This window comes from Camellia sinensis, chromosome 7 (assembly GCF_055761805.1).
Source record: "Camellia sinensis isolate YWXY chromosome 7, ASM5576180v1, whole genome shotgun sequence".
Classification (NCBI taxonomy): Eukaryota; Viridiplantae; Streptophyta; class Magnoliopsida; order Ericales; family Theaceae; genus Camellia; species Camellia sinensis.
This window is the reverse complement of record NC_138967.1, coordinates 101,541,988-101,830,345: the sequence shown is the minus strand read 5'-3', so window position 1 is coordinate 101,830,345 and position 288,358 is coordinate 101,541,988. Positions and strand designations below refer to the sequence as shown.

General features: G+C 37.4%; 3 protein-coding genes, 1 long non-coding RNA gene and 1 pseudogene across 17 annotated transcripts; 3 read left to right on the top strand and 2 right to left on the bottom strand.

The window, feature by feature from the left end:
* Positions 1 to 16,393: 16,393 nt before the first annotated feature.
* Positions 16,394 to 29,385, top strand: LOC114315771 (Protein phosphatase 2C family protein). 2 transcript variants are annotated; one of them, XM_028262376.2, is made up of 5 exons: positions 16,394 to 16,588; positions 27,140 to 27,397; positions 27,922 to 28,198; positions 28,626 to 28,780; positions 29,050 to 29,385. In XM_028262376.2, exons 1-5 carry the CDS (start codon positions 16,556 to 16,558, stop codon positions 29,185 to 29,187), a joined length of 861 nt encoding a protein of 286 aa, XP_028118177.2. In that variant the 5' UTR covers positions 16,394 to 16,555; the 3' UTR covers positions 29,188 to 29,385. The 2 variants fall into 2 exon arrangements, with proteins under 2 accessions (XP_028118177.2, XP_028118178.2); XM_028262377.2 differs by lacking the exon at positions 16,394 to 16,588 and adding an exon at positions 17,754 to 17,903.
* An 18,996-nt stretch (positions 29,386 to 48,381) lies between these two features.
* Positions 48,382 to 49,855, top strand: LOC114310397 (zinc finger CCCH domain-containing protein 2-like). Its single transcript, XM_028256373.2, has one exon. The coding sequence runs from the start codon at positions 48,517 to 48,519 to the stop codon at positions 49,537 to 49,539; it is 1,023 nt and encodes a 340-aa protein (XP_028112174.2). The 5' UTR covers positions 48,382 to 48,516; the 3' UTR covers positions 49,540 to 49,855.
* A 33,144-nt stretch (positions 49,856 to 82,999) lies between these two features.
* Positions 83,000 to 228,405, bottom strand: LOC114307350 (phospholipid-transporting ATPase 2). Of its 13 annotated transcripts, none has more exons than XM_082878892.1 (26): positions 228,254 to 228,361; positions 226,489 to 226,562; positions 223,683 to 224,065; positions 213,438 to 213,651; positions 202,575 to 202,691; positions 188,184 to 188,276; positions 187,908 to 188,082; positions 184,893 to 185,059; positions 182,509 to 182,613; positions 171,788 to 171,885; positions 171,518 to 171,660; positions 165,745 to 165,841; positions 165,468 to 165,577; positions 165,215 to 165,379; positions 155,265 to 155,419; positions 155,070 to 155,150; positions 154,814 to 154,934; positions 154,160 to 154,266; positions 132,149 to 132,280; positions 122,795 to 122,948; positions 105,963 to 106,080; positions 105,648 to 105,821; positions 105,406 to 105,457; positions 84,982 to 85,109; positions 84,523 to 84,673; positions 83,000 to 83,765 (listed from the first exon to the last, which is right to left on the bottom strand). In XM_082878892.1, exons 3-26 carry the CDS (start codon positions 223,805 to 223,807, stop codon positions 83,466 to 83,468), a joined length of 3,282 nt encoding a protein of 1,093 aa, XP_082735018.1. In that variant the 5' UTR covers positions 223,808 to 224,065; positions 226,489 to 226,562; positions 228,254 to 228,361; the 3' UTR covers positions 83,000 to 83,465. The 13 variants fall into 13 exon arrangements, 9 of the variants coding, with proteins under 9 accessions (XP_082735018.1, XP_082735019.1, XP_082735017.1 ...); XM_082878893.1 differs by having other exon boundaries at positions 226,340 to 226,562; positions 228,254 to 228,343; XM_082878891.1 differs by lacking the exon at positions 226,489 to 226,562 and having other exon boundaries at positions 228,254 to 228,405.
* LOC114309644 (ESCRT-related protein CHMP1B pseudogene) lies at positions 180,112 to 180,746 on the bottom strand (annotated as a pseudogene).
* Positions 224,064 to 225,592, top strand: LOC114307351 (uncharacterized). Its single transcript, XR_003645063.2, has 3 exons — positions 224,064 to 224,615; positions 224,678 to 224,814; positions 224,941 to 225,592. It is a non-coding gene; the product is annotated as an uncharacterized LOC114307351 (long non-coding RNA).
* Positions 228,406 to 288,358: the final 59,953 nt, after the last annotated feature.

The window sequence follows — 288,358 nt, the reverse complement described above, 5'->3', positions numbered from 1 at the left end:
AGAATAGTTCAAGACATCATGTTCACTAATCAGCCAGTAAACCCGATCGTCTTTCACAAGGGAATGTTCAAAGCCAAAAGCTACCTATCCTTTGCAGGATATTTTCAGTTTTGTACTCTTAGTGTCTGCATGTTGTTGCATATTCGTTTTCAATTTCATTCATGTGGGGGATTGTTAGAGAAATGGATTTCACCATTAATTTTCGGTAAATTTGAGCTTTTATTAATGTAGGTCCCACACCTCGATTTGGGTGGGTCCGAGTGGCAACACGTTCCTTGCCATGTGGTGAACAAGAATATATACTCAGGTGGTCGAAACCATTTACGAGTGAATGAGAAATTGATACCGTAGTGAGCCTCATAAACATGAAATGTTTTGTGTGGTTCCCATGAGTTGGTATCTAAAACCTTGTCCCACATAGGAAACTTAGAATAGTTTCAAAATGTTTATAAGCTCTAAGTTGGAGACCTTGGGTTGGGCCCCAAGGGGTACCCAAGTTTTGTAGGAGGAGGAGTTATGGACAAACCCAAAACCATCACCACAAGCGTGCGCCGCCGCCGCCGTCTGTCCGTCCGGCCGGGTCGGGGCGGGCGCGGGTATGAGTTTGGGTTTTACCCGTTCTTTATTTTTGCTCCAAAGTTATTTGAATTTTTTCAAATAATGTTCTGCGGGATAAAAACAAAATTCAAAAATCTGAAATTTTGAATTTACAATTTTCGGTTGCAGATTTCACTCCTTCTCCGACAGACGCATCTCCTACTTGGCACCTGTTCTAGATAACGGTTTTCTATTTCCGGAATAGGCACTTCTCAGCCTATATATATCAGTTCTCCATTCCTTTGTAATAGTACCTTAAAAACCCGAAACTAACTGTATTCTCCTTTCTCTGGTTTTGTTCTTCTTCATTTTTGCATCTTGTGTGAGTTCGGAAAATAAAAAAACATTCTGGTTCGCTGTACAAACAAGGTTACAGTGCTGCATCTGTTTGGGGTGATTGTTGAATCCTGGAGGCAGGACGTCCATTATTCTCGAGCACCTAGGAGAGGACGAATTTCTGTCTTAAAGACACAGTGTCCTTACACTGGCCTCAATCACAAATTTGTTCTTAGTTTGATTTTTCAAGGAAGTTGTAAGTTCTGTATTTTATTTATTATTCTGTTAAGGGAAAAACTACTTGATTTGTTTTTGTGTATTATTCTGTCTGTATGTTATATCTGTTTTTTATATTCTTTAAATTACATATACTCGGAGAGAAAGGTTTCCAACACTTTCCAATAGTTTTAAAGAGCACAAGTGTTACATTCACCAACCCTAATATTTATTACTAATTTAATTCTGTATGTTCATTTTAATTATCATTTAATTCTCAACAACAATTTCCATCTAATTAATTTAATAATTTTACAATTAAAATAGTTTAATTTCACATTAGTCCATGTAAATCGATGCCCAGACTTGCAATTATTCTACGGAAATTAGATATAGTTTAGTCTCTTTTTTTTCTTTTTCTTTTTCTTTTTTGGTGTGAAAACGACCCATCAGGAAATTACAGACAAAAAAACCCCCAACGTTTGACCCTTGTAACAAAATAAATCTTGAATTTTTAATTTTATCAGTTTAAACCTTTAACTTTTGATTTATTTTCAATTTAAACCATTTGTCTATTTTTATTAAATAAAACTAAAAATGGATATTTTAGTCATTAAACTCAATAGAAATGAGTATTTTAGACATTTTATGTATACTTACATTGAGTTTAATGATTAAAATATTATTTTTTTCTGTTAGTTTTAGTCAACAAAAATAGGCAAATGGTTTAGATTGTAAACAAATCAAAATATTAAAGTTTAAATTGACAAAATTAAAATTCAAGATTTATTCGGTTACAAGGGTCAAACTTTTGAGGTTTTTTTTTTTGTAATTGTCCCAAAAAAATAACACAAGACATTTTCACTTATTTCAAAACACTTTTTATTAATTTCATAACTTGTTTAACTATTTTTATCTATTTTCAAAATAAATTTTGCACCAATCCCATGTTAAATAATACCTTGAAGACACTTATTCAACATAGCAAATGCTAACAAGTACCTCATTGGCATTGTTTAATGTTGGGAGGTATGAAACGAGTCTCTTAAAAATTTATAAAAATATTTAAAAAATGTATTAATTTTAATAAAAATATATTGAGTTTAATAAAAAGTATTTTATATTTTTCAAATTTTTTATCTTTTATTTGTGTCTTAGTGATATCAAGACCCATATAACATTTAAAAGTTATGCAATTTTGGGGGAGGGGAAAATACACTCTAGTAGGATAGAGATTTTTTTTTTACACAAAAATAGAGGTTGCACCTTCACAGCTTCTCACTTACATCTCATTAGGGAATCACTTGCATTCTATATATTTTTATAATTTTTTTTTTTTTTTTTTTGGTCTATGTAGTGTAATTCGTTTTTTTTTTTTTTTTTTTCCTTCATAAATTGAGTAGTTGGATTGTACCATCATTTAGGCCAAGTTTGGGTACTTCCAAAAAAGTCAAAGTCAAAAAGTCAAAAAGTTACTCAAAAAGTTAAAAAGTTAACACTATTCACCAAAAGTCAACAATTACGGCTGCACAACTCCCAAATCAAATTTTTCCCTACAAATCAATTTTTACAATTTTTTATTACACATTTTTCAATAAAAAGTCAAAAAGTTAACCCAAACATCCATATTTTCAACTTCAATTTTTTAGTCTAAAAAGACAAAAAGTGCACTTTTTTAGTCTTCCCAAACTTGACCTTATTGTTAACTAACGTGACAATCCTTCGCAAAAGTCAACAAGAGTACTGGTCACCTCATTAAACTTTAATCAGGGCAATATATGCATACAATAATTCATTTGCACTTCAAGATGCCCAGTCAAATTGATCATGCTAACATGGTAGCTACAAGTTGCTTTATTGTTTAAACAGATTATAAATGTTATATTATTGGAGATCAAATTACTCTTTTTTTTAATGGGCAATATTATGTGTACAATATGTAAGTTATATTATTTGTGAGCTTAGTTATCACAAACGATATAATTTAATATTATGAAAGTTACGACTTTAAAAAAAATGAGATATAACTAAATATCACATGAAATATGTAGAGAGACAACAATCCTAAATGTTGACTTAACCCCTAAGGTCGTCTTAATTAAAGGAATAATTTTGATTAAATAACTGTGGGCAAAACCCTAAAGAAAGTAGGCCAAAGAATAAATGAATGGGGTACGACCCACTAGACCAGAATGGACTATCTGCCGTAGAAGTATCCAAGGAAAATTACTTGATATGGGATCTATTGTGGCCAAGTAACTTAGATGACCTACATTTTGGCATAATTCCCAAGACATAAGTACTTGAAGCGCACCCCTTGAGGAAAGACTATCTAAGGTGATTGTAGCCTCAGGTACTACTATCCGAGGCAAGACTTCCCAAGATGATTGCAGCCTTTGAGATAGGCCTCCTCTCTATAGATAGAGATTGATACTTAGAGCTGATGGTAAGCTCCAAAACATTACTTTCTGGACGTTGATGGTACGCCCCAAAGGTTATTGGTTTGAGCTAATAGCAGATCTTGAAGGTAGCAATATATCGCTTCAAGTCAAAATTATGACTCTCACGAAGTGGATGCAAGGAAGCTTGAAAGTAAGAGACTTCCTTTCCATTTACCCAAGCGAGGGACCTGCCTCAGTCGCAATGGCAGGACTAAAGAAGCACCTGAGGCTTGGTATAAGGCACGACACGATTGAGTTTAGGCTTTGTTGTGGACTACGTCTTGAAAAACTGGAGAGTTTGTGGTTTGGTGGCTAAGAATAAGGGAGTTGCTGAGGTGGATACAAGAATAACTGAATGCAAGTAAGATATGTTAGGAAATTGTACTATGTAAAGAAGTGTCACACAAGGCACCTTCCGAGGTGCATACCAAAAATGACACCTTCTGAGGTACCTACCAAAAATGACACTTATTGGGGGAGACACGTGTCCACCAAGGTCCTGTGAATAGGACAAGGAATATTCCATGTGATCCTAGAGACACATGTCATCACTCTATTTAATCACTTGGTATATTCAATACCAAGAAAAAACCTATAAATAGACTCATAAGGCTTGATAAGAGAACTTTTGGAGATTCAGGAAGGTGATGCTCATTTCCACTGCCATATTCCTTTCTTCCTAGACTATTTGCCTTACTCTCATCCAATTGCCCGCTCCAACCTTCAGACTATTTACTGTTCACATGGTTTTGCTTTTCTAAGTGATACTACTATTATTGTTCATTTTGAACCCCCTACAAGGTAGAACTAAAAAACTCTTAGATCATAATTAAAATAATGTCATAACTAACATCACAATGTATCATAGCTAACAATACTGTTACCTAGGTAGGCAACCCAAGAGGGGGGTGAATTGGGTTATTAAAAAATATGGACAGAAAATTGATTGCAAATAATTAAGTAAATAATTTCAACACGCAATCAATAAAACATAAAATAAAGGAGAAGGGAAGAAGAACTCAAGCACAAGGATTTATAGTGGTTCTGCTCACTGGCATACATCCACTTCTCAAGGTATCTCATTGAGAATTCCTTCACTATGAATCGAATCAATACACCACCAAGCTTCACCTAGCTTGTGGATTTTTACAAAGGACTTGCTCTTGTCTATTGAGGACCTCTCAACTAAATGCCTCACTTTACAAGTGTTTCACTCAGAAAATAAGGAATAAGAACAGGAGGTACAACTGTCATCTTTTACAAATTTTCTCTCTCAAAAGATAGATATGAAAGTGTAAGCACGGAGGGGATTTAGGACTCACTCAGATATGATAGTGGAAGTACAATAAAGTACAATAAAAGCTCTTGAATTTCTTTGGTGTTATTGTGTTGGAGAGTTGTGTGTTTCTGATGTAGAGAGCTTCTTTCTTTACAGCATTCATGACTTCTAACTGTTAGAGAGAAGCATGGGTGAATTTTCTAGCCGTTGGAGCAAATCATGGATGATATCTTCTAGCTGTATGGATCAGAGCATGGGTGTGTACATGCTGTCAATAAGTCTTTGGAAGAGGAGATTCATTAAATGCACAAGCTTTCATTAAATGCTCAAGCTCATAAGCTAACTCTTGGTAGAAGATATTATGTCAAAAAGGTCTACTCAAAGATTAGAAATGATGACTTATTCTGTACATAGATCAGAAAAAAGCGGCTAAGAAATGAGTTGTGTCAGACTAGATCTGAATGGGCAGCTAGGTCTTTTGAAACCCAGATTTAAGGATGTCGACCCCTACAGATTAGGTGTCGACCCTTTGCTCTCTTTTCTTCTCTGAGTTGATTTCTAAGTGTTCCTGGTGTCGACCCTTACGTAACTAGGTGTTGACCATTTTGTTTGCTAGAAGTCGGAACTTTGTTTCCTGAGATTTAGTGTCAACCCTTGTCATTCTTGGTGTCAACCCTTGCTGCTGGATTGTATTCTGAAATTTATTGTTGACCCTTGTTACTGGATTATGTTCTAAAATTTAGTGTCCACCCTTGTCATTTTTGGTGTCGACCCTTGCTGCTGCAACACTTAGGCATTGTGTACTTCATTCTGGTGTCAACCCTTGCTGTTTTGGTATCGACCCTTGTAGCTGGAACACTTAGGCATTGTGAACTTCATTTTGGTGTCGAACCTAGCTATATTGTTGTTGACCCTTGGACCTGTTTTAAGCATAAATAGTGTTTTGCATACATATGCTAATTTCATATTTTGAGGGGCTAAAAATCATTAGAAACCAACACTATAGAAGCATATATATTTTAGAAACATTGAAGTGTAATTGAATAATATTATTTTGAAAATTTTAAATAAAATGAGTTCAAAATATTTGTCAATAATCAAAATCAATAAAAATTTAAATTCGAATAACCTTGCGGCTAACAACAATACAATAGGTAACAACCAAATACACAAAAGTCCCTTCTTTAATTTCCTCTATTTTAATATTTTTATATACTTTTCATAATTAAAAAAAAAATTAAGCATTTTTTATTATAAAATTGAATACCCTTTATTTTTAAATGACATGTCATGACTTTTTTTAAAAAATAAAAATTAAATGCCCTTTTTTTATATTGGCTGTATTTTGGATTCATTTTCCTTACACTTTAATTATAAATGAAAATAAATTGCATTTAAAAGTTAAAAAATTCACAAAATTTCATTTAAAAATATAATTCTTTTGTTTATTAATATTGTGGATTTTTTTTTTATAATTTTTGTAATTTTTAGATTCATTTTTCTTACACCATAGAATTTAATTATGATTGAAATTTAAAAATAACAAAAATGTCACGGAATGTCATTTTCAAAAATAAAAGACATTCACTTTTATAATTAAGAAAATGTTTAAAAAAATTCATTGTAAAAAGAATATAAAAATATAGGTAATTAAAGAAAAGGGTATTTTAGTCTCTAACAATATAATATTTACTTTTTTTTCTCTGATAATGAAATTCGTTAAGATGATTTAATACATCCTTGTTACCAAAACTTATTTACAAGGATTCAGCTTGTCTGTAGTTGGGAAATCCTACTAGAGCTTCATGTTGGACCTCAGTGGCCCCCTAATGAAGCTCACATTGATGATCCAAACAATTCAATGTGTAAGATTCGTCGAGTATTTTATTTTTGTAAAAAAAATCACATTAATTAGATATTAATAGTCACTTGATCATATTGTATTTGTGTTAATAATTTATTTTTAAAATCATAGTTACCGTTGACACAAATTTAATCTAATCAAGTAGTTATTGATATCCGATCAACCTAAATTTTTGCAAAGATGAAATACTCATCGAATTCTAAAGAAGATTTTTGATAACTTTCTATAAAATCATAATTTAGAAATAGGATTACTCTGCCACCAAAATCATTTGATTTTTTTTTTTTTTCATCTGGAAAATATAATTCATGGGCTTTTGCTTGCAAATGGGTATATTATTTTGGTAACTATAGCTTTGTAGGCTAAGTGCGCTATCAATTTTGATGTAACGAGTAGCACAGGGTAATTAAAAGAGAAAAAAGGCAAATTATATTTAACCTCTTTAAATTATTGATCATTTATACTTTATTCCTAATATTTTAAACCCAACAGTTACCCTTTTAAATTATTTAAATTTGAACATTAAGTCATTCTGTTAGTTATCTGTTATATATTTAAATGAAAAATTATCAAGTGTTGTGTATATGATGATTATATTAAATTTTTACAAAAGTAAAATAAGATAATTTGGTCATAATCGTTGCAAGAGCAATTGGCAGAGAGAGAGAGGAAGAGGGTGGTAGTGATGGCAACGACGCAGAACCACCGATCTGGATGCATTAGAGCCATTACCACTCAGTTCTTAACTCATTATCGGCAATAGTCCTGAATTGTCGTTAGAACCACCGATCTGGAGGTGGCGTTGACGGAAGAGAAAAAGGAACCAAGACGGCAGCAGTGTAAAGCTTGGTGATGGCAACGACGACACAGCCGGCGAAGCAAGAAAGAGATCTAATTTAGTCAAATCTTAGGGAAAAAGAGGTGATTGAATCTTCGCGCGATCAAGACGACAATAGAGGAGGGAGCAGGAGAATGCCGAAGGAGCACCGGTACCGGAGCAGTGGCAGCGAGATCAAGGTCATAGGAGGAGGAACAAAGGTGGTTGTGTGGTGTAGTGTGGTGTGGGCAGCGAAGATGAAGACAGAGAGATAAACACGGTTTGATTAGGTTTAAGTTTGAGAAATCTAATAGTGTGGTTTTCTCCTTCTGTCATGTAGCAAATTTTCTTATCCTAAAATAAAAAAATATTATTCAAAGGCGTGAGCAAGATTTGAACTCAAGACCTTGGATTTCATTAAAATTACTTTTACCATTTAAACAACATACATATTATAATATTAATTTCTTTATTATTTATTTTTATGCTCACTTATCTGAATTGCACATGCATTGTATGTGCCACCTACTAGTAGTATATATATACAGGTAGTTTGGTCATTGCAAAAACTTGTTTTTATAGACTAAATATTTTAGAGTGTGGATCTTTAAACAAATGAAATTCAAAATTGAATTATGAACTGATTACCCTAATTAAAAATTAACAATTTCTAATTAAAAATTAAGAGAGAGATTGGGGTGTTCAACTATTCCCATAAGTTAATTAAAAACTAACAATTAGCTTTGAATAATTAAAAGTTCTTTCATGCTATGTTTGGTAAAAGATAAAAAATAAAAAAAAGGACAAGACAAGACAAGAATTTACAACGAAGATAAATAAATATTAAAAAAAGTTATAATTTCTTAAAAATATTTTTGAAAGCATACTCTTGTTTTTTAAGAAAAAATTACATTAAAAAATAAGGATACAATTGTCTTTCTACTATACACTCTCTCATAAAAGGTATGGCATGTGAAAGTTCTAATATTTTGTAATGTTAATAAGGCATAACTAAAGGACCACAATTAGTCATAATTAAATATCACTAAGAGTAAAATTAAAGATTTTTTTTTTTAATATCGTAATCAAAACAGGTCATAATTAAGTTATAATCAAAGGTAAAGTACTAATAAATCTCAAAATGTGATTTTGTGAATTGTTTAGTTCTTCTTTTTTTATTACGAACCGAAAGGTCTCATTAAAGTGAAAATTACATAAAAAGGTAGTCACTTACATGTTTGAATTTAATTTTTTAGGAATAAAAATGAGTTTCTCAAAATGTAAAATTACACATTTAAACAATTTGCACTATAGAATTTTGGAATTTTCCCTCATTCTAAAACAAATCCCACATTATGAACAAAAACCTAATACTCTAATGTAACACTCCAATAACGTAATACTTCAATATAATACACTAAAAAACTTCTTGATATATTTTTCCTAAACGTAACAACGTAATACAAAAAAAAAAAAAAAACTCTTTGGTATATTTTTCCTAAACGTAACGCTATAATGTAACACAAAAAAAAAAAAAAAATCCTTAGTGTACTTTTTCCAAATGTAACACTCTAATCAATGTAATCACAGACGTAACACTCTAATATAACATACTCCAATGTAACACAAAAACACTAAAAAAACTCCTTAGTGTACTTTTTTCAAACGTAACACTCACAGTTTGAAATTATATATTTGCCAAAAACTTACTACGTAATATTTGTACTCCTTTTGAAATGGTTTGAAGAATCTCATATTCTTTTTTTTTTTTTTTATTGTTAAATTGGAGTGTTACGTTTAAGAAATGTACACTAATAAGTTTTTTTTTTTTTGTTACATTAGAGCGTTACGTTTGAAAAAATTACACTACAGAGTTTTTTTATGTGTTACATTAAAGTGTTACACTAAACCACTTTTTTGAAGTATTATATTGAAATGTTATGTTTGAAAAAAGTATAGTAAAGAGTTTTTTTTTGTGTGTTACACTGGAATATTATATTAAGGAGTTTTTGTGTGTTACATTAGAGTGTTACACTAAGGAGTTTTTTAGAGTATTATATTAGAGTGTTACATTTGGGAAAAATATATTAAATTTTTTTTTGTGTGTGTTAGATTAGAGTGTTATACTAATGAGTTTTTTTGGAGTGCTATAACTTATATTAGAGTGTTACATTTGGAAAAAATACACTAAGAAATTTTTGTGTATTACATTAGAGTGTTACAATAAAGAATTTTTTTGTGTGTTGCATTAGAGTGTTATATTAAATAGTTTTTTTGGAGTATTATGTTTGGAAAAATTACAGTAATGAGTTTTTTTTGTTACATTAAGGTATTACACTAATATTTTTTATTTTTTATTTTTAAAGTGATACATTTGAGTGTTACATTGGAGTATTATAGTTTGAAATTATATATTTGGCTGAAACTTACCAAGTAGTTTTTGTACTTCTTTCGAAATGTTTGAAAAATCTTACATTTTTTTGGAATGTTTGAAGAATCTCATATTTTAAGTCATTTATATTCCTTTTGAAATGTTTTCCAAATAAAAAAGATTTTTATATAAAAATTTATCGCAAATTTAATTTTCATATATTGTGTACCTTACATTTCTAGCACAAAAGAAAAAAAAGAGAAGGAACATAATAAAAATAAGGGTATAACAATAATTTTAATTTTTAAATAATATGTTAAATCTATCTTTCCAAAATCAATGGGACTAATTAGTCTATAAGAAAATTCTTAGGACTACATGGTTCACCATTCCTCAAAATGAAATTTATTGATAGCTGTAGTGATAGTGGTGGCGACGGCGACGGCGGCGGCGGTGGATAGAATATTCAATAACTATCAATTATAAAAGTCATAGTTGTAAAATGGGACTAATTAACCTATATTAAGGTCAAGTTTGACAAGTTGAAAAAAAGTCAAAAAGTTAAAAAGTTACTCAAAAAGTTAAAAAGTTATCACTATTCATCAAAAGTAAAAAATTACGGCTGCACAATTTCCAATCATAATTTTTCCCTACACACTAATTTATACAATTTTTTAATATACATTTTTCTATAAAAAGTCAAAAAGTTAACCAAAACATCCATATTTTTTTTCTCAATTTTTTGGTCTAAAAAGACAAAAAGTATACTTATTTAGGACACCACAAATAACCTCTAAATATCACTTGATGTATACCTAGAGACTTCTTATAATCAAAAAAATAAATATATAATAATTCATAACTATTAATTATAAAAGTCATAACTAAACATGTGATGGCATATGTATTGTAAAATTTCCCGGATAAAATATTCAAATCATAAGATACAAGTCCATGGAATATGCCCTCAAAAAGAAAAGGATGATTATTTATTTATTTATTTATTATTATTATTATTTTTATTTGGGAGAAAGATATAATTTTGAGGTGTTTGAATTCTAGCCATCACATCTATTTTTTGGGATAAAGAAGCATAAGCTCGGTGTTCATCAAAATGTTGTATAAAAAATGAAGCTGAAAGGGCAATTTTTAATTGTGCAAAACCATATGTATTTGAATAAATTCTTACAAATATATATAAGTTATCTTATAAAACTAAGTAAGTTTTTACAAATATACTTAAATTAACGCATAAAAATTTAATAAATTACAATTTACGCAATTTTATAAGGTAAATTATGTATATTTGTGAGAATTTAGACAAATACATATGATATGTACCTTAAAAACCCAAACACTTCCCAAAAAGAAAATGTTAAAAACAATCTTAAAAGTTGTCATTAACCTTGATATGTGTATAAAAAATATATAAATTTATGTAACAAAATATGTAAAAGTATATAAAAAAATATATTAAAATTATAAATATTTTATCATTATTTGTTTCTTATTGTCATAAGAGTTGTCATCAACATGATCTAAAAATCAAATAAGAAATCAGAAGCTAACTTCTAATTTTTCATTTGTCACTGGACCTGCAAGTTGTGTAATAAACCCTCATTTAAAAGTTATTTAAGACTATATAAATATGAGCAATTTTAAGGGATTAGCACGTGTAATTCGTGTGTAATTTAAATAAATAAAATAAAAACAAATGATAAATAAAATTAATATTATAATATAGGTACTACTTAAGTAGTAAGAATTTTCTTTCCTGCACCTTAACTTTGAATTTTGAGTCTTGGACATTATATTTTTTCTTAATAAAAAAATTCACATGCCAATATAATAGTGTAAATGTTAAATTTTGACATCATTTTGGAAGATTGACATTATTATTTGGTTTTTAGATTGACTTGACTATTAAATCAATTTTTTTCCTTAACTAAATTGAGTTGACCCAAAACAAACATTTCAAACACAATATCTTGACAATTTCATTATTTTTTGAAAGGTAGTTAGAAAATAATTTTTTTTATACAAAACTATTACTAGTATAATTTAATAATAACAACTACTAATTTTATTTTAGGAAAAAGTGCGAGATTTAGGGGTGTTGGATAATATCATTTAGCTCTTAAAATTGAATTGATTAAGTGATAATCAAATAAATCAGTTTGAGAACCATAATTGATATTATTTATATATTTAAGCGTCTCTTAAAATGTATACTAAAATTTAAGAGAATTTTAAGTCATAAAACTTACTTTATTTTGACTGAATTATAAATACTGAACATAATATCAATAAATATTATTATAAAGTCACAGCCACCACCATCATGCGGCTGTCACCGCTACCACCATTACTACAACTACCACCACCATCACACCACTGCCACTATCACCACCACCACCACCACCACTACCATCATTACTACAGCCACCACCACCATCATGCCACCACTGCTATTACCACCACTATCACGCCACCGCCGCTACCACCACCACCACCACTACCACCACCACTACACTGGCTTCGTTGGAGAAGTAGGTTGACTTTTTAACTTTTTTTTGACTATTTTAGCCTAGGCTAAAAAGCTTAGTTTGGGAAAGACTTTTTGAATTTTGGGTTTTTTTTACTTTTTTTGTGAGAGAAGAATGTAATAATTATGGGTTAGATGTGATATTTTGTTTGTTGTAGCTAAAATAATTTATTTTGTCTTTTGTGATTAAAATAGCCAAAAAAGCCACAAACTCATCTTCCCAAACGATGTATTGCACTGCCACCACAATACAAAAATTAAAATATATAATTCAAAAATAATAAATTTCAAAGATGATTTTATACAAATCAAGTAATTTATTTTTAATTTAGTACTTAAATTTTCATCAAATAGTTTTTTAACTTAAAAAATTTAGCATACAGTTTTCAATATTTATTTTATTTTTTAGTTTTATCAAACAACACCTTAATGCATTACACATCCAATAATAAGTCATTCAATAAGGTATATCGGAGTATAAAATAGATCTCAAAATAGATAAAGAGAATTTCACGTAGGAAGAGTACGAGTTTTCACATAAAAAAAATTAAAAAAAAAACTCTATGCAAGGAGGAGAAAACCTCCATAAAAGGAGAAAATCTCTACACAAATAAATCAAATCAAATCAAAAATTCAAAACCATCACAACCAAACAAATATTATTAATCACCTTCATAATCTGTTCATCATCACAACCGAAATTGTGTTACCTTAATTCCTACCTTTACGTTGCAAAATAAAATATTCTAAACTTGAGGTGGTTGCGTAAAGTGCATTTAGCATCATTAGATCTTTATCATAAATCATATTTGAGTCTAGATCTAAATACTTCCTCAATGAGAAGTTGATGATGGATGCGAAAGAAGCGATGGCGGCTAATATGGTGATGAACAAGAAAATAAATTCAAAAAAAAAAAAGGAGAAACCTATAGAGGAAATGAAGGGGAGATAAAGGTTAAACACCACTTTCTTCCCCTTAAAGAGCAGAGAAAGAGAGAGAAAACAACTAAAATTTTTTAGAGGTGGTGTTTGATAAGCTAATCCTGTACTTAAAATTAAATGTATTAAGTGATAATAAATTAAGTCTGTATGATAAGCACAATTAATATCATTTAAAAATTCGAATGTCTCTTAAAATGTAGGCTAAATATTAACATTTTTTAAGTGATATGAAATTTACTTAATTCCAATTGATTTTATAAATACTAAATATAAGCGTTGATACACACTATTATAAACTTAGGCCATGTTTGTTTGGGCGGACTGGATTAACATTCCCATAACTAATAGTCCTAGGACTACGAATCCGTTGGATTATGTATCATATCTTAACTAATAGTCAAGTTTAAAATAATTAGTCCATACTTCAATTGTTTAACCAAACATCAGATTAATAATTTTATTGGACTATTAGTCCAATTTCAAACTCATGTCCACCCAAACAAACATGGCCTCAGTACTATAACCGCCACCACCACCATCACCACCATCATGCCACCACCATCGACACCACTACCATAACCACTATTCCATTATCTCCATCACCATTGCCATTGGCTCCATATCTAATGTTGCCGCTTCTTATACCACCACCAACTCACCAACACAATATAAAAACTAAAATATCTAATTTAACAATAATAAATTCTTAGAGGATTGTTTGGGATGTGTTATATAAGTGTATTTTTTTACTTTTTGTTTAAAAAAGTAGAGAAAAATATGTATGTTTAGGATAATTTTTTAACTTTTTTATGAAAAGATGTGTAATAAAATATTGTAGTAAAATCAAAATGACCGTTCTATCCCTGTTGACTTTTTGACTTTTGAGTAGTTGAATTCAAAGGGCAAAATAATAATTTTACCCTCTAAACTTCCCCATAAGTTTTCTCCAAATAGATTTTTTGATTTTTTTAATAATTTTTTGACTTTTGTAGATTATTTCAAACAAGACAAATTTTTATCAAACATCTTATTAACTTAAAAAAATTTGACATTGAATTTTTAATATTTAATTTTCAATTTTTATTTTTATCAAACACTACTTAAAATCACTAAATAATCTCTTCATAAATACCTGAATTAATAAACAAATATACCAACAAATAATAGATCATGGAATTGTCGTCGGCAAAAACGCGTTGTCTGGTCTGGACAACTTTTAAAAAAAAAAAAAAAATGTAAAAGCAAAACGCGGGATTAAAAATTCAAGTCACAAACAATATCTATACAGTACAGTCTACGTAGGTATACACATAAAATACGTTTTATCCGTTGGTTTGGCGTGTCCTAAAAAAGTATATTTTTTGTCTTTTTACGAAAAGATGTGCAGAAAAGTAGAGAGATGATGTGATGAAAAAAAGATAAAAAGATGGATTATATAGTCTATGCCAAACCAGCCCTTAAATTAAAAGTTAACTTATTAATTTTTTTGACTTTTTTAAATCCCTTGCTTGGTTCTATTTTTCCAAAAACAATTTTTAGAAAATTCAACTTTCTTATTTTTAGTGTTTTTTTATTTTTACTGAATTTTTTTAATATTTTAAATAAATTTTTTTTTTACTTTTTAGATATACCTAACATAAATATATCTTGAAAGTAAAAAATTTGTGAAAAAAATATTTCAAAAATTCACTAAATACCAAAAATACGAGAATTTAGTATATATATTTTTTATATTTTTATGTATTTATTAATTTTTTAAAATATTTATTCACAAATTTTTTACTTTTTAGATATATCTAAGTAAGGTGCATCTAAAAAAATAATTTTTTTTTAAAATTTTAAAAATATTCACTAAAAACAAAAAAGCACGAAAATAAAAAAAAACTCAATTTTCAAAAAATTTAATCCAAAAAATTCAAACCAAACACACTTCTCTATTATTTTTTGTACTGTTTTTTAAAAAAAATTTAAAATTAACTTTTAATTTACATTTCAAAATAAAGTCATTTTAATATATAAAGGAAGGTAGTCGGTCATATTATCATATTTAATTTTTTTTTTTAAAAATAGCCTTATATTTAAAATTATTATAAAAATTATAAAAAGAACCGGACAAGCGTCAAACTGTGAGTTTAATAATAAAGAATAATAAATATTCTTACTAACACATTTATTTATTTGTTCTTATAATATAATAATTGCGGACCACTGATATATATATATATATATATATATATGCGCTCTTTTGAGAAGCCGTTAAAAGTCAGTTTTTAACTTTTTTATCAATTTTGAATTACATTAAATTGTTTGTTTTCATTTTTTAAAAAATATTTTTTAGAAAATTTTATTTTCTTATTTTTCATGTTTTTTTATTTTTACTGAATTTTTTAAATATTTTAAACAATTTTTTTACTTTTTAAACACACCTAACATAAATACACTTAAAAAGTAAAAAAATTGTAAAAAAAATCTTTTAAAAATTCACTAAATACTAAAAATATAAAAAAAAAAAAGAATTTAGTATATTTTTTATATTTTTATGTATTTATTAATTTTTTAAAATATTTTTTCACAAATTTTTTACTTTTTAGATACATCTAAGTAAGGTGCATCTAAAAAAATAAAAAAATATTTAAAATTTTAAAAATATTCACTAAAAACAAAAAAATACGAAAATCAAAAAAATCAATTTTTAAAAAATTTAATCCAAAAAACTCAAACTAAACACACTGAGCCTCCGTTTGGGAAGTGGGTTGACTTTTTGACTTTTTAGCTTTTGTGGCTATTTTAACCTAGGCTAAAAAGTTTGGTTTGAGAATGACTTTTTAGTTTTTTAACTTGTTTTGTGAGAGAAGAATGTAATGATTATAAGTTAGATGTGATATTTTATTTTTTGTGACTAAAATAACTTATTTTATCTTTTGTGACTAAAATAGCAAAAAAAATCTCATTTAACTCTTGCCAAACGAAACCTTACTTCTCACCTAACTTATCTACCAAAAACAAAATAAATTAAAAAAAATTAAAAAAACTAACTTTTTACCACCATTCCAAAACTCTCCTATATATATTAGATAATAGACGCCACATACCCATTGGAAAAACCCCATTTCATTTCATATTTGTGCCCTCTCTCCTCTGCCAAACGTCAACTCTCTCTCTCTCTCTCTCTTTCTCTCTGCCTTTCTGATAATTTAGCGGACAATCATGACCGGAAGAGAACTTCTTCACAAAATGAAGGTCAGTGCACAAGTTCCTGATTGCTTTTTCTATTACATAAATCGAACACTTGTTCTTGTTTTGTTTTCTAATAATCATCATATTGTGAAGATATGTTTGAGTTCTACTAGTTTGCCCTTGCTATTATTAAGACGAACGATTTTCTGTTTTTTTTTTTTTTTTTCCTCTAGAGATAGACAGAGTGATGGAAATTGGAGTCCACATCAATAGGCTTAGTAAAAGATGATTAATTTTAGAATTTTGAAAGTAGTTCTCATTTGAATTATTGATTTTGGAAGTTGGATCATGTTGATTTTGTTATTAGTCTTCCCTTATTCACATAATTCAGAATTTTGTGATAATCTTGGGTTTAAGTTGACTTTACCTAGATATGTACTCTTTCATTATTTTATTTCATTTTGCTGAAAAACTAGTATCAAGTTGGTGTTCAACTAAATTACCAAAAAAAGCAAGAAAAAGAGTTGGGTGTTCAACTATATGAAATTGATGTCAAAAAATTAAGAATGAAATTTGATTTAGTGTTGTAGCTAGTGGCGGACACAGATATTACAACTAGAGGGGGCCAAACTATGTGTTAAAAGTTTACAACAATGTTCTAATTATTTCATTCATACCAAAACATCATACATAACTCAAAGATACATTTTTATAACTGTAAAAATTATTAAATATCATTAAATTTGTAAATAAAATTCTCTCAGTCAATCTAAAATCAATAAAAGAGCAGACCATAGCCTGGAGGAGGTGGAGGAATTTTCTAATACATCGAAGACCTATAGCATAAAAGAGGGGGAGTCTTGCCTATAACAAGACTTAAATCATTGATGTTCTAATCTGGCCAATTTGTAGACTGACCCAATTTGTTATGTTTGAATCAGTGAGCTCCTTGTTATTTTCTCCTCATGTCTCAAAAGGATTTTTATGTTTGGAAGTATAAATCTCAGCAATAATACTATGATGATTAGCTAAAAGTTGTTTATCATCTCATCTATCACCATTGTATTAATTTAAAAGCCCTAACTGCTGTACCACTCATATATGTTACACATATAGTGATTACACATAAGACAATAAATAATTTTTGATACTCAAATGTAATTATCATAACTATATTAAAAATTTCAATGGTATATAATATAGCTTTTTGGGGCTGTGTCTTTTATAGGTAATGAGAAGAAACACAAGTTAGGAGACTGCCTTTGAGGGAACCACCGCTTAGTAATTTGCTGTCCAAAAAATAAAACACAACATGACATTTATCATTAGTGATGCTTAAAGGCTAAATATGTCCTTATGCCACAGAATGGACTGAAAGGTAAACTATTAGTAAGCTCCTTGTAAGAAATATGCTGCAAAGTTGTCAGTGTCTGTAAGAGGTCAAAACTTGGCTGCTACTTGAATCAAACTAAGGTTTTATTGAAAAATTTACTTTCCTAGGATAATCATTATCTAGGGAAGAATAGTGGTGAAGAAAATATCATATTCATAAGATTTTATAACTTAGAATGCAGGAAGTTTCTCTTAACACTACAAATGTTTGGGAGCTTCTACTTCCATACATTGAAAACTTTCTGTGCACATCTTCTTTCAATATTCACACTTGATTTCAAACTTAATGTTTTGCTCAGTACACAACCTGTCATAACAAAAATGCCCCCACCTTCTTCAACCTTCAAACCCTAACCCTAGCCACCGCCCATCACCACCATCTCAGTAAATCCGGTCAATGTTGCCACCTCAAATCCACTATTGCAATCCTTCCTCCATCCCCTAACGTCTGCAATCCCCTCCACCTTTGCAACCCCACACCATTACAAACCTCCCTTTGCCATAAACCTCCAACTCTATGATCTCCCACAACTATGAAATTCCCTCCGCTGTGAATCCCCCCCCCCCCTCCTCCTCCTCCTCCTCCTCCTCCTTTATGATTCCCCTCGACCACAAACCCCCATCTAGGTGATCCTCTACTGTCACAAACTCTACCTTTGCGAACCTTGTCGCAGCTCCTGCTGCGAGAACACCAAATTTGATGGTTGGTATTCAGGAAAACATTGTTGGTTTGATGGTTTCTATCTAAACAAAACTATTGGTTTGGTGATTCATATTTGAATGGAGGTGATTTGTTTGATGTTGGTATTCTGAACGGTAAGAGAGAGAGAGAGAGTGGTTATGGTTTGGGTGTGATGGTGTGCGCTATCTACTGAGGTTGGGGTGATGGTGTGGCGTTGAAGAAGGGGTCTGCAATGTCAAAGAAGGGGTTAGGAAGGATTAATGATGCCGAAGAAAGGGTAGCAGAGGCCAGCACCGCTTGGGGAAGGGTCGGGATTAGGGTTTCGGAATTATGGTTTTGGTCGAGGAAGATAAGACATTTTGGTAGTTTTATTTGAAGACAAAATTGTAATAGAAAAATTGACCAATTGTGTGAATTGAGGGAGAATAGTGTGTGGAAATAGAAGCTCCCCAAATGTTGTGTGTTCCATGATACATGTGTAATAAAACTACATATATGATAAGGAAATAATTGCTTTATCAATTGTATACTTTTGTTAAATGAGATCATATTTGAACAAAATGTCATTTCAATAGATATTTTGTTGCATAATGGGTCTTGAAATCAAGTTTTTACTCTTATTTCAAGTCTTATTTTATGGTTCCTATACATTTGTTGTATGTTATTGGGGCCTTTCTATATGTTTTTATTTGGATTTGGAGATTTTTAGAAGTCAAAAGTTTTGGTATACATTTTGGGGGCTTTTCAGAAGCCCATTTTTTGTTTTTGGGCTCTATAAGTCTTTTCACATAACTTTTGATTGCTTAGTGGGTTCATTCCAATGTCCATTTGGTGGAATTGGAACCCCAAGTATTAAGTAGGTGGGAGTGGTTTCTTGATCAACTTCTCGTTAAGTAAAAATGTCTCATTAATAGATTTGAATCCCCTATTTTGTCCCTATGAAATAACATATTATTATCATTTTATTCACATGCTTTCTTTTACGTAAAGATCTTGTCCAACGAGAAATTTGTGCCATGTTTTTAATTGTATGGATCATCTTAAAAATCTTTCTATTCTCAAATTAGTGTCACATCATTGGTAAAAGGCCAATGACTTTTGGGAATCTTTTTCTTCTTCTTCTTCTTTATTTATTTATTTATTTTTTTTTTTTGTGATTTCTTCATTTCACGTTTTCATTACAAGCAACATGCTCCTTTTGTTTTCAACATTTTCTTATCTTTCTCTTCTTCGTATGATTTTATCTACTATTTTTCTTGTTATTTTTCTTCTTGATTTGTGTTTTCACATCTTCAAGTTCTTTGATTTTCTAGTTCAAATCTATTTATGATTGGGTGGTGTAGAATCAGAAGATGAAATGACATTAGAACCATAACCAGGCTTTTTGAAAATATTCTCAATCAATATTAATTCATTCAAAAAAGTGGAAATCTTTCTTACACCATCCAAATATATATATATAGATATATGTTTCATTAACCTATAAAGAAATACAAAAAGAGAAAGATATAAATAATGTAGAAAATGGATAAAATTATTAACTTCCTAAATTAGTATTTGACTTCCTATAGACTTCTCTTCCGCTTACAATAGGTCTTCAGACCTCCTTTTCCTTGATCCCCATCATTGGGTTTATTGCTGCTGCTCCTTTTTTTTATTAATTAAATATCCCATTTATAAAATTATCTTGAAGCATTGATGTTTGATGTTTAAATGATCAACTTCCTAATAAAAAATTGTCATATTTTTCTTTTTAATGTGTATTTAATTTTTAATGAAAAAAATAGAGAGGTTTTGGGATTAAATTATGGAATGGCCTAGTATTTAGTATTACTGAAAAAAAAGAAAAAAACTCACAAATAAGGAAAAATATCAAATCATATAATTAGGTTGAACTGCCCATTGGTTCACTAGATTGAGATAGAATAAAGTGGGGCCTACTGGTATGTCCATGGCTTACAAATTGATGATGTATAAATTAACTATTTAACACCATTATTGAAAAAAAAGGAGGGAGGTGAGAGAGAAAAAATTCATTTAGAGATTTATTAACGAAACAACATTTATTTATTTATTTTTTGATAATTCAAGCAAAATTTATTTTCAAAATGCATTTTTTCAAAGGAATTCCTCTAAAGTCTTTTCGCTGGAAGCAATGTCTTTAAATCTATACTGTTGATCAAATAAAAAAAAGGACTGGATCAAGAGTCTCTGGTTCAACCACCGGGTCAACCAAAATTGAACTGTGACATCATAATTACATTATAAATTTATGAAAAATTATCCTCAAATAAAAATATGTATTGAAAAACTTTTTTTTTAATTATTTTTATATTTTAAAATGCATATATATATTTAAATAAATATATTAACCAATTATATAAGTTTATATAAATATATATTGTTTGTAGGAAAATTAATTAAATTTATATTGGATACAAAATTCCTTTAATGTAATAAATATTAATGCTTACCATGTAGAAATAGAAGGGTGCAATAGCCTGATGGCTCAAGGTTGAGTTAGTTTTTGAGGCTTTGCAAGTAATCTTTTGCAAGGAATGGTAGTTTATAGGTCGCACATGAGGGTCTGGGTCAAACAGGGTACTAGTTTAACTGTGGTTTTCACTGTTTTGATGACAATAAGGTGGTTTCTAATGTAGAACGAGTTCCAGGGTGTATCAAGACTAGAAGCTACACTGGTCGATGGGTCAATCAGTTGAACCGGTTGGTCCAGTTCGGTTTTAATAACATTGGCTGGAAAGACTTCATATAGAAGGAAGCCAAGCCAAATGAACCCTTACACTTTATTTGGTTCTAGGATTTGTCATGGAAATGGAAAAGGAAAAGGAAAATGAAAAGAAAGGAGAAAGGAAAAGGGAATATCAAGGGGAGAGGCTAAATTCTTTACTTTTGTTTTGTTGGGTTAAGAAAATGAATACACATTACCCTAAAACTTCATTTATTGGTTGGTTATCCATTAAAAAAGAACAAAGTACAAGTAATTTCTTTTTCCTTTCTCTTAATAAATTCAATATGTTAACATAGATTTATTTAACTTTTATTGGCAAAAGTTAGTTGTTAGTTGTTAGATTAACTCTAGGTTGAACCCCCAACCTCTCCTTTGCAAGCACCTATGTGCTGCCTCCAATTCACTTGGCCAGTAGGCCATAGACATATGTTAACATAGATAGAAAGTCAAAATTCTGTTAGGACAAAGAGTTCTATCCAAGTTTATATAAAGCAATGTAAAAGTCCAGCCCAATGCAATATACTCCTGCCACTGTTGGGTAGGTTTAGATTTACGTAGCCTTACCCCCTTCATGTGGAAGACTGTTTCAATGTTTCAACTTGTGATGCCTAGGGGAATGGTGAGAACTTAATAAAAAGAGAGCATGTAAAAAGTGAAAGATTAGGAGATTAGGGTAATGTGGAAAAGTTATTCTGAGAAATTGTTAAATGAAAACATCTAGAACATTTAGGAGATTAATATGCTATGAAGTATGGGTACTTCAACAAACATGTTGTACACGTACTAAGTGCTTACCACATATGGTATTTTGTATGATACTTCTGCGTACGTACCGGGTATATGAAACACGCATTCTAATTTTTTCTTCTTAATTTTTGGTGTACCCAGACATAACTAGTATATACCCAACCGTACCGTACTTCAATCGAAACAAAATTTTCTTTTACTACAGAGTTTAAGGGTGTGTTTGGTTTGTGTTTGTAGAGTAGTTTTTGAGATAAAAAGTACAAAAACTTGTTTGGTTTGTCTTTTTTCAGAAATGGTTTTGAAAAATTATTTTGGGAGTTTTAAAAAAACTGATTGATTTGATGTGTATGAGACAGAGAGTGATTTTGGAAAGTAGGTAATCAAACAAAATTTTGAGATTTTTTTTGAAAAAATTTGTTTGGTTTGATTACTCTTCAAAATTTGTTTGTAGAGAATTTTTCTCAAAAATTTTTCTAAAAAACAAACCAAACAAGGCCAAAATTCTTTTCATTAGACTTAAGGGTTGTTTGGGGTGTCCTAAATAAGTGCACTTTTTGTCTTTTTGGACTAAAAAGTTGAGGAAAAAAATATGAATGTTTGGATTAACTTTTTGACTTTTTATAAAAAAATGTGTATTAAAAAATTGTATAAATAAGTGTGTTGGAGAAGATAGGGTAGGAGCCGTACGGAATGGCAGTGGTGACTGGCTGGGTGAGTAGATGAGAAATTATTGTCTACTTCTCGAGCTTTGATTGGATGGTGTTGTTTGGCCCCTAGGGGCCCACCACGGGTCCCGTTTTTCTAATCAGAACCGTTCAATGTGTAGAACTCGTCGAGTACTACATGTTTATAAAAAATCATGTTGATTGGATATCGATAGCTATCTGATCGTGTTAGTTTTTTTTTGTTAACTGTTAACTATTACACCATCTATTTTTATATAAAATTGATTTGATCATTTAGTTAGTGATATCCGATAGACGTGATTTTTTACAAGCATATAGTACTAGACTAGTTCTACATATTGAACGGTTCATATTATCAAAACGGGACCGATGGTGGGCCCCCATGGGCCCAACTTTACCATCTAATTTAGTGAATATTTTACTACAATTTTTTTGTTTCCCCAGTCACTTACTCCACCACCAAGGAATGTCTAATCTTGGGGCTTTTTTTTTTTATTTGTAATAATATTTGTATATTATTTTTTTAATTTTTTTTTGGTAAATAATAATAACTTTTTAACTTTTTAAATAATTTTTTGACTTTTTGGCTTTTTCAAGGGTTACCAAACCAGCCCTTACTTTTTATTTTTAATTTTATGGTTAGTATGATTTTAAAATTAAGTTATTTAATATAATGACATTTAAATTTAATTTATACTTTTACTTTTGGCATTAAATGTTAACTGTAGTTGGATCTTAACAAAGTAAACCATTTAATCAATTTTTGCATTACTCCAAATTAAAAATAAATATTTTTTTACAAACGTACCAAGCTGTACCCATACTGTACTTTTTTTTTTTCGGATTTTACTGTATTGACTCAAGCTAGTGAGTGAAAGGTATTGCAAGAGAGCAAGTTCGACTCTCGAACGATCAGCAAGTGAAGGATTGATCCTTTGCTGTTGCGAGATTGGTACTTGGTGGCTCACGAGCAACATATAGACGAAGGTTGCCCTCCCTAACTAGGCCAACACCAATTCCATCCATGCCCCTCTTCAACCTACCCCAACACCTATTCCCATTACTGCGCCTCCACAGAACCCTCAGAACCACGCACCGGCCACCATCACTATCCCGAAACCTTCACCTATTGTTATCTCAACCCCACCCCTTTCTATAAGTAAGGGAAGGCAAGGCTAGAGAATATAAGTTTTATCATTGGTACGGATGCAATTTTCCACATTTGATAAACATACAACTATAACTCTCTCCCCAAGCCTCCGGTGAGTAAAGTAGCACCTGCAAGACCAAGACGATAAACTAATCCGGTAGTCTGGTTGCCGAAAAAGCCCCTATGATGTCTAATTCAAAACTTTAGATCAATAGAGAAAGGAAAGGAAAAAGGAATCTAGGGTTATGTACGCGTAAGATGGATCAAATGCTCTTAACGTTGACTTCAACTTCCGTTAATAGCTTTCTCTTATGTGGATTGACACCACCCAAAATAATGTTTATCTAGGACTCTTGACTAAGCAAATAATGCTTATTGAGTCCCTATAGAATCGTGCATGTATCCATCACCCGCGCGGTAGAATAAGTGCTCAACTGAGCTAACCCTAACCAGGCTCACCTACAAAAGGGGCATAATGACTCCGTCCAACCTAGCAAATATCCCCAACTAATCGATTCACCACTCGGCACTTCCGTCCATGCCAAATTGGAGTAATCGTTTACATCGCAAGCCATCTTCTTGCTCGGTCAATTGTAGTGACCTATCTGTAAAAGCCACGCTCTAGGAACATATGCGGGCTCTATAGCTAGGCCCAAATGCAAGAGAGAGTGTACTCTAGGCCTAGCCCAGCTTGATCTAATGCACTTAGGCTCTTGGGCCTCAATGACCATCCTTTTTGAGCCTAGCCTAGCTCGGTCAACCTTGCTCCTTCAATCATTGATTAAGGGAATTTGCAGTCAAAGTTGTACTGAAGATGATAAATCGGGTAAGGCATTAGTACTAGATTGTATCCCTATTGAGACTTGGAAATGCTTAGGTAAGAAGGGTGTCTTGGCTAACAAAATTCTAATGACTAGAAAAATATTTGACGAGTAGAAAATAAAGTATTCTAGTAATCGGTTCTCTAGGGAAATATGTTAATCTAGCAACAACAGTTAGAGGGTTTCAATTGATCTTTTCCAGAGAATTAGATGGTCTTCCTGAACAAGATTTTTATTTGGTTGGTAACATCGATGAAACTACTGCGAAGGCTATGAACTTAGAAATGGAGAACAATTTGAAAATTGTTTGGGTTTCTGAAGTGAAAGAAATATGTGTGTGTGTGTGTGTGTGTATAAAGGAGATATCTAAATTGTAACAACTATAGAGGCATTGAGTTAATGAAATTGTCGGAGAGAGTGACTGAATATCATCTAAGGATAACAATAACTATGTCAAAGAATTAGTTTGAATTTATGCCCAGTTGATCAATTATGGAAACAATTTATTTGTTAAGAAGTTTAATAGAAAATTACAAAGAGAAAAGGAGGGATCTACCTATGGTTTTTATAGATTTGTAAAAAAAAAACTTATGATAGGATGCCTAATGATATAATACAGTGGGTGTTAGAGAAAAAAGATGTAACCAAAAGGTATATTGATATGATAAAAGACATGTATAATGTAGTTGTGAATACAATTAGATCAATTGCAGGAGAAACTAATGAATTCCCAATCACTATAGAATTGCATCAAGAGTCAGCTTTAAGTCCTTATCTATTTGCCTTAGTCATAGACGAATAAATTAAACACATTCAGGATGACATCCGATAGTGTATGTTGTTCATTGATGATATCGTTCTAGTAGATGAAATTAAGGAAGGAATTAACACTAAATTACCAATATAGATAGGAACACTCAAGTCAAAAGGGTTTAAAATTAGTAAAAATAAAACTAAATATGTGGAGTGTAACTTTGGCAACAATAAAATTGAAAATAATGGAGAAGTGAAGATTAAAAACTAAAAGATAACAATGAATAATCATTTCATTACTTAGGTTCGCTTATTAATAAGGATGGTAAGGTTGGAGATGATATGATTCATAGAATCAAAGTATGTTGGTTTAAGTGGAGGAGTGTATCTGCCATATTATGTGATCGGCGAATACCAACAAAATTGAAAGAATTTTTTTTTAGAACAACTATAAGGCCAATGATGCTTTATGGGACATATCGTTGGGTAACTAAGAAACAACATATGCATAAAATAAGTGTACTTGAGATGAAAATGCTTGGATGGATGTGTGGTAAGACTAGAAAAGATAGAATTAAAAATGAATATATTGGTGAAATGGTAGGTGTAGCAACCTATTGAAGATGAGAGAGAACACGCTAAGATGCTTTGGTTATATACGGTTATGTACAATGGAAACCTATAGATGCAATGGAAGGAAAACTGATATGATCACCATAAATGGAGATACTAGGGGAGGGAAAAATACCTAAGATGACATGGGATGTGGTAGTAAAAAATATATGCATTTATTTAATCTAACTCAACATATAGCCTTTGATAGACCTAAATTGCAAAAAAAGTTTCACATAACCGACCCTACTTGATTAGATACAAGCCTTAGTTTGGTTTGGTATATTTATGATATGTCAAATGTTTATTCTTGTCAAATGCATTAACCATGAGTATGCTATTTCAGTAAAATAAATAAAAAAAATTGGGACATTCTTTCCCCAGCATGTTCCCAACATAAACTCAACGTATCCCCAATTTGTACGACATGTGTTCGGAGCGTGTTTGGCATGTGTTCGTGTACGACATGTGTCGGTCACTGGTACGTGACCTTCGGAGAGGTGTTCGTTTTTCATCCCCCTAATATTGGATGGTTATGTGGTATTTTATTGATCTATTAATGAGGTAAGGTTACTTTATTGGTAAGGTAATTTGCTTTAATTGTTGTGTTCCCAATGCATCCAATGTGTCCCCAGTGTGTCTAACACTTGTCTGGAGCGTGTTCGACACGTGTCAGACACTATTATGTGACCTTTGAAGAGGTGTCCATCCTTCATCCCCCTAATTCTGGGTGGTTAGATGTGATATTTTATTGATCTATTAATGAGGCTACTGTCTTGGTATGGTAATTTGCTTTAATTGTTGTGTTCAAAATAAAAATTCCCATGTATTTTTTTTTTTTTTTTTTCCCTTTAACTAAAATAAGGATTATTGACTAAGGAAAAACGGAACTAAATGAGGAATTGAAGCCATAGTACCTCACTGTGGATGGAGTTGCAATGTGGTGTTTTAATCCTTTAGTTTCCTGAAATTATATGGATAAATCACTGAATTCTTATTTTTTGGTTCAATACTCTGTACAGGAAAAGACATGCTGTGCTATAACCACACCAGTCACACCAGATGCAGGGAAGAGCAAAAGTAGAATGTCAAAGCATATTACTCATGGCTTTCATCTTGTGAAAGGAAAATCAAATCATGCCATGGAAGATTATTTAGTTTCTGAATTCAAGAAAATAGAGAATAATGAGTTGGGTTTATTTGCAATTTTTGATGGCCATATGGGCCATGATGTTGCAAATTACTTGCAAGTGCACCTATTTGAAAATATTTTAAAAGAGGTACTGCGTATTTCCTCGGAAATGCCCTATATCTGTGCTAATATATAATGCCAGAACACTTATTTGGTGTAAACCAAAAAGTGAAGTGTCGCGTTTTGTCTCATTCCAAAATTGTCATAAGAAACTGCTTCAGTTGTTGATTCTCAACTTTTCTCAAATGCTTCAATTTTTATTAACTGTTTTAGTTTTTAATTCTTAAACCCCCATAAACTGTTTCAGCTTTTGATTGTGAACAATTAAAATTTGGTTTCCTGAGTTTTTCATAGCATATGCATAGTGTGTGCACACTCATGTTTATTTAATGTTTCCTAATGTTCTCTAGCTTTGTTTTTGCCTCAACTCCATGAACCCTTGCATCCTCGGGCATGCAGCCACTTTCTTGATATTTCTTATAGTTTCTTCTTTTTCTTTTCTCTTTTTCTCACTTCCTTTTGTTCTGGTAATCACCTTGCATATTTATTATTATTATTTTTTATTTATACGACCTTGTCATGTATCAATCTCTCTTCTCTTGTCGCAAGCAGCATGACTTTTGGAATGATACAAAAAGTGCAATGAGGAGAGCCTATCACACGACTGATGCTGATATTTTGGCGAACTCATTTTCACTGGGAGTAGGAGGATCAACTGCAGTAACGGCAATACTGATCAACAGTCAGAAGCTCGTAGTTGCGAATGTGGGAGATTCTCGGGCTGTTATATGCAAGAAGGGTGTAGCCAAACAGTTATCGGTTGATCATGAACCAAGCAAGGAAAAAAAGACGATTGAAAGCAAGGGTGGCTTTGTATCAAACATTCCAGGTAACGCATGTTTTGATATTTGTGAACTTGAGTTGGAGTGATTTATGTCAAAGATGGTTGCTGGGTTGGTCTAGTTGTCAAAGATCATTATTATTCGAAATTTTATGAATCCTATATATATATTTGTGTGGTTTTGGGATACCACAGGCAGTTATATTCAGCCTTTCCATCTAGCTGGAATGGAGTCAGAATTGATTTTTGTTTTCAGTGATAAACTTTGCACCTTTTATAAATTTTAATGCTTCTTTTATAATTTTTAAGGTTTCAAATTCTCATTTTCCCTATTTTCTGATAATAGTACTTTGGATGTGTTACCTGATTTCTTGGGTTGTAAAAGCGGACCATTTGCCAAAGTAGAGATCGGAGCTAGTGAATGTCTCAGGCAGCTAAATTTGCATAATTAACTGACAGTTTGTGACACTCTTAGGTGATGTCCCTCGAGTTGATGGGCAGCTGGCAGTGGCAAGGGCGTTTGGCGACAAGACCTTGAAGAGACATCTGAGCTCAGAACCTGATGTGGTGATGGAGCTGATAGACGATGATACAGAGTTTATCATTTTGGCAAGTGATGGGTTATGGAAGGTTTGTTGCTTTCTTAAACTGATTTTCCATCATTTTCTATTTTACTTGGTTGTTAGGATAGTACAATTCACATTCGATTTGTACGATTTGATACAAATTTCAATCAAAATGATTCGATTCATACTATTGAATCTTAAATTGAGTAAATTTTACAATTCAATTCCGATTTGATAAGAATGCTTTTGAGGACCCTATCTTTGTTTCATTCTCTTGTAATTTTAGATGATGCAACTGAAATTCTCAATTTGTGGCCTTTGTTCACTGGGCAGGTGATGTCGAACCAAGATGCAGTGGATTCTATCAAAAACATAAAAGATGCTCGTTCAGCGGCGAAGCATTTAACAGAGGAGGCTCTTTCTAAGAAAAGCAGGGATGATATCTCCTGCATAGTTGTAAAGTTTCATTAATCTTTCTATTTTTTTCTTTGAAAAAAAAGGGAGCTTTTAGATTTCTTATACAGCTGATAGTAAAAGATTGTAGCTAGTTTATGTGTGTGTAATTATACAACATTTTATTTGTTTGATGGTAGGTGCAGGTCATTTTCTTTGTACGTTTATGTATATTCAACTGGTTGAATAATATTAGCGGTTGGATTCGTGCTGTCATGTTATTCTTGTGTTGTATGATTGTGGATTTGTGTTCAAAATATTTTAACATTAACACGACTTATTTAATTAATTCTGTTAGTTATCTTAATATTGACTTGACCTACTGATCATCGTATCAACTTGAATACATCATATCTAGCATAGTTAGCATAATAATGAGATTGTACAACATATTTTCAGATTTTTTTTTTTTGGGGGAAAAATGAAAACTTGTTTAATTTTACACACGTATATATGTAACTTGTTTGAAAATTAATACCTACAAAATACTATATATAAATATATATATATCAATATTCATGAAAATTTTAAAATTTTTTTATTACTAATTCATAACACATATCTAATATGAATTACGGCTACCTTTTAATAAGTAAACATTTATTAAAACAAAAAGATAAAAAATTTGTAAGAGATGCTAAATAGTGCCTTTATTTGATTCATCGAAAATGAGATGAAATAATAATTCAATAATATATATATATATATATATAGTTGCTTTATCTCTCTAAACATATATACATATAGACGAACATACACCATTTGTGAGGAAAATAATAGGAAAATGTTTAAGACCTTTAATAAAATTCTCACAATTTCATCTACAATGATATAAAATGATGTATTAATTTTTAATTTGTCACATACTCAATTATGTAGGGCTCTACTTTTTTGTCATATCGTTAGAGTTGCATTTGGGATAAAGGCTGCAAATGAATAGAGCCGTTTGTGAACAGGTTCGAGTTCAACTTAGGAAGGGCTCGTTTAAACTTGGTTTGTTAAATTTTTATTACGTTCGAATTTGAACTCATTAAAATCTTAATAAACAAACCTAAAGATATTAAAACTCGACTCTTTAACTGGCTCGTTTAACATTTATTTAAATAATAAAATAAATATATTAGTTATATATTTAAATAATATAAATGTAAATAATAGCTAAATTTATTATATGTAAATAATAACGAACTATAGATAATATATTTATATTATAGTAGTGGTAAATATAATTATTTTGGTAAGATATTAACTTCTTTTTATTATTTATTTATTTATTTATTTAAAGTATATTTATATATATTGTATATATAATTATATATTCAAAATTTCAATTGTAATTTTAATTTCATACGTAAATATGAATTTATAATTTTTTTAGCTCGTTAAGGCTCATGAACAAACTCGAACGCGAACCAAGTTTAAGCCAACTCAGCTCAAGCTCGATTCATTAAATTTTTATTGAGTTTGAGCTAGAATTCGAACTCGTTAAAATTTTAATAAAAAAGTTCAAATATACTAAAACTCGACTCGACTTGACTTGACTTAGCTTGTTTGCAATACTAATTTAGAAGTATCAAATATGAGTCTCTAAGACCATCTCCAATGATTCTCCAAATGGTTCATCAAATTTAAATTTGATGAAAAAACTTACTTTTTGCTACTTCAACCCAGCACCAAATCTTTCATCAAATCTGAGATTTCTCAAATTTTTCACCAAATTGAGGTTGGATATGCCTTTCATCAAATCACTATTCATAACTGTTGGATTTTTATTACCGGATGTCCCCCAGATGACCACCTCAAGGAAAAAATTTATAAAAAAATAACACCGGCCGGTTGGCCAGTCGGACATTTGCTTAGTCGATCGATGTTCTGATGAAGTTTTAAAAACTTCTGTTGGAACACTTGATATCAACTGAAGCTTTTACTCAAATTTAATGGGAAAAAAAAATACACCGTTGGCGATACTCTAACATTGTTTAAAATAATATATGAAAATTTAGAGGGCTAAGCTAGAAAACAAAGCAGACCTGAGACTGAGGCTTGTCTTGAAGGACAACAAAGAGGGTGCTTTTTGGTGCTGTGTGTATTTCGGAGGGAGTCCGGATCCTCTGCGGTCCTTTCCTTCGGGGTTTCTTGCAGTGCCCCAAAACGACGTCGTTTTGGGGCAAATTTTCAAAAAAAAAAAAAAAAAAAAGTAGTAGAACACAAATAAAATTAACAAGAAAAAGCAAGCTCAGTTGCTACTCTTTCTCTCTTTATCGATCATCGTCCTCAACAGAGAATCGATCTTTGAGACCAACACAGAGTGAAGTCCATGGCCGACACACCATAAGAAAAATCAGACAATAATACATATATATTAGTGTGTATGTATATATGTATGTATAGTTTTTTAGTTTTGATTTAAAAATTTTGTAACCTTTTTCTTTGGATTTGAAGAAGCTCTGTTGTACTTTTAAGAAGCTAGCACAACAACAAAGATCTTAAAAACAAGCAATCCATTCATCTTCCGTTGCATTCCTATTCACCTTCAATAAATTATAATATCTCTTTATATATATATATATATATCTCTCTTTATATCTATATAAATCTACAATACACATGTATATATATATATATATATATTACAAATCACAGGTGAAGAGAATTTCTTTATCAATTTCTACAAATGTATACTTAGTTTATTCCCAAAAAATCAAAACCTTGAATTCTCTCTGAAGTCTTAGGGTTTCGCATAGGCGGCAGCGGCGACTAGGGAGTAGAAGTGGCCAAACCCTAGATCTAGATGGAGATGGTGGCTCGTCGTTGGTGGCGAGATCGAGATCACTCACTCGCGTGCGTGCGCGCGCGCGCGCAAGAGAGAGAGAGAGAGAGAGAGAGAGAGAGAGAGAGAGGAGGGCTCTCGACTATAGGGATGATTGTCAGTGAGTTGGTAGTTTTAGAGAGAGAAAATAGGAGGAAGAGAAAGAAGAAGAGGAAGAAAAGGTGGGCTACAGCGGCGATGGCGAGAAGGTGGTGGTGCCGTAGGTGAAGGAAAGCCGGAGGTCGTTGGCTATGGGGGTCACAGTGGTGTGGGTTGCCACTGCTTTCTTTCTTTTTTCTCGTTGCCTCTCTGGTTTTGTTCTGTTTTTTTTTTTTTTTTTTTTTTTTGTAAGGAGGGGGGAAATTTTGTCCTAAAACGTCGTTTTGAAGCACTGTAAAAAGTCCCGTAAGAAAGGACGACACATATTGCTCTTTAGAGCATCCCCACCAGAACCCTCAAACCTCCTCTTTACCAATTTTAAGAAGTAAATGGCTCCCTATACCTGTATTAGCTCCCCTAAATAATCCCCTAAATTAGTTTTTGCTACAGTGGCTCCCTATTTGTAGGGAGTCACTGTAGCTCCCTTATATATATAAATATTTATTTTGCTTTGCTTTGCTTTGTTTTGTTTTGTTTTGTTTTGTTTAGGAACTGTAGTACACATTTATGATTTTTATTTTTTTAAAATTTATAATTAAAAATTATATTTTAATAAAATAAAGTAAAAATAGAGAATTTGTTAATAAAATAGAGAAAGAATAAGGAGTCTCTTAAGAAAATAAATAAAAAAGTGATTCTGTTGGCTACATATTTTGTACAAGCCAATTACAATTCGACGCGTGACAAAATAAGGATAATATAGGAAGACTATTCAAGTCTTCGATCCTGATCGTACACGTGGCAATTAGTATTGGTTATTACGAGATCTGAGTAGCAGTGGATCAACAAAGAGATGCAAGGTGATGTGGCTTCAACAGTTACTCACATTTCAAATTCAAATTTAGGAGGGAAGCCTAACTGCAAATAATGGCATAATTGAGCTAATCTTGAGGCAACATGATCAGCGATCATGGAGAAGTAGTTTGACGGTTAGAAATGCAGTTCGATAGTCATCCTTGAGCAGTATAAATAGCAGAGAAGGTCCCAGAAAAAGCCCCCAGACTCAGATCCAAAAAACCAGTCTTATTATACTTATTTCAGTTTTACATTTCCAGTCTTACATTTTCTGTACTTTAAATTCCTACACTGCACTTCGTTCATAGGAGTAGTTTCAAGTAGATTGTTGCTGTAAACCTGTACGAGGCTGAGTTTGAATCATTGTAAGTTTTTTCATGTTAATGAAATACTTCAACTGTTCTTCATTTAATTGTTATTTTGCTTAATTCTCCTAAATCAAGCCACCAGTAAAAGTCCTCTTCATTGAGGCTGAAAGAACTAAAACGCAATCGTCTAATAATTGGTTGGCAATTAATTTTCTGTAAGGACTGATTGATCCTTACTGGCACGCTCGCAATTACAATAATAACCTTCGAAAGCCAAAAAGCCAACATATATTTTTAGCACGCCCAGTGGAACATAATTGAAATGGCTAGACGTAGGAGACAAGGAGAAAATGAACGCTTGGAAGAAGGCGTGGAAGGAGAGGTAGAGATACCTAATCCAGAGGATAATGTGATAACACATCATGTGGAAACTCCCATTTTATTAGAACCTATGGTCGAACAGACCAGTACTTCAGAACAAGTACCACATGTTCGTAATGTTGGACGAGACCAAGGAATTGGACCATCCACTGTCCCATCTACTCAGCCAATAAATCCATGGAGTGGCTTAATAGATGTAATGGGACAGCAATTAATGAACACAATGGAAAGGTGGGCAACATCCTTTTTGGATCAAATGAATAACCACCAATTAACAAACGTAAGACACATGGAGGAAGTTTCGAATGTCCCTCAGCAAAGATTGGCTAGAGATAAACAGCTTATGCAAGTTAATGGACATTCTAATGGTCAAACTAATAATCAGAACTATGAAAGACCATTACCTCAATCTTGGTACGAACCTATTCTGAGGCCTATAGCAGGTCAAAATGCCTCAGTAATTAACAGTGAAGCCATGCAATTTGGTAGATCTGGCCTAGTGTAAGAAAATGGCATAAGAATGGTTCCCAATCCCATGTTCGAAGCCATACCTGGCACAAGGGGTTTCACTAATCCCTTATTCGAATCTATACTCGGAGGGTTGGAAGGTTTTCCTACAAATGGAAGGGACACAACACCAGTTCCAACGCCTTTCGCAGGTCCTTTCGTAGGACAGGCTCAAAGGGGTTACCCACACCCCCAACAGCAACCTGCACCACAGGGACAACCAGTCCCAAATATACCACCTTATGGACCAAGAGGACTACAAGCACAAGTTGGCCCACCAAATCCTGTGTTTGTTCCTCCAGTATTGGTTCAGCAGGCACAAAATATGGTCCCTAGAGACCAAATTGTTGACATTGTTAGAGAGATGTGTGGACCAGTGGCTCGGGGGGTCCAGACTCCAGTGTACAGGAAACCGTACCCAGAATGGGTGGACAGGGTACATGAATACCCAAGAGGTTTCAGGATACCAGATTTTGCCCTTTTTTATGGGAATGGAAACCAATCAACAGTAGAGCATATTGCTAGGTTTGCTGCTCAATGCGGTGAATTTACTAATAATGACTATATGAAATTAAGGTTAATCCCAAATTCCCTAACTGGGGGAGCATTTGTATAGTATATTAGCCTTACACCTGGCTCTATCCAAACTTGGCAACAAATAGAAGAGGCATTTCATGCCCAATTCTTCCAATTGGAGCTAGAGGTTTCCATGGCAGACTTGGCAAGATTGAGTCAAAGGCCTGACGAGAAGGCCACTCAGTTTATTACCAGATTTAAAAGGGCTCGAAATAAATGTAGAGTCATCCTGCCAGAGCCAGAATTCGTGAGATTGGCTCAAAATGGCTTAGAGTTTAGGCTTCGAAAGAAGTTTGACTCAAATGAGTTCAGAGACTTAGTGGAACTCACTTATAAGGTGTCTAGATACGAAGCATTACTAGAGGAGGAACAAGATCGAAATAATGCATCGTACAAGACATATTATAGATATCCTAATTATGAGATTGATGCAGTAGAGATTGTGGGAAAGGAACCTGTGATCTATGAAGCATTAATTCATAAGGATACAACAATTGACCAACAATTTAAAAAGAAAGACCTTCACAGGAAATACTCTTTCGATTTAACTAAGGCGGATGACATTTTTGATCATTTGCTTGCGGTCAATTTCCTTAAGTTACCAAAAGGAGTTAAAATTCCATCTCTTGATGAACTTAAAGGAAAAGTATATTGTAAATGACATAACTCTTGGTCTCACTCGACTAAGAACTGTATAGTTTTTCGAGACAGGATCCAAGAACAAATTCAGAAAGGAAGTTTGAAATTCCCAGCCAAAGCTGAAAAGGCCATGGGGATCAACAGTAATCCATTTTCAGAAATTGGAGAGGTGGCAGCCAATGTCATTATGCCGGACTTTCAGAACATGTCTTTGAAAGAATTGGAAGAAGTCAATGTGCAGATGGATGTGGCCAACCAGACAACTCTCAAGAAAGACACTGGAAATCCACCAGTTATTGGACAAAGTTTCTCACACCAGAGGGAAGACTCTGATGAAGAAGCACTGGATGACGATTCCTTAGAGGCAGCTGTAATGTAAAGGATGTGTCCTAGGTGCAGACTAAGCTATAAGTGGTTGAAAGGACTTCCAATTGATGGGAAGCAATATTACAAGGATGTACAGAGACGTCCTAAACCAACCAATGCTTACAATAAAAGGCCATATCCATCTGGTGTTAGGCAGCAGCCATTGAGGGTTGAACCAACAGCTGATAGAATGCATTCCAAGGGCAAGAGGCCTTTACATGAGTCCAGGCCACCTAACTATTATAGAGTGGAGAACAGTCATTCTGAAAGGAGGTCAGAGAGGGGCTCAGTTTGTGGGATCAGAGCCAGAGATTGGCTCTCTAGACCAGTATCGTGCAGAACAGAAAGTGGCTACCTTCATCAAAGGCCTGAGTTAGGCCCAAAACATGAAGCTAGGGCCAAGCAGTGGCCTTCGCAGCCAGTTTTGAAGATGGCTTCGAAGGAGGAAAGAAGCGGTTCAACGGCAGGGTCAGTAGGTTCGTGGGTACCTGGGGTCCTAGATTGGTTTGTGATTCAGAATAAACCTAGGGAAGTGTTTACCCAAAGAGATGTAATTGGAACCCAAGGCAGGATGGTTAAGCCTCCTTTGGTGGCTCCAAACAATTGGATGTTGCTTAAGCACCCAAAAACAAAGGAACCAGATATGGTCCCCATAATTTCTAGATCACAAAGGAGAAAAATTCAGCGTAGGTACACTCAGTACCAGCGAAACCTGAAAGAGAATGGAGAGAGTTCTTCATTGGTACAAATAGAAGGAAAGAAGAATCCAAAGTCAGACCATACTCCAAAACCAACTCTACGAGGCAAAATGGGTTGCAGCAGAGAATAGTTGGCCAAAGTTCACTCTGAACTAAAAGCCAGAGAGAAGTCCAGTTTAGCGGGATTGGAGAAGGCATTGATGGAGAGTGACAACGAGACGGAGAAAGAAGTTGGCTTGGACCAAAAGAAAGAAATGGTTGAGGAAGAAATGTTCGAAGCCTTCATGGCTGAATAAACATTTCTGGTTGAAAAACCAGTCGTGACAGACCATTCGAAGGGTGAAGTGCCAGAGAGCAGCATGGAGGATGCTTTTGGAGTAACTGAACAAGATGGTCAAAAGGAGAAATAGACACAGCCAGCCATCCAATTTGGTTCAGTGTCAGTGAACATGGCACACATACTACCGTATGAATTCCAAGCTAGAGATGAGAATTAAGAGGGGCAAGAAATTGACCCAATTCCAATCTCTAACGAAGACTCACAAGTGAGTATGGTGCAAGATAATTCCGGAATGGTTACCCCAATGGAAGCTGAATATGAGAGTGAAGAAGTGGTGAGTATTAACCTCTCATATCCTTTTGAGTATCCCTCAAATTCTATGACACAGCATGTCAAGCATTTGTATATCAAGGCCTTCTTCGATGGGATACAATTGAACCGAGTCTTAGTGGATAATGGGGCAGCGGTGAACTTACTACCGAAATCTTTCTTAAAGAAATTAGGGAAAAAGAATCCCAAGTTAGTCCCAACCAGTACAACCATTGCTGGTTTCGCTGGAGACAGACAGATGGCTTAGGGAATTGTACCCATCAACCTGAGTGTGGGAACCAGGGACTGCATGACGGCATTCTTCGTGATCGACAGTAATGCTAAGTATAATGCTTTACTTGGTAGAGATTGGATCCATACTAACAAATGTGTGCCTTCCTCTTTGCATCAGAAAATAATGATGGCCTTGGGCAATAAAGAGACAGAGGAAATTGATGCAGATCCCCAACCTTTCATAGCCTGCTCAGACTTCGCAGAGGCCAAGTTATATATTGAGGGAGTGACTTCACTCAGTATACTGAGGAAATCTGATGGCTCAGCCGAAGTGACGGCTGATGAGGAAGTGACACACCTGAAGTACTTAGTCCAGGAGAGTGCTGATGAAGAGGTTGTTGTTAAAGATGACAATGATGTCTGGTTGTAGGCAAAGAGATGAAGCACCAAAAGCCGAGTCTTTGGCTCTAATTAAGTTTTCAATTTTGGATGTAAAGTCAATAGTCCAGAAAGTGCAGGAGCAAGAGAAAAAAGCCATGATAATTGGCTACAAGCAGGAGCAGCAACAAGCCAGAGTTTTGGCCCTTGATAAATACTGTGCATTGGACATTGAAACAAAAGTTCAAAAAATACAGAAAGAAGAAGCCTTGTGGACAGACTTTGTCTATGAGGAGGAGGGTAAAGAGGTGAAACAAAGAACCTGGGAACAGAACACAACAAGGAGATTGCTTTGAAGTCAGAAGGAATCAAAGAAGGAGCTTCAGTAAGTTCTCAGATACAAGACCCCTTAGAAGAAATAAATTTAGGGGAAGGTTCTGTACAACAACCTATTTATATAAGTGCTTGGTTGAATGCTCTTGACAGGAACCAGTTGTTGGTTATTCTGAGGAGATATAAAGATTGTTTTGCATGGTCTTATAATGAACTACCAGGATTAGATAGGTCATTAGTAGAACATAGGCTCCCTATGAAGCCTAACTTCAAGCCATACCAGCAAAAACCAAGAAGAATAGGTCCAGAAGTGATTCAGAAAGTTAAAGAGGAAATTCTTAGACTACTCAAGGCAGGCTTTATTAGGACAGCCATGTATGTTGAATGGCTATCTAATATTGTACCCGTAGTTAAGAAGAATGGTAAAATGAGGGTATGCATTGATTTTAGAAACTTAAATCTAGCAACTCCAAAAGATGAGTATCCTATGCCTATAGTAGATTTTCTGATAGATAGTTCAGCAGGGCATCAAATTTTATCAATGATGGATGTGCACTCTGGTTATAACTAAATCTGCATTACAGAGGAGGATGTTCACAAAACAGCATTCAGATGTCCTGAAAATATTGGCACCTTCAAATGGGTTAAAATGCCATTTGGTCTGAAGAATGCTGGGGCTACATATCAGAGGGCTATGAACATTAGCTTTCACGACCTCATTGGATGGTATTTAGAGTGCTATAATGATGATATTGTAGTTAAATCCCAATCCAAGGAGGAGCATCTGTTTCACTTAGAAGCAGCTTTTGAAAGAATGAGAAAGTTCAAGTTGAAACTCAATCCTCTTAAGTGTTCTTTTTGCGTATCATCTGGAAATTTCTTGGGCTATGTAGTACACAAAAAAGGAATACAGATTGACCAGAATAAAGTCAAAGCCATCATTGAAGCTAGACCCCTATCAAGTAAGAAGGAATTACAAAAGTTCCTTGGACAAGTTAATTTTCTTCGAAGATTCATTTCTAACACTGCAGGGAAAACTAAAGTATTTTCTTCCTTGTTAAGGTTAAGAGATGAAGGGGAATTTGTATGGACAGCAGAGCATCAAATTGCTTTCGAAGAAATCAAAGCCTACTTGGCCAACCCTCCAGTGCTAATGCCACCAAAGGGTGATAAGCCCTTGAAATTATACATAGCTGCAGCAGAAGATTCATTGGAAGCTTTCTTAGCCCAAGACAATGAAGAAGGCAAGGAGCAAGCTGTTTATTACCTTAGTAGGTTTTTAAATTCTTGTGAATGTAAATATTCAACTGTAGAAAAGCTGTGCCTTGCATTGTATTTTGCTGTAATGAAATTAAGATATTATCTTTTGCCTACAACTGTCTTGGAAATTGCAACCACAGATTTGGTTAAGTATATGTTATCTAGACCTATGTTAAGGGGAAGAATTGGCAAATGGGTATTAGCCTTGTCAGAATTTCATTTAGAATATGTTCCCCAAAATGCAGTGAAAGGACAAGTTTTAGCCAATTTTTTGGCAGACCATCCATCTCAAACAAAGAGCCAAGAGATAATGGAACTTGGTATGGCTAGTGTTGAGCCATGGAAAATGTGGTTCGATGGATCGAAAGCCAATGGCCTAACTGGAATTGGTATAGTGATTAAGTGACTAGAAGGAATAAAAACCACACATGGCTTCAGAGTGGATGAAATTACTTGTTTTAATAATCAAGCTGAATATGAAGCCTTAATAGTGGAATTGGAAATTCTTATTGGATTACAAGTTCATGTAGTTGACATATTTGGAGATTCTCAATTGGTGGTTAACCTAGTGAAAGGGATTTTCAAATGTCAAAGTATAAGTATGTTGCCATATTATGTTGTTGCATTACACCTGCTTTCGCAATTTCAAATAGCAAATGTAACTCATGTCCCAAGATTCTTGAATAATAGAGCTAATGATGTAGCTCAGAAAGCTTCGAATTTCAAGAGGAGGGATAATACTCAAAGAGACATAAGCCAAACAACATACCAGAAATCTATACCACCCTTAAATAAAAGGAATGTGGTCCTGGAAGTCAATCATAATGACTCACAGGAACAAGATTGGAGGCATCCAATAATGCAGTACTTGGCTGGCCCATCCTCGAAGGCCAGCAGAAAAATTAAATTGCAATCTATGTAATACATCATATATAGCAATGCTCTCTACAAAAAGGGGGGAGATGGTTTATTGCTAGAATGTTTAGGCCCAAAAGAAGCATTAACAGCTATGGTTGAGGTTCATGAAGGCATCTGTGGTACTTATCAGCCTGGTGTGAAAATGAGGTGGTTGCTTCAAAGGCATTCCTACTATTGGCCAATTATCCTTAAAGACTGTATAGAATATGCAAAGGGTTGCTAGGCATGTCAAAAGCATGGTACAATAAGGCATGTACCCATAACTGACCTGCATGCAGTAGTAAAGTCTTGGCCATTCAGAGGATGGGCCATGGATATGATGGGGAAAATACACCCACCCTCTTCGAAGTATCATTGTTTCATTTTAGTGGCTACTGATTACTTCACTAAGTGGGTTGAAGCTAAGCCATACAAGGCTGTAGACCAGACTGAGGTCATTGGATTCATCAAGGATTTAATCCATAGGTTTGGCATCCCATAAACTATAACTGTTGATAATGGGACTGTGTTCGATGAGAAAATGGTGAAGTCTTTTATGGCAGAGTTTGGCATTAGCCTTGTTAATTCCACCCCCTATTATGCACAAGCCAACGGCCAAGCTGAATTATTCAATAAGTCCTTGAAGAAAGGAATACAAAAGGTTGTGGAAGACAATCCTAGGGATTGACATAACTTATTGTTGGATGTATTGTGGGCTTATAGAACTTCCCCAAGGTCAAGCATAGGAGTTACTCCTTATGCCTTGGTATATGGGTATGATGCTGTGTTGCTTGTGGAAATTAATGTTAAGTCTTTGAGGGTAAGATGTCAAGACCAGCTAGATCCTGAGCAATACCATAAGAGTATGTGCTTGGAATTAGAATGAATAGATGAAGCCAGAATTCTGGCATTAAATAGCATTCTCTTGCAAAAGAAGGAAGCAGCCAAAAATTACAATAGGAAAGTCAAACACATTGGCTTCGATAAAGGTGATTTGGTATGGAAGACAATACTCCCGATAGGAATTAAAAGCCATAAGTTTGGTAAATGGTCACCTAACTGGGAAGGACCATATCAAATTCATAGAGTCTTGCCTTTCGGAGCATACCATTTGAGAAATTTGAATGGATACATACAGCCCAAAAAGATTAATGGCAGATATTTGAAGCCTTATTTTCCAACTATTTGGGAAACACAAGGAATAAAATAAATGTCAAGCAAAAGAACACAAAAGTACTCAAATGATAAATCAGAATTTGTTTTTTTTTTATAAAGAGTTAAATACATTTTGCCATAAATTGGCCTAAAAATCATTACAACGCTTTAATTGTTCTTTTACAACAAACTTCCTATTCTTAAATGAAGAAAACAACTGGATGGCTATGGTCATTTCTTGCTTTCGATCGACCAGTCCTTGGTTGGTGATCTGCAGTTTAGTGTCAGTACAGATTAAGGCCTGGTTCACTACAGATAGCTCCTCTTCAAGTTGAGCTTTCCTCTCCAGTAGTTGGGTGCGAAAATGGGAGATAGAGGAATGTTGTTCCTTTAGCCCGGAGACTTCAGCATGTACTGTGGAAACAAAGCTCTGGTCTTTCACTAAGTTCTCCTTTGCGGCCTTGGCAGGATGACAAATGTTGATGTAAAAGTCAATAGTAGCTGCTGCCTGAGATAAATGACTTGAGACAGTTATATTGGATTGCTCAACAACTTTGCAGCACTGAAGGAAGCCAATTCTTATTATAGGCCTTTGTAAAGCCTCGAAAGGAATCCTTGAAAAGGATGTCAATAACTCCAAACAGCTGTCTAAGTCCATCAGGGGTGCAGAAGGCTTACTACTGGAGGAAGAAGAGCTTTCAAGAATTGTTAACAAGGAATCAGCCAGAACTAATGGCTCAGCCTCATAATTAGCTATTGGAGAGGTAGAGGACATGTCAAAGAGACTGGCTAGTCTTGCTTCGAAGATATTTACCTCATCCGAAGACATAAGGGGTGTAGAAAGAGCAGTGGTGGAAGGCACAAAGGATTGCATAGGGATAGGAGAAACAGGTGGAGCATCTTCAGTAGTCTCTATGGTCCTAGCCACCAATATGTCAAGGGAAGAAGGGCTAGAAGTAGGTAAAGGTAATAAACCATGGGTTGGAGAGCTGCCAGCACCTTCTGTAGGAGAATCAGCTACCATCAGAAATGGAGCAGCAATTGAAATTTCCTTAGGAAGAAGGGGAAGAGCAAGGCTCGAAAGAGAACTGAATTGAGGTAGATTCAAAGATAAGTAAGGAAGATACATATTTAATCTAAAGGAAAGAGATGCAGGAATGCTTGGCCTAAAGGAGGATACATTAAATGTAGGCCTAGGAAGTGGGAGTATTATCTGAATAGTCCTCACATTTTGCATCTGATCAACTTCAACTGAAACTGAGGGAGTCTTTATTGGAAAAATAGGCTTAGTAGTTGTTGCTGCACAAGAAGAGATATAAAGTAATGTCAGGTTTCAATACCAAAAAATTTGATAAGAGAGAAACAGTAGAAGCATGAAAGAAATTACTTGTTTCAAAAGTGATAGCAGCAATAGGAGAGCTTCGGAGGGAATAGTGTTTAGCAATACGTTGCCTTCTTGCAGTTTCCTTTTGAATTGCATCAGCAGCAGCTGCTTCATCTCTTAAGAATTGCTGCTGCCGTCTCTTCTTAGCTCTCTCAAAAAAAATTATGGCCTTAGAATGCTCTCGTTCTACAGCCTTAGCAGCTGCTTCATGAATGGGGTCTTTGACCAAATCAGAAGGAGAGACAGTCGTCTTCCTTCTCTTTTTCCTTTGTACTGGTATTTCCTGTTCCTTCTCAATTTCTTTCTCTCCAACTTGGGGTTCAGATTCTTCAGAAGTGAGTTCCTCTTCCACTACTTTGACAATCATCTCATGAGTGGGATCTTGAACCAAGCCAGAAAAAGGGATGGTCACTCTTTTCCTTTTTTTCAAGGCTGACTCTTGCTCTTGAGTTGCTTCTTCTTCTTCTTCTTCTGCTTGAACCTCAGGTACTTCCTTTTCAGGCTCAAGTAAAAGTCTCATTTTCTTTTGTTGCTGTTTGCTTTTGAGAAGATTTAGAGCTTGGGTCTTCTGAGAAGAATCTCCCTGTGAGGCACCCGCACCACCTTCACAAAAGAAGAACTAAAGATAACGCTAAAAGCATTATAAATAAGGCAAAAGGAGAAGAGACAAGGGTATATACCTTCCTTCGAGGCAGCCCGAGTAACTCTAGGAGGAGTCGAGGTAGCAGGAGCAAACTGTGTGGTAACAGGTACAGGAACTAAAGTGGTAAGGACAGTGGAAGGAATAGCAACTCCAGCTCCTTTGGGCTTGGGCACATCCAACACCATCAGTAAGTCTTGAGGAGAAATTGCCAGATATACTTCCATATTAGACACCCACCAGTTATGGTACCTCTTCAACATGTTACCTTGAGTAAGAAAAGGGATATACTCAAAATCAATCAAGTCCTGTATAAACTTAGAAGTTGCCTCTTCTAGTTTGGACCGACGAACTTTCAAATCCCTGGTGGTGAGACTTAGATTGGTGTTACTGCAGAGAGGTATTGGGACCCCTTGTGAGAAATCAAATTGTCTAGCAAATTAAGCAGGACAGTAGGGCTCAGCAATGCATTTGTAAGCTCTGGGGTTCATGGTCCCAATGAATAATTCTCTAGGGATTAAAATAGAGGCCTATATGTCTTTGTGAGCAAGTAAAGCACAGATCCTATCACTCAGGAAATTCTTCAACCAAGATGGGCCAATGGTCATGGGTTCGAAGGGACGAAAGCAGTAGGAAGGAGGAGAAGCTGGAAGCCGATGGAAGAAAGAGAGTAAAAAACAAAAGTAGAAGGATAAATTGAAGCATTGGCTAGCCTCATGCCATGAGTAGGACGGTTTGGCTCAAAAAATTTAAGGCATTTGGATTGTAACTCAGTGAAATAAACAAACAGCCAAAGCTAAAGAATCCAAAATGGCCCCCCTTGATTAGCATCTAAGGGTTTCTCACAGAAATGAGAACAAACTCTATATACGTGACCCAGAACGTATGGAGCTAAAGCCACCCTCTTCTGTAAAACAAGAGCTTTGGCAAGAGAGGCAAATTCAAGCATGATTCTTTGAGAAGAGGTGCAGAAAAGGAATTTACAAAGCCAATATAGTAAGAAAGAAAAGAATTCCCTATCGGTCACAGGACCCTCTCTTCTATTCTTAGCCTTGACAAAGTCATTATAGGATGAGTTAAGAGAGGGAAGGGAAAAAGGGACTGCTAGATCAGGATAATCTAGTCCAATGGGGCTTCCAATGGGAGATAATCCTAATAGATGGCAAATGTCAAGAACAGTAGGGGCCATCATCCCACTTCTGAATTGGAAGAAATTAAAAACAGGATTCCAAAAGCATAGGGCAGCAGGAATTAAGAAGAGGTCCTCTGAGATAGTTGACCTGGATAATCGAAGGGCATCGAAAAGGCAAAGTTCTTGAAGGTCCAGAGTCTTATCAGGGACAACCCGATCATACCATTCTTGCCATTCCGGTCTCACTGTGGGCCAGCATCGGTGGGGGCGATTCGTCCTCTAGTTCCTCCAGTTAAGGCCACCATCGTAAAGGAGAAAATGGTCTTTTAGACGAGGATATAGAGCTGGAAGCTCAGCAAGAATCTCCTTGAATATAGGCCCAAGCACATAATCTTGTTGCTCATGACGACGAGGGATGAAGATGCGTCCGTCGATGGCGCTTTTCTCCCTAGCCTTGTACTTTTCACATTCTGCATCAATGATCCTTTTTAGGACTACAGATGGGCTCGCACGTTCTACGACTAGTACTTTCAATGAAGAAGAAGCCATTGATCGAACGCTTCCTCAAAAGACGAAGTTGGGAAAGGGAGTAAAGAGAAGTGGAAGATCGATAGAGATAAATGGTTTCTGTATTGAGCGAACAAGTGATTTCAGAGCACGAAATAAAAGGGTTTTAAAAGCTTTTATGTTTGGAAGATATATCGCGTGGTTCGTTAAGTACTAAAAGTACCAATACGAAGAGTTTCCTTCAATATTGATACTTTTGGAGGGAAAAACACATCCCAGACATTGAAGCCAGTTTCGAAGTATAGTATTTGGCTTCGAAACCAGATATTGGTGCCAAAAGTCAAATAATAAACGGCTTCGAAACTAAGAAGCCAGTTTCGAAGTATATTTCATACTTATGAATGTAAAAATGCTCAAGTATTCGTTTACTTCGAAAGGATTAAAGACCTGATTTAGGTTTCTCAATGAAAGTAATGTCCTTCAAAGCAAAACTTGAGATCCCTTAAGGATGAGAATTGCTGTTCAAAACATTAAAACCATTAATTGGTTTATATAGATATTTAAAGAAGATTTTCTTTCTAGACTAAAAACAGCATGGGTTGTTCTTCGAAGCAAAAATGGTCAATTTAAAATGGTTGATCATACTAACCATGACCATATGTTGGTTATGATCAAAACAAGCTTTAAGGGGTAAGATTGTTAAATTCGAAGCACCAATTCTAAATGAAAATCAGCAAAAATTGTTAGCTATATTCCATAAATTGGAAAGGTTCATTGTTGGTTCTTTTAGTGTTTCATTTAAAACGATTGAGTCCAAATTCGAAGGATAAGATTGTTCAGTTCAAAGCTCTGAATTTGCTTTAAAGACAAATGGGGACAAGATCAAACCATACCAAACAAAGAAAAAATCTTAGTGGTATTAAAACAAGAGTAATTACATTGAATGACCCTATTTGGGTACAAACTCAAGCTCATAAAAATAGGGAATGGAAATAACAAGTTCATGAAATTTAGTTCAACTATGATCAATGAATTTCTGTTCTTTTTTTATTCTATCCTTTATTTCTTCTAACATTGACTGCATGAGTTGATGTGCTCTCACTTCGTAAAAGAGCTCTTCAGCCTTTATTTCGAATGTTGTTTCTTTCAATCCTTGTTCCAATTCGTCTATATCCAAGTCATCCAGTACGCTGAATCTTTATTCTTGAAATCATTAAATTATTCAATGAAGTTCTCTGCTGCGTACTGGGCATGAACTCGAAGGGACGAGAGTTGGTGTAAAGATTGTGTGGTAGCCATGGAGGTCCGATGCCAGTGGAGAAGCAATGGGAGTTGGTCTAAAAACATGTGAAGCTCTGCTTGGGCAAGGGGATTAAGAACGTGACCCCAAGTCAGAATATCACAAGCCCATCGAAGGTTCTTAAGAGGGACTTCGTCCTCAAGAACATTAAAGGGCAAGTGAGAGAAAGCCGCGAGCAGAAGTTGAGCTTGCTTCCGCTCAGCTGGAGTAGGGGAAGATGAAGGCTTGTAAGGTGGAAAGATCTTATCTGCGGAGAGGACAAGCCTCAATCTCTCTGTCCAGCACGGATTTGGCGGAGGGGAAGGTATGGATGCTTCTATTTTAGGAGATGGAACAAGGACAAAAGGAACAAGGGCATTAATATAATCGAGCCAGTCAGAAGAACAAATCTTCGCCTTCTGGGCTAAGAATGATGGATTGTACCCTTGTGCCTCTTCTAGGCGTCGGGTGGCGTGCACTATCTTTGTAGGTATGAAGGATCTATACCATGCCACAAGCAGATTCTCCTCCAAACTACGTCGATGGTCAATCGACACGTAGGGATAGACCACCGAGCTTCGCACATAAGAAGGGAACTCTAAAGGGTTAGTAAATTCGACAAAGTGATGGTTGATTCGTTCCCTCAAATCACAAGCCTCAAGTTTTGACCAGCTTGTCCAGTCAGAAGGCCCAGAAGAGGAAGAAGTCACAGCCTTGTCCCATGCAGAGGTTTGTGAAAAAGAACTTCCCATATCCATATTTGTAACTTTCTGAATCAAAGGATTGAGAGCAATTTGTTCGTAGTCCAAGGGTGAGTTAGAAGAAGAACTTCCCATGACCATATTTGTGAGTTTCTGAATCGAAGGATTAAGGGCAATATGTTCGAAGTCCAAGGGTTGATAATTTGCAAAGGCATCCATGACCTGAATATAGAAAGGTGGGTAAAGGTAGCTAATTAATGCATGAAGGTTCTTTCGTGGAGGAACATCATCATCATATGACTCTTCGTGTGCTCGATCAATGGAGGGAAAAATTGATTCGGCTATAAAAAATGTATCAGTCTGTTCGAATACTAAGGTGGTGGGGGTGTTCAAAAGATTGAAGGAGAGTTTAATACAGATGATGAATGACAGTTGCATTTATGGGAGAATGCAAAACCCATGCACGTTCTAAGACGTGGGAAAGAGACCTTGATCTACTAGTATCACCAAGTATTGGGTATATTAGTGCGAGAGTTAATGTTGGCTACATATTTTGTACAAGCCAATTACAATTCGACGCGTGGCAAAATAAGAATAATATAGGAAGATTATTCAAGTCTTCGATCCTGATCGTACACGTGGCAATTAGTATTGGTTATTACGAGATCTGAGTAGCAGTGGATCAACAAAGAGATGCAAGGTGATGTGGCTTCAACAGTTACTCACATTTCAAATTCAAATTTAGGTGGGAAACCTAACTGCAAGTAATGGCGTAATGGAGCTAATCTTGAGGCAACATGATCAGCGATTATGGAGGAGTAGTTCGACGATTAGAAATGCAGTTCGATAGTCATCCTTGAGCAGTATAAATAGCAGAGAAGGCCCCTAGAAAAAGCCCCCAGACTCAGATCCAAAAAACCAGTCTTATTATACTTATTTCAGTTTTACATTTCCAGTCTTTCATTTTCTGTACTTTAAATTCCTGCACTGCACTTTGTTCATAGGAGTAGTTTCAAGTAGATTGTTGCTGTAAACCTGTACGAGGCAGAGTTTGAATCATTATAAGTTTTTTCATGTTAATGAAATACTTCAACTGTTCTTTATTTAATTGGTATTTTGCTTAATTCTCCTAAATTAAGCCACCAGTAAAAGTCCTCTTTATTGAGGCTGAAAGAACTGAAACGCAATCATTTGATAATTGGTTGGCAATTAATTTTTTATAAGGACTGATTGATCCTTGCTGGTACGCTCGCAATTACAATAATAACTTTTGAAAGCCAAAAGCCAATAAATTTTTAAAATAAAAAATAAATTTTTTAATAATATTTTAAGATAAAATTTAAATAAACTAGTGGAATGTTCTTACATGCTCTTTCCTAATGCCATGCTGCCACGCATCTCTCTCCCGACCCATGCTATACGACCCCTTACTTACGCCATCCTCCCTCTCCCCCTAACCTAACCGCCCTATTTATGTCATCTGCTCCCTTGCCTCCTCTCTCTCATCTTATTTCCATCATCATCTAACAAATCTCTCTCTTTCTCTTTCTCTTTCTCTTTCTCCAACAACTATACTAGCCACTTTCTCTCTCCAACAAATATATCATCACCATCATCATAATGGGAAGCATTTGTGGAGAGTCCCACCAGCAACACAAGTTCCACCCTTCCCAGCAACTCCTCCTCCTCCTCACCAAAAAAACCATGACACATCTCAACATTCCTCCTCGGAAACTCCTCCTCCCCACCTCCATCCCACACAGTTCCCTGACCCTTGATTCTCTGAGATCCGAGGAAGCCCTGCATCAGAACTTCTTGCCCTACAATGGCCTCCACGACGACGACGACGAACAAGAAGAAGAAGACTCCACCACCAACCCTTACTCTTCAGACCATTTCCGAATCTACGAGTTCAAGGTCCGCCGCTGCCCTCGCAGCCGCACCCACGACTGGACCGACTGTCCCTTCGCTCATCCCGGCGAAAAAGCTCGCCGTAGAGATCCCCGGCGCTTCCACTATTCCGGCACCGTCTGCCCCGATTTCCGCCGCGGAAGTTGTAGCCGCGGCGACAATTGCGAGTTCGCACACGGCGTTTTCGAGTGTTGGCTTCACCCTGCTCGGTACCGAACCGAGGCTTGCAAGGACGGCGAGAATTGCAAGCGAAAGGTCTGTTTCTTCGCCCACTCTCCTCGCCAGCTCCGCCTCTTGTCGCCGCCTGAGATAAAGTATTACCGGAATTCGATTCATTGTTGTTGCCCATTTTGTCACTCTGTCTCTGCTTCTCCTACATCTACACTAATGGGTTTGTCTCCTCCAATCTCTCCCCCGTTGAGTTACAAAGATGTGCTGACCACTGAGCTAATGAGCTCTTTGGAGTCCATGAATCTGAATGAAGATTCACATACTGCCACTACTACTTCGAAAGGAATGCCATTGTGGGTCGATGTTTCTTTGAGCAATGGTGATGAATATGATCAACTGCAATTCATTCTTTCTCCTTCCACCCCAAGTCCTTCTGGGTCCACGGGGTTTTTCAGTAATGGTGATGATTCTTCAAGCAAGAGCCTCAATAATGATGAGAAGCTCCATGATAACGGTTTGGCTTGCCCTGATCTTGGTTGGGTCAATGATCTTCTCACTTAATTGAAAATTTTAATATGATGATGAAAAAGTGAAGCAGATGATGATGAAGGTCATGTATATATAGAGTCATCCACTATCCATTTATATAAATATATATATGTATATCATCAAGTGTGTGTATATATGTGATATGGTGTGTTTTAAGTTGTTTAGATTTCTTTACCAGTCTATTGAATTCTTGTTGAATCATCAGTCTCTATGAGTTTGGTTATAAGTTTTCCTCTCAAGGAGGGGAGAGAGAGAGATTGGACTGTTGTTTGATGTATTGAATTGTGCTGTAAAACAGTGATTGATCAATGATGATTCTCTTTTCTAATTCTTTTGTATGAAAATTATTGTAGTAAAATAGAGTTGGGATTTACAGCCATACAATTGTCTTAACACATTAAAAAATAAATAATCAAATAGCTTTTTAATCATTTTGATATTTAGAAGAAAATATTTTCTCACGATGGAAGGAAAATGTCATGTGATTCAAGTTGATCTAGACTTGATGAACAATTTACAAAAATAAAATAAAATTACATTTTTGTTAATTTTTAACTTTATTTCTTAAAAAAATGATTTTCTCATTTTTTATTTATTTATATTCTTCAATTGTAAAAAAAATTATTGTCTTCTATGCACCTTTGTACCCTTACTTCTATAATTGATCTCTTACCTACATTCACCATATACCTCCACAATTGACTAATTTTTTTTTTGTTTTTTCATTTTTGTAAAAATACTCTCTCAAATACATAATTCTCCATTAGCGGTGACTGTGCAATTAAAATAAATAAAAATTAAATTAAATTATAAAGAAAACAATATTATAATATGTATATTGTCTAAGTGATAAAAATCTTATTATTTAAACCTAAGATTTTGAATTCAAGTCTTATGAATCTCTTCGTATAATTTTTTTTTTTGTTTTAAAATAGAAAAGTTTGTCATGTGAAATGAGGAGAAGCAAAAGTTTTAGGACATCAACTAAGGCCTTTACAATAGTAGATCACCTTAAATTGCCATTTACCACAACCCATCCCCTTCTTAGCTTTCTTTCTTTTGCTTCGCTTCCCTTGACATTTCTTCTGCTCCTATTCTCTCTACAAGTGGCACAAATCTGTAGACATCTCATTTTTGACCACCCATAAAACTTAAGCGCTTGGTCCAGCGCACTCGATGCTGAAAACTGCATTGTGTGATTCAAGTTCTCGGTGAGGGAATCCAAGGTCGAGCCCCAAAATAATCTCAAAACCTTCCTACTTGTCTCATTCTTACCTTAGAGGTTCATTTTTTACCATTGTGCCACCTTATACTGAGTTTGAAACAGGGGAGTGGGGTAGCACATTAGGGCCCGGTCGTGCCCCATTAGGGGCTGCCTATGGCTATTTGGGCCCGACCATGCCTCGCTGGCAATACACGCTGTTCTGGGCGAGAGCTCGCCAGTTATCTTTTTTTGAAGATATTTTCGACTTGTTTTGCTCAAATTCTATAAAAACAAGGTTATACCTCTATTTTGAGAGTTGAAAATTTTCAAAAGAACATATACACACAAGAGAGAGCTCCATCTTCCTATACAAATCACCTTTGAGTCAACCTATCTCTCTTGATCAATATCCATACACCATACATAACCTCAGATCATAACCTTAGAACTTTGGTTGAGACTTGGGTATCACAATTCAAGTTTGAAAGTGTGCTTGAACCAAGTTTGTGTTACAAACAAGAGCTTACTTCTTTTAGAGGTATAAGCTTATCACCTTCTCTTTTACTTCTTGTTCTATCTCTTGCTAGCTACTTCTTGTGTTTTTATGCTGTCTTGAATCCATTTCAAGTGTTTAAGCTTGCGTTTGGATAGCTACCAAAGGGTAGAGAAGGTTAATACCTTCTCTTGCACCTTATCTCATAGCTCAAGCCCTTGTTTTTACACTCTCTTTTTTTTCCTTTTAAACTGATTTTTAGAGCTTGGAAAAGGCTAAAAAAATATGGTTTGAAGTCTTAAAAATTGAGAGGTTAGCCACCTCTCCTTACTTTTGTTCACTAGCTTTGTTTTGCCTTATTCTTTCCTACCTTTTTATGCTTTCCAACATGATTTTTGGTCATTGTTTTTAGCATATTAGGGGCTGTTTTAGGGTTGCTGCAATTTATTTAATTAGTATATGCTCGAATATCAAAGCTTGTTGCATTGTAAGTCTTCACATCTAGCTTGTTATGTAGTATTATGCATGTTTCGGTAGCTTTTCTATGATTAATTAAGAATCAATCTTGCTATCATGTCTGCAATCTCCCTCCTTTCTTCTTTTCTTCTTGTTTGAGAGTTATTTCAACTGGTTGATGGTTATTCAAAATATGAGCTAGAGACCTATGCTCAATGGCTTAATCTCTACGGAGGTTCATCGTCAAAGGCATGGTCTCTCCTTCATATTTAGGAGTACCTCTCGCTTGACGTTCTTCTTATTTAGCGGACTTAACCATCACCTTGGACAAATGGATTAAAGAATGGACAAGACTAATGAAATTGGCTTAAAATTGGATCAACCTACATAAAGAAAATAAATAAGGTTGCTTGGGCTCTGCCGGACGTTATGTTGAGTCTATTGTGTCAAGAGTCATGACATGTCAATTCATGGTGTTTTGACGATTCTTGAAGCGTCTTTACTTTCCCCTTTGAGCTCATTCCATGATAAAAGGGAGGGGTTGGAATTGATTCATTGCATTTATTGATTTTTGTCCAAATTGTGACCAAAATCATCAAGCAAGCAACTTGCTCATTGATGGTTATGAAAACGACTTCATCCTTCTCTTGAGGCTTTCCATGACAGAGAAGTGTAAAAGGGACAAACAGGGCTCAGAAAATTCTGTCTGCACTGTTTTCACCTCAAAGCACAAAAACAAGGTTTTTCACTTCCAACCCCCATGTCTTTCTCCTTTCTAGTTACCCGCTTATAATGGTAGTGTAGAGCATCATGTTTCTTATCATTTTTCATGTTCGCATACACTCGTCTCACATGCATTTGGGTTCAGCTCATCATACTAACCAATGTCAATTTTACTTTCATTGTTTGAAAACATGATTTATCGCATACCTTGAATTGGATCATATGCCATGCTTATAACTGAGCCTATAAAAATTGCACAATTGTGTGTGTTGCATTAGTTACATTGCATCGTTTAGGAACATTCATATTTTCTAATTATTTCGCTTTGTTTGGCCTTCCTTGGAGTACTAGGTGAGCATTTATTACTTTAGCATCTTGCATTGCGTGTGATTGTTGTCATGTCGAGCATGCTTTCCATGAGACTAATTGCTTAAATGATATACATGTTTGAATGCCGGTGGATGAAGGCTAATTGCTTAAATTGGGATAAGTTGAAACAATTTTCAAATAAACACAAAATCAAATGTTTTAATTTTTGTAAATTAATTTATACTTGTATGCGTCACATAGTAAAATAGCCTAGTAAATCAGAACAAGAACATATAATGTAAATAAGAATCATATCTTGATTAGTAGAGGTCGATCTTTGATCGGGCAAGTGGGATGCTCAATTCATGACTTGCCCCTTTCGTACCTAAGTTCCTGAGATGAGACACTTTGGTGATGACGGATTAATGGCCTTTGGCACGAGTCTCGGGTTTCTTAAATTTCTCAAAAATATTTAGGTGGCAACTCTAAAATCTAGCAAAGTAGTCCATTTTTGGCATTTGATTCAAACATCAAATTTTTAAAAAGAATTGTCGGATTTGGACTCTTTTTGTGTTTTCACTATTTTGTACTGTGAAATCAAAATCAAAATTACGAAAGTCCGAATTATAGGGCTAGTCATATCCAAAAGGAGCACGAAAATAAAGCTATAGTTTCTAGCGACTTTACTGGGGATTTAGAGAACTTGACTCGAAATTCATGATGTGAAATTTTATCTACACTTATATGTTCTTTGCATTGCATTTGCATGGTTACTGTAAATCACTATGTTTTTCATTTGCTATTCCTGGATGGTTTGCCAGAGGCTTACCCAAAAGGCTTGCCAAAAGGCTGACCGGTCATAGGCTTTGCCATGTTAGAAACACAACCCTTGGATCTAGATTACCACTATACCGCTTGATCCTCCTTTTACTTTTCGGTGTTAGGTGTGAGAGGTATATTAGGTAATCTTGTCGAGGTACCCTTTTAACCATTTGACCTAATTGCATATAGTGAAGCTATAGTGACTATTCCAAATTAGGACAGGATGCCATCCATATGCAAGATGTTGTGAGACTCACTGATTGAAGTAATGCAGTCTAGATCATATCAAAAATCTAGGACAGGGTAACCCTACCCCCCTCATAGGGGTGTTTTGGTTCTTTTACTTGGTATGTACTTTTACAGTGAGACTGTACAGGATGGTTCATATCAGTATGAGTTTGAGAACAGAGTTTAGTGGGGATTGGGGTTCTTTAGTTATGTTTTATCTGTTGTGAATTGGGCCAAAGTGTCATCCGATTTTGATCGATGGTTTTTATTTTCTTTTACTAGGTAGTGTACCATCATAACTTTAGAAAGACCCGATATTCCCCAAGTTGTGTGGACTCGCTCTGGCAGGCTTTAAGCTCAAGACCTTGTTGGTGGCTAGCCTGTGTTAGTCTCACTTCCGCCAGTTACTCGATGAAGAAGGAACAGACAGTCAGCTACACCATTACAAAGCATTTAGCAAACACCTATCTGTTCTCACTCAAGCTGTTCACCAACATGTAACTTATCTAGACTAGCAATGGCACAGAACACGGAAGAATTTGCTGCCATGATGGCGACTTTCCAAAGAACCATGGATATCGTAAACCAAAGGATGGCCACACAGGATGAAGTCATCACTGATCTACCACGTACATCTAGGGCATTTGCATCGATCGTGAATCCAATCCCGACTACTCAGCCAAACCCGGATCCACCTCCACCAATAAAAAATCCCCAAATCCCAAATCCTCAGGAAATGTTTTCCTCGGCTCCAGCTCCGGCTTCGGCTCCGGCTCCGGCTCCGGCTCCGGCTTATAGGCCTTTGGTTTAACTCCTTGCGAAAATCTTTCCTTTTGATATTAATGAAATCGATTCGGCCTTGGTCAAGATCGCTAGGCTAGAGAAAGCACTGAAAAAATCCCAAGGCTTCAACTCCATTCCGGATATCGAAGATGGATACATTGAGGCTTCAGTCAGATTACCGGAGAAATTTCGATTGTGCATATCCGCTTGTTTTCAGATGTGCTAAGACCAATGAGCCTGTCTCGGGCTCAAAAACTATCGTTGTTCAGAAGAACTTTGTCTGATGTAGCGGCTATCTGGTACGCTAAATTAGAGAACTCTACAAAGCGAAATTGTGAGGAGTTATTCGAGGCGTTTGTCAACCAGTACTCTTATAACACTCAACTAGAGGTAACCATCAGTGAGCTAGAGGCTACTACCTAGAACCCTAAAGAATCATTCATTGACTTTGTTGCCAGATGGAGGGCAAAAGCAGCAAGAATGACAAATAGACCTTTTGAAAGAGAGCAAGTCCAGCTGGTGGTCTAGAACCTTGAGCTAGATATGCTGTAGAGAATGATAATGGCACCGTTGTCCACATTTGCTTCCCTACATAAGTTAGGGGTCCAGATTGAGAGTGCATTCAAGAAGGGTATCATCCACAAAACTAGTGAACCTGCCCGAAGGCCATTTTCTTGGAGTACCAATGCTAGCAGTAGCATTATTCCGCGGCCTGCAAATGTCAGTATTGTTGTCACAACGGCCAAGATGGCTGATCCCTTTACTACTGCCACAACCTCACAACCTTCGCAAAATACCATCCCACCTTGAAATCGAAGAGTCTTTACCCCTCTCCATATGAGCCCAACCCACGCCCTCAAAATTTTAATGGAAATGGGGCATCTCAAGCCCATTGATCCGTGACCCCTCCCTGACCCACTATCGCCTAGACATGACCTGACCTAGTACTGCTTCTTTCACCAAAAACACAGCCACTCCACGAACCTGTGCTATCACTTACGTCATGGGATTTAGGATCTTATTGACAACAAAGTCATTGCTCTACCTGCCAAACTGAACGTAACCATCAATCCACTTCCTCTACATAACCAAGTCACCTCACCCAAAAACATTAACCAAATACAGACACTACCGCCTTCCTTTAACCCCAGTGTATACATTACCCCATCCCATATACCCAAGCTAGAGGTGATTATTCCAGAAGGCATAGACATGTACATGTACATGATGGATTTAACATCACAAACCCAACCAGAACCTGTGGCAGTAGAAACAGAGAAGAAAGAGAGTGCACTAGAGAAGTAGGAATGGCAACGGGGTGGGGCGGGGCCGGGGATCACCCTCCCCGTCCCCGATCCCCGAAGCTACAAACTTCCCCGTCCCCGGTCCCGTTCCCCGGCGAGGAACCCCTCACCCCCCCGGGCCCGCTCCCGTTCCCAATGGGGATCGGGTTTTCCCAACCCCGAAAAATCCCCGTAACTCTGTGTGTGTGTGTGTTTAGTTTTCTCTCTCAATAACAAATCATCGTCAACAACATCATCAATCATCAACAAAAACATCATCAAAAAAAAAAATAGTGACAGATATGACAGGAGGAAATAAATCGATGGTGATGGCAGTGGCGGGATCTTCTTAGATTTGCCGTGACAGAGGGAGGAGGAGGCAAAAGGCGACGACATATGAAGGTTTGACGTTGGCCTGGCAGAGGAGGAGCCGACGGAGGACGAGGCCGCGAGAGGCGACGGAGGAGGAGGAAGAGGCGGCAGAGGAGGAGGCGGCAGAGGAGGAGGCGGCAGTGGCCTGGAGGAGCCGACTGCGCCTGTGGAGAGAAAAGAGAGAGTGAGAAGAGAGAGAGACAGATCAAAGAGAGTGTGTGTGACTGTGTAGTGTAAGTCAACCAAACATATATATATATATAAATCGGGGCTAACCGGGGCGGGGGGTGGGGCCGAGGCCGGAGATGAAATATGTATCACCGTCCCCGGCCCGAATGTCACCGGGGATTTATTTTTGAATACCATCCCTGGCCCGTCAGAGGTATTTTTTTTAGAAAAATCACTCTTATCGGGGACGGGGGTCGGGTTCCCGTCAGGCCGAGTTCAAATTTCCATCCCTATAGAGAAGGGCTTGCTTGATGCTCAAGTCATAGAGAAAGGGGCCTCACTTGCAGAGGAGTACGACCCCAACTTATACATCGTGGCCGTCGGTCAGCCGTAGCCAGTAGTCATATTACCAGACTTCTTCAGCATCAACGCTATTGGGGAGGACCAGTTAGGGCAGAATCAGAAAGACTGGCTGGAACAAGGTCTAAATGACTTAGTCAAACTAGAAGAAGACCTGATTGAGCTGGAAGAGGATCTAGACAACCTCTACTTCTTTGAAGAAGAGGATACAAGCAGTGTACAATTAGGATGATGAGATCCAAGCCAGCCGGAAACAAGCAATGAGTGGCTGAGTGAGGAAGAGTCAGATGTTGAGAAACAGATAGGAGAGACTGGGAAGGAAGAGGAAGTTGGTGCTAGTGGCAAGGCTGAGTCTACACTTCTGACTGAGAAAAAATAGGCACTAGAATAATTTCGAAGGGAAATGATAGAAGAGATCTAGACAAAGATAGCTCTAGAGCAAGGAAAATGAAAAGGGAAAAAAGAGTTTGAGACAACGATGGGTGATGTCCAAGCTACCAAAAAGGTCAAATGAAAGCCCAGTGACCGGAAAAGGATGTTAAGGAAGCTTTGAAAATATCGGGATGCAGAAACCAAAGTTGTAGTGGAGGAGGAATGGTATGATGATGGGGGGCGTGATGTGAACATGCTTCGGATAGAACCAAATAATGGCCCGACTGTGGCTGCAGGAGAGTGGTGGGAAGGCAGCGACTTAAGTCATGCATACACTGATGAAGGGTGGAAGGCTGATACCCCTAATGACACTCGGTATACTGACGAGATTAATCGTATGACCCGGAGTGGTCGGTACTTCAAACCTGTGGCCTTTGATCAACCAGAGTCTTCTAACAAAGAGGTTGAGAGATCAAAAGAGAAGGATGTTGAAGAAAACCTGGTCTTGAAATAGCTCAAGAAGATTCAGGCGAACATATCAATCTAGGGGCTGATAATGGCTTCTTGGGAGCATAGACAAGCATTGTTAGAGGCAATGAACCGGACAAAACTGTATATCGACACCACTGCTAACCAATTGGTATCGTTGGTTACATCTGGGGACGTTACACCGGTGATATCTTTTATTGATAAGGAATTACCACCTGAGGGTGCCAACCACAACCGACCTTTATATGTAACCTTGGAAAATTGAAAAAAGTGGATTCCGATGGTGTTAGTAGATACCGGATCGGCGATCAATGTATGTCCAGTAAGGACTGCCTATGCTATCGGTTTGAGGCCGGCTAACTTTACACCTATGACTCAGGCCGTCCAGGCTTATGACAATATGAGCCGAGATGTTATGGGAATGTTCAAGAGCCATATCATAATCAGCCCGTCCGAACATGAGATAGAATTCTATGTAATGGATGTACCGGCCACGTTCAATCTACTACTGGGAAGGTCCTGGCTACATTAGATGAAAACGGTGTCATCAACTGTCCATCAGTTGGTAAAGTACCCCTTCAAAGACAGGATTGCTATTGTGTACGACAATTCTACAATCCATCCTCCCCAGGGAACTACTGCCTCATTATTAGAAATCATACATAGGGAGGAGGACGTGTTCTTTTCTGGCTTCTCTATGGCAGAGGCCCGGCTAGTCCAAACCATCATGGCGGAGGACGATAGGAATTACGTGAGTGCTTAGTCCATCTACATGATAAACAAACAAGGGCATATTCTTGGATCAGGATTGGGCAAAAATGGTAGACATAGAGGTACTGTTGCCAAAGAGATAAGTCACAACCCTCACGCTTTCGGGCTGGGATACAAACCTACTGCTGTAGATTGGCAAAGAAAAGGGGAGGAGTTGCGAGGAAAGATGAAAGCAAAGAGGACTGAGATATAGTACGAGTTAGTCCACAAACCAATACGAGGAACCTTGAACGGACGTTTTGTTTGCCAAGGGGAAGACTTCCCCTTCTGTGGATTCCCAGAGCCCTGGTTTGACAAGGAAACAAAGACAATGTATCTGGGGTTCGAGATCTTCTTCTGACACCAGTTACCAGAAGAAGGGGATGAGCTGATAGACTTAAGCCCTAGCACAGATCAAGGCAGAACTGCAAGCCTGGGCATTGAAGAAGAAGAACTGTTAGGAAAAACGATGGCTGACCTACTGGCAAGTTCTACTACTGGAGTTGAGTCCGTCAACTTGGGGGATAGTTTTACTATCTCAATGATCGGGGATACATCGGTAGCAGATTTCACTAGCCTCATCGTGGATGCGTCTGAAACTGCACGCCTAGTCTGGAAGTTCGAGAAGGGCATCATTGGGGATTTTGAATCGGATAGTGAGTCCGGATCTGATTTCACTGAGTCTGTGGAGTCGGAGTCAGATTCGAGTTCATCTGAGTCTGGTACTTCCGGGAGTGGTAGCCCGGATACCAAGGTCCTGTCCAGGTCGTCTTTCAGCTTTTCTTTTGAGTTCACTGTAACTGAGGATTTGTACCTTTTGAATGAGAGTGTTGTGAACTTTGCCTACTTTTTTGTGCCTTTGGTTTGTTGTACTGATCTTGATTTTCAAAATTCTGACTTAAACGAAGAGGAAGAAATTCCTTGGATTTTAAAAAATTAGGTTGATTATGAGAAGGGGAGGCATGTTAAACCCTGTACAGATGAAATCATATCAATTAATGTGGGTACTAAGGAAGACCCTCGCTTGATCCAGATCGGGTCCACGTTGTCTTTGGAGGAACGTAAGCATTTAATTGCTTTATTAAAAGATTTCAATGATATTTTTGCATGGTCCTACGAAGACATGCCTGGAATCAATCCTGAGATTGTACAACACCAGATCCCTCTTGACCCCAAGGCCCAACCAGTTAAGCAGAAACTGCACAGAGTTCACCCAGATTGGGCTTTGAAGATTAAGGAAAAAGTTACCAAACAGATTAAGGCAGGGTTCTTGCTTGTGTTGGCTAATATTGTTCTAGTTCTGAAGAAGGATTGTGTTGACTTTAGAGATCTGAATAAGGCTAGTCCAAAGGATGACTTCCTTTTGCCATACCTAGACAAGTTGGTAGACTTCACTACCAACCACGCGCTGTTATCATTTATGGATGGGTTTTCTGAGTATAACCAGATTCTAATGGCACCCGAGGATAGGGAGAAGACCGCTTTCACTACTCCGTGGGGCACCTATTGCTACCGAGTCATTCCATTTGGGTTGAAGAACACTGGGGCTACCTACCAAAGGGCCGCAACCACCACGATCATCAAAAATAGGTTGAGGTGTATGTGGATGACATGATCATCAAATCCAAAGAGCGAGAAGGCCACTATATCGCATTAGAGAAATTCTTTCAATAGATCAAGGAATACAGATTGAGGTTAAACCTGCAAAAATACACTTTTGGGGTAACGACAGGGAAGATGCTAGGATTCCTAATCATGCAGCTAGGAATTGAAGTAGATCCTTCCAAAATCAAGGCCATCTTAGAAATGCCACCACCGAAGACTGAAAAGAATGTGCATGGCTTTCTGGGTAAAGTGCAATTCATAAAGCGGTTTATTTCAAAATTAACCTTGACTTGAGAACCACTATTTGGTCTCCTGAATAAGGGAAAAAAATTTCAATGAGATGATCGCTGTCAGTTTTCCTTTGAGCAGGTCAAGCAATATTTGCAAAATCCGCCTATGTTATTACTACCAGAACTAGGGAAACCATTGATCTTGTACCTGTCAGTGACGAATTCGACTATGGGGTGCATGCTAGCTCGAGAATCTTAAGACAAAGTGGAGAAGGCCATCTACTACTTGAGCAAAACGATGCTAGACTACGAGACCTGCTACACTTCCTTGGAAAAAGCTTGCCTAGCCTTGGTGTACCAAGAAGTTGAGGCACTATTTGTTAGCTCATTCTATAATCCTGGTTTCGAGATTAGATCTCATTAAATATCTCTTCAAGAAACCAGCGCTTACAGGTGGGTGAGCTCGTTGGTTGCTTCTTCTGTCCGAATTTGATCTCAAATATGTTACACGCAAGTTAGTTAAAAGGCGAGCTGTAGCGGAATTCCTAGAAGACCACCCGGTAGAGGGAGATGAGGCAGTGGAATAGTTGTTCCCAGATAAAGACATTTTGCATGTTGAGGAGGAAACGTGGACGATGTACTTTGACGGCACATCTAATCAATACAGTTATGGGATCGGTGTGTTGTTGACAGCACCTAATGAGTCCCATATACCCTTAAGCAAAGTATGAGGCGTGCATGCTGGTTTGGAAGCGGCCCTAAAACTAAGGGCAAAAAGGTTGGACGTCATCGGGGATTCGAACTTGGTTGTTTCGCAAGCCAACAGAGATTGGCCGGTCAAAGAAGAGAAAATGAAGGTTTACCATCAGGCCCTAGATGTGCTAATTTTGAGGTTTGAAAAGCTAACATTTACCTATCTACTAAGAGAGAACAACCGGTTCGCGGATGCACTAGCAACTCTATCTTCAATGGTAGACATCCCGTTGGGAGTGAAGATGCGTCCAATCATTATCGAACAGAAATACACGCCGTCTTATGAGACCATTGCCGCAATAGATGAAGTGCAAGACAAAAACCCCTTGTATTATGATAGTTGGAACTTTTTGGAAAATGAGACGTATCCACCAGGGGCAAATGCCAAGGACAAATGGGGAATACGGCGTCTGGCTAGCTAATTTATCATCTGTGGAGGTAAGTTGTATAAAAGAGGCCATCTGGGAATGCATAAGCTATGTGTTGAAGAAAAAGAAGCAGAACGTCTTATGGAGGCAATTCACGGAGGAGAGTGTGGAGCCTACATAAATGATGTGATGCTGACCCAAAAAATTCTTAGACAAAGCTACTACTGGTCAACCATGGAGGAAGGTTGCATTGGTTTTGTATGGCGATGCCACGAATGTCAAATCCATGCCAATTGCATGAACATACCATCGTCTAAACTCTACAATATGACTTCACCATGGCCTTTCTCAATTTGGGAAATTGACGTTATCGGTGCAATCACGCCAAATGGGTCAAAAGGGCACGAGTTCATTCTGGTCGCGATTGACTACTTCACAAAATGAGAGAAGGCCTAATCTTACGTTGTATTGAAGGCATCGCATGTGGATAAGTTCATTAAGAACAATATCATCTACTGGTATGAGGTGCCGAACGAGATCATATCAGATAATGGCTCACACTTCAAGAAAGAGGTGGTGGATCTACTTGAGAAATATAACGTGACTTTTCATAAGTCATCCATGTATAGACCACAGACCAACGAAGCTATTGAGGCCGCTAACAAGAATGTGAAGAACATCTTGCGGGAAATGATGGAAACCTATAGGGATTAGCCGGATAAACTGCCATTGCACTCTGGGGCTACAGAACCTTAATCCGAACATCTACAGGGGCAACCCCTATTCTCTCGTCTATGGGATGGGGGTTGTTTTGCTAATTGAAATTAAAGTGTCGTCACTGTGGGTTATGGCCGAGTGTCAGATAGCCGAGGCAGATTGGCAGCAGAGTAAGTTCGAGGAGTTAATGTTGTTTGATGAGAGAAGATTGAGGGCATTGTATCATGTCCAAGGCTACCAACGTTGAATTGCCAGGGCTTTTAACAAGAAAGTTAAGTCCAGGAATCTCAAGGAGGGAGACATAATACTGAAAGACAACCGGGCTTCCATCCATGACCCTAGGGGCAAGTTTAGATCCAATTGGACTGGTCCTTATATCATCAAGTCAATCTAGTCAGGAGGGGCGATTATTCTCATGGACTTGGATGGCTTGGAGTTTTCACAACCGATCAATATGGACAAGTTAAAGAACTATTACCCTTGAGAGGCTCTCTAGGCTGAAAACCCGAAAGGGCGACCTAGGCAAAAGTTAGAGCATGAAAATTAAAAACAAAGAAAAACTGAGCTCGCAAGGTTGAAAACCCTAAAGGGACGATTTTGGCAAAAGTTAGAGCACCAAAAGGAGAGAGTTAATACTCGAGTGAACCTGAACCGAACTACGTAAGGCCTGATTCCCATTTTTGGAATACGTAGGCAACTTCATTCCGAAGTTCGATCGTAACCATCTCCAATTCAACTGTACTATTCATTCATATTTGATCAGGCCATCTTTTTCTATCATCGGTTAGCGCAGTTGTGTAATCTTTATATTGGTAGAAGGGCTGGTATAATGGATGCGGTTATGGGCAGTCGTGATTTGTTGATTCGGGGCTATACATCTTGAGGATGGGTTTTGGGTGTGTTAGGTAATGACCATTTCCAGAGACGATTTTGAAAAATTTTAATAAAAGCTGATTTTTTTTCAAAATTTTACCCTTTTCCAACTTGGACCATTTTTGGGACCGAAAGGAAAATTTTTAGTACTTGCAATTTTAATTTTATTGATTTCGACACAAGTACATTCTCTAACTCTTTTGATTTAAACCAAAAATTGCTTTTACATCACTAAAACTTGAAAAGAAAGATGAAAGCAATAAAACTAGGGCCACAGCCAAGTCAGGTAGCTCTATGTCTTTTGCTTGCACTCGTGAAAGTTTCTACAGCTAAAGATGGCCCAACTTGTTCTTCGTCCTCAAACCAAGCTAAACACTCACCAGAAAGGGTGTAACTGAAGCTAGGGGCAGGGGTTAGATGCTGCCTTGTCCTCCAAGTAGTAAGGTATCGAGGTAAGTGTGAACCACGAATGGGAAATGAAGCCGGGTATTCTATCTCCTCATCTGGACGTGTCTGCTCATGTCCAAACTGGCGTTTGAACTGAAAGGGGAAATAGAACACGCAGTGTGTGAGGCCAATTAACTGTATACTCAGCTAACGGGACATGCTGTAGCTCATCTTAGTCAAAGTAAGCCAGAGACAACACCAAGTTATGTTAGCTGTAGATTTGTTGCACATCCAGTCACACCACAACCCTTCTGAAGGGAAATCCACTAGCCATTGGCGAAAGAAGTAAGCTCTGGCCGAGTGCTCGAGGCAAGGGTCCACTACTTGTAGTTTATCCATAAGCCATACCTGGGAAAGGATGGAAAATAAGAGAGATTAAAGAATAGAGAGGTGTACGATAAGGGAAAAGTAAGGAAGAGGTTTTGAGAGAAAAATAGAGATTGAGTGTCGAGTAATATGAGAATTATAAATTAGTAGGGTGAGAAGCAAAACTTGAAGAAGTAACAGACTCCCTATAAAACGGGTAGTCTCTCGCCGATAAAAGGCATCCAAACCCATCAAGGTTTCAGTCAGGGCTAAGCCCATGCAACTCTTACCCTCTTTTAAACATTGGACCACTTCGATCAAACGGATGTTGGCTCCGTCAAAACTAGGGACAAGGAGGAATTGCGCAAGCAAACATAAACAAAGAGCATGTTGCCGATAACCTTGCCAGAGAAGGTCATCCCTATTTCCAATAGAGGAAAATTGATGAACTAAGTTGGGGATGTCTAGCTTCCCATCATGGTCCAAAGACCGAGCCTAATGTATTGAAAACCCACACATCCGTCCCAAAGCCTAGGCATGGCCAAAACGAGGCTGAGGTACAATTTCTTCGTTACACCGAGATTCCATCAATGCTTGAAATTCTTTGATCGTCGGACACATCTCTTGTGATCCAAAGTAAACACACATGTGTGATTGAGTTTTAGCATCGAGTAACAACGTAGAGGAACGGAAAATAAAGCAAAGCACGGCTCAGAGGAAAAAGAGTGTTTAGGCCAAAATCGCGAAAGTTCACCTTTTTCGAGCCGTACAAAGTCGCTATCCAGTCTCGGAGCCTATTGTTGAGAAGAGTCTCCATCTTGAGAGAAAAATATCAAAATTTTGGCCCAGTTGTGCCTATTTGGACCCAGTCGGGTCCAAATGCTGGCCTAGATCAATCCAGTTGCAAAAAAGGGTTGGCTTTTGTTTCGGCGTACTATGGCTGTATTTTGAGTCCTGTTTTATTTATACCAAGTGTGTTTTTAGTATTTTCGAGTTGTTTTCATTTTGTTTTCGTGTTATCGAGTTGTATTTTATATTTTGACCGGTTGTAAGTTATCATTCAAGAATCAATTCAAGAAGAAGCATTCACAGTTGTTAACAGTCGTGTACAAGAGTATTATGCAAGCACCATTCATTCATCACATATCATGCGAGAAGATCACTACAAAAATCTGTCTTTTTATAAATTGGTGGGTCCAGCCTTGATTATTATTTACAAAGACCAGAAAATAAAAGAAAAGTCTTTCAAAAACAAAATGCATAGGTCTATCTGAAGCTAGTTCCTAACTACAAAACAAAAGAAAAAGCAAAAAAATTAGTAACCCATCCTTCTCTCTTTTTTCTCAGCTGCGAAGGAGGTGCGTTACTATCATCACTGGGACTGCTAGACTGTATGTTGACTGCCTTTCCCTTATCCTCGGAGGTCGTGTACTCCTCGAAAGACTCCTCGGGAGGTGAGCGCTGTCTCACTATGTCTCTCCTCGGGTCAGCACCCTCACTTGCCCCTCACTGGGCCCCGTCCCCGTCTCCTAGCTGGAGGAGGTCCTGTAGGTGCAACTGGTACTGGCTCAAGCTAAAAGGGAAAAAGAAAAAGAGAAAGTACAGATATCAAAAGAGATCAACAGAGTTGTGAGCAAGATTGTAATGACCGTAAACTAGGGGCAAAGTATACCTCGATCCCATGGGTTGCTAGAACAGTCTGCCTCCTCCATATTATGAGAAGCAGTCAATCAATTGTCCAGAGAAGGTCACTAACATACACCGCAGGTGCTTGCAAGAGAGAGATCATTGGAGTTAAGAACCACATAACAGAGCACAGTGGACAAAAATAACAGAATGCAGTAGGAAGCAATGAGAAAGTGCAGTGGGCAGAAGTATAAAGAAGTGTGTACCTGCTCAATGTCGGGAGCAAGCACTAGCCTAAGGTCCCTCTCTCTGATCTGCTCAAGAGAGATCTGCTTGATCACTCTATCAGGTCCCATGTACATGACCTCGGTAGGAATCATAGGAAGCCTAGGGACGGGAGCTGCAATGGGAACTCCTCCAGCGGCAGCAGCAGCAGCAACCTTAAGAACAACACAGATCAGGCCTAGGGTAAGAGGCGCCATCACCCGAGTATGTAAAAAGGTAGTGAAGTTTCCGGGCTTGTAGTACTGGTTACCATCCTCCCCTAACATAAGGAAGTCAACCTGGGGTCCGTTGCGAAGATCATTGACTACTCTCATGCCTGGAGAAGGAGGTTGGGGAATGTTAGGATCCGTTATGCCTTGCATCTGGCTGGTGGACCTCTCCCCCAGGTAATAAGCTCGGCCAAAGGGCTCCTTGAACAAAATCCTTATAGTGGAAGCATGCCATGCGACAACATAGGTCGCCTTCGCTGCCTGAGGGATACTCGCCCAAGGGTACCGGTAAACCTGTGGAAGCAGATGTTAGATGTCAAAGATCTAAGCCAGTATGGAAACATAGTATGGAAGCAACGGTATAGAAGCAACAATATGAGAATGACAGTGTAGAATAAGAAGCAACAGTATAAGAATAATAGTGCAGTATAGAAATAGTGCAGTGCGGAAACAGTGCAGTATGGAAACAGTATAGTATGGAAACAGTGTAGTATGCACACAGTATATAAAAGTTAAAGGTTAATATTTTGTTACCTGATCCGCAGTGATTGTGTTAAAGAAACAGTGAAGGTAAGAGAAGTCTCGGTTTATGCGGCGGCGTCACTCAAATCAAGAGTTGTAGTACTGGGAGTGGGGTATTGACAACTCAATCGGCATCACTGGGACCGGAGCCAGGGAGGTGAAATAGATGTAAACCCATAGCTGCAAGCAGAAAGAAATGGATAGTAAATGAGCAGATGAACATAAAATGAAATGCAAAGTTGAACAAAATGCAAAGCTAAACAGAAAGTGAGTATGAAGTGTACCTCCCAAACCCTCTAGCAGCCGCCAAGTGTATCCACCTTTCAGTGGGATACAGAGCTCATGTAACAGTACAGGGTGGCTAAGCCGGCGCCACCCTAATCATACTCTACCACCTTTGGTAGGTGCACTAGTGCTCTCAAGAGATATAGCCCCATGGTATTTTCCCTATTTGTAAACATGGTAGTACCGATGAGGTACATAAGGAAGCTGCGGGTGTACTGGGTGACCTTATCTGGAGTAGCTAGCTGAAAGTCAAAGAAGCGATCAAAGAACCAACTATACCTCACCATCCCATGGCTAGTGGTGTCTGGGATCGCTCCGAGGAGTTGGCGCTGTGCGACTCTCCACTGCGTTATATCAGGATCAAATGGGATCGGGCTGCCAACCCGACCCACAAGCCAGTGAGCATCGAGAAGTCATATGGAGTCAAGTTCAGCTCTCCAATCGACGAAAAGTGGAACGAGTCAGTGATGTCCCACCATCTCTCTACCAAGGCTCCATAGAGCAGTGGCTTTGCGCTCATCTGTATGAACCCCGAACAGAAGGCCCAAAACCTACAACATTGACCCGTGTGCGGACCTCCACAGGAAGCCTCTCATACCAGTGTCGAGAGCCAGATGTGGACCCATAATCGCCAATCCTCCTGGTTATCACCTGTAAATAGGGAATGTTATCAATGCGTGTACAACATTAACGAGTAGTTTGCTTATGAGATTCAACATATGTGCAAAAAAAATGAAAGATTACTTACCGTAGAGGCATCGGCAAACAAGTGCTCCGCTGGCTCTCGTAGAAAAATGTCCTCATTTATCCTTGAGATGAGGCCCTCGAATCTTAAGATACCACCTGGGGTCAGAGCATGTGTACGTGGCTGGTAGGTGGCCGAGTTAAATGGCCTATCGGCAAGGGAAGGCAACTCGAGAGCATCCTTGGCCTCTATATCCGCACCTAGGACAACACCAATACCCACAACGGGGTCGGGAATGGGAACCTCATCACTAGCCATGGGGGCGTATGAGGGAAAAATGAGAAAGCGAGTGAGTGAGTGATTTTGAGCAAGAAACCTCAAAATTTCAAACCCTATGAGAGAGAAAATGGAAAAGAAAGTGAAGAATCAAGGGGGTAGAGGGAAAGTGTGGGTAAGTGGATGAGAATCTAAGGAAAATCAAGAGGAATCCCAAAACTCACCCAAAACAAGTTTTGTTTGGTTCAAAATATAGAGGATTGAAAGGGTTTTAAGGAAAAAAATTTGCAAGGATTATTGGGTAACTCAAGGAAAGGGGAAATCTAGAGAGAGAGGACGGTTAGAGAGAAATGAGAGAGAGTTTAGGATAGGAGTGTGTGAGAAAATGAAGGTTGGGTTTGTTTAAAACAACCGTGGCTCGCGGAATAACCGAACTGCCTCGTGCCACTATTGCGACCCAGACGGCTCTATTGGAGCTTGGTCGTGCTTTATTAGGGCCCGGCCAGCCCCAAATGCAACCCAATTTTTTGTTTTTGTTTGTTTCAGTGTTGGGCCTCGATCTGAATTTGGGAAAAGGGGAAACAAGATTTGAATTTGGGAAAAGCGGAAACAAAAAAAGAAAGCAAAAGAGTGGAAAAAAACAGTGAGGAAAAAGGAAGAATGGTGAAGGAAAAGAAGAGAAGAGAAGAAATAAGGAAAAAAGAGAAAAATGAGAGGTGAGAAAAAAAGGGGAGAATTTGTTCCTCTTTGGTGGTTTTGGTTTTGTTTCATTAGTTGTGTCTGCATCTCATAATTTGGTTCAAATTCTTAATTTGTTCTGTTAATTTTTTTGCTTTGTTAATTTGTGTTTGGTCCAAAGTTATGTTCGTCCCGTTAATTTATCCCTTTATTTTTGGATTTCACGCACCGTGGAATCCTGGTCCAAATTGCATGCTTAATTAGGTCTGTTTTCGAAGCAAATTATTTTGCTTATCTTGCTTTTATGAAGCTTTGTTTAGTTTGTTAAAATTTGCGTTTGAATTTTCGTCAAAATTCATGCTTATGTCTTATACCTTGACTTGAGTTATCTCCGTGGGCCTTATGGCTTCATTTTGGAGGCCTTCCCGGGAATGAGATAATCTCGCTTCAGAGTTTGTCTACTTCTGAATTTGGCTACTTATGCATTATTTTGATCTCATTCTTTCGCGTGCAAAACGTTAGGATTGTTTACCTCGGTTAAAAACAACAGGTGCGCCTATTTGTTTACACTACCTTCCCTCTTCTTGCGTGCGACGCTTTAGGATTGTTTCCATTCGGTTAAAAACAACAGGTGCGCCTGTTTGTTCACGCCATTTTTCCTCCTCTCGCGTGCGACGCATGAGGATTGTTCAACTTGGTAAAAACAATAGGTGCGCCTGTTTGTTCACACCACTTTTTCTCCTATCGCATACAACACGTGAGGATTGTTCAACTCGGTTAAAAACAACAAGTGTGCCTGTTTGTTTATACCACCTTTCCTCCTCACGCATGTGACGCGTAAGGATTGTTCAACTCGATTAAAAACAACAAGTGCGCTTGTTTGTTCATACCACATTTCCTCCTCTAGCGTAAGACGTGTGATGATTGTTCAACTCGGTTAAAAACAATAGGTGCGCCTATTTGTTCACATCACATTTCCTCCTCTCGCGTGCGACGCATGAGGATTGTTCAACTCGGTTAAAAACAACAGGTGCGCTTGTTTGTTCACACTACATTTCCTTCTCTCGCATGCAACGCGTGAGGATTGTTCAACTCAGTTAAAAACAACAGGTGTGCCTGTTTGTTCACACCACCTTTCCTCCTCTCGCATGTGACGTGTGAGAATTGTTTACCTTGGTTAAAAATAACAGGTGCGTCTATTTGTTCACACCACCTTTCCTCCTCTCACGTGTGATGCGTGAGGATTGTTTACCTTATTTAAGACCAGCAGGTACACTTGTTTGTTCACACCGCTTTTTCTCTTTTCGCGTGTGGCGCGTTAAGATCTCGAGTTACTTGATTGGAAACGTCAGATGCGCTTGGGCTTCACACCACCCTCCGTCCTCTCTGTGTGAGACGCAGTTTGGCATGGAGCTTTTTTCCCTCTCTACGTGCGACGTAGTCTGGCTTGTATCTTTTTCACCCTTTCTACGTGAGGCGTAGTTAGATTTGCATTTTCTTACATCCTCCCTACATGAGACGTAGTTTGGTTTGTGCTTTCTTTGTCCTTCCCATGGGAGACATGTTTATTTACTCGTTTCTTTCTATATGAGACATGACTTAGTTTGTTTTGCTTGGATTTATGCTTTTATTCAAGTGTTGTATTCCTGTTATCGCTTGTTGCATTGCTTCATCGCTTGTTAACATATATGTGAGTGTTTCATTGCATTGTTGCATTGCATGATCATAAGTTATGATTTCTGCAAGTCATTTTGCATTTTGCCCTTGAACTACGCAAGTTTGATTCCTTGCAAAGGGATATGTAGGCAACCTTCGGATTCAACCTTTGGTATTTGTATTTTAGTTTGTTTTTCTTGCCCAAGTCTTACGGCCGTGTGAAATAGGTCATCTCTGGGCTTTGACATTTGCTCACGTCATTTTATGACTCCGAGCTCTGTCAAAGAGGGGCAATTATAGACACCCCATTTTTTATCAGCCGTAAGACTTAGGCGCTTAGTCCAACGTACTCGATGATGAAAACTGCATTGTGTGATTCGAGTACTCGGCGAGGGAATCCAAGGTCGAGCCCCGACATAATCCCAAAACCTTCCTACTTGTCTCATTTTTACCTCAGAGGTTCATGTTTTGACCATTGTGCCACCTTATTTTGAGTTTGAAACAAGGGAGTGGGGCAACACATTAGGGCCTGACCGTATCCCATTGGGAGCCAGCCGTGGCTATTTGGGCCCGGCCATGCCTCGGTGGCAATACACACTATTCTGGGCGAGAGCTCGCCAGCTGTCTTTTTTTGAAGATATTTTTGACTTGTTTTACTCAAATTCTATAAAAACAAGGTTATAACTCTGTTTTGAGGGCTGAAAATTTTCAAAAGAACATATACACACACGAGAGAGCTCCTTCTTCCTATACAAGTCACCTTTGAGCCAACCAATCTCTCTTGATCAATATCCATACACCATACATCACCTTAGATCATAACCTTAGAACTTTGGTTGAGGCTTGGGCATCACAATTCAAGCTTGAGAGTGTTTTTGAACCAAGTTTGTGTTACAAACAAGAGCTTACTACTTTGAGAGGTATAAGCTTATCACCTTCTCTTTTACTTCTTGTTCTATCTCTTGCTATCTACTTCTTGTGTTTTTATGCTGTCTTGAATCCATTTCAAGTGTTTAAGCTTGGGTTTGGATAGCTACCAAAGGGTAGAGAAGGTTAACACCTTCTCTTGCACCTTATCTCATAGCTCAAGCCCTTGTTTTTACACTCTCTTCTTTGCCTTTTAAACTGATTTTTCGAGCTTGGAAAAGGCTAAAAAAAATATGGTTTGAAGTCTTAAAAATTGAGAGGTTAGCTACCTCTCCTTGCTTTTGTTCACTAGCTTTGTTTTGCCTTATTCTTTCCTATCTTTTTTATGCTCTCCAACATGATTTTTGGTCACTGTTTTTAGCATATCAGCGGTTGTTTTAGGGTTGTTGCAATTTATTTAATTAGTATATGCTTGAATATCAAAGCTTGTTGCATTGTAAGTCTTCACATCTAGCTTGTTATGTTGTATTATGCATGTTTTGGTAGCTTTTCTATGATTAATTAAGAATCAATCTCGCTATCATGTCTGCAATCTTCCTCATTTCTTCTTTTCTTCTTGTTTGAGAGTTATTTCAACTGGTTGATGGTTATTCAAAATATGAGCTAGAGACCTATGCTCAATGGCTTAATCGCTACGGAGGTTCATCGTCAAAGGCATGGTCTCTTATTCATATTTAGGAGTACCTCTCGCTTGACGTTCTTCTCATTTAGCAGACTTAACCATCACCTTGGACAAATGGATTAAAGAATGGACAAGACTAATGAAATTGGCTTAAAATTGGATCAACCTATGTAAAGAAAATAAATAAGGTTGCTTGGGCTTGGTCGAACATTATGCTGAGTCTATTGTGTCAAGAGTCGTCACACTTTAATTCATTGACGATCCTTGAAGGGCCTTTACTTCCCCCTTTGAGCTCATTCCGTGATAAAAGGGAGGGGTTGGTATTGATTCATTGCATTCATTGATTTTTGTCTAAATCGTGGCCGAAATTATCAAGCACTCATTGATGGTTTTGAAAACGACCTCATCCTTCTCTTGAGGCTTTCCATGACAGAAAAGTGTAAGAGGGACAAACAAGGCTCAAAAAATTTCTGTCTGCACTGTTTTCACCTCAGAACACAAAAACAGAGTTTTGCAAGAAATTAGGACACGACCGACCCTATTTGGGCCCGATCGGGCTTTCATTGGGGGCTGGCCGGGCCCCAATATTTGGTAAATAGAGTGTTTTTCAAAAACAGAGAGCAATTGTTGAATGTGAAACAGGGCAAATTCTAAGGAATCCAAACGGAATTGCTTCTAAAAACCATCACGTGCATGTCATCCTTGTGCTTCTTGGTTCTATCAAATGTTGTAAATTAATGCTCTCATTATTATTGTAATTAAATATAAGTAGCATTATTGTAATGATTATGAATGTTTATTGTTAATGAACTTAGATAGTTAGTTTTATTGTTCATCCTTGTTGTAATAAATTAGGTAGCTAGCTTATTTCTTATTATTAGTCTTTGTTGTAATAGCTTAGATTTTTTTTTTTATTCATTCATTTGGTTTTGTAATAGTTAGTTTAAATTCGGACATTTGGACATTCATTTGGACCCTCTTGCATGAGGGAAAATATGTAATAACGTGTACGTCTTCCAACCCCCATTTATTTCTCCCTTTTAGTTACCCGCTTATAATGGTAATGTAGAGCATCATGTTTCTTATCATTTCTCATGTTCGCATACACTCGTCTCACATGCATTTGGGTTCAGCTCATCATACTAACCAATGTCAATTTCACTTTCATTGTTTGTAAACGTGATTTATCACATACCTTGAATTGGATCATATACCATGCTTATAACCGAGCCTATAAAAATTGCATAGATGTATGCGTTGCATTAGTCACATTGCATCGTTTAGGATCATGCATATTTTCTAATTATTTCACTTTGTTTGGCTTGCCTTGGAGTACTAGGTGAGCGTTTATTGCTTTAACATCTTGGATTGCGTGTGATTGTTGCCATGTTAAGCATGCTTTTCATGAGACTAATTGCTTAAATAATATACCTGTTTGAATGCCGGTGAATGAAGGCTAATTGCTTAAATTGGGATAAGTTGAAACAATTTTCAAACAAACACAAAATCAAATGTTCCAATTTTTGCAAATTAGTCTATATTTGTGTACGTCACTGTAGACGCGCCCGAACGTCCCGGGAAAATCCCGTTTTGTACATTTGGGCTCACTACAGTTCGGACTCAAATGTCACGATTCTTAATCTGATCTCACAAATTGCAATGTGAGATTGATAAATTACCAAAGAGTCCAAATCTGGCAAATCATTTTGGAAAACTGATTTTTGTAAAGAAGTACCAAACATGGACTGCTTTGCCAGATACAGAGTCGCCACCTAAATATTTTATTTTGGGGGGCATTTAGGAAACCCTGACTCGTGCTTAAGGCCACGTGTCCATCATCACCAAAGTTGTCTCGGCTCGGGAACTTGGGTACGAGAGGGGAAGGTCATCTATGAGCACCCCCGCTCGCCCGATCAAAGATCGGCCTTTACTAACATGATATCTTGTTTTTGAAAACACATGTGCTCTTATTCCGGTTATTAACCTAGAATTACTATGTGATGCACACAGCATACAAGTATAGACTGGATCGCCTAAGTTGGAACAAAACATCTCATGTTTGTTTTTGAAAGCGGTTTGCTACTCGCAAGTAGGCTAAAATGCGAATTTTGCCACCCTTAAATGGGTTTTAGAAAACATAGTGATTTGCCACTCTCAAGTGGGCTTAAAACTCGCAATCAATGAATTGTTCCAATTTAAGTAATTCAACCTTCACTCACAGGCATTCAGGCAGTTATATCACATAACCAGTTAGTCTCATGACAAGCATGCTATCATGGCAGTTACTCACACACATGCAAGGATGCTAAAGCATAAACACTCACCGAGTACTCTAAGCCAAAACAGAAACTAGTTAGTAATCAATGCATGATCCTAGTTTATGTTAAGATGGCTAATGCAACACATGCAAAATACAACTAAGATAGGCTCGGCTATTCTAAGATGGTATATGAGATGCTACAGATAACATGTATTCAACTCGGAATTGAAATACGATGCAGTTAGTATGATGCGCCGAGCCCGGTGCATGCAAGACAGATGAATGAATGCAAACATGCAAAGCATAAGGATGCTAATTGAAACATGCCCTAAACTAACTATTGTAAGCTGGTAAATAAAAGGGAGAAAGAAATGGAGGTTGGAAGACATGCATCACACACACGCACACTTATTACAAAATTCGCCCTCTCGACGGAGGGTCCGAATGAATAATACAGAACCAACTAGCTAATCTAAGCTAATCTAATTAAACTAGTTATTACACAACAGAATGAATAACAAGCTATAGCTAATTATTACACAACTCTAACTAATTAACAAATTAACTAAGTTAGGAATTAAATAAGCATATAAACTATCTGATGTAGGCTGCCTCAGCTCTTGTTTTAGATGACAAAGGACGCATGCATGCTCGAGTCGCCTTGTTTGGAAACCCCTCGCGACGCCCCGACTTGCCTCTGTTTGCAATTGACCTCAGAACATTGCACAAAGCTCCAGAAGGCTGAAACTCTACCAAGGGAACCTGTGGGAAGGATGCCGACCAGATATTGGCCTTGGAGGCCATCGGCCGACCACCTTTTGTGGTGAAAACCAGAAAAAAGTGGTCGGCCTACCACTTTATCTGGTCGGCCGACCAGTTTCTGCCCCTGGTTTCTGGTTTTCTGCAACAGAAGGCAGGAGAGAGAGATGGCAAAATATCCGCAACACATGTGTGCACGACCACTCTCCTTATCATTACATAAGCTCAAGGGAGTGTAGGTCTCGACCTTCGGGCCACCAATCACGCATCTCGATGCATGATGGCCGAATTGCGCAACTCAATATGAAATGAATGCACATATAAACCCGTAAAGCCTAAAACTCCATCATGTATGGTCAAGAATGTCGGTGATTGGGAATTGAGGCACGTTTCATCACTTCGAGTATGAAACGCCCCTCGTTTCCCGTGTTTGGACTAACACCTATTCCAAACAAAAATAGAAAGCGAGCATGGCATACACAATGCGACTCAAGCATGCACCTCAATGCAATACAACTTAGACATGCAAACATGCAAGGGACAAATATGCTAGTCATAATGCAATGCAACACAAGCATGCAAATAACATGAGCATACAAACAACAACATGGCATACACAATGCAAACAACATGGCATACACAATGCAATGTAACATGGCATACACAATGCTCAATGGACTTAAACCGAATATGAGTAGACCTCAGTCATGCCCAAAACAGAGGCCATAACACCAAGACTAAGGCACCAAAAGGCAAGACACACATGCACACATATTGGTCCACAAGCTAGGTAACAATAGACAACCCTTAGAGGCACTCAATGGGTGAAAGAAGTGGGAATATGGCAGGCCTAAATGCTCTGAAATATGATGTTAAGTGATGCCAAATCAAGTACACAACACAAATAAAGCATGCAATGGTGCTCAAAGCTTGAGGCAAGCAAGAGCATTTACACTACAAGTATACAAAACATGAAGCATGTGATTAAGGCAACCAAAAGCAGTCCTAGTACATGGTAACATGAGACTAAAACATGCATGGATGGAAGCCAAAATGTGCTAGCATGAGGGGTATGAGGCATAATGCATACAAGGCAAATAAGGTGGATTACACTACACCTATTAGGACCAAGCATGGGATGACTCAACCAACAAAAATCAGAGTTATATAATGGCAAAATAACCTCAAATAAGCATTGAAATGATGGCTCGCAAGCAAAGGCATGAATGCATACACAATGGCTCATGTTAAGGCATAAAGGGGGAACCCTCCAACGCATTGATTGAGTGACAAATGCAAGTGCACGGCCATGAAACATGGACTGAAATAGCATAACTAATGATGCCAAATCATTGAAATGAGCCAAGTAATACATGCTAGTGGACGCGATGCACAAAGCAAACAAGCTAGGTTGAACCAAAGTTATACAAAGCAAGTCATGGATGACCAAGACAACCAAAATCAGACCTTAAACATGGAAAAAAATGAACAAAGTTTTCTTGAAGTCAAGCCAAAAGCATGCCTAAAAGAAATGTGCTAACATGATGCATGTTAGGCTATTTCATAGGATTGCATGGCAAGTGTATGGAGCATGTAAAGGCCAACCAAACCAAACCCAAACAGAGTCATGACATGGTAAAACATCACCAAAAACATGCTGAAATGGGAAGAAAACAAGCTAGAATGACATGTCAAGGCATGAAGCATATAAAGCTAGTTTAAGGGATTTACACTACAAGTGTATTAGGCATGCAAGAGCCAACCAAACCAACCCAAAACAGATCTAAGGCATGTTAAAACATCACCAAAAACCTACTAAGATGGCTCGAAATCAAGCTAGAAACACATGCTCAAACATGAGGCAAATGAAGCATGTAAAGAGGACACAAAGGAGAGAGGGTGACCCTCTCCTTCTTAGGACCTTAAAACACCACCCCCGCCACTGAAATCCCTCTAGATTTCAGTGGTGAGAAGGCCAATACAAGGTGGTCCCGAAGCTCACAAAGATGGCACAAAAATGAGGCCAAACAAGGCCTAAGAGGGGGTAAACAATCCCAAACACCAAAGTGATCTTAAACAAAGATCAAAAGCATGCTAAAACACAACTTTTATTAGTTATAAGTTAAGCTCAAAACAGCATGAAAGATAGGCTAAAAGCTTAAGCAAGAAAGGGGGATTTAAGGTTCAAAAACTCACCCTTGATGAACTTCTTCAAAGCTGTAACTCCAGCAGGTTTTTTTTGAGCTTAAACTAAACCAAAAACTCCAGAAACAACCTCAAGATGCCTCAGCAACAAAAGGGTGGTGCTTGGCTAGGAGGTTGTGTGCACAAGTGAAGAGACAAAGCACTTTAAGGCACAAAATATGGAGATATAGAGGGAGATATATGCTCAAGCCTTAGGCAAAATTCAGAACCTGGTTCAAAGAGAGGGAGAGCCTCTCTTATAGAAGAAACAAAGAGTTCAAGCTTCTTAGAGAAGCTAAACATGGATGCAATCCCTCCATACACATGTATGGAGGATACAGTCTGTGCCCTCCAGCTGGCACAACTGGCATCCACACAGCCTGACAAAACAGGGGGAAAGGGGTCGACCAGAAAAGGTGGTCGGCCTGCTACTTTAAGTGGTCGGCCGACCACCCAAAGTGGTTTCCCAAAAAAAAAGTGGTCGGCCAGGGGAAATGGTGGTCTTCACACTGAAAGTAAGCCAATAGTGGGGTGGGAAACCAGAAAATGTGGCCCAAAGACCAAGAAAACCAGTTTCCCGACCAGAAAACTGGCTGGCGGGGAGAAAAGTGGTCTCCAAGGAAAAAAGCTAGTTTTCCACCCTTGTACCACTTCTAAACAAGGAAAACAAGGTTCGTGCCAAGAACGAACCAATACGGATGCAAAACGAGAGTTCGGGAGGCAAGACGCGCGATCGAGGGCTTCGAAAACTGGCTGTTGAGCACAAAAAGTGGCGTACGACCACAAAAGTGGTCTCCCGGACCACAGTGTCCCTCTAGACAGAGGAAACAAGGTGTGTTCCAAAAACCGTGCCAAACGGAGAATGTTAAGCGGTCCGAACTGAGGCGCATGACCGACGGCTCTGAAAATCGAAACTAGCCTCCAAACGGGAACAGTGGCCTACGACTACGAAAAGTAGTCTACGACCACTGAGAGATGGTCTACAAGACCTCTCCCTTCCTCCGGGAAGAGAAAACAAGACTTGGTTCGCAGACCGAGTCAAAGTACAAAGAGTCTCAAGGTCTGGAGGTGAGGCTCTCAGCCAAGAACACCAAAACCTCGAAACGAGCACAACATGCGCAATCACCGAGCGCTCAATCGATGACATCTGAGTCTTAAGGTTGGTCAAAAATGGGGTGCCTACAGTCACATAGTAAAATAGCCTAATAAATCGAAACAAGAACATATAATGTAAATAATAATCACATCATGATTAGCAGAGGCCGATCTTTGATTGGGCAAGTGGGGTACTCAATTCATGACCTTTCCTTCTCGTACCTACGTTCCCGAGCCGTGACACTTTGGTGATGACGGACTAATGGCCTTTGGCACGAGCCTCGAGTTTCCTAAATTTATCAAAAATATTTAGGTGGCAACTCTGAAATCTGGCAAAGCAGTCTATTTTTGGCATTTGATTCAAACATCGATTTTCCAAAAAGAATTACCGGAGTTAGACTTTTTTTGTGTTTTCACTGTTTCACATTGCAGAAAGAGATTGTGTGTAGAAAGAGAGCTGCTAATAGGTGGACGGATAAACCCACATTACAAATATAAGCTATAAGATTGCTGCCATCCTCACTTGTTTCTATCGAGAATTGAACGCCTAACCTCTCGTGCGTAAAAGATGGGGAAATACCATTGAGTTAGAAGCCCTTGGCTGACCTTCTACTTAGGTGCAGAGTTTTTGACTAACTAAAGTATTTTCAATTAGATCTATTGCTAATATGGTGCAAGGTGATGATTTTTAGTGTATGCTTGTTTTTTTGTTTTTTTTGACCAACAACCTCTGGTGATGATGATTTGATGATGGTGATTAAAGAATAGAAATTAATTGCACAAATTGTAAGATAAATTTAAATAATGCATTGTTGTTGATACGTTGGTACAAACCTACAGAATTTTCTTGCAAAGACAAAAAGAAAGGAGATTACATTGTTGTCAATGTTGGTGGGTTTTTGGTTAAATTTGTTTTGTGACTCTTCCTCTAGGAGGGTCTTTCCCTATGTTGTGTTATGTTGTTGATTTGTCCTTTTTCCTTGTTATGATGGTCTTACCCATTTACACATCAATCTTTTCTAGTTATGAAGCTGCTGGTTATATTGGCACCATCAAAACCCATTCTCACCTATATCTTGACAATGGCTTTGCGAAATGTACCTTCTTTCTGGTTGGTTATCAACAAAACTCATCTCCTGAAACATGGTGGTTAATGTATCATAATTTCCCAATAATATTATGTATAGAAACATGTTATACAAATGTTACATTTAATTTCAATCTTTATCTCTTCTTCTCCTGAATATTGTTATTGAGTCCAAAAAAATTATTAAAAATTCTACACAATACTAATATAGGTCTCACACCCATGTGAGTATTGTGTAGAATTTTTTAGGATTTGTAGCGTTTTTGTTTTCTCACTCATACATAAGGATGACAACGGATCAAGTTTTTTTGATTTTTTACATGAATCCTTACATTTAAACTCAATTATTTTAGTGATACAATTTCATGCTGTATTATAAACTTGATAGTTTTGACCTTCCTACCACTATACTTTACCCTATCCAATTAATACTCTCTCAAACCATTTATATTAAAATCATGTTGAAAAAAATACAATTGGGTCGTGAATTTTACCATCCCTACTCATAGACATAAGTGAGTGGGTCTCCTATATACTTACTCATGTGGACTCCATTGTTTTGTTTCTAAAACTGAGAAAATAAAGTAAAAAATGAGATTATGTATAACATTTTTTTATAAAAATAATTTCCTAAAGCGTTTCTTATTTCTAAATCAATGAAACATAATAACAAAAATTGGTCATCATAGTTTTAGATATCGATCGATATGACGGATAGGTGCCATTTTTTTTTCCGCCTTCATATATCAGTACACACTAATATATCAATGACAATGAAAATTATATGTATTGACGAGTTCACAATACTATCAATTTCACAACCGTGTCACTTGATTCTCAAGTATCACTCAAAACTTCAGATATTATTGCATTGCAATTAATATTGATTTATCTCCCATTATCGTTATTTAAAAAAATCTTCATTATAATTGTCTTGAATAATTTATGGCCCATCAAAAGTTATTTAGTTTGTTGGGGACAAATAGATCTTCACCATCTATTTATGTGGGCTCTGGATAAAATTATATTCTTTTGTTTTATAGTCACCAAATAATTTGTAGTAACTTACACAAGTTGATAAACCAAACAATCATTGATTAGTAGGAGTAGAATCTCCTCTCAATCAAATCAGTTATTTCATGGGGGTAATTGTACAGAATAATACAAAGGATTTAGGTGGCCATGATCAATATACATGCATCTGCCTTGGTTCTATGGATGCACAATATTGTTTGTTGTGTTTCCTCGGATGGATACTTATCTTGTTGGACAGCTAGAATGGTAGGGCATGAAAGAGAGAGTACCATAAGGGCTTGTTTGGAATGATTCTTTTTTGTAAGATAATATTATATATTCAAAAAAGATTTGTATAAACTAGATACAATATAACTCTGGCCCACAAACACAAAATTTTAATTTATATCATACACTTAGGCAGTGTTTGGGAACGATTTTTTTTTTTTTTTTTTTTAACTAATTTGTCTTTTAGTGAAAAAAAAAAAATCCAAACAAAATATCACATCAAATCCCATAATTATTTCACTTTTTTCTCTCACAAACATCACATCTAACCACAAAAAAATCCAATTATCTTTCCAAATATAAAAAAAAATTTCTTCAATAATATTCTATAACTAAAAAAATCTAAAAAAAAACTCACTTTCCAAACACCCACTTAATTCTGAATAGATTTGATGGTTAAATTTCTGAATTTGAATGTTTTTTTGATATATCTATGGATTGGCAGGGCTAGTTGCATGCAGTGATGGGGTTAGGTGGATTATTGAGAGAGAGAGAGAGAGATCTCACAAGAGAATGGAATGGAATGGGTGAGTGTGGGTTGGAGTCAAGATCCCCTCATTGCACTTTCTCTTTGTATTTCTTATTTAAATTTAATTTTGATAATTTGAACCGTTCATATTTTAAGATTTATTTAGTATATCATACCTGTAAAAAATTAAGTTGATCGGATATCAGAAAGCATGTGTTCGAAAAACTGTTTATTAAATTCTTTAAAAAAATAGTTTTTAGTTTGATTTTTCCGAATACATGCTTTCTGATATCCGATCAACTTAATTTTTTACAAGTATGATATACTGAAAAAATCTTAAAATATGAACGGTTCGGATTATCAAAATTGAGTCTGAAAGTGGGCCCAATGACCCTGCAAGTAAAAAATAATATAAGAAAGGGATCCTAATTCGTGGGGGGTGAGGGGAGCAGCTAGCCCATGCTAAAGTGACACCTTTGCTAGGGTAAGAGGGGTCCCCCACATGCCTTTGTAGTGTGAGTCACTGACCCAACCACTCCATCAAGTCACCTCATATTTATGGGAAAAACAGCCCCCCTATATTCTCATCGTGCTTGTGATTCATATGAAAAATATTCAGTAATTTCAAAATGTAGTACTTTTGATTGATGTCAATGTATAAATAGATAAATAAAAAATGAATACGCTCAACATTACTTTTCCTATAGTTAAATAAGATGGCTCAAATCTGCTGTTGATTCACATCACTTAAGGCATGGTGGACACGTTAATAATTTCTTCTCCCTATTCCTTTGTAAGCCACCTTTGTATTTTGAAGGCGATATGTTTGGTATAATTTATTATAAATTAAAAATTGATAATGACAAATTTAAAGTTAAAACATTCATTTCTCACGTTCTAACACACTCAAAATAATAATTCAAAAAAGAAATTATAAGTAAAATATAAACTTTTTTGCAGTATGAGAAGTCATTTTGCAGTAGAACAATTACTATGATGATTTAGATGAATGAGTTGGTCAGTATGCCCATACTATAAACAAAATAAAAAAAAAAAAATTTAAAAAATGCCATCACATATTAGCCATTATTGAATAATTTTTTTTTTAGGAATCATGAAAATTATTTCAAAATTTACCTCAAAAATCGAGTACATAGTATAAAATTAAAATTAGTGAAATATGGATGATACCTCCAGTGAATGAAATATCTACTGATTTACTTTTGGAATATGTTTCCAAGTAAATTTTGTAATTATGTTGTATTGTTGTTGAATAATAATATTAAAATTATTTTGACAAATGATTGAAAAAAACATTTCCGGAATGGCTCGACAATTTTGGACTCATTTCTTAAGATAGATAGTTAAAAGCTCAAGCATGATGGTTTTATTTTATTTTATTTTCTTGGATTTCGTTTTGCTTTTTGTATTTTTGAAAACAAAAAATATATATATATATATAAAGTTTGCTCACATCGTTTTCATATTATTTTGTTTTCGTAAAAACCAGCTTTCAAAAAATTTAAAATAATTTTCTAGTATTTTGTAAAAAATTACTTATATTCAATTCAAAAATATATAATTCCAAAAACAAATTTTGAAAAATAAATATCCAAATCAATTTTAGAAAAATAAAAATTGCCAAATTACTGAGTTATTAAAAATGAAAATAAAAAATTAAATGTGAAAACATAACCAAACGGGCTTTTGATAAAGATTTCTTCCATAGTCCATTTGGGTCTTTTTTTATTTTTTTAAAAAATAAAAATGAAAAAAATCTAAGAGTATAACCGTAAATTAACATGTCTACAGCAGAAGCTGATAATCAGAAGCAAGGGGTAAGTAATTTCTCAAAATCAGTTTTTTGAGTTAAAATAAGTTGTTAGAATCAGAAGATGTTTGAAAGAAATTTAACCAAACAGTCCAAAATTACTTTTTCAAAACTAGAAGCTATAAGTTGGCTCAAAAAAGCCCAAACAAACAACCAATCAACAAACAATCTCTCTATATATACATTTGAAACTCAAGTAGCTGATCATATTACAAAAATCCGAATGCCTAATAAGATTCACCTAATAAGATTCAACGAATCGTTCAAATAATCGAAGAAGATAAGAGTATGGTTTGAAAATACTGAGCACAATCAAAAAGCACAACCAAAGTTATGACAAAAATAATCTATTTTACATGAATTCAAAAGAGTACTTCAATATTTTTTTGAGAACTAGAGTCTCATATCGAGAATGAAATAAAAGGTTAAAAAACTATAACTATAGGCCATAACCAATAAACAAGACTCCCGCTTCTCTAAAAAACACAAACTTCTCAATTTAATTATTTGCCACTCCCAACATCATTAGATTATTGTCTCTATATTTTTCTGTCATTTTAAATCAAAATCATTACAGCTAAACAGATACATGAATGTTATGGCTTCTTAAGGTGATTCACATTTTGACTTGTAAAGAATCTCCAGTGTTAAAATTGAAAAAAAGATCTTCCTCCAATTTGGTATAAGACATACACATACATCTATCAATAAATTGCCTATTTTGAGGCCTGTCCAATAATACATTCTTTACTCTTTTTTCTACCCATAATGTGTGATCAGAGTCCAACAGTGATTCATTGTGTATTCTATAGCGATCCAATCTAGACAACAACCATTACAAGCTTATGAGTTGCTCTCACGTAGAAACAGAAGCCAAAAACACTTCCGACACAGATTTTTACAGCAACTCGTAAGTCTTTCATGCAGCTGAGAGCTCTTACCATTCAAATTATATACTACATGCAGTGTCCGTTGATATAAAAATGATATCACGGCTCAATTATAATTTTTACCCACTAGCCCCTTGACAGTTTAATTTGTATGCCACCAAATGTGATTGGTAAAAATATCAGTTATCCTTGCAATTTCTGGAGTAACTTGAAGACAATCTAATCTGGGACTGAAAGACATCAAATTGTGCCCCAGATCCAAAAGATTTCGTGTTATTTGGGGAATCCGATAATAGAGGTTCATACACTGGATTCCTGTTGTTGGGTTGAGCAAAGATAGATGGTTCTATGTTTCCCAATGACAATATGTGCCCTCCCATACGTTCAGCCTGCTGAATTATGTTGATTTTGCTTGGTCTGTAAGTATACCTGAAGTACTTCAGAGCTAGCACTGGACCCATTCCTGCTGCAACAATCAGCTGAAAATTGCATATTGCATTTCCAGTTAGCATTTAAAATCCAATCAATTAAGGTCATGTTTGTTTGGGTGGGGACATGGCCTTGGGATTAGATCAATAATCCAACAAAGTACATAATCCGATATTTGGCTTAAGAAAATTAAGGTTCGTACTAATAATAGTCCATCCGGACATGGTATGCCCCATTGGGGGCTACTGAATCCCAAAATGGGGTGGGACACAAATGGAGAACTAAGGAGAAGTTTAGACTAGTTACTTAAATTGCAAACTAGATAGAATTTTATTAATCCCTCATCATAATCCTGAGTCAGTCCAAACATGGGATAGGATACACAATCCATCCAATATTAACAGTCGCAGGAATGCTGATCCCATCTATGATCTAACACAATCCATCAAAACAAACATGGCCTAAGGGTTTGACTCCTCTCTACCCACCACATCTTTTCAGGTTTCTTAGGTGACCAACTACAACAAATTATATCAAGGCATTAACAGTCCCCAAAAAAGGACCAAATCTATGGGACTACTGAGATGACAGAGGGCATGAAATTCAATGGAAACGGTAGTGTCCCAGTAACACCATCATTTCATCGTAACGAAAGCATATTACGGTATCAGCTCTTGAGTTCTGTATAAATGAAAACAGTACCCTACCATAATATAGCAAGTTGTAATTGGTCATCTAAGTTGCCAGAGGTGGAAACAGTCGAATGTGGTAAATGAAATAGTGCATAAAATGGAAAGTAAAACTCACAAACATAGTTATCCAATAAGACGGCTGTCTACAGAGGCGGAACATGATCGTGTACATCCCTGACGACGGAAGGGAACTAACAATCCAGTTGATGATATAGAAACCAGCTAGATTTCCCCATATGGCCAGAAGTTGAAATATTGTGTAGGAACTACATGCATAAACAGAAGCATAACAGTTAATTGGACTCAAAACTAAATTCAGTCAACATTTTTCATTGTTATAAAACAACCGTATCCTCAAATTACAAGACTGAAGTTATGTAAAACAATCATCACTTCAAGATGTTAGTGAATTGCTCAAATGGGAAAATGAAAATATAACCTAGCAGGCACTAATTACCCCATAAATGAATTTGCATTTCCTCCCCTCATATGAAATGAAAGAATAAGACTTTGTTTGGCAATAAAAGAAGCTGAAATTACATCCAAGAGCATGAGTGACCAGATAGTATCTTACTTTGTCTCCAACGTAACAACAAAAGCTTGCAACCAAATACATCCAGAGAGTGCCACCATTGACATCTCCTCCATTTCACTTTTTTCGAAAGCATAAGCATGTATGGTGATTGCAAATACGACAATTGCCTGCAAACCATCTCCAGCATCAGCAAATTGGAACTACAGAATGTATGCAAGTCAACTGATAAAATTAAGAGCTTGCTTTCAAATGTAAGCAAAAATGTATACCTAACAGACAGAAGAATAGGTCAAATGATTAACCCCTTGAAGAATTTCGGATTGATTCTAACACTAATGGAACTATCATAAAAATTGTGGAGGGAAAAAAAAAAACAATAATGTTCCCCCCACCATGCAGAAAAGAGAAGCCTATACCATTGTTAAGGCAATCTTTAAAATGTCAAAAATAACGAATAGAAACTTGTTTATCTTTCCTCTTCATTTTTCCAGTAAATTCCCATAAAGGATCCGTTTGATTTAAAAGCCATAAATGATGGAAATTGAAATGAAAGAAAAGAAAAGGAAAAGAAGACACGACTATTGTATGCATTTGATTAGGATGAAAATTTTACCAAAAAATAAGAATTCGAATTATAAGTAACAACCTTTATAATAAATTTAAACTTACTTGTATTTTCATGTGTTTTTTGCAAGAAACTAGAAGCTTAGTTATCATGCTATCATGAGTTGTACAAGAAAATTAACTTTCTTGTAACTTCCACCACTTTCATGCTAAACAAGCTAGGTTTTTTTTTTTTTTTTTTTTTCCCCTTCCATTTCGCTCACTTTCCACCATTTTCATCCTAACCAAACTTAGCCTAAGATACATGGCTTTCTCCACCGCTGCAAAAAAAAAAAATAGAAACTAGTGGAAAAAAATAAAATAAAGGAAGAGAAAAAAAATAAAGGGTAAACTTCATTTAACCCCCTTGTCATTTAACCATAGAGCACTTTATGGGAGGTTCTATTTACACACACACACATTCCTCTTTTTACACATCCTTCTTAATTCACACACCAAAAAAAATTTACTCATCACGCACAATTTTGTTCCAGTTATATCCCCATACACACACTCCCAATCCACACACCTTCTTCCACACCAGTAAGCAACAATCAAACCCTAACCCTAACCCTAACCCTAACCAGCAACCACCTTGCCGGCGGCGATGCAACACTCTTGCCGGCGGCAACGCAACACTGGCAACGCTACCGCGACCCCCCCCCCCTCTCTCTCTCTCTCCCTCCCCTTTTAGTTGCGAAAAGGAAGGCGACGATGACTCGCAGACAAAAGGGGGTTTCGGATGTTGATGGTCGAACCAATGTATTTTGTTCTGATGTTGATAGTCGAACCAAATTCATTGGTTCGATGGTTGATTTCCGAATTGAGGCGATTCTTTCGACACTGGTAGTCCGAATGGTAAGAAAATGAGGCGATTCCACAATGCCCGACGGGGTAGGGAAGAGAGGAGGGAAGGCAATGGGTTCGCAGATGAAAGGGAGTTGCAGTGGTGAAGGAAGAGGTAACGGCGGCGATGGAGGAAAAGAGAGGCGGCGGCCATGGAGGATGGTGGTGAGTGATGGTTAGGGTTAGGGTTAGGTTTTTGGTTGATGGTTGATGGTTGATGGTTGGGGTTTGTTTGAAGAAGAAAGGGGTATTTTGGTAGTTTCATTTTTGGACTAAAATGTAATAAAAAAAAAATTCATTAAGTGTGTGTAAAGAGGGTAAATGGTGTGTGCAAATAGAAGCTCCCACACTTTACCCCTGTGTTTTAAAAATAGCCAATTACCCCTCTTATGGTTTTGGTTGTTTTGCAATTTACCTCCCTACCATCAATATTTCCGTCCAAATTGACGAAGTTTGCACCTCACGCTCCATAAATTCGAGTTGACAAGAAAGTAAATCAATTTAAAAGGCCAAATTTAATATAAAAATACAGTTTTGCCCTTAACTTCATCTTCTTCCCCAAAAAACCCTCATCACCTTCAACCCTAATCATAAAAGCACCTCAATCACCCCCCAACATCCAGCCACCTTACTGTCACCATCAGGCTGCAAAGTCGCTGTCTCCCATGGTCGATATGGTGAAGAGAAAGATGACACCTTGTGTTGCAATCATTGTCGGCTTCTATGCTGCCCGTTACTATGACCCTGCTTCAATCTCCACTCTTTGATTGTCGACGTGTCCACCATAGATGTCTGATGGTGAGAATCAGGGAGTGATGCACAATTTTGATCTTGTTTTTCTTTCAATCCCATCAATGGTTTCTCAGCAACCAACTTGATTATGCTTAACATTAATCAAATCAAGTAGAAGATCATGAACAAGAGATTTTGAAATAAAGAATAGAGTGGCTGCTTTCTGTCCAGAACTTTCCCTATTGACTATGGTCGGACTAATCAATACTCAACCAAATCAATACCCAATTTGATTATATATATATACATATATAAAAACTTGTGTATAAATAAACCTATATATATATATATATATGAAGGGAAATTATATGTAAACCTGTGCATTTGTAAACCTGTGTATGCGTACCCCAATTTGATGTATTTATATGTAAATATTTATGTATATAATGAGTTGACTCAGTATAATCCTGTGTAAACCTGTGTATAAGTAATGAGTTGACACACTAGTTTAAGAGGGTAAAATAGTAAATTTCTAATTCTGTTAACAGAGTTAGGTGTTGCATTTTAGTCCAAAACCATATGAGGGATATCTAACTATTTTCAAAAGACGGGGGGTAAAGTGCTATAGGGCTAAACCACAAGGGAGTAAAATGAATTTTGTCCAAAACTAAAAGAAAAGTTTTACTGATTTAGTTTGATTTCTTGCAAGTTCAGTTCAGTACTACTTTCGAGAAAAGGGTATAGCTAAGTCAAGAAAGGTTAGACCCATATTAGCAGGGACGGAACCAGACTTCTGAGAGAGGAGGAGCCATTAAATACTGACCGCAGATTTATAGTGTTGCTACAGTGGAATTAGAAACTGAATCCGTGGAAAATAAAAGATTAGATAAAGTAGCCAAAAGGAAGTATAGGGTTTTGAGAGAAATATTGCATATCTGAGGTCTAAAACAAGAAATACTTTGTTGAGATAATGCTAGCCCATGAAATTTCCATTATTTCAAACTATTGTTGAGCTGATTAGACGCTTGAGAAGATACTGAGCAACTCTGGAAGACATGTAACAGTAGAATGAAGATAAATGAAAACATATCATTTACAGTTACCTACTATAAAAGCAAAGAATTTGAATGGGGTGGAGGCGCATGGCCCCGCATAGTCCCTATCTAGGTTGGTCGCTATGTATTAGGCACTCTATTTGTGATAACCCCACCACGTAACATACTTATATTTAGTTAATTTTGAATTATGAACATATACTTTGTGTTTAATTTGCATGTATCTATCTAATTTGTGAATTATTTGTTATGATTTTTGTTCTAAATTTGAAATTCAAAGCCTTAATGACTTCAAAAACCAAAATTGATGAGTTTGATTAGGTTATCATAATTTTTAGTACCTTTTGGAAGGTTTGATTAAAATTTGATTCAATTCAGAAAAACTAATTAATTAGCCTTAAGCCTTGATTAGTTAACTTAATCCCTAATTAGTACATTAAGCTAATCTTGTGTATGCATATGTTAAGAGAAGAGGATTAGCTTACTTTGAGCTCAAAATCTGCTAAGAAAGAATTCTAAAGAGAGAGCGACTTCATCTTAGAGAGAGAGAGAGAGAGAGAGAGAGAGAGAGAGCTAGAAAACTTGAGGAATTGCTCGGAGGATTGAGGAATTAAGGAGAAGAGGTCAAGTTTTGGCTAGAACAAGCTTAATTGAAGACTCTAGGTAAGAGTTTGATCCTTAATTCATGAATTTAATTCATCTAGCTAATGAATTCAAGCAGGATTTGAAACTAAACTCAAGAAATGAGCTAAAAGATGATGAAGATGGAGTTAGACATACATGCATGCATAATTTTGTATAGTTTCATCATTTTGAGCATGATTTATATTATCTATGTTGAAATTAGAAGTTGTATCATACATGCATCCATGATTCATAGAGTTTTGAAGATGAATTTTGTGATTTGAGAGTTGTGGAAAAGAGTTTGGAACAAATTCATACATGCATGAAGATTTGAGTTTCATTTTGAAGAATTCTTGAAGTTTTGAGCTAAGGGTTTGAAATTGACTATGTATTCATGTTTATCAAAGTATTTTCAAGTGTTTTGGACCTTATGCTTTGAAGCTTAAAATTCTGTTTTGAAAACTCAGAATTCGACCTCATTGCTCGAGCTTTGAAGTTACCGCTTGAGCGCACAATAGGAGCATCCAATACTTTTGCAGACCCTGCAATCCGCTCGAGCGGCCAATTGTGCGTTAGAGCGAACTGCCCTGTTCCAGCATACTTTGGGAAGTTACATTCTATTGATATTTGCATTCTCATTCCTTTCTGAGCATTCTTAGGCATGAGTTAAGCCTCCCAAATGACCTAATGGATTAGAATTGGATTTAAAAGAATTTATAAGAATGATTCAAGTAAGCTTTGAGTTACAATGTGTATATGTTTATGTGTTGTGTAGGTTGATCCACAAAGACGCGACAACAATCTAATCGCCGTGAGTAGTATCTTAGTAAAGATATTTTCATATAATCTATTTTCTAAATGCTCTATTGTGGCAAGTTTTTTGAACTTATGGTTTCGTAAATATGAATGAGCTTTCTATTTGTTCGATCAACATGATATCTGTAAATGTGATTGACGAAGTATGAACATATATGATGGACCCAAGGTTGTTCTGTTTATCTGATAAAGTGGACCCAAGATTGTTCTGGATGTATGAAAAGTCTGTAATATCGAATTTTGCATATGTAATTATGTATGTACATATATTTTGGATATGAGTTATTAATGAATGAAATTTCTGTTCAGGCCATTTATGCACAGATCATTGAATAAAATTTTATTATTCTGCTTCTGCTTCTGCTTCTACTTCTGGCCCCATATATTTAATTATATTTTGGAATTCAGTCTAAGGCCGTAGGTAATCTCATGATTATTGGCCGGTTATGATCCAAACCTCCAAGGGCGGGTTCAGGTCGTGACACTATTCACCCAACACAAATCCCATTCAACATTTTCGTAATTTTTGTCATAGAAATCACAAATTGTGTATATGATCATCTGCAATGAGTAGATTCAAACATCAGCTATGATGCCCATATTAATAGGCTTAAATACGGAATAAGTAGTCCTAATCTTTTCATCAATCGTTTCCAGCCACCACCATCCCAACTTCCTCATTTTACGTGTAATTTATTATCTTAATTAAGCTATGAATTTGTGATAGAGACACCACCACCCACATGAATTTCTCATGGGTTTAGAAAGTGGTTGGAGCACAAGGGGCTGGGATGCTTGTAGCGTGGTGGTCCAATTGGTGAAGAGAGAAGATATGCCAATAAAAATAAAATAAAAATGAGAGAGAGAGAGAGAGAGAGAGGGGGGGAGAGAGAGAAGACCCTGTTTGTGTGGTGGTGATGGTGGAGTAAAAAGATGAAAAGAATTGTTTTGGCTTACCCATAAATGAGGTAGAGCTTTGTATTTATCATGAAACAATATTACAAAATAGGAAACGAACTAAATAGGAAACGAAGATAAAAAAAGGTATTAAATCTGTGATTGACACAATCACAGATTTTATACACACTACCATAACTTCAATATCACTATTTCCTAATTCCAACACTCCCCCTTAAGCTGGTGTGAAGATATTCAATAAACGCAGCTTGCCGATAGACGACTGGAGTAATGTTGGGCCTACAGACTTGGTGAACATATCTGCTAGCTGCTGAGAAGAAGAGACAAAGGATGGTCTCATAATACCAGTCCGAACCTTCTCTCGAATGAAATGTATATCAACCTTTATATGCTCAGTACGCTCATGTAGGGCAGAATCAGAAGCCAGCATAATAGTAGACTTGCTGTCACAAAACAAAGAAGCAAGACCAGTCTCCTCAAATCCTAACTCTGCCAAAATAGAACGCAACCATAGAACCTCACAAGTGCCTTGTGCCATAGCCCTATTCTCAGCTTGTGCAGAAGACCTAGAAGCAACTGTTTGCTTCTTACTTTTCCATGATATAAGATGATCACTATAGAAAATACAGAAGCTAGAAGTAGAACGCCTATCCATTCTAGATCCTACATGGTCAGCATCAGTAAAACAGGAGAGTCCAGATTGAGGATCAGCTGTGAAGAACAATCCCAAGCCAGGAGAGGTCTTCAAATATCTCAAGATGTGACGAACCGCATCGAGATGTTCTATACGATGTGCATGCATGAATTGGCTAACCACACTAACCGCAAATGCCAAGTCAGGTCTATTATTGATTGGATAGATGAGACGCCCAACAAGACGCCAATACATACCTAGGTCCTCTAGTAATTCGCCAGACTCTGATGTGAGCATGACATTGGGATCCACAGGAGTAGAAGCAAGTTTACACCCCAACATACCAGTATCCTTAAGTAAGTCAAGAGTGTACTTCCTTTGAGATAAGGAAATCCTCTGCTGTGAGCGAGCCACCTCAATCCCTAGAAAATACTTTAAATTCCCCAAATCCTTAATATCAAAGGTGTGTCCCAAATCCCGTTTTACTTGATCAATGCCTATAGAGTCGTCACGGGTGAGAATTATATCATTTACATGCACTAACAAGACTATACACTGACCTGCATAATTACGACGGATGAAGCAAGTATGGTTTGAATGGCATTAAAGAAAGCCAATGGAGATGATGACTGAGCTAAAACGACCAAACCAAGCTCGTGGAGACTGCTTTAGGCCATACAAAGACCTGCACAGTCAACATACTTGCCCCAAATACTCCCCCTTAGCTCGAAAACCAGGAGGAGGTGCCATATAAATTGTCTCAAAAAGATCCCCATGCAGAAAAACATTCTTGACATCAAGCTAATAAAAGGGCCAAGAATGGGATGCTGCAAGAGAGATGAGTAGACGAACAGAGGTAAGCTTGGCAACTGGTGCAAAGGTAGCACCAAAATCCTTGCCAGGAACTTGAGTGAAGCCCTTGGCCACTAAGCGGGCCTTATAATGGTCAACGGAGACATCAGGTAGGTACTTAATAGTAAAGACCCATTTGCAACCCACGGTACTCTCACCAGAAGGTAAAGAAACCAAATTCCAAGTATGATTTTGTTCTAAGGCTGCTATTTCAGTCTGCATTGCCTCCACTCATTTTGGCTTCTGAAGGGCCTCTGACACAGACCGAGGAATAGACTCGGACTCAAGCTTGCCAAGGAAAGAATGATATGAGTCGAAAACCCCGTCATATGAGACATACTGGGAAATGGGATGATTAGTACTACACAGATAACCCCAACGATTGGGGGGATGTCAATCCCGTAGAGGATTACGACGAGGAAGGGAAAGAGATGTATGTAAAGGAAAGAATTACCTAACCCAAGATCCGGAGAGGTGGCAGGAGGAGGTTGAGCACGAGGGCGGCGAGAGTACACCTGCAAGGGAGGGGGGGAAGGAGGTGAAAGTGGAGGATGAGGGGGGGCAACCTCATCCAAAATGGGGATCGGGGTGAACACTTTGAGTTTCTAAAAGGGAAACCTGCAACGAGGGTTTAGGACTAAACAAAGGAAGATCCTCACAAAAAGTAACATTCAAAGTATGGTGAAAATGACGAGACACAGGATCAAAGCATCTATACCCTTTGAATATGGAAGAATACCCCAAAAAGACACAACGAATAGACTTGTCATCTAACTTAGTGCGAGTGGGACGCCGGTCCTGAACAAAGCATGTGCACTGGAAAACATGAGGCAAAAGAGGAAAAAGGGTAGTATTAGGCATAAGAATATGGAATGGAATAAGGTCATGTAACACACAACTAGGAGTCCTATTAATGAGATAGACAGCAGTAAGAACAACCATGTGCCAATAAGACTTGGGCACACTCATACCACGAAGAAGACAACGCACGACAGACATAATATAACGGTTTTTACGTTCAGCTACATGTAAGTTGTTGAAGAATACCCGTTCGATTAAGATGAGAACAAAACTCATTGGATATGTATTCTCCACCATTATCAGAGTGAATGTTCCTAACAATGGTACGAAATTGTGTCTTAACTATTTGCAAAAATTGAACAAAGATGGGAAACACATCACGCTTGCGGCAAAGTAAATAGACCCAAGTGCACTTAGTGTGATCATCAATAAAAGTCACATAATAACGATGACCCGAAAAAGCAGAAACAGGAGAGGGACCCAAAACATCAGAATGAACAAGGTCAAAAGCACTAGGGGCACGTGTCATATGTGGTATATAACTAGTACGGATATGTTTACCATAAACCTACCACCACTACCACCTCACCTACTCCACTAAACCTAACCCACTACACCACTACCACCTCCACTTCACCTACTCTCCACCTACTCCCAAACACACTCCTATATAATAGGAATCCTTGTAATTGTAATATACACATCAAACAATCAATCAATAATAAATACATCAATTTTAACATGGTATCAGAGCAAGGTTAAGAATTTAGTATTTTTCGCTTCACCGGCGGGTGGCAACCTCGGCTTGGCCGCCCGCCGGACCTCAACCTAGTCTGCTGAAATTTTCTACACATAGCATCGAGTTCTTTGCCTCAACTTCTACATCTTCGCAGTCTGCCTAATCTTCTTTTCATCCAATGACGCTGTCCCTACATTCATCCAAGAACGATTCATCTTCATCCGAGACACTTCCCACAACGCTTATCGAGCTTCATCATATGTCATTTCCTCCCTCATTGTCTACCTCCCCTTTTTTTGCCATTCAAGGTTTCACATTCGCTGCGATCACCCATTTCATACTTCATCTCCGAAGCAGTCTCATTAACTTCTGGCTCATCCTTTATGCCTCGCTGATCACTACTAACGCTTACGTGATGCTCGTTAGTGCACTTGTTCCGAGTTACATCACTGGTTACGCAGTCGTGATCGCCACAACAGCTCTTTTCTTCCTCACTTGCGGCTTCTTCTTGAAGGCGTCTCAGATACCCAAGTACTGGGTGTGGCTCCATTACATTTCTGCAATCAAGACCCATGTATCACACAACAAACAGTTTTTAATATAGTACTGCCGAAGGTTGCAAGTTTGGTGACAAATGCCATTTTGCCCATGGTGAGTGGGAACTTGGCAAGCCTGTTGCTCCATCACAGGATGATTCTCGTGCCATCGGAGCTATTCTAAGCCGTTTTCCAGGCCGGATAGAGCCACCTGCACCAGCTCCTGTCACTGGCTTTGGTGACTCAGCCACTGCCAAAATTAGTGTAGATGCTTCTCTTGCTGGAGCAATCATAGGAAAGGGTGGTGTGAACTCCAAGCAGATCTGTCGCCAAACAGGGGTGAAGCTATCTATTCGAGACCATGAATCAGATGCAAATCTTAGCAACATTGAACTTGAGGGTACATTTGATCAGACCAAGCAAGCAAGTGCCATGGCAGCTGCAGCATACCATCAGTACCTCTTGAGCGCTGCTGCCATTAAAGCTTTGGGATCTTTCCGCAGCAACCCCACCAACTAAAAAGAGAAGAACCCAAAAGAGAGAGAACCAGAGAGAGAGAGAGATCAGGCAACTCTTTTTTTTTCTTTTCTTTTGGGTTTCCCACCCACGAGAGCACATGTTGTTTTTTTGCGAAGAGTCTGCCAAACTTGCATCGCCATTCCTCTCTCTCCCTTTCCTTTTTTCACACCCACAGCTCCTTTTTCTTTCATCACATGCTTCCCTTTCTTTCCTTTTTTTTATTTTTTTACTTTCAAACCCACTATTCTTTTTTTAATCCACCCACTCAACTTTCTTTTATTTTTAATTTATATCTATATATCTATATCTATTTATTATACAATATTACACAGACTCTCTGTCTACTTTTGCCCATCCCATTTTCTTTTCTTCTTTTCTTTCTTTCTTTATTTCTTTCTTTTCATTCCTTTATTACATCTATACCCATATCCATCATCACACTCTTTATTTATTTATTTCTTTTCATCACCTTTTGCACCTCCCTCACCACACAATCGAATTTTTATTTATTTATCTTCTCTTTTTTTTTTTGTGTTCCCTTTTTCACACAAAAAAAAAAAAACAAAAAAACAAAAAAACAAAAAAAACAAAACAAAAAAACAAAACAAAAAAAAAACCATTACAGGTTTTTCAAACCGTGGGCCACAAACCTTTTTTCCTTATTCTTTCTTTGCAACAACAAAAAAAAAAAAAAAAAAAAAAACAACACAAAAAAAAAAAAACAAAAACAAAAACAAAAACAAAAACAAAATAGAAGAAAACGAACTGCACACCACACTCATTTTATTCATATCGGGCCTCACCCCGATCACCATTTTACAAAAAAAAAAAAAAAAAAAAAAAAAACCACAAACAAAACAACCACACCCACAGTGGGATTTTTCTTTTCCCTTCTCTATTCTACTGCAGGTCTCTTCTTCTTACTTTTGTCTTGGGTGTCCCGTGCCAGTCCGGTCTCCGTGCTTCCTAGTCCACCGAGCACGTTCACTCCCCCATACTCCTCCACTGCAGCATATGCCGGCCCTCCAAATCGGAACATCACGGTGGCCTTCCGCTTCAGCTCCTTGTTTTCTGCCTTTAGCACACTTATCTCTGCTCGCGCATCCTTATACATGCGTTGGAGCAGAGCCAGCTGGGAGTTTAACTGTTGCACCTCATTTGTCCTGCTCTGCAGCCGGTGCGACAAGTTTGTGACCGCAGTCATGGTTTCCACACATGACTTCAGAGTATACTGATTGGCCTCAATATCAGTTTGCACCGCCATTTTTTGCTCCACCGACCGCATCGGAAAGTTCAACGGAGCAAAACCAGAGGTGTTTGGTTGAGGTTCACTGGCCACCGCACCAGTTATTTCTCTTGTGGGCTCGTTCAGTTCTGGAAAGAGCGTGAGCAGACCACGGGAAGAGGAGGCCATGTTCTGGGTAGCTGGACGGGACGAAGAGGCCATGTTGCTGAGTGTTTCAGAGACGGGTTGGTTACAGAGTATTACAGAGTTTCTCTCTCAGCAAAGGAAGAGTTTTTTCAGAGGATTTTCAGACTTGTCTGCCTCAGCCTCAGCATCAACCTTGGTTAAATAGCGAGGCAGCCACGCGTATCGCGCGCCTCTTGACGCCAGACAAACGGGCACGCCAGCCAAGGCACTCACGTGCCTCGCCATCATATCTGGCACGCCTTTTGATGCATCGGGCACGCCTTTTGATGGCACGCCTTTTGACAGATTGGGCACACCTTTTGAGGGCACGACTTTTGAGGGCTCACTATATATATCCATATATATATATATTTGGGCAGCCTATATACACCATCATACCGTGTATTTTGTAAGGGTCCGACAAGACTCTGTAAACTGTCCCGACATTAATTCCGGTTAGTTTCTACAAGGGTCCAGCAAGACTCCGTAAACTGTCTTCTACAACGGTCCGACATGACCCCATAAACTGTCTTCTACAACGGTCCGACATGACCCCATAAACTGTCTTCTACAACGGTCCGACATGACCCCATAAACTGTCTTCTACAACGGTCCGACATGACCCCATAAACTGTCTTCTACATCGGTCTGACACCGCCATCCAGTGTCCTCTACACCGTTATGACACCACCATACAGTGTCCTCTACAACGTTATGACACCCCCATACAGTGTCCTCTACAACGTTATGACACCCCCATACAGTGTCCTCTACAACGGTCTGACACCACCATCCAGTGTCTTCACCAACGGTCTGACATGACCATACAGTGTCTCCTATCCTTTTTTATTTTTATGTATTTTCTTGTTTTGTTCCTCTCTTCAAACTCAAGTTGGTTAGTTTCTATCCTCCTTGAGTTTGCGGGGGGCTGTTAGAATTTACCATAAACCTACCACCACTACCACCTCACCTACTCCACTAAACCTAACCCACTACACCACTACCACCTCCACTTCACCTACTCTCCACCTACTCCCAAACACACTCCTATATAATAGGAATCCTTGTAATTGTAATATACACATCAAACAATCAATCAATAATAAATACATCAATTTTAACATAACACAATGACATTTAGAATCCTTGCAAGCTTTATTTAATAATGGAAAAAGTCGACATAAATATTGAAAGTTAACATGACTCATATGGGCATGCCATAATTCTAAAGTTTGAATAGAAAAAAACACAAGATATAGAAGCAGGCAAAACAGACGCCTGAAAACTAGCTAAAGGCGAAGAAGGTTGGTCCGGTGGATTCCCAAAGTCGTATAGCCCATCACACTCATATCCTCTGTCAAAAATCCTCTTCGAAATCAGGTCCTGTAAAAGACACAATGGAGGTAAGAAGATGACAGCACAATTAAAGGTTTTAGCAAGACGACTAACAGATAAGAGATTATAAGAAAACTTGGGAACATGCAGCACACAAGATAAAGTGATATCAGGAGATAAAGACACAACACCCTTATGTTGGACAGAAGAGCAAGAACCATCAGCAAGACACATAGATTGGGCAGCAATGGTGGGTGTAAGAGAGGAAAGAAAATAAAACTCACCAGTCATATGATCATTAGTCCCAGAATCCATAATATATAAAGGACTAGCAAACCGAACATGAAAAGCAGTAGAAGTACCTGCAATAAGGGTGGCAGTAGAGGATGATGGACCAAGAGAACCAATGGTGAGAGACCCAAGTTGCGCCCAAAGTTGACCAATCTGAGTCTGTAACTATTGTAGATTAGGGACATTAGGAGGCTTAGAAACAAGAGTAACTTCCACCAAAACAGTAGTGCGAGCAGAGCCAAAACCATGTGTAGCAGGACCACGAGGACGGGAAAGGCGTTGCCTCAACTTAGGATGAAGTTTGAAGCAACAGGCTTTGACATGTCTAGCCACACCATAATGATGACAAGTAACAGAACCGGTGGAACTCCAAGAACCAAAACTCGCAGCAAGAGCCATCTGATCTGCTAAAACTTGAGGTACTGAAGGAACACTAGGCTGAACCAATCGTCCGCGACGCTCATCATTGTCAATAGTGGCAAAATCCTCAAAAAGAGATGGCATAGGTGATGTGTTGAGAATCTGAATTCGAAGAGATTCAAATTCAGAGCTTAAACCCATGAGAAATTGATAAGGGTGCTGTCGGGCAAGCCTCTTGGACACAAGGGAGGCGGCTTCTGGTGGAAGGTCAGTCAAAGGCTCATATTGAGCAAGTTCCTCCCAAATAAGTTGAAGATATCCAAAGAATTCAGCTACAGAAAAGCCAAGAGAGGACTGAGAGGCCCGGGCCATATCCTGGTAAAGCTCGAAGATACGTGCATCATTGTGAGCATGAGTGTACATCTGTGACAATGCCTGCCACAAACTCGAAACTGTATCGCAATAAAGGAACATGTCATAAAGTCGATCTTCCATGAAATTGAACATTCCCAATATAGTGCAGTTATCGATATCTCACTGAGCATGTGTAGGTTATGTCGTAGTTGGTGAGGTAATAGTAGATAAAAGCCTAAGAAGCACGGGTGCTGCTACGAGTACGGTACGAGTACGAGTACGGGTACGCCAGTACGGCAAAACCCCAAAAAAGTAGGGTACGGGTACGGCTGCGGTACGCCGATATTTTTTTTTTTATTTTTTATTTTTATAATTATGGTTAAAAGATCCAATCTACAAATTGAAATTAAATATCAAATCTAAAAAGAGAACTATAAAACTAAAAGATAAATATTAATATATTTCAATTCAACATAACCAACACCAATTCAGTCCTCAACATTCTAATTTTTAATTTTAACATTCTGATCTAATTTTTAATTTTTTAATTTTTTGATCTAATTTATGAACCTAAACTGCTGATCTAATTTTTCTAATTTTTATGAACCTAAATATTTCTAATTTTTTGATCTAATTTTTATTAACATTCTGATCTAATATTTATGAACCTAAACTTCATGATTAACATTCTGATCTTTTTTTTTTTGTTCTAAATATGATTGAATAACTTGGTTCTATACTTCTCTAATTTTTTTTTGGTTCTACATCAACATGACAACATCAGATTATACCTCTCTGAAGAAGAAACAAGAAACAAGAAAAAAAAACAAAAAAAAATAAAGATGAAGAGATTCTGACCAGTTGCTTGGTTACTAGGTATGGCTGATCTGCAGGAGACGAAAATAGATGATAGATGCTTGCTGATCTCTGCCAAAAAAAAAAAATGAGATGAAGAAGAAGACGAGGGTGATGAAATAGCGAAGAAGAAGGCGAAGAAGTCGTACCCGATGCCGTGGGTCGAGGTCGAAGTCGAAGACGAGGGTCGAAGCTGGGTCGAAGTCGCCTCTGTGTTGCTCAACTGATGAGATTAGGGCAAAAGTGATGAAATTCATATATACATTTTTTCTTTTTTTTAAATTTTTTTTTTTTTTAATATTGCTCCGGTACCCCCTCAATTCTTCAGAAAATTTGATTTCTGCCCCCGATGTACCCAAAACGTACCGAAGGCGTACCCATGCCGTACCCAAGCTGTACCCAACTGAGGCAGACGTACCAGACTGGTTTTTGCCGTACCCAGCACGCGTGCAGCCGTACCGGTACGCGTACCTGCACCCGGTAAGTACCTGGTACGTGTACGGCACTATTTTTGGAGTACCTGTGCTTCATAGATAAAAGCCAATTGGCCTTTTCCTTTCCCCAAAGGTAGAGTTTAAGGTAACGGCTCCAAGCAGCAAAATTTTTTCTCATTCAACACCACACTTGTAATACGAAGAATAGGAGTGTGATGGGAAAGAGAAAAATCAGTACTTGGAATAGGCATAGGTTTGGTGGAGACCACAGTAGATACCTCAGTAGGAATGGTAGAAGATGAGTTATCCATGGGGAGATGAGGGCTGAAATAGACAGCAATACAACAACACAGTCCGAGTAAACAACCAGAAAAGCCGGAAAAAACACAACCGCTAAATGCTACTGAATAAACATGGTAGCCCACAAAGAAAAAAAAGAAAAAAATAGGTCTAGAAAAGTGCTTAAAGCATTAGTAGTACACCCTGTAAAAAGGAGAAAAAGGGTTCAGACCACCCTAAAGAGGGTGTCAAACTAATCTAAGCTAGGGGGAGACCTGATCGAAGTACTCGAGGCCAGGATGAGACCTAGTTAGTAGCAGCAAGGCCTTCAACAGGTGTAATACAGTCCTGCCAAGGGGTATATGAGGGTGGGTTAGGCTGTCAGGTGGTCTAGAGGGGAGAGGAGGTCCATTGGTTGCTGGAGGAAGAAGAAAGAAGATGAAGAAACTACTGGGTAGTGAAGAACAGGGGCCAACAGGGAGGAGGGGGTGGTCTAGGGTTTCTGTGTTTTGGCTCTGATACCAAAAAAGATGAAAAGAATTGTTTTGGCTTACCTATAATGAGGTAGGGCCTTGTATTTATCATGAAACAATATTACAAAATAGGAAACGAAGATAAAAATGGTATTAAATCTGTGATTAACACAATCACAGATTTATACACACTACCATAATTACAATATCACTATTTCCTAATTCCAACACTACCATTATTATAATATCGCTATTTCCTAATTCCAACAGGAGTCAGGATCAATGGCGGTGTTGAATTAGTATTGGTGTGGAGAGAGGAAGAGAAAGATGGTGTTTTCTACAAAAATGTTGATGTGATGGTTAAAGTTGGTATTTTCAAAATTTTAATTTCTGACATATAACACAATTTGTTGGTTGACCCACTTCAGTAATGGAGGGCGTAAATTGTAATGCAGCTAGAAACTTTAGAAAAGTGACGTAATTTCTAGAACCACAGAAGTTTTAATGGAGTAGTCAAAAACCTCAGGGGAGCTCAATGTAATTTACTCTTAATAATATTATATTTGATTTCATTTTCTTCTTCATTTGGAATGCACTTTTTTCCTTAATCTTCTTGCTTGAGCTTTGCACCCTCTGTAACGATTAATGAAATTCATTTGATTGGCTCTCAGGTTGGTTGCTTTGTCCTTAATTAGATTTACGGTTTTTCTTCCCAATTTTTGTACCCATTTGATTTTAAGTGAGCTTACTTCAACTCATTTTTTATGGGAGAAGTTCAAGCATGGAACTGAGATGTGAAAGACAAAAGGAGTTGGATAAAAATTTAAAGATTTATTTTGGCATTGTTTTATATTTATGGAATTTTATTATGTTTTGTAATTTTATTAGTATTTAATTATTGTAGTGTTTTATTTTTAGTAAAGCTTTTACCAGAATTTTCTAGGATGCCTATAATAAATAGTCCCCTTATGTAATGGTTTTATCAAACTAGTTACTAGACTATGATTTTGAGTGTTGATTATTGAGATATTGATTGGGATTGGTTCCCTGTTTTCTCTCATTCTTTGTTTTCCCCCCTTCTTTGTGCCACATCAAACTGTTTTTATCCTCAAGTTCCAATACTGATATCCAAGTTTCTTCATATTTTTTCATTTTATTATACAATTTACCATGGGATTAAGTCTCTTTCATATTGATGGGCTTATGCTTCAGTCATATTATTCTTATTGTTGTCAGGTGGCTGGTGTTTAATGTCAACCTTTATAAAACCCACCATAGCCTGGCTACAATTACACAACCCTTGTCCTATAACGAGTATAATAACCACGTTGTGTTTGTTTTAGCATTTCAACCTTGTCAATAAAGGGGTTGTGTTTGGGAGGGCCAAATGAACCTCCTGTATGGACACACGCGACCCAATTTGCCACTTAAGGTAAAAAATAATAATAATAATAATAATAATAAGTTACTATTGAGAATTACTATCGATTTAACTATTTCGTTTCAAATCCTAATTTCACTAAAGTCTTCTGGTATATTCTAAATTGGTATGGTTCATCCCAAAACCTATAAGTCTAGGTCATCAACTAACGACAGTAACTTAATTCAAACACCTAGCATTACATATCTAAGAATACGTCCCCTCAACATTTTCCACAATAAAACCACCTTATTTCTTTTCCCTCAAAGCTACACTAGAAAGGACATAGATAGATGGGAGAACAGCATGATGAAATAACTGCAGGGCAAATGAGACAGAGCTGAAGATTTTGCAGGGTGTGTTGCTTTGTTTCAAGGTAGTTTCAGTTTTGAGGATTAATCTAGCAAAAAGTGAGATCATCCCAGTGGGGAAGGTGGGGGATGTGAAGCTTTTGGCTGCTAATCTAGGTTGCAAGGTGGGACTTCTGCTAGCTACATACTTGGGCCTTCCTTTGAGGTCGCCTTACAAAAACAGAGCCATGTGGGACTCAATGGGTGGAAAAATTTGAGAAGAGATTAGCTTCGTGGAAAAAGCAATATTTCTCAACAGGAGGGAGGTTTACTTTGATCAAGACCACCGTGACTAACTTGCCTACCTATTTCATTTCCATCTGTACTATCCCTAGCCTCAGTTGCCTAGAAGTTGGAGAAGTTGATGAGAAATATCACTTGGTTGATTGGAAGGAGGTGTGCTTGCTACGGAAAAGGGGGTCTGAGCATGTAAAAGCCGGATGTTTTTTATAAGGCTTTGCTTAGGAAATGGTTATGGCACTTTGCTTGGGAGAGAGACTTCATGGTGAATGGTTTCGATGGAAAATATGGACATGATTAGGGAGATTGGTCCACGGCCCATGTTCATGAGACTAATGAAGTGGGGATTTGGAAGAGCATTGTGAGAGTTTGGGATGAATCTTTTCTGCACTGGCTTTAAAGAGTTGAATTTTGTAGTAAGGCAATAAGGTTGAATATAGAGAGATAATAGAGAAGAGACAGAAAAGAGAAAAGCAAGAACACAAAAGGTTTAACGTGGTTCAGCCAATATTGGCCTACATCCACACACACAAAGCCATAAAGGGCTACATCTTTCATTCACTCAACTTGATACTTTTGTTTACATGATACACCATATATATAGAGTAAGAGTTACAATCAAATCACTTCAATTAAGGAATTGAAATAAATCAAAGATATAAAAAATCATAATAAGCACAAATCATGGGATCTCCATATATTCTAATATCTTCTATATCTTTGGATATCTTTGACAATATGATCTTATCTCCAACATAAAGTGTGTGGCGGTAATAGGGTTCACTTTTGGCATGATCCGTAGAGTGGGTAGAGATCTAAGGCAGGTCTTCCCAGATCTTTATGCTATGGTTAACAAATTTAGAGGGCTTGATGGCAATATTGGTAGTCCTCTTTTGGGGCAGGTGCACGAAGCTCTGCATTCCAAAGGCCTTTTAAGGATTGGGACGTTGAGTCTCTACTGTTAAGTTACCAATTTTTTCAAAAGCCGTAGCTATAAGGAAATGGGGCCAATAATGTATATCAAGCTATTTAACACCCTTCCTCACATGCAACGCCGCCTTGCACGTGGAGAGACAAACATAGAACCAAACAGAAGGTGAGGAAGAAACTAACGGGGATAGAATATCAAACAATGTATATCAAGCTATCTGACATCTACCGGCTTTTATGGGTTGTTGGAAGGCACCTTGGTGTGGAGGGGTTCCATTAATGCCATTTTTTCGGTGTCTTCCTTTTACAAGTTGCTTTTAGGGGGTGGTGAATTTGACTTCCCTTCGAGAGGAATTTGGTGCCCAAAAGTTCAGCTCAAGGTATCCTTCTTTACTTGGACGGCTGCACGAAAAACTATTTTGACGACTAATAATTGAGATGTAAGGGTAAGTTTTTGTCGGATTGGTGATCCATATGCAAGGAGGGGGATAGTATTAATCACCCTCTTTTTCATTGTTGGCACTTTCGATGTTTGTGTAGAATGGTTGATGCCTTGTTTGATGCAAGACTTGCTTGCATCTTGGAATAGAGGGTGTCCTAAAAGCCCCTTTAGAAAGGCGTGGACGTCGACTCCTTTGTGTATCTTTTGGTGCTTATGGCATGAGACAAATCAAAGATGTTTTGATAGTTGTGCGAAATAGTGTGCTTGAAAGGTACCTTCTTATTATCCCTCTCTTTTGGTTGAAGGAGAGGTTTCCTTTTCCTATACATGATTTTGTTGACTTTTTAGGGGAATTGTACATCCCTATAGATTTTTACAGGAGGTTTACGTGATTTTCTTTGTATATGTCTTATGTACAAGTTGCATTCCCTTAGGGGTGTTTTTTGGATTGGAATGAATTTTACTTGTCAAAAAAAAAAAAAAAAAAAAAAAAAAAACAGTAAGGTAAGAAAGATTGAATGTAAATGTAAAACCGTAATATAGATTTGGACGAACTGATTGAAAATGGAAATATACAGGGGAAATGGGAAATTCAATTGTTTGAGGGACAAACTAGGAAAAAAATGCATAGAGCAGTACAGTAAAAAACATGCGAAAGAGGTAGAATGACAATAGTATAATTAGTTAAGGTCCACCAGGAGAATAAACAAATTTATAGTAGAATGCACATTGTCATAAAAGGTTAAAACATCAATCAAACAAGCAATTATTAAACAGAAAATGTTTACAAAGCAACTCAGAACACTGGTATCTATCTATTACTTGCTTCATTTTGGGCATCTGTGACAGTCTTCTTTGTGTTTGTTCTTACATGATTATGATATTAGGGTGTCCTAATATACTGAAGAAGTCGCATGCAAGTGGCACATGACAACTTGAGGCAAATTCGACCTTAGATGCAGGAACCTTGAAGGTGATGAATCCACTCCAGAATTGCAATTCCACATTGCAGAGCAAGAATCAAGTTAAAGTTGTGTTCCCATCAAGAAAGAACTACCTTCCTCATTGGGATGGAACCTATCAAACATATGAATCCCAAAGAAACAAAAGAAAACCTACCAAGCAAAAGAAAATCTACAACAACCATCAGATTATATAGAAAAAAATAACTCAAACTTATTCTTTTAATTCGTATTAACAAATATTTATTGATATTAGACAAAAAGAATGTGCACTTGACACCAAACTCTGTTATTTATTCATATTTAATATATACATTACAACTATGCACCAAAAAAAATAGACTTACAACATAATATTTTATATGTAAATAGGTAAACACTTCCACCGGTACTCTCAACCTTAGACTCTTCTATGTACCCCCATCCCCACCTCGAGCAACTAAGATTTCAATAAAACATCACCTATTCCAGGAATCCAACCCTATTATGGAAGCTTGAGATTTATCAGAACTTAAGATATAACATGCGTATTACAAAAAATGATTGATTTTGATGAGTTTCAATCAGTTTAACATGTTTTTAACTTCAAAATGGAAATTCACACAGCAATAGAAATAGATTGATGAAATAGGAAGAAATGAACAGTACTCACATGGAACAGAGACCGCCCAAACCATCCAGCAAATGTGCGAGGATTAAGAAGCCTGTTTCAAGATTGATCCAAATTTAGTTTAACGACAACAGCAAGAATCTGAGCAACAGACAGCAAGAACCCAGTTCCCAAGTTCCAAGAAATGCAATATTTCCTATAAGTGAAATCAAATTATATGATCTCTTTCGTTATAATCATGCAAGAAAAAGAATTATGTGAACAAAGTGCAGAAAAATCCTAACCTCCCTGCTTGGCAGTAATTTAAAATCTGTGGGTGCTGCATCACAGTTCCTTCACTAAGATCTTTGTCCACGAGACTGACTAAAACAGGGATACTAGTGTAGAACACATTATAAGCCATCAAACTGACAGCATCGAGAAGACTGGTACCAGAGACACCTGAAATAAAAGAGAAACTGAATGTGGTCTAGTGTTAGTACGTCAGAAAATTTTAATAATCAAAGTTGCAGTGCATATAGAATATTGCAACTTTTTAAGGAAAACAACCAGAATGGAGAGAAAGCATAACAAGCAGAACATATTCCATGATAACTCACAAGATTTGAATGAAACATATCAGTAGGGATTTATAAAACGAATATTGGGACATAAATGCTGTACGATTGTACGAGTACCGCCCATGGACAAGTATCAATCTTTTCAGAAACCTGAATTCTGCAAGACAAGAAATAGTTGGTTTCAACAAATGGTACCTCAATTCCAGGACAAAGTATTAAAAAATAAACAGGTTGCAATACTTACGCACCAAGACTAAGCATGTCATTATTAAACCAATAAAATGTGACAGATTTCATAACAAACCATGCCGGTGATATAAATTAAATAATTCGGGGGGAGAAAGAGAAGCAGAAAACTTAAAGAACATTTCTCAAAAGGAAGAGTATGCAATCAAAGTTGAACCTATATTGTTTAGAAGTATGTAGCCAAGCAAACGGGAAGGTAAGTATAGCGGCCCGGGTGTCCTTTTATACTCCTTGGTTTTGGGTTTTGCATCTGTTGGTGTTGGCATCTTTGAGTTACTTAATTGTCATAGGGGACTTTACTTCATACGTAGTACCTTTGGCAAATTTTTCTTCTGTTTGTAAGGTCGCGCCTGCAACCATTCCTATCGTGCCCACGAGGTTGCTAGGTCACACCCGCGATGGGCCGCGACTAGATAGGGCCTTCAGGTCTATAGGCCTAAGAGAATTGCATGGCCCGCGAAGGAGGCCATGATCCGTGTGATCGCACCTGCAATTGGCCAATCGCACCCGCGATGTAGCCCGTGACCAAAACACCTTTAGGTCCTTTACATTGTGATGACCAGTTGTGGCACTAGTTTCGTGTTCCTTAATTTAACCTTGGGTTATCTTGTCGGGGTGTCGGGTTGGCTTGGAACCTTGTTAATTGTTGGGGCTTGTTGCGTTGGTGAGTTTTTCCAAAGTTCTGCTTTTGTCTATTCCGGAAGGTGCGAAGTTGAATCCGGAGGGCTTGAATTTTGAGCTGGAAAATTTTCTAGGCTGGATGGCTGAGCCGCACGTGCAGGGGCCTTGGGCCGCACATGCAGAATTCAGGGGATGTTTGGGGCAGCACACTGCAATATATGTAGGTGCGGGCAAGGTGCGGGAGGGGATGGCCGCACGTGCAGGGATGAAGGCTGCACGTGCGGGAAGGAGGCTCCACACGTGCGGGGGCACGTGCCGAACGTGCGGGGTGCGGGCAGTCCGAATCTCTGCTTTTTTTTCTCTTTTAGGGCTGTGTTTGTATCACTTTTGGCTCATTTCTCTCTCTCTAAAAATCATCTCCTCTCCCTTCTCTCTACATTTCATACACCAAAACACCTAGGGTTCTTGATTTCTTTGGATCTAGTGCATCCCAACCCAAATCCTTTCATCAAAGTGGAAGAGCTCCTTAAGAGCTACATTGTGCACGATGGAGATTGAGTTTGGGCATCCTTGATTTCTGGGATTTCGTCTGCTTTTCCTCATCAAACCTTGAGCTAGGGATTTTTTTGAGTTATATATATATGTTTTGCAATGATGATGTGTTTTAAGGGTTTTCTTGAAGTCATTTTTTCTCTCTTGATTTTATGGCCAAAAAATGTAGAGATTTTAAAAGTGGGTTTTAAATCTGAACCTTTTGATCCTTGAGGATTTCATTTTCAATAATTTGAGAAAGATGATTTTGAAGAGATTTCACCAAGGAAAATGGGGAGATGTTTTGGTTTTGATGAAGAACCCTAGAAATTTGGGGATTTTGGAATATGTGGGAAAAACCTATGGGTTTTCCTTATTTTCTTGTGTTAAATGAATGAATGAGTGTAGATTTCATATTATGTTTTGCAAAAATGGCAATCTTTTGATGTATGAGGATTGAGAATTTATTTTAAAGTTATTGTTGAATGCATGAGCGTGTATAGTTGTGAGATGACAAGTTGTTGAGTATTATAGATTATGAGAATTGTAATCTTGGAAATTGACGTTCGACAAATTACATAAAGTCTTGAAGAGACTAAAATGCTAAGAATGGTGCATGATGAGAAATTGTTGCTATGTGTTGATGGCATATGGTTATTTTGTGAAATGACATTGGAGGGAGGAAAAGAAATGGAGAAATGTTATGAGACATTAATTATTGCATTATAAACTCATTCAATTTATTATGATTATTATGCATCTTGAATTGAGTTTTGAAACGCTTACATTGAGAAAAGAATATTTAAATGAGAACTATTGAAATGTTTATGGGGTAAATACGTAGGTAAGTCTAGTTAGGAGGTGTAAATGAATTGATAAGTTGGCCTGAATGTCCAGGGTGAAAGACCGAAAACACATGCGGAGGAGGTACCACTTCCATTCCGATTAGCAACCAGTAAAGTGGGGTTATTGGTAATGCTTGTTGAGCCTACTTGCAGACACTAACCTAGGGATTACCTGAGTCGTATTTACCGTCCCTATTGATTAAAATTGGAAGTTTCGGAAATTGTTGAGATTTCAATTGTTATTGAACATGATGACTTTCAAGAAGAGCATGTGATGAAATTCTCTTAAAAATAGCATTGCATGGCATTTGCATTTAACATTGAAAATTGTGCATAACTGTATATACTTTGTAAGGATTCTCTACTGGGCTTTGTGCTCACCCCTATGGGATTTTGGTGCAGGAAAAGATGTAGTGATCCCGTCAAGTTGAGGGCGTGGAGATGTTGTGAAGAGTAATAACTCTGTTTTGTTATGATTTAATTACTAGCCAAAGGCTATTCATGTATGGGTCCAAGAGGCCATTTTTATGTAACCGGGCTTAAGCCTTGGAAATTGTAAGCCCACGAGGGCATTTTATTTTTTTTGGAACATGATGCTCTACATGCTATAGAGTATAATTCGCATGTGGAACTTTTGTATAAATCTTGTTGGTTGATGATGTAATGATTGGAGTATTGTCATTGTTGTTTAGTGGACGTGGGTTGATGTATTAGATTTATGTTGGATTATTTCGCGGCGTTACATACATGGTAAAAATTACATGGCCTACGAGGGGCCGCAAGGGTAGGCCGCGACTTTGGGATCGCGCCCACAATTATGAGTTTCGCGCCCGCGGTGTGTTCTTTGTGGCCGCGATGCATCTGTCTATAAATAGAACCCAAAAGCTAGAAATATCTACTTTTTGATTCCTATCTTCCTCTTACATCTCTTTGCTCCATTTTTGAGTCACTAAGCTGTAAAACCTTGGTTTTCATCTAGTTCTATCCATTTCCTACCCCTAGTGCTTGAGTTGAAAAGGTAGGGTGCGTGAAGCGCGTCGTTTTAATATGAAAAATTCAAGTTTCTGTTGCCGTTGATTTTTTGGGTGTTACTCTTTTCTCCCTCTTGCTTTGAGGTAGGGATTTCTTTAATGATTTGCATGTTATTTAGCTTTGTTATGTGTTATCTTGTAAATTTAACACTTTGTGAGATTAGGGTTTGATTTATATGTACTTTAATGCATAAAAGAGAGTGTTTTCTCAAAGTTGTTCCTAAATCTTTATTTAGTTGATGATGATGGTGGGTATTGGAAACTTGAAGACATGGGCTTAAAAATGAGAAACCTCAATTTTATTTATCAAAACCCTAGGAGTTGCACAAGGTTAAGAAGTAAATTGTGCTGTGAATTTATTGTGAACTCATGAATTTGCATTTTATGGAAATAAATGAGATTTTGGGAGATGTTGAGGCAAGATACTTTGTGTTGATGTTGTTTGAAATCTTTAGTAATGCTCTTTATATATATATATATATTGTCCATTATTGGAATATATTGAATAGAGATAACTGTTCTGGCTATCGGTTAATAGCATTGACTTCTTATAGAAATTGCATGAGAGTTAGATTAACTAAAACCAATTCACTCATGCATTCCATTTAATCAATTGTTTCATACTTACACATTTGAAAAGTATTGTTTTGAGAAAAATGGATGAATATCATACTGAATTTGGTTAGGGGGTGTGGTTGTGGTTTATTAAGTTGGCATGTGTGTCTGTGGTGAAAGTATAGAAATCCCCGTGGTTAAAATGCCTTCTTTCCGGTTAGTTGCCGGTAAAGTGGCTTTGGTAGTGCTTTTATAGCTTACTTACAGACATGTACCTAGAGATTACCAGTGTGTATTTGTAAGAATTTATGTATTATTGATTGATATTGTTTGATGTGTTCTGTCTATTACAAATGGTTCCTTATATAGATGTAGGTGTAGTGGATGGTGTGTAGTGGATGGTGATAGTGGTGTAGTGGGTTAGGTTTAGTGGAGTAGGTGAGGTGGTAGTGGTGTAGTGGGTTAGGTTTAGTGGAGTATGTATTATTGATTGATATTGTTTGATGTGTTCTGTCTATTACAAATGGTTCCTTATATAGATGTAGGTGTAGTGGATGGTGTGTAGTGGATGGTGATAGTGGTGTAGTGGGTTAGGTTTAGTGGAGTAGGTGAGGTGGTAGTGGTGTAGTGGGTTAGGTTTAGTGGAGTAGGTGAGGTGGTAGTGGTGGTAGGTTTATGATAAATTCTAACAGCCCCCCGCAAACTCAAGGATGATAGAAACTAACCAACTTGAGTTTGAAGAGAGGAACAAAACAAGAAAATACATAAAAATAAAAAAGGATAGGAGACACTGTATGGTCGTGTCAGACCGTTGGTGAAGACACTGAATGGTGGTGTCATAACGTTGTAGAGGACACTGTATGGTGGTGTCAGACCGATGTAGAAGACAGTTTATGGGGTCATGTCGGACCGTTGTAGAAGACAGTTTATGAGGTCATGTCGGACCGTTGTAGAAGACAGTTTATGGGGTCATGTCGGACCGTTGTAGCAGACAATGTTGTGACAGTTGTTGTGACAGTTTACGGAGTCTTGCTGGACCCTTGTAGAAACTAACCGGAATCAATGTCGGGACAGTTTACAGAGTCTTGTCGGACCCTTGTAGAAACTAACCGGAATCTATGTCGGGACAGTTTACAGAGTCTTGTCGGACCCTTGTAGAAACTAACCGGAATCTATGTCGGGACAGTTTACAGAGTCTTGTCGGACCCATAAAGGAACTAACCGGAATCAATGTCGGGACAGTTTACAGAGTCTTGTCGGACCCATAAAGGAGCTAACCGGAATCAATGTCGGGACAGTTTACAGAGTCTTGTCGGACCCTTAAAAAGTCGCACCCTCAAAAGGTGTGCCCAATCTTTCAAAAGGCGTGCCATCAAAAGGCGTGCCCAATCCATAAAAAGGCGTGCCATCAAAAGGCGAGCCCAAGTCATAAAAAGATGTGCCGGACATGATGGCGAGGCACGTGTGTGCCTTGGTTGGCGCGCCCGTTTGTCGGCTGGTGGTAAGAGGCGCGCGATGCGCGTGGCTACCTCGGCTATAAGACGGAGGCTGAGGCTGAGGCTGAGGCAGAAGCTGAGACAGAAAAACTGAGAGAAACCTCTGAACATTGTCATTCTGAAACACTCGGTAAAGACTTTGTATCCAACCCTTCTCTGAAACATCTGAACAATGGCCTCTTCTTCCCGTTCAGCTACCCAGAATACGGCATCCTCATCCCGAGGTCTACTCACTCTCTTTCCCGACCTCAATGAGTCAACAAGAGAGATAACGGGTGCGGTGGCACTGGAACCTCAACCAAGCGCCCCGGAGTTTGCTCCGTTGAACTTTCCGATGCGGTCTGTGGAGCAAAGAATGGCAGTGCAGTCGGATGTAGAGGCCAATCAGTATACTTTGAAGGCATGTATGGAAAGCATGACGGCGGTCACAAATTTGTCGAACCGGCTGCAGAGTAGGACAAATGAGGTGCAGCATTTAAACGCCCAACTGGCTCTGCTCCAACGCATGTATAAGGATGCGCGAGCAGAGATAAGTGTGCTGAAAGCAGAAAATAAGGAGCTGAAGCGGAAGGCCACCGTGATGTTCCGATTTGGAGGTCCACCATATGCTGCAGTGGAGGAGCAGGGAGTAGTGATCATGCCCAGTGGAGTGGGAAACACGGAGGCAACACCGGCAAGGGCCGCCCAGGACGGAGGCAAGAAGAAAAGACCGGCGGCAGAGTAGAGAAGGGATGTCGGTGTGTGGCCGTTTGCAGAAAAGAAAACAAAGCCGTTGTTGTGTTTTTTTTTATGTATATATATATATATATTTTTTTTTTTTTTTTTTATGTTTTTTTTTTTTTGTTTTATGTTTTTTTTTTTTGGTGTAAAATGGTGATCGGGGTGAGCCCCGACATGAATAAAATATGGTTTGGTGTGCAAAGCTATATGGTATGAATGGAATTGGAAAAAAGATGAAAAATAATGTGAAAGAAAAATAAAGAAAGAAATAATAAAAATATAATTGAAATCAAAAATGAAAGATGGGGAAAATAAGGAAAGTGGTTTAAATATAATGGAGTTTGAAAGCAAACGGAGGAGAGATGATGATTTTTTTTTTTTTTTTTTTTTTTTTTTAATATAATATAATAAAAAGAGATATATATATATATATATAAAATAACAAAAGTGGGGAACAAGGAGTGCACCAATAAGCTTTATAATAATAATAAATAAAAAAAAAATGTGGGCGGTGGATGCAAAGTGAGGAGAGAGAGTGGGTGTAAAGTGATGTAAAGAAAAATAAAGAAATAAAAGAAGAATAGTAAAAAAGGGCAGTGAGTGGAGCTTTAACAGCCTGTGGAGCATGGTTTAGAGAAGAGAAACCCACCCAACTTCTCTCTCTCGGGTTGGTTCACAACACACAGCAGTTTATACACACACACACCACCAACTTCATCTTCTCACAGCACACACGGCTATCACACACTAGATACACAGCAGACACACACCATTCACACACAGCCACAACACATACACAGCAGCAGCCCACACACCATGCACAGACACATACGGTTTTGAGGAGAAAAGAGAGATGGGTTTGAGTGAAGAAGCTGCTATGGACTATTTGGGGAGAGTGATGTCGAAAGCCGGAGCCTTGGATCTCGCCACCGGCGTCGGCGGAAAGATCGAGAAAGACGACGTTCTCTCCGCTGTCCAGAAGTATGAGCAGTATCACGGCTACTATGATGCCGAGAGAGAATGAGATGTTATGAAGATATGATGAGGAGGTAGGTATGTAGTAGACAATTCTAGCGGACTAGGTTGAGGTCCGGCGGGCGGCCAAGGCGAGGTTGCCGCCCGCCGGAGAAGCGAAAATATTAGATTCTAAACCTGCTCTGATACCATGTAAGAATTTATGTATTATTGATTGATATTGTTTGATGTGTTTTGTCTATTACAAATGGTTCCTTATATAGATGTAGGTGTAGTGGATGGTGTGTAGTGGATGGTGATAGTGGTGTAGTGGGTTAGGTTTAGTGGAGTAGGTGAGGTGGTAGTGGTGTAGTAGGTTAGGTTTAGTGGAGTAGGTGAGGTGGTAGTGGTGGTAGGTTTATGATAAATTCTAACAGTATTTACTGCCTATGTTTCTTTCTCAAAGGAAAGATATAAATTGTGATTTCAACTCTGGCATTGCATTGTTTTAAAAAAGAGGAAAACGCATGATTTGTAACGGCATTTCATATGCATTCACCATATGGCTTTGTTAAACATCATATATGTCATTAAACTTGTCTCTACTGGTATTTGGCTCACCCTACGTCGAAAAACATTTCAGGTGCTGATGGGAGGAAGTTAGAGCTAAACGCTTGTTTGTTTGTTTGTTTTTTTTTTTTTTTTTGTTTTTTTTTTTGTGTGTGTGTGTGTTTTATTTTGTGTAAGCTTTGGGCTAATGTGTATTAGGCTTAAGACCCACTTTTGGTGTACCCAAGTATAACCTTGGAAACTTGCAGCCAAAAAGGCATGAAACTGTAATAGTTTAGATGTTAGCTTTCATCGAACACGTGCTATAGATTCAGGTTTTAGAATCAGTGAATGTATCATCTTGTGTTATGGTTTTGGTAATATTGTAAAACATTATCATTATCAAATGTATGGGATTTTATTTACGCTTCCGCTTGTCCATTGAATAATGTATGTGATTGGGATGTGGAATGAGTAGTCCGAGTTTCCATATTTTTAGGGTGTTTCAATAAGATTAACGACATCCTAAGCACAAATTTTAAATCTCCGTACTCAACAATAGTCTCAAAATGCATTTTGTCTCACAAATATAACTCCAAGATTGCAAGATTGAACCCAAGCAAAATCACTATCAAGAAACCAAAATCCCTAATATGAGTTTTGTAGGTGGAACTTAGTTTTTGTTTCTTCTCTACACCATAGGTATACGTGGGTTGATCCCCCTTCACTATTTTTTTTTTCTTTTTTTCTTTTTTTAAATTTTTATATATTTGTTTGGTTCCATTTTCAAAATCCATTTGTTCATATTTTTTTGAAAAAACTAAAGACTAGTTTGACGAAATAAATACCAAAAGGATATTTTCAAATTTTAAAAAATTATTTCTACCCCCCAAAAAGAAAAAATATATATATGAAAATGATGCGTATTTTTTCTTTTTTCTTTTTTTTCCCTCACCAAATTAGGTTTTTTTTTTTTTTTTTTTGTTCAAATAAGAAAACAAATTCAGAAAACCAAATCAAACCAAATTGTGTACATCAAGCACATTCCTCGGTGCCAATCCCCATTATTTGTGGGAGAGAATATTAGCTTAAGTATTGCAAACAATGTCGAAGATTCAATTTGGATTTATACTTGGTAGATAAACTATGGAAGCAATTATGAAATACTCTTCAAAAGAGACAGGCCACAATAGATGCTTTAAAACAAAAACCATATAAACTAAATTCTGACAATTCTGACGTTGTTTTAACTCATTCAAAGTCATTGGCCAAACATGCCTTTAGTTCATATTCGTAGAGACCTAGTTGTCTCTCTTTATGACTTTCTCTAATGAGTAATGATTCTCTTTGATTAATCTCCCCTCTCTTTCTTTCTCCATTGCTTTAACTATATATTATATATGAATTACCACCACCAACACTGTTCATTGTAACAATTGATTCAACTACCACTCTCCCTAGCCATTTTGGGTTAAGGTGTGAAACCACGTTTATCTCTATACGAATGGTAGGCCTTTCAGATTGTCCATTCATGAAATATGGTGCAAGAGTTCTTCGCATCATTATGTTCTTATCCTCTTTTACTCTCTTTCTCTCTCAAAGTAGATCAATCCATTTTTTCTGTATCTAACTCTTAACAACCGTGACAAGAACCATCATTGCCAACCACATCATAAATTACGATCATTACAACGATCTCACAAAAGTCAATTGTGAAACTTCAAAACCGCAAAAAATTTACCCCCTCTTTTTTTCCTAATTGAATACCAAGGATTAACATGAACACTCTGAAACTTGTTAATATGTAACTTTACATATTTAGCAAATATACTAATTGGCAAGAAATGGAAATGTGAGAGAGAGAATGAAAGAGAATAGATGTCACAAAAGGGGGATGGAGATTAGTTCATGAGGTTTGGGTCACCATTCATTGAGATTACTGATGCAAATTTCCTTTATGTTTCTACTTTATGATCCATGGGTGATAAAACTATAAGACTATCATCATGGATCATGGTGGTTGTCTGCTACAGTGAAGAGGTGAGGTGGTGGCAGCATGATACTGTGAGAATATTATGTTAATTATTAATTATGTAAGTATATTAGATTGATTGCGTGAATATTAGGTTTATTTTTATTTCCTATTTTAGATTAAGTCTAGGATTGCTATATATATCAGTTGTACTCCTTGAATTATACACAATTTGAATATACAGAAGTCATTCAGAAATCTTATATGGTATTAGAGCTTGGTTCAAAACCCTAATCTGAAGGATTCGAGACCCTAGCAGCCATCTTTAGTCGTTTTCCTTTCATTCGACGATCGAAGTTCTTTGCCTTCGTGAAGCCCTTCTCCCTCTCTAGTTCAACTTCTCGAGGTCACTCTCACTTGCTGGTTCTGATTTGCGATTGATCTGTTCGCTCTCTCTGATTGGTTCGCGTTTGATTTGAGGTCTTTGGTGACCATCGGAATCACGGTTTGCTCGTCGAAATCATGACGTTGCCTGTGTCTCACGACTCCATCTGGTTTGTGACCCATCTGCTCTCACTCACATCTCTAGTTCGAAACCCCATCTCTAGTTCTCTAATATGCGACCGTCTCTCTGGTTCTCTGAGTTAGTGATGTATTTCAACTTGGCTCTCCAGTTCTTAGTTATTACACTTTAGCCCCTAAATTTTATAAACTTTGTTTTATTACAATGTTGGACACCAAAATCCAAGCCATCAAATGCAAACTCACTGGTGGCAATTACGCCTATTGGGCCAATGTTATGAAGAATTTTCTTCTTGGTAAAAAAAAATGGGGTTATGTTTCTGGTTCTGTTCCTCGTCCATTAGACCCGAAGAAGGAAGGATATCTGACTTCCTGTGATACTTGAGATTGTGATAATGCCCAAGTTCTGACCTGGTTTCATTTCTGTCGATGACCGTATTGGACTAATGTTTTCTAAATACAGTACTGCCAAGAAGGTGTGAGATTATTTACTGGATGTTTATCAACAGTCCAACTTTGCCAAGCGATATAGCTATTTAGAGTGCTCGTCAACGGGATAAGACTATTCAGGATTTCTATATTGAGATGACACGTCTCTGGGATTAGTTGGCTCTTATGGAACTACCTAGCCTCAAGGTACTAGCCGCTTATGTTGAGTTCCGAGAGCAGGGTCGTTTTGTGCAGTTCTTAACGGCTCTCTCCCCTCAGTATGAGGCTATCTGTGGTGGCATCCTTCACCGGTCTCCTCTTCCCTCTGTGGATGCTATTGTTCGTGAGCTCCTCTCCAAGGAAACCCATCTTAAGACGGCCAGTCAAACTTTGCCTCCCTCTGTCGTCTAGGCTCCTGCTAAGCCTTCTTTGTTATCGACCCCACCTCCTCATTAGCTTCAGGCCACTGTAAAGCCTAAGAAGGGGCCATTAGGTCCAGATGAGTGTACTTTCTGCCACTAGAAAGGTCATTGGAAGTACAACTGTCCCAAGAAGGGACGTCAGCCTACTCCATCTTCTTATTCACCTCAGACACAATTCCGCAGTCCTACTCCAAGTACTTTACGGCCTCTTGCCGCTTATACTATATCTGCTCCATCTCCAGATCCTAACTTGGCTTCCTTAAGTACTCAGATTGCTCAACTTCAGCATAACTTGTCCATCTCTCAGCCATCCTCATCTGCCTCCGCTTTTACCTCTCTTCATTCAGGTTTGCTTGGGTCCTCTTCAAGTATCCCTTCTTCTGTCTAGATTTTTTATTCTAGTGCCTCTCATCACATGACTCCTCACCTTTCCTTACTTCAAAATTGTATTCCCTCTCATTCCAATTACTATTAATACTGCTAATGGGTCTAGTATGTCCATTCTATCTATTAGGTCTGTCTTACCCTCTGCTATGTTTACTGTTACTATTCCCTCTGTTCTTTTTGTTCCTCAGCTATCTGTCAGTTTATTATCTATCAGTCAACTTGATGCTTCTGGTTTTGATGTTATCTTTTCCTCTTATATCTGTTGTGTGCAGGATCAGGTGTCCAAGAAGTAGATTGGGACTGGCCGTAAAGTTGGAGATCTCTAAGTGATAGAAAGCTTGCACCTCCCTCTATTCACCTCTCTAGTTGTATTTTTTTTGTTTCAATTAGATTCTCAGTCAAGTCAATTTTACTTATGGCATTCTCGCCTAGATTATTTGTCTGTTGACCGCTTGCAGCCTTTAATTTAGTCAAGATTGTTAGGTAAAGTTTCTCCTAGTCAAATTGATGAATTTCAGGAGTGTAAAATTGCCAAAATGCCAACTTTACCATTTCATAAAAGTACTTCTATTTCTTTTTCCCCATTTTCTCTTGTGCATATTGATGTTTGTAGACCCTCTCCTGTTCTCACTAAAAGGGGTTCTACATACTATGTGTCTTTTGTTGATGATTGCACCCGCTATACTAGGGTTTATCATATGACTCATAAATCTGACTTCTACCAAATATATAGTACATATCAGTCTATGATCACTACATAGTTTGGGTATACTATTAAATTGTTATAGTTTGACTTAGGTGGGGAATATTTTAAAATTGAGTTATGTGAGTACCTGGCTAATTTGGGCACCATTCACCAAACTTCTTGTACTGATATACCTGCCTAAAATAGCCGTGTTAAGCGTAAACACTGTCATTCATTGAGACTCGTGGGTTGCTTAATCTATATGATAATTACTCGCCCTGATCTTGCCTATGTTGTTCATGTGGTTAGTCAGTTCGTTTCTGCTCCTCGTTCTACACATTGGGTTGCTTTGGTTCGGATTCTTCGTTATCTCTAGGGTACTATATTTCAGGGCTTATTGATGTCTTCTACTTCCTCTTTAGACTAGGTGGCTTATACGGATTCTGATTGGGCTGGTGATGTCACTGATCGCAAGTCCACTTATGGCTTCTTCATGCCGGGGATCAACCCCGATCAGCATTGTACACCATAAAAAAAAAAATAAAATAAAAATAAAAAAACACAAAACAAAACAAAACACAACCAACACAAATCGGAACAGTGGGATTTTTCTTCTCGCCTATTCCGCCGGTCTCTTCTTCTTGCCTCCGTCTTGGACGGCCCTTGCCGGTGTTGCCTCCGTGTTTCCTTGTCCACCGAGCACGTTCACTCCCCCATACTCCTCCACTGCAGCATATGGTGGACCTCCAAAACGGAACATCACGGTGGCCTTCCGCTTCAGCTCCTTGTTTTCCGTCTTTAGCACGCTTATCTCTGCTCGCGCATCCTTATACATGCGTTGGAGCAGAGCCAGCTGGGAGTTTAACTGTTGCACTTCATTTGTCCTGCTCTGCAGCCGATGCGACAAGTTTGTGACCGCCGTCATGGTTTCCACACATGACTTCAGAGTATACTGATTGGCCTCAATATCTGTTTGCATCGCCATTTTTTGCTCCACCGACCGCATCGGAAAGTTCAAAGGAGCAAACCCAGAAGTGTTTGGTTGGGGTTCACTGGCCACCGCACCAGTTATTTCTCTTGTGGACTCGTTCAGTTCTGGAAAGAGCGTAAGCAGACCACGGGAAGAGGAGGCCATGTTCTGGGTAGCTGGACGGGAAGAAGAGGCCATGTTATGGTTGCTGAGTGTTTCAGAGATGGGTTGGTTACAGAGTGTTTACAGAGTGTTACCAGTGTATCTCTCTCAGCCCACGAAGAGTTTTTCAGCGGTTTCAGACTGGTTTGATTTCCACATGTTCTCTCAGCCTCCGCCTTCATTTATATAGCACATGACGAAGAGGCCGACACGCGCACTGTCGATCACGTGCATCGCCGCGTGTCTGGCGCGCCTTTTGATGGCACGTCTTTTTATGGATTGGGCACGCCTTTTGATGGCACGCCTTTTGATGGATTGGGCACGCCTTTTGATGGCACGCCTTTTGAAAGATTGGGCACACTTTTTGAGGGTGCGACTTTTTAAGGGTCCGACCAGACTCTGTAAACTGTCCCGACATTGATTCCGGTTAGCTCCTTTAAGGGTCCGACAAGACTCTGTAAACTGTCCCGACATAGATTCCGGTTAGTTTCTACAAGGGTCCGACAAGACTCTGTAAACTGTCCCGACATTGTTTCCGGTTAATTTCTACAAGGGTCCGACAAGACTCTGTAAACTGTCCCGACATTGATTCCGGTTAGCTCCTTTATGGGTCCGACAAGACTCTGTAAACTGTCCCGACATAGATTCCGGTTAGTTTCTACAAGGGTCCGACAAGACTTTGTAAACTGTCCCGACATTGATTCCGGTTAGTTTCTACAAGGGTCCAGCAAGACTCCGTAAACTGTCACAACATTGTCTGCTACAACGGTCCGACATGACCCCATAAACTGTCTTCTACACCGTTATGACACCCCCATACAGTGTCCTCTACAACGTTATGACACCACCATACAGTGTCCTCTACAACGTTATGACACCACCATCCAGTGTCTTCACCAATGGTCTGACACGACCATACAGTGTCTCCTATCCTTTTTTATTTTTATGTATTTTCTTGTTTTGTTACTCTCTCCAAACTCAAGTTGGTTAGTTCCTATCCCCCTTGAGTTTGCGGGGGGCTGTTAAAATCCACCTACTCTCCACCTACTTCACCCACTTAAACCTACTCCACTAAACCTAACCCACTACACCACTACCACCTCACCTACTCCACTAAACCTAACCCACTACACCACTACCACCTCCACTTCACCTACTCCTTACCTACTACACACTCACCCTCTTCTATATATAGGAATCATGAATCATTGTAATAGAAATTAACATATATCAATCAATAATACATAAATTTATTCTCTCTCTCTTTCTCTATACATTATTTCTTACAGCTTCTATATTTTTCTTGGTGATTCTTGATTTCTTAGAAGAGCAAGAAACAGACTATTGTTGCGCGTTCCACTGCCGAGGCTGAGTTCCGTTCTATGGCTCATGCCACTATTGAGATTGTATGGCTCCGTTGTCTCTTGACAGATTTGGGTGTCCCTCAGTCTTCTCTGACCTCCCTTTACTGTGACAATCTCAGTGCTATTCAGATTACCCATAACACTGTCTTCCATGAGCGGATGAAGCACATTGAGATTGATTGTCATTTTGTTCGTTAGCATCTGCAGTCCAACTCCATCTCGCTTTCTTTTATCTCTTCGGCATTGTAACTTACTAATTTCTTTACCAAGACTCACGTCACTGCTCGATTTCAGTTTCTTGTTGGCAAACTCTTAGTGTTTTCTGCTAAACACACCTTGAGTTTGAGCAAGGGTGTGAAAATATTATGTTAATTATGTGAATATATTAGATTTATTGTGTGAATATTAGGTTTATTCTTATTTCCTATTTTAGATTAGGTCTAGGATTGCCATATATATCGGTTGTACTCCTTGTATTACACACAATTTGAATATACAAAAGTCATTCAGAAATCTTACAGGTACACGGGAGGTGGGCCGCAGGTTTTTTTTTTTCCTCCTCTGGTAGATCAAGAGACAAAACAAAATTAATGATTTCTGTTTTAATTTTGAGTGAGAGTAAAATTGTAATTGTATTTCTTGTCTTAATAGTGTTGAGCTGAGATAACTCAAATGGGTAACCAAATGGAGATCGAATTTTACTAACTTTTTGGAATGTTAGCATATTACAGAATTTGAATTTATTTATAAAAAAAAATAAAATAAAAAATTAGAGTTTATTTAGGACTTATTATTTAGACAAGGATATAAATTATCTAGGTGACATGCCAAATAAATCATATTTGAAATAAATTGAGTTGATTAAGAATTTGTCCTACATCTTTCTCTGGCAGACTATCTCACTCTGTTTTATTTTAATCAGCATATTTCTCTCTTTGTCCTCTCCATCTTCCCTTGTCTCTTCTATCTAGTTTGCTTTCTCTGCTGCTTCTCCCTCTCTGTCTCATTCTACCCTGCTGTCTCTTCTTTCTTGCACTACGTGCAGAACCAAAATCACAATCATCTTGCCATCTTGGAATGTCATTGAAATCTAAAAGCTTCTCTCCTGTTACTACTTTCATACTTCTGTACCTCCCTTCATCTTCTCGTTTGTCCAGTTCAGATTGTAGTGGCAAAAACCCATCAATGAGTTTGATTTGACACAATTCATTGCTAATCTGCGCACTATTGCTGCCGATGCTATTGCCAAACAGTAAATTCAGTGGGCTCCCCAGCTCAATCTGTTATGTCATCACCCCCAATCGGTATCCAACCGCTTTGCCTTGGAGAACACCAAATCCATTAGCCAGAGTAATCTGCCATTCCAGTCAACCTCTCAACTTATAGCAGCTTGCGGATCTCTCAACTCTCTCTTCTTATTTCGCACTCTATTTTCCCGTTCTCAGCAGATCTTCACGTGTTCTGCATTATTAACTCATCGTAATTTTTTTATTTTACAGCATATTGTGTTTTTGGGCATTACTTCACGGGGCTTTAGTGTAAGCTATGTAATTATCCCTATGTATATGTATACTTGCAAGTAACTTAAGTAAACGACCAAGAGGGGCATAACGTATGTGCCCAAGATGTTTACCAAGTACACAAAACTAATTAAAAAATAAAAATAACGAGTCACCAAACTTCCATTTAATGCAAAACTGAAACCATTGAATTAAAGACATCTTTAGCCAATGTACAACCAACTCTACATCCTTAAAGGTATATTATGTTGATTCCCCTCTCTTCATCTATACCACATCAAGCACAAGAGGAGCAAACATCCATGCCTTTCAAATGAACCCCACCAGCCCAACTTTCATATGACTAGACCACTAAATCCTGCACAATCTGTGTTGGAATGCAGTAACAAATGACTCATCTTCCTTCCTACACCTACAACAGCAATTGGAACAAGCGATGCCCCTCTTTTAAAATGCCTATAGTGAGAATCAAATTTACCACTGCAGTCCATAACAAAAGAGACCTCTGTAAGATCCCCAGATTTCCAAATACTCTTTCATGGGAATATCCTTTTAACTCCACTAATAAGGGAGTGAAAAGATTTTTGACTAAGAATCTCCCTCTATTATCCTTCCACTTCATAAGATTTTTTGTAAAGAAGTGCAAAGAATGTATCTTAAGAGAGGACAAGCCCAAAAATAGCCATGACAACTAAGCATTCTAGTACTTCAATTTCAATGGAAAATGACACTTCAAAGCATGTTGCAGGAATCTTTTACCATGAGAAAGCAAGTTAAAATCACATGATGTAATATGAGTAAATAACTAGAAAAACCCTAAACAGAAACACTATCTGCAATAAATTCCAGATATCCACGAATTTATTCAAGTAGCATCTGAAAGAACTCACTCCCAATACTATAATCAGCTGCCCATGCTGCCTGTAGTCCTTCTCTCCCACTGATGCCAACACCAATGTTAGCTTCTTGTATCATCCTCACATCATTTCCACCATCCCCAATAGCCAATGTTTTGTATTCACATGATTTTAAAAGTTCCACAAGCTGAAAAGGTAAACATAAGTACTTAAAATATTGCATCAAAGAAGAAAACAAAAAATACTAATCCAAGGACATATTGACAGCAATTACTGCACCATGAAGGGCTAGCTTTAAAACTAGGCACATAAATAGTATGTCTATGTAACTTCTCCCTTTAGGATAAGATGGAATCTCTACTAAAGGTACGTCAGCACCATAAAAAAGAGGGAAATTTAGTCAAAACCCCTCAATTGGACTCTTGTTTGGTGAAAATGACAGCCCAATTTATTTTTCTTCATAAACCCCCTAAGGAGAAAACATATAATTGAGTAAGAACAAAGTAAAATATTTTCTTCTTCTTTTTTTTTTTTTTTTTTTTTTTTCCCCCCTTCTTAGATAATATTGCTAGAGTAACATATTATTGTAAACCAGAGTAACACGTTACTATGAGATTGAATAACATGTTACTGTTAAATAGAGTAATTGTCAAACAGAGTAACATGTTACTGTTACTATTTACATTAATTTTAACGGTAATAATTTTTTTTTTTTTTTATAAAGAATTTCATAGTCAACATCGATCTTATTTGATAGATCTTGATGAGAGAATTATAAAAATATTAATTTTATTAAAAATCGGCATCTACATCAAAAGTTATATTATTTAATATTTTGATAATAGTGATATTTGTTGGACTTTTCAAGGAAAACTTTTTGTGTTTGTCCTTAATGCATTAAAATTTTATTATGAGGGGTTTGGACCAAATCCCCCTAAAAAATTAAATTAAATTAAAAGAGTTCATATATGGAAAATGCTAAATCTAGAGGATGTGCAGCTTGGCGAAATCAAACTTCAAGAGTTTTGGCACCATAAATTGATCAAAGACAATCTATGTAAAGAATATTATTATTTGCAGAAAATGAATCATCAACTGGTTGCACCAAAGAGAGAATCACATTCTAAAGGCATAATCACTTTGAAAAAACGTTAACATAAAACAAGGTCTGAGTCCATGTTGTGTAAATCTCCATCCCATATTGTTTTTTCCTGCTTCTGTAAAAAGAAGGTTAGTGTCTCCGCCCCTTACTCCTGGTAACTCCATATCTAATACATTACTTAGTACTTGAATGGTTCCGTTACATGTAACAGGAAAGGGAACGAAAACATTGTATGCCATGCTCTAAAATATGATATGATAGGGATAGACTCCTATAACTTACACTACTAGAATTTAAGACACTTCTAGAGCATTTTCTTTTACAATTTCACATCCATTAAAATATAGTATATTTTTTTCAAATCATTCATGTCACAGAACATTTCTATGAGAATTATGACCCATTTTTTATGTTTTTCCATGCGAGAACTCCACTCTACTATGATTTTAGTTCATTATATTTAATTTTTTTTCCCGAAGGAATCGTTTAAGGAAATATATTGGGAAAAATTTTTGGGATCCCTTTGGATCGCAAAACTCACCGTATTGATAAATTTTCTTTAAGTAAGTAGTTCTGACAAGTCATGAAATGTTGAAAGCCATTGAATATAACTCAATCCCAAAGTTTAAGAAGCATAACCTTCATCTAGACCTGCTGAATGCTATCTCTTAGTTTACCATTATTCCATGGGGCAATTACATTTTAATGATATTTGGGGAAACAAATTACAAAACAGAGAATCTATTTTAACTGCAATAAAGGTTGGATGGGAAGAAGCAAAATAATTACAAAATGGTGGAATCTACCCCTTGAATTGACCAAACTATTGCTTTCACTTTTTCTCTTCCCTCCCTCTTTCTCTTTCTCTTTCTCTCTCTTCCCTCCCTCATTTTATTAATTTTGTCAATTCATTTTTTTTTTAATCTCAAAACTTCAACTCTAAAAAGAATTAAAGAGTACATAAATAAATTTATACGCAAGATGAAAATCACAAACTCTATCTAAATTCCTTCTTGGAAAAATAAATAAATAAATACACACACACACAATTGCAGAAATTAATCATTTGTTTTGCACACAGTGCAAGTGAAAACTGTGTCTGGTACATATGACATTTGTGTCAACCCCACACAACTTGTTAAGTTAAAATGTGTATTAATAAGTGTTAGAATAGTTATTTTTGTTCTTTTGTTCTCTTGTTGATATTTACTTAAGTTGAGGGTATGATGGTCATATTGGTACTTTAGGGTTTTTATATATATTTGACTGATGTAAAGTTGAGGCAAAACAATTTTTTCAATATATATGAAAAGTTCTCTCTTCTTCTTCTTCCTCCTAACTTTCAACCTAATTTCTTTATTTTACATTCTAACTTGGTATCAGAGCAATCTCTTCTTCATCAGAAAGGTTTCTACAGATTCTAGAGATCGATCTGAGGTGACCGAGACGTGCTGATGTCATTAGTCGTACGATGACGTCAGCATGACATAAGCACTGTACGGACGGGTCCTTCACCCCTAGACTCGAAATTGCCTCCTGAGATTTATGGTGATTTTTGTGAAATTTTTTTATTATCCCTGATGTGAGTTTTCGATTTTTGAAAGTATTTCGTGTTTTTGGGACTGTTTTTTTGGATTTGCCTTTGAGACTATTTTTTTCTGGTTTTTCTTGCTGGGCTCACTTCCCTAGGAGCCGAAAATCACCACTCTAAGGGTCCTTGATCTTAATTTGTAGTTTTACTACTGTTGGGTTGATATTTTGTTCTATTATTGCCTGTTTCTGGTCCAATAACCCTGTTTTCTTCAGTTCTACCTATTGAAGGTTCCTATATAAGGGCTGAAATCCTTTTAGCAAGGGATATTTGTCCTCTCTTTATTGATTGCTCCTGTTGAGTTAATGTGTTGGTCTAATTTGGGTTCAAAATTGGTTAGCAGACCTGTATTCTCCTCTCTTTTGCCTGTTTTTTGTGGATTTTTGGTTTTTGAGCTAGTTCTGTGTCTATATTGGTGATTGTTGGTGTGGGTATTGGCTGTTTGCAAGTATTTTGCCCTTTCGTGCTCGTGTTAAGAATTTTGTGTGGTTGATCATTATGGTTGAGATTGAGGCTAAGGCTATAACTATGGGTAAGGATGATGACATACCTAAATCTATCACTACAAAGAAATTGAATGGTGCTAATTATTTGGCTTGGGCCCACTCTGTCAAAATTTTCTTACGAGGTAAGAAGAAGTCCCGCTTTATTAGTGAACTCTTTCCTCCTACTGATGATAAAGATTATGATGACTGGTGTTGTGAGGATTCTTGTGTTATGGGTTGGATTTGGCATAGTCTGGAAGCACAGGTTATTACTACCGTGGAATTTTGTGATACCTCTAAGGCCATTTGGGACTCCCTTGCTGGGTCTTTTTCAAATCAAAGTAATGTCTCTCGGGCCTACGAGTTATATGAACAGATTTTTGCTATGCGTCAATCTGGCCGATCTCTCCCTGATTATTATAGTAGTCTCAAGACTTTGTGGGATCAGTTACTGCAGCATCGACCTTTCACTACTGATGTGAACAAGTAGAAACAACATTGGAAGGAGTTTATGATGGCTTATTTACTTTCTGGCTTAGATCCTGAGTTGCGAGGGTTTAAAAATCAGATTCTTGCCAGTGACACTCTACCTTCAGCTGCCAATGCCTATTCTAGGCTGTTACGCTCTTCATTAGGACAAGCACAATCCACTTCTAGGTCCTCTTCTTTATCATCTTCTGCATTGGTTTCTAGTAGTGGTGATCATAGGTCTACTCGCGGGGGTTTTCATAGTTCTTCTGGTTCACGGGGCTCTCGTGGAGGTGGTTCTCGTAGTGGTGGCTCACGTGGTGGTTTCCGTGGTGGAGGTAGTAGTGGACCTGGTTCTCGTACACGTGGAGATCGCAAGTGTACTCATTGTGGTTCCCAAGGTCATATTGAACCTTGGTGTTGGCAGAAGTATGGCAAACCTGATCATGTCCATCAGGTTATGGATGTCCTATCCTCACAGTCTTCCTTGTTGTCCATTGGCTCGGATGCTTCTCCTGTTACTTCGCATGAGACACTCACTACTCAAATTAGTGAGCTTACTGCCCTTCTCCAGTCTCTCCGGCCTAGTCTACCTTCATCCTCTACTGCTACCATGGCTAGTTCAGGTAATATTGCATATGTGGCTAAGTCCACTCAGCCTTAGCTTCTAGACTCTGGTGCTAGTTCTCATGTCTCTGGTAATTCCTCTCTTTTTGATACTCTTAGACCTGTTGATCATACCATTATACTTGCTGATGGATCTTCTCGGCTTGTCTGTGGTCAAGGTCCTCTTCATTCCACTCCATCCCTGTCCTTACCTTCTGGTCTTTATGCTCCTAAATTTTCATTTAATTTGCTTTCTGTTAGCCAATTGACTCAAGCTCTCCATTGTTCGATAACCTTTTCTCCTACTTCATGTGTTTTGCAGGACCTCCAGACCAAGAGAATGATTGGTTCAGGGCATGAGAAGGATGGCTTATACTTTTTGGACACTGAGACTTCTCCTTCTCCTCCATCGGCTGTGTTGAGTGCAGGTGTATCTCCTCTTCAGTGGCATTTTCGCTTGGGTCATCCCTCCTTGGCCAAGCTCAAGTTAGCTGTTCCGGGTTTGAGTCATGTTTCTCAGATTAAGTGTGAAGCCTGTCAATTTGGGAAGCATCATCGTAGTTCTTTTCCTCATCGTAGTGTTAGTCGGGTGTCTAAGTCTTTTGCTCTTGTCCATACAGATATTTGGGGTCCTTCTAGAACTCCCACTATTAATGGGTTCTTTTATTTTGTTATTTTTGTGGATGATTACTCTCGGATGACTTGGTTGTTTTTAATGAAACAAAGATCTGATTTGCCTTCCATCATCTCTAAGTTTTATAATGAAATCTTTACTCAATTTGGCAAACGTATTAAGATATTTCGGTCTGATAATGCCTTAGAATATGTGCAATCTATTGTAACTACCTTTTGTGATGCTCATGGTATCATTCATCAAACTAGTTGTTCTCATACATCCCCACAAAATGGTGTTGCAGAGCGGAAACACCGCCATTTTCTAGATGTTGCTCGCACCCTGATGTTTAATATGCATGTCCCCAAACAGTTTTGGGGCGATGTCGTTCTCACTGCTTGTTTGCTTATCAATCGTATGCCCTCTAGTGTTGCACACACATCTCCCTATTCTCTGTTATATCCCACTACATCTCTTTTTCCCTTGTCTCCTCGCATTTTTGGGTGTGTGGCCTTTGTCCATGTTCTTAACCCTGGGTTGGATAAGTTATCTCCTCATGCACGCAAGTGTGTGTTCTTAGGTTATTCTCGCACTCAAAAAGGGTATCGGTGTTATAATCCTGAGTCTCGTCGCTACTTTGTTAGTGTTGATGTAACCTTTTTTGAGTCTACTCCGTTTTTTTCTTCCTCTGGGCAACAGTTATCTACTGATTTTCTCTCTTCTCGTGAGGGGGAGCCAGCCTCTCTCACTCCTACCCTTCCCTCTTATGCTCCTTCCACATCCACGCCTGTATCCTCTCCATCTCCTCTCACTTCTACCACTCCTTTGCAGGTTTATCAACGGTCTCAAGCTTGTCGCATTGTGTCTTATGGCCCGACCAGTTCATCTCCTTCGTCTGAGGCCCCTGTTCCACCTGTTGTTCTACCATCTGATGACCTTCCTATTGCACTCCGCAAAGGTAAACGCACTTGCACTCAACATCCTATTGCTCATTTCGTTTCTTATGATCGCCTCTCTCCTGGTCTTCACTCTTTTGCTTGTAGCTTGTCTAGTATTTCCATTCCTCGCACCTATCTGGAGGCTATGTCCATCTCTAGTTGGAAGTCTGCCATGGATGAGGAAATGCATGCTCTTCGTCAAAATCAGACTTAGGACCTTACCCCTCTATCATCTGGCAAATCTATTGTGGGTTGTCGTTGGATTTATACTGTTAAGTATCTTCCTGATGGAACTGTTGAGTGACTTAAGGCTCGCCTGGTAGCTAAAGGCTACACCTAAACCTATGGCGTTGATTACTTGGAGACCTTTTCTCCTGTGGCCCGTCTTAACTCTGTTCGGATTCTCCTCTCTGTTGCAGTTAATCAGTCTTGGCCTTTATATCAACTGAATATCAAGCATGCCTGTCTCCATGGTGATCTCTACGAGGAGGCCTATATGGATCAGCCCCCTGGCTATGTTGTTCCCGACAAAGAGCATCTTGTTTGTCGATTGCGGAGGCCTTGTATGGTCTTAAGCAATCCCCACATGCTTGGTTTGATCGCTTCAGTGTTGTTGTGCTTGTCTATGGATTTCACCGTTCCACCTTTGATCACTCTGTTTTTGTTTGCCACTCGTCTACTGGGCGTATTGTTCTTATTGTTTATGTGGATGACATCATCATTTCAAGGAGTGACTCCAATGGTATTGCTACTTTGAAGCAGTATTTGGGACAACAATTTCACACCAAAGACTTGGGCCATCTTTGGTATTTTCTTGGGATTGAAGTTGCTCGCTCTTCTCAGGGCTTGTTTCTTTCTCAACGGAAGTATGTTCTTAATCTTCTTACCAAGATTGGCCTCTTAGGCTCTCGCCCTAGTGCTACTCCCATGGATTCTAGCGTCAAGCTTGATGGTGACACTGGCGACTTCTTTCCTGATATTGGTCGTTATCGTCGGTTGGTTGGAAAGTTAATATATCTCACTGTCACTCATCCATATATTACCTATGCCGTGGGTGTGGTTAGTCAATGTATACATGCTCCCCGCCTAACCCATTTTGTGGTTGTGTGTCGTATCTTGCAATACTTAAAGCGTGCTCCAGGTCGGGGGTTGCTCTATCGCCCATCTTCCTTTTTGTCTGTCATTGGCTTCAGTGATGCTGATTGGGCTGGTAATAAGACTGACCGCCGTTCCACCTCGGGCTATTGTACTTTTGTTGGTGGTAATCTTGTCACTTGGCATAGCAAGAAACAGACTATCGTTGCTCGTTCTAGTGCCGAGGCTGAGTATCGTGCCATGGCTCATACTGCTTCTGAGATGCTCTGGGTTCAGTCTCTTCTCCAAGATTTTGGCTTTTCTGTTTCCACTCCTATGAGCATGTTTTGTGACAATTAGGCTGCTATCTTCATTGCCAATAATCTTGTGTTTCATGAACGCACCAAACATATCGAAGTTGATTGCCATTTTATTCGTTATCTCTTACTCCGCAAGCAACTGGTGACTCCTTATGTTCGTTCTGAGGATCAATTGGGTGATATTCTAACCAAACCTTTGGCTCAGCATTCCTTTCTTCGTTTGTCTGCCATGCTAGGCATGTTCGATCTCTATGCTCCAGCTTAAGGGGGAGTGTTAGAATAGTTATTTTAGTTATTTTTGTTCTTTTGTTCTCTTGTTAATATTTACTTAAGTTGAGGGTACGATGGTCATATTGCTACTTTAGGGTTTTTATATATATTTGACTGATGTAAAGTTGAGGCAGAACAATTTTTTCAATATATACGAAAAGTTCTCTCTCTTCTTCTTCTTCCTCCTAACTTTCAACCCTAATTTCTTTATTTTACATTCTAACTATAAGAAAAGATAGGATTACCAATCAAAGTAGAATTTAAGAAGTTAAGGGCACATTGAACTTGTTCAACTACCACACTAAATTTGCAGTGAGCATGTTAAACACTAGCTTTTCATAGACAACACTTGCCTTCCACAAATAATACATGATCATTGGCCACAATTGATTGATTCTTTTTTTTTTGTTTGTTTTCCCTTTTCTCCCTTTAGTTAGTCAAACAAAATTGCGCACATTTTTTTTTTAAAAATTATTCGCACTACTTTATTTATGTAGTTATTTTATCTGAATTGAACTCAGTTGCACTTAAATTAGTTTTAGAGTTGAAGCTTTGACTTTAAAAAAATTGAAATGAAAATAATAATAATAATAATAATAATAATAATAATAATAATAATAATAATAATAAAATGAAGAAATAGAAAAAAAGGTCTAACTGTTCAACCTTGCCAGTTTCCCCTATGCCAACTTTTTTTGACTATTTTTTGTGATTGGAAGAGAGAAGAAAGAAAGAGAAGGAATAGAGAGAGAGCGAGAGAGAGAGAGAGAGAGAGAGAAGAAAGCATGGTTTTAAATCACGATATTAGGACATGTAGCACTAACGATCGTGGTGTAACTGTATCAAGACTATTGAGCTGTAAACATTGGGAATCGGGTGACCCAGTTGTGAATTTTTTTAAATTATCAACAACTCTTCTAAAACTAAAAGATATGCATGTTTAGACTATTTTAATGTTGACATGTCAAACGTATCAAATTGAATAATGGTATGAATTAGTTCTCATCAATGTTTTATCGAGAAAATTTAATTTATGAGGCCAGTAGCACACGTCTTTTTTAAACTATTTCATTTCTATTCTTGCAATCCCACGTCGACCTAAAAGCGTGTTAACTTCATTATAAGTAAGTAGCCTCAATGCTTATATCTTGTGCAGAATCTCACATCAATTGGCCGAATGAAATCTGAGGAGCCCCACTATTATAAATGTCTCTTAGTCTCCAGCAAAGAAGAGAAATGCCATTTGGCCCACTATCTGATCTACATTGCTTGATGGTTATTGATTTTTTTGTTTATTAATAAAATAAATACTTCAAGTTTAAATTTAAGAAATTATTAATTAATTAATTTGCTGAACCAGACCGGTTCGGCAATGAATCGATAAGTAGTTCCAGCACTGTGCAAAATGTAACACGAGGCCGGTTCACTTGCAATTTTGGTTCTCAATGGTAAATAACTGAAACGGTGGAGCAAAAACCGGTTCTAACCAGCCTTTTCTTGAACCATGGAAGAGAGTGTGTGATGATGTAAGAGGAGGGCGAAAGAGAGAAGAAAATAGGGAGAGAAGAGGGGGAGTGTGCATGATGTGAGAAAAGAAAGAGAGGGAAGAGAGAGTGTGTGATATGTGAGAGGATAAAAAAGGAGGGGGAAGAAAGTGGGAGATAGATTCTCTCCTGATAGGTGATTTTTTTTTTCCCTAGTCACCACGGTTCTATAATTTTCCCTTGCTCCTTTTCATTTTCAGTGTAGTGTACCTTGTACAAGTTATGTTCATTTCATATTACTACTACAAGATATATAGGTAGAGGGAAAGTCTTTAAAAAATAATAATAAATAATGACTACCAACAAAAAAAGTGAATCTAAAATAATCTACGAATGATTGTAACTAATAGACCATTCAAGAACTAATAAAGAGCACCTGTGCTTTTTGAGATGGTGTAACACGGCAACATATAGCTGTCCTTGACAAAATTGCTAGTTCAGTGAATGCTGTCCTGTAATGCTTAAGTGCAATTTCAAGAGCCCAGCCATCAATGACAAAAGCCACATCCTGCTCCAAAATAATAGCAGTTATTTAAAAATAAAAAATAAAAATAATAAAAAAAGGCTTGGAACTAACTGAACCAAGAACTAATTCAGGTCAACTACTTTCCTTGAGACAAATACACAAAATAAAAACAGCAATTCAATTACTTACTAATTACTATACCTAGAAATATTGCAACCACAATAATCATCACAAAATTAGGTAGTAAAAGTTATCCAAATTGTAGTTCATTATTCAACACTGTCAAAAATATCTCTCTCACTAATGACAGCGATACAGGACAATCTATACAAGTCACAAAATGTGGTAATATCACTGTAGAACCATAGCAAAATGTATTGCAGTAGACTTGAACTGGAAACACTGATAATCTTTTCAACAACTTTATGTCATGGAACATGGTTAGGGATGATTTTTCCTGGATTGATAAGCCAATCCAAAAGCAATCAGAATGTTACACACATTTCTCTCTTATTCTGAATTTTATAGACCAGAAACTGGACATCAACTGCATTTTGCTAAAACTGATCTCTTTTCTGCTTTACTTCATACTATATTCCAATACCATATAAACCTTTCTAACTGAATAGGCATATCTAATCCGTTCTAATTCAAGATTTCTAATAAATATACCCTGAAATTATACAATCCCTGTCCTGCACAAGCACATTCATGATCTTCGGTTGCAAAGTAACACATCTCAGAAAGTTATTCTTGAATCAACAATAGACATTACGATTTAGTATAAATGGTTACAATTAATGCTTTTCAGACATCCATGACTAGTATCCACTTAAACAAGGTATGTGAAACCCAATGTTTAATTTCCCACGTGATCTAATCATATGCTTATTTGACTCTAAAATCCCACAGATGGTCCTATACAAGATGAGATCATATTGTGTCGTGTCCATAACATGATTAGGATCCACTTACACAAGGTATATGAAATCTATTCAATTCCCAAGTGTATCTAGTCAAATTCTTATGTCATTCAAAATCCCGGAAATTGTCCCATACAACACAAGATCATATGAAATATCGCAATCGCCAATTGTTGATCCTCCACCATAAGAGACTGCAACCCCAAATGTTTACATAGTGCTTTACATGATTGATACCATTGCATATGGATTATTGCCTACTGTCAACACAGTCCAGTTGAACAGAGAGATAGCATTGATCCTTGCATTATCTACATGAATAGAAGGATTAGAAGAACAGCATCATTAGTTTAAAGTCATAGACCTAGTAAAATTAGAACCAACAACCTATAAAAACATTATTTTATAGACTTGAGTTTTAGAAAATTTGTGGGAAGCCTTTGAAGCGTTGTGTGATAATTTGTGAAGCTTTAGGGGGGTAACTCTAAGGAGTTCTGTGAGTAATTCCGAGAGTTTCTTTCTTCTTCTTCATCTTCTCCGCATATAACAACCAAAACGCTATTCTTATCTTATAGTTCATGACCTGAGAACAGCCTTGATTTCTGCACCAAAATTTGCTCCAATCTAGCTCTAACCAAGCCTCAATGCTAAGAAGCATGAACACGTGACACGACATGAATATGCTGGCACATATAATTTTCAAAAGAAGTATGACGAGACACGTGGGGAATACGTGCAAAATATATAATTTTATATATTTATTATATGTCATATATAAGGATAAATAATTATTATATATCATATATATGAATATTTAAGTCTAAAGAAGGAGAACAAGTATAAATTTACGCTCCATTTGTTTGGGCATAAAAAATTTTCTATAGAAAACTTTTTCCATAAAATATTTTCTAGAGAAAACATTTATCTACATTTGGTGGTGGTGGAGGTGGAGGTGGAGGTGGAGGTGGTGGCACGGTGGTGGGGCCACAGCAGCTGCGGTGATAGTGGTAGTAATGGTGGCAATGGCCATGGTGATGGTGGTGTGGTTGGTGGAGGTGAGAATTGCGGTGGTAGTATGGTGATATTGGTAAGACTTTAATCTAGAAAATGTTTTTCGCCTTTTAAAAATAGAAAACATTTTCTGCTTATATAGACTTGTTTTCTATCGACCATGGAGAATGTTTTCTGTTGACTTTCGTTTTCCATTGTACCAAACACCAGAAAATACAAAAAACATTTTCTAGAAAATGTTTTCCACCCAAACAAATGGATCGTTTACATTATTTTTGTTTTATCTTTGGATTCCAAGTTATTTTATTCAAGCTTGTAATGGGTTTCATGTGTGCAAAAGTGTTGAGAAGTGTCCGACAAGTGTTGCGTCATGTCAGTGTAATGACACGTTACCTTCTTAAAAGTAGTTGGTGCTTCTTAGCCTGAACCCTTTCCTACACATTGGCCTTCAATTTAACAAACAAATCCACAAAATAACCGCTGTTTAGAACCATTAATCACACTAATTCTGACAATTCAGCAACCTGCAACTTCTAAAATTGAACCAATTACACCTTTCTTCTTCTAGAAACAATAAAGTCTGCTAATTCTTAGAACCCTAACCCTGGGAGCTTTTCATATCCAAACCCACCGCAATTTCTACTGTAGGCAGCATTAATCCCAATTTTCCTAATCCATCATACATGACAGATTAATCCACCCCAAGAAGGTCAAACATAGAAAGTGAGCACCTCCACTAAAAAGGTTTTCACTTAACACATAAGATCCAATCTTCACAGACCATAACCATCAAGAAGTAAAGAACCCAATCAAAAAGGGATCTTGATAACAAATTTCCAAATCCTCCATACACCCACTTCCATGACCAAGGAAGTACTAATTCATATGGTATATTTTTATAAGCACAAAGCTCATGCAATACATTATGTCTTAGTGCCTTCTCCCATTGCCATTTTTGATGATATAACAGAAGTTAGTTCACAATCCAGATTAAAAAAAAAAAAAAAAATTTAAAAGAAATAAAATGAAATGATGATCAGAATAATTCAGGGCACAGGTACAAAGAGTATGAACTAACCTCAGAACACAATATATGACCAGTTTTCACTCACTTCACAGTCACAGTTTCCCAGTACCCACCTACTTTTTCCTGGTCATGGGCTATGTTACATGGACTCTTAAAAATAAATTCAATACCCGTGTTAGACAAATGACACTTGGACAAGGATGTGGGATATGTGTCCGATACTTTCCATTGGACACTTCTCATATATTTGTAATATCATTTGTTGTGTAATTTCTATAAAGCACCTTTTTGACATTGTATGTTACATATAGTACCATTTTATTTCACATACAAGTTAGAATGTAAAAATAAGTAAAACTATGATAAGGATTAGAGATAAAGAGAGGAGAAGAAAAGAAGAATACATTATATTGAATATATGTTTGTGGGTTCTTAAAATAAACCTAAAACCATCGACAAATATTTATAAAAAACACCACCTTACAATATGACCATAGTACCCTCAACTTAACACAAAAATAACATATAACATATAACTATTCTAACACTCCCCCTCAAGCTGAAGCATAGAGATTGAACATGCCTAGCTTCGCCGATAAATGCTAAAACGAAGAACGGGCAAGTGGTTTGGTGAGAATATCACCCAATTGATCAATAGAACGAACATATGGTGTCATAAGTTGCTTATGCAACAACAAATCCTGAATAAAATGGCAATCAACCTCAATATGCTTCGTGCACTCATAAAACATGGGGTTATTATTAATGAAAATAGCAACCTGATTATCACAACACATGCTCATAGGAGTGGGAACGTGAATACCAAAATCTTGCAAAAAAGACAAACCCACATCATCTCAGAGGTTGTATGAGCCATGGCACAAAACTCAACCTCAGCGAGCAACAACATGTTTCTTGCTACGCCAAGTAACAAGATTACCCCCAACAAAGGTACAATATGTAGATGTAAAATGACGGTTAGTCCGACTATCTGCCCAATCAGTTTCACTAAAGCCAGTGACAAACAAAGAAGGAGAGGGACAATAGAGGAGACTGCGACCTACAACACTTTTTAAGTAACGTAAGATACAAACACAACATCAAAATGAGGTTGACGAAGACCATGCATAAGCTGACTAACAACACTCACATCATATGTAATATTCGAACGAATGACAGTGAGATAAATCAATTTTCCTACTAAACGTCAATACCTACTAATATCAGAAAACAAGGCACCAGTCTCACCTTCAAGTTTTGCATAAGAGTCCATAGGGGTATTACTGGGCCAAGCGCCTAAGAGACTAGTATCAAAAAGAAGATCAAGAACATACTTGCGTTAGGAGAGAAACAGATCCCAAGACGAGCGAGCAATCTCAATCCCAAGAAAATACCGAAGATGACCCAAGTCCTTAGTGTGAAATCGTTGACCTAAATAATGTTTTAAATCAGCAATATCGGTGGAGTCATTGCCAGAGATGATAATGTCGTCCACATGCACAATGAAAACAATAACCCTAGTAGAGGAGTTGCAGACAAAAACGGAGTGATCACAAGTGGAATGGCGAAACCCATATGCGAGCACAATGGCACTGAAGCGATCAAACCAAGCATGAGGAGATTGCTTGAGACCATACAAAGCCTTCTACAACTGACAAACCAGATGCTCACTACTAGGAACAACATAACCAGGTGGCTGATCTATATAAACCTCCTCTTGGAGATCTCCATGAAGAAAGGCATACTTTATACCAAGTTGATATAAAGGCCAAGACTGACTGACAGCAACAGAGAGTAGAACCCGAAACAGAATTTAGGCAAGCCATAAGGGAGAAGATATCCAGATAATCAACACCATAGATTTGAGCATAACCTTTGGCTACCAAGCGGGCTTTAAGGCGCTCAACAGTACCATCAGAAAGATACTTTACAGTATAAATCCAACGACAGCCAACCGTAGGTTTCCCAAAAGGAAGAGGGGTAAGTTCCCATGTCTGATTTTGATGAAGCGCACTCATCTCTTCATCCATAGCATGTTTCCAACCCGACAGGGACATAGTCTACTAATAAGAAGACAGAATAGAAAGGCAAGATAAGCTACAAGCAAAGAAGTGAAAACCAAGGGAAAGACAATCATAAGAAACAAAATGTACAATGAGATGTTGAGTGCAAGCTGTAGCTAGTTTTTCGCGCTCCTCGGAGGGGTTTAGTCTCCTCGGATGCGATTCCCTACAGTTCAGACTCCCATGGTTCTGAATTTGGTTTCACAAGTGCAATGTGAAACAAAAAAACAAATGAGAGTCCAAATCTTGCAAATCTTTAGAAAATTCATTAATCACCAGAGATGCCAAAAATGGACTGCATTGCCAGATTTCAGAGTTGCCACCTAATATTTTTGGAAAAATTAGGAAACCCGTGACTCGTGCCAAATTCCACTCGCCTGTCATAATCAAAGTTGTCTCGGTTTGGGAACTTAGATATGAGAGGGGAAGGTTATTGAATTGAGCACCTCACTTACCCGATCAAAGGTTGACCTCTACTAAATCATGATGTGAATCTTATAGACGTTATATGCTCATATTCTGATTTTTTAATATACTAACATTACTATGTGAAAGCAAACAATTATAGACCACGTCACTTACTTCGGAATACTTTGATTTCACGCTTTCTTGAAAAGAGTTTTTGAATATGTGCAACCCAAAGGAAAAGCGAGCTCATGTGTACAATAATCAAAGTCATTCTAATTTAAGCAAAATAGCCTTCATCCACAAGCATTCAGAGAGATATTTCAAGTAAGCAAGTAGTCTCATGGTAGTATGCTAGACATGGTAACACAAGTATACATATGATATGCTAAAGCAAAAATGCTCACCGAATATTTAACCGAGGCAAACCAAAGAAAAGAAGATAGTTAGAAAAAATGCATAATTCTATTATGCAAAGTGGCTAATGCAATGCATACAAAAATGCAATTACTAGATTCGGCTACTAATGTGGCATGTGAATCAACTCAAGCATGAGGTAGCGCACATGAGCAAGTAGGAAATGAAAACAACATCAAGTATGATGAGCCGAACCTTAATGCATGCAAAAATGGATACAAAGCAACTTTTTATGCAACTTTCATTTTTATTAACTGAAAACTTTGTTAACTAAGAACTTACCAATGTGGAAGTTGCTTTGTATCCAAAGTTGATGTCGTTTAAAGTTTTAAGCAAGTTTTTAAATGAACTTAACTTGTAGTTTTTAAATGTGGAAGTTGCTTTGTATCCAAAAATGCAAGTTTTTAGTTACTAGATTCGGCTACTTTAGTTACCAATGTTCGTTTAAATGAACTTACCAATGTGAAATGAAAGTTTTAAGCAAGTTTTTAAATGAACTTAACTAAGAACTTTGTTAACTAAGAACTATGCAACTGATTTTAAACGACATCAGTTTTATGCAACTTTGATTTTACAATGCATAACTTTCATTTTTAGTCTACTAATGTGGTAAGTTCTTAGTTAACAAAGTTGATTTTAAACACCCTTAAGTTTCTGAAATATGGTTTGAAATTTCAACAAAAAGCTTCAAGAACAAGCTTTAATGGTGTATGTATAGTGTATGTATAGTTCAAGAAGGTTTGAAGATCAAGGAAGCAAGGAGGATAGTTTTAGCTCTCAATATCCTTCAAAGTCTTTAGGAAAAATTTCTAACCCCAAATTCTGAAGGGAGAGGCTCTATTTATAGAATTTGAGACACTTTGGTCATAAATATCTTCAAAAAAAGCCAACTGGTGGATTCCCGCCAGATATTTTGTTTACTGCTAAAGAGACCCAACCGGGTCACATAACACACGGCCAGGTCAAATGACCCACGGCCGGGCCTAAAAATCCCTCATGGTATCCTGCTGGTCAATGAAGGTTTGGAGAAATGCTTTGAAAATAGGATTTTAAGGTCTAAATCATTTTGGTCAAAATAGGGTGTGAGGTTGGGATTTAGAGCTTCAATCCAAACTTCTTTACGGAGAGTTTGAAAAGATTGCATAGTATAACTTTCATCATCAGGTGTTCGGAATGAAGCGCACAAGTCTTAGGGGCAGTCAAAATGAGGTGTCTACACAAGCACATTTACCTCGATGCAATGCAATAGGTAGATCATCTGATGCCACAGGTGGAGGAGGTGCAGGAGCCTCTAACAAAGAAGATGAATTAGCCAGACCATAAGAAACAATGTGACAAGCTTAAGACTGCTAATAAACCTATAGAGGTGATGGTGGAGAAAGGAAGGAATCTAAACCTATGGAAGGTGAGGCAGAAAGTGGGAGGACAAAAGGTACAAGAAGAATAGGAGTGGGAGTGGGAAAAGATGGCTCCCCTTCACGACAAGAGATAAGATCAGCCGACAATTGTCGGTTAGAACAGGGGAAAAAGGAGGTGGACTAAAAAAAAGTAACATCAGCACTAACAAAGGATCAACAAGATAACCTGAAAACACTAATGACCTTTTTGAGTACAAGAATAACCTAAGAAAACACATTTGCGAGCACGGAGAGACAACTTATCCCTTCCCGGATCAAGGACCTGGACAAAGGCCACACAACCAAACACACGCGAAGGAAGTGGAAATGGGGAACAATTGGGGTATAACTACGAGAAGGGAGACTGGTTCTGTAAAATTGCCAAGGGCATGCAGTTAATAAGAGAACAACCAGTGAGCACAACATCACCCCAAAATTGTTTGGGTATATGCATGTTAAACATTAAGGTGCAAGCAAAATCTAACAAATGGCGATATTTCCGCTCAACAACACCATTTTGTTGGGAGGTATAAGCACAACTAGTTTGATGTATAATATCGCGATCATCACAAAAATTATTCACAATAGATTGCACATATTCTAAGGAATTATCAAATCGAAATATCTAAATATATTTCCCAAACTAAGTAAAAATTTCATTATAAAACTTGGAAAGTATTCAAGGCAAGTCAAGCCGCTGCCGTAGTAAAAACAACCAAGTCATCCAAGAGTAATTGTCCACAAAAATAACAAAATAAAGAAAGTTATTAATAGTAGGAGTTCGAAAGGGGCCCCACATATCTGTATAGACTACATCAAAAGACGCAGACGCAGACACACAACTAACACTACGACTAGGAAAAGAACTTGGTGATGCTTCCCAAGTTGACACGCTTCACACTTAAGCTGATACACATGACTTAAACCAGGAATAACTAACTTAAGCTTAGCCAATGATGGATGACCTAAGCAAAAATGCCACAGTAAGGTAGACACGGTAGCACTCAAAACAGCAGAAGTAGGATGAGAAGAACTATCAGTATCCAAAAAATATAAGCCACATTTCTCATGCCCCGAACCAATCATCCTCTTGGTTTGGAGGTCCTACAAAACACATTAAGTGGGAGAAAAGGTTACGAAACAGTGAAGAACTTTAGTTAATTGACTAACAAAAAGAAAATTAAATGGAAAGGTGGAAACACAGAGACTAGAAAGTAAAGAGAGAGACTGAGTGGGTTGAAGAGTACCTTGGCAACTGACAGATCGGGAGGATCCATTAGCCAAGATAATATTATAGGTAATAGGACAGAGTATGAAAAAGAGAAGAATTACCAAAAATGTGGGAACTAGCACTACAATCTAGGAGCCAAGGTTGTAGAGATGGCAATTTAAACCTGGCCCGATGGGGACCCGGACCGTCCCATCCTGATAAACCTGGTTTTCTCTGAAAATTACTCCCCATAGGGCCGGGGCTGGTAGTAAAAAATAGATCCCCGATGATTTTCGGGCCCGGGACGGTGATAGACTATGTTGCACGGACACGGACATGGGACACGACACGGATACGACACGGACACGCGAAAACGCAATTTTTCAAAAAATAGGAGACACGACATGCTGGGACACATTTAATATATATAATTTTATTTATTTATTATATGTTTAAAATAAAAATAAAATCATGAATTCTTATACAATCAAAATAATAATAAAATTAATAAATATATTTTTTAAAAAAATTAATAAAAAATGTGTTTTTTTAAATAAGATATATATTTTATATGTTAATATAATATAATTTATAATTTAATATAATAATATACTAACAAATATGTTAATATAATTTATTAGATATATATTTTATATAACAAATTAGATATATATATATAACAAATTATATTGTTATAGGTTGAAAACGGAAGGGACAGACAGGCGCGACGAGAGAGAGAGAGAGAGAGAGAGAGAGGAAGTCAGATCGAAGGCAAATCGAAGGCGAGGACATGGCGACGCCACCGGAGGAGCAGACGAGTCTCTACGACTCCATCTTTGACGAGTTCGACTGCGACAAGAGCTGAGCCGTGGACATCGATGAGTTCAGATCGAGATCGAAGGTAACAGGTCGATCGCGAGCAGAGATCAAAGGCAGATCGAAGGCGAGAGACAGAGATCGAGCAGATCGCACCAGGTTTCTCTTTCTCTCTCCCCTTTACGATCCCATCTTCATTTGAATCGCGATTCTGAGTAAGAATCGCGGCCTGTTTGCACGAATCCTGTAACTAAGGCCGTGTCCATGGCGTGTCCGACTGGAAGATTTCAAAAAAAAAAAGGAGACACGTTAGAGAGAGTGTCGGACACGTGTCTACCGCGTGTCCGACGCGTGTCCGTGTCCGACACGTGTCCGACACTCGTACGCAGAGCCTTGGAACGTGTCGGTGCTTCATAGGTGATAGATGCCCCGGCCCTGGCCCCGCCCCGATCATTCCCCGTGTGTGTATATATATAACATATATGTTTAGAACTGAGTGGCTTGTTTATTATTTATCTCAACAACTCTCTCTCTCTCTCTCTCTCTCTGTCTCGTTTTTCTCCCCCCTCTACTCTCTGTGTGACTGAGAGATAAGAAAGAAGCGAAGGTCCAAGCCTCCGTCGCCTCCGCCCCTCCTCGCCTTCACCACCGTCCTTCATCGCCTGTTCTCCTCCTCCTCGTAGTCCACTTCGCCCATTTGTGACCTCGTGAGTAGTGAATCCGCCATCATCGCCATGGTACGGCGGTGGATCGGAGGCAACGCAGCCTCGATCCTCCTCCGTTGCCTCCGATTTGTGTTGATCTGTAAGTTATACACAGACTTTGATCTGTTGATCTGGGGTCTACGGCGGTGGATCTGCCTCTGATCTGCTATGTTGATCTGTTGATGATTTTTTTTTTTTTTTTTTTTTTGTATTTGATGTTGTATTTGATCTGCAAGTTGTACATTAACTTCTGTATTGTTTTTTTTTTTTTTTTTGATAGGGAATTTTTAGGGTCGGGGAAACCCGATCCCCGTTAGAGGGCGGTGATAGGCTCCCCGTCGAGAATCAGGGCCAGGGACGGGGACATTTCTACCATCGGGGATCGGAGACGGGGAGTGTGATCCCCGGCCCCGGCCCAGGCCCAGCTTGTTGCCATTCCTACAAGGTTGGGAGGTTTGAACCATACATGCAATATTACCTGAACTAGCCAATGTAGCTATAGAGGATGAAGGGAAAGCAGTGCGAAGAGAATGGACAAGCTCAATAAGCTTGCTAATTTGAGTGGTGAGTGCATCGTGAGAATCAGCTTGGGAAGCCAACGTGCCAAAGGGAAAGGATGTCGACTGAGAGGATGGAGCATCCATAACTTGATTCACATGATTAGGTTTACCATACTTCTGCCAACACCAGGGTTCAAAATGACCCAAGGAACAACAATGAGTACACTTTCGATCACCACGCCACCACCATGAGAACCATGAAAAGAACGACCACCACAAGAACCACGTGAACTAGCATGAGAGCCACGGTGACTAGACTTGCCATGAAAACTGCCATAGGTAGGCCCATAGTCACCACCACTAGAGATCAATGTAGAAGAGGACAATGACTGAGAGGAGGAACCAAACGTGGAATAACCCTATCCTAAAGAACACAATAGTCAAGAGTAGGCATTAGCAGCTGAAGGTAAAGTCTCACTGGCAATAACTTGATCTTCGAAACCTCGTAAATCATAATCTAAACCCAAAAGTAAGGATGTCATCATAAACTCCTTCCTACTGGGCTTTATGCTCACTCTATGGGATTTTTGTGCAGGAAAAGATGTGGTGATCCCACCCAACTAGGGGCGTGAAAGTAAGTGTGTTGGGAGTACAATGCTCTCATTTGTTGTGCCTCTGTGTGTAAGCCAAGGGTTGTGTTTGTGTGGATTTGAATAACCGTTTTGTGTAACCAGGCTTAAGCCTTGGAAACTTGTAAACCCTTGGGAGTATTTATTTGTTTATTTACTTGTTGGATTAATGTATTATTGTATGAAGAACTATTGTATCATGTAATGTAATTTTGGAGATTTATATTTAGTTTTCCTTGAAATAGCCATGATTGTTGCATTATCATTTGGGCTAGAAATTTGGGGTGTTATAACTTGGTATCGAAGCTACTGGGTTTGAATATTTGGAGCTCGTGGGAAGTGGTTGTTTAACCACAATGGGTTCATTTAGCATGCTTAGGAAATATTATGCATTTTTTGACTATGTGATAACATGCTTATGTGACTAAATGGGTATGGAACTGGACTTTTGGGATGTTGTTTGCGCCTGTTAAATTCCTTGAGGTCTCATTAGAAGGGTACTTGATCAATACTCGTTCTATTAAGAATTCTTGGTTTTTCGTGGGACGGATTTCATCGTAAAAGAATAGTCCGTATGTGTTTACATGACTAAGTGCTTATGTGGAGTGAAATTGAATTGTGTATATGGTAAAGAAATATATGGAATTGTTGTAGTTGAACATGTTAGTCAAGTTACGAGCACATATGAGTTAATGTGCTAAATTCTTTCTCTTGTGTCCTTTATTAGGATGTCAGGAAAAGGTCAAGTCCGTGGTGGAAGAGGCGGGAGGCGGGAGGCGTGGTAGGGCTCGCCGAGGTGTGCATGAGGTACCGGTCCATAGGGTTCCGATGCAAGAAGAAGGGTTCGGTCAAGCTAATATGGCCGAGCAAGCAGGCCAAGCTAATGTGGCCGAGCAGGTGGGATAAGCGGGTCAAACCGCAATAGGGGCCCTAGCTCGAGAAATAGCAGGGGCTTTAAGAGAGTCTATGAACTTGTTGGGGTCAAGGGTGAGTTTCCTTACTAGAGAGCTCTTGCGGGCCAAACTGGATGAGTTCCATGGTGGCTCCGAGCCCAAGAAAGTGGATGAGTGGCTCGAACAAACTGTGAAGACATTTGAGATGTTTCACATCGAAGATAGTGAACTAAGAGTGACTCTAGCGAGTTACTACCTTAAGGGAGACACGGGTCAATGGTGGAAATATGCCAAGGGTAGAGTGGAGCCGACATGGGAAGCCTTTGCGTTTGCTTTCCAAGACAAGTACATACCTCCTATTGCCAGGGAGAGATTGAGGCAAGAGTTTAAAAACCTCAAACAACTCGACATGCCCGTGGCCAAGTTTGAGGTGGTCTTCTCTAGTTTGTCCAGATTTGCACCAGAGTTGGTGGCAACGGAAGAGCGTCATTGCATTGAATTTGAAAAGAAATTGAAAACAAAAATTACGTTCAAGCTTGTCGGAAATATGATTCGGGAATATGATTGTCTTGTGGAGACGGCAACACACGTAGAAATTTCCATACAAGCCGAGGAGAAGAGGCTTCGGAGTTTGAGGTCTAGGGGCCAAGAGTCTCAAGGAGACTATAGGCAAAACAAGAAGAGCAGGAACACCTATCCATCCCAGTCCCAACCACAGCAGTCTAGATCCACTTTTCCTTTGCCTAGTGCAGGTCCGGGAAAAAGTGCATCGAGTAGCTTCTCGTGTTTCAAGTGTGGCCAACCGGGTCACAAAGCCTTCTCATGCCCACAGAAGGGAGGAGGGCAGTTAATGTTACCACCACCTAACCGATCTCAAAGTCTGTCTCAGTCTCAGAATAAAGGTCAAGGGTTCAATTGTTATCAGTGTGGTCAACCGGGGCATATGAAGAGAATTTGCCCACAGTTGGGAGGCGCATCTGGCGCATCAGGGTCAAGGCAGACTCAGAGCCACCAGCAGGCTCAATCAGTCCAAGCTTCGCGAGTTAATCAGGGAGCCACTTCGGCTTAGTCAGTACAACAAGCCTATGCTCCGAGAGGGGACCAAGTTAATCAGGGGTGACAGGGGCGTGTGTATGCTGTTACCATGCCAGAGCAGTTGCCAGAATCCTCAGTTGTGAGAGGTATTTTTGTTGTGTGTAATTCTTTGGCTAATGTATTGATAGACACGGGTGCGTCTCATTCATTTATATCTACTGCATTTGCTTCTGCATTGGGGTTAGAGGTAGCACAGTTAGTGCCTCCACTCAGAGTAGAGTCACCTGTTGGGGGTACAGTTGATTTAGACCGAGGTTGTCGTGATTGTGAAATAGAAGTTGCCAGGCGTCGACTTCCGTTTGCTTTTGTGTTGCTAGATATATCGAGTTTTTATGTCATTTTAGGTATGGATTGGTTGTGTTCTTATCAAGCTGTGATTGATTGTTACCATCAGAGAGCTACGGTGTGCACTTCGGGTGGTGATCGTTTTTATTTTTTGGGGAACCAAGTTGATAGAGCCTTCTTGCCAGTTGTTGACCCTCGTAGTAGGAGCAAGCTTAGTGGCCTTCTTGCAACTCTCTTGGATAGTGAGAGTGACGGGGCTCGTGTTGAGTTACCAAGGGTAGTTTGTGAATACCTGGATGTCTTTCCAGAAAATCTTACTAATTTACCACCTCACCGGGAGATCGAGTTCTCCATTGAATTAGTGCCTGGCACGGCACCGATTTCTATGTCACCATATAGATTTGCACCCGCTGAATTGCATGAGTTGAAGATTCAACTCCAAAAGCTTTTAAATAAGGGCTTCATTTGTCCTAGTACATCACCTTGGGGAGCACCGGCTCTCTTTGCGAAGAAGAAGGGTGGATCGTTGCGGTTGTGTATTGATTACCGCAAGTTGAATAGAGTTACAGTTAAGAACAAGTATCCTCTGCCCAGAATAGATGATTTGTTTGACCAACTTAGAGGGTCTCGTTGCTTCTCAAAAATAGATTTGAGGTCGGGGTACCATCAGTTGAGAGTCCGGGAGGAAGACATTCAGAAAACGACCTTTCGTACTCGTTATGGCCATTATGAATTCCTTGTAATGCCTTTTGGGTTGACTAATGCACCGGCTTCCTTTATGGATTTGATGAATAGAATTTTTCGAGAATACTTGGACCGTTTTGCGGTCGTCTTTGTGGACGACATCTTGATTTATTCAACCTCTGAAGAGGAACACGAGACTCACTTGCGGGTAGTGCTGGGTTTACTTAGTGAGCACCAATTGTACGCCAAATTTGAAAAATATGAGTTTTGGTTAACGGAAGTGAAGTTTTTGGGGCATGTAGCGTCTAGAGAGGGAGTGACTGTGGACTCCTCAAAGATAGATGCCGTACAAGATTGGGAACAACCCAAGAATGTTTTTGAAATCCGGAGTTTCTTTGGTTTAGCGGGGTATTATCAACGTTTTGTAAGGGACTTCTCTAGACTAGTTGCACCTTTGACTAGGTTGACTAGAAAGGGTATCAAATTTGTGTGGAGTGAGGTTTGTGAAAAGTCATTCCAAGAGCTAAAGACTAGATTGACTACCGCACTGGTTTTGATAATTTCGGAAAGGGGTTTGAATTACACTGTCTATTGTGATGCGTCCGGGGATGGACTTGGTTGTGTCTTGATGCAAGAGGGAAAAGTTGTGGCATACGGATCACGACAATTGAAAACTCACGAGAAGAATTACCCCACTCTTGATTTAGAATTAGCGGCCGTGATTTTTGCCTTGAAAATTTGGAGGCATTACTTGTACAGTGAGAAATTTGAAGTTTTCTCCGATCACAAGAGTCTAAAGTATTTATTTTCTCAAAAAGACTTGAATTTACAACAACGGAGGTGGATGGAATTTATGGAGGATTATGACTTTGAGTTACACTATCATCCAGGGAAGGCCAATGTGGTGGCCGATGCTTTAAATCGAAAATCTGTGAGTAGTTTGGCAAGTGTGGCCATTCGGGAATGGGATATGCTAGATGTTATTGGCAAGTTTGATTTGCACTTGGGTGTGTCCGGAGAGAGTGCTACCTTGTTTACTTTGAATGCTCAACCTACCTTGGTTAGTAAGGTCATAGAGGCACAACGAGGAGACCGTTATGTGGAATCAATCCGTGTTAAGATTTCAAATGGAAAGGAAGAGAAAGGTTTGAATGTTCACTCGGATCTGAGTGTACGTTACCTAGACCATTTGTTTGTACCAGAACCTTGTAAAGAGGAAGTACTTCGGGAGTTCCATCACTCATGCCTTGCGGTACACCCGGAAGGCACTAAAATGTATCATGATCTTAGTCGTCAGTTTTGGTGGAGGGGTATGAAACGAGATGTCGCTTTATTTGTATCGAAATGCCTTACTTGTCAACAAGTGAAGGCCGAACACCAAAGACCAGTGGGTTTGTTACAACCCTTACCAATAGTTGAGTGGAAATGGGAGCGTGTTACCATGGATTTTGTAGTTGGGCTTCCTAGAACACAACGAGGCAATGATGTCGTTTGGGTGATTGTTGATAGGTTGACTAAGTCTACACATTTCATTCCGATGTGCACCAGCGACTCAGTTTAACACTTGGCAGAGTTGTACATTAGAGAGATAGTTCGACTTCATGGAGTCCCTATGACTATTGTGTTGGACAGGGATCCTCGTTTTACTGTCGATTATGGCAAAGCCTTCAAGAGGCGTTGGGAACTAAGTTGACTCTTAGCACTGCATATCATCCTCAAACCGATAGACAGTCGAAACATACCATTCAAATTTTGGAGGACATGCTTAGAGCTTATGTCCTTGATTTCAAGGGGCCTTAGGAAAGGCACTTGCCATTGATTGCGTTTGCTTACAACAATAGTTACCAAGCTAGTATTGGAATGGCACCATTTGAGGCCTTGTATGGCTGACCTTGTAGATCACCGGTTTGTTGGGCCGAAGTGGGTGATGCACCGTTACTGGGTTCTGAAATTGTAGAGAGACAACCGAGAAAGTTGTTCTCATTCGGAAGAGGTTAGCTACGGCCCAAAGCCGACAAAAGAGTTATGCCGATAAGAAGAGACGACCATTATCTTTTGAAGTTGGTAATCATGTGTTTCTAAAAATCTCACCAAGGCGGGATTTGATGAGATTTGGTAAGAGTGGTAAATTATCTCCAAGATTCATTAGGCCTTTCGAGATCTTAAAGCGAATTGGGGAAGTGGCATACCGGTTAGCTTTACCGCCACAACTTTCAGGAGTTCACAACGTATTTCATGTATCTATGCTTAGGAAGTATGAACCCGACCCTTCTCATGTTCTTGATTGGGTTGACTTGGAGGTAGATGAGGATGCCTCTCATGAAGAAAGACCGGTTCAAATATTAGATACCCGGGAGCTAGTGCTATGGGGCAAAACTATACCGTTGGTAAAGGTGTTGTGGAGACACCATGGGGTTGAAGAAGCGACGCGGGAACGGGAGGCAGAAGTCCGCTCCAAATATCCGGATTTGTTTGAAAATGCTTAAGTTGTTTTTTTTTTTGTAATATTCCTTAGTGTTGAGGAAAACGTATTTAAAGTTGTTAACCACATGTTGATATGTGCGTTGTTGTTTTAAGCATAAGGTTGTTGAGAGTTGCCATTACTTTTTAGGAAATTTCATGTTTATGCATATTTGGGAGGTTGTTGTTAATGAGATAACCATGGTAGAAATGGTGGAATTTGGTTGAGAGTTAGTATTGTGATTTGAAAATGAAATAGCGTGGCTTTGATCGCTAGAAACCCCTTTGTTTGGGTAGTTTGATTTGAAATTTTGGGGACGAAATTTTTTAAGGGGGAAAGGTTGTAGCGATCCCGGTTTTGATCCTTCTTTCATGTTTTGCCACTTCGACTGGGCCGGTTGGGGATCGAGCTGCCTGGTTAGCTCGCGGGGGTCCAAGGGGCAGCACTCCTTGGCGGGTTCAAGGGCAGCGCCCTGGTAGGGTCGAGGGGCAGCGCCCTCAAAGCAAAAATGCAAAATGCATTTGAAGTTGCTTGTCCGCTCGAGCAGCTGTTTATGCGCTCGAGCGAAGAATGTTTGGTTTCAGAAGTTTGATCTGTCTGCAAAAGTACTGGGTTAGTGTATTTGACGCTCAAGCGGGGCATTCCACGCTCGAGCAGACCATGTTATATCAGTTCATGAATCTGATATTTCATATCACTTTTTCAGTCCTCTCTCTCTCTAAAACTCTCCAGAATTCCAGATCGAGAGCTTCTCTCTCTAGAAGTCATCTTCTCTCTTTGATTTCTCCAAATCCATTGGGATTTAGACCTAAGTTCTTCACCAAAGTTGGTTATCATCTCGAGGGTTTCGTTGTATGCGGTGAAAATCAAGTTTCAACACCGTTGATTTTGGGGGTTTCATCTCATTTCTTTTTCAAAACTTGAGGTAGGAATTTTCTTAGAGTTATATATATATATTGGCAAGGTCTATATGATTTTCGAAATCATCTTTCAATAGCTTTGAAAATTGATTGTTGATTCAAGAAGTTAAGCAATTTTGAAAGTGGGTTTGTCTCTTGTTTTTTTAAAATGATCTTATGGGTTTTGATTTTCGTTGATTGAAGAAAATATGATTTTAGAAAGTTTTCTTTCAAAGGATTTGAATTGTATAGTTTTGGTGAGAAAACTTAGAATTTGAGGATTTTTTTAAAAGAGACTGAAAATCCATGAATGATATTGTTATATTTATTTTGTGTGTCAAAATAAATAGATGTTTGGAAAATTTCTTATTTATATTTATATAAATGATGAATTTCAGGGAATGTGAGAATTGTTGTTCATTTTGAAAATTATTGTTCAAAACGTTGAAATAGTCTTGAAATAACTAATTGTTGAGGATATTTGAGAAGAGAGAATTGTGTTATTCCTTGGATGATGAATTGGAATAAAAGTATTTATATTCATATTGTGAAATTAGCATATCAATTCATTTGATTACATTAAACTTTGAAAGTTAATTTGAAAACTTGCATTGAAAAAAGAATATTGAGAACCAAGTTTTCATGGAATGGTTTTGGGGTAAATACGTTGGTAAATCTTGATAGGTGGTGTAGATGATATTGAATAAGTTGGCCTGAGAGTCCGGGGTGAAAGACCGAAAACCAGCACAGATAGATGTCGAGCCTTCCGGTTAATACTGGTAAAAATGACAATTTGGTAGTACTTATATAGTCTACTTGCAGACACCGACCTAGGGATTACTAGAGTCGTATTTACCGCCCCTGAAATAAATTGTTAAGTTTTGAACAATTGAAATTGCATGATATCATTGAGCATGATGGTTTTCAAAAGATGAAAATATGATTTATCTTCAAAAAGGGCATAGCATGGCATGTGCATTTCATCTCTGAAGGCTTGTATAAAATGTATATAATTTGTTAAGAATTTCCTACTGGGCTTTATGCTCACCCTATGGGATTTTTGTGCAGGAAAAGATGTGGTGATCCCACTCAACTAGAGGCGTGAAAGTATGTGTGTTGGGAGTACAATGCCCTCATTTGCTGTGACTCTGTGTGTAAGCCAAGGGTTGTATTTGTGTGGGTTTGAATAACCGTTTTGTATAACCAGGCTCAAGCCTTGGAAACTTGTAAACCCTTGGGAGTATTTATTTGTTTATTTACTTGTTGTTGGATTAATGTATTGTTGTATGAAGAACTATTGTATCATGTAATGTAAGTTTGGAGATTTATATTCAGTTTTCCTTGAAAGAGCCATGATTGTTGCATTATCATTTGGATTAGAAATTTGGGGTGTTACATTAGGCCAAATCAGTAGTGAAGGATTTGTGTTACAATAATTGATCCCACAAGTTCTTAAGGCCACTATAATATTCAAGTAGAGGACTACGGTCAAACTGTCAAGTAGCAAAGATATGCTCATACAACTCATAAACACAAGAAACAGTACTTTGATTTGAAAAAGAATCAGTAAGGGAGTCCCAAATTTCCTTCGAGGTTTCACAAAATTCCACAAGAGTAGTAACATGGGGTTCCAAACTATGCCAAAGCCACCACATAACATCACTCGACCAATTATCATAGCCCTTATCATTATCAGATGGTGGAAGTTCAATAAGAAAACGTGACTTCTGGCCACGCAATAAAATCTTAATGCATGGGCCCAAACCAAATAATTTAGTCCATTTAATTTCTTAGTAGTAATAGACTTCGGTAACTAATCATCCTTAACCATTGAAGATTTTGCATCAGGTTTTGCCTCAGCCATGACAATGAGATAAACAACAACACCAGAAAAACAATAGATGGCAATAGAAAGCAAAGACCAATATCAACCAACATTCAAGCACAAAAATAAACCAAAGAAAATTTTCAAGTGAAGAAATTACCACTACTAGTAATCACCAAGCTGAATCACTAGAATCAACACACAGGTACAACACTGGAACAGAATCACCAGTGGCGTGCCAAACAGAGATGAACAAAATCACCAGAAAATCCAACAAAACATCAACAAAATAGCAAACCCAACTCAGAAACAACCCTCCATTGTAATTTTGGCTCCCATAGAATTCGTTGCAAGAAGAAGAAACTTTGGGTAATGGACTATATTGCAAATTGAAATATCATCACTAAAAACCTCGAAAAGTATTCAAAAATTGAAAACTCACATCAAATGGTTTCAAAAAATTTCACAAAAATCATTATCATCATCAGAGGGAGAAAACACCTTGGGAGCAAAGACTTGTCCGCACGGAATGTGATGTCATGTTGACATCATCGTATGGAGGATGACGTTAGCAAATCATTGTCACCTCAAAATAATCTCGAGAGTCTAATGGAACACTTGATAGGGTAGAATCGATGCTATGATACCAAGTTAGAATATAAAAATATGTAAAACTATAATTAGGGTTAGAAAGGAGATGAGAAGAAAAGAAGAATACGTTATATTGAATATATGTTTGTAGGTTCTTAAAATAAACCTAAAACCATCAGCAGATATTTATAGAACACACCACCTTACAATATAGTTATAGTACCCTCAATTTAACACAAAAATAACATATAATATATAACTATTCTAAGACAATAGACTAAAAGTATAAAAGGGTAAATTACACTGACACCCCTTGAGATTTATATTTATTACAGTTCTCCCCCTCACCTTTTGGAAATTACATCTCCTCCTGAGGTTTAAAGTTTCATTACAAATTCTCCCCCTCAGCAATTTAATTTTTTTAAATACCAATTTTGCCCTCACTAGGTAAATTACATTGACACCCCTCACATTTTAGAAATTACAATCCCTCCATAAGGATTAAAGTAGTATTACCAATTGCCTCCTCGGTTAGTATTAGTTGGAAAAAAAATTCATTGAAAAAAAATTTTGTTAGTAAAATTTTTAAATTTCTGTTTAAAAACCAACGTAAGCTCATTTTTTGAATTTACGTTTTTTTCTCAAATTTACAAAATGAGACAACCATTTATAAACCAAAAAAATTATCAAATAAGTTTTTATGGCAGTTTTTTAAATTTTTGTAAATATAAATTGAAAACTGAAAACGAAATGGTTATCAAACAGGTTTCAGATGGTAAAAATGTCGTAAAATTAACAAATAATTAAATAAGTTACCAACGTAAGAAATGACTTTATATATGGTTTGATTTTTATCATTTTTATATATGGTTAAGAAATAAAAAAAAATTAAAAAAAAATTATCATTTTTATATAATTTTTATCTTTCAAGTGGTTAGAAATAATTTTTTACAAATTAAATTGAAATAGCCATACGTATGTATATAACCTGCCCAAAAGTTAAAATGATAATTATTTTTTACCTTTAAATGATAATTATTTTTTAATTTTTATTTCTTAACCAAATTAATTTTTAATTTTTAAAAAAAAATTCTAAAAATCAAACCATACATAGCCTAAGAATCTTTTGATAAGTCATTTCTTACATTAGTAACTTATTTAATTATTTGTTAATTTTATGACATTTTTGCCATTTGAGACTTGTTTGGTAACCATTTCGTTTTCAGTTTTCAATTTATATTTACAAAAATTTAAAAAACTGTCATAAAAACTTGTTTGATAATTTTTTTGGTTTATAAATGGTTGTCTTAGTTTGTAAATTTGAGGAAAAAAAAACGTAAATTCAAAAAATGAGTTTACGTTGGTTTTTAAACAAAAATTTAAAAATTTTACTAACAAAATTTTTTCCAATTAATTTTTTTTTTTTCAATGAATTTTTTTTCCAACTAATACTAACCGAGGGGGCAATTGGTGCTGCTACTTTAACCCTAGGGAGGGGATTGCAATTTTCAAAATGTGAGGGATGTCAATGTAATTTACCCAATGAGGCCAAAATTGGTATTTAGAAAAATTAAATTGCTGAGGGGGGAATCTGTAATGAAACTTTAAACCTCAGCGGAGGAGATGTAATTTCCAAAAGGTGAGGGGGGAAACTATAATAAATATAAACCTCAGGGGGTGTCAATGTAATTTACCCAATATAAAAATATGACTCGTTTTTGCCGAGTCCACATACCATTAAATTTGAGATTTGATGAGTGCGATGACCTCTAGATACGCAACCGCACCCGCACCCGCCACCCGTACCCGAGTCCATGTAACATAGGTATGGTTGTTTTTTTCATTCTTTATTTTTATTTTTTTTTATTAAAGAAAGCAAGCTGGAGGAGCCCAGTGCTTAATATGTTGTAATTTAGAACTATATCCGCTTCATGAACCAGTCCAAAATTTAATTAAACACCCTTGCCTAAATGTATTTAACATTGGAAAGTGCCTACAGCCCTCAGCCAAAAGGAGGGAGGGGAAGAGGGTGTGGAGTAGTTATGTAATTTATAGATGCAATCTTATAGTGGTGCCAAATCCATACCTTGGGTTCTGCATTTGTTATTCTCATTGTAAGCAAGACTCTCTCTAAACTTCTACATACTTCATCTTCAGTTTTGCCATTAATTAACAGAAGCTGGCCTTTAGGTTCTGTAAACAAGTCAGAAATTTATAAAAAAAATAAAAATAAAAATGTTAATGGTGTGTAATATACTTGATGAGACACAAAATCCGCAAGACTTTTCTTATTTTTGGCACATTCCATTCCATTATCTTCGAAGCAACATTCTTATTATAGTAATATCACTGTTGAATTTATATGCAAAATTATGTTGAACAGGAGAAACACATAATTGTCTTGACTCCTGATGACTGATATGCAAACTAAACTTTTTGCAGATGCCATTCAGGGTACACCACTTTGAGCTCTTGTCAGTCAACAAGTCCACATATGTTTACCAAACTCAAATTCAAACAAAAATTTTGATTTAGAAAATTTCTGAACTAGGAGAAACTTTTTATTATAAGAGTTTCTCACTGATCACAATTCCCTCAATATAAAATCAGAACTAAAAGAAACTTCAGTTTCTCTCATTAACATGGATATATTTGTGTCAAAAGTAAGAATTATTGATCTCTTTTCAGTATGTGTAATAAATATAGCACAAGGAGTAGAGAAAAAAAACGATCCATCTACCTGGATATACAAAATTGCATGAAAGAGCAATTTGTACAGCAGTATTCTGCTGGTCTCCAGTTAACATCCAAAAGTTTATTCCAGCTTTCCTGAGTGTCTGAATTGTTTCTGGAACACCATCCTGGAAAGTTATACAAAAGGAAAACAAATTTAGTCCAAGAATCTAAAAGCTATGGTAGATACATCAAGGATATCTGAGGACACACCGAAGAACTTAATTAAGGTCAAAATAAGTGTCCCAACAAAAAATACTTACCTGTAGGCGATCCTCTATGGCAGCAACGCCAAGGATTTCAAAGTTATGCTCTAATCTTTGGCAGACCTCAGCTACTTTCCACTGCAAATAGTAGATTGACAAAACGAAGTACGTCATCTACCAACTTCCACAAGAGCAGACACACTCTCAAAGAAGATGGAAAAGATACAAACTTTATTAAGATGTGCAGCTCACCTCCCTATCCACCAATGAGCTATTAGCATCTTTAAAAAGCAAAGACCATTCTCGATATTCATCTTCCTCTATTTCATGCCAAGCCAGGCATAACGTCCGCAGTCCCAGTTGAGAATATTGTTCTACAGCATCAGCAAAAGTCCTTGTTTGTTTTCCTGAAAAGTTTGCAGTTAGACAATAATCAAGCAACTGAAATGTAGCAATGAGTGCAAATACAATAATTACCAAAATTAAAGCTGATAACATATCTGTAGACTCTTCACACTACTCAAAAAAAGAACATTTTGCATAGACAAATTCACAAGATGAGGAGCAAATGCAATCATAATCATTACAACAAAAATAGTTCGAAACTATAAGGTACCCTTCCACAGTTTTAGTCCTTGTATTAAAAGACTAATGATAAAAAAGCAACGCCATCCAAGTATGCGCTCAAAGTAGGTAGTTTATCAAGTTGTTCGTGGAACGTCATTCAAGAATGGTCAAGAGATATGAGACATGTTGGCAAACAATGTGTTCAAGTTCATTCTTGCTTGATGAAATTATCTTATTTAAGGAAATTTCGAGCAGCAGTAATGAAAACAGGAACTAATAAGCTAGAAAAACAACCAAAGGCCATCTACAAGATAATATATGCCTCAGATAATGACAAGTGATGCCAAACGTAGCTTTTCCTAACATGAATTTTATTTTATTTTCCTTTGTGGACAAAGTAAAACTTCATAAAAGGTGCCAGACGAAGCACAAACAATTCAAAAGTAGAGTGTGCGGGACCTATAGAGAAGCTAAGCTCCTCCAAATAGACTCAAAGACACGTAAAAAGTTCCTAGTACAACAGTACATAGCCACTACATCTGGTAGTAAACAGCTGCCAGGAGACAAAAAAAAGGAGTATAGATGAATGCATTGCAACTTTCACGAAGATTAATTTCTTACAAGTAAAATGATGCTCATTATGGTAGTGAAGTTTATCAAATTGAACAAGAATAAATAGATCCCAAAAAAGCAACTTACACCACTATTCATCTTGTATACACAATAACTAAATCAACTCCTATTTGATCTATCTTATATTTTTCAACAATTTTAGACAAAAACACTCTAAAAGTTCTTAAGTGCTTGTTTTCCTTTGAACACACTCCAACTCCCAATTAGAATTCCCTTTCCCCTTCTGAACTTCCCCTGGTATGGTAACCCCTCGCTGCCCTCTCTTGCCATTACCAACACACTAGCCATAGATGCCAGGGACTTAGACAACCATGGTCCACCCCCAATGCAGAGGCAGGACATAGCAGAGCTTTACTTGCTGAACATTGTGTCAAGAGCACGTATGCCAGGGACTACAACTGAAAATTTGCAGGCAACAAGAATAGAGTTCTTACTTGGAAAATATGCACTCTGGTTTAGTTAGTATGGACATCACCATATCTTGGAACCACAAGTAATACAAGTTTCATAACCCCAAAGGAAACAGGTGGCATCTTACTTCACCAGCCTAATAAGCCAAGTGATATCAGGATGGATTCTCAGTTTCATTGTTGCCAAGCAAAAGAAAAAGTTGGCATCAAGCTTTTAAATTTGCAAAAAGGTTCATGCCTGTTACACTCTTGCTTGAATGTGGATGAGTCTGACATAGAGCTCACAATGAATAATAATATAATATATAATTAAAAAAAAAAAGAAAATAGGAATATACATCAGGTATGATGCCCCCTCTCAAAGTCAAAACATATTTTCCAATTATTTTTAAATAGACTTCAACGTGGGGTCAATTATGATGGACATGAAAATAATGAAATGTCAATGGCAGCGCGTTCTAAAGGAGAAGATTGGGGGCGGGGTTGAATATAGCAAAGAGGTAAAGTCTTCTAAGGGGTATGAGCAGTCTCATTTTGAAGAAAATATAGTACCAAAGAAGCAGATCAGAGCCTCTTTTTATTTTAATTGATGATATCAGAACGCAGTACAGGAAAATAATCCAGATGGTGTGGTTATTGGAAAAGCAGGTGGAGATAATAGAAGTCGATGACAGAAGAATAGGCTCCTTTATGGAAATGCAGTGCTATAAAGGCATATCAAGGAATGGGGGTGAATGTTTTCGGGTATTTGTATTATTAAATTATATTTATATGTTTTCTTTTCTTGTATTCCTTCTTTCATTTTGCTTGATTGTATAAGAGGTGTGGCAATGGGTAGGGTATGGGTCGGGGGGTCCCCACCCCACCCCCACCCCCATTTCAGCCGGCGCCGCTTGCCCCCACCCCCGACCCAACCCTCATGAAACTCTCCCCTACCCCCGACTCTACCCCATCCACAACACAATCCAAAATTTAACAATAATATTAAAATTTAATAATCTAAAAAATGCGATTTATAATCAAAAAAATATATTATATATTGTAAATATATTAAAATTATATTATGTATATAACAAAAAAGAAACTCAATAATACATTTTATAGATTATATATGTATATATATTCTATAAAAATTCAACAATATATTATACACATATTACATATATATGTAATAATATTATTTATTTATAACATTATTTGTAGGTCGGGTAGGGTTTGGGTAAAAAAAATACTCCTCCCCCGCCCCCGACCTGAACCCATTTTCAAAAGTTTTTTTCCAAATCCGACCCTACCCTATTCAACCACTCCTGAACCCATCCCACTTGGGTTGGGGAGAGTCGGGGACCCAGCGAATCGGGGTATTTTTGTAAGTTTTCTGAATGAAACTCTATATTCACTTGTGTAATAATACAAAAAATGCATATGATTATATAGTAAACATACTCCAAGACTAACGGAAACACTGCCATATACACCTAAAATACTGCCATATATATAAACCTAACCTAAAGGAAACACTACCTATACAATCTCTCAGAAAAGGAAACACTGCCTAACCTAATATTCTTACACCCCCGCTCAAACTCAAGGTGTTGTCGCAAAAAACACTAAGAGTTTGCCAAGAAGAAACTAAAATTGAGCAATGGTTTGAGTCTTGGTAAAAAAGTCTGTAAGCTGTAGAGCCGAAGAGACGAAAGGAAGCGACATAGAGCCGGACTGTAGATGCTGACAGACAAAATGACAATCAATTTCAATGTGCTTAGTCCACTCATGGAAGACAATGTTATGGGCAATCTAAATGGCACTACGGTTGTCACAGTAGAGGGAGGTCGGAGAAGTCTGAGGTACACCCAAATCAGATAAGAGACAACGAAGCCAAATAATCTCAGCAATAGCATGGGCCATAACACGATACTCAGCTTCGACAATAGAGCGAGCAACAATAGTTTGTTTCTTACTTTTCTAAGAGATCAAGGAATCGCCAAGAAACATACAGAAACCAGACGTAGACTTGCGATCAGTAACATCACCAGCCCAGTCATAATCAACATAGGCCACCAAATCCAGAGAGGAAGTAGAGGACAATAGTAAATCCTGAAATATAATACCTCGGAGATAGCGAAGAATTCGAACCAAGGCATCCCAATGGGTGGAGCGAGGAATAGAAACAAACTGGCTAACTACATGAACAACATAGGCAAGATCAGGACAAATAACCGTCAGATAGACTAAGAAACCCACAAGCTCGCAATATAAAGTGGGATCATCTAGAAGAACACTATCAATAGAGTTGAGCTTTATATTAAGCTCAGTAGGTGTATCAGAAACCTTAGTATCAGTAAGACCAACACGGTGAATGACCTCATTAGCATACTTAGCCTGAGACAGAAAATAGCCCTTTGGAGAAGAAGCAACCTCAATACCAAGAAAATACCGCAATGGACCCAGATCCTTCATCTCGAAGGTGCGGAAGAGATGCTGTTTGACCTCAAAGATAGCAGAAGAGCCAGAGCCAATAATGATTATATCATCCACATATAGTAAGAAAGCAATAAAACCAGTCCAGGTATGTGTCAAAAACAAAGCAGAGTCAGAAGCAGAAGGATGAAATCCAAGCTCAGTAACAACAGTCTGAAAGCGATCATACCAAGCACAAGGAGATTGCTTCAAACCATACAGAACACGCCGAAGACGACAAACCTGCCCATAAAAGTGGGGAAGGCCAGGGAGTGGACGCATGTAGACCTCCTCAATGAGATGACCATTAAGAAAAGCATTCTTAACGTCTATCTGATAGAGCAGCTAATGTCGAATAGCGGCAACAGAAATCAAGGTACAGACAGTAGTCATCTTGGCAACAAGGGCCAAGGTCTCCTCATAATTAATACCATACTCCTCCGAGAAACCTTTGGCAACCAAGCGAGCTTTGTATCGCTCGAGAGAACCATCAGAATGAGTCTTGACTTTATAGACCCATTTGCAACTAACCAGATTCTTGCCAGCAGGCAACAGGACCAACGCCCAAATGTTAGTCTTCTACAAGGCAAACAACTCATCCTCCATAGCTCAAACCCTATTGGGATCTTGACAGGCCTCCTTGTAAAATTAAGGTTTTGAAAAAGAATGAATAGTAGAAAAAAAAAAAAAAAGTGCGATAGGAAGCAAAAGAACATGTATTAGACCAACCCAACCTGTTTGGAGGACGACGCGCTTGAGTAGGATATCAGTGTACAGCAAGATCAAAGTCATCAGAAGCAAGAGGATCAGCAGTATGGGCAAAGACAATTGGTGGAAGAAGAGTCTAGCAACGAGACTAAACTAACAACGGAGGAGGAGGAGAAAGAGGAGTAGGCTGGGGAGAGGGAGAAGGAAAAGAAAAGGGAGCAGATTCATGGGGTTCAGTGGAGAAAGACTCAGCAGGAGGGGTGGTAGAAGGAGAAGAGGGAACAAGTTCAGGGGGAACAATAGAGATGAACTCATCAGGAGTGACCTCAAAAGGAGATGGATCAATACGAACCAAATCCTCTTTGGAAACTGGAGCAGTGATAGGAGGAAGCTGACACTAAGGCAGACGTTCAAGAAAAGAAACATGACGGGAGACATAAAGACGACGGGAAACAAGGTCATAACATCGATAGCCTTTCTGAGTAGGAATATAGCCTAAAAAGACACAGAGGACAAACCGGGCACTAAGTTTGGTCTGGTTCTTATGGGGAAGAAAGACAAAACAGGCAGATCCAAACACACGAATGAAGGGGTAATTAGGAATTTGGGAGAACAAAACCTCATAAGGAGACCGACCAGAAAAAAGGGGAGTAGGCATGCGGTTGAGAAGAAAAGTAGCAGTAAGAACTGCCTCCCCCCAAACGGAGCCGGAACTGAGGTAGAGAGAATAAGAGACCTAGCTGTCTCAAGGAGATGACGGTGTTTACGCTCGGCTCGACCATTTTGGGCATGTGTATCTACACAGGAAGTTTGGTGAATGGTACCCAAATTGGCCAAATACTCACAAAACTCATTTTTAAACTATTCCCCACATAAGTCAAACCGTAACACTTTAATTGTAGACCCAAACTGAGTAGTGATCATAGACTGAAAGGTACGATATATCTGATAGAAATCGGACTTATGAGTCATAAGATAAACCCAAATATAACGGGTGCAGTCGTCAACAAATGACACATAGTATGTAGAACCCTCTTTGGTGAGAACAGGAGAAGAGCCTCAAACATCAGTATGAATTAAAGAAACGGTATATCAGATATAGAAGTGCTTTTATGAAAAGGTAAGGCTGTCATTTTGGCAAGTTTACACCCCCGACATGCAGTAAGTTCACTGGGAGAAACTTTACCCAATACCTGATTGAGCTAAAGACTGTAAGCAGTCAGCAGCCAAATGTCCTAATCTATAATGCCACAAGTAGAAAGGACTGGACAAAGAATCTAATTGAAAAGAGGAAAAGGCAGTCTGAGAGGTTGTCATAGGCAGATGCAAGCTCTCCACTACATAGAGGTCTCCAACTCTACGGCCAGTTCTAATTTGCTGCTTGAACATCCGATCCTGCACAAAACAAATAGAAGAAAAGATAATATCAAAATCGGAGGCATCAAGCTGACTAATAGATAATAAACTGACAGATAACTGAGGAACATAAAGGACAGACGGAATAGAGACAACAGACATAGCAAACGGTAAGACAGACCCAACAAATATAACTGACATACCAGACCCATTAGCAGCATTAACAGTAATATGAAAGGGAGAGGGTGCACAATTTTGAAGTAAGAAGAGATAGGGAGTCATATGATGAGAGGCACCAGAGTCAAAAATCTAGACAGACGAAGAGATACTGAAAGAAGAACCAAGCAAACATGAATGAAGAGAGAAAACAACTGAAGCAGACGGGAAAGGCTGAGAGGTAGACAAAATATGTTGAAGCTGACTAATCTGAGTATTCAAGGAAGCTAAGTCAGGATCAGGAGCTGGAGCTAGAGCAGATGCAGTAGAACCAGCGGGAGGCTGGTGCAGAACTGGATCGGAAATTGCTGAGAAGATGAGGCAGACACAGGTAAAGCAGACAGACATCCCTTTTTTGGGACAATGCTACTTCCAATGGCCCCTCTGATGGCAGAAGGCACACTCATCTAATGCTAATGGCCCTTTCTTGGGCTTTGCTAGAGACTGAAGTTGATGGTTATGCGTTATTATGAGTGTATTCGTAAACAAGAACAATGAACACACTCACAATATTGGAAGTCAAATGGGTCCAACCAAAACCAAAGATACAAACTTTAGTCAAAACGTAATAAAGGAGAAACTCCAGAACAGGGTCAAATGTAATAAGAGAGATACTTCAGAACAAGTTAAAGGACCAAATAAAGAGATCACCTAAACAAAGAGATCACCGACTGAAGTCGAGAGAACCAGAAGGAGAGAGACAGACTGAGCTGTGAGGAGACGAATCACTCCTACCACGTCGAACAGATGGGTCGAACCACATCAGAGGTCGAGAGAAGAAATAGATCCAGACGAACCAGAATCAGACAGCTTAGATTGAGGCCAACAAACTAGGAGAGAGATAACTGCTTCGATCGAAACCAAGGAACCAGAATCAAAGACTAAAGGCTTCAATCGAACATAAACGACGACCCACGATGAGTGTCAAGTTGAGTTTCTGAACCAAAGAGAGACGGCGGCCTTTTGCGATCAAGCCTAGAATAGAGAGTCGCGACTTCAGCCTAACCACCGAGGGAACATCGAACAACCTAGGGTTTTGGCTCTGATACCATGTAAGTTTTCTGAATGAAACTGTATATTCACTTGTGTAATAATACAAAAAATACATCTAATTAAACAAAAAAAAAAAAAAAAAAAAAAAAAACAACAAAACAGACGAAGCGGACTGCAGACCAAACTCATTTTATTCATCTCGGGGCTCACCCCGATCACCATTTTACATTCAAAAAAAAAAAAAAAAAAAAAAAAAAACAAAACAAAAAAAAAAAAAACAAACAACAACAAAAAAAAAAAAAAAAAAAAAAAAAAAAAAAAACACAACAAAACAAACCACACCCACAGCGGGATTTTTTCTTCTCTACTCTACTGCAGGTCTCTTCTTCTTGCTTTTCTCTTGGGTGTCCCTTCCCGGTGTTGCCTCCGTGTTTCCCACTCCACTGGGCATGATCACTACTCCCTGCTCCTCCACTGCAGCATATGGCGGCCCTCCAAATCGGAACATCACGGTGGCCTTCCGCTTCAGCTCCTTGTTTTCAGCCCTTAGCACGCTTATCTCTGCTCGCGCATCCTTATACATGCGTTGGAGCAGAGCCAGTTGGGCGTTTAATTGCTGCACCTCATTTGTCCTACTCTGCAGCCGGTGCGACAGGTTTGTGACCGCCGTCATGGACTCCACACATGCCTTCAAAGTATACTGATTAGCCTCCACATCCGTTTGCACTGCCATTTTTTGCTCCACCGACTGCATCGGAAAGTTCAACGGAGCAAACCCAGTGGTGTTTGGTTGAGGTTCACGGGACACCGCACCCGTTATCTCTCTTGTTGACTCGTTGAGGTCGGGAAAGAGAGTCAGCAGACCACGGGACGACGAAGCCATTTTCTCTCGCAACAGAGTGTTACAGACTCTCTCTCTCAGCACAACAGTGTTCCAGCCTCTCTCTCTCAGCACAACGAAGAGTTTTACAGAGGATTTCGCAGGTTTCTTGCTTCTGCCTCGGCCTCAGGCTCTGTCTTGGTTAAATAGCCGAGGCAGCCACGCGCATCGCGCGCCTCTTGACGCCAGACAAACGGGCACGCCAGCCAAGGCACTCACGTGGCACGCCAACCAAGGCACTCACGTGCCTCGCCATCATATCTGGCACGCCTTTTGATGCATCGGGCACGCCTTTTTATGGCACGCCTTTTGACAGATTGGGCACACCTTTTGAGGGCACGACTTTTGAGGGCTCGATATCTACATCCATGTATATTTTTTTTTGGGCAGCCTATATACACACTCATAGAGTGTCTTCTACACCGGTCAGCTTTATCCATCCCTTTGTTTCAACCTCAAATAGGTTTCTATCTTCACACCTATTTGAGTTTGAGGGGGGGTTATACACAGTATCATGTATAAGTCGCTCATGGCGCACTCCCTAAGTCGCCCCCTTGGTGCACCACCACAACCTCTGCTACAACGGTCCGACATGACCCCATAAACTGTCTTCTACATCGGTCTGACACGACCACACAGTGTCCTGCTACATCGGTCCGACATAACCTCGTAAACTGTCCTGCTACATCGGTCCGACATGACCCTGTAAACTGTCTTTTACAACGGTCCGACATGACCCCATAAACTGTCCCGACATTGATTCCGGTCAGCTTCTACAACGGTCCGACATGACCCCGTAAACTGTCCCGACATTGATTCCGGTCAGCTTCTACAACGGTCCGACATGACCTCATAAACTGTCTTCTACAACGGTCTGACACGACCACACAGTGTCTGCTACATCGGTCCAGCATGACCTCATAAACTGTCCTGCTACATCGGTCCGACATGACCCCGTAAACTGTCCTGCTACACCGGTCCGACATGACCCCATAAACTGTCTTCTACATCGGTCTGACACAACCACACAGTGTCTGCTACAACGGTCCGACATGACCCCGTAAACTGTCTTCTACAACGGTCCGACATGACCCCGTAAACTGTCTGCTACAACGGTCTGACACGACCATACCGTGTCTCCTATCCTGTTTTATTTTATTTATCAGTTTATTTTTCTGTTTTGTAACTCTCTCCAAACTCAAGTTGGTTTGTGTCTAACCTCCTTGAGTTTGAGGGGGGCTGTTAAACCCACTAAAACCTACCACTACCACTACACACCTCCACTACTCCTCACCCACTCCACCTACCACCTCCACTTTACCTACTACCACCACCCACTCTACACCTACTACTCCCAAAACCTCTCTATATATAGGACTTGTAATATACAGATACAAATATCAATATACATACAATCTTGTAATAAATCAATCAATAATATATATCAATTTATTTTACAGTAAACATAACCCCAAGACTAAAGGAAACACTGCCATATATTTACATCTAAAACACTGCCATATATATAAACCTAACCTAAAGGAAACACTGCCATATATATACACTTAAAACACTGCCATATATATACACCTACACAATCTCTCAGAAAAGGAAACACTACCTAACCTAATATTCTCACAATTTTGCCATCCCTACGTTGTCTAATACAACTGTTCTTTGTTGCTAATCAAAAAATATTATATTTAAAAAATAAATAAATAATTCAACCTTACAGACCAAATGGGGCACTAGTATAAATCAGTAGTGTTTCTCAAGTCATTGATCTACAAGACATAAGATTCAAACAAATTAAAAATAAAAATAAAAATAAACAGGCATCTGAGCAGAAAAATGTGGATGTGCATGTGCAAGTATTCAATGAGTTAAAAGGCTTGAAGTTCAAAGATTTTCCCTATGAATGCAATTTATGGTGTCTTCGGATGGTCATTCACGACAAGTGTAAAAGCATGACAAAGGATTACCAGTACACGCATAAGGAAGAATTGCTTCATCTGCTCCCTTAGACAGTAGGACCATTTTCCCACTTTTGCAATCTTTCACCACAACTGACATTCTTTTCCTATCAGAAGTGAACTCCAGAGTATCCAGTACTTCATACTGTATCATTGCACCATTGAAATTGATTTCTGCAATACATCAAAACAGAGGAAGCTATACATCACAACTGCTATTAATGATAACCCTTGTACACAACCACAATCAATATGATCATACCAAGAGTATTTGCACTCTTATTGACAAAAACCATATGCAAGTAGGCAGCAGCACGAACAAGAGCTTCCTCATCCTGAGATTGTGCCTTATATGAGATTGAACCACTTTTGCTACAGAAAATTGCATAAGATACAATAAGATCATTCAGAACCAACAGATAAGAACTCAAACAAAATAAGAATATATCAAACAAATGGAACATGAGCCAATGTTTATGAGCATCTGGACGGATTTAACAATCCCAGCAAGCATTGAACAATAAAGATGCTAAAGTCACCTTCGCATAGGTATAACAGTATTACATATTGCCATAACTGTAAGAAATCGAATAACATCAGGAGAGCCACTGGCAACAGCATTGAGTAGCTCCACATCTGTGTACATGGGATGGAATAAATGAAACACCAAGGAAAATACATGTATCACAATTGAAAGAGATCTAGAAGGTAAGGTATAAAGCAAATCAACGTGAAAGAAGAAAAGCACCAGCAGATAAAAACAGGCCATCAGTCAGAGTATCATACAAATATAACAGTCAATGCTTCACACTCATCAAGCTACTAGGCTGGACACAGCATAAAGCCTTACAAAACTCAAACAAGCAAGCAAAATATAGACCAAGTTTAAGCCTTCTGATATGCCATTGGCTTTTCTTTTGCTTATTATTGAATTCAACTTCTGAGCACTTAAAAAGTTGAGTCATTTTAAATTTTTCATTATTTCAGAAAAATCATTTCTTATGATTATTAGAATGACTAATTTAGTAATTTCACTAGTTGTAAGATTGAATTTCTACATGAAAGATTTACATCAAATTGTCCAAAACTAATATTCAACCAACTAATAGTGAGTGATCATCAATGCTTCATCTGATCTTATGATTTTTAATTTTGTACAATTATAGCTCTTAACACAATTATTTTTTGTCAACTATTATAATCAACTATTTTTCTCTTTCTTTATTTGTTAGTTTTCCTTTTGTAGTAAAACATTTAGCCACTCAGAATAATTATATTTTTAAAAAAAAAAAAAAATCCGACAAATTGGAGAGGATATGAACTATAGCCTGAAGACAAATACATTTTTTCTTATTTATAATTGAGCTGTAAAAAGATGACGTGTTCATAAGCAAAAGAAAAGGAAAAACTAATTAATGAGGAATACCTAAGGAAGTGTTCGCAAGGCCCCCTTTTTTCACATTAACATAATGTAATAGGATAGATACTAAATTCATATATATGAAAGAGTTGGAGGGTGTGAATATCAGCATCTATATCAAAGAGGACCTTTGACAATTGTAGGGGAGTGACTGGGTGAGAAGGGGGGCCATGTTCTTGCAAAGTCCTACCCCTTAGCCAAGAGTAAGTAAAAAGTTCCCTTAACCCAAACAAGATAAGTTCCAAAATTCAGATAACAAATTTGCGTCAACTTCAGCATCAAGAGTTAGTTGAACCAAGACTGATGGAGCAATGCTGAAAGGATCAAGCATAACTGCACACTGAGGCATAACATTATGAATTTTGACAAAAAAAGTATGGGCTGAAACTAGCATTGTATTCTTGGAAATGCAAATATAATGCATGTCCCTTTGTGAATCATTAATATGGCTAACCTTAGAGAAAAAAATCCATGTCAAATTATATTTTGTGTAAGGACTGGGTTAATTTGAACATTAAATTAATGTAATTGAGATTTTAATCATGGACTCAATATCGTTGTGGACCTTCATGAAGTGGTTTCCAAATCCTAATTGAGTTAATTTTGTACGCAAGTTGGTGTTTGGGTTTGTGTGAGCAGTTTCTATTCTGATTTGGGAAGAGAGAGACTCTTTGTGCCCAGTGGATTCTGTTCATATGTTTTAGTGGCGGTTGTATTATTATATTATATTTGGGAGGTTGTGTAATTTAATTTGGTATGGTGATACAAAAAGAAGGGGATCTTCAGGTATATATTTGAACTAGGAGCACTTTGGTAATTTGATCCCATTCCAATTTCCAACCACCACCACCACCACTCTCACCCTTGTCCGGGTGTAAGGATGGCAAAATACCCTGACCCTTATGGGATGTGTTCGGGGGGTGGTTGAATAGGGTAGGGTCGGATTTGGGAAAACCTTTGAACAACCCAATCAAGTTCAAATCAAGGGCGAGGGAGAGTATAGTCTAAATAAATAATAGTATTACATATATATGTAATATGTGTATAATATATTGTTTCTTTTTTATGGAATACATATAATATCTATACAATGTATTATTGAATTTCTATTATGTTATATCTATAGTGCAGTTTAATATCTGTATAATATATAATATTTTTTTTAATTATAAATATCAATTTCTAATTTTAATTATTGAGTTTTAATATTATTTTTAAATTTCTGATTATGTTGTGAATCGGGTATGGTCGGGGTGGGGGTTACATTTGCAGATTTAGGGTGGGCGTGGGAAGAGTTTCATCTCCTTTTGCCATGACCCCTTCTTCCTCCTCTGTTCAGTGCGCCCAAGATAGAGAATCAGAATCAAAATTAGAATTAGCTTTTGAAGTCTCTCTCATTGAGGACCGCAAGAAACCTCTTTTTTGCTGGGCCGATGCCAACATTGAGAGACAAAAGTTAGGGGAGCAGATGGGATTAGATACCCCAGTAGTCGAGACTCGTCTAGGCTCTCATCGAGACCAACTCACTTCTCTCTCCTTAACGTTATAGGATTGGATGTTAATAATGAAAAACATAACATCTATTAGAAGGCAATCCCTAGCACGAGAATAAGTCGTCGGTTGGTTTTGAACCTATGACAAGTTAATTAACAGCTAACCGCTCTATGCTGTACCCATGGGGACCACAGAGTGATCATAGTATAACTCTTCAATAGGAGATTCATAAGCAAATTGCTTTCGGGGCCTTTGGCAGGCACGTGTGTATAGGAAGGTCAACCACTACATAAGCTAAAAGACTACGACTACAAGCCAAGCAGGAAGTGACTAAATTCAATGGTGAACAACTGTCCAAAAGAAGAAAAAAAAAAAATTGGAAGTCCGAGGACCTTTAGTACTCTACCCCCGAACCAACTGCTACTCCCTGGCCCAGTACTTCTATCCAGAGTGTTTGCCCACTTCAGAGTCTTCGCCTTTAGATAACAAAAAGTGCCCGTCCCTTAGGTCGCCAAACTACGACGAGAGTTTTGCAAGCCACCCCCACCAAGTAGGCAGCCACGGGTCATATTGCACTCTCTGCACAACAAATCCACTTTGAAGTTGATTGCTGTCACTTGGATTCTCCTTGGGCGGATCAAGGCATATTGGCGTGGCTTGAGAAACTAAAAACAAATGACAACTTTAGGGGCTCGCAAAGTAAAGTACACGGCAAATGAGAGAAATGCAACTACAAGATAAAAGCTGGGTAAAGTAGAGACTTTTTCTTTTAGTACCTGAAACCCCAATTCATGGATTTTTTGTGGATTGCGTAGGGGGATATCTACCAAAGCTAGGTAGATAGATAGACTCCTTTCCCGCTGCTAATGGAGAGCAAAGTCTTTATTGGTCTTATTCTTGTGTGCCTTGTTAGCGCGTTTCAATCTGCAAAAGCAATTGCTCAGATGTTATGGGTGGTGACACCAATTGATTGAAGCTGGTGGTTAAACCTTGTTGGACCTGTGCCAAACTTTGAAGTTGAGAACAATCTCAAGGTATTTGATCAGGCTAAAGAAAGACTTCAATCCAAGAAGCGCTTTGCTTGACCTGATCGTTGTGCCAAGGGTTGGTGATGCGTTGAGCAACTCTGAGTTCCGCAGATAATCCAATATCAGAGTTTTAGTAAATGAAGAACTGTCAGATGAGGATACAGCACCTGCATACCAGTAAAGTAGTGCCCTACAATAAAGAGCACAAAGAAAGACTAGGGAACGCACCGGCATCAACTCATAACAAAACGAAGACAATGAAATCAAGCGATGAAGCGAGCTTAAAAGCTTTCCCTGGGATGAGGCTACTCCCTTACATCTGAGTTGGGGAATGCGAACATAGTGGCTCTAAAATACCTTTTGTGCTGAGTAAGGCATTGTTAACACAAGAAAGCAGACTCCATAGGCAAAACCATGGATTTTGATTTTGGTTGCCAATTATCCATTGGGCAGCCCGACACACAAAAAGAGGTGCCATTTACTGAACACAGATTCTTTCTAGTCATTTTCGGCACATCTGTTCCTTTTCCGTCTCACAACCATTCTGCACTGGTCATGTGGGGCATTAGGTTCGGGAGATAGGCAATAATAGCTCCTTTGCATCCCAAAGCACACTCCCTCCTAGGCATGCAACACTACAAGGATGGAACTCTATAATATTGAAAGATAAAATGTAGAACCTGAAAGGAAAAGAAAATAGGAATTAAGTGAACAACTCCTTCCCTCTGCCCTTATTCGAGGTAGGCTTTGTGGCACTGACTGATCTACTAAGAAAATTACAGCTGCTGAAGCTGCTCTTATCTGGCCCTGCTAGATAGTCTCCACAACCCTGCTAGAAATAAATTCTCTCTCCAGCTGGGGAAAGCTCGCTTTGCCCGCCCTATTTATCCGCTCCAGCGGAAGAAGACCCCCAAAGCATAACACTCAAAGTGGAGGGCACTAGACTCAACAACCAAAGCTACTGGTAGTCTTGAGGGAACAACATCGTATTGAGGTGATTCTCAAATATCACAGAACAGAATATCTTTCCAGCCAGATTCATCAATGCAATGAAACTCCAGAACTTGACGGGGACTCCCAGATCACTATGGCCGACTTTTGTCTTTGTTCAACCAGTCGGTCTCACCGTCACAGCTTGCAGGGCTGCATGTTTGCTTGTTTGCACTGTCTGTTGTGCTCTTAGCTTGTTTGAATTTACTGAATCAAGAACTAGCCACACATCTTGGACGAGAAGGGTCCGCTAACAGAGTACCAGCTCATTCTTGAGATCGAAAGCGCATGTGACCAGAGATGGGAAGATAAGGGCTGGAATTTCAGATCTGAAAAACCCCACACCCCCTTCACATTGCGAAACCCCCTCCCCTGCCATGACCCCTTCTTCTCCTCCCTAAAACCCTAGATTTCAGATCTAGGGTTTTTGAAATCTAGGATTTTGGGGAGAAGAAGAAAGGAGGAGGAGAAGAAGAGAAGGTGAGAGAATGAGACACCCCCCCACCCTTCTATTTTACATGTTGCCAATAGAGCGAGGGAGAGGGTTATTTCTCAAACTTCTCTTCTCTCCCTTTCTCCTCTTCTCTCTTCTCTCCCTTAGCTAGCGTTTGTGAGTTGAGAGTTTGGTTTCTACTTGGAGCTTGGGTAAAGCTCATTGGAGGCTAAAAAGTCAGACTTGAGAGTTGAACTACCATTGTCATCACCTTTTCCTCCATCTATATTTTCCTGTTAAAGCTCAACAGGTTGGAGTTCATCTCTTTCTTACATGTATATGTGTAATGTTAGGTTATTTGTTGCTTAATATTCATGTACTATTGATGGATTATTGATTCTTAAGGCCATAAATATGTTACACCTGATATCCTTTGAGCATTGAATGAGAAACCAGACTGAAATCATGATCTGAAGTCGCATTAAATGACCTAGCCAGTCGACCGGGCTGAAGGGTTGAGACATAGAAAAGAAGGCGTGTTGACCTAGATAGCGAGTGGATTGTCAGTCGAATGACCGGCCAGCACGTGGAGGAGCAATGTGTTGTGAACTGTTTGGGGACCCCTAGGGTTGGTTTCTGGACTCCTTTCTGCTCAGATTTTAGTGATAATTAATTTAATCTATGATTTTAATGATAATTAATTTAATCTATGTATTCCAGTTGGTTTGCTTGTTAGTCTTTTTAATCTTGACTTATGTAATGAAATTTGAAATGGAGAATACGATTCACTTGAGTTAATTATCCAACATGAGAGTTATAAAAATTGACAAATCGGTAATCATGGTAGTTGGAGAAATTTGGCAACAAAAACATGAAAAAGAAAAATAGGAATAATGGATTACACAAGGAAATGAGCAACAATACACAGACAAATTGGAAAACCATACCTAGCAAAGCATCCCCTCTCTCATTCCCATAGAATATGCCATTGATACAACATCTTTTAAAGATCATTCTATTTTCAGTAAGGGTTCCTGTTTTATCTGTCAATATGTACTCAACTTGTCCCAAGTCCTCACTAATTGCTGTGCTGCCATATTCAATTACCTCAGCTTAGTTAATTAAAAATGCATGTGTGAATAAACTCAAGAGCATTACGACAATTTGCATAAAAAAAATGTGTGAATAAACTCATGCATGGATGTCAATTTTCTTACTTTGCTGCATGGGCTGGAGTGCCGGTTTCTAGGTCAATCATTTGACTGTCCCAATCAATAAACTTTGCATACAAGCTCTTGACAAAATCCAGAGACACCTGCCACATAGCAGCATTGTAATGAAGCCTTAAAAGTGGTAGCCCTAAATCCTAATTTTGTAAAATTTACCAGTCTCACAATTCAGAGAATCAATTTATCATTCAGCATTGCTCTACAGGCTACAACAGATTTGAGAATTAAATGGCTGCTCATAGTTGATGTGTATTTCCGGTCCAACTTATCATTGCAGAGAAATTGGATTTACGATATATTTAGAACAATCTAAATATAAAAACATATACAAATAAATACAACAAAAAGAGAAAACATTAAAACATATACTGCCCTCCATGTCAAAACTACATTCTCTCAAATATATCATTATAATGAGGATCCAGATACATTTTAGACGCGTGGAATTTTATTGAATTCCATTGCATTTCTTAATGTGGAGATGAAAGTATTATCTAACAAGAAATATGAGCTGCTTCAAATGCCTAGCTTTCAAAACCTTATTATCAATGGCAAATTCTCAACATGCCTCCAATGTCTTTTTGCAGAAAAAAATAAAAAAAGAAATACATTTACTACACTTACTGTGATGACTAGTTTCATTGTATGTCACTTCACTCATTGTCTTCATTTTGGAAGTTTTTCTCAAATTCCTATCCTTGTTTATTCCGGGTTTGAGTGTCACTTGTTTCGGAGGGTGTACGGTCGAGTCTGGAGTGTCTGGAATCGAACCGGAACATTTCTGGACTGGGGAACCATGGCCGCACGTGCGGGAGGTTAGGCTACACGTGCAGAAAATAGGGGAAATGGTTGGGTGCTTACTGAAATAAAAGCACTTGAGGGAGCAGGTGCTGGAGAGGGAGGGCCACACATGCGGGGATGAAGGCCGCACATGTGGAAGGCACGCTCCGCACGTGCGGGCATGGGTACCGCACGTGCGGTGATAGGTGAGTCCAAATTTTCAGCTTTTTCTTCTCTTTGGGCTGTTTCTTTATCACTTTTGCTGCATCTCTCTCTCTCTCTCTCTCTAAAAACTCTTTTCTCTCCCTTCTCTCTACAATTTCTACATCAAAACAAGATCAAATCCTTGATATTTTTACATCCATTAAAAATTTGCCCATAGCTTCTTCATCAAAGTTGAAGAGCTCCTCAAGAGCTACATTTTGTATGATGGAGATTGGGTTTTGGCATCATTGATTTCAAGGGTTTCATCTCTTTTTCTTCTTCAAAACTTAAGGTAGGGACTTTCTTAGAGTCACATATATATTTTTGCAAGATTTATTGTTGATTTTCGAAGTTCTCTTGTAAATGTTGAATATTGATGGTTGGCTCAACAATGTGGGTAGTTTGGGAGGGGTTTTGCTCCTTATTTTCCATTAAATAACTTTCTTGAGGGTTTTAAATTACATTGGCTAGGGAGAAATGTTTTTGAGGAAATTCTTTCAAAAGGTTGGTGGGTGTGTAGTGTGGTTGAGAAAAACCTAGAAATTGGGGTTTTCAAAAGATGTAGAAATGCATGTGGTTGACATAATTAATATGTTATTTTGTGGGCCAAATGAGTAAAGGATGAGACCTTTTTATTATTATTATTATTATTATTATTATTATGTATTAAATGATGGTTTTCATGGGGCATGAGGATTGTTGATCTTGTAAATTGTTGTTCAAATGTTGATAAAGTCTTGTGAGGGCTATATTGTTGAAGGAGGTATGAAATAAAGAAATGTTGCTATTTATTGGTAGAATTAAATGAATATGTGGCTATTTTATGAAATGACATGGAAAGGAGAAATGGGGATTTTGATTCTCATGGGATTATTGTTGAAATATTTGAACATGGAGAAATAAATATTGTTGCATTGGTATTTGTTGCATTGCTTATCCATTCAACTGGTTATCACATGTTTTGATTCGAGTTTGGAAACTTGCATTGAGGAAAGAAGTTATAAGTGAATTTTATTGAAATGTTTTGGGGTAAATACGTTGGTAAGTCCGGATAGGAGGTGTAGATAGTTAAATTTGATGTATAGAGAAATGGAGAGAATGAATTATGTTAAAATTTATCACCTACTTCACCCACTTAAACCTACTCCACTAAACCTAACCCACTACACCCACTTAAACCTACTCCACTAAACCTAACCCACTACACCACTACCACCTCACCTACTCCACTAAACCTAACCCACTACACCACTACCACCTCCACTTCACCTACTCCTTACCTACTACACACTCACCCTCTTCTATATATAGGAATCATGAATCATTGTAATAAATACAACAAACATTCAACAATCAATAATACAATAATTTCTCTTTATACATTAAATTTCTACATGGTATCAGAGCTGGTTTAGAACTTAGTATTTTCGCTTCCCCGGCGGGCGGCAACCTCACCTTAGCCGCCCGCCGGGCCTCAACCTAGTCCGCTAAAATTGTTTACACATACCTTTACTCTTCTTCCCCACCACATGTCCAAACCAGCCGCTGACTGTCCTCATCTCCCTCAGGCAGGTCCTCAGCATCACTTTCCTCATCATTTTCTTCCTGATCCTTCCTGCCAGAAACATCATCAGCAGCTCCTTCCTGAGGCTTTGAACTCCCTTCTAGTTCAACATTTTGTGATTTGATCAGAGATGTCGAAATGTTTGGTTCTAGTCTACTGTTTTCTCTCTCTATTGACTTGCGTGGCTCTTGACAACGTTGTCTTGATTGGAAACAACGTTACCTTGTCTTTCGAGGACATCAAAGCTAGCTTCGCTCCAGCTGTAAAAGGGTCTAGGGAATGCGGCACATTGTATTTGGCTGAGCCTTTGGATGCATGCTCACCCTTGAGAAAGGTTGATTCAACTGTAAAGGGCACTTGTTCCCCATTTGTATTGATTGTCAGAGGAGCATGTAGCTTTGAGGATAAAGTTAGAAAAGCACTTTCCTTTCTTGCCCGAAGAAACAGTAAAAATCCCCAAATCACACTGGGAGAGAGAGCATCAAAGAATCTGAGACATGGAAGCTGCTGTTTCGATCCGGAAAACCCTAATGTTGATGGTGCTTGGGCTCAAGAGGCAACTAGCAAGAATGCTTTGGTTATTGATTCTGTGAAGCTCGCTACTGAGTTCTTGGCTGCAACAGGAACATTTGTTACCAAAGTTTTCAGATCTCAGGATTACAGTGCTGTCCTCTGCTGCCTTAGACAGCTTTTTTGAAAAGGTTGAAGTGGATAAACCAGCTTTTCCATTCTCAAATATTCTCCATCCAACACCATCATCACATACCACCGCCCAAACATTCTTTATCTTATATATATATATATATATATTTTTATTATAATATATTTCCCCTATCCCTACCATTGTTAGTGATCATCACCCGTTTTCTATTATTTTATTATTATTATTTTTTTTTATATTTCACCAAAAAAAAAAAAAAAAGAAAAAAAATCACACCGATGTTTTTTCATATCACCCATCCACAAATATTTTTATCTATTTTCTTTATCTATTGTTTTATTTTTTATTTTATTTTTATTATTACACAAAACAACCACACAACATAACACCAACAACATTCCACAACCTTGTCATTTTATTCATATCAGGGGATCAACCCCGACCACAATTTTACACCAAAAAAAAAAAAAAAAAAAAAAAAAAACAACAACAACCACATCCACAGGCAAGATTTTTCTTCTCTACTCTGCCGCCGGTCTTTTCTTTTTGCCTCCGTCCTGGACAGTCCTTGACGGTGCTGCCTCCGTGTTTCCCACGCCGCCGAGCACGTTCACAACTCCACTCTGCTCCTCCACTACAGCATATGGCGGCCCTCCAAATCGGAACATAACGGAGGCCTTCCGCTTCAGCTCCTTGTTTTCTGTCTTTAGCACACTTATCTCTGCTCGCGCATCCTTATATATGCGTTGGAGCAGAGCCAGCTGGGAGTTTAAATGCTGCACCTCATTTGTCCTACTCTGCAGCCGGTTCGACAAATTTGTGACCGCCGTCATGGTTTCCACACATGACTTCAGCGTATACTGATTGGCCTCAATATCAGTTTGCACCGCCATTTTTTGCTCCACCGACCGCATCGGAAAGTTCAATGGAGCAAAACCAGAGGTGTTTGGTTGAGGTTCACTGGCCACCGTACCAGTTATTTCTCTTGTGGGCTCGTTCAGTTCTGGAAAGAGCGTGAGCAGGTTCTGGGTAGCTGGACGGGAAGAAGAGGCCATGTTTTTGGGTTGCTAAGTGTTTCAGAGCAGGGTTTACAGAGTGTTTCCGACTGCCAAAATTCAGAGGTTTCCAACTGGTTTGCACAGCCTCTGCCTCAACCTTGGTTATATAGCCGAGGCAGCCACGCGCATCGCGCGCCACTTGCCACCAGCCGACAAACGGGCACGCAAGCCAAGGCGCCCACGTGCCTCGCCATCATGTCCGGCACACCTTTTGATGACTTGGGCACGCCTTTTGATGGCACGCCTTTTTATGGATTGGGCACGCCTTTTGATGGCACGCCTTTTGAAAAATTGGGCGCACCTTTTGCGGATGCGATTTTTTATGGGTCCGACAAGACTCTGTAAACTGTCCCGACATTGATTCCGGTTAGCTCCTTTATGGGTCCGACAAGACTCTGTAAACTGTCCCGACATTGATTCCGGTTAGCTCCTTTATGGGTCCGACAAGACTCTGTAAACTGTCCCGACATAGATTCCGGTTAGTTTCTACAAGGGTCCGACCAGACTCTGTAAACTGTCCCGACATTGATTCCGGTTAGTTTCTACAAGGGTCCAGCAAGACTCCGTAAACTGTCACAACAACTGTCACAACATTGTCTGCTACAACGGTCCGACATGACCCCATAAACTGTCTTCTCCAACGGTCCGACATGACCCCATAAACTGTCTTCTACACCGTTATGACACCCCCATACAGTGTCCTCTACAACGTTATGACACCACCATCCAGTGTCTTCACCAATGGTCTGACACGACCATACAGTGTCACCTATCCTCTTTTATTTTTATGTATTTTCTTGTTTTGTAACTCTCTCCAAACTCAAGTTGGTTAGTTCCTATCCCCCTTGAGTTTGCGGGGGGCTGTTAAAATTTATCACCTACTTCACCCACTTAAACCTACTCCACTAAACCTAACCCACTACACCCACTTAAACCTACTCCACTAAACCTAACCCACTACACCACTACCACCTCACCTACTCCACTAAACCTAACCCACTACACCACTACCACCTCCACTTCACCTACTCCTTACCTACTACACACTCACCCTCTTCTATATATAGGAATCATGAATCATTGTAATAAATACAACAAACATTCAACAATCAATAATACAATCATTTCTCTTTATACATTAAATTTCTACAAATTATGTATTATTGATTGATGTGTATTGTTTATTACAAATGGTGAGGGGCTCCTTATATAGGAGATGTAGTGGAGTAGGTGGTAGTAGGTGGTAGTGGTAGGTGTGTAGTAGGTGGTAGTGGTAGGTGTGTAGTAGGTGGTAGTAGGTGGAGTAGGTGATGGTAGATTTTAACAGCCCCCCGCAAACTCAAGGGGGATAGGAACTAACCAACTTGAGTTTGGAGAGAGTAACAAAACAAGAAAATAATCTGAAAAATAAAAAATGGATAGGAGACACTATATGGTCGTGTTAGACCGTTGTAGAAGACTGTATGGTTATGGCAGACCGATGTAGAAGACACTGGCTCGTGTTGGACCGATGTAGAAGACAGTTTATGGGGTCATGTCGGACCGTTGTAGCAGACAATGTTGTGACAGTTGTTGTCACAGTTTACGGAGTCTTGCTGGACCCTTGTAGAAACTAACCGGAATCAATGTCGGGACAGTTTACAGAGTCTTGTCGGACCCATGAAGGAGCTAACCGGAATCAATGTCGGGACAGTTTACAGAGTCTTGTCGGACCCTTGTAGAAACTAACCGGAATCCATGTCGGGAAAATTTACAGAGTCTTGTCGGACCCATGAAGGAGCTAACCGAAATCAATGTCGGGACAGTTTACAGAGTCTTGTCGGACCCATGAAGGAGCTAACCGGAATCAATGTCGGGACAGTTTACAGAGTCTTGTCGGACCCCTAAAAACTCGCACCCTCAAAAGGTGTGCCCAATCTTTCAAAAGGCGTGCCATCAAAAGGCGTGCCCAATCCATAAAAAGGCGTGCCATCAAAAGACGTGCCATCAAAAGGCGCGCCCATGTTGTCGTTGAGCGCCGAGCGGCGCATGATGCGCGTGTCTGCCTCTTCGTCAGGGTCTTTATAAACTGAGGCGGAGGCTGTGCTTGAGGCAGAAGCGAAGACAAAAAAAAACCTTGTGAAAAAACTTCTGAAAAACTCTTCATTTTCTGAGAGAGATATTCGTTTTCTGAGAGATTGTCTCTAAGAGCTGCAAATCTTGAAACACTCTGTAACACTCGGTTGCCCAGAAAATGGCCTCTTCTTCCCGTTTAGCTACCCAGAATATGGCCTCTTCGTCCCGTGGTCTGCTCACTCTCTTTCCCGACCTCAACGAGTCAACAAGAGAGATAACCAGTGCGGTGGCCAGTGAACCTCAACCAAACACCTCTGGTTTTGCTCCGTTGAACTTTCCGATGCGGTCTGTGGAGCAAAAAATGGCGGTGCAAACTGATATTGAGGCCAATCAGTATACTTTGAAGTCATGCGTGGAAACCATGACTGCGGTCACAAACTTGTCGCACCGGCTGCAGAGTAGGGCAAATGAGGTGCAGCAGTTAAACGCCCAACTGGCTCTGCTCCAGCGCATGTATAAGGATGCGCGAGCAGAGATAAGTGTGCTAAAGGCGGAAAATAAGGAGCTGAAGCGGAAGGCCACCGTGATGTTCCGATTTGGAGGGCCGCCATATGCTGCAGTGGAGGAGCAGGGAGTAGTGATCATGCCCAGTGGAGTGGGAAACACGGAGGCAACACCGGCAAGGGCCGCCCAGGACGGAGGCAAGAAGAAAAGACCGGCGGCAGAGTAGAGAAGAAAAATCCCACCTGTGAATGTGGTTGTTTGTTTGTATTTTTTTTTTTTTTTTTTTTTTTTTTGGTGTAAAATTGTGATCGGGGTTGATCCCTGAGATGAATAAAATATGGTTTGGTGTGCAAAGCTAGATGGGATGAATGGAATTGGAAAAAGATTAAAAATAATGTGAAAGAAAAATAAAGAAAGAAATAATAAAAATATATTTGAAATCAAAAATGAAAGATGAGGGAAAGAAGGAAAGTGGTTTGGAGAAAATAAATAAAAATAATGGAGTTTTTTTTTTTTTTTTTTTTGTAATATATAATAAAAAGAGATATATAGATATATATATATAAAATAAAGAAAGTAGGGAACAAGGAGTGCACCAATTAAGCTTTAGAATAAAAAAAAAAAAAGTTTAGGCAGTGGATGCAAAGTGAGGAGAGAGAGTGGGTGTAAAGTGAAAAGAAAAAATAAAGAAATAAAAGAAGAAAAGTAAAATGGGTTTGTGCAAAAGCGTGGAGGAAGTTGCAGATATAGCCCATCTTGTCTGCTGCTGCTCTGCCGAATATGGTAGGTAGCCACAGGTATGGTCCATCTCTTGGATGGATCGCTCTGCAAACAACAATTGAGGCCGTAATCTATGAAGCATGGACACTCCAAAATTAGTGCCGTGGCGGTGTCCGACACGGGGACACGCGGGGGACACGGGGACACGCCGGGGACACGTATGGGACACGCCAGATGGCGTGTCCCTTTAATTTAATGATTTTTTTGCAGGGGACACGGCAGGGACACGGCGGGGACACGCGTGTCCATATGGGGACACGGCATGGGACACGGCGGGGACACGGCCGGGCTATTTTTATTTTTATTTTTTTTAATTTAATTTTTTTTTATTTTTTTAATCTTTTGTCTCTCTTATATAGTGCTTTTGTGAAAAATATTGTTGGATGTTGAATGGTTTCCCCTTCTCGTCTTAGTTCTTGTTATCGTTTATTATGACTTTTTTGTGAATTTTTTGTGAATGGATGATCTATTAATTTGTTTAAATGTAATGGTTATGTTTATTCAATTAATGTTACTATGTTAGTGTTTGTTAATTTTAATTTAGGATGAATGTAACATGAATCTACATAACACATAAAAATATATAAAATAAATAAAATAAAATTCGCCGTGTCCCCCGCCGTGTCCGTGTTCCCATTTTTTGAAAATTGCCGTGTACCGTGTCCGTGTCCGTGTCCGTATCCGTATCCGTGTCTGTGTCCGTGCTTCATAGGCCGTAATCATCGGCGACTTGCTGCATCAAGCTGTTAACTTCACCCTCCGGAGTGGAAAGAGAAGTACTGCCAGCCATGGAACTCTCCATAAACTTAGCCTGAACCTCCATATTGACGAACTGTTTCTCGAGCTGGTCCATGGTCTCAGACATCTTCTGCAAATTGCCGGTGGTGAGGGAGGATTCCAAGGACTTGAGTTTGCCCATGGACTTGCTGATGGTGGTCATCTTGGCCTGAGTGTCGAGCCTGGCGACGACGGCGTCGAGGCGAGAGGCGAGGCGGAGGTAATTCATCTGCTCGTTGCGCTTGCGGATAGCGTTTTCGGCGTAGATTCGAGCGCCGTCCACGTTTCCTTTCTCGATCGCTTTCTTGACTTTGAGTTTCTCGGCTTTCTCTTCCTTCTCGCACTTCTTCGATTGACGTTGGAGGCTCTTCGACGTGAACTTCAGCTCCATGATCTGGTTCATCAATTTCTCTTGGTTCCCCATATCCTCCGACGAGTGATCTGGCGACGAATGGTGTCTTTGTCGCCGTAGGTCCCGTGGATCACCTTCAAGGAGTTGCAGATCGTCTCACGCCAGCGGTGATCTGGGGACTAGCAACCTAGTGTGCACAGGCTTCGTCGATAGCAGCGGAGACGGAGGGTTTGGAGCGAAGAAAGTCTACTTGTTCCGTAGGGATGGATTGTCCTGGAGCGATTGAGTCTTCCAATTGGAGGATGTGAGTGGTCTTCTTGCGGAGGGCACGGAGGCTGTGCTTTGGCGAGGTATGTGTAAAAAAAAAAATCTTAGCGGACTAGGTTGAGGTCCGGCGGACGGCTAAGGTGAGGTTGCCGCCCGCCGGTGAAGCGAAAAATACTAGGTGCTAAACCTGCTCTGATACCAAGTTAAATTTGATGTATAGAGAAATGGAGAGAATGAATTATGTATTATTGATTGATGTGTATTGTTTATTACAAATGGTGAGGGGCTCCTTATATAGGAGATGTAGTGGAGTAGGTGGTAGTGGTAGGTGTGTAGTAGGTGGTAGTAGGTGGTGGTAGGTGTAGTAGGTGGAGTAGGTGATGGTAGATTTTAACATAGATGAAATTGGTTAAGTTGGCCTGAGTATCTGGGTTGAAAGACCGAAAACACGCGCGGAGGAGGTACCACTTCCCTTCCGATTAGCAACCGGTAAAGTGGGGTATTGGTAGTGCTAGTTATGCCTACTTGCAAACACCAACCTAGGGATTACCTGACTTGTATTTACCGCCCCCATGAATTAAATTGATAATTTGTGCCTTTTTTTTGAGATTTTGAGATATCATTGAACATAAAGGATTTTCAAAAGATAATAATGTGATTTTCATGACAAAAGCATTGCATGGCATATGCATTCCTTTTTACAAGGCTTGTATAAAGTGTATATACTTTGTTAAGGATTTCTCTACTGGGCTTTATGCTCACCCCTATGGGATTTTAGTGCAGGAAAAGATGTGGCGATCCCGCCAAATTAGGGGCGTGGACATGTTTTGTGGAGGGCAAATGGCTGTTATTTTGTGGTGGTTCATGCTGCTAGCCTAGGGCCATAGATGTATGGGTTCGTGAAACCATTTTTGTGTGGCCGGGCTTAAGCCTTGGAAATTGTAAACCCTTGAGGGCATTTTATTACTTTTGAATTTGATGTTCTACATGCTGTAGATTCATGTATTTGATAACGTTGAATGTATAATTGCATGTGGAACTATTTTGTATAAACCTTAATGATTCAATGAATGTAAGGGCTGCGAATTCCAGCTTTCTTAAAATGGATGCTAATCGTTATACATATGTAATGTTATAAATTTTCGGGGCGTTACACTTACACTAATGTGAAGGAATGAGGATATGGCATCAAATTCCGATCATCATACTGAAAAATTTCAAGCAAAAGCAACTAAATGGATTTTTTTCCATAGAGATGCTATAAAGCAATTGAAAGAATCTGTATGAATTTAAAAGGGTTTGCCTCAAAATTTTGAAAATAGTATAGCATACATATCTCGCTTGTGTTGTATGCGCACTTGCATGTGGCAATTACACAACCTCCATAGGTAACAGATGGGATATTTTCCTCTCTATTCTTAATGGGTAATACAAACACTAACTCAGTTAACTATGAGATTTCAATCATTAACGAAATTGAAGAAAACTTATATAAGCTCAGCTCACAGATCTCCTTGTGGTTATGTATCAGGCTATCAGCTCTTTTCTCTTTTCTTTTTTGCCCCACTTCTTACAAGGACCACTTGCCTACTAACCGTATGCTTTCAGAACAGATCAACACGGTCAAAGTTTCAGGCAAAAGTAAAAATCATGTCCACTGCAACGACAACAATGAAGGAGACTATAAGCAGCATAGAACACATGTACCTTTAGAGAAATGGGTATCATGATGGAACAAAGAAGCTCAAACCGTAGAGGGATGATCAGCAGTTCATACCATGGACCTTCATTTGGATATTGAACATACCATTGCTACAAAATGAAATAGCAAGAAGGTAGGCATAAATTTGGAAAAGATATCAACAGAAAACATAAAAGGGTTAGAATTATTTCTAGAAGTTCACAAAATATGAAGGCAAGATGAATCTGGGCAATGAAACAAAAGATCATCAATAACTAACAAGCAAATACAAGAACAGTCAGAAAAGGATTACAATTCTATGGTGGTAAGAAAGTGGACTGTCCAAAATAAATCCAAACATTAACACCAAGAGCACCACCAATTAACAGCATGCTACTATAGAAGGGTAGCTAATTGTCTACCACTTCTAACCAATCAACTCGAACCACCTCATTATTTCTTCAAGAACTGAAAGAAATGTAAATAATAAATATAAAAAAATGATCCAGATAACGTTGATTCCCACTCTATAGACTCAAGACGCTCATGAATGTTTAGGTATTACATTGATCCCACTGTATGGACTCAAGACAGTCATGAAGGTTTAAATACTTCACCTTTAGGGATCATCAAACCCTCAAAAAGGATGCACAAAAGTCAAATTTGGTTTATACCCTAAATATATGAGACCATTCACACAATTCTAAAGTAGCAAGCAAAGTTCCCAAAATGAAATGTGGTTCCAAAATAATAAAAAAGGATGTGACATGGGATACGATTTGAATATGAATAAGCAACTCAAATGGGAACTCCGAAAGAAATTTCATTAACACAAAAATAAAAATAAAAATAAAAATAAAATAGAAGCAAATAAAAAAATATATATATGATGCTAGAATTAAAATTGATGGTGCTTTTGGTGTAAATGTTTGGATTTACTTCATACTAAAAGTGAAGTTTTCTCTTGTTTTAAAACTTCACATAAGATGGTGACTGATCGATTTGATGCTAGAATTAAAATTATTTGGAGTGACAATGGGACTAAGTATATTAATGGAGCCTTCCAGGCATATCTTGAGAACAATGGCATTCTTTATCAAACTAGTTGTGTTGGCACTCCTGAACAAAATAAAATAATTGAGCACAAGAATGGCCATCTCCTTGAGCTTTCTTGTTCCCTCCTATTTACCATGAATGTTCTTAGGTCTTTTTTAGGTGATTCAGTTCTTAATTTTGAGGTGATGCAGTTCTTACAATTGCCTATCTTATTAATCATATGCCCTCTAGTGTTCTTCAATTTAGAATTCATCTAGAACTTCTTCCTCTGACTTCTTCCATTTCTTCTTTCCTCCTAAGATTTTTGGGTGTGTTTGCTTTGTTCATATGCAAAAACAATTTCGCAGAAAGGTTAATCCCAAAACTTCGCGTTGTGTCTTTATTGGGTACTTTGCTACTCATAGGGGATATAAATGTGATGATCCTCAATCCAGCAAGGTATATCTTAGTATGGAAGTCACCTTTCGTGAATAAGTCTTTTTTCCTTCATCTCAGCCATCTCTTCAGGGGAGAGTAATATGGAAGAAGAAATGACTTCTTATTAGCATGAGTTATCTGTTTTCCTTCCTACTCAGCGAGCTATTATTTTTGGTGCGGGGGAGCAAGAGACAGTTACTGAAGGGAAGCCTAACATTGGTGGGCTATTAGACAAGATTGATTTTAAGACCTATTCACGGCGTTAGAAAGAACAAACTTCTCTTATGCCACCACGTCAATTATCATCCTTGTACCAGTTTCGAATCATTCGTCTACTGATTCTTCATGTAATGAATGTCCTACTGTTACCCTCGGCAGTGATAATCAAGTTGATGATTCAGAACTTTCTATTGCTCTTAGAAAGGAGGTTAGAACTTGTACTCAGAATTATATATTAAAATTGGCATCTTATGATTTATTGTCTCCTACATATCGTGTTTTTGTGTTCATCCATTTTTATTTTCTCCTTGTTTCATGTTTATTTCCATCCACACTGTAAATTTAACACCTAATAAAGTACAATGGTGACACCCCCTCAGCGTCCATCTAAACAAATACTACATTTACTTATAAAAAAAAGTAAGAAAAGTAATGACTACAGAGTTCTGGGTGAGTATCAAAATCAGCAGCAAATCATTGAAAGTGTAAGGAAGACAGTGGCTGCAGATAAGAAGTGGCTATGAAATACTCAAGAGTCACAATTATAAACAGGTAACAGAGGGTCAAAACAAAAGTGATTCTTATGCAGTGAAAAGCTGAATGGTTGAATGATAGAATTCCATGCACACTACAGCCACATAGTCTTCACAAAAGAAAATACAAACAGATTATGAAAACTAACTGAACAAGAAAAGTGCACTCACAAATTGGGACAAACCTTTCTTGCTTCTATATCCTTCCAAATATTTCCGGCTATTCCTAGAACAATAACAGCCACTATCTGGAAAAGAAATATTGCTCCAGTCAGATTGTCAATCATCGCATCCACAGCAGTAAGCTTTGGTGCAGCGATACCCCTGCTCATACCCAGCTTGGTTTCATTGCCTAAAGATAGAATAATTAGAATCAGGAAGTGTACTGGCCTATATGAATCAGCAAGTATACCGTAATGGCGTAATCTAGACCAACAACACAGATCATTTAGACGCAACCATGCAATGAAAGAACACATCAAGGAATTCTAGGGATAAATATATAAATAACTTGAATTATCAAACTTCTTTGCAGGGTGCATTTCCACCTAAACATGTCGGACACAAATCCCATGTCCATACTAAGGTGCCTTGTGTTTGACAAGAGTACTTACAATTAGATGAGTCCATGTAACATAGCTTTGCACATTACAATTTTGGGAGTATCCCAAAGGCAGTAGAAAGAAAGACAATGAACTTAATTTTGCAAATAATTCAAAACTTTTCTCCACATTCATGGCATCCATGTGTAATCAACAACAAAATAGTAATATTATAAATAATAATATAAAGAAAGAGTACAAAAGAAAATGGAAAACAAGAAGTCCACCAAGAGAAAACAATAATAAAAAAAAAAAGCTACATGTCAGACACATCTCTACTAATAAAAAAAATGGAATCCCCTCATAAGGAGATGAAACTAAGGCCCAACAAGAAGAAAAAAAAACTAAAAATCTTATCCCATAACCCCTCTAAATCATCAAACACTCTTGCATTCCTTTCGAGCCATATCCCCCGAAATTGTTACATGGTCTTCAGTAGAACTCAACCCCGAAAGGTAGCTCAAAAGGTGAGGGTGCCCTCTCACTTATATGCTTAACACTACTCTAGTACTCGGGCGATGTGGGACTTCACTTCACGCCCTCCCTCACGACTAGCATGCTCACTCAGTAGCACCTGCAGCATGCAGGCCAAGGACATGCACCCTACCCATCACCGAGTACTTCAGCTCCGATACCATATAACCAAAGGTAATGTTGTGTATTATTCAATGATTAACCAAAAGCTAAAGTACAATATATACATATATACTAAACTACCAAAACACTAAAGAACTAATTATGAACATAAGACTAAAATACCCTTAAGTAAATGATAGAATAAAAATAATATAAGATATAGATATTTCACAGTAGCTTGTAAAAAGTCCAAGCCAAAAGACTATAATGCCTAAGGTCCTTCACTTATATTTTTTATTGTGAAAATGATAAGTTGGACATTTTTACCCATCTCTCTCTTTCTCTCTCTCGCGCGCGCGTGCACACACACACACATAATATTTAGCGGTTGAAGTCCCCACCATCAGCCATCGCAGCTTATTGTCTCCACCATCTACCACTGTCTCAAATCTACCACCAACGACCACCACCTTCACAGTCAACCTCTACCATCTCAGATTCACTAGCGACAAACTCATATCTAAGACCAGCAACCTCAAATATCAAATCAAAAACCTCAAATCTGTGAGAAGGCGACCACCAGAGTTGTCGTGTCTCTTTCCATTCTCTCTTTACCATCATTTCAGATCTACCATCGGTGACCACCACCTTGTCTCTTTTCATTCTCTCTCTCATCTCTCACTGCCCAAAGAATTTTTTGTTGTTAGGATCAATTTGAATATTGAGGTTGGCATCTAAAACAAAGAAGTTGTTTTAGTGGTTTAATTTACTATTTAATTATTTAGTAGCATGCTAAGATTATTTATTAAATGTTTTGATAAATTTTTCGTTTAATATTGGTATTAATAATGATAAAATCTAGTGAGTGTGGCGGTTAGTGATAGTGATGGTAATGGTGAAGATTTATTGTTTAAATGCTAAATCAATATAGTTAAATTTTACTATACTGTATAGAGTAAAATTTTACTATCTACAAAACCGCGAATTTTGAAAAACAATTTTGTTATTTGCTAGGTAGTGGTGGTGGTGGTTGTCATCGAAAAATGGTCGCTAAAGATTCACATCGGAAAGTGTACACTGTAAAGTGCCTAGTGACAGATGGTCAAAAAACAATCGCCAGAGGTAGTAGCCGTCGATGACCACTAGCTGCCAATAGTGGTGGGCGACGGGAAGGACGTTAGTAAAATTTCACTTGGGGTACTTTCATCATAGTTTAATCATATTTTGACATTTTTCCTTAATGAATGAAAACTTTTTAGCTTGTCCTTTTTGAAAGAGAAGTTTAAATTGAGGGATCTCTCACCACAAGCCCCGATTAAGAATTGGGAATTTAATGCATCTAACTCCTAAACACTTGTCCATGTAACATAAACCAATTTCCCTCTCTTGCTTGATACCTTCAACTCATCATCTTTTGGCTCCTGCAAATAGGTAGGGGTGGTCCATTGGACTGCGCAATTGAAATCATTTCATTTTGTATTAACTAATTCAAAAATCACAATTCAGGTGTTCTGTAGGCATTGAACGGAACATTTGTTGAATCTATCAGATTTAAATTAAGTAATCCCAAGTCTTAAAAGCAATGACCAAATTTATATTTCATGAAAAAAGCAATTTTGTTAGCTTTTTGGTTGTTTCATTTTACAACAAAATACTTCTAAGTCTCAGATTCATGAATGAGTTAAGTACAAAATTTCCAAATTCATAGTTTTTGGACAACCAACTTGGTTTTAAATCAATAACCTCAGGCCTCAACAATCCCAAAATAAACATTGCTGCCTGCCTCTCCCATTCTTTGTTGCTCCAAATCCCCATTAGCTGCTTTAAATAAATTGTAACCCTAGACAAGCCCAAACAACGAAAGGAAATAGATGAAACAGAAAAGTTAATATACACAAAGTAGACATAATAATAACAAAACAGAATTTTACCACGGCATAGCCAGGGTAAAAAGTAATATCATGTAGCAGATCCTAATATGGTGTAACGATGGCTTCGACATTTGGTAAATTAGGTACTTGCCTGTGTAAACAGCAACTCCACAAGCCCACTCAGTATTTCGCAAGTAGCATGATTGAAGAATTGTATTTTTGATAGTTAAAGGACACATGTCATTGTCAATGAATGGAGGAAACAACCGCAAATTTGCATCAAATCTTCTAATGTCTTTATCTGGATTGGGACACTCAATTACACCCTGCCAAAGAAATAGAAATTGCAAAATCATCACCATCACAATAACTTGAAGGGGAAATATTAACAAATTTTTTACCCACGATAAGGTATAGAAAATCTTGCCTTGATTTTGTGTAATAGCTCAAAATCTATTCCCATGCAAGCAGAGGGTATCACCCTTGTCTTAAGATCAGTTTCACCGTCTAAGGCAGCCGTCTGTTAAACATGTTTACATATTAGAATCTCTGAAATATTGCAAAAGAACAAAATTCATGTTCCTAAGAAAATACTGTATCATTTACAAATTACAACATATTAAGTAGAATTAGTCATAGGAGATGGAAACTTGTGTTGCCAAAAAAGTAGACATGCAGTGCAATTTTGCCAAAAACCCATGGGGAGAAAGATGCAAAACAAAGTGTTAGAATATTTTCTTATTTCCTTCTTTAGATTAGATTGTGATTCATCGATTGATTGATTGATTGATTATGATTCTTTAATCAGTCAATCAATCAATCAATATAAAAGGTGATTCATTAATCAATGCCTTAAGACTTCCTTTTGTAACAGTTGATTGATTAATATAAAAGTGATGATATCATAATCATCACCCAAGCTTTGTATTCTCTTAAATTACATGGCATCAGAGTCAAAACCCTAAAAACTATCACCCACACAGCCGCTGCCACCAACCAGCCATCACCTATCACCACCCATCCCCCACCGCTGGTCCCTAAGTCTATATCGGAACCAACCAAGGTCTCATAGAGTTGTTTCGGCTTCAACTGAAGGCCCTTTTGGCCTAGTCAACCCTTGTGAGGGCTGTCCTAGCCTCTCTTTGTATATTTCGGCTCCTGTGAATGAGTGTTTGAGGGTTACCCATCTTCTGTTGCCCCAAGTTTCTTTCCCTCTAGTTTCTTGAACATAGTTCAACACTTGTTTTGATTAGAGATTCATTTTCCCGTAGTTGATTTATTTTTGGGGTCTATAGATGACCCATAAATCTGATTGTTATGTTCCCATAGTGGTCTGTATGTGATTTTGCTTGTTCCAACCCATTCTATTCCTCTTTCCATACTTGTGATTCGTGCAATGTTTTTTGGGTTGAAATTGTAGAGTTCTTATGGCTGACCTAAACAGTGAATCCACCACTACTTCTCACCCATCTAAAGGGGAGAGCTCCAGTCCAGTTATGACTACTATATCTAAGAACCTGAACCCTAGCCTCAAAATTACCACCACTCCGTTTAATGGTCAGAATTACCTTTCATGGCCTCAGTCACTTTTTTTAAAGAGTAAGGGGAAGATTGGATATGTTAATGGGAGAGTTCAAGCACCAGGTATTACGGCTCCTGGCTATAATCAATGGGAGATTACCAACTCTTTAATCATGGGGTGGCTCATTCATTCCATGATTCCTAAGATTGGTGAATGCTACTTATCTATGAATACTGCACAGGATATTTAGGAAGCAGTCGCCGCTATATATTCTCGAAAAGGAAATTTTTCTCAGTCTTTTGAGCTGCGCCAGTCTATTAAGCGCTCAGTACAGGCGGAGCAGACAGTTCTCTAGTATTACACCTTTCTGACTAATGGTTGGAAACACCAAGATCATTTTCTGGATTACAAACATGTCTGTATAATTGACTCAGTTGGTTACCAGAAGTTTCTTGCATAGGAAAAGGTCTTCAAGTTTCTGGAAGGCCTCAATGTGGAGTTTGATCCGGTCTGGAGTTGTGTCCTTGGCATGGATGTTCTTCCTGAAGCTTGAATAACCAGCTTAGGGTATGATGAGATATCATCCCTTATTTATAAATGAATATTAGGGTTTACAAGGAAGACAATTACAAGATGATCCCTGAGGGCATAAAAATGATTACAGACCCTAGTGCCTTTCGGCTAATATAAAATGCTAAGTGACTTTCGGTGATTATAATATGCCAACACTCCCCCTCAAGCTGGTGCGAAGATATCTCTCATGCCCAGCTTGCCTAATATGTCATGAAACGGTTTATTCCCAATTCCCTTGGTGAGAATGTCAGCAAGTTGTTCACCAGACTGAACAAAAGGAGTACAAATGGTACCACTAGTGAGTTTCTCCTTAATGAAGTGGCGATCAATCTCAACATGTTTTGTCCTGTCATGTTGAACTAGATTGTGAGCAATGTTGATAGCGGCCTTATTATCACAATATAACCGCATGGAGTCCGTCTGAGCAATACCTAGATCACTCAACAATAATTTGATCCATAAAAGTTCACACACACCTTGTGCCATAGCTCTAAACTCAGCTTCTGCACTTGACCTGGCAACCACATTCTGTTTCTTACTCCTCCAAGTAACTAGGTTGCCGCCGACAAATGTGCAATACCCTGAAGTTGATCTCCTATCAGTTACTGACCCAGCCCAGTCAGCATCTGTATAGGCTTCTACACGAAGATGATCATACTTTGAAAAATACAGACCCTTACCAGGAGCAGACTTCAAATACCTCAAGATTCTCATGACAGCCTCAAGGTGAATCTGATGAGGAGCATGCATAAACTGACTAACTACACTGACAGCAACAGCAATATCAGGACGGGAGTGAGATAGGTAAATGAGCTTACCCACTAATCGTTAACTCTGAGCTTACCCACGTGGGCAGACTCTGCGCTGCCTTCTTCATCATCACCATTAACAACAATTCGTAGACTTGCTGTGTACTATTTGGATGACCATGATGCCAACTTTATAGAAAGTGAAAATGTTATTCCCCTATCTGGACATGAAATGAAGAATCACAACCATATCCGATCATGCCAATTTTACTCTTTTGGCCATGAATTGGAAAGTTCTGGTTGGCAAAAATTAAAATTACTCTTGAAGGGTCTCACATTGCTTACCGTTTTAGACCTTGAAAGAATTATTATACCTGGGGGAAGAAAGAAGTTTCCGAGAGCAATAGGAAACCTAATTCACCTGAGGTATTTAAGTATAAGAGATTCTGATATTAAAAGTTTGCCTTCCTCTATAGGCAACTTGCGATTGCTTCAAACCCTAGATTTAAGAAGCACTTGGGGCGATATTTTAAGAATACCCAATGTCTTGTGGAGGTTGAAACAATTGAGACATCTATATCTTCCTTGTTTTATCAAGCTGTCTTGCATAGGTAAGTTGCGATTGGATGGTTTAAGCAAATTGGAGACGCTAGAACACTTTGATGCAACGGAGTGTGATGTCAGATGCTTATCTAAACTGACAAATCTTCGAAAATTCAGTGGTAATGTAACCCCCAAAGACTTGGTCGTGATATTGAAATCCCCATTTTTCAACAATTCAAACCGCCTTCTGCAATATTCATCCTTCAGGATTTTGGGAGAAGATTTCCGAACGGAAGAAGAACAAAGCCTTTTAAGGCAACTTTTAGGATGCCACCATCTACGCAAATTGGAATTACAGGGGTCCCTGAATCCGGTTAAGAAATTGGCAGACCAATTCCCTCCAAATCTCACCAAGTTAACCTTGGTGCATAGTAAACTAGTGGAAGACCCAATGCCAACATTGGAGAAGTTGCCCAACTTAAGGAGTCTCAGCTTAGATTGGAATTCCTACATTGGGAAGGAGATGGTTTGTTCTTCTGGACCATCCAGCATCAGCGGTGGAGGAGGAGGAGGGGGCTATGGCGGCTTTGATGGTGGAGGTTTTCCGAAACTCATATCTTTAGATATCAGCTCTCTTCATAACTTGGAGGAGTGGAGGGTGGAACAAGGAGCCATGCCTTGTCTCTTCCGTTTACAAATTTTTGAATGCGAAAAATTGAAGGAGATTCCGGACGGATTGAGGTTCATTGCCACCCTCCGTGAATTGCAAATCGTATGCTCTCAATAGAGCGACGCAACTCAAATGCCTGTGAAAAATTTCCTTTGCGGGAATAGGTAACAGCCACAGCCTCCCAAATGTCCTGGGCAGTCTCCATAGATAAGTAGCCCTCACCAAGTTCTGGAACCATCGAATGGATAAGCCAACTCATAATCAAAGAGTTGGTAATCTCCCATTGGTCATAACCTGAGTCAGTGGTACTAGGTGCCTGTATCCTGCCATCAACATACCCCATTTTCCCTTTGCTTTTCAAAAACAAAGTCAAACTTTGAGACCATGCTAGGTAGTTCTGACCATTAAATAGAGGTGGTGATTTTCAGACTAGGGTTGGGGTTCTCAGTCATGGTAGTAGGTAGAATGAGACTCTCACTCTTTGGTGTTTGAGACGAAGGGGACACACTAGTGGAATCTGTCATGGAGACAATACTACCAAACCCGCAACAAACTAGTGGAAATCACAAACCCGGAAGGTGGTAGTGAGATAGTAGGCACAATGACCACTATAAAGACATAACAAAATTAAGAAACGATTTTTTTTATTTTTTTTATTTTTTTATTTTTTATATATATATATATATATTTTTTAAGTTGATTTATTTATACATATCTTTATATATAAATATATATATATCCGACTATAGTTTTATACATGTCTTTATATATAAATATATATATATATATATATATCAGGATATATATGTAATATATATATATTTATATATACCACAGTGAGATCGCCGAAATGGCTGGAGGAAGTCGAGCGACGAAATGGCTGGATGAGATCGCCGAACTGGCTGGAGATTGATCGGCTGAGTGACGATCGACAGAGGAAGGCGAGGAGGTCGACGAGGTAGACGGCTGAGGAAGACGAGCTGAGGAAGACGACTGAGTGATGATCCACCCAGGTAAGCTTCGAACCCTAGAGTTTTGTTGGTGAAAAAGGTCTACCAACGGGGGTGAGCCGAAACCGTATAGGTTCTGCTCTGATACCATGAAGCTTGAATAACCAGCTTAGGGTATGATGAGATATCATCCCTTATTTATAAATGAAGATTAGGGTTTACAAGGAAGACAATTACAAGATGATCCCTGAGGGCATAAAAATGATTACAGACCCTAGTGCCTTTCGGCTAATATAAAATGCTAAGTGACTTTCGGTGATTATAATATGCCAACACTTCCATCTCTTCAAGAGGCCTTTGCATATGTACAGAATGAGGAGAGTCGTCGTTCTGCTATGTTACCACCGGCTACTGGAGACCGTTCAGAAGAACGGTCAAAAGAACCAAACCTCCTTCTAGAAGAAGGGTCTGGTACTAGAGGCGGTCGATCAGGCTAGTCTAGAGGACGTGGCTCTAATCCAGGGGCCCATCAATCTAGTGTTGTTGACATCCTTGATTCTATTTCTGCTTCAATTGGTCCGACTTTTGATGGTTTATCTAGTATGACTTCTCCTAAGCTTGAGGCTGTTCTGTGTCATTTACTGGCCTGCCAGTCTTCTATTGCTCCCAGTGCATCTTCCTTGTCGTTTGCCCGCTCAGGTAACATAGCCTCTTCTCCTAGTGCTTTTCTTTCCCACAAGTCTTTGCCATGGATTATTAATTCTGGTGCCTCAGATCATATGTCTAGGTCTTTTGAACTTTTCTCAGCATATAAGCCCTCTTCAGGTCAAGACAAAGTTAGAATTGCAGATGATACTGAAGCTTGAATAATCAGCTTAGGGTATGATGAGATATCACCCCTTATTTATAGATGAAGATTAGGGTTTACAAACAAGACAATTACAAGATGATCCCTAAGGGCATAACAATGATTACAGACCCTAGTGCCTTTCGGCTAATAAAATACTAAGTGACTTTCGGTGATTATAATATGCCAACACTCCCCCTCAAGCTGGTGCGAAGATATCTCTCATGCCCAGCTTGCCTAATATGTCATGAAACGGTTTATTCCCAAGTCCCTTGGTGAGAATGTCAGCAAGTTGGTCTCCAGACTGAACAAAAGGAGTACAAATGGTACCACTAGTGAGTTTCTCCTTAATGAAGTGGCGATCAATCTCAACATGTTTCGTCCTGTCATGTTGAACTGGATTGTGAGCAATGTTGATGGCGGCCTTATTATCACAATATAACCGCATGGAGTCCGTCTGAGCAATACCGAGATCACTCAACAATAATTTGATCCATAAAAGTTCACACACACCTTGTGCCATAGCTCTAAACTCAGCTTCTGCACTTGACCTGGCAACCACATTTTGTTTCTTACTCCTCCAAGTAACTAGGTTGCCGCCGACAAATGTGCAATACCCTGAAGTTGATCTCCTATCAGTTACTGACCCAGCCCAGTCAGCATCTGTATAGGCTTCTACACGAAGATGATCATACTTTAAAAAATACAGACCCTTACCAGGAGCAGACTTTAAATACTTCAAGATTCTCATGACAGCCTCAAAGTGAATCTGACGAGGAGCATGCATAAACTGACTAACTATACTGACAGCAACAGCAATATCAGGACGGGAGTGAGATAGGTAAATGAGCTTACCCACTAATCGTTGATAGCTCCCCTTATCCACAACTTCTCCTCCTTCATTATCTCCCAATTTTTGATTGGGTTCCAGTGGGGTGGCACATGCCTTGCAGCCAAGCATCCCAGTTTCCTTCAACAGGTCAAGCACATATTTTCTCTGTGAGATAAATATCCCATCCTTAGAGCGAGCAACTTCAATTCCCAGAAAATACTTCAAGCTTCCCAAGTCTTTGATTTCAAACTCTTTGGCTAAGTATTTTTTCAACAGAGGTATTTCTCCACTATCATTGCCTGTAAGAACTATGTCATCTACATAAACAATAAGTGCTGTAGTCTTACCGCATGAGGAATGTTTCACAAACAATGTGTGATCTGCCTGACTTTGTTTGAAACCATATTTAAACATAGCCTGAGTGAATCTTTCAAACCAAGCCCTTGGAGACTGTTTGAGACCATATAACGACTTCCGAAGTTTGCATACTTTCCCTTTTGTTTGATGATCCTCAAAACCCGGAGGAATGTCCATATATACTTCTTCTTCGAGGTCACCATGGAGAAAAGCATTCTTGACATCAAACTGATAAAGCGGCCAATCTAGATTAGCTGCTAGAGAGAGAAGTACTCTGACTGAATTCATTTTAGCCACGGGTGCGAAGGTCTCTTGATAATCAATGCCATATGTCTGAGTAAACCCTTTTGCCACAAGTCTTGCCTTGTAACGCTCAATAGACCCATCTGCTTTGTGTTTCACAGTATATACCCATTTACAGCCCACAGGTCGTTTGCCCGTAGGTAACTCAGTCAATTCCCAAGTGCCATTCTTCCTAAGTGCTTTCATTTCCTCAATCATGGCTAGTTTCCACTCAGAGATAGCAAGAGCATCCTGAAAATGGTTAGGAATGCTAACAGAGGAAATATTGGACACAAACGCTCTATATGAGGATGACAAATGAGAGTATGATACAAACTGTGAGATAGGATGTTGAGTACAAGATCTCACACCCTTCCTTTTGGCAATAGGAACATCAAGATCAATGGACTCACGAGATTCAAAGTTACCTAGACTCTCATCAGAAGCAGGAGATGGCAGTGGAGTAGCAGAAACGGTCCCTTGTATCCAGTTAACTTGTTTTCTGTCGATGTCCCGGACATAAACATGCCCATCCTTATTCTTGGTGATAGTGGGTTCTATAGTTCCAGTAGAAGAGGGGGGTGCAAGAACAACTGGTTCTACCATAGGAGGCACAGGACTCACTTCTACCATAGGAGACACAGGACTCACTTCACACCAAGGCTCCCCCGGAAATGAGGACGGTGACACAGGAGAGGACAAGAAATAGGACTGGAACTCAAAGAAAGTGACATCCATGGACACAAACCACTTACGAGAAGAAGGGTGGTAACATTTATACCCCTTGTGAGTAGGAGAATAACCAAGGAAAACACACTTGAGGGAGCGAGGGTCCAACTTACCACGAGAGGGAGAGTGATTATGGACAAAACAGACACAACCAAATATTTTGGGAGGAATAGAAAACAAGGACTGAGAACCGAGGAGGACGTGAAGCGGAGCCTTTTTGTCCAAGACCTGGGTAGGGAGACGATTAATAAGATGGGCAGCGGTGAGAACAGCGTCGCCCCAATAGGGTTGAGGCACGTTCATAAAAAAACACATGCACCGAGCCATGTCAAGAAGATGCCGATTCTTGCGTTCGGCCACCCCATTTTGTTGAGGGGTATTGGTGCAAGAGGTCTGATGGATAATGCCATGAGTAGAGAAATATTGTTCTAACCCAGAATCTATGTATTCCCCGCCATTATCAGAACGAAATATTTTGATAGTGGCCCCAAACTGAGTACAAATCATCTTATGAAAAGTGCGAAACACAGAGAAAACTTCACTCTTATCTTTCATGAGATACACCCAAGTAGCACGAGAAAAATCATCAATAAATGTAACAAACCAGCGATGACCTTTCACAGACAGAACACGAGAGGGCCCCCAAACATCAGAATGTATTAATGAAAAAGGAACTAAGCTTTTATTCAAACTGGGAGCAAAAGAAGCTCTATGTTGTTTTCCAAGTTGACAAGACTCACAAAGAAAGTCAGACACATGATGATTTGCGAAACTAGAAGGAAATAAATGCTTAAGTAAATGAAATGAGGGATGCCCAAGACGCCGATGCCACAACCATACATCAGCGGGAGTAGTAGAAGACGTGGTGGAAGAATAAGCAAGTTTGTCCGGTTGATCTAGGAAGTAGAGACCATTTTCTGCACTACCACTGCCAATCGTCCTCCCCGTGACAAGGTCCTGAAAAAGACAATGATCAGGAAAAAACGTCACACAACAATTCAAATCCTGGGTAAGACGACTTAAGGATAACAGATTAACAGAAAACTTGGGAACATGGAGAACAGAAGATAGATGCATGGTAGGAGTGACTTGGACTAAACCTTTTCCAGAAATGGAAGAAACAGTTCCATCGGCAATCCTAACTTTGTCCTGACCTGAAGAGGGCTTATAGGCAGAGAAAAGATCAGAGGAGCCAGACATATGATCTGAGGCACCAGAATCAATAATCCAAGGCAAAGATGTATGACACAGGAAAGCACAAGGAACAGATGCTAAGTTACCTGAGCGGGCAAAGGACGAGGAAGCGGTACTGAGAGCAGTAGAAGATCGGCGGTCCAACAATTGGCGCAAAGCATCCTCCAGCTCAGTATCAGAAGCTTAGGTAACAGAAGTAGAATTAGAATCAAGGGTATCAACGGTAGAATGAGACTCTCACTCTTTGGTGTTTGAGACGAAGAGGACACACTAGTGGAATCTGTCATGGATACAATACTACCAAACCCACAACAAACTAGTACAAATCACAAACCCGGAAGGTGGTAGTGAGATAACAGGCACAATGACCACTATAAAGACATAACAAAAATTAAGAAATGATTTTTTTTTTTTTTTTTGAATATATATATATATATTTTTTTTTTATTTCATTTTATTTATTTATATATTTTTTTATTTTTTATTTTTTTATTTTTATTTATTTTTTTATTTTTTTTTTTGAATTGATTTATTTATACATGTCTTTTATATATAACTATATATATATATATATCCGGCTCTATTTATATATATATATATATCAGGATATATAGGTATATATATATATTTATATACCACAGTGAGATCAGAGGCTGAGGAAATCAGAGGACGACGAAGGAGACGAGCGACGAAGTGGCTGGAGGAGGTCGCCGAGCTGCGGTGCTGTCGGCCGAGTGATGAGGAAGACGAGCTGAGGGGATGAGGAGATCGACTGAGCTGACGAAGAAGACGAGCTGCGGTGCTGTCGACAGAGGAGGTCGACGAGGAAGACGGCTGAGGAAGACGAGCTGAGGGGATGAGGAGATCGACTGAGGAAGATTGACTGCGGAAGACGGCTGAGGAAGATCCACCCAGGTAAGCCTCGAACCCTAGAGTGTTGTTGGTGAAAAGGTCTACCAACGAGGGTGAGCCGAAACCTTATAGATTAAGCTCTGATACCATGAAGCTTGAATAATCAGCTTAGGGTATGATGAGATATCACCCCTTATTTATAGATGAAGATTAGGGTTTACAAACAAGACAATTACAAGCTATGTTACATGGACTCTTCAAATTAAATCAAATACCCGTGTCGGACACCCGACACTCGGACAAGGGTATGGGATATGTGTCGGATACTTTTCAACGGATACTTCTTATATAATCGTATATAACACTATTATTATATGTATATATTGTTATATAATTGCTATAAATGTCATTTTGACACTATAAGTTAAATATAATACCATTTTATCTCACATATTAGATTAAAAATATAAAAATATGACATTTTTTTGCCGAGTCCGCGTATCTTTAAATTTATGATTTGATGAGTCCGATCTCTAGATACATACCCGCACCTGACACCCGTACCCGAGTCCATGTAACATAGATTACAAGATGATCCCTAAGGGCATAACAATGATTACAGACCCTAGTGCCTTTCGGCTAATAAAATACTAAGTGACTTTCGGTGATTATAATATGCCAACAGATACTGTTTCTTCTATCTCTGGGAATGGTTTAATTCATGCCACCCCTACCTTACCTCTGTCTTCAGTGCTCCACGTTCCCAATTTTTCTGTTAATCTTCTATCCTTAAGTCGTATTATTAAAGATTTGAACTGTAGCGTGACATTTTTTCCTGATCATTGTCTTTTTCAAGACCTTGTCACGAGGACGATTGGCAGTGGTAGTGCAGAAAATGGTCTCTATTTCTTGGATCAGCTGAACAAGCTTGCTCATCATTCCATCCAGTTCCTAACCACTAAGGAGGATTTATGGCTGTGGCATCGGTGTCTTGGGCATCCTTCTTTTCATTTACTTAGGCATTTATTTCCGTCTGTTTTTACAATTAATAATGTGTCTAAGTTTCTTTGTGAGTCTTGTCAACTTGGCAAACAACACCAAGCTTCTTTTGCTCCAAGTCTTAATAAAAGTTTAGCTCCTTTTTCTTTAATACATTTTGATGTGTGGGATCCATCTCGTGTTGTGTCTTTAAAAGGCCATAGATGGTTTGATACATTTATTGATGATTTTTCTCGTACTACTTGGGTGTATCTCATGAAAGAAAAAAGTGAGGTTTTCTCTGTGTTTTAAAATTTTCATAAAATGATTTGTAATTAGTTTTGGGCAATTGTCAAAATCTTGCATTCTGATAATGGGGGTGAATACATCGATTCGGGGTTAGAGAGCTATTTTTCCACTCATGGTATTATACATCAAACATCTTGCACCAATACCCCTCAACAAAATGGGGTTGCAGAGCGTAAGAATCGCCATCTTCTTGATATGGCTCACTGGATGTGTTTTTCTATGAGTGTGTCTCAGTCCTACTGGGGCGAGGCTGTTCTCACCGCAGCTATCTCATTAATTGTCTTCCTACCTAGATTTTGCAAAAACAAGCTCCACTTCAAATCCTCGGTTCAAAGTCTTTGTTTTCCATTCCCCTAAAATATTTGGTTATATCTGTTTTGTCCACAATCATTCTCCTACTCATGGTAAATTGGACCATCGCTCTCTCAAGTGTGTTTTCCTCGGATACTCGCCTAATCAAAAGGGGTATAAGTGTTATCACCCTCCTTCTCGTAAGTGGTTTGTGTTCATGGATGTCACATTCTTTGAGTCCCAGTCCTACTTCTTGTCTTCTCCAGTGTCACAATCATCCCTTCAGGGGAAGCCTTGGTGTGAAAAGATTCTTGTTGTCCTTGTTGCTCCTATGGTGGAACCAGTTGTTCCTGCACCACTTATTATTGGGACTATAGAATCCAATGCCACCAAAGACAGGGAAGAGCAACTTTATGTCAGGGACAAAGACAGACAGAAAGTTACTTGGATACAAGAGACCACTTCTACTCACCCACTGCCATCTCCTGTTTCTGATAAGAGTCCAGGTAACTTTAAACCTCTTATTTCTCTTGAGTCTACTAATATTGCTATTCCTGACACTACTGATCTTGATATTTCTATTTTCAAGAAAAAGGGTGTGAGATCTTGTACTCAACATCCTATCTCAAACTTTGTGTCCTACTCTCATTTGTCTTCCTCTTATATAGCCTTTGTGTAAAACATTTCCTCTGTTAGTATTCCTAACCATTTTCAAGATGCTCTCGCTAAGCTATGATTGAGGAAATAAAAGTACTTCGTAAGAATGACACTTGAGAATTAACTGAGTTACCTAACGGCAAACGATTGGTAGGATGTAAATGGGTGTATACTGTGAAGCACAAAGCAGATGGTTCCATTGAGCGTTACAAGGCTCAACTTGTAGCAAAAGGCTTCACTCAAACTTATGGAGTAGACTATCAGGAGACTTTTGCACCAATGGCTAAGATGAATTCAGCCAAAATTTTCTCTCTCTAGCATCTAGTTTAGATTGGCCACTTCATTAGTTTTATGTAAAAAATGCTTCTTACATGGTGATCTAGTATATATGGATATTCCTCTTGGTTTTGAGGATGATTAGACAAAGGGTAGAGTATGCAAGCTTCGGAAGTCGTTATATGGTCTCAAACAGTCTCCAAGGGCTTGGTTTGAGAGATTCACTCAGCTTATACTTAAATATGGTTTCAAACAGAGTCAGGCAGATCACACTTTGTTAAACATTCCTCACGTGGTAAGACTACAACTCTTATTATTTATATGGATGACATACTGCTTGAAGGCGATGACAGTGAGGAAATACCCCTGTGGAAGAAATATTTAGCTAGTGAGTTTGAAATCAAAGACTTGGGAAACTTGAAGTATTTTCTGAGAATTGAAGTTGCTCGCTCCAAGGATGGGATTTTCATTTCAAAAAGGAAATATGTTCTTGACCTTTTGAAGGAAACATGGATGCTTGGATGTAAGACCTGTGATACCCCACTAGAATCTAATCAGAAACTTGGTGATGATAAGGGAGGACTAGCTGTTGATAGTGGAAGTTATCAACGACTAGTGGGTAAGCTCATTTACTTAACTCTCGTCCTGATATTGCTATTACTGTTAGTATGGTTAGCCAGTTTATGTATGCTCCTCATCAAATTCACTTAGAGGCTGTTATGAGAATTTTGAGGTACTTGAAATCTTCTCCTGGAAAGGGCCTTTACTTTTCCAAACCTGATCACCTCAGAGTGGAAACCTATACAGATGCTGACTGAGCAGGGCCAATAACTGATAGGAGATCTACATCAGGATATTGTACCTTTGTGGGCGGCAATCTTGCTACTTGGAGGAGTAAGAAACAGAATGTGGCGGCTAGGTCGAGTGCAGAAGCTGAGTTTAGAGTAATGGCACAAGGTGTGTGTGAACTCTTGTGGATCAGACTGTTGTTGAGTGATCTGAGGATGGGCCAGACAGACTCTATGCGGCTATATTGTGATAATAAGGCTGCCATCAACATGACAGGACGAAGCCTGTTAAGATTGATCGCCACTTCATCAAGGAGAAACTCACCAGCGGCATGATATGTGCTCCTTTTGTCAAGTCAGGCAAACAACGTGCAGATATCCTCACCAAGGGAGTTGGGAGTAAACCATTTCATGACATTCTAGGCATACGAGATATCTTTGCACCAACTTGAGGGAGAGTGTTAGAATATTTTCTTATTTCCTTGTTTAGATTAGATTGTGATTGATTGATTGATTGTGATTCCTTAATCAGTTAATCAATATAAAAGGTAATTCCTTAATCAGTGCCTTAGGGCTTCCTTTTGTAACTGTTGATTGATTAATATAAAAGGTGATGATATCATAATCATCACCCAAGCTTTGTATTCTCTTAAATTACACAGAGGACCTTGACAAAAAGTGTATTCGATGCAAGAAAAGAAGTTTGACCCAAGGGAAGTTGACATGCTTAACTAGCTCACTCTCCAGCTCTCTCATCTTAGCCATGTATACAGAGCATGATAATAACGAAGATCCAATCCGGCAATTTTGTATGGAGCTCAACTTGGACCTTGTCCAATAAAGTTCAGCTTTAAGTCTTACTTTACATTTTCAGAGAATAGGTTGATGATTTATTGACCAGTTTGGAAAGTGTCAAGTATCAAATTTTCTGTTTCCTGAATTTCTGGCAACACAACAAAGAGCATGTAGAGCTACTTGCTTCTGTTTTCCTTTATTGGAATCAAACAAAAACAAAAAATTGGCTCAAAAGACACAAGTGATAATGCTTTTTCACATGTTAAAAAATAAAAATAAAGTGAAAATGCTGATAAAAACACAGAGAAGTAAAAACACAGTAGAGGGTCTATACCATTGAAAGCACACAAGAGCCCCCAAGCCTTCAAATTTCGTTGGCTACAAAGGGGCTCCCTTTTTTGCCATTAAAAAGCCCTCAAGCCCTATCTATCATCCTTCATCTGCTTCAGTTACCTCACACACACACACATGTTTCAACAACTAATACTTAACAACAGTGGCCAAGATGATGCTAATCATATGCGTTCAACCAATCATAGTGGTCAAGTGTCTTGATTAATGGTTTAACATTGAGAGATACCATAAAAGTATCAAACAGAATAACTTCTGAGGTCATATATTTACCTCTACACAGCAAAGACCTTGCGGGTCAGAGGCACCAATTAGAACAACATCACATGGCACTTCATCATTCTCACGAAGCCAAACAATATTACCAACACGAATGTCTTGGGCTTGAATCTAAAATTGAATACACCAACCAAGGCAGATGGAAAACAAAATGTTAGTGTAAAAAAATATAGTATGAAACTCATTTAAGAAATTTAAAAATAAGTCAAACAATGTCCCAACAAATGAACATAAACATTGTATCATGTCATTTCTATTTACAAGATGTCTAAAATTTTGGTCTTTGGCTGCTGAAATCTATCTATATCCATAAAAAGTACGAGGCAAGTGAATCTGACATTAATATACTTTTCAGATTTTCAGATCACACATACAACAAAATTACGTCACAAATTTAATAAGCCTCAGAATTTCCCGACAATATTTATCATACAGGATATGGCTAGCATGTAATAACGAACAATTAAAGTCAAGAAATAACCATATCACATAAAACGCTTGTCATACCCATTATATACACCCTACCCATCCTTTAATGGTGTGAAGTCCTCAAAGAAAATATATTATGTCCATCACTATTACTAACGATTACAAAAATGACTGATCATCATGGTTTAAATTTGATTAGGCTGAACAAATTTCTGATTAGTATACCTACAGTGATAGTGACTCATGCCATCCCTATGATTGTATTATGTAAAAGCCTTTGGCTGTCAAACAACAATATTAGATTTCATTCAAAGGCTACATCTATTTTTGAATAACTATTCTAACAGTTTACAAACAAAGGCACAAGGAAAAAAAAAACAGCAGTCCATCAGATAGTGAAAACACAAGTGAATGAGAAGGTACAAACCAACCACTATAATTGCCATTCATCTCTCTGCTTCTTTAAATTAGAAAAGCATTGCATAATGAAGTGATCATATAACCATCAGAACCTAAAGCCTATTAGATAGACAACCAAAGGTATAAATCTCTCTTCATCCAATTCCAGTAAGTCCAACTACACTAGTAGTCTTTTGGCCTGCGAAGCAACTGTATATTAATCTCCTACAGCAAGAATATCCACTCTTTCTTCTTCTTTTTTTCTTTTTTTGATCCATGAAAACCCATAAGCTTCTACAAGAATATCCTGAAGCCTAGACTTTTGGCATATTGAAAAAATTGCTTACTAAAGAGATCTATAACTACTGAATTCTTAGAATCAAAAATCTGTTTTAGAAAGCAAAAGAAATAGAAAAATGACATATATAAACTAGAAAACCAAACTAAGAATTGTCAACAGCATAACGAATTTTCCAATGTGGACAAATATTTTCTCCAATTTAACTGTGATTTTTCTCTGCAAACAATGACAAGATGAGGAAAATTTTATCAGAACAGTAGCTTACGATGCTCAAAGATAGTTCAAGTGGCATAGATCAATTATGTGATTTAAATTGCTTTAGAACAGCATTGGCAATAACGTGCTGAAATTCATTTGTCCACATTGGGTTCAGCAGCCTCTACCTATACCATTACGTAATAGCCACTATTTAAAAACCTTGTTCCACTCCAAGGTGACATTCAACTTAACACTCATATTACATTACACTAATGGTGGAGTCTAAACCTATTATTGTTGTCCTTACTAATTACGTAATTAAATTCATGTGTAATGGCAACCAAGAGAGTTCCCACCTCCAGACAATGTAGTGTAGAGAACACATGGACAAAATCACTAAAAGTGCTTTTTGAACATGCATCCAATCATAAACACTAGGACATCCATCAATAGATGACTATCCTAGGAAAGAACAACCAAATTCCAGTGGTAGGCAATGCCAAAGGGCTTTGAAAGCACACAGCTTTCCAAACCCAGCAATAAGGGTAGTGGAGACATCTTAAAAACCCCATGGTGACAGAGACATAAAAAGAGACAGGCATGACTTGATTTTTTTTTACACAATGATAAAAATAAAAAATAAAATAAAAATTGTCAAACCCATTACTCTGCATCAATCTGCAGTGGATTACACCAAAGTAGAGAACTTTCAAAACATTTGCCCCCATCTGCTTGAATCCCAGTAAATCACTTTACAAGGGAACATAATTTTTTGATTGAAATACTAGAGATGTCTTGTTGTTCCCATCTCTTCAACCAACATTTGACACATTGCTCAACCAATTTTGGATAAACTTCAGCCAACCATCTAAAAATCATATAACTATGTTTATGCAAGTAATTATATTCAGAGCTTTATGTCATCCTTCTTTGCTATTTTATACTTCTAATCTCTATTACCCATTTGCTACTCAATATTTTCATCATTGCCTCACCAAAACAAACAGATGACCAACAGCTGTTAGTTTCTTGATTGAATAGATAAATTCGAATCATGCTTCATCTTCATCAAATAATACCTTTATCCTTTATGAGCAAAAAGGTGAATAAAGCATCCATACGGTTTGATCTCTTCTGAAACATCGCTGCCTTTTAAGACTCCCTAATGACTACAAGAGCATATTTAGTCAGTTTTGACTCCTTAAACTATTAACATATTGTCCTGTCAAAGTAACTAAAGCTAGATTGCTAAGATCGAAACATTTAATTTCGAGGACCATCTATCTGCCCATACTCCAGAGAATTTTAGCGCCATACCCAATTTGCAGCAGCTTGTTCTCTGTAATGTCCTCTCTTCAGTCAATTTTGCACAGTATTGTATTTTTTTCTGCCACATATGAAATTCAATGCTCTAGTGTACCCTTCAAAAGTATTCAAGGGGTTCAAGGAGGGTGTGCAATAAATGGGATTATATTTTGGTTAGTGGATGTCAGTTTCTGTTTGGCATTTGCAATGACCTCGTGTTGTAGACGTTATTGCATCTAATTGATTTTCATGATGATCCTTCATCCATCTTATTGCCACCTTCAATGTTATATCATGAAGTTTGAACTTAAACACTTTCCTCTGAAAGGTATAAGCTAGACCCCCACAAATATGGTGCCTACATAATGCCATCAATTTGCTTTCCTTGCGATTAGTTATGAACAAATTTAAAGTGTCTCAGACATTAAAAACAAACACGAAACAACATAAATAGCATGCTATTACTTGTTGGCAACAAAATGTATAATTGATTGCATAAATTTATACAAACACCCAAATTTACATCAAAACTATTTAATGGCAGGTCTCATGGGGAGCTTCTATTTCCACAGACCACTTTCTCTTGGTTCACACACTATTTTTAGTTTGGAAATCAACTTCTGAACAAAACTTCATGGTTCGGAAATCAACTTCTGAACGAAAATATATGGTTCGGAAATCAACTAATGAACCAAAGATATAGCCGAATCATAGCCATTTGTTCGAAAGTGGATTTGCGAACCATGTAGTTTTGTTCGGAAGTTGATATCCAAACCAAAACAATGTGTGAATTGAAAAAAGGTGGTGTATGAAAATAGAAGCTCCTGATCTCATGGTTTATGAAGCAGTACATAAATACCGGAAAAGTAATATTGTGTTTGCCTTTAAATCAATATCTTTCAGAAAAAATAATGATGAGAAAGTAATTGTTGTATTCTCACCTGATGAAATCAACTAAAAATCACAGTTAACAAGCATTGACCATAAATCTGGAGAAATAGAAGAGTGCAGCAATCTAGGCCAAGGAATCACACAACTTAATTAATTTTCAAGAGATGTGGGCCAACCCAAGGGCAACTATTCTGTGCAAATATTGTCAAAGGTTAGGCATGTACCCCAATCTATCCCTCCCAGAATCCCATCCAATGGGGAGTACACTCAGTGTAGTTTTTTAGATGTATGTTCTAATATCCCATAATAATTACAGTTTGAAGGTAAAATGAAGAGATTTAGGGTTAGGGTTTAGAAGAAGGAAGAAGAAGATGAGAGAAGAGAAAGAAGTTTTATATATATTTGTGTACATTGTTTTCTCAACTTTACATCCGCAATATATATACAAACCCTAACAACACAATATGACCATCATACCCTCAACTTACGTAGATACTAACAAAAGAACAAGAGAACAAAAATAACTATATTAACACTCCCCCTCAAGCTGGAGCATAGAGGTCAAACATGCCCAGCTTGACGGATAAACAATGAAACAAAGGCCGAGCCAAAGGTTTGGTGAGAATATCACCCAATTGATCTTCAGAACGAACATAAGGAGTCACAAGTTGCTTGCGCAGTAAGATATCACGAATGAAATGGCAATCAAGTTCTATATGTTTGGTCCGTTCATGAAACACTGGATCATTAGCAATGAAGCTAGCAGCCTGATTGTCACAAGACATGCTCATAGAAATGGGAAAAGAAAAGCCAAAATCCTAGAGAAGAAATTGAACCCAGAGCATCTCAAAAGCAGTATGAGCCATGGCACAGTATTTAGCATCGGCGCTAAAACGAGCAACAATAGTCTGTTTCTTGCTACGCCAAGTAACAAGATTTCCACCAACAAAGGTATAATAACCCAAGGTGGAACGACGATCAATCCTATTTCCAACCCAATCAGCATCACTGAAGCCAGTGACAGGCAACGAGAAAGATGGGCACTAGAGCAAACCTTGGCCCGGAGCACTCTTCAAGTATTGCAAGATACGACACACAGCCGCAAAATGGGGTTGGCAGGGAGTATACATAAAATGACTGAACACATCCACGGCATACGTAATATATGGACGAGTGACAGCGAGATAGATTAACTTCCCAACCAACTGACGATAATGACCAATATCAAGAAATAAGTCCCCAATTTCACCATTAAGCTTGACACTCAAATCCATGGGAGTATCACTAGGGCGAGTGCCTAAGAGGCCAGTCTCAGTGAGAAGATCAAGAACATATTTTTGTTGGGAGAGAAACAAGCCTTGAGAAAAGCGAGCAACTTCAATCCCAAGAAAATACCGAAGATGGCCCAAGTCTTTGGTGTGAAATTGTTGGCCCAAATTCTACTTCAAATCAGCAATACCAACGGAGTCACTCCCAAAAATGATTATGTCATCCACAAAAACAATAAGAACAATACTCCCACTAGACGAGTGGCAAACAAAAATAAAGTGATCAAAGGTGGAACAGTGAAACCCATAGGCAAGTACAACGGCACTGAAGCGATCAAACCAAGTACAAGGGGACTGCTTGAGACCATACAAGGCCTTTTGCAATCGACAGACAAGATGCTCTTGATCGGGAACAACATAGCTAGAGGGTTGATCCATATAGACCTCCTCTTGGAGATTACCATAAAGAAAGGCATTCTTGATATCAAGTTGATATAAAGGCCAAGACTGATTAACAGCCACAAAGAGAAGAATCTGAACAGAGTTCACACGAGCCACAGGAGAGAAAGTCTCCACGTAATCAACGCCATATGTCTACGTGTAGCCTTCGGCTACCAGGTGAGACTTAAGCCGCTCAACAGTTCCATCAAGAAGATACTTGACAGTATAAATCCAATGACAATCCACAATAGATTTGCCAGACGACATAGGGGTAAGTTCCCACATCTGATTCTTATAAAGGGCATGCATTTCCTCATCTATTGCATGCTTCCAACTAGAGATGGACATAGCTTCCTGATAGGAGCAGGGAATGGAAATACTAGACAGGCTACAAGCAAAAGAGTGAAGACAAGGAGAGAGAAGCTCATAAGAAACGAAATTAGCAATAGGATGTTGAGTGCAAGTACGTTTACCTTTGTGGATTGAAATAGGAAGGTCATTAGAGGGTATATCGGCAGATGGAACAGGGGGGGACAAGAACCTCAGACGCAGGAGATGAACTGGTCAGGCCATAAGACACAATGCGTCGAGCTTGAGACCGCTGATAAACCTGCAAAGGAGAAGTGGAGGCAAGATGATAGGGAGATGATATAGACGTGGAGGAGGAAGGAACACAAGAAGGAAAAATAGGGGTGAGAGAGGCTGGCTCCCCCTCACGACAAGAGAGAAGATCAATGGAAAATCATTGCCCATAGAAGGAGAAAAAAGGAGTGGACTCAAAAAAGGTAACATCAGCACTGACAAAGTATCGACGCGACTCAGGATGATAACATCAATACCCTTTTTGAGTACGAGAGTAGCCTAAGAACACACAGTTGCAAGCACGAGGAGATAACTTATCTAAGCCGGGTTCAAGAACATAGACAAAGGCCACACAACCAAAAACAAGAGGTGATAAGGGAAAATGAGATGATGTGGGATATAATTAAGAATAGGGAGATGTGTGTACAACACTAGAAAGCATGCGGTTAATAAGAAAACAAGCGATGAGAACAGCACCACCGCAAAATTGTTTGGGAACATGCATATTAAACATCAATGTGCAAGCAACATCCAACAAATGATGGTATTTATGTAGAAAAATTTAATGTATAAAGAGAAATAGAAAATTGTATAGATATTGATTGTATTATTGATTGTTATAATGTTGATATATATTACAATGATTCATGATTCCTATATATAGAAGAGGGTGAGTGTGTAGTAGGGAAGGAGTAGGTGAAGTGGAGGTGTTAGTGGTGTAGTGGGTTAGGTTTAGTGGAGTAGGTTTAAGTGGGTGAAGTAGGTGATAGTGGTAGGTTTTGGTACATTTTAACAGCCCCCCGCAAACTCAAGGGGGATAGGAACTAACCAACTTGAGTTTGGAGAGACTAACAAAACAAGAAAATAGACAAATACATAAAATAAAAAAGGATAGGAGACACTGTATGGTCGTGTCAGACCATTGGTGAAGACACTGGATGGTGGTGTCATAACGTTGTAGAGGACACTGTATGGTGGTGTCATAACGTTGTAGAGGACACTGTATGGCGGTGTCAGACCGCTGTAGAAGACAGTTTATGGGGTCATGTCGGACCGTTGTAGAAGACAGTTTATGGGAGTAGGTGAGGTGGTAGGTTTTGGTACATTTTAACAAGTATGAATGTCACTACTGCAGCTAGTATGAAGACGAAAAAGCCCAAGTAGTATGGGCTCACATATTTCTCCAGAAAAACTAGCAATTCGATGAGCTCCAACGCCAAGAGTACTAGCAAGCAGTGTTGCAAAACCCCTATTTACACCCCTTCCAAGTGTTGCACCCACAGAGAAGTCAAAGACAACAACAATAGTAAAAACAGCCCACATTGCAGAGACACCAAAACCATCATAGAGAGGGTCACAGTAGTAGAACTAAAAGGTTGAGAAGGTGGTTGATCTTTGTATGTAGAGAAGTCGCCTCTGGTGGCGGCGAACTGGAAGCTATATGTATTGATAGAGATGACAGCGGAATAGGTTGAGGTCCGGCGGGCGGCTAAGGTGAGGTTGCCGCCCGCCGGGGAAGCAAAAATACTAGGTTCTAAACCTGCTCTGATACCATGTAGAAAAATTTAATGTATAAAGAGAAATAGAGAATTGTATAGATATTGATTGTATTATTGATTGTTATAATGTTGATATATATTACAATGATTCATGATTCCTATATATAGAAGAGGGTGAGTGTGTAGTAGGGAAGGAGTAGGTGAAGTGGAGGTGTTAGTGGTGTAGTGGGTTAGGTTTAGTGGAGTAGGTTTAAGTGGGTGAAGTAGGTGATAGTGGTAGGTTTTGGTACATTTTAACAATTTACGCTCTGCAACACCATTTTGAGGAAATGTATGAGAACAACTAGTCTGATGAATAATACCACAAGCATCACAAAAGGTAGTCACAATAGACTACACATGTTCTAAGACATTATCAGACCAAAATATTTTAATACGTTTCCCAAATCGAGTAAAGATTTCATTGTAAAACTTAGAGATCATAGAAGGCAAATCAAATAGTTGTTTCATTAAAAACAAATAAGTCATCCAAGAGTAATCATCCACAAAATAACAAAATTAAAAAACCATTAACAGTGGGTGTTCTAAAAGGACCCCAGATATCTTTATGGACAAGAGCAAAAGACTTAAATACACGACTAACACTCCTACTAGGAAAAGAACTACAGTGATGCTTCCTAAATTGACAAGCTTCACACACAATCTGAGAAACATGATTCAAACCAGGAACAGCTAACTTGAGCTTGGCCAAAGAGGGATGACCCAAGCCGAAATGCCACTGAATAAGAGATACAGTAGCACTCAACACAGTAGATGGAGGATGAAGAGGTATCACAATGTCCAAAAAGTATAAGTCATCCTTCTCATGCCCCGAACCAATCATCATCTTGGTCTGGAGGTCTTGCAAAACACATGAAGTGGGAAAAAAGGTTACAGAACAGTGGAGAGCTTGAGTTAATTGGCTAACAGAAAGCAAATTAAATGGAAACTTAGGAACATAGAGACTAGAGGGTAAGGAAATGGATGGAGTGAGGTGAAGAGGACCTTAACCACTAACAGTTCGAGAAGATCCATCAGCAAGTATAATAGTATGATCAACAGACCTCAGATTATCAAAAAGAGAGGAATTGCCAGAGATATGGGAACTAGCAGCAGAGTCTAGGAGCCAAGGCTAAGGCCTCGTTTGGGAACAGGCTAATTTAGTAACTTTTTGGCTATTTGGCTAAAAAGGTAGGTAAAAAAAACTTGTATGTTTGGGATGACTTTTTGGCTAATTACGAAAAGATGTGCAAAAAGTAGAGAGAAAAGAGAATCTTTGACTTTTTGGTATGGGTTGTTGGCTTTTTGGCTAATTTAGTAACTTTTTGGCTAATTGGCTAAAATAGCCTCTTGCCAAACGAGGCCTAAGTAGAGTTAGCCACACATGCAAAATTACCTGAACTAGCTAGAGTAGCAGTAGAGGATGAAGATATACTAGGCCGAAGAAACTGGACAAGAGCGGTAAGCTCACTAATTTGAGTAGTAAGTGTCTCATGAGAATCAACCGGAGAAGCAATAGAACCAATGAAAAATAAGGAGGACTGTGAGGATGGAGCATCCATAACATGATGCGCATGGTCAGGTTTGCCATACTTCTGCTAGCACCAAGGTTCAGTATGACCTTAGGAACCACAATGAGTACACTTGCGATCACCACGTGTGCGAGAGCTAGGGCCACTACTACCCTCTCCATGGGAACCACCACCACAAGATGCACCACCACGAGAACCACCTCCACGAGAACCTCGTGATCTGTAAGAAGAGCCCCAAATGCCAGATGGGCCATGAAAACCCCCTCAAGTAGGCCCACGATCTCCACTACTAGAGACCATTGCAGAAGATGAAAAAGGAGAGGACCCAGTGGTAGGTTGTGCCTGACCTAAGGAAGAACATAACAGCCGAGAATAGGCATTAGTAGCAGAAGAGAGATCACTGGCAAGAATCTGATCCTTGAACCCCCGCAATTCAAGATCTAAACTACAGAGTAAAGAAGCCATCATAAACTCCTCCCAATGTTGCTTTTGTTTGTTCACATCAGTAGTGAAGGGTTGATGCTACAATAACCGATCCCACAAGGTCTTGAGGCTACTATAATATTCGGGAAGGGACTGGCCAGATTGGCGCATAGCAAAAATCTGCTCATATAACTCATAGACCCGAGAAACATTACTCTGATTTGAAAAAGATTCAGCAAGGGAGTCCCAAATTTCCTTCGAGGTATCACAAAATTCCACAGTAGTAGCAACTTGTGGTTCCAGACTATGCCAAATCCAACCCATAACACAGGAGTCCTCACTACACCAATCATCATAAGCTTTATCATCAATAGCAGGTGGGAATTCACTAAGGAAGCGCGACTTCTTCTTTCCACGTAAGAAAATTTTGACAGCATGGACCCAAGCCAAATAGTTGGCACCATTCAATTTTTTTTTGGTGATAGATTTAGGCATGTCATCATCTTTACCCATAGCCATAGCCTTAGCCTCAATCTCGGCCATGACGATCAATCACACAAAATTCTCAACAAACAAGCACGAATGTAGCAAATTACTTGAAGATATTCACTACCCACAACAACCAGCGCTCACAACAACCAATATAGGCAATAGATTCAGACCCAAATTGAACCAAAATAACAAAAACAAATCAACAAGCCAAATATCCAACAAATTCAAATTGAAATTGAACCAAAACAAGAAACCACCAACATTAATCAACAACTTAAGACCAAATATCCAGTGCCATACAATTTTCAGCCATATATGGTCAATCCCAATAGATAGAAGTAAGAAAACAGCCCTGTTGTACTGAAACAAACCAGAGAGAAACAAAACGACCCAAAAACTCAACCTAATCACCAATAAACCACAAATTAACAGCAAAGGGCACTAGAATATGCCCAGTCAGCTCCTATAGAAGGGATTGTACTAAGAAGAACCAGCAAAAACAGTCCCCAAATCCATAGTAAAAAAAAAAATTGTACCAAAAGTCACGAAAAACATTCGAAAATAGAAAACTCACGTTAGGGATCAAAAAATTCCACAAAAATCACCATAATTCTCCGGGGACCATTTCGAGCTTAGGGGTGAAGATCCCATCCGTACAGTGCTTACGTCATGCTGACATCATCGTACAGATAATGATGTCAGCACGCCTCGATCACCTCAGCTCAACCTCCAGAATCTATAGAACACTTACTCACGAAGAATGGATTGCTCTGATACCAAGTTAGAAGGTAGAATGAAGAGATTTAGGGTTAGGGTTAGGGTTTAGAAGAAGGAAGAAGAAGATAAGAGAAGAGAAAAAAGTTTAATATATTTGTGTGTATTGTTTTCTCAACTCTACATCCACAATATATATACAAACCCTAATAATGCAATATGACCATCATACCCTCAACTTATGTAGATATTAACAGAAGAACAATAGAATAAAAATAACTATACTAACAATTACAAATAAACAACACAAACCACAAAATACAGTTTAATTATATTTTCCATACATGTTTTCTGATGCCCTGGTTGACAATCCAAACTTGTTTCTCATTTGCTTTCTTGTCTGAGAGATATCTATTATAGTCATCCCATGCCTCTTTAGTTGCTGATACTGAAAATATTAAAACAAGTGGACCCCATGTACTTGCAGGATTTACTGGAGTAATCAATGGCCATAGTTGAAGGCATGCAATCAACAAGAAGTACTGATTCATGAACCGGCTGGAAACAAGAGAGAAAAAATTATTAGGAGTAATAAAGGAAAGGGTAAAAAACAAGAAAAAGGAATAATCTAAAAGTCGTACTAAACAAATATGTGAAAGGATAAACAAAAAAAAAAAAATAATTTATCAAATAATATTTATGCTCGAAAGTCAAAACACAAGGCCAGTAAGTTTTTTACAGGACTAAGGATCAAACTTTGACACAATAAGTAGGAGACAAAGAAGTTTGCACGCAATTACAAGAATCAGCATCATTGGGCTAGTCTTTTGATGAGAAATTTTAAATCAAACAATGTCCAATACAAATCTCACAAAGAGTAATAGGATCATTCTCCGCTGCATGCATTGGTACTTAAAGCCAAACAAGGAGTAAACAAACTTCATGAATGTTTGCAGCTTTGTAATATAATATTTGCCATAAACAAAAATGCTAGGTAAACTGAACATCTAATTCAACCACAATGGATGAGCTATGACTTATATCGCATTTGAGACAAGATCTAGGATAGATTGTGTTGGCAATTTCTGTAGGACAAAACTTGGGTCTTGAGAATGTGTTGTAAAAGGGATTGGCAAACTAGATTGAGTGTTGAGAGTGGTCAAGTTGAAGAATCACATCAAGCGGTTGCAGATATCGCTATGTTAGCCTAACATATACATTTTTACTTCATGTAGAACTTTTTTTAAGACACCTGTGATTTCAAATTGCACCAATTTTAATATTTTTACATTAGATTAGTATTACATTGGTCTTAGGATGTTTTTCTAGCAAATTTGATGAGTTTGCACATTTTTAGAGTTCTAGGCCTTGATAAAGCAATCAAGCACTCTAGAGTGGCGATCGAGCACCTCTAAGAGCAATTGAGCACAACAGTGAGTGATCTAGTGTTTAGGTAAGTGATCAAGCACCGTTGTCGAGCCAAAACATTGATTTTTGTCTCAAAACATTCCCGAAGTGTAGTGCTCGCTTGGGGATTGAGCATCTCACTTTGGAATTGCTTAGGGATCAAGCGCACCAATGGGAATAAGCCTAATTTGGCATGTTTTAGGATTATATGCTCCATCTCATATAAAAAGGACCCTAATATTTTTCTAGGGGTGTAGCCACTTATTTTGATCAGCCCTAAGAGTACTTGAGAAAGATTTTTAGCAGTCTTGAACCTTTGCATCTTTAGGAAAACTTCTTGAGTTTTAAATAAAACATTCACTCTTTGAATTGTGTTACATTGCAGCATCCAGACGTCCCTTGACCAACGTTTTAAAAAGCGCTCCTAGGCGCTAAGCAAGGCAAGGCGCAGGGTTGGCACTCGAAGTAGACGAAGCGAGGCGCATTGCGAGAAGCACGCGTAAGACGTTGAGGCGCGTGCCTTTCGCCTAGGCTCAAAGCGCATGCTTCGTGCGCTTCGGCTAGGGCTAATCTGTTTTATGTTTGTGTCCTAGCCACATAGAATTAAAACTCTTATACAATACAAATCTGCTGGTGAGCTTCTTCGAATCGATTGATCTGAGCTTCGACATCGACTGATCTGAGCTTCTTCAGGTTCATCTCTGCTTCTTCTCTTCTCTCTCTGATTCTTCTCTCCTGTTTTGTCTTCTCTTCTCCTCTCCTCCCTTCTCTTCTCTTCTCTTCTTTCGTCATCTTCTGTCTCGCTCACAATCGCTCTCTCTCGCTCACAATCGCTCTCTCTCTCGCCTTCTCTCTCGCAATTGCGATCTCTCTCTCTCTCTCGCTTCTGTCTCTCTCTTTATCTTCTTGATTCATATATATATAATACATTATATAATACCTATTATATAATATATAATATACTTATAGATAATATATAAAATATAATTGAATCATATATATATATAATATTATATAATACCTATTATATACTTATAGATAATATATAAAATATAATATATATTTATAAATAGTAATAAAAAAAAATAAACACATGTATGTAAAATAAAATAAAAAAATAATTGAAACACATTATTTAAAAATATAATAAATAAATAAAATAATATATATATATATATTAAAAAAATTAATTGTTTTTTTCCTTCTTCTCTTCTCTTTTCTTCTCTTCTTATTAAGAAAATTAATAATATACATATTAAATATTTGCTTATGTTGAAAATTGTGCAATAATAATATTTTGCTTAACTTTTATAACTTGCGCCTCGTTTTGGTGAGGTGCGCCTTGCCTCGCGCCTCGGCGCTTAGGCTTCAGGTGACCTTGGCGCCTCGATGTGCCTAGAGCTTTTTAAAACACTGCCCTTGATCATTTAGGTAAACAAAGTCGTCGAAGCACAGAAATCAAGGTGAGAAACTTCATGGTGATCTAACAAATCAAAAGAGGTTGACCAGGTCAGGTCGAGCTCGTGGAGCGTGGAGATGATTTCAAAGTTAAGTGAACTAGGGTATGTTTGTAATTCCTTCCATCTTTGATTTGTTTAGTAGATTGTTTGGGTGTAGGGATAGTGGTTTTCATCATGCGAACGAGTTTTCCCATAGGGTTTCCAAGTTAAGTCACTTTGTTCACTTTACTGGTTTATTATTCAATGATTTTTCCTATAACCCTTGATCTAATTGTTAATTGTCTGGTAAATCTAAAATTCAAATTCATTTTTAGTGATTCACCCCTTTCTAGGCACAATTTCCACTGGCTCCAATATGTCAACATTAAATGGACAAAAACCCTAAACGCATCAACATAATCAAGTGAAACACATATATAGCATAGAAAACTAAAGAGATTCATATACATAAGAACGGATAAATTCATGTTTACATATGTATTCATACACACTATCTTGGAGAACTCCTAAAGCAAGCTCAAAGTTTTCTTCCGTTACCATCCCCAAACTAAGAAAAAGAACAAATCATGTCTACCAATTTGCAATTGATGCACCCACGAGAGTAAATTAAATCTCTCTTTTTTTTTCTTTTTTTTTTTTTTTTGTCAACGAAGAAATTTTATTAATACTTAAATAAGAAAAGAAGCAAGAGAAAGTGGAGGACAAGAGGTCCACAAAAATTTAAAAAGCAAGCAAATAAAGGATTTCATATCAAACCAAGCCCTCCACAATCCCTACTAATTAAAAAGAATCCTTAAAAGAAAAAGAAATTGAAGCCCAAAAGGAAGATATATGACAAATCCTATCACATCTCATTTAGATCCTCAAATTGATTTTCAAAAATCTATGCATTACTTTCCAACCAAAGCTCTCAAAATATAGCAAAATTGACACAATCCGAATCACTCGAGCTTTGTTAACGGTGCCAAATCCCCTATAGTCAATCAAAAACATCTATATAACAAGGAGGGCTGTTTTTTAATCCTTATGGGACTATTGTCCTAAGTGGCATGTTTACATCAAGGGCTAAGATCAATGGGCAATGTTATATTTTCTTCTATTTTTCTTTTCTTTCTTTTTGTCTCTCTTCTATCTGCTTACGCTTCTCTCTTAGCCTCCATTTCTCTCACCATACGAAAATAGCCACCATCACTCTCTCTCATTTGAATTTCAAATATCAAACACACCTTCTCTCAATCTTACTCTCTGCTTCTCTCACATGCTTCCTCCTTCACTTCCTCTTTGGTGCCATCTTCTTCTTCAATGAAAATCAAATTTTAATTTTAAGGTTCAGGAATCAGACTTTTACTATATCTGATATTTTCTTTCATCTCTTTAGGTGAGTTTCCTTTCGATTCAGCCCGCTCTTCATCTGCCCAAAGATTTCTCTCTCAAACGATACTAACAATTTCTTACAAATTTGTAAAATCCCTTTCGGTTTGTATAATGGTGAAGATGGGTTAAAGGTATAAAAAAACAATGTCTAGGTATGGATTTCTTCTAATTTAGTTTCTGATATTTATTTTTTTCTCGTTGCAAGTCAACAATTTTTGGATTTTTGATATAACATACGTATAAATTTCTCTCACACAATTTTTTTTTTTAGCTCATCAGTTTGTTTACTCATAAATTTTTGAACAAAACTATTTTATGTATTTCATAAATTTTGTAGTATCATTGTTTTTATATTTTTTAATATTTTTTATGTGGTTCATGAAATCTGTTTGTATTTTTTTTTTTTTTTTCCATCATTTGAATACTGATATCACTATTTCTATATTTTATGGTTCATGAAAACCAGGTATGGTTTTTGTTAGAATACTTATATTTGTTCTCTTGTTAATATTTGCGTAAGTTGAGGGTACAATGGTCATATTACAATGTTAGGGTTTGTATATATATTTTGTTGATGTAAAGTTAAGGGTTAATGATTATGCAACATATATAAAATTTCTCTCTTCTTCTTCTTCTTCCTTCTAAATCCCAACCCTAAATTCCTTCATTTTACATTCTAACTTGGTATCATAGCAATTTCTATTCTTCATCAGAAAGGTTTCTACTGACTCTAGAGATCGATCTAAGGTGACCGAGGACGTCAGCATGACGTAAGCACTGTACGAACTCGTCCTTCACCCCTAGACTCGAAATTGCCTCCTAAGATTTATGATGCTTTTTGTGGAATTTTTTTATCATCCTTGATGTGAGTTTTCGATTTTTGAAAGTGTTTTATGTTTTTTGGGACTGTTTTTCAAATCTGCTCTCGGGCTATTGTACTTTTGTTGGTGGTAATCTTGTTACTTGGCGTAGCAAGAAACAGACTGTTGTTACTCGTTCTAGTACCGAGACTAAGTATCGTGGCATGGCTCATACTGCTTCTGAGATGCTCTAGGTTCAGTATCTTCTCCGAGATTTTGGCTTTTCTATTCCCACTCCTATGAGCATGCCTTGTGACAATCAGGCTACTATCTTCATTGCCTATAATCCCGTGTTTCATGAACGCACCAAACATATAGAAGTTAATTGCCATTTTATTCGTGATCTCTTACTCTGCAAGCAACTTGTGACTCCTTCTGTTCGTTCTACAGATCAATTGGGTGATATTCTAACCAAGCTTTTGGCTCAGCCTTCGTTTCATCGTTTATCTGTCAAGCTGGGCATGTTTGATCTCTATGCTCTAGCTTGAGGGGGAGTGTTAGAATACTTGGGATGACCTAAATAAGTGCACTTTTTGTCTTTTTACGAAAAGATGTGCAGAAAAGTAGAGAGGTGATGTGATGGAAAAAAGATAAAAAAATAAAAAGTGTGGACTTATTTTGGGTAGCCAAACTTGGCCTTATTTTTGTTCTCTTGTTACTCTTTACTTTGAGGGTACGATGGTCATATTGCTATGTTAGGATTTGTATATATATTTTGTTGATGTAAAGTTGAGAGATAATGATTATTCAACAAGTATAAAATTTCTTCAACATATATTTTGCTGATGTAAAATTTCTTACTTCCTCCTAAATACCAACCCTAAATTCCTTCATTTTACATTCTAACTGTTTTCTTCTAAATTAGTTTTTGAAATTTGATTTCTTCTTGCTACAGGTAAACATGTTTTGGGTCTTTTTTTTTTTTTTTTTTTTTTTTGATTTTGATATAATCATTGTTTTTATATTTTTATGGTTCATGAAATCTGTTTTTATATTATTTTTTTTTTATCATTTGAATACTCATGAAATCTGTTTGTATCTTTTTATTTTTATGAATCCATTATTCCCCTCAACATTGTATCCGATAGATCATATAATCACCGTGTGTATCCCATATAATCACTATTTCTATATTTTCTTCAAGAGAGCTGGATAAACTTAGGAATTGTTATTTTAGATTCAAATTGAAATTTATTAATACGGTTGATTTGATTAACATTGGAAGCAAAGATTTATTATTGTTGTGATGTGGGTTGGGTGCAAATTATATTATTGTGTTGGGTTTGAATTTTTAATTGTAGATTTTATTGTGTTCAAAGCTTGGTTTTTATAATTGGGGAAAGTATTGGTAAAATAGGACTTTGATTGTTGGGTTAAAGAGGGTTGGATAAACATAGGATTTGTTATTGACTGTTCTCTCTTCTCAAATTGAGCTTCTATTTTCGGGTAAATGACTGTTCTCTTTTCCCAACAACATTCTTTTAATTGACTTTTTGTCGCCCAAGCCACAGTAAAGTTGTAACAAAAGGCCATTTTGACCAATGGTGTTGATGGAGAACCTGAAATAAGTTTTTTTTGTTGTCAAGTGTAGATTGTTTTAATTGGAGCCTTTTACATCATCAAGAAGTACAAGGTATTGGAAGATGTAATATTTATTGGCTTTTAGAAAGAAATGAAGGACTTTTGATTTTTTATTAAATACTTTGGTAGCATCAGTAGTTCTTAAGAACGTTTTTGGACAATTTGGGACAAAATTTGTGTTTTTTTGTTGAATCTAACAAATCAGTGGAGGTGCTGCCGTAATTATGTGATAAATTGAAATTATTAGTTCTTCTAGAAAAAGGCTACTTTGTTGTTAGGAGTGACATAGGCATGGATAATTCAGTATATGAAGAGTAACGGTGGAATGTTAGTAGCAAAATAGAGTTGTTTATTCAGTGAACTATTCTTGCTATGGTTATGTCAATTAGTCTGTGTTAGTGTTTGTGCATGGCATGTGTTTGACATGGTACCCATCTGTAACTTTCTTTTTAGTTTAAATTTTTCTTTTTATATTCTTTTTGTTTGTTGTTGGTTTTTATATCTTTGCCAACATCACCTCTTTTACCAAACTTCAGATTACCTCTGTCACGGTCGGTTCACCATTAAACCTTTTCCAAACATATTTAGTTTCTCAAATTTGTTTGAACAATTTGTATTGAAATTTCAATCTTATGAGCATCTTTTTAACTGTGTTCTTATTTAATTTATTTTCTCTTCCTAAAAGTTGTTTGGCTTTCAAATTTTATTTCATATAGCTTAAGTTACTTCGAAAATAGATATACATACTATGATCCATTCTAAGTGGGACTGGAATGCCATGGAAAAGACATACACATCAAGTTTATGATATTTGATTTCTCCTTACTGTAGGTCAACAATTTTGGGATTTTTGAACCATACAAAGGAACCATTTTTTCTCTCTTTACAATTTCATCTCTTTGTTTGGGGAGCTAGAAGTTGAGATATTGAGTTCCTTTTTAGTGGAATTTTGTATCTTGATTATGGGTGATTGTTTAACATTCAGTCATTAACTTCTAGTGAGTTTTATTCTTGAGGTTTTTTTCATTTTCTTTGTTTGATGTTGGTGCTTGGCTGGTGTGTTTTGGGTCAAGAAAAAATTTGGAGCTCAGGCTTATGCTACCTTGACATCATACAAATTACTTTTGTGATTATTAGTTTGGTAACTATGGGAAAGTTAGGACTTAACTCCAAAGTGGGAATCACATTTAACATTTCTATGCTATTGGAAAATAATTAGTGGTTGTGATAGGTGGTAATTAATTTTGTTTATTGCTTGACACGCAGGATTGCTAGGAATAGATTAAGGGGGTTTCTGCATGTTTAAATAATAATTCAGACTTATCAAAAATGTCCATGAAGTTCCTTGAGTTAACTAAAATAGAAATTATTATTTGTATTGACAGCTATGAAAGGTTAACTAGCATAGAAATTCTTCAGTTAATATTCAGACTTTTGTCTGAGCTGCTATGAAAGGTTCATTGATGGTTAATAGTTGATTTTGCGTTGCCAGTTGGCTAATTATACGAATTCTTATTTGTTGTTTGTGCCTGTTGTAGTTGAAGCCTCTTGCTCTAGATCAACATCTTAGCAGCTGGAGAAAAGTTCTTCCATTGTTTTAAATGCTACAAATAGTGATTGCACGATTCACATGAGAGCTTTACTACCACGAGGCTACGACCATTTATTGTGGGCATCTTCAATATCTTGAAAACTTGGGATTCTGGATGTTAAGGCATTACACCTATGCTTTAAGAACCTGCATGTATTATGAGTCACTCTGTTATGCAATTTTGAGTTACTCTATTTCTTGCCCCCAATGATTTGCTGGCTAGGACAATATTGTAGATTTTTCATCATGAACTTCAGTCCTTTTCGAATGCTTTGGAATGAATTCTTTATATTATCTGGAACCTGTGTACACCCAGAATTGGGGATAGTTGTGTTGAAAGTGTTTAATTACTTTGCAATCCACTTATTAGTAAGTATTGTTCAAGGTAATCTTCTTCACTGAAAAAGAATATTTTGAAGTTTGACTAATTCTTGTAGGATTTTGTGTAAATTTTCTTTTTCATTTGCTCAAGTCATATGTGGCTGAGGTTGCCATGTAGCATGGTTTTATGTTGACTGCATAAGCCACATAATTAAGCTAATTTTGAGTTCAAACAAAGTAATTTGAAGAACCTTTGGATGTAAAAGTTCTGCTGCATTAATGTGGCCCAAAACTTCCAAACTCAAAAGAAGAGGAAAAAATATCGGAAACATTTTTGCATTGAAAACTAAGGTATGCAGCACATTGATTAATGGTGTGCATCCCCAACTTGGCAGTCGCTTCATTTTAGCTTAAATTGTTTTTTTTTTTTTTCTTTACTCCTGTTACATTGTTATTGATGGTTTTATTAAAAATATATTCTTATTCTTGAGTTTGCTAATTATTATAATGCTTATAATCCTGTCTCTGTCAGCCAGTTATAATTTTCTAACTCGTTATAGTTTTTTTTTTTCATAATCTCAAACTGAGTTTGCTAATTATTATTTTTCTCTAATAATTTTATTTTTTATTTTTTATTTCTTATACGTGTTTAAGTGTGTTAATTTGGACGTGGGGTTTTTTTATACTCGATTTTTCTGTAGCATATAGAGTTTAACCCTACTGGAAATCATCATTTCCTTACAAGGGTGAATGATAATTCTATTTACAATATATTTTTCATTATTTTTTTTGATAACTGGGTGTTTGAGCCAACTTGTACGCACCTCAACTGGTCCCAGGACCCTAAAGCTAATGACCGGGCAAACCTCTAGTGGTCCCTTGGGTGACTCAAACTCGAGACCTTGGATCTTATACTCGAGTTTTTACCGCTCAGCTAACCCCAAGCGATTACATTTTTCATTATTTTTTTTTAGTTAACCAAACATGGGAATGGACATTCTGATAGAATGATCATCCCATTCCACTTCATTTCAACAAACCAAACGCTACTTAAGTGCATTAATTTTAATTTGGATGTGAGTTTTTTTTTTTTTTTTTTGCTTGGAGAGTGCCATAGGCACGGGTCATCCACTAGTCTGTGTATACAAGAGGAAGGAGTCACCCACTCCACATTCACCATATGAAACAACTTGTGCCACAATGATAAAATCGCAGGACAATGCAAAAAAGCACTTTCAATATTACGGAGACAAATGCATTCCAAATCACTTTACAAGAAGCAAAAAGAGGAATGTGAGGATTATCAATTAATTCATGAAATAAAGTGGAACAGCAAGCTTATCAATTAACCAGTGAAAAAACCACACCCTTCTATTTTATCCAAAGCATCCCATCTCAAAGAAACATTATGAACAAGAGCTAGCAATGACGCCAAATCACCAGCCTCTTTATTATTAGATTTCTGGAAAAAAATGGAATTTCCAAGCAATGGGAGCCTCGTGGGAACAAGCAATAGAAACATTAGGAGAATGAGTTAAACAATAAAAACATGGAAATAAATTACCAAAAGAAACACCCCTTATCAAAAAAGTAATTTAAATCCTTTTACGTCAATAAACTGGAACGGTGTAACATATTTTTCCACCCTATACTGAAGGCTCTTGGCTTTCTACATATGGAAATATGGATTTGGTTCCTCTTAAATGAGATATGTTCCATATATTCTGGGAACCAGTAACATCTAACCCAGTAGAGAAAACAGAGGATGGGAACCAGCCTGCCGGACTCCTTTACAATAGATTGTTAAAAAACATGGGCCAACTGATAAATTTGAAATAAAGTTGTCAAATCATGAATATCAAGTTCAGTTTGCTTAAAGGACTTCAAACTGGCAAAGTTCATAAAAATTGTACTGGTTCTCATTTCTCAACGGTCTACACTGCAGTTTTGAGAAATATACATTTGAAATTCTGGATTAACTCATTCAAGAATTACCTGAACTGCTCCCATAAATTTTTTGGAAGGAAGTTCAATAAGGTATATTTTCTGTTTGAAATCCGGTTGTCACAGTAAAGATCTTGTGATAGCTCATCATCATTGATGTAAACGTAACGCTTCATGTCTCACACAAAAGAGTATGATATTGTCTGACAGAACAGTTACATATCCAAGACCCTTGACACAAATAGATGCGTCACAACTTCCATATACGTTACAAAGGTGTGGCCAGGGCACATACTGTCTTTTCTGGCTTGTGCTTCTTGGCAGCTATCTGGCATGGTGGAGTGCTATACCCTAGATGGCGAGAGTCCAATGGCCGAAAGCATAACTAGTGTTCATTCCAAGTTTAATTTTGTGATCGAAAGCATTCAGAATCCCTGCAATGATAAAAAGTTCAGTGAGTTTCATATCTGCACTGTAAGAAAATTTTTAAAAATGATATTTTGGCATACATCACATATTTCAGCCATAACACACATGGTAATGCACTAACAAGATAAAGACCCAAAAGAAAGGAGCTTCTTATTACAAGGATAATGCCAATGGCCTTTCTTTTTTTTTTCATGATGATGATGGCAAATACATCCAACAAAGATAACTACAAAGTACTTGGAATGGAGCTACGTAGGGAGACTCTCTCCTACACCAGTGTCCAGCAGAATTATCACATTGTTCCAATGCTCGAAAAGAACAATACATAGCATCCCTAGAAACATACATAACAGCAATAGAGGCTTTAAGGACAGGTTAATTTGAACCTCATGTTGGTATTAGTACAACAGTATTGGTAGAGTTAAACCCATCCCTAGTCCTTGCGTGAGACAACTGAGTATGTTTTGCAACACTCTCAATTTGTAGGGATAGCTTCTGTTCTGTTTTGGGAGAGGGAGACAGACCCTCTGCGTCGGCAGACTCCATGTGAGAATGGTAATGTGATTTATTTAATTGTCTAATTGGTTGTGAGTAGTCTAATTTAATTTGGTGTTCAGGTCTCGAAATCTGCATGGTGATACAAAACGCGAGAGACTGCGGGTAGATATTTGAATCAAGGGCCACTTTGGTTTTTACCATCTTGCCAACTACCACCACTCTCTCTTTGTCCTGTTGTATACTCTCAAGGTGGAGAGTAAGTTACACCTCCCACCCTTTCTTTTTTCTGATATACGTGTCGAGGGAGAGAGAGTCATTTCTCAGACTCCTCTTTTCTCCGATTCCTCTTTTCTCTCATTTCTTCTTCCATCTCCTGAGTTAGGGTTTGAGAGTGGGATCTTGAGGAAGTCTTGCAGCTTGGTTAGAGATGCATTGGGAGGCTTGGAGTGAGACCATTGAAGCTTGGGAGCTTGGACCTCTTCATCATCATCTTCTCTTCCATCCACATTCCTGTTCACAGAGTAAAGCTCTGAGGTAGGGTTTCATCTCTTTCCTATATGTATTATATATGTGATGTGGTTTCTACCTTTGCATAGAACTCTTGTATTTATACTAGATGACAATTGAATGAAAAACCAAAATAGATCGCGACCAGAAACCACATTTTTTACCAAGGTAATTGACCAGCCTAAAGGTCCAGATGTGGGAAAATGGTCTTGTTTAGCCTTAACAGAGGGAGTTGAGACCACAGACAACCAAACCAGGCGACAAGCCAGTAAGCTGGCGGTCGACTGGCCTATGTCAGGCAGAACCGTGTGCTGGGACTTGTTTTGGGACTTTGGGGGTTGCTTTTGGACCCCTTTTTTCTCTGTTTAGAAGGATAATTGCTATGTTTTGTAATTCCATAATTGTTTAAGCATTGCATCAATTGTAAGGAATGTAATGGAGTGGGAAAAGGGTTAGTGACTGATGCTTCGGGTCAATGAAATATTGTTAATTTAATTATGAATTGTGATGTCAAGAAATTTGTTCAACTAACAAAGAGTTAAATGGGTGGACTGTTGAGTCAGAGCCACGGAATATTGTGTAAGCTTGATTAGGGTGATATGGACGTCATCCTCTGGTTAGAGTCCAGGAAGGTATTGCACACTGTCGAGGGCAAGTAACCGCCGTGTTTCATGATAACGAATGGAGAAGCGATGTGAGTTATTTGTAGAAATGGTATTGCCGTAAAGTCTATTTTGTTGGAAGTATATATGATGAAACAGTGAAATCCTTTGTATATGTGCTACGTTTTATTAATTTTAATATTGATGGTCCCATTGCACTTGAGTGGTGCGATATTGGAACTATCCAGTGTGTTAGAAATTATGTTGATGAGCATTTCCATTGTGTTGATTTATTATGAAGCTAGTGTCAGCTAATTGTGCGTAATAGTATAATTGTTGTAGTAATGATCAAAAGGGTTATATATTAAATACAAATTGTGGAATACACTTGGCATAGCATGCATACATGTAGGATAGAGATATTGGTGAGCATGTTGTTCTTTTGCTCACCCCCTAGAAGGGAGATCACACTGTCATTTGGAACTGAGTTTAGAAATTGAGGCTAAACCCTTCTCTTATTCAAATAATGTATTAATTTTGAATTTATAAATCAAATCTTTGTTTAATGAAATGAATATTCTTCCATCATTTATTTTAATTCATGAGAATAACAGGGGTGGGTTTTCTACTAAATTAATCACACCTAGGTTAATTAGATTCTGCAGACTTAACCTTTTAAAAAATTGGGGCTTGACAGAGGGAAGAGAGCAACAAAGCAATATTGATCAGCCTCTTAACTATAGATGAAACAACATGTCAAGCTGGATGTGATGCATAATTGTATAAATGAAATCATCAATTGTAAGAAAGAAATATGGAACCCGAAGTCTTGGTATGCGTTCACTTTGATTGAAAACAAAAAATTTCCAACAGTAGTACATATTCCGTTCTTCTCCTGAAACAGAACATAGCCCTTTAAACCAATCAAAAATAATTACTAACTAGGTACATAAATAATAAGCCCCACGGAAAACATGTTTATCTTAAGAAAACCAATTCCTCTAGTAAGTTTCAATTTGCTTTGATTTACATCCAACAAAGAAAAAATGAAATATAAAGACTTCGGCACTGTTTGGCAAAACTTTAGAAAGTCCTTCCAAACTATTGAAGTCCTTTTGAATTTCTTTGTTCCATTTGGTGAAGATAATCAAAAGTCATTCCATCATAAGTCACAGCCATAGAAAGTCAATTTCGGAAAAGCCACCCATGTTGGCTTCCAATTCCACTTCTCGCGAAGTCAACCAGTCACTTGAGTGACATTCACTACATTTTTTTTATTTTTATTTTTCATTTTTTATTATGTGCCCATTGTTTCAAATGAATTGCCCATACATTCCCTACTTTATTATATTTACAAATCTTAACATATAAATGTGTAGATTATTTGTAACGCTACTCTACATGAGAATTTTTTACACGATAAGATAACACGACTCGAACCATACACAAAGTTAGCACGTTAAGATTAATCATTGTTCGACACGAACAAGGATACGACAACCTGATAACATGAACATTAAACGAGTGCCATGACATTTTTGAATCCCTTATGTAACTCCATCCAGCCAGTTAATAGAATTATGTCAAATAGGATTTTAAAGCTAATTATATATATATATATATATATTTAATTGAAAATGATAAATTTTTTATCTACTATTTTAGAATTAATATAGTAAAAAATATAAGTAAATTACACTAATCTTTCTTAAGGTTTGGAGAAAATACATCAAGTCCAATAAGTTTGATCTTGCAAGACTTTCAAATAAGTATTCACCAAACAACCATCTTCTACCAAAGTCCTTCATAAAAGTCATATTTGGAAAGTCCATCTTCATAACGGACTTTCAACTACAAAAAGCTACGTCAATCAAGCCCTTCATATTCAAATTTTAAACTAAATGCTCGAAAATGGAGAAGCTCATTATGAGAAAGTTGCCCATGTCTCTAGTTCATGTAAAATCATGCTATATCAATCAAACTAAGCTTGAACCTCACTCAGGTTTTCTAAACCAGCACTTAGTATTGGGAACTAGATAAAGAAATCTCCAATTTTCTCAAAAACCGATGCAGTTTTAGCATTTTCCAGTTATTATTCCTTCTTGAAACTAAAGTCCAGCTTACACTCCACAAGCAATAAAGACATTTTCAAAATCCTAAAATAACAGTACCCAACTCAAAATTGAAATAGACTGAGCCGTTGTTTTACATGGTATATTTTGACACATTCAAGTAATCATGTATGTTACAAGGATCAAACAGAGTCGACAAGCTTCAATGGTAAGGTTCTCTCGGCTTCTCGGTTGGTAGAATTAGCCATTTTCGTGCATTTCAGAATTCAATTGATAGTTAACGTAAGGTTCATCAAAGCATTGGCATATCATATCAACCCTCAAATCAAACTATCAAAACCCATCAAATAAATAACCCATTTCATGAAAACAAATTGAAGTTTAGTCCGTTTCCGGTTGAAATACCTTGAAGTTTTCAAATAAAAAAACAAAAAACAATCCATTTTAGATTTTCCTATACGAAGAAATTATGATAAATGTTCGGAGAAGTTGAACGATTGATTGTGAATCGTACCTTTATCTGATTCTTCTTTCTCGACGGTGTTCCTTAATCTCTCCGCTTTCCGCATGAAATGTTTGATAAAAAGACTGAACCGGGAGGGAATATGCTGCGCACCGTTTTGTTCCGTGGAGTTGTTAAACTCTCCCCGGTTAAAGTGTCAATTTTTTTTTGGATGGGCCGTTAGTGTCTCTATTGAACCAGTCAATATTCGTATCCGACCCGTTCACAACCCGATTTATCAGTCGATACGAGATTGTTTTTCCAAACTCGATCCGAGACGATTTGAGGGTTTCGTTAAGCACATCATGAATTTTTTTTTGATAATTTGAATTGTTTATTTTGTAAGTCTCTTTATATATATTATTTATGAAAAAAAATAAGTCAATCTGATAATTATAATTTTTTTCATTTCATTCTATTTGTTCTCAAAAAAATAGATAATCTATTTTTAAAATATGTTGACCGTTCAATTTTTTGAAAGAAAACATGATAGATTAAAAATTTGTAATTATTGAATCAATCTAATTTTTTTATAAATTATATATACAAGAGTCGTGTAAAATAAACAATTTAAATTATTAAAACAAAATATGTGATAAACTTCACGAGTCCTTAAATACTCTTAAATTCGTATCTAAACTTGAGATGACTCAAATTGAGCTTAAAGAGCCAAGGTCAAACTGAATTTGTCTAGGATGAATTCGGCATAGAACTAGAAAGAACTGAGGTCAAATTGAGTTTGTCTGCAATGAGTCCATCATACAATTAAAAATATATATATATATATATATATTATTATTATTTTTTTTTTAATATTTAGGCCTCGTTTGGCATGATCTAAAAAAGTTAAAAATTCAAAAAGTCACTATCCTATATAAGTCACATCATCTTATTTAAGTCACATCACTTCTCTAACACATCACTTCAAATCCAACTCATACCCAACCCATATTTCACAAAAAGTCAAAAAGTACATTTATTTAGATCATCCCAAACCACCCCTTAGTAACGTTTTTTAGGTTGATCTTGTGTAAATGATTTTAAAAAATATTTTAAAAAAAAATAATAATTTTTTTTTTTAAAAAAAGTAAAAAAGTTTGATTTTTGGGGGATCCTTTTTAACTCTTTTTTTTTTTTAATTCAGAATTTTAACTTTTTCCATTCGTCTAATTGATAACCCAAAAGTATAATTTTTTTTGAATTTACTAAAGACGAGAAAAAATCAATAGAAGAAACCAAACAATTCCAAAAACCCATATAATGTTTAACAAAATTTGGATCTAGCTCAAGTCAACTAAACAATCTAACAATTTAAGTTCAAGATTGACTTCTAAAAAAACAAAGATAGAAAAATTCTATAATAAACATGTCTAATTGTAAGAGGGGTTAACTCGAGACATAGAATTAAGTGGGTCCAATTGGGGTCCAATAAGAAAATCTAGGAATTAAGTGGATCCACAGAAATCATCACCAAGTAGGCCCAATAAAATCCTATCAAAATGGGCCCCAAAAAAGAGTCAACTAACTAGGCTGAAGAGGTCCCAACAAGCTTATAGTTTCAAGAAAGCCCAACAAGTCCATCTAATGAGGCCTACAGCATACAAGCATTTGAGAGAATTAACCATTGTATTTAGATGAGGTAAAACCTTCGGAGGAGATCCATTTTCTGAAGTAATTACTTTATCTCAAAAGGGTACGGATCCACGAACGTAGATATTATTGAGCTTAGACTCAAAATAATTCTAAGCAAACCTAGAGGTTTGAAAATTTGGCTTCGAATGGATTCAAAAGCAATCTAGAAGTCGCTCAAAAAATGAGTCTAAAACTACTTGCAGGCTCAAAGCTTTCCAGGATCGACACACCAGAACTATGAGTGTGGCAGAGTGTGAACAGAGGACCCAATTTTGAAGACTGTGAGCTTGAAGAGAAATTTGCTCTTCGGTTAAACTAGGCAGGTCTAGGTAGCATAATCCGGGAGGTCCATGAGACTTGGCCTTATTTGTGGCAGGACATCTTCTTGAATTTCCCCTAAGGCGTCCCCTTGGACTTCCCCTAATCATTTGGGATGATTAGGAATCATTGGTTCAGTGTGGCTAAAGAGAAGGGTTCACTGGGAAGTTTGTCTCATCCTCGGGATTTTCCCTATCCTCAGACAAAGCAGTTAGGGAGAATATATTCCCCTTATGTGCTTGCACATAAGGCTCAACCTTGATTGGCTACCACCTCCTTAAACAGATCGGTGGTGTATATTAGTTAGTACACTAATTGGTACATATAGTATTATTCTAAAGAGATAGCTTTTGAGTTGCTTATAAATAGATACTCACCCATAGCTTTGAAAAGACAATTAGACTTCACTTAGAGTCATTTCATAGTTGATTAATTCTTGAATGAAATTGGGGAGATCCATGAGAGCTATATCAATCCTTTATTTAATTTCTATGCCTTTTTTTTTCATCCAATCTTTTATCCTCTATCATCTTCATTCTCTTGAGTTCTTGTTGCTATTGTTGAAGAATCTTAACCTCATCCTTCTATTTCTAGAGAATTCATGAGTTTTCTGACAAGCCTTTGAATTTTTTGGCGACATTCTCATTTTTCGGCAACATTCTCGAACCATTTTCATACTAATTATGATGTTTGTGGTATTTGATATGGCCTATTGTGGTGTTAGTTATCACTTATTGTGAAATTAGTTATGATCTATTGTAATTATTATATTGGTCATGTGTTTGATTATGACTCAATATATATATTTTTAATTTTGATTGAAAATGATTTAATTGTAATATTTATGATAATCAATATTATAAATGTCATAAATTGCATATGTATATTTCTAGAATGATCCAAATAGGAAAATTAACGTGTATATTAAAATGAAAAAATAGAATATTATAAACAAAATTAAAAAATGCTCATTTATTAATAACTTGTGGTCTTGTGCGATTGTTTAGTTGAAGTCGGCTTGTGGATTGTTTAAGGGCATTTACAGTGGAGTTGTTTGTGTACATGTTAGTGTCTGTTTATAAATTTTAGCTAGTGAAAGGTGTTATTTTCAGCTCCAATGAAGCTGTTAAGAACTTCGCTAAACTCAAAAAATAGTGTCAAATGTTGTTTTGCTAACCATAGTTAACAATAGTTCTAGCCATCAATGGAGGAAGAAAAAGAAGAGAGAGAGTGAGAGAGTAAAGTGGTGGTGAGACCCACCCACTAATAGATGGATGGTAAGAGAGAGAGAAAGAAAGAGAGAGAGGAGAGAAAAGTGAGAGAGTAAGAAAAAGTTACAAATGTTTGCCTTTTTTGTTTATTATCTTTTTATTTATATATCACTTAGGTCTAGTTTGGGAAGACTAAATAAGTGTAGTTTTTGACTTTTTATGAAATATGGGTTGGGTTTGGGTTGGGTTTGAAGTGATGTGTTAGAGAGGTGATATGACTTAAATAAGACGATGTGACTTAAATAGGATAGTGACTTTTTGACTTTTTATCTTTTTTTAATCATGCCAAACTTGGCCTTAGTATACTTCTTAACACATTCATTGAACCACCATTCACTCTCTAAAATTAGTAAATTCTTAACACACTTTTATTACTTTTTGTCATATAACATTTTAACAAACAATTTTAATCATCTCATTGTGGATGCTCTAAGGCCTCTAGTGCGAATCCTTTGATATCTTGTTGGGATTATAACTTTGTAAATAATAATGTTTGAGAGTTTTAATTTAAGAATTTTAATAGAGTTTTAATGGTAAGCCTTACATGTTGATGTGATGTTTTAATTATTTAATTAATTTTTTTTTTATTTAATACCTTACAAGAATTTGTATTAAAATTTTAATATTAGAACTCTCTAACACTGCGCTTTGTGTGTGGTAGACGGAGACAGAATTTGTTGGCTCTGGTGTTCCTTTTCAAAAAAGAAAATAGTAGTACCGAGCCAAGTAGGTATAACTGTTGAGGAATAATGCTTGGGACCCCCTTTTGGGGGTCACCCCCTCACCCCCATTTGCCATGTGGTGGGTGGTGATTGGAGGAGCAGGAAAAAAAAGAAAAAGAAAAAGAAAAAGTAACCAATGAGAGAGAGGGGGTCAAAGGGAGTGGGGGGAAAAGGGGGATGAATCATTACTCAACTGTTGAGTTCAACAATTCGGATTCAATGCGAAGGCATTGGGGAATAATTTTGATTGATTTGACCATATTGTCACAAGGTATGGAATAATTTTTCACCACAAAATAATAAAAATTGAGAGTTTTAATTTAAAAATTTTAAAAAGAAATTTAGTAATGTGATAAGGAGTAAAACCTATATATAATGGGATGTGTGTGTCTATATATATATATATATATATATATTTTTTTTTTCTTCCTCTTACCACATCATTAGAGTTCGCTTTAGAGTTCTAAAATTAAAACTCTATAATAAGTTCGTTTGTGAAGTGGATTAGCTTTTTAACTATGTTAGTCTGGGACTAAAAAATCTTGTTTGAGATAGACTTTTTAGCTTTTTTAACTTTTTGGCCTATTTTGGTAACAAGCTAAAAAAACCAATTTTTCGACTTTTTAGTTTTTTTAGTCAAAAAAAATCAATTTTTTAGCCAAAAGAAGCCAGTTTTTTGTCAAAAAAAGTCACCAAAAAAGCAAAAAAAAAATTAAAAAGTCAACTTTTTACCAACCTCCCAAAACACTCATTTATAAAAAAAAATATAATAATTACAGATTGGATGTAATATTTTATTTTATTAAGTAAAAAAAACTTATTTTATTTTTTTTTGAGTAAAATATCCTCAAACTCAATCTAACCTAAGTTACCAAACAAAGGCATTGATATGTGTGAGTCAAAAGATATTTATAAAAAAATTGAAAAATATTATAAATATTAATAATTAATGTTTCAAATATTTTTGTTAATTTGTAATCATTTTTTTAAAACATCACTGTCATGTAGCCTGCATTTAATTTCCAATTTTTTTTTTTTTTTTTTTAACATCACTGTCATGTAGCCTCCATTTAGGTCAAGTTTGGCATGCTTGAAAAAAAGATAAAAAGTCAAAAAATTACTATCTTATTTAAGTTACATCATCTTATTTAAGTCACATTACCTTTCTAACACATCACTTTAAACCCAACCCAAACCCAACTCATATTTCATAAAAAGTCAAAAAGTACACTTATTTAGATTATCCCAAACAACCCCTTAATTTTGTTTTGGAATTGTGAATCTAATTAAAAAAAAAATTAAAATTGTTTCCAAAATTTATAACCAAATACCCAATTTGAAAAGATATCAAATTCAATTTAAAAATTATTTTTAAAATTCATAACCAAACACACAACTCAAAACTTAATTCAAAACTTTTTTCAAATCTCAAAATCAAATTATTTTCAAAACTCAATTTAAAAAAATAAAAAAATATATTTTATTTTATTTTGTAAAATTATTTTTAGAATCATAATTTGAGTGTGGAGTCATATTTTGAGTTATGAGTTGTAAGTTGAATTTTGAAAAGAAAAAATTTGTTTGGTTCAAATTTTTTGAATTTTTTTTTTCAAAATCACTCTTTCTCTCCTACACATCGTCTTTACTCTCTAATCAATCATCATTTAATATGCCCCTTCATGTTTTCTAATTACCCAACACAATACCCCCACATACCTACATTCTCCGCCAATCATAATACTATGGAATATCAAGTGTCTATATTCCGAAATTTGAATAATTACCCTTATCGGGAAATCATTTTTTTCTCTCACATACATCTACTCACTTACAACGAAATATTAAATTATCACAAACTCTTAAATTCCAAAACTATTTTCAAAATATACAACAAAACAGACCAAAAAAATTTCTAAACTCTCCCCAGAATTTCTTTTGAAAATTTATCTCATAACATAAACCAAACACACTAATAAATTTTTAAATTTTGAATTTAGTTATGAGTTTTTGAATTTTGAATTTTGAAAAAAGTTGAGTTTTGAAAAAGAAATTAAATTATATTTTAAGTTTTGAGGGAAAATTTGTAACCATTTTTTTTTTTCAAAATTCAAATCATAATTGCATACTTAAATCATAATTGCACAATCAAATTATAATTTTAAAACTAAACTAAATTAAACGGAGCCTTCTAACAATCCGTACAAGTAAATTATTTTTTTGGACAAATTACCTACACCTCCTTGAGGTTTAACGAAATTATAGATTTTCCCTACAGTTTCAAAAATTACATCGCACCCCATTGCAATTAACGCTGTTAATGGATATCATAAATTGATTAAAATGTCCTTTTGACAAATAAGGGAAAATTACCTACACCCCTTGAGGTTTAGCTAAATTAAATATTCCCCCATGAGGTTTAGCTAAATTATCATTTTTAAATAAGTTCTGAAATGCAAAATTAAAATGGAAAAACACTTATCACACTACAAAAAATTAAGGTTTTAGAGACCAAAATTTAGAGATAAAGTTATTTTTAGGGGACCAAATATTATTGTTGTGAAAAGTGTCATTATTATATTTTTAGCAATGAAAATTAAACATTAGTGATTAATTATTATCTTTTTGGTATCAAATTTTTTATCTCAAAAAATAAATTATTTTGAGACCAAATTATTTTGTTCCTAAAAGTCTATTTATTATTGATATTTTCAAAAATTTTATCGCTAAAAGCCTTATTTTTTACTTTTCAAGGCGACATTTTAGCAACTATCCTCACGATAATAGAAATTAATCTCTAAATGTCTTTTGTAACAAAATTCACTTTTAGAGATAAAAAAATTTAGTCTCTAAAATTCTTATATGTTGTAATGTCAGATGATGAAAATATCATAAAATTAACAAATAATTAATAAGTTCAAAACACAAAAAATGGGTTGTCAAAAAATTCTTAGAATATGTTTGGTTTGATTTTTAAAAATTTATTTTAATTTTTTTTAAAAAAATTAAAAATTAATTTGGTTAAAAAATAAAAAATAAATATTATTTTTATATAATTTTATTTTTTGAGTGGTTAGAAATAATTTTTACAAATTAAATATATTTTTTCATATTTATTTTTATTAAATTAGTTTTTATTTTTTTTTTTTTAAATTTTGAAATTTTTTTCTAAACAATAAATCAAACATAGTTTCAAAAACTTAGTTGGCGTTTGGTAGAGTTTTAGAATTATGATTTGATAATAGAGTTGTATTTTGAATTTATGAGTTTTGAAATTATAATTTGAGTGAGGAAAATTTGTTTGATTATGAGTTTTGAAGAGAGTTTTGAAAAGAATTTTGAATTGAATTTGAAATTTTTGATGTGACATATGATATTTGATTAAAAAACTTACAATTCATAACCAAACACATAACTCAAAATTCTATTCAAAACTCATAAAAATAATAGGTGCAAAAAAAAAAAGAAAAAAACCACTGTTCCGGTCAACTGGCCAGACGCTCGGGGGATGATCGTGTAATGACCGGATAGAAGAGTTTTCAAACGTGGGTGTGAAAATAATTTTTAAAAACTAAAACCAAACGTAGTATTCAAATCAGTGGGGTGAAAAATTGATTATAAAGCCCTACCAAACACAGTCTTAATTTTTTTTCTATCTAACGTAATTCTTTTGTAAATTTTGTTGATTTATTAAAGGGATTTCAGTAGGAATAGTATTATCCATCAATTTATATTTTAGTGATATCAGTTAACTATTCTAAACATTTAGTTAACAGTAAAAATTAAATTGATAAGCGAATATAAACTTTAAAAGTAAAATGTAATTTTTAAAACTTCAATAAAGAATGTGTAATTTAGCTAAATTTTAAAAGAGTCGTAGATAATTTGTTCTTTTTTTTAAGAGGGGAGTGCAAGCAAATTATTGGTGGGTGGTCACATCAAATGAGATCTGTCAAAATATGATCTGTCACTCCCTTGTCCTGTCGTCAACACTACAAGAGTCCAAGATGGGAAAGACAACGTCAAAGATTCTGGGGGGAATCACCTCCACCAAGTAGGGAAGGTCGGGAAAATTAATCCCTCGACACTGGAAAATCTTTCTAAACTAGTATTTAGATTTTATTTGTCATAATTTAAAAGAAGTTAAAAAATTAAAAATTATTATTTTATTTAAATTATATCATTTTATTTAAATTATATTACCTTTTTATCACATTATTTTAAATTTAACTCATATTTTTATAAAAAGTTAAAAAATATATTTATTTAAATCATCCCAAATAATTCCTTGACATAAATTAAATAAGTGTATTTATTTACATAAATATATTTATTTAAAGTATATTATTTTTTTTATAAAAAATTAAAAAATATATTTATTTATATCATTTCAAACAATTTCTAAATTTCAATATCGGTGGAACATAGAGAATTAATTATCAAAACAAGATTTTTTTGGATAGAAAGTCCAATATACCATTTTTTATAATCTTTTGGGGCAATTACCAAAAAGTGGAGGTTGGAAATATTAATTATTTCACAGTGAATTTTTTTAAAAATTTCACTGGTAGTGGAGAGTACAAAATTAAGTATCAAAACATGGAATTTGTTTTGGTTCAGTTTTTGAAATGAAATTTGAATTTCGAGTTGTATTTTGAAAGTTAAATTTTAAAATGAGATTTGAAATGAGAAAAATTGTTTAATTATAAGTTCGGAAAAGAATTTTATTTGAGTTTTATTTTGAAATTGTTTTAGGTTTATTTATTTTTAAATATTTAAAAAATTTCTTGTTTTTATTTTTTTGGGTAAATAGTTTTTATTGTAAATATTTATTTTTTTATTATATTTGTGCGCTCTATTTTTTAAAATATATAATTTTTATTTTAAATATTTAATTAATTTTTTTAATTTAAAAAATTTTTAGATTGCCCCATATATATCTAAATCATAACAAATTATTTAGTCAATACTTAAAAAATAACAAAAATATTTTTTTTTGAAAAAATAAAAAATATTTTTATTCAAAAATAAAAATAAAAAATAATTTTAAAGAATAAAATAAAAAATTATTTTTGAATTTTTTTTAAAAATGAAGCTTTGAAAAGAATTTATTTATAAATTTTAAAAAGAATTTTTTAAATAAATTTTAAAAATTATATTAAATTTTAAATTATAAATTTTTTTTATTCAAAATCATGATTGGAAAAGAGAATCACACGCTGTCATGATTGTTTTTGGATGAAAATGTCAAATACACCATTTTCTTTGTCTTTTTCTCTGCATCACATCACGTGACTCGGTATCTCTCTCTCTTTCTTTTCTAACTCTCTCTCTCTCTCTCCTTTCTGTTGCACCAAGGATCCTCTAGAGTGTTTTTTTCCTAAAGTTTTCTAAAGTAGTGTATTGTGTGGTTGAGATTTAATGCTGAAAAATTGATATGACTTGTCATTAAATCTCAACCACACAATGCACCACTCTAGGGAACTTTAAGAAAAAAAAACTCTAGAGGATCCTTGCTCTTTCTGTTGATCTCATACACACCCCCCTCTCTCTCTCTCTCTCCTTTCTGTTGATCTCATACACACCCACTAGTAATAAATAATAAAATTAAAAATAAATATATATTCTTTATATTCTATTTTAATAAAACATATATAACTTTAAAATATGAATTCCATTTTAATAAAATTAATATCATTAAAAAGATATCAACCATAATTTAAAAATGATATCCATATTAAAATATTTAATAAAAAAATTAAAATAAAAAAAATAATTACTCTATTTGATTATGTTTTTATGTATTTTTGAATAAAATCTAATTTGATAAAATAAAATGAAAGTATAAACTAATTTGATGAGATAAAAATGAAAAATTACTTTTGAAATTTAGAAAAAAAAAAGTAATTTCGCTTCAAAAAAGAGAAAACAACATGAAATGAATGGTTTTTATTTTTCCTTTTATTTAACAAATTAGTTTTAATTTTTTTGAAGAAAAACAAAAGAAAAAAAATTAAAAGCTAAACCAAAATTGGATTTGCATGTAAACAAGTTGCATATTTTTTTAATTTTTATTTTTGTTAAATTTATTTATGTTTTATTTTACAAAAATAAACATCAAAAAATATTTTTTAAATTACAAAATTTATTTTCATCCAAAAAATATCAAATCATATGAAAATGATGAGTATTTATATATATATATATATTTACTAAATTAGGTTTTTTTAAAAATTACTTTTTGGGTGCAAGTTTAATTTGTGTGGGATGCAAGTGCAATTTATGCCCTAATGTAAGTCTAATTTGTGTGGAATACAAGTCCAATTTATGTCTGGGTACAAGTTCAATATGTGCCCTAGTGCAAGTCCAATCTATACCTGGTTGTAAGTCTAATTTGTGTGGGTGCAAGTCTAATTTATGCTAGAGTGCAAGTTCGATTTGTGTGGAGTGCAACTGTAAGGCCCTGATTTTTGTAATTTCTTTAAGGCCCTCACTTTTGGGTTATTTCAACGAAAGCCCTCAAATTCTTGTTTACTTGCAATTTTAACCCTATAATTATGAACACGTCCCTATCGGAACCATACGAACTCTAATCGACCTCGGTAACTTAGGTATCAATTATAATACCCTAATAATAATTAATTAAGTCCCCAATTAAGGATTGATTACCCAAAGCCCTAGATTTCCAATTCTCACTATTATCGTTCGATTAATCACCATTAATTTGAAATGAAGAAACTTAAACCGAATTAAATTCTCAAACCCTAATCCAATTAAATGCTGCACTTAAATAAATTTTCCAATTCATAAATTACAGCCTAGATCTCATGTTTTAATTAAATTACGTTTTGACCTCAACTAGTACCATTATATATATATATATATGCATTTGTACCTTTAGATTTATTTTGTACATAAATATCCTCTAATTAGACACAATTTGTACATGAAAAGTGAGGAACCCAAAATCCAAGTACTATGAGTAACCACCTCTTCTTTATATATATAGGTGTACTTTTGTAATCAAATCTAAGATATGGAAAGATTTTGAAAGATATATATTGAAAGATATGGAAAGATTTTGTACCTTACATCAATTTAATTAAAACTAGATCATGTTTAAATACATAATTAAGTTCCCTAATCATCCACTATTCCATTTCATCCTAACTAAATCCAAAAATATTCAATTGAATAAAATTATACATAAATACACTACCACCCTCTACATTTTACACATCTCATATACTCACGCCTAGACATTCGGCTAAAAGGGAAAGAGGATAGGAAAAGAGCGAACTTTGGTGGTGGAGGAGGAAAAAGAGAGAAAAAATTGTGTAACTCTTCACAAAGTTTCAAGTATGCTACAACACAACCTAACTCTCTCTTTTATTTTCTCATTCAAATACATGATATTAGAGGCTTAAAGTATTAATTTCAGATTTGTATATATGGTGTTCATGAGTTTAAATAAAAAGAGTTGAATGTCACCTTACATGAGTTCTTCCTTAAAATGAAATAAGGCTATCTTTTTTCTATCCATTTCTCAAATTATTTTCAAAGGAATACCTTAAATCTAAAAATCTAAATCATTTGTATATTATCTAGCACATTTTCATCATAAAAGAAGTGAAAAATTACTTATGGCTGCCCTATTTTTTTATTACTCTTCTTATTTCAATTTTGTGCAAGAAAGACCAGTATTTTCAGCCTACTTTCGAAATTTATATAAAAATCCTTTTTATCTCATTTTTATATCAAAACTTCCCTGAAGGTGTTAGATTTCAAGTAAAATGGTTTTATTGAAGAAGAGTGAGTGGTTAAAGAGAAAATCTGATTTTCGTAACGGTCGACCAATCTGGACAGAGTTGGAGTATTTCACTACAAATTTAGAAAAGCTAACCCACTTTTGAAAATTGATTTTGAAACTCAACAAAATTCTCTACAAACCTTAAAGAAGCCAAGTTTGGAAAAAAAAAAAATTGAAAATGTCTCTTATATTGTGATTTTTAAAGTGAATCTAATCTGAAAAATTGTAAATTTTAGTAATTTCATACTCTTATTTGTTTGGATGTGCCTCTTATTGTTTGTTCAAGCTTTTGTATGACATCTATGTATGTTTTGGTTGAATCTCTCTATATTTGTGTCCTAAAATGCCATAGAAAATGTTATTTCGATTGTTGTTCTAATCTTAACATAATACATCTAATATAATGGAAAACTTAGTGGGTGTTTGGGAAGTTGCTATTTTAATTTTTGGCTATTTTAGGAGGCTAAAATTTTTATATTTGGGAAAATAGTTGGATTTTTTTTTTTATAATTGGTTGTGATGTTTGTGAGAGAAAAAGTGAAATAATTATGAGTTTGATGTGACATTTTATTTTTTTTGGCTATTTTAGTCTATTTTGTCTTTTAGTACTATTTTAGCCAAAAAAGCTAAAAAAGCTTTTTCCCAAACACCCCCTAAGGTAGGTATTAGGTTTTCAATCACTTGAATAATTTTATCGGATAATGTTGTATGAATTGATGGGATGCGTTCCCTAATTGAAGATAAAAGTTTTGCACAAGTTGTGTCATGGTACTTGAGTTGGCTTAAGTTTAGAACGCGGTCATTTATGTCATCCGTGTGGTGGTCTTGCTAAACACAAATGATAATGCTTGTGGCGCATATGAGAATTCCTATGGAAAACCGGGTCTTGCAGAACATAAATGAGAATGCTTGTGGTACAGATGGGAATTCCTGTAGCAGACCGAAACACAAATGAGAATTCTTGTGGCCGCGACAGGTATGACTATCCTGTATTCCAAGATAACACGACCTAAGTATATAACCCTAAGAGTGGGGCATCTGGAATGGTGAGTGTAGGAGGCAAAAAAATGAGTCAACGTAAGGCAGGGTTGGAATCCCTGGACTGAAAGGAGGTAGGCATCCCCGCCAAATTCAGCCCAAGATAGTTCAAGACCTAGGTCCAGACTAGGCCAAGGAGTTTCAAGACGAAAAAGAGGCAGAAGAAAGCGCGCCCAAGATGAGCGCAGAACCAGTCAACCCACATTCTTATATTTCAGGCTCAACCAACTCCTAAAAATCCACACCTGGTAGAGCACAATCCCTAAAGAAAATGAGCTAACGTGAGGAGTGGGGTAGAGGCCAAATAACCCATAACGGCTAGTGGGAGCAAGCTATAAAAGGGGAAGGAATCAACACAATTGAGGTATGCAAACACTTCTACCTAAACCTCACTAGTATAATCATGCACCATTGTCTAATCTGGTCACTGACTCAGGCACTAGGAGGTCCCCAGGTTGCTCCAGCCACCCCTTTACCTTTATCTGAGTGTTTTTCAGGTTAGGAACCGCTGCATCACCACCGTATCACCGCCGCAGCCCTAGTAGTTCAATTTTTACCTATTACAATTTGGCGTAATTTGTGGGAATTCTGTAGCCAAAAGCTTAGCTCCATGCGTTGAGATTCCAGACTATCCATGGCGGTGGAAGACGCTAACTTATATACTGAGGACGAGTATGATGGGAACCTCTTCCCAAGCCAACGAAGGCACTCTTTGAGTGTCGGAACGCCTTAAGAATGACGCAAGAAGGAGAGAGAAACCTTCTTGCCATTGAAAACTCAGAAGGCAACTAATGGGCACATGAGCTAGCTAGCTGTGATCGAACCATATGCGTCAGGAACCACCAACTCAAAGAGCTCCCCGACCAAGTCAGGGCTCTGAAGCAAGACCAGAATCAATCACTGGTGCCCCAGGGGCAAAATGACAGGTGCTCGCGTCTTCTAATGAAGCAAGACCAGAATCAATCACTGGTGCCCCAGGGGCAAAATGACAGGTGCTCGCGTCTTCTAAGGAAGAGACAGTCACAACAATCTAAGGAGAGGACGCGGACTGAGGCAAATTAGAGACCTCTACTGACTCGTAGGGTTAGTGAAACTAGTCACGCAGCAAGTAGTTTTCCCGATTTGAGGGGCATCACCAGACCTCTTCCAAATGAAAAGAATATCAAACAGAGGATTATGCATGTTCAGACGACGTAAGGTCCTTTCTGCACAAAAGGGAAGTGGCACGAGGGAAATGCCCAAGGAGGTCAGGTCCGGCCCAGAGTTCCGACTTCCTTATAGAGGAAGACCAGACCAGACAACACTCTAGATCAGTCATGGACATATTAGGACAGAACAACCCACGGGACAGGCCAGTTCACAAGGCCGTTAATGGTAGGATTACTAGCCACTGAGCTCCATGAAAGATAAACACACGGCTAATAGAAGTTACACAACCAAACCCTAAGATTCGAAGTCCTGTTCAGAAATAGACGGAGGGGATAGCTTTTCGGGCAACCGATAAGTGACTAGTCCTACTAGTATCGCTATTCACGAAGAGGATTTCTATGGCAAAACCACCAAAGAAGTTTAGCATCCTAAAGTTTGAACTCTATGATGGAAGATCAGATCCCTTAAACTACCTGCGCCATTACCACCATGCCATAGTCCTCTGGAATGAGAACAAGGCACTTATGTGCCAAATTTTTGCTTATAATCTAGGTAGAATAGCTTGCACCTGGTATGACGAGCTCCAAGTGGGATCCATTAATAGTTGGAAACAACTGGTAGATAAGTTTACTGAACGATTCATAAAAAACAGTAAAAGGGCAAAGGGATTGGATACACTCATGGCGCTAAAGAAGATAGAGGATCAGACCATCAAGCAGTATACCCAGCTTTACTAGGAGACTTTTCATGAGATAGATGAGGATTGCTTAGACAAGGTAGCAATCTCGACTTTAGGACTAGGAATCCAACCAGAAGACAAGTTATGGTAGTCATTAACCAAGACCCCGCCTAAAACTGTTGCAGACCTGCGGCTTAAGATCGATCGGTATAGTAAGCTTGAGGAAGACCAGAAATTAGCAGGACAGGGTAGCGCACAGACTAGCACACAAAAGACCAGTGCTCTATGCAAGGAGGTAAAAGAGGCTAAAGGCCAGACCATTAAAAAGAAAGACATAGATTACATAATCCAAACTGTGTTCAGACTCCCAATTTGGCAAATACTTCTGGAAATTAAAAACAAGCCCTGGTTCAAATGGCTAGCCAAAATGAAAGGAGATCCAAAGGCGTGAAACCAAAGGGCGAAGTGTGCCTACCATAATGATGTGGGGCACAAGATAAAAGACTGTTTTTCATTCAAGCGATATCTCGATGAGATGACAGCTGCTGGGCACCTGAATGAATACCTGGAGAACATCAATGGAATGGGCAGGACAATAAGCAAAAAGGGAATGATGCGACAGCAGAGCATCCAAGGGGAATGATCCATGTCACTCATGGAGTTGCGCACCCAGACAAAGTAGCACAAGCTAGGGGAGTGATACAGAAAGCAACGCATCTCAAGGAGGTTTACAAAGCAGAGTATTCCTTGGAAAAGAAAAGGCCAAGAATCGAGGTCAGCTTCAAAGGCCCAGTCATTTCCTTTTCTGCAGAAGACATGCAGGGGCTGGTCGAGCCTCACTCGAACACTTTGATTATTAAACTGGACATGGACAGATTCGAAGTAAAGAGAATACTGGTTGATGAAGACAGCGCAGTCGAGATCATGTACTATAAACTTTTCTAGAGCCTAGGCCTCAAGGATCAGGATCGTAAGAAGGTTGATTCCCCATTATTAGGCTTCAACTCTAACCCAGTCTGGCCGGTTGGAGAGGCAACACTACCAGCCAGGGCAGGATCTGTATGCCTTGAAGTGTGCTTTCTAGTCGTGGATATGCCCTCATTATACAACGTTATTATGGGCAGACCATGGCTGCACTAACTCAGAGCAGTTCCCTCAACATTTCACCAAGCCCTGAAGTTTCCTAACAAGGAAGGAAAAATTGAAACCATTTGAGGAGACCAAGTATCCGTTTGACGCTATTTAATGCTTGCCTTGGGATAGAAAGAAGTCAAGCTGGCTCAAAAACGAGTATGCTCAGTTGAAATTCCAGACTCAAAAGCTCTGGGAGAGATTGGAAAGGATCCAGAGGAGCACATGATAGAAGAGCTCCATAAAATCCAAATATCGCCCGACGATCCTGAAAGGTACTTCTTGCTTGGATCTTCTCTGTTTGAGCGGGATAAAAAAACTTCTTTTTAAGTTTTAATGTATAATCTTGAGGTCTTCACTTGGACACCTTATGAGATACCAAAAGTGGACCCCAACATTATCAGTCATTGTCTCAATGTCAATCCTGCATGCAAGCTAGTAATTCAAAAGAGTAGAAGGTCCCATGTAGATCACGTTGAGGGGGTTAAAAGGCTTCTAGAAGCAAAGGCCATAAAAGAAGTCCACTACCCCACCTGGCTGTCTAACACTATCATTGATAAGAAAAAGAATAGAAAATTAAGGGTATGTATAGACTTCACAAGCCTTAACAAAGCCTTTCCTAAAGACTACTTTCCCCTACTAAGGATTGATCAATTTGTGGATGCCATATCTGGGCATGCTAGAATGAGTTTTCTGAATGCCTATAGGAGTTATCACCAAATAGCAATGCATGAGCCAGACCAAGAAAAAACTGCTTTTATAACGCCACGAGGGTTGTATTGTTATAGGATGATGCCTTTTGGGCTCAAAAATGCTAGAGCTACTTACCAACGGCTAGTGTCACGACCTAAACCTGCCCCTATAGGTTTAGCGTCGTAACCGGCCAGTAATCCTTGGATTACCAAAGGCCCCCTAACATATAGTTAGGGGCCGCAGAAATAAATATATAAAATATACATAGTCCATTGAGCTGTGAAGACATACATGGAACAGATAATCTTAAACTTTTATAAACTTATGAGTGACGTTAGAACATATAGTATTTACACGTCACTCCATGTATATATAAACAGAAAACTTGACCGTAAATCAAAAGAAACAAAGCCTAATACATTCACAAAATCAGCCACTAAACTTGACTTAATCTGGAACCTCCTCGGGAGGCACAAAGACTGGCTGACAAAAACTGAGACACTAGGTCCTCAACTCTGAGCCTGGTCACGTGCCTGGTCACCTACATACATAATATAAATAATGAGCTAGAGCCTAGTGAGTAATAACTTTGTAAAGTTGTGTTCAATTCTAAGTATTTTCTGAATGATATAAGATGATCTATTTTTTGAAATATTATTATTTTCTGCATAAATGAATGGTTGTCTAATATTTTTTAAATGTATTCGTGGCATTTTTAGCTTCAGATGACATCTGTTATCTGTTCTATTACGTCCCAATTATGGGTCAACTGTACGTCTCATGAGCCAATTGTTATGGATCCTTATGTATGCGTCCCATTTATGGGCCAACTGTACCGTCTCTGTACACGTGAGTCAACTGTGACTTTGTCTTTTTTGGTTTACGAACAAAGTTTTTGTTTATATATATATATACATAGGATGACGTGTAAATATTATATCATCATGAAGTTAAGATCATCTGTTCCATGTATGTTTGCACAGCTCAATGGATTATGTATGTCTTATGTATCTGTTTCCGCAGCCCCTAATTATATGATATTTTGTTCAGAGGCCTTGGGTAATCTAAGGATTACTGGCTGGTTACGACGCTAAATCTATAAGGGCGGGTTTGGGTTGTGACATCTAGTTACCATCATGTTTTCTGACTAGATAGAAAAAACCCTGGAGATCTTTATTGATGATATGGTTGTCAAAAACATGCTAGAAGCTAACCATTTAAAGGACTTGGAGACCACATTTAGTATCCTTAAAGCCTACAAATTGAAGTTAAATGCTGCTAAATGTGCTTTCGATGTTGAATCAAGAAAATTTATGGGCTATTTGGTGACAAGAAGGGGGATTAAAGCAAACCTTTAGCAAGTGAAAGCCATCCTCAACTTACACCTACCTTGTAAGCTCAAAGAAGTGCAGAAGTTGACAGGGATGGTAGCGGCACTTAACCGCTTCATAAGCCGCTCCTCAAACAAATGTAAACTTTTCTTTTAGTTCCTCAAGAAGGGAGGAGGAGTGGAATGGAATAAATAGTGCGATCAAGCGCTATAGGAATTAAAATGGTACCTTCTTTCATCTCTCTTACTCTCGACCCCTCAACGGGGTGTGTAGCTCGACTTTTCATGCCCCCCTTTTGGAAGACAAATAAGTCCTACAGTATCGGACTCTTGCGGTTTTAAATCTGATCTCACAAGTGCAATGCGAAATAGATAAACACCAAAGAGTCCAAATCTGACAAATCTTTTGGAAAATCAATTTTGAATCAAATTACCAAAAAATGAATTGCTTTGCCAGATACAGAGTCACCACCTAAATATTTTTTGGGGAATTTAGGAAACCAATGACTCATGACAAAGGCCACGTGTCCGTTATCACCAAGATTGTCTTGGCTCCGGAACTTAGGTACGAGAGGGAAAGCTCATGAATTAAGCACCCCCGCTCGCCCGATCAAAGATCGGCCTCTACTAATCATGATATGAATCTTATCTACATTATATGCTCTTATTCCGATTATTAGGCTAGCATTACTATGTGATGTGCACACACACAAGTATAGACTAATTTGCAAGAATTGGAACACTTGATTCATGTTTGTTTTGAAAATAGTTTATGAATGTGCCACTTGAAAAAGTGGGCTCAAATGTACATTAATCAAACTATCCCAATTTAAGCAATTAGCCTTCATTCACAGGCATTCAAGCAATTTATCAGATAAGCACTTAGCCTCATGGTGAACATGTTTTGACATGGTAACGATCACACTCATGCAATTATGCTAAAGCAGAAAAGAGCTCACCTAGTACTCCAAGCCAAAATAAACAAAAGAGTTAAAAAAAAATGCATGATCCTAACTTATGCAACATGACTAATGCAATACATGAAAAAATACAACTACTAGGCTTGGCTACTAATATGGCATATGAATCAATTTGATAGCATGCGGTCTAAGCACGTATTCAAAGAGGCATTTAACTAATGATGCATGTTAGAATGATGCGCTGAGCCTCAATGCATGCAAGACAATAGATGCAAGCATGAGTTATACTAAACAAAACATGATGTCCTATACTAACCATTATAAGCAAGTAAATAAAAGGGAGAAAGACGTGGGGTTGGAACACATACACATTATTACAAGTTTTGCACCCTCACTCAGGAGGGTCTGAATAAACCAACTAGCTAAGCTAATTAATTAACTAGCTATTACAACAACAAATTAATCAACTATTCTAACTAATTAACTAATTATTACAAGACAAAGTTAAATAACTAGTTCAGCTAACTACTTATTTACAACACTTTACAAAATTAATAGATACAACTAATTAATTACAAAAAATATCTGAGTTAAGTAATTAGACTAAAACAGCCCCGGGGAGCAAGGAGTGCTCATGCATGTGCAGATTTCCACCCGAAAAAGCCATTGTTCTGCTGCCAGGAAGCCTTTGTTGCACAGTTAGGACATTTGCATTGTTTTTCACCTTAAAACCAACTCTATTTCATTTCAAAAAGCTACTGTTGGATTTTGCAAAGGTGGCTGACAGGCTAGAAACGGTGGCCTGTTGGTCACAAATGATGGCTTGCTATCCCCAAGTAGTGGCCTGATGCTTGGTTCTTCCTGCTGCAACAGAGAGCAAACAGAGTAAGCACAGGGTATTCTCAAGGGTATTCAAAGGAGTGGTAAACTTGATTCACAAACCATTAATGGATGCAATTGCATTGCATGACGGCCTATGAACCAAAGGGTGCAAGTTTAATAAATGCAACAAATAAGACTCTCAAACCCCCTCTCTATCATGGATTGATCAAGGAAAGTGGTTGACAATGACTCTTGAACTGTTACATCACTAAAAAGTATGAAACAATTCAAGACTCAAGGGTTCAATTAATGTCCGATTGAACCCTAACCAAGTTATTATCTTGCATCATTTTAGTCCAAGTTTTATTACTCCATTTTAATTACCAACCATTTCTTAGTAATTTAAGTCCAAAGATGAATTTTAAGTCCTCTAATGGAAAGAAGTATCAAACCAAGAGTTATTTTAGGCATGAGAGAAGTATCATGCTGTTGGTAATGAACCCCCAAAGGGATTAAACCATCAAGCATAAGACCTCAATTTCAAGCTTAAAATAAGCAACTAGTTTGAACCAACTTTCAAAGCAAAGCAAAAGCCAAGAAAAAAGGGTGGTTGTAGAGGTGATTAAAGGTGAAAACAAGTATAAAAAACCAAAAACAAATGCTATCAACTCAAATAGGTTGGTGGCTAAGCCCTAAACCACTAAACCTATGAGGGCAATTACACTACAAGCATGCAATACAAAGTTCAAATGCAACAAGAAGCTAAAAATAATCCTAAAATAGTGCTAAATTAGTCATAAAACATGCTAGAATTAAGACAAAAATAGCTAGAACAATAAGCTAAAACATGGAGCATGTTAGGCTAGTAAGCAAGACACAAGGAGGGGAGGCTAACCCCTCAAGTTTTGGACTTCAAAACAACATTTTAGCCACTTAAATAACTCTAAAAATTAGTGTTTAAAAGCTCAAAAAAAGATAGTGCAAAGGTGGGAAACACAAGGGTAAAGGCTAGAGAAGCAAGGTGGAAAGAGAGGTGAACCACCCCTCCACCCTTTAAGGCCTTAAACCACAAGTTTCAGCCCAAAATTACAGAGATTACACAGCCCAAAAAAAGTGAGTAGAAAAACAGTAAGAAAAAAAGCACACAAAATAAGGAAATAAATTAAGCCTTATACCTCTTGAAGAGGAAAGCACTTCCAAGCAACAATTCAATACAAACACACCCTTAAGAGCTCAAAAAGGGCTCAAAAATACCTCAGCTCAAAGATGGTAAGGTTTGGTTTAGAGTGTATAGGCAAAGGTTCAAGAAATTTGAAAGAGAGAGAGAGAGAGAGAGAGAGAGAGAGAGAGAAAGAGAGAGAGAGAGAGAGAATTGTAGAGAGGGAAAAAATAATTTGCTCCAAAATTTTCTAACCTTAAAAGTAAGATGGGAGGTCCTCTATATATAGAAAACCATCACACTCCCTCAGAATATCAATACATACACGTGTAAGAAGGTGCATGCATCTATGCCAACAGCTGGCAGAAAAATATTTGCAAAATACACTTGTGGCCGGCAGGCCACTAATCGGCCACCAATGTTGGCCGGCAGCCAATAGTAGTGGCCGACAGGCCACAAAAGGTTGCAGGCTTGAAAAACTCTGGTTTTGATTCAAAAATAAGGCAACAGGTATGTAGGGTTTGAAGACTCAAAGCTGTGGCATTCCGCTGAGGACTTCGAGCACTTAACAAGCATATACACTCATCATTGAGTGTGCAAGTGGTGACGTCCAAGTTGTAAGGGCGATAAAAAATGGAGTGTCTATAGGGTGAAATACTGTACTTATATCTAGCAGTGTCAGGGCACGTGGTAAGCTCGATCTTGGTCAGAAATGTGGAGAACACCCAGTTGTCAGTTTATTACATTAGCAAAACTCTGAACAACACAGAGACAAGGTATCTGCCCTTAGAAAAATTAGCCATGGCTTTGATGACTGCAGCTAGGAAGCTTGTACACTACTTCCAAGGCCACCGTATCACAATGTTTACCCAGCATCCTTTGCGAAGCCTTTTTCACAAAGACAATTTTTTTTGGGCCCATCGCTAAATAGGTTGTGGAGTTGGGGGAATTCGACGTCGTTTTTCAGCCCAGAACTGCTATCAAAGCCCAAGTCCTGGCTGATTTTGTTGCAAAATTCTTAATTGAATAGAGTTCTACAGTTGACGTGTCACCAGCCGCAGAACTATGGGGTAACAAGGTGTGATCTATGAGACACAGAAGTTGAAATTGGCATTATCACAACAGTCCAATACCACATAAACTGGGCAACAAGGTCAATAAGAACAATGTAACGATTCAACATGGAAACTATATGTCGGTGACATGGACAACTGAAAACTCTTTGTGGATGGCGTATTGAACCTAAAAAGAGCAGGAGCTGGTGTGGTCTTTTTCTCCCTTGAAGGCATTCTCCACGAACAAGCAATCCATCTAGGGTTCAAAGCTTCAAATAATGAAGCAGAATATGAGGCCCTGCTTGCAGGGTTACGGGTTGCAAAACTTCCCAACGTTGAAGACCTCACAGTATATTATGATTTTCAGTTAGTGATTAACCAACTTACTGGAGAATTTGTCGCTAGGGATGAAAGAATGCAGGCCTATTTAAATAAAGTTTAGGATATGGTAAATTTCTTTCAAAAATTCAAGATAGCTCAGATAAGTAGGGACCGGAATTCCCACGCAGATGCTTTAGTCACCCTTGCTTCAGCAGTGGAAAAAATTGAGGCCAGAACCATTGCAATTGAATTCTCACTCCAGTTCAGTATCTCATCAGAAGCAGAGCAAGACATATAGCCAATCTTGTGCACTAGCCATGGCCCAAACTGGATGGATCCAATCATCAAGTACATCAGGGAGGGAATACTACCAGAAGATAGGAAATAAGCCAATAAAGTCAAGAGAAGAGCACCTAGATTCTAAATCTCAAAAAAAGGAGTCTTGTACAGAAAATCCTTCACAGGGCCATATCTATTTTGCATCTACCCATCCCTTGTTGACAATATCCTGTATGAGCTACATGAAGAAATTTGTGGAATGCATACTGGAGGGCAGTCCATGGCGAAGCTTACAATCACTCAAGGCTATTGGTGGTCGTTCATGCACAAGGATGGCCAGGCCTATGTTAAACAATATGACAAGTGCTAGCTTTTTTCTCCTCTGATTCACAAGCCAACGATAAACCTTCACCTATTAATAACCCTTGGCCTTTTGCCTAGTGGGGCATGGATTTGATAGGCTCACTCCCAAAGGGCAATTGAGGGGAAAAAATCATGTTGGTGGCAATAGATTATTTCACTAAATGGGTGGAAGCTGAGCCGCTGATCACAATCAAAGACAAAGATATTAAGAACTTCGCTTGACGCAGCATTATAGCCAAGTTTGGTATCCCACATGCATTCATTTCTGATAATGACACGCAATTTGACTACGCCCTCTTCAAAAATTACTACTCAGAATTAGGGATAAAGAACTTCTTCTTAACTCCCTGTTACCAGCAAAGCAATGGACGTACAGAAGCCTCCAACAAGATCGTGCTAGATGCGATGAAGAAAGAACTGCTGAAAGGAATGTGGGTTGATGAACTACCCAATGTTCTCTAGGTTTATCGAACAACACCCAGAATAGCAACATGCGAAACACCTTATGCTCTAGCCTTTGGAACTAAAGCCGTTATTGTCACGACCCAAACCTGCTCCTATTGGTTTAGCGTCATAACCGATTAGTAATCCTTGGATTACCAAAGGCCTCTGAACAGATTATCATGTAATAAGGGTTTGCAGAAGCAAATATAGAAACGTACTTAGTCCATAGAGCTGTGCAGGCATACATGGAACATAAATTTCGAAACTGAAACATATACATACATAAGTGACGTCAAACTTCCTTAAGTTTTGCATTACTATACAGGTAGTATCATAAGGGACTTAGCCCAGCATACAGATAAACAAAAACAAAATAACAAAACATTCATGGCATGGTTCACAAAACTTGACTTTTCAAATAGGAACCTCTTCGGGAGGCATAGTGGCTGGTTGACCCAAAACCCTTCAAGCAGCAGCTTAGGCCTGGTCGGGCGTCTGCTCACCTACATACATAATATAGATAGTGACCGGAAGCCCAATGAATATTAACAGAGTAAAGGGTTAAATGAATGATGTCCCATATCAGATTCAGAAAGCAGAAATAGATTCATATTCTTATTCAGAGTTCAGAAACATGTACTTGTTCAGTTTCACAGAGGATCATACGTGGTACACCCATTAGCGCTAACAGATCATGTATAGAGCATTAAAGGTCATACTTGACCAGTTCCATGAAAGAGCCTCCGGTACCGGGAACTTGTAACATACTTGAGCCACGTTATTGTTACCCCTAGGCAAGGACCTATGAGACCACGATATTGTTACCCCCGGGCTAGGGCCTTGTACTAAGGATGCCACGAATACTTTTCAATATATGGACAATTATTCATTGATTCAGAACATAACATGTTAGAAAATAGAGCATTTCTTGTCATATCATATCATATAAGAAATTACTTAAACGTAAACATAGCTTTACAAAGTTATTACTCACTGATGGCACCAAAGCAGACAAATCAGATAACTTGCGGCGTGTGACTTATATAGACACAGAATGAATACGTACTGAATTACACACCTGGATTCATTAACTTAGTTCTTTCTTATCTTGGTGTGTTTCTGCTTCTTATCCTTATTATTATGTTTTAACCATGACCTAGGAATGCCTAGGATGCAATGTGGATGCCAAAATGCACTTTAAAATACTTAACAAAATTTGCTGAAAATAGGGCCTTCACTCGAGCGCAACTTCCTTCGCTCGAGCGGAGGCTCAAAAATGTGGGTGGTCGCTCGAGCGCAATTTCAGTCGCTTGAGCGGTCTGTAAACTCGGCAAAAATTACTGGTTGCTTGATTTTTTCGCTCGACGCATGCTCGAGGGTCGCTCGAGCGTGAGACTGAGGTCTTCGCTCGAGCGCAACTCTTATCACTCGAGTGGTCTGTAAAAATTTTAAACTTTTGGGAGCATGCATTTTACGCTCAAGCCAACTTTTAGTTGCTCAAGTAGAGGTGCAAAACACAGAGTGGTCGCTCGAGTGCAGGCACTGTCGCTTCAACGAAGAGACAAAATCTGGAATTTCTAGATTGCTTTTCCAAGTTTGAAACTCAAATTCAAAGTTGTAAATTATGCTCTTTTGGGCCAAAAACTTGAGGAAACACTTGTAAACTGATAAAACATGGTGAATTAAAAATTATTTCGCAAAATTAAGCCCAGAAGCTTTGTCAATTGTTCAAAACTCAAACTTGAAACTGTGAAAACATATCATTACATATCATGCATGTAAAGATGCAAGTTCAAAGCTTTCAAAACATGATCAAATGAGGTATTTAACTAAAAAACATGTTGAATTCTTAGAACAAGGCCAAAATTAGGACATGCAAGAGGAAATTCTTTGAATTCAACTTCAAAGTCATGAGAATTATGCATGCATGAATGCATGATACACTCCTAAAACCATTTATCTAAGCTTGGTTCTTGCATTACACAACTTAGTTTTCTAGAATTCATGTTCTAAATACCAAGATTATACAATTTAAGTGTTGAATCCTTACCTCAACTTCTCAATCAAGCTCAAAATGGTGAATTCACTAACATTCCAAACCAAATCCTTGAATTCCAAGCTAATTCTTTCCAAATTCTAGCAATTTCCTTGTTTGATCTCAATTCTTTCATCCTCTCTCTCTCTTCACGTTTATGTCATCAAGGATAAAGATATGAGAGTGTAAAATGTAACTAAGAGTTCACTTGTGCCTTATATAGGCTTGAATTAATTAAGTTTAATTAAACTTGGTTAGGCTTAGCTAATTCCATCTATTTTATTCTAATTAATTCATTCCGAATCAAATTTCAATTAAACCTACCATAAAATTCTAAAAATCCCAAATAACACATAAATCAAGTCAATTTCGTGTTCAGATGCCGATAAAGCCTTCAATTCACAGAACAAAATAGAAACATGAACAGATATTCTTACGATAAACAGATGTAAATACAAATAATGCAACACACATGCAATTAATTTAGAATTTCATCTTAATTAATTATTAGGAATCTTTAATCGTGGTTTAGCAGTTAATCATAGGTTGGGGTTGTTATAGTTATCCCATTGGAAGTTGGATTGCCCATAATGCAATCATAAATTTATGAAGAGTTACAAAATGAACAATCGCTGGTGCGTAGTCTGGATTTAATTAAAGAAAGGCGAGCGGCGGCCTTGGTCAGATTAGCAAATTACCAAAAATAGCTCTTAAAAGGGTACAACAAGAAGGTTCACCTCAGGAAATTACAACCAGAAGATCTGGTTCTGCGAAGAATCTTGGGTAGTCAGAAAAACTCAACTGATGGAAAACTGGGTCCCAACTGGGAAGACCCATACAAGGTCATCTCAATAGGTGAAAATAGGGCTTATCATTTGGAAGATATGGATGACAAGGCTATACCCCGTCCTTGGAATACTACAAACCTTAGGATTTATTTTTATTAAGTATTTGTTTCAGAAATAGTTTGTAAATAAATAATTTCTATGAGATTTTCTCTGTTGGTTCTTAAATTCAATGGCTTTATGGAGTGGGAATGAGCAACTATTGTGCAAAGTATTCCCGTCGTTGTTCGGGAAAATAGCATCACATTGGTTCCATAAACTCCCAAAAGGATGCGTGAAGAGTTGGGAGTCTAGCTGAGATGTTTGTGGCCAGGTTTGTTACGAACAAGTTACAGCCACTAAGGGTAGACTCCATACTGGCTTTAAAGATCAGTGATGGCAAGGTCTTAGGGCCTACGCTAAGATGTACTATGAGGTTTCCAACTTGATTCTAGCTTGTAACCAGGAACTCACAGTCGTGTCTTTTAAGAGTGGCTTGGAAGATGATTGCCCACTCCGTTTGTCGCTTGCAAAGACACTCTCAAAGAACATGGAGAAGTTAATGGCATGGATAGAAAAATACGCTAGGACAGAAGAAAATAAGAAGGCAAAAAAGATACCAAAACAAGAAAGAAGAAACAGCTCGTCAAAGCGAGGCTGAGGAAATATCGACATTGAAAGACCGGAGTTGGGGTTGAGATCCATGCCGGCAGTAAGTACAGTCTTCAAGATCCCTGTCTATAAGGTCTTGGAGAAAATTAAGAACCAACCATACTATAAGGCACCACAGAGGGTCCTAGAAGAGTTCATAGGTAGGAATCCTGGGACGCACTGTACCTACCATGAGGAAGACAGACACATGACACAGGGATGCCGGACTCTGAAGTCGTGCCTAGAAGATTTGGTCAGACAGGGACACCTGAGAGACCTGATCGACAAAGTAAAAACAAGAGATGAGTAGGCAAAACTGGCCCAGGCGCTGGCAGCATCACCACTACCACCACTGCAAGCGGATGGGCCAAGAGTAATTAATGTGATTCACTCGAAGGTCAATGAGAACGAAGTGCGAGGGGAGGCTTAAAGGGTAAGGCATATGCAACATGTCTACCAGGTCTAACAAAAAAAACCCAAGATAAGTGGACATTAGGGGCCAATGATATCTTTCACCGAAGAGGACCTAGACATGGTTCAACATTCACACAACGATGCACTAGTAGTGACATTAAAGATAGGAGATTGCCAAGTGAGGCGCATCTTGATTGATCAGGGCAGTTCTTATAACATCATGTATGTCAGATATTACAAGGAGCTTGGTCTCCACAAGGATGATTTAGAGCAATCTGATAGCCCTATGGTTGGATTCAATGGGACGCCGACGTGGCCTATTGGAGCCACGAGTCTAGAGGTGCAGGCAGGGACCAAGAAGGTAATGACAGAATTTACTGTGATAGACAATGAGGGTTGTTCCCTCAACACTACACCAACGGTTGCGATTCCCAACTGAATAGGGGATTGAAGAAGTAAGGGGGGACCAGGTACAGGTAAAAAATTGTTCCATAGTAGTAATGAAGTACACCTGCAATGTAAAGGAAACAGAGAATGTAGAGATTGAAAACGAAGACCACGAGGTCTTGGATGATGTCGGCAAAGAGCCCACCGACAAGAGCGAAGAACCCTTGAAAAAGGTTCTTGTATAATAAGGAGATGAGGAACGATACTTTCTCCTTGGCTCTGGCTTAGTCGAGGAAGAAGAAGGCGCATAGAAGTCTTTTTGAGAGAAAACATAGAAGTGTTCGCTTGGACACCCTACGAGATGTCGGGGATTAGTCCCGAGGTTATCTGCCACAAACTTAATGTAGACAGGATGGCTAAGCCAGTGATTCAAAGAGTAAGGAGATCAACTTTGGTCCATGTGCAAGCAGTAGAAGAGGAGGTGGAAAAGCTGCTAGAGGCACAAGCTATTCGGAAAGTAAACTACCTCACTTGGTTGTCCAATACGGTGGTGGTAATGAAGAAGAATGACAAGTAGAGGATATGTGTAGACTTCACCAGCCTAAATAAAGTATGTTCGAAGGACCACTTTCCCCCACCCAAGATTGATCAACTTGTTGACGCCACATCAGGGCATAGAAGAATGAGCTTTCTGAACGCATACAAGGGATACCACCAAATAGCAATGTATGCCCTAGATGAAGAGAAGACAACATTCATCACCCCAAAGGGACTTTACTGTTACAGGGTAATGCCCTTTGGGTTGAAGAATGCGGGAGCGACATACCAGAGGTTGGTTACCAAGTGTAGACACCCCATTTTTGACCGTCCTCAAGACTTGGACGCCATCATTTGAACACTCGATGATCATCCATGTTTGTGTTCGTTTTGAGTTCTTGGAGGTCTCGGCTACACGCATTGCCTCAAGATCTCTCAACTTGTCTGTTTTGTGCTTGGTTGTGAACCAAACATGTGTGTTTTGCTTCTAAGGGAAGAGGGCTGCTTGTTTGCCATGCCCTCAACCCACCGGCCAAGGCTTGAGGCCACCGACCCTGTTTTCTTTCCATCGGCCAAGTGTATTGGCCGATCGGCACTGTTTTTGGTTGGCCGGCCATTGTGTTGGTCGATCGGCCATTTTTGCTTGCCAAACCCTGTTCATCTGCTTTATACAGATATTTTGTGCCAGCTAGCACAGCTGGCATCCACAATTAACCCCCTCCATACACGTGTATGGAGGGATTTACACCCTTTGCTTAGCTTCTCTTAGAAGCTTTGGGATTGAACTTCTATAAAGAGGGAGTTCCTTCTCCCTCCTAGAGGTTTAGAAAGTTGTTCTTGAGAGAATAGATATAGTATTATATCTATACTTCCTTGTTTAGTCTTGTTTTGTACTCAAAAGTGTAGTATTGTCTTACTATTGTACACAAACACACACTAGAACACCATCCTCTTGGAGCTGAGGTCCCTTGAGGTTGATTTTAGTGTTCTTGGGTTGGTTTGAACTCAGAAAACCTGCTGGAGCTTTGTTCTTGAAGAGGTTCTACAAGGGCGAGTTCTTTGCTTTAGATACCCCTTTCTTGCTTAAGCTTTTAGCCTATCTTGCTTATTGTTTTAAGCTTAGTTTATAACTAATAAAAGTTCTGTTTTTACTTTCTTTAGAACTTTTTTTAAGGTCATTTTGAAGTTTGGGGTTGTTCCCCCCATCTTAGGCCTTGTTAGGCCTTGTTTTAGGTCATCCCTCTTGGCCATTGTTCTTGTCTTTGTATGACCTCTCTACCACTGAAATCCAGGGGATTTTTAGTGGTGGAGAGGTGGTTTTGAGGTCCTAAATAAGAGAGGGTCATCCCCTCTCCTTGTTGTCTTTAATACTTGCATAAATGGCTTATGTTTGTTGCATATGTGCTTAGCTCGTTTTAGCTTTATTTCAGTATATATTAGGCTTTGTTTTGCCATGATATAGCACTATTTTGATTTGGTTTAGACATACCATACATGCTTCATGTACTTGTCTTGTAATCCCATGATTTGGCCTAACATGCATCATGTTGTAACATGCCATTTTAACATGATTTTGGTTTAACTTCATGAAGCTTCTAATCTTATTTTACCATGCTAGAGCTTTGATTTGAGTTGTTTCAACCATGTATGCCATGCTTTGTATAGCTACTATGCATTTTAGCTTGTTAGCTTTTAAGTGTTCAAGTCACTAGCATGCTTTACTTGGCTCATTTCAGTGATTTGGAATCACTTATTATGTTATTTCAGTCCATACAGTATGCTCATATACTTGCATTTGTCACTCCTTTATTGTTTTGAAGGGTTTGTGTTTTATGCCTCATGAATGTGTAATTGTGTATGCCATCATGCTTAGGTCTTCGGGATGCCATCTGAGTGGGTTTTTGGGCTTACTTTGACATGCCATAACTCTGATTTTGGTTGCCTAAGTCATGCCATGTTTGGTTGTAATAGGTATAGTGCAATTGCCCCTTTTGACCTTGCATGCGTCTTGTTTTGTGCTTACCTTTCTAGCATGTTTTGGCCTCATCCCATGCATGTTCTAGCCTTGTTTTGGACTGCCTTGGGACTATTTTGGGTCACCTTGGTCCTTTGGGGCTTGATTGATATGACCATGGTTCAAGTACCTTGGCTAGCTTTGAACTTGAAGTCCATTAGTATGCCTTGCTTGTGTTATGTGTTTGATTTGGCATCACCCTTAACATAATTTCAGAGCTTATGGTGTCACCATACTACCATGATTGTCACCCCTTGCTCATGTTTGGGTGTTGTGACCTTATGCCTTAACTCTTGGACCATTGCATGTGCATGCTCATTGTGCATTTCATTCTATCACTTCATCATTTTGGCCACTGATTTGGGCTTATTTGAGAGCTGTCCATATTGGTTTAAGTCCATCATTTGCATGTTGTTGCATGCTTGCCTTGCATGTTGTTACATACTCAGCCTATTGCATGTTGTTGCATGCTTAAGTTGTATTGCATTTGGCATGCCCTTTTGTTAAGTTGCTTTGCATGTTTGCATGCATTGTCCCTTGCATGTTATTGCATGCTTGCCTTGCATATTGTTATATGCTTGCCTATCTGTAAATGTTGTCACATGTCTTGCATGTTTGCATGCTTGTCTAGGATGCATTGCATTTGGCATGCTTGTTACCTTTAGCCTTGTATGGCATGATCATTAACATGCTCATGTTGCACTAGTTTTGCTTGCATGTTTACATCCCTTGCCTCTTGATAAACCATGATAGAGGTTGGGGTCCTTTATGTGTTTTGTGTGCATTTTGACATTAAAATGCACACTTGGCTCATTTGGCCATCATGCATTGAAATGCGTGATTGGTGGCCCGAGCGTCGAGAACCATACTCCTTTGAGTCTTAAACATGATAAGGAGGGTGATTGTGCAAACATTTCCTTGAAGATGCATTGCCATGCTCTGTCTGTCCTCTGTTGCAGCAAAAACAACATTCTGGAGGAAGAGATGGCCAGTTGGCCATCTTCAGTGCCGGCCGGCTATGCATTGTTGGCCGAGAGCATCATTCATGATCGATGACCAATTTTCATTGTCCGATGGCCTCATCTCTTTGTCGATGACCTCATCTCTTGGTCAATGACCTTCCACAGTGCTCACGGAGTGGTTCAGAAGCATCCTTGAGACTTATGCAGTTTTCAGAGGTACAGATCAGTGCAAACAGAGGCAACATGTGACATGGCGATGGATTTCCGAGTGAAACCGAGCATGCATGCATTTGACCTTCTTCCTGAGGCTGCTTTACTGTTTTCATAGCTTAATTAATTTGTTTAATTAGTTAAGTGTTGTGTAATAATTAATTAGCTTGTTAGTTAGTTAATTTGTATTATTCTTTCGGTCCCTCCGTCGAGAGGGCACAGTTGTGTAATAAGCATGCGTGTGTGTGATGTATGTCTTCTAAACCTCCATTTCTTTCTCCTTTTTGCTTAACCGCTTACAATGGTTAGTTCTAGGTCATATTTCCATTAGCATACCTTATGCTATGCATGTTTGCATCATTCATCTATATTGCATGCACCGGGCTCGGCGCATCATACTAACTGCATTGTATTTCAATTCCTATTTGAATACATGTATCGAATTGTCGCATTTTATATGTCATCTTAGATTAGCCGAGCCTACTCTAGCTGCATTTTGCATGTGTTGCATTAGCCATTGCTAACATGAACTAGGGTCATGCATTGATTTCTAACTAGCTTCTTGTTTTGGCTCGGAGTACACTGTGAGTGTTTATGCTTTAGCATCTCGTATATGTGTGAATGTTGCCATGAAAGCATGCTGCCATGAGGCTAATTGCTTAAGTGATATAACTGCCTGAATGCCTGTGGGTGAAGGTTGGGTTGCTTGAATTGGGACAATTCATTGAAATCCGTGATTTAGCTTACTTGCGAGTAGCAAACCTTAAACCGTTTTCCAAACAAATGGATATGCGATGCTTTGTTCCAAATTAGGCGATCTAGTCTATACTTGTTTGTTGTGCGCATAACATAGTAAGGTTAGCTAATTAATCGGAATAAGAACGCATGTGTTTTCAAAAACAAGATATCATGTTTAGTAGTGGCCGATCTTTGATCGGGCGAGGGGGGGTGCTTATAGATGACCTTCTCCAATCGTACCTAAGTTCCCGAGCCGAAGCAACTTTGGTGATGACGGACACGTGGCCTTAGGCAACGAGTCAGGATTTCCTAAATTCTCCCAAAATAAAATATTTAGGTGGCGACTCTGTATCTGGCAAAGCAGTCCATGTTTGGCACTTCTTTCTTAAAAATCAATTTTCTAAAATGATTTGCCGGATTTTGACTCTTTGGTGATTTATCAGTCTTGCATTGCACTTTGCAAGATCAGATCAAGAACCGTGACATATTGAGTCCGAACTGTGGAAAAGCATAAGCCCTCCGGGCGCGTCCACACCAAGATGTTCAAGCACTTAATCGGGAAGAATGTGGAAATCTACATTAGCGACATGGTTGTCAAGAGTAAAGAACCAGAAGCTCATCTGGCAGACCTAAAGAAAATCTTTGAAATATTGAAGGCATACTGCCTTCAGCTGAGTGCCTTACAGTGTGCATTTAGGGTAGGATCTGGTAAGTTCCTAAGGTACTTGGTAACCATGAGAGGAATTGAAGCGAGTCCAGATTAGATCAAAGTCATGCTTGATTTGAAGAGTCCAACGATAGCGAAACAAGTCTATATTTTGACCAGTAAGGTAGCAACCTTAAACCAATTCATCAGCCGAAGTTCAGATAAATGTAAGCCATTTTTTCAGTTATTAAAGAAGACTACAAAATTTCTATGGACAGAAGAGTGTGATGTCGCTCTGGCCGACTTGAAAAGGTATTTGACAACAATACACGTATTGTCAAACCTGATACCAGGAGAAGAATTATTTTTATACTTAGCAGTTTCAAACCACGCTGCTAATGCCGTGGTAATCTGAAAGGAAAAGGGAGAGTAGAAGGCAGTGTACTATATTAGCAAAACCCTGGCCAATGCAAGACCGGTACCTGCTCCTAGAAAAGCTGACACTTGCTTTAGTAATGGCTTTAAAGAAATTGAACCATTACTTTCAAGCCCACAAAATCATGGTGCTTACAGAGCACCCACTGAATTCCTTATTGCAACAAGGAGATCTGACAAGTATAGTAGTGCGATAGGTTGTAGTTCTAGGTCAGTACGACTTAGAATTTAGGCCAAGAACAATGATAAAAGCTCAAGTTCTGGCCAACTTTGTAGTAGAGGTCACCCCAGGCGCGACTCCGAGGCAAGCACCAGTAAACCTCAGCCTTGGATGCCCAGGAGAGAAAGAAGAAAATAAATTGGGGCCATGGAACCCCATGTCGGGAAAACAGAATAAGGGTGATGAAAAGTTAAAACCCTGTGATATTTACATTGGCGATTCCTTCCATCTCTTTGTCGATGACAGTTCAAACAGACAAGGAGCAGGGGCAGGAGTAGTTTTGGTTTCGCTAGATTGGCGAATGATAGAACAATCTATCCAGTTGGGGTTCAAGGCCTCTAACAACAAGGCAGAATATGAAGCATTAATTGCTGGACTGAAACTAGTAATGACTGTGGAAGCCGACGAGGTGGTAGTTTTCTGCGACTCCTAGCTAATTGTAAATCAAGCAACGAGCGAGTACACAACCCAAGATGAGAGAATGGTGGCCTACGTAAATGAGGTCATCAAGTTATTTACCCAATTCCAAAGCTGCCGGCTGCAGTAGATAAGTTGAGATAACAACAGTCATGCTGATGCCCTAGCAAACCAGGCTAGTGCTATAAAGTCTGGCGAACCAAGGATAATCATGGTGGATTACCTATCTGGCCCAAGTACTGAACCTTTGATAATGGAGTATAAAGCAATGTGCACAGAGTTAGGTCCAAGTTTGATGGATGCCATAGTTATGTTCCTAAGAGATGGAAAACTCCCAGAAGATAGGAGGGAAGCCCAAAAGATCAGACTAAATCGGCTAGGTTCTGTCTGTCAGCTGACGGCTATCTATACAGGAAGTCTTTTACTGGACCTCTACTGTGATGTATACATCCATCCCAAGTAGAGGACTTTTTGTACGAGATCCATAAGGGAGTATGCGGAAGCCATGCAGGGGGCAAATCACTTGCCCACAGGGCTATATCGTATTGATACTGATGGCCTTACATCTAGAAAGATGCCGAAACCTATGTAAGGAAGTGCGAAAAGTGTTAAAGCTTTGCCCCTTTGATACACTAGGCTATTGGAGATTTAAACCCGATATCCATTCCTTGGCCATTTACCTAATGGGGCATGGATCTTGTTGGGCAACTGCTCTAGGCACTTGGACAAAGGAAGTTCTTGCTTGTAGTAACTAATTATTTTACAAAGTGGGTAAAGGCTGAACCCCTTGCGAAAATTCGAGATGTGGATGTAAAAAACTTCATTTGGAAAAACATAATTACCATGCTTGGGAACCCCAGAGCCATTGTGGCAGACAATGATACCCAGTTTGACTGTAAGCTGATAAAAAACTTTTGTGCAAAGTATAAAATCAAGAATTACTATTTCACTTCCAGCTTCCCCCAAAGTAATGGACAAGCCGAAGGGTCCAACATAACCATCCTTGATGGAATCAAGAAAAGGTTGGAAGCTGCCAAGGGCAAGTGGGTGGATGAATTGCCCAATGTCTTATGGGCATATTGCATAACATTGAGAAGGTCTGTTGGCAAGTCTCCCTTCGCTATGGCTTATGGCACAGAGACTGTTATCCCACTGGAGATTGGCATCCCTGGAATCAAAACCCAGGGAGTGGAAAACGGAACAAATGAGGCATTCCTTGCCCGAGACCTTGACCTTATAGAAGAGATAGAGTAGCGATTCGGCTGGGGGCATACCAGCAACAACTTGCCCTGGTATACAATAACAAGGTTAATCTTGGGGAGTTTCAGATAGAAGATCTCATCCTCAAGAAGGTCATCGGCAACAAGAAAGATCTCAGAGAGGAGAAGCTTGGTCTCAACTGGAAAGGACCATATCGAATCATCTCGGTCGCCAACAATGGTGCATATTAGCTTGAAGATGTTAATGGCAAGGAGTTGCCAAGACCTTAGAACACCAGTAACCTGAAATTTTTCTATCACTGATTGTTTGATTTTTTTCTCTTTATAACTGTAATTTGAATTGATTTTACCAAAAGTATTAATAAAATACTAGTATCGATTTTGGGTTTTACAAAATGTTGTTGAAATTTATGATTGTGAGATATGATTAAGAAAATCTTAAGGTGATGTTCCTAAGGTGAACAAGGTGATTAACTTAGAGTTGCCATGACGGCAGAGTTGAGCTAAGTATAATGCAATGTTCCCATGGTGAACAAGGCGATTAACTTAGACTTACCATGATGACAAAGTTCAACTAATTATAAGGCGATGTTCTCATGGTGAATAAGGTGAATAACTTAGATTTGTCATGATAGCAGAGTTGAATTAAGTATAAGGCGATGTTCCTGAGGTGAACAAGCTGATTAACTTAGGCTTGCCATGATGGCAGAGTTGAACTAAGTGTAAGGTGATGTTTCAAAGTGTAACAAGGAAAACTACCCATGTTTTGGTCAGTTTGTGCAAAAAGTCGAGGTAGTTAAGTGTAGACACCCCATTTTTGACCGACCTTCAGACTCAGACGTCACCGATTGAGCGCTTGGTGATGTTGCATAATGTGCTCGTTCAGAAGTTTCAGAGTCGCGGCCGTGACCCCTGCCTCCGGACTTCCGAACCCTCTTTTGTACCTTGCCTCGGTTTGCGAACCAGACTCGATTTTCTCTGTTTCTTTTCTTGAGGGAAGGGAGAGGTCCCGTAGACCATCTCTCAATGTCCGTAGGCTACATTTGGTGGCCGTAGGCCATTTTGCCCATTTCGGAGTCTAGTTTCCAGTTTTCGGAGCCGTCAGGCCGTGTGCCTCGGTTCGGGACCGCTTAACCATCTCCTATTGCTCCGATTTTTGGCATACATCTTATTTAATCCCTTTTGAGGGACACTGGGGGCTGAGAAACCCACTTCGTGGCCGAACGCCACTTTCGGTGCTTAACAGCCCATTTTCGGGACCTCGAACTGCGCGTTTTGGTCCCCGAGCATTTGTTTTGCAACGGTTTTCGTTCATTTTTGGCAGGTACCTCTGTTTTATCACTAGAGAGGTCACTGAAGGGTGGGAGGCCAGCAATTATTGCAGCAACCAGTTATACATCCTCCGACGCCCTCCGGCGCCCGTTTTTCGCACTTCCGGGCCAATGTTGAAGCCCTTGGGCCCATTTTCTCGAATTTTGAACCACATATTTGTGATGTACACACATGAGAGGACCCTAAAAGTTCATGGCCGGCCAGTAATTCCACTTGACCCTTTTGACCCCCTCCTTCCGGGCCAATGTTGAACCCCTTGGGCCCATTTTCTCGAACTTTGAACCACATATTTGTGATGTACACACATGAGAGGACCCTAAAAGTTGGTGGCCGGCCAGTAATTCCACCTGACCCTTTTGAACCCCTCTTTCCGAGCTAATGTTGAACCCCTTAAACCCACTTTCTTGGACTTTTAACCACAGGGTTGTGTTGTACACAGATAGGAGGACACCATCAGTTGGTGGCCGGCCAGAAAATCTGATTGACCCTTTTGACCCCTAGCCGGCCGGCTAGGGGGTGTGGCCGGCCGGCCACCTGCAGCAAAAGTAACTGGCCGGCCGAAATCTTGGCACTGTGCACTTTACAATTGTGGGGCTTTATCCCCCAGAAAAGATCTTTATCCGGAGGATATTTTGTGGAGGAAAGTTTGTCTCCTTTTCCCCCACCTTTACACCCCCTTGTTGGCCTATATAGCAAGCAAGATATATCACATTCAAGGGTTAGAAAACTTCACCTTCAAGCCTCCATACACAACTCCATCTTTATCCTTCTCATTTGTTTGAAAATCTCTAAGTCCCTAAGCTCCATTCCTTATACACCACCAAGCTCTACCACCACCACCTCATTTCCAGCAACAAGGAAGGTTTCTCAAAGGCAAAAGAAGCTGCAAATTGGTCCAAGAAGCAACAAAATTCTTAGTCTTCAAGGGTAAGTAACATTTCTCCTCTTTGACCCTTTTTTCTTGATCCATTGGTAAGCCCCCTATGCTTTTTGTTTCAAGCTCCGGCCCTAACTGAAAAGGGCCCTCTTTTGAGCTCATCTTCACTTTTCATTAAGGGCTCAACCTTGTTTGAGCCCTCCATGATGCACTTGCTTCATTGATCATCTTATATGTCATAATCTTGCATGCTATTTTCGACCCATGAGTAATCTGTTTTTGAGCATGTTGTAAACTGATATTAGGCTTATTTTGAGCCTCTCTTAAACATTGAAGAAGGGCTCAACACCATTTGGGACTTCCATGTTGTACCTACCTTTATACTCCTCTTTTCTTCCCCATTCTTGCATGCAATGGCAGCCTACCATGCTTTTGTTTTTGGCCATTTTACAGTTCTGAAAAAGTGCTTATTTTGGTCCATTCTTCATGTTTCATTTAGGTCCTTTCATGGTTTGGGACCTCCATAGGTCACTTCATGTTATATCTCTCTTTTATTCCCCATTCTTGCATGTTTAGTTAGCCTACCATGCTTTTGTTTTTGGCCATTTTACAGTTCTGGAAATAGTCCTATTTTGGCCCATTCTACATGTTTTATTAAGGGTCTTTGGCTGTTTGGCGAATATTTCGCATACCTCATGTTATAGCCACTTTTGAGTCTCATTTTGCATCACATTTCTATCATGTTTTTATACTGATTTGAGGTTTGCCATATACTGTAAATATTCATATTTTTAGTCCCTCTTCAATGTTGTAGAAGGAAATTTTTCAGTTTGGGTTTTTCTTATATCACTTGCTTCATTACCCCTCTCTTGGCCCCTATTCTTGCATGCCATTTTTGCCATACCTATGCTTGCTGTTTGGCCATGTTTATAACTGTGAAAGTGCCTTTTTTGGGACTGTCTAGCTTCTGTCTTTGCATTGCATGTCCATGTTGTGCATGTTTGGCATAGCTATAGGCCATTTCGGGCGCCTAAATTCGCATTTCGGGACAATTCCATGCATTTCATGTCATTTCGCCTAAATTTCGGGACTGTTTTCCCCCATATTTTAGTGCTGAAATTCCATTAGAATGATTGCTATCCATTCCATGTCATTGCATCGCATTTTGCCACCGCCTCGATTTGCGTGCCCGTGTGCACGCATTTCGAGGCACCCCATTTTTATCCGCCGGCATCCTATGTGAGTGTGGCTGAGGCTCACTCATGTTGGTATAAGCCCATATCATGTTTCCATGACATTGCATCGCATTTTGCCACCGCCTCGGTTTGCGTGCCTGTGTGCACGCATTTCGAGGCACCCCATTTTTATCCGCCGGCATCCTATGTGAGTGTGGCTGAGGCTCACTCATGTTGGTATAAGCCCATATCATGTTTTCATGTCATTTCATTGCATTCTATCATTGCCTCGGTTTGTGTGCCCGTGCGCACGCATTTCAAGGCATCTCATTTTCATTGCATTCTGTCATCGCCTCGGTTTGTGTGCCCGTGCGCACGCATTTCAAGGCGTCTCATTTTCATAGCATTCTATCATTGCCTCGGTTTGCGTGCCCGTGTGCACGCATTTCGAGGCATCTCATTTTCATTGCATTCTGTCATCGCCTCGGTTTACGTGCCCGTGCGCACGCATTTCAAGGCGTCTCATTTTCATTGCATTCCACCATCGCCTCAGTTTGCGTGCCCGTGCGCACGCATTTCAAGGCGTCTCATTTTCAGTGCATTCTGTCATTTTCTCGATTTGCGTGCCCGTGTGCACGCATTTCGAGGCATCTCATTTTCACATCATAGTGCATACTAGGTTGTATTTTAGATCTCGTTCTGTATTTTCTCGGTTTGCGTGCCCGTGTGCACGCATTTCGAGGCATTTCATTTCCATAGCATTGTATATGTTAGGATTTTATCTTAGTTGCATTTCATGCATATCATGCATATTGCATCATGTCCGGAATAAGAGTTAGCCTGGGCACGGGAAACGAGGTACATTTCGTACTCCGAGTGACGGAATGTGTCTCAATTCCCCAGTCACCGACACTCCGGATTATCCATGATGGAGTTAGGTTTTAGCTGTAGTTTCATGCGCATTCATCCTATATTGAGTTGTGCATTTCGACTCCTCGACCATCATGCCTCGGTATGCGTGATTGGTGGCACGAGGTTCGAGACATGCATATATCTGTGCAAATACATTGCTATGCCCCTTTCCTGCTCTCTGTTGCAGCAAAATCAGGAATCAGCAACTTTTTGGGGCTTGGCACGCATTTCAAGAACAGGTGTAAACAGAGGCTAATTGGGGCATTCCGGTGGATTCCTGCGCAAGGCAACCCGGACATGCATCATCCATCAGAAGCAAGGCAGTCCCTGGCTTGCACGCCAGTTTTTATTTGCTTTCTTAGTTAATTCAGTAATTAATTAGGATTTTGTAATATTTTGGACTGTAATATTCTTTTATTCGGGACTGTAATATTTGGACTGTATATTTATTCGGACCCTCTGCGCGAGGGCACAACTGTAATAAGTGTGCGTGAGTGTGATGTATGTCTTCCAACCCCACGTCTTTCTCCCTTTTATTTATCCGCTTATGATGGTTAGATTAAGGCATATTTAAATTAGCATACAGTATGACAGCATGTTTGCATTCATTCATCTGTATTGCATGCACCGGGCTCGGCGCATCATACTAATTGCATTGTACTTTCAATTCCAAATTGAATACATGTTAGTTGTAACATTCCATATGCCATCTTAGAATAGCCGAGCCTACTATTGTTGCATTTTGCATGTGTTGCATTAGGCATTTTTGTATACTTAGGATTCATGCATGATTTCTAATGTAGTTTCTGTTTTTGGCTTGGAGTACTCGGTAAGTTTTATGCTTTAGCATCCTTGCATGCGTGTGAGTGAATGCCATGATAGCATGCTTACCATGAGGCTATGTGCTTATCTGATATATCTGCCTGAATGCCTGCGGGTGAAGGTTGGGTTATCTGAATTGGAATAAATCATCAAATGTTTCAAGCCTACCTGCGGGTAGCAAACCATTTTCAAAAACAAACATGAAATGTTTCGTTCCAATTCAGGTGACCCGGTCTATATTTGTATGCTGTGCGCATCACATAGTAACCTAGGCTAATAAACCGGAATAAGAACTCGCAATGTTTTCAAAAATTGATATCATGGTTAGTAGAGGCCGGTCTATGACCGGGCGAGCGGGGGTGCTCACGAAGTGACCTTCCCCAATCGTACCCAAGTTCCCGAGCCGAGGCAACTTTGGCGATGACGGACACGTGGCCTTTTGGCACCGAGTCAGGGTTTCCTAAATTTCCCAAAATAAAATATTTAGGTGGCGACTCTGTATCTGGCAAAGCAGTCCATGTTTGGCACTTCTTTCAAAAATCTGTTTTCTTAAAACAATGTGCCGGATTTGGACTCTTTGGTTCAGACTTAGAACCGTAACAATTTTAGAGTCCTGAGCTGTAGTGACCCCAAATGAACAGAACGGGATTTCATCCTCCCGGGGCGTTCGGGGACGTCTACAGTTTCTGGCGACTCTGCTGGGGATTTAGAGAACTTGACTCGAACTCATGATATCTGTTTTTGACTACACTTGTGTGTCTCTTTGCATTGCATTTGCATTGGTGCGCCTAGGACACCGTGTTTGCCATCTGCTATTCCTGAACGGTTTGCCGGAGGCTTGTCTTGTCAAGGCATGACCATAAGGCTGACCGGTTGTGGGCTCTGCCAGTATGGGAACACAAACCCCGGTTTTACCGGGGCACCCTCTTTGACCATTCGACCTAGTGCATATTCGGATCCATAGTGACCATTCCAAATTAGGACAGGTTGCTTACCCGTTTATAGGTTGTTTGAAACCGCTGCGTACGTAATGAAACCCTAGCTCCTGACACAATAGGACAGGGAAACCCTACCCCAACATAGGGGTGTTTTGGCTCTCACTTATCTGTTATGTGCTTTAGAGTGCGTCTCTACAGGAATGCATGTATCAGTATATGAGTTTGGGCATCAGGCCTACGGGCATCAGTTCAGTGTTGTCAGTATCAGGCCTGCGGGCATCAATATCAGTATATGAGTTTGAGCATCAGGCCTGCGGGCATCAGTTCAGTATTATGGGTATCAGGCCTACGGGCATCAGCCAGTATTTGGGAATTAGTTATCTGCGGATATCAGATTCCGTTTTAGGGGACAGTGATACAGGGATAATAATCAGTGTTTGAGGACAGTGTGTTATTCAGCTTATACTGTGACCTCAGCGTCAATCTCTAGGAGAGTTTGATCCAGGATCTTCTCTGCAGCGGTGACCTCGGCATTGAAGGTGTCAACTTTATTCAGCGAGGTGCTTTTAGAGACCTTATCCTCCTTCTCTTCAGTCAAGTCCAAGACTTAATCATTCAGAGCCTGGCACTTGGCCCCTGCAGCGACCTCGACCTCAATTTCTCCTTCGGCATCAGACTCTTCCTCTCCGTCCTCGATTTCAAAATGGGTAAGCGAATGAGAGATGTGCACTTTGAGTTGACCAATGTCCTGAAGTGGAGAATCATCAGGGATTAACAGTTTTTTGAGCGCGGCCATCCAGCCCAGGTAATAGCCTTTATTGCAAGCTAGGTTAACTTGACTCTGATACTGATTACGCACGTCGACTTGCCCCTCCTCATAGGCCTTCTCGCCTATGGCCTTGATCTTGGCCTCCTTTATTTCTAGCGCCAACTTGAGCTTGGCCTTGGCCTCAGCAACTCTAGCCTTAGCCTCAGCATACTTCACCTCGGTTGCCTTGGCCGCGTCCTCGGCCTCTTCTGAATTTGGCCATGTGTTGAGTAGTCTTGGCAGCGCTGGCCTGGTCCATCAACTTGGGAATGTGGGTCTCGGCCTTGTTTAGTGAAGAAAGGAGACCAGTAGCTTCCTGAGTCTTTTTGGTCAAGTCCTTTTTCACCAACTCGACCTTGACTGCATGCGAATGCACGTGCTGGATGGCCTGCAAGAAAAGGAACAAGTCAGAAAATTTGGCTAAGTATTGAAAAACAAAAATGGTAAAAGAAAAAGGGATGTTGAGAAACTTACCAAGACGGGGTTTCACATCATCATGGCTAAGTTTTCATCTTAGTTGAAGTTGGCCATTTGATTTATGTTGGCCGACAGAAGTACTACGGCTGACAGAGCAGCCCCGACCTCAAGGTTTTCAATAGCGCTGTCACTCGTCTTCAGGGTCGGTCTCTAACCAGAACCTCGAGGGCCCAGGTGTTCTCAGGTGGAAGTAGCCCTCTCTATCTTGGCCTTCGGACCTCGGCTTTTTTGTTGACGGTGTGTTAGATAGCTCAGCCTCGGCCGGCCTCTTATTGGCATCAACTAGTTTGTAAATTGGGACTAAGTCCTTTAGATCCTTCTCAGAATCAGAAGGGATCTCAGTGACAGTGGCCTTGGCCTTGGCCTTGGACTTTTCACCCATTTTGGTTTTGGTTTTGGTTTTGGCTTTGGCTTTGGCTTTGGCTGGGATTGAGAGGATGACATGGACTGCATAGACACGACGTTAGGCAAACCAGCTAGTAAGTCCATGACGATTGTCAATTTGTGACCCATCTCTTTGGCGGTGACGGGGATAGTAGCCCCGGTGCCGAGCTTGAAAGCCATAAGGGCTATTGGAGGATTAGCAGGATCGTAAGCCGACACCCCTGAACCTCGGCGCTTTCAGCTTCGAGTTCGACCAGTGGGAGCATTCGAAAGTCAGCGACGGCGTTGATGTTGAGATAGTAGAATGAGTTGGGCTGGAGCAGAAGTGGATGGCTACTTTGCAGGATCAAACGTGGATGCTTGGTCTAGTCTTGGAGAAGAGGTAGCAAGTGGAGTTGAAGAAGATAGCGGTGTTTTACTCCTTGGGACGTCGGGGAGAGGAGAGCGATACGTCGGCACATAGTTCCAGAGGATGGGGGCTTTGCGTTTTTTAATGGACAGGTCCAGGAGCCATTTGAGATCTTAGCTCAGAACGTAGGTCTGTCGGAATGATTTGCTTGACTGGGGAAGAACCTCAAAAACCAAAAGAAAACATCAGAACATATATAAGAAATAATTGCATAAGTGTAACAAGAATGAGATTTTGACTAAGTTCTTACCCTCATTCTCTCTAAAAACTCCTCAACACGGAGGGTAGAGATGAAGATCATCATCAGACATGAATTCCCAGTTGCCCAAGACAATCAGGTAATCATCTCCAGCGCATTTGTTAGAGTTTGGAAGGTTGACTATTAGTTTGAAAGTTGTGGAGCGGGGTTTGAGGTAGTATATGTAGCCACTGGTAGATTTAAGGCCACAAATAGTGTAATAGAATTAGACTTTGGGAAGGGTGATCCTAGCATTTTCTTAGCGAGACAATTATACTCTGCCATTTATGACCCTAAACGTGTTTATGGCTAGCTACATGGGGTTAAGTTTGTAGAAGTGCAGCACTTCTCTGAAGAGGATGTTAAGGGGGAATCTAATTCTAGCATCGATAATGGATGCTATTGGAAAAGGCATGTAATTCTCTCCGGGCATAATAGAATCCTTTTTTCCAGCCAACCTGAGTTAGATGTCGGCTGGAATGTTAAATTCTTGACGGAAGAAGTCTAGCTTACTGGGCGAGTCCACCCTCCACTTAAACATACCCATGACCTCGGCTAAGGAAAATTTGGTAAGGCTTACTATTGGGCAGGTGGACTGTATGGGTTAAAAGACCTCAGTGAGACCCTAAGGAGTACTCGGGCATGGATTCTGGAAATCTAAGGGAAGTTTTGTTTCAATTCTCCTAAGTGTATGATTTCTCAGGCAAATCTCAAACCTAAATCTATGCAAATGAACAAGATTCGAAGGTAGAAATCTGGATAGTAGACAAAGAAAGCAGAGAAAACAAGATTCAAAATCCAAGCAAAATAGAAACCAAAAACACAGGTGTGGCAAGTAGAGTGCTGTGCATTCAAAAGCGAGAAAATGTGAACAAAGCATAGAGCATGAAAAGACAAGTCCAAGAACATGAATAAACATGAACAAACTAGAGCAAAAAATGTGTCGAACAAATGATTTGAATGAAGATACAAATTCAATGGCAAACATGAATGTGAGAAAAAATGTAAAATATGGTGTATAAACAATCCAGGGAAAAAATATATTCAAGAACAATAAGAAACTGAAGCTAAATAGAGGACTTACAGAATGAAGCCGAAGAGGTGGACCTTGTGGTTGAATTCGCCAGAGTCAGGCGATGAAGATGATCAGAACGGAATGGAACAGTGGAAGGTTCGCCGGAGCGGACTAACAGAGTAGTTGCAAAGCTTTGAGAGGTTTGGAAATGGTGAAATGAGAGAAATTTTAGAGAGAGAAAAGCTGAGGCAAGAGAGAGGGTTTGTGATTGAAAAGTAAAAAGACGGAGAGAGGGAAGAAGGTTTGGTCAAAAATTAAAAAGGCGGCAAAACATGATGAAATTGCCTTGGATGACGTGCATGTCAGGCAGAGTGGTAGATTCGATATGACTTGATGGCGTAAGATGGGTACGGACCAATAAGGTGAAGACACGTGGAAGAAACGGTTGGGGTAATGGAGCGTGACAGCTCATGTGCAGATGGGATTCTTGAAATTCTTGGAGTAATGAGGAAATGACCTCGGCTAACGAAGTGATTTCGGTTGAGATGTCGAAAGAACTTGGTTATTGATTCTTGATGAAATGGGCACTTAAGTCATTGTTCTTGGCGGCGACGAGTCATGATCTCAGTTGGAGAAATACATGTATAGGTTCCATTACCTCAGGTTGCCGAGGTAATAGAACCTCGGGGGCAGTTGTGGGAAAGTATTTTGTGAATCACACCACGTGGCCGAGGTGGTTCTGAGATGTCAGCTAAGGTACCACGTGGTGAGGCACTCTCATGGGTCTAAGATACGCTTTAATTTGTGTATTGAGTACTTGTGCGAGATCTTGAGAGATTGATTGACTGACTTGATTGTCGGAGTACCTCTGGGTGGACGAACTATCGTTGTATTTTTATTTTCTTGTTGGCAGGTAGATGGTTTCATCTATTCTGCCATGCGCTCTCCAGCTAAGTTCCCTGTTTAGTTGTATGGTCGGAATTCAACACCCACATTTAGTTATGTTATTTTTTCTTTAGTTATGACTCATGAATTCTTTGATTATACTTCATATTATGTTTAGTTATAACATTTTTTTTATGATTATAACTCAAAAAATTAAATTTTATTATTTATTTAATTATAAAATATATATGGGACACTTGGAGAGTGTACATAATAGTAATTCTCATCTAATGCGTACAAGAGAAATAAAAAGGAGAGAGACCGAAAGTGACGTGATGTAATGTAAGGGAAAAGACAAATAAAATAGTATATTGAATATTTTATCCATAAAATCATATTTTAATAATTAATTTTGTACTCTACACTACTATTGGAATTTAAAAAGATTATTTATTGTCAAGTAGGGGTGAGCAGTGGATATATCGATTCGTTCAAATCGATCGAACAGAACCAATCCATTGCATTTTGAACGGATGCGTGATAACGAGTGGACGGTTGTGGATTGATTTTTTTCCAATCCGCCTAGTTTTGGAAGGATAACGGATTTGAGGTTTCTTTGGTCGCAACCAAATCGCCAAACCACGAGCACCCCTAGTAGTTCATAAGACTTTGTATTTTCAATTTGTTTAGATATTTTGATTGTATTTTTAATTGACAAATAGTTTAAATATTCTGTTGAATATATTCTATTGAAAAAGAGTTTTCAACTTGAATATATTTTTTGAATTGAAAAAAATAAATGTATTATTTATCTATATTTTTTTATTTTTAAATCTAACTCTAAAAATAATAAATAGAAAATATGATATGTGCTGGTTGGTTTTTGTTTTTAAAAACAGATATAAATGTAACAATATAGAGCCATACAATCTTTATTACTGCTTTGTTCATGGTTTTGGTGGTTTGAATTGTTTTTATATTTTAAGAATCACAGATTGTAATACTTTATGTGAACGAGGCATGCAATGATTGTAATATTCTAAAATTTCAAACTTTCTTTCTTTGGATGAGGCATGCAGTGATTGTAATACTTTTTTAAGTCACTCACTATAATACATTTTTTTTTTTGAGGAAGTGCACAAGTTGAATTATGTTGAAAATTTATAAAATTTTAAACCGCTAAACCAATTCGCATCCATCTGCTAATCTGCCAATCCGCTCAACCCACGTCCACCGGATTGGCGGACGGATGCGGATTGATTTTCTCTAATTCACCAATCTGGCGGACAAATGGTGAATTGGAGGTTCTGTGGCCGCAACCGACCTGAGCCCACCCCTATTGTCAAGTGATTAATTTTAAGTGTTGTTAACTGTCTGTAATTTTTTACTTTGAATTCTTATTTTTTTTATTACAATTTTATTTTAATATTAAATTTGAATTTTGTTCTCATTCCTATCCTTTCAAGTCTAACCCTAACCCTAATCCTAATTCTAATCCTAATCCCACCACCACTTCCAGTTCCATTAGCATCTTATAACAATCGACTTACCTTTTTTATTTTCCTCCATTAGCGAGCCCTCCCTCCACAACAACATCTCTTCTCATTGTGACAACCTCTTTCCCCACTGGTTTTCTCTATCCTACCTACTTCTCATCATCATAACGCCCACCCCTGTGACCTTGACCATCATGATCTTCATCCTCACAATAACCACTCCCTGTGACCCTTCTCATACTTCGACAAGAAATTCACTTGCTTGTACAACTACCTTCGTCATCATTTAAAAAACCAGATCGGAACAAAAGATTTGGTGTACGATATTATGTAGCCGAGCAAAGGGAATTTGTCCGAACATGGAGTACCAAACATATTCAAAAACATCGGCTTTGTGTAGCCGAACGAAAAGAGAGATAAGAGATAGATCAATAGAGAGAGAGAATGAGAGAGAAGAAGAAGAAGAAGAAAAAGAAGAAGAAGAAGAAATAGAAGGTTCGACTAGTGTCACGCCTCAAAATTTGGACAATTAAATATTAAATTAGGACTAAACCCCAATTAATATTCCATCATCCAAATCCTAGGGGTGAAACAAAAAAAACTAAAACGCCAACCAAACCATCCACCATAAATTCATAACTATCAAATGCCTCCAACATTAAAGTAGCAACAACTAGTCCAAACAACTTAAATAAAGTACGGTTACAAATCATGCCAAATTATTCCAATACTAAAGCCATATAAAAAAAAATAATAATAAATACATGAACTACTAACAACCCTAATCTCAAGAAAACAAAAGAAATGCAAGAGATATGCCCAAAAACTATAGTTACTTCTCGTCACCACCGTAGCCTCAACTAATCCTGCAAAGGAAGCTCAGCTGCGCTCAAACAGAACGCACCCGAGTTGCCAAGAGACAAAACGGGTCAGTATACAGGTATATTGGTATGAGTACAAGAATTGACACCCACGTGTCCACCAGACACAAACAAAAAGTACATTATTTCTTATCACGAGGCAAGAAAAGTAGTTCCAACCGCACCGAGACGAATGGTAGTTTCCCGAGATACGGTGGCATTTAGTTTCTTGTCCGTATACAACGAAATATAAATTGATTATAGAATAGACAATATAGAAATAAAATATATGGTGGGTCAGCCCTGCATAAAAAGTTAGTAAGACCCACCATCCTGCAAAACAAATAAAGTTAGTATAATTTAATCATAAGTAACTTGTTGAAACAAATATAAAATTACACCGTTTCATACTTAAATAATTCGAATTGATCAAAACTCAAAGAACGAAAGTTGTACAGAATCAAATTTTCTAAAAGACAACGTGAACGAATTTAACAGAAACTGAACAGGTTAAGAGAAAAACTTGATCTAAAAATCTAGACGGAATTCAATTGAAAAATATGAAGCTGAAAACGAACAAAAACTGCCATAAGATGATTTTTTTCGAAAAAGTTCAAAACATGAAAAGTGTGCAGAATAATGTTTTACTTTAGTTTACGCGAAACCAATAAAAATTGAACTTGTTTCGTGGTTAAAACAGCCTATAAAATCTGCATTACCAAAGTGAATTAAACCGACAATAATCAAGGTCATCCGATTATAAGTTCTAATCGATATTTTTAATAAAAAGCTACAACACAAGAGTTGTCCAAAATCACGTATATCCCATGTGCCTCCCGTATACCTAACACCGCTCCGAAGCCAAACTTGCACGGGGATATCGTCCCGAGTTTGACTCACACTCCCCAGATGGTTAGCATATACATACGCGCGCAAATCAAAGCACTCGTCTACTCATGAGAACGAGGCAACAATATATATATACACAACATCTCACACATGAGAATAAACATAACAATGCCGAGCCTAAGGCGTTCAAATAAATCTCATAATCCTCACTTTTTTTTTTTATACACTCTTTCTCACCATCACTCAAATAAAACAATAATCCATAGAGTCATGGTGGAGTATAAGGAATTTATCTATAGGTTCTTAATTAATTTTAATTTCATATGACCATGAGTGTAATTACAACCATAAAATAAATCCATATAAAAATCCTAAAAATGGCATATACGACTAATCAAAATAATTAAAATCAATCCATCATCTACATACAAATACAAAATCAATCCAACATCAAATAAAAATAAACAAATAAAAACAACGAATCAATCCATCCTCTAACCAATATCTATGGATTCTAAGTTTATTTTAATTTTATATAATCATGAGTGTGATTACAATCATAAAATAAATCCATATAAAAACCCTAAACCTTGCATATACAACTAATCAAAATAATTAAAATCAATAAATCAATCATCTAAAAATCCTAAACCTTACATAAACAACTAATCAAAATAATTAAAATCAATCAATTATCTATAAACCCTAAACCTTACATACACAATTAGTCAAAATAATTAAAATCCATCTATCATCTTTATGTGAATACAAAATCAAACTAATATCAAATAAATAAAAATAAATAAATAAAAACAAAGAATTAAACATAAATTAAAGAAAGTGGGTTTTGTACTCATTATTATTTTTGAAGATCAAAGAATCACTCAAAGAATTAATAAAGTCACCCAAAATAAAACCCTATTCCTTTTATTTTTTCCCTCTTCCTTTTTCCCGGTGTTCCTCTTTCTCTCGGCTTTCTTGGTTTTTCTTTTCTTGATCTTGGTTCTCTCTCTCTCTCTCTCTCTCTCTCTCTCTCTCTCTCTCTCTCTCTCTCTCTCTCTCTCTCTCTCTCTCTCTCTCTCTCTCTCTCTCTCTCTCTCTCTCTCGCCACACACATAGCACTCTCTTTTTCTTTCTTTTTGTTTATAACCTAATTGACTACATAATATATATATATATAACCTAAATCTCATCCATAACAACCTAATAAACTATTATATAATATTATACAACAAATTATAACATATATAAATATAAATATAAATATACGATATTATATATATATATATGTAAATAACAAATATAAATATACCTTTCTTCTTTTTTTTATATATAAAACAAATATAAATATTTAGATTAATTATATATAATTAAATAACACTTTAAATTAATTAATTACCACATTAAATTCATTAAATATCACATTAAATTTTCATGTGACCACACAATTAATAAAGTCAAAAATAAAATAAGATAATAATAATCATAATAATAAATAAATGACTTAAGAAAATTAGGATCGCTACAACTAGAGTTAGGGTTTTGAAAGATGGGCCACTTGTGGAGAAGAACTGAGAAGATTGGTGGGTAATTGGGGCTTGCAGCGGGTGGATTGGGCTAATGGCCACATGACCGGAGGTGAGATGAGTAGTAGGTAATGGCTGAGATGGAGAAGGAGATGACCGAAGTGGGAAAATTGTGGGGAATAAGGGTTGCCAGAGAAATAAATGGAAGGAGTGAAGGTGCATAGAAAATGGGTAAAATTAAAAATATGATAAGAGTCCAAAGAAGTATAAGTGGAGAATGCTTTTAAAAAGATAAGAAACCAAAAGAATAGAAGATCCAAAATAAAAAAAGTATCGACATTTAACAACACTCTTAAGAATAATACTTGGGACTCCTAAAATTTGCAACCCTCACAACCCTCAATTAATTTATGACAACTCATTATTTATTTATTTTTTCTTTCCCTCTCTCTCTCTTATAAATGTGTGTGGGGGTGTGGGGTCCGAATCAGGATCCTCTTTTTTACTCTCTTTCCTTACCTCCCTATTTGCTAGGTCATTGGGCCCACTGCTGGGGCCAATTTCGACGATCCGAATTGTTCACATTTTAAAATTTGTTGAGTATATCATACCTGTAAAAAATCAAGATGATCGGATATTAGAAAGCATGTGTTTGGAAAAACTATTTATTTAATTTTTTAAAAAATGATTTTTAATTGGATGATCCGAACACGAAGTTTCTGATATTTGATCAACTCGATTTTTTACAAGTGTGATATACTCAACAAATCTTAAAATATAAAGGGATATCTACCAGCCAGTCCCATTAAATGAAATTAACTACTCATAAGTTTTGTTGACATTTTAAATACACCATTAATTCCTCAACTGTCCATATTACTCTCACTACACCTACCAACACCATTAAGTCATTCTCTGTTGTCATCAATGGTCCTTGCATCAACCACCGTCCTTGTCCTCCTCCTTCGCTGCCATCATCGCTCACCCTACACCATTGTCATCCTCTCTCGTTGATTACCATCGACATGACCGCTGTTGTCACAATCCTCTATCACCAATCTATTGTCTTTGATGACGAACTTCGTCGATGGCTTTAGATCTAGGTGTTTTCAATGCAGATCTACAATCTTTAGCTCCAATTTGGTACTATACATGGTTTCCAGTGAGATCAAGACTTTTTAAAGACCACCGCTGCCTCCAGTGTTGTCATTGCTGGCGACCTCAACTGGCATCTTCTTTCACTTTCATCATTACTTCCACCGCTCTTTGCCGTCGAGTCTTCTCTCTCTCTCTCTCTCTTTGTATATTGAAGAAGATTCCAGTGACAAATCTGTTCAAACCAGTAATAAATTTGTTTAAATTAGTAATAAATCAGTGATAAATTTGTTTAAACTAGTGATAAATTTGTTTAAACCAGTGATAAATCAGTGATAAACCAATGATAAATTTGTTTAAACCAGTGATAAATCAGTAATAAATTTATTTAAATCAGTGATAAACCAGTGATAAATTGTTTAAATCAGTAATAAATTTATAATGTTGTGGTTAAGAGTAAAAATAAAAAATACTATTTAATTTTTTTAAATAGAATCTGGTTAATAAGATCGGTCGATAAGTGAAGCTAATACCCTAACGAGTAAAAAGGTACGGAGAAAGTAAAGAGAGGACCTGATTTGTGGGTCCCTATAACAGCTGCACTCTTAATTTCCCAACCGAGTCGTGCTTCGGACCCCTAGTGACGTGGCAGTATGGAATTGGCAAAAAATATAAATAATAATAATAATAATAATAATTTTTTTTTAGAGCAATCACACGCGACCCTCAGTACCTCCACAGCGTGTCCGAAGCTTTTTCCTTTCCCAACCTCTACTGATTCCTCCCAAATAGTATCACCTTATTCATGGAATCTAAAGTTAAATGATGAATTTGCCCTTCACTCTACTACCTCTCTCTCATGCACTCTTTGAGACACACACAACACTTTCTATTTCACCAACACACGCACTCACACGACCTCTCTCTCTCTCTCTCTCACACACACACACACCTCATCAAAAAAAAAAAAAAAAAAAAAAAACTGTTTTTATCCCTTTCATTTAATGAAATTGGAGTTTGTTGAACATAATTATTTATAAAAACAACAATGATTCATCCCACTAAAAATATCACCACTAATAGCACTAATGCATTAAAAAAGTTAAAAAAAAAAAAAATACAATTCCAAGACCAAAACATCACATCATTAATGGCGGGACCCACTGCCGCCTAATTAGTGGGAGCACTAATTAGTGCTCCCAAGCATTTTTCTTTATAAAAATAATTGATTTCAACTTAATTTAATTTTTTAATTTATAAAAATTATATCATATTAGTATTTTTTTTAATAGATTAACTCAAAGTGTAGATAAAAAATACATTATCTTTCATTAAAAACAAAATAAAGCTGTGGTCTGATAAGTTAATTTAGAGTGGGTTGAGACTAAAAAAATATAAAAAGACAAAATAAATTAAATAAGTCAATAAAATAAATATCACAAGTAAATTATAATCATTTTACTTTTTCTCTTCCAAAAAGAAAAAAGTCAAAAAAATAAAAAAATAAGATTAAAAAAATTCTTTCCAAACGAACCCAAAATCTATATTAGCCTTAAAATTATGTTTTACATACTTTCTAATAAATTGGATTGTATTAGATAAAAAAAATAAAAATATATTATAATACCTGTTAATTACAATAATATTAAAATATATAACTAATCTATCTATCTATACTATATATTAAGCAAAAGGGGATTTTTAACCCCCAAGGCCTGTGGGAGTTTTAATATCTCAATCTGAATTTTTTAAATTTTTTATTATAAAAAAAAACTCAGCATTTATTGATTTGGTCAAAATTCCATTTATTAACTTTTTTCAATCCACATGTCTTTTCACATGTCTGTATTTATTGATTTGGTGAAAATTCTCTGATCAACATTTAAAATCCTCTCATACAAATAATTATAGATACAATTTGTATATAGTTATTGCAGTATCCTTTTCAACTTCTCTCATACATTATGGTTAGTGATAAAATTGTTAAATTATTTTTATAAAAAATCTTAAAAAACATAATTTATATATTAAAAAATCTAAAACAAATATATTATCTATAATTATTCCGTACATAGCACGGGTGATAGGGTAGTATTTTTTTTATACTATAACAGGTTGTTTCGAACTCCACGCATTCTCATTAGCATGTTAGATAATTTATACATTTCTCTTACTCAATTGAATTCCAGCATAAAAGGTAAAATAGATATATTTGACATTTTTGTTAAAAAAAATCCATTTTTGTGATTCTAACAAATTCCCATTACTCATTTCACACTTACTTTTATTATTAAAATTAATTTTACTTCAGATTATTTCTTAAAATTACAAAAAAAAAAAAATGGAATAATGAAAAGATAATTATAAATAAGGTAAAATTTTCACATGCCAACCAAAATTCGACTCTTTCTCTCTTGGAAAATTCTACTATACAAACTTCATACCATATATACTACTAAGTTATGTCATTTTTTTTAGTTATAATAATTTTTTATTTTGATTATGACTCGTGAAATTTTTTGTTATACTTCATATATTATGTAGTTATGACTTTTTTTTTTTAAGTTATGATTAAAAAAGTATAAAATTATACATTAATCTATACTTCTATACTATATATTAAGCAAAAGAGGGTTTTTAATCCTCAAGGCCTGTGGGAGCTTCAATATCCCAATCTGAATTTTCTAAATTTTTTTATTAAAAAAAAACTCAGCATTTATTGATTTGGTCAAAATTTCCTGATCAGCATTTATTTTCTTTTTTCAATCCACATTTCTTTCCACATGCCTGCATTTATTGATTTGGTCAAAATTTCCTGATCAGCATTTAAAATCCCCTCATACAAATAATTATAGATACAATCTGTGTATAGTTACTACAGTACCCTTTTCAACTTCTCACATACACTATGGTTAGTGAAAAGATTATTAAATTATTTTTATAAAAAATTTTAAAAAAACATAATTTGTATATTAAAAAAATCTAAAACAAATATAAATATTTATAATTATCTCGTGCATAGCACGGGTAATAGGCTAGTACTATATATTAAGCAAAATAGAGTTTTTAACCATCAAGGGATGTGGGAGCTTCAATATGCCAATCATAATTTTCTAATTTTTTGTTTTTTTTTTTAAAAAAAATTAGCCTCAACATTTATTAACTTCTCTCAACCCACAAGACTTTTTGACTTCTCTCATAATTACTGTAGGACCTTTTTCAAAACAAATAATTTGTATATTAAAAAAAATTATTAACTTCTCTCAACCTACAAGACTTTTTGACTTCTCTCATAATTATTGCAGTATCTTTTCCAAAACAAATAATTTGTATATTAAAAAAAATTTAAAACAAATATAAATATCTATATTTATCTATTTATTTATATCTATTTCTAATCCATAAGTTTTGTGGGAGTTCCAATATTAGAATCTTAATTTCTTAATTTTTTTGAATATTTTTTTTAAAAAAAACTTAGCACTTATTAAATTCTTCCAAGTCCTTTTAACTTCTCCAATACACACACTCTTTTTAACTTTCACATACCTATTGTAAACAGTGAGTCTCCTTTTTGTTTTCTTCTTTTTGACTTCTCACTTCTACACTTTCAACTTCAGTGACCACGTATGCAAACAGTAAGTCTTCTTTTTATTTTCTCCTTCTTGACTTTTCCTTTTGTTTACTGTTTTGATATTGTAGTTAGATAGCGCATAAAAATATTTGTGATTTGTCTAGCTAATAAAAACTTATAATTTGATTTTTTAATATGATTGAAGATAAATAAATATAAACCCTCACAAAAAGAAAAATGTGATTATAATTAGTTGAATGATTCTTTTTTTTTTAAATGTGATTGTAGTTAGTTTAATAGTTATTTTTTTTCATTTATTTATTTTATTATGTGAAAAATATGATGTGATTGTAGTTTGTTCAATGGCTCTTTTTTTTAATATAATTGTTGTAATTAGTTCAATGGTTTTTTTTAATGTTATTTAATCTTTTTATTTACTATTTTAATTTTATTTTTAATTTTTTAATATGATTGAAGTTAGATAAATATAAACTCTCACAAAAAGAAAAATGTGATTATAATTAGTTGAATGATTCTTTTTTTTAATGTGATTGTAGTTAGCTTAATAGTTCTTTTTTTTCATTTATTTATTTTATTATGGGAAAAATGTGATGTGATTGTAGTTTGTTTAATGGTTTTTTTTTTTAATATGATTGTTGTAGTTTTTTTTTTTTGATAACCGAATGTCCGGGCCAGCACCCCTTCGGAGTGTCGCACCTCGACTAATCTTGGGGCCTTGAGCTTATCGACCGGGCAAAGACGCAGTGGCCCGCTAGTAGCCAGCTGGGGGTGGGATTCGAACCTGAGACCTAGTGATTGTTGTAGTTAGTTCAATGATTTTTTTTAATGTTATTTAATCTTTTTATTTACTATTTTAATTTTATTTTTAATATGATTGAAATTAGATAAACATAAATACCTACAAAGAAAAAAATGTGATTGTAGTTAGTTCAATGGTTTTTTTTTTTTAAAAATGTGATTGTAGTTAGTCAATGGTTCTTTTTTCATTTATTTATTTTTTTTATTATGGAAAAAATGTGATGTGATTGTAGTTTGTTCAATGGTTCTTTTTTTAATGTGATTTAATCTTTTATTTACTGTTTTAATGGTTTTTCTTTACAATTATTTATGAAAAAAATATGATTGTAGTTAGATAACATAAAAATATTTGTGATTTGATTTGATTTTTTTTCTTATTCGATTTTTAAAATACCAATTATTGATAATGATTAGATTGTATTTTGAAAAAAAAATTGTAATTGATTTTTTTAACTCACTATGTTTTTTGAAAAAAAATTATTGTGTTTTTTTAACTATCAATTTACTTAATTTGTGATTTGATTTTTAACTCACTGTGTTTTTTGAAAAACAAAATGGATTGTACTCATTAGGGTCACATAATGTATCAATTATTGATGATGATTAAATTGTATTTTGACCCAAAAAAATTGTAATTGATCTTTTTAACTCGCTATGTTTTTTGAAAAATAAATTATTGTGTTTTTTAACTATCAATTGACTTAATTTGTAAGTAATTTTTTTAATTATTGATGATGATTAGATAGCATTAAAAAAATTGTGATTTGTATGATTGAATTTATCTCCTTTTGTTTATAATTTTATTTTTTAATATGATTGAAGTTAGATAAACATAAACATTCACAAAAAGAAAAATGTGATTGTTGTTTGTTCAATGGTTCTAAATAATCTTTTTTATTTACTATTTTAATGGTTATTTTTTTCAATTATTTTTTTTATTATGAGAAAAATGTCATTGTAGTTAGATAGTATTAAAAAAATTGTGATTTGTATGATTGAAGTTATCTCATTTTGTTTATAATTTGATTTTTTAATATGATTGAAATTAACTCACAAAAAGAAAAATGTGATTGTAGTTTGTTCAATGGCTCTAAATAATATTTTTATTTACTATTTTAATGGTTCTTTTTTTCAATTATTATTTTTTTATTATGAGAAAAATATGATTGTAGTTAGATAACATTAAAAAAATTGTGATTTGTATGATTGAAGTTATCTCCTTTTGTTTATAATTTGATTTTTTAATATGATTGAAGTTAGATAAACATAAACACTCACAAAAAGAAAAAATGTGATTGTAGTTTGTTCAATGCTTCTAAATAATCTTTTTATTTACTATTTTAATAGTTCTTTTTTCAATTATTTTTTTTTATCATGAGAAAAATGTGATTGTAGTTAGATAGCATTAAAAAAAAATGTGATTTGTATGATTGGAGTTATCTCCTTTTATTTATAATTTGATTTTTTTTTAAATATGATTTTTTAATATAATTGTTATCATCCCAATTAATGAAAATTAAACGGTATGTATATAATTTGTTTATAGAGAGATTAATTTATGTTTTTTCAAATATTTTGTAGGTTTCATATTTTCGAATACTTTGGTACATCGAACAAATTGATGTTGACAACCTTTGGATTGATTTGTGCAAAAGTTGTTATCAAAAAGTTAAATATCATTATGGTCACATTGTTTGTCATCACTGCCTACATGATGATATTGATATTATAATAAGGTAATTTTCTTAGGTAAATAATTACTATGTACAATAATAATTTAAACTTAACAAGTGTTTTAATTTTTTATTAGGTACAATATTTCCTTTTAACAAGTGTCCTTTTTATTTTTTGGTTGATAAGATACAATATTAACCTTGTGATCAAAGACAGCACTGATTCAATAAATCTCACTGTTCAAGATAAATGGGCAGAGTTTATTTTGCGATGTCAACCATCATATTTGAAGAATACGAGATCAAACGTAGGAAATTATAAAATTTATTATAAATAACTTATTCTTACTTTTTCAAACATAAAGTTATAATTCCAAAATTTTATAAGATAATAGCGTGAGAATGATTAAATATTATATTTCGTCATGCTAAAGACCGTACCTATGCATTTATCATACGCTTACCAACAATGCCACGTCAACTAGATTGTGCACCGTGCGTAACTTTTGTTTTAAATATAGATTGGTCTGAAGAATGTCTATACCTTTCATAAAGTAAAAAAAAAAAATGTAAGTATAACATTTTTACTTTATAACATTTTATAAATACATAATATATGTGTTGTTCATTAATTATAATACTACCTATAATGTTGACAATGCAGGAATGCTGATGGAAGCCTCACAACAATTTAGATTTTAGTTATTTTTTGTTTTACTTATTCAGTGAATTTCAAACAAATGTAATAAATTCTTATTTTTATTACTTTAATTATGCAATGTCAATATTTTCTTTTAAAATTACATATATTTTATGTTAACAATTTGAAAATATGTTTGACATAACTATGAATATTTTTTTTTTTTTTAAATTTAATCCCGTGCATAGCACGGGTGATATGCTAGTATCTATACTTCTATACTATATATTAAGCAAAAGGGAGTATTTAACCACAAGCCTTGTGGGAGCTCCAATCTCCCAATCTAAATTTCCTGATTTTTTGACTTTAAAAAAAAAAAATCTTAGCATTTATTAACTTCTCCCAACTCCCAAGTCTTACCCTTATAATAATACTTTAATGCATTAAGAACAAGTATAAAAAAAAAATTCTTTGAAATTCAACACATATGAATTCCTTGAAAAGTCCCAACACATATGATTATTATCCCTTATAATAACACTTTAATGCATTAAGAACAAGCATAAAAAAAATTTCTTGAAAAGTCCAACACATATGATTACTATCAAAATATTAAACTTTAATATAATATAATAAAAAAAAGATATTTAATTCCTTGAAAAGTCCAACACGTATGATTATCATCAAAATATTAAACTTTAATATAATATAAAAAAGGAAAAAAAGAAGACATTTAAAAAAAAACATTTAAAAATCACACTCCAATCTCCCAATCTAAATTTCCTGATTTTTTGATTTAAAAAAAAAAAAAAAATCTTAACATTTATTAACTTCTTCCAACTCCCAAGTCTTAACCTCATAATAATACTTTAATGCATTAAGAACAAGTATAAAAAAAAAATTCTTTGAAATCCAACACATATGAATTTCTTGAAAAGTTCCAACATATATGATTATTATCCCTCATAATAACACTTTAATGCATTAAAAACAAGCATAAAAAAATTTCTTAAAAAGTCCAGCACATATGATTACTATCAAAATATTAAACTTTAATATAATATAATAATAAAAAAAAGACATTTAATTCCTTGAAAAGTACAACACGTATGATTATTATCAAAATATTAAACTTTAATATAATATAAAAAAGGAAAAAAAGAAGACATTTAAAAAAAAATATTTAAAAATCACAATTCACATATATAGTTAATTCCTTGAAAAATCCAACACATATGATTATTATCAAAATATTAAACTTTAATATAATATATAAAAAAGAAGACATTTAAAAAAAAAAGACATTTAAAAATTACAATTCACATGTATCGAAATAATTGTGAAGTACATATGAATTCCTTGAAAAGTCCAACATATATGATTATTATCCCTCATAATATCATTTTAATGCGTTAAGAACAAGTATAAAAAAAATTCCTTGAAAAGTTCAACACATATGAATTCCTTGAAAGTTCAACACAAATAATTATTATCAAAATATTAAACTTTAATATAATATAAAAAAGAAAAAAAAAGAAGACATTTAAAAAAAAAAGAAAAAAAGAAGACAAAGTGGTGAAACACAAACCGTGAATAGCACGAGTGATGTGCTAGTATTATTTTATATAAAAATCAAATTAAAATGTTTATACAATCACACCTATTTAGGGAGCGTGGTTAAAAAATATATAATCACACTTATTTAAAAAGTATAATTAAAAGTAAATCTATATATTATATAAGGAAAATAGAGTTTCTAACCCACAAGTCTTGTGGTAATTTCAATATCCCAATCTTAATTTTCCAATTTTTTGATTTAAAAAAAAAAATTTCAGCATTTATTGACTTCTCTCAATCCACAAGTCTTTTTGACTTCTCTCATTGTTACTGTAACACCCTTTTCAACTTCTCTCATACACTATGGTTGCTGATGGGATTGTTAAATTATTTTTATAAAAAATCTAAAAAAATAGCAATTAATCCATTTAAAACGAAAGTTAATTAATCTATTTAAATATTTAAATAACTTTTATGCCTTGATTTACATATTTCAAAAGGAAAATTAATTAATTCATTTAAAAATTTGAATTTCAAAGGAAAGTTAATTAATCTATTTAAAAATTTAAATGGCTTCTATGCCTTGATTTAAACATTTTGAAAGGAAAGTTTATTAATTCATTTACAAATTTAAATTAAAAAAGAAAGTTAGTGGCTTGGTTTGGGAAGTGGGTTGGCTTTTTGACTTTTTGGCATTTTTGACTATTTTAGCCTGGGCTAAAAAGCTTGGTTTGGAAAGGACTTTTTGGCTTTTTGGCTTTTTTAATTTTTTTGTGAGAGAAGAGTGTAATGATTATGGGTTGGATGTGATATTTTGTTTTTTGTGGCTAAAATAGCCTATTTTGTCTTTTGTGGCTAAAATAGCAAAAAAAGCCCCCAACCCAACTTGCCAAACGGAATCTATTTAAAATTTTAA

Bases quoted from the DNA above. Each gene is read 5' to 3' on its own strand.
- LOC114315771 (XM_028262376.2), top strand. From the start codon at position 16,556: ATGACCGGAAGAGAACTTCTTCACAAAATGAAG. The intron at 16,589-27,139 runs GTCAGTGCACAA...TACTCTGTACAG, and splicing joins AACTTCTTCACAAAATGAAG to GAAAAGACATGCTGTGCTAT. The intron at 28,199-28,625 runs GTAACGCATGTT...TGACACTCTTAG, and splicing joins CTTTGTATCAAACATTCCAG to GTGATGTCCCTCGAGTTGAT.
- LOC114310397 (XM_028256373.2), top strand. From the start codon at position 48,517: ATGGGAAGCATTTGTGGAGAGTCCCACCAGCAACACAAGTTCCACCCT.
- LOC114307350 (XM_082878890.1), bottom strand. From the start codon at position 223,209: ATGTTTCTATTGCTTGTTCCCACGAGGCTCCCATTGCTTGGAAATTCC. The intron at 171,886-182,508 runs GTACATGTGTTC...GCTATGTGGCAG, and splicing joins TGATACCCATTTCTCTAAAG to GTGTCTCTGGATTTTGTCAA. The intron at 122,949-132,148 runs GTGCTCTTTATT...TTACCTTTTCAG, and splicing joins CACCATCTCAAAAAGCACAG to CTTGTGGAACTTTTAAAATC.